Genomic DNA, 288358 nt, shown 5'->3' with positions numbered 1-288358 from the left:
TCTAAGCTAGGGAGAGGGGGATCACCCTTGACACAATGTAGACTACTGCATCTCCCCAATACTACATGCAATGGGGAACTCCCTCCAGAGCAGAAAATAATGTGGATGAGTGCCCACCATGTTCCCAACCACTTACGGAAAACAAAAGCGTGTTAGAGTTCTGAAAGCTCCAGCCTTAAATTAACTACCTTAGAAATGTATTCTCTTTATTTCCTGGAATCAAGCCCTATGAAAGCTTTATGTAGGCTCATAATTTCACTCCCAGATCAATTTGTAACTCATGACCCTGATTCCTGCCATGCACGTAGCCCTGCTCATTGGCCCTGGATTTCTTCTTCTGCTGAATTTAGATTACTATAGCAGTCCCCCAGGCTCAGGGACTGAAATGCTTGGCAGACACCTAAGTTTAGAACAGTCTTTTCACTTTACCTCTCACCTCTTACCTCCACCCTGAAGGACATGGGTCGTGTTGCATTCCTGGTGAAGCTGAAGAGGGAAGATAAACTTAAGTACTATAGATTTAGAAAGTGTTTTTATGTCCTTACATCTAGAAGAACTAAATTCTCAGAAAAATAGAAATATGGTCTGTTTTTTAAGCTCTTCAGAAACAGGAAAACAATATCCTTGATATACCCAATGATAAGACCCAAGCTGTGTTTGAAGATTCAGTAGAAAACAGAGAACACTTTAGAAAAACAGGGAAAAAGATGCTCACAGACTATCAAATCCATTCACGTGCTCAGGAGGAGGATGTATAAAGGATCATGACAATGGCTGGGGACATTTCACTCCCACATCTGTGATGGCTCTGCTGCTTCTCCAGCTTTGGGCAATGGACACAGTGAGCAGACAGAGCTGGTGTCATAGGTCAAGCCAGGAAAAGAGCCCTCTCTTTCATCTGACAACACTGGAGGAAAAAAACTCGGGATCTGTGTCTGACAAAACAATCTCCTTTTTCCCTAGAGGTTCCTCAGGATCTAGGACAGGACAGAGGAGACAAATGTTTTGAAAAGGGAAAAACTAGATGAGGTCTAAGGGGACATCCAAACCTTTGTTGTGCCACGATGAGTGTTATGAAGTCTTAGAAAGCATTTATAAGCCACAAATGATCAGTACGCAGCAAGTGCTTCTTAGCTGATTTCCTTTAAAAAAAGAAAAAGTTTGGGGGCACCTGGGTGGCTCAGTCAGTTAAGCATCCAACTCTTGGTTTCAGCTCAGGCCATGATCTCAGGGTCATGAGATCAAGCCCTGAGGTAAGGTCCATGCTGGGTGTGGAGCCTGCTTGAGAGTCTCTCCCTCCCTTTGCCCCTCCCCCAGCCCGCTTATGCTCTCACACACTCTGTCTCAAGAAATAAATAAATAAATAATCTTTAAAAAAATAAAGAGAAAAGAAGTTTGGAAATTGTAATTAAAGACAAAATCTTTCCAATGCTTCTTATTTGAACTTTCCTTAACTCCGTCGCTTTGTTCAGTTCATATTCATGGGTCTCGTGTTGTTGGCTTGGCCAGAGGAGAGGCAAAGTTCCCCCTAGGCTGTGCCTCCCTGCCCTGTCCCCAACCAGTGTGTAAGTGACTGTGTCAGTGTGTAAGTGACTGTGTCAGTGAGCAGGACCTTGGGAGCCACAGCACCAGTGGCCCCAGGTCGGCCACAGGCCGGGAAGAAACAGGTTCTGGCGGCTGTACCTGGGGTTTTGAAAAGCTACTTTGTACCCAACCCTGAGGTGCTGTGTGAAGCCTGGACAAGAAAAGGCATGCTTCTGCTGAGTTCTGTGGATGTGTGAGGTGAGCCTGCTCTGGGCTGACTCCAGGTGAGGCTCCGAAATGGGAAACCTGAGGCAAAAGTAAGAAGCCTCAAAGAGAAAGTAGCAAATGAAAATTCTAAGGGCTTCCCTAAGCCTCAGGAGCCTATGTCTGCTTATCCCCCTCCCGAACCCCAGTTCCCTTCCCTCATGACTGAACACTCTGCAAAAAAAGAAGCTTCTACCTCATGCAACAGCAAGAATCTTAAACCAGAGGAAGAAAGTGAAACGACATAATTGTCTCATTTTTCATCAGAGGTGAAGCTTATGTACATAGCATTTATAAGTATTACAAAAAATATAAAATATTGATGTTCTTCACAACATTTTTATAAATATGATTGACAAGGACTGAAGGTCACAGAATGAGGCTTTTCTGTGACTCACATTTATTTCTTTCCGTTTCTTAGCTGTCACACTCATCCATAATAAAAGGCCTTCCAGCCTATTATTACTTCAGGAACACCAACATTTCTCAGAGGAACTCCCTACCCCAAGGAGTTTTTACTCTATCTCCAAAGAAGATCCAACATTCTCAAAGAGTGAGTCGGTTTATCGGGTGAGTTAAGGCATAAATTACTCAGCCCGCCATCCTCCCATCTCAGATCGCACGGCTCTGCAGAGCTTTGCCCTATTACACCAGGCTGCATCTGAAGGCAAGCCCTGGGCTCATCAGAAAGTCCCAGGATGAGTTTTGCAAGCCATGGAAGTTTTACATCACTTCCGTGGCTTTTGGTATAAGTTACTGACCCTTGATCATGATGTTTTAGCTCTCAGAAGTGAAAAGTGGCTCAGGATCCAAAATGGAAATGTCATCTATGAGTTTGGCAAAATCTAGGTGCGTCCCATTTTAATTTAGAAAGATGCTGCCAAACTGCACCAAGGCGCCTTTCGTGCTCAGCGGATGCACGTCGTGCCTCATCGAGAGGGGGAAGGGCACCAAGACTGATCACTCTCTCAATTCCTCTGTTTTCTACTTCCTAACTTACAGTCTCACTCTCCTCCAGCCTTCCAGCTGCAGGCGTGCGGGACCTCCCTCCCCACATTGAGCCCTACCATGGTCTTCCTGATACTGCCCCCACCATCCTGAAACCTCAAGCCACCAACAAGCCCATTCTCTTTGCTCCTCAGTTTCCCCCTTGCCACCGGTTCCCCCATTCCTCTTCTCCCTAAGGAACTGATCAACATGCTCTATCCTGACGAACCGCTCCGTTCCCTCCTCATCTTCTCACTGCCAGTCTCCTTGAAGGCACTGGCCTCTCTCTCTTCGCCATTCGCACCTCACCCGAGTGTGCTTAACACCGGCCCTTTTCCCCCTTTGGATATTTACATCTATTCTCATGGTTTCACGTGTCACTTATAAACCAATTATTCCAAAGATCTATCTTTAGCCCTGAACTCTCTTCTGAATTCCAAACCATTTCTAAGTGCTTGACGGCTCTCTCTGGCTGGGGGTACCAGAAGCAGCTAAGAAAACATGTCTCAATCCAAACTCACCAACTCAAACTGACACCCCCAACCCCACCTTCACCCCCAGCAAATGCCTGCGTCTCATCAAGCTAAGAATTAATTTTCAATTATCAGAAATCTATAAGCAAGGAAAGATTACGATTACCGTAAATAACCACAAAAATGCAGAGTAGTAAGAGGGGAGGAATCTGTGACACCCATAAAACAAACAAACAAATACACTCGAGAATAACCTAAAGGATTATTGAATGGAGAAACCCCAAAGACGTACAAAAATATATTAAAATAGTGAACTGAAGTGATGTCTTAGAGACAATTGGTGAAGACCAGACACGTCTAACAATTAAGAAGTCATTAGCTGATCGTACTTGCTTGGATTTAATTTGCTTTGGCTGACCACTTGCAATGGAAGAGATCAAAAGACATCATTACCTGGACTGTGGGATTACTGCTGGCAAAGTGGATTTGCCTGTTGGGTCTGCCCCACACAGCAGGAAAGTTTGCTTCTAGAAGAAGAGGACATATGATTTACAGCTTTCCATTCTCATTTCCGGGAAGAACCGACACCACAATAAGCAAGGCCTCAAAGTACCAGGGGGAAAAGCCAGGAGAAGACACATGTCAAAAATCAGCACTGGGGGCACCTGGGTGGCTCAGTGGGTTAAAGCCTCTGCCTTCGGCTCAGGTCATGATCCCAGGGTCCTGGGATCGAGCCCCACATTGGGCTCTCTGCTCAGCAGGGAGCCTGCTTCCTTCTCTCTCTGCCTGCCTCTCTGCCTACTTGCGATCTCTATCTGTCGAATAAATAAATAAATAAATAAATAAATCTTTAAAAAAATCAGCACTGATTCCATGAGCTAAACAAAGTTGCACACATCATGAATTACAGTCACTTGCTACAAGTGACTCTGAGAGATAAGAGAACTGGGTTCCAATCAATATTCAGCAGTTCCCAGCTCTAATCTGTATATTATTCAGTGACCCTTGGCAAATGACTTACATTTTCTGAGCTGATTTCCAGATCTAAAAAAGGACCGTCTCCCAGTGAAAAATCACTTGACAAAATCAAGCTCAAGAGTGATAGTTAAGTGCTCGAAATTCCCAGCCCTGCCAACTGACTTGTAGAACGCTCAAACAGAACTTTACAGTTGCCAAAAGAGGGAATAATGTTAGCTTATATTTCTAGGAAATGTCAGATGAGGCAATTTGGAAAATCCACCTGCTGTGCCGAAGCCTGAATCTAAAACAATACACGGTCCATTTTTCTCTGGAAGTTGAGTTCTACTGAATTAATCTTGTTACAAGACGAACGCCTGAAAGTAAATATGATGATTCACTCCTCCTACCATGTTTTCCTCTCGTGGTGCTAGCAGCGGTTCCCTGCTCTCTCTCTCCAGCAGCATTCTAGTAGGAGCCAAACGTCTGAAAGCGAAGTGTGATCAACAGATGCTCGTTTCCATAATTGGCACTTTTCCAATAGCCAGCCCCAAATTTAATTAGCCACTTATCTGAAGCAGAAAGGGCTTTCTAAAGCATTCTAGTAATCTGTGCTTGTCCTTGCCACTGGTGCCTGCCCTGGCCCCATGTGCCTCCTCACCCAGGAGTCTTTGGAGCAGGCGTAGCAAACGCAGGATATGTGCTGATCCCTACTGTAAATAAACAATTCTCTCAAAGTGTGCGTGAGATTTCTCTATGAGGGAGAAAGAATGATATTCTGTTGAACTGAAGCCCACACACAGCACATGGGAAGGACGCTGGAAATGAATCTGTACGAGTAGCTCAATATAGCAGGTCAGCATGTTAGCGGAGTGAAGTCACAGCTCTTCCACCGGGACCCACCCAGCGTTAGACTCCATCTACAGCCAGATCCCAAATGTCCCGGCGGCTGCATTCATTTAATATTGCCTGGGAAATACTGTCACTCCACCCTTCATTCTGCTGACCTTGTACTCAATGAATTCTGTCATAGCTCCAAATCCCTTGGAACAAAGCAACTGTCTATATTCAGTCCTCTTGACAACTGACTGCTGTAAGATGGGGTTTCCAGGAACTCGTGTGATCACATGGCTCCACTATCACCTCAGGGGGTCCTGTTGGCTCAGGGGGCTGGTGTCAAGCTGAAACAGAAGGCATGCATGCCCGTGAGGCGATGGCAGATGGGGTGGGAGGTTAGGCACCGCACTACCCGCTGCGGCTGGCTGTGTTCCTCTTGCCTACCCAGCATCCTTTGCCCTGTCTGCTGGGAGCAAAACTCCTCTTGGTGGTGGTGAACCCACCCCTGTGGTTCAGTCAGCTGACCCGTCCCCGTGCACCCCAATTGCTCCGAGACCCCAGCAACTGGGAGAGAGCTGGACCAGTGACCCACGTCAAGCCAGAGACTTCTTTGAAATCTGGGTTCTCAGAAAAGGCTTTCTTTCTCCTGAGTCACTGAGCTTAAAGAGTATGAGTCCTGCTGACCACATGGAGAGAATCTGTCTACCAGTTAGAGGTAGGGGCTCTTCCATTCCACATCTTTTGAGCCGTGGATCCAGCCCTGCCTGGAGCCAAGCAAGATTAGCCTGGATTTCACTTCCATGAGCTAATCTAATCAAGTCCTACTTTTACTTACACTGCATAGGATGTGGTTCTTTTCCCTGAAAGCTTCCCTGCTAATGAACACCTAACCTCATCCCCTTCTCAGCTTCTGCCTAACTTACTGAGAGGATTATCTTCCCTTTTTTTGTGGTCTTTGTCTAAAATTTTCCATATTCTCCCCTCCAGCCCTCAGGTCAAAACTTAACTTTTTTTTTTTTTTTTTTTTTTTTAAAGAGAGAGGGAATACAAGCAGGGGGAGTGGGAAAGGGAGAGAGAGAACAGGCTTCCCGCAGAGCAGGGAGCCTGATGTGGGGCTCGATCCCAAGACCCGAAGGCAGATGGTTAATGACTAAGCCACCCAGCTGCCCCCAAAAACTCTTTTTTTTTTTAAGATTTTTTAATATTTATTTGACAGACAGAGATCACAAGTAGGCAGAGAGGCAGGCAGAGAGAGGGGGAGAAGCAGGCTCCCTGCTGAGCAGAGAGCCCGATGTGGGGCTCAATCCCAGGAACCTGAGATCATGACCTGAGCCGAAAACAGAGGCTTTAACCCACTGAGCCATCCAGGTGCCCCCAAAAACTAACTCTTAAAGGGACCCTTCCTATATTAACCCATAGTTTGCAAAGACCTAGAGTCTTCGACGTATGCATATGTGGATATCTTCCCTCCCATAATCACATCTTACCTATTCCATAAGACCTATTCTTCCTGTAACACTGCTCTTTAAACAAGAAGTTTTAATTATTGGGAAAAAAAAAAAGAAAGAGGATCCTCATTTTAAAATGTCCTACCTATAAAAAATGGGCTCCCAGGGGAAAATGCAGTGAGGCTCCAAGGTGTATGTATGTGTTTTTAATAAATGCTAAGCTTGAAAGCTTATTATATGCCAGGCAATATGCTAAGTACCTTATACACATTTTTCATTGATTCTTACAACAACCTTACATGCCATGTACTTTTATCTCCCGTTCTGAAGAAGTGTTATTAAGACTTCAAGAGGTTAAATCATCTGCTCAAGGTCACACAGCTGGTAAGCCAAAGCAACTGCACAGACTGCGTTCAAAGGCCCTACTTATCATCCTTGACCCCCACCTGCACACTAGGGACCAGGCGTTTGCCCTCTTGGAAGGGCCCCCAGTGAGGCTCCCTTTGCTGTTCCTCTGCACAAGGATCTCAGAACTAGCAGCTCAGTTAGCTGGGTTAGCTCAGTTAGCTGCCCTGGGTTAACGCACAGCTCTGCTACTCTGACCTACCCAGCCCTGGACTCCCTCCAACCCTACAGCCCCATCCCAGGTGGTCCCAGGGGCTGCCTGCATTGAATACTGCCTGAGCAGCCTTCAGTGTTTCATTTTGTTAATAGTATTAATACCCATTTTTACACTTACATCAAATACCGCTTGGCTCTTTTGCTTCCTGGTCCACAGTAATTAAAAAAGAATAAAAATTTCGAAGTGACGGGGAGATGGAAGCTGACCCCAGGGAGTGGTGATTGATAACTGGTAGAGTTAGAAGGAGGCTAGACAACAGCTAAAGGAAGACATGGGAGCTCTAGAGGAGTCCAGAGCTCAGCCCACCCCTGGCTCTTCATTGGCTGATTCACAGCCCTCCAAGTAAGGAATTTTCCTTCTGGGGACTCTGCAGGGTGGTATCTTGACATGAACTGGGTCCTCCAGGCTCCTCCATAGAGTTGGCAAGTGTCAGTCTACAAAAAGCTTACATGAGGACGAAGTAAGTATACTTTGAATGAATATGCAATCATCAAACTGTCTTTACAAATATCTAAATTCTCCTTGGCTCTTCCATAGATGGTGGTGTTGAGGCAGCACTCACACGTAATAAATCTAACTTCATAATGTGTCATATGAGTGCTTGATTCCCCACATGTCTTTATTACATAGATAATGAATTCTATTTCTTTCTGTGATGAACGAGTTGTATACCCTGATTTTAAGCACTAGTCCATGTTGTACCTGTTTGGGGTTAAATATCATTCCACAGAAATCGTTCCCTGAAATTTAAATGTTTTACTCAGAGAAGGGCACCTCAGTCCCTTCATCAGCACTTCATACTTTCATTTGCCTACAAATCCGAGTAGACTAGAATGTGAGTGAGAAGAGTAGGGAGGGCATCTTAAAAATAGGTACACGGAATGGGGCAGGCAGTGAAAAAAGTGAAGAGAGAGGAAAAATCTAAATCAAAAGGAAGCATCCCCAGGGCATCTGGGTGGCTCAGTGGGTTAATACTCTGCCTTCAGCTGGGGTCATGATCTCAGGGTCCTGGGATCCAGCCCCACATCAGGCTCTCTGCTCAGCGGGGAGCCTGCTTCCTCCTCTCTCTCTCTCTCTCTGCCTGCCTCTCTGCCTACTTGTGATCTCTGTCTGTCAAATAAATAAATAAAATCTTAAAAAAAAAAAAAGTAAGCATACCCCCAAAAATAGCTAAAATTAAAAATTATTATCTCGGGGGCGCCTGGATGGCTCTGTTGGTTGAGCATGCAACTCTTGGTTTTGGCTCAGGTCATAATCTCGAGTGATGGATGGAGCCCCCAACTGGGCTCCAAGCCACAACATGGAGTCTGCTTGGGTTTCTCTCCTTCCACCTGCTGCCCTTTCCTCTGCCCTCTTGTGCTCTCTCTATATATATTCCTCTAAAATAAATAAAAATAAAAAATTTTTTAAAAAATTATCTCAGGAGAGAAGGAAATCTCCCCATCCAGTACCACCTCCTTCACCCCCACCTCTACTCCACAGGTGTGAGAGATTTGTATGTGCGTGTATCAAACTTTGCAGAACTCTGGGAGCCAGCCTCCAAGGTAACCCTGAAAATTCTTATGTGGTGTTGTCCCCTTCCACAGTGAATAGGTCTGACTCGTGTCATCAATAGACCATTGTGTGAAATGTGACTTCTTTTTTTTTTTTTTTAATTTATTTTCAGCATAACAGTATTCATTGTTTTTTCACCACACCCAGTGCTCCCTGCAATCTGTGCCCTCCCTAATACCCACCACCTGGTTCCCCCAACCTCCCACCCCCCGCCCCTTCAAAACCCTCAGGTTGTTTTTCAGAGTCTGTAGTCTCTCATGGTTCACCTCCCCTTCCAATTTCCCTCAACTCCCTTCTCCTCTCCATCTCCCCTTGTCCTCTATATTATTTGTTATGCTCCACAAATAAGTGAAACCATATGATACTTGACTCTCTCTGCTTGACTTATTTCACTCAGCATAATCTCTTCCAGTCCTGTCCATGTTGCTACAAAAGTTGGGTATTCTTCCTTTCTGATGGAGGCATAATACTCCATAGTGTATATGGACCACATCTTCCTTATCCACTATGGAATGTGACTTCTGAGGCTCGATCATAAAAGACATTGCAGCTTCCATCCTGCTCAGTTGATCTGAGGGAGGCCAGTTGCCATGTGTGAAGACACAAGCAGGCCTCAGGAGAAGTCCACATGGTGAAGAACTGAGCCTTCCTGCCAACAGCCAGCACCAACTTGCCAACCAGGAGAATGAGCCACTCAATGATCCTCCAGCCTCAGACAAGCCTTCAAAATGTCTGCGGCCATGACCAACACCTTGACTACAATCTCATGAAAAGCCCTGAAAGACCCCAGAACCACCAGAAGTTTGTCCCAAATTCTTGGCCTACCGATAATGAGATAATAAGTGTTTGTCATTGTTTTAAGCCATTGAATTTTCGGGTAATTTGTTACACAGCAATAGACAACCAGCACAAAAGATGATTTAACTCTATACTCTATGCTCACATAACTCTGATTTTAAAAATCCTAATCTTCTGTATGATACTATTTTCTGGAATCCTCAACTGACATCAAAATGTAAGATCATGGACAAAATGATGGCTCGTAAGTTCAGCTTGTATATACAAGAACCAAACTTTTTCAGACCTGGCACTTCAGTACTTAAATCTCAAGAGAACAATAAAGCAAGGACACTTGGATTCAGTTTTTAGTTCTATATTTAATGTTTGGTTCAGTTTCAGCCTAGCCAAGAATGCAGCTATAAAAGAGGGTATATGTATTGGCAGGGGGCAGGGAACAGGTAGGGACCCACACATGATCATATGGCCATGACTGGAGGGGAAAAATCAGGGTTTAAAAGTGCAAAAGTAGTATGTTCATTAAATCAAAACATAAGTAGAAAACACTTCCTTGAAGTCCAGGTGCTAACAGAACCACAGCTCACATTTTTTTACTTCTTCCCATCTTTTTGCCTATCCAGCCTTGTTCATGCGTACAGCACTAGGAGTTCTTGACAATGAGAAAGGATGAATCAATGTCCAAGCCCAGCCTTAGCAATCTGTGCCAAAGCTTTGCTTGACTACATTTTTTTCTTTTAAGACTATTCTCAAGGGTACAGAAATGAGTTATAAAAATATATGTGTGCATAAATATGTATAAAGTACACTTTAATAAAATACTTAACAAGCATTTTTCAGCACTTCCTGTATACCCCACACCAGAGCAGCTGTTTCCGGGAATCCTGAAGAAGATAGTTTCCGCCCACAGAGTCTAAATCTTACTTCATACCACTACGAGGCTAACATCAAAATTCATTTGTTTCATTGTGAGCAAGTGGCCATATTGCTAATCATTTGCTAAAATGGATAATTTTCTAAAAATATAGATCTTCCATTATTCTATAATGCATAGAGATCGTGATTAGAATCACTATATATATTTATTTTTTAAAGTTATTTCTACTTTTCACCTCACTGTTGGAGACAGGAAATACCAAGCTGGCTTAAATATGATCAGGTCAGATGCTTCTGTCTTCAGTTAATAATGAGAAAAACAATGGTTAAATAATATTAAGATTAAGATAATATTAAGGGGGTGCCTGGGTGGCTCAGTCGGTTAAGCATCTGCCTTTGGCTCAGGTCATGAATCCAGGGTCCTGGGATCGAGCCCCGCATCAGGCTCCCTGCTCAGCGAGGAGCCTGCTTCTCCTTCTGCCTCTGCCTGCTCCTCTGTCTACTTGTGCTCTCTCTGTATCTCTCTGTCAAATAAATAAATAAAATCTTTAAAAAAAATATTGTCTTAATATTATTTTTTAAAAGATTTTTATTTATTTATTTGACAGACAGAGATCACAAGTAGGCAGAGAGGCAGGCAGAGAGAGAAGGAAGCAGGCTCCCCGCTGAGCAGAGATCCCGATGCGGGGTTCGATCCCAGGACCCTGAGATCATGACCTGAGCCGAAGGCAGAGGCTTTAACCCACTGAGCCACCCAGGCGCCCCAATATTAAGACAATATTAACCCCATTTTACAGATGGGGAAAATGTAGTTCAAAATGGTTAAGTAACTTGAGGGGCTCCTAGCTGGATCAGTCGGTAGAGCATGTGATTCTTTTTTTTTTTTGAGCATGTGATTCTTGATATCAGCGTGGTGAGTTCAAGCCCCACGTTGGGCGTAGAGCTTACTTAAATAAATATATTAAAAAAATGTTTTAAGGGTTAAATAATTTGCCTGAAATCCCCAGCTTGTAAATCTTGGAGCCTGGATTGGGAAGCTCAGTCTGTAACTCCAAAACCTTTGTTCTTCTCATAGCACCAACCAACCTATTAAAGAGGGCTCTTATTTTCCATCTGATCCCCAGGCCTCCTATTACTTACACCAACATAGCTTTACAGGTCTTTTTCCTCCCACAAGAAAACTGAAATATCTCATGAGGAGCCATGAGGTGAGGTCTGTGGGAGGGGCTGGGGATAGAGGGGAGATGGATGGTCACAACCACCATACCTCAGCCTTCTCCACACACATGGAAGCCCAACACCTTGCCCGGAGCTTTAGTTGTTAAAAATTCATAGAATTTTGAAAGTAAAAGGAAAAGGTTTTACTCACAAGAGTTAAAATACTCACAGAACAGAGTAGATAGAGTAACTTAATCTTATTACTTCATCTCTTTCATCTTATCTGGTTGCTTATTTCCTGGGCTAACAATTTTTCTATGCTTACAGACTCAGATTTGATCTGTTTCCATTAGAAACTATTCGTTCCTTGGTGTTCAGGACCTTACCCTTCCTTCTCTGTGGTTGGAATGAGGGGCTTAAACTTTCCCACTCTGAAACAGGGTCATTAACTCTTCAGATTCCCCTGACAGTTACATGGTACAGCTGTCATGGCGCTCATGTACCAGACATTGTTCTTGGAGATCTGAGGTGCTTTCCCTCTCGAATGCAACTTCCTGTCTGGCAGTTACTGAGGTGAGAGCTCCAGCTTGATGTCTCTCCTTCACACACAACTCCTCCAATCAGTGACTTGTTTCAACAGGGGTTTCTGAACACCTACTAATCTCTAGGCTAGTGACTGCCAGAGTAGTTAGCCACTACTCTCCTAGTACAGCTGTGAGTCCAGGAAGTAAATGAAGACAATAACGAGTGCTTATCTAGATAGCTAGCACTCATACAGTGCTCAAAGTGGGCCGCCACAATTCAAAGCTCTTTACTTATGCTAACCCATGTAATCCAACACCAGCCTTCATTTTACAGGTGAAACTGAGGCACAGAGAGGTTAAGAAACTTGCCCAAGTTCACACAGCTTTTAGAGCCAAGATCTGAACCCTGGCAGTGGGACTCCAAGTCTACATACTTAAAACACTGTGCTACATTGGTTCTCATGTGATTAGGTTAATGGTAGGCTGGGAGTGTTGTTATTCAAAAAGCAAACATTTTCCCCAGAGGCCAACTCTGGTAAAAATCACTTGTGTAACTACATTATACCTCTCCAAGTCCCCAGCAGACAAATGGTTAAAATGAGCTGCTTTGTGTTCTGTAATTCTGAGCAGTTCTGTTAAGTCCACGGCCTCCATTACTTAGCAGAAAGTAACTGCTGACTCTGCCGTTCAGAAGAATCAAGCGAAGCTGAAGAGGTAATAATTCAAAATTGACAAGCTTGGAGACACTTGAAAAGTCAGGCCTGTTATTAGCATTTAATGGAATCAAGTATTTAGTAGACTTAGTAGAAAGTATTACAAGAATAAATCTCAATAAATCAGCAGATTCCAGGAATATTTTGGAGCTAAGAATCGTTAAAGTATTCTATATATAAAGAGTGAATGGCTATTCCTGGAAATGAATCCCTTAAGTTGACACAATAGTTTTAGATTTCTTACAATGTTTATTTTTAGAAAGGTTCAACTGGAGTAAAAATAATTTAAACCTCATAAAAAACTTTCAACACTACATAGTTCTAAAGACACAACACAGACTTTCTACACACTAAGAAAAAGAAATATTAGCTTTCTAATTGGCTATCCTATAATTAAAGAAGTGTAACACTGTTATATAAAAGGAAAAAATAATTACAACTGCATATCAGCTCAATGCTATCCTTATGAAATATTTTCAAGTCTTAACATAAGTAAATATTATTAATCCCTATCTATGAGGCAACATGGGTAGAATTGGCATGCTAGACTGAGAATAAAAGACTATTTTGATGAAATGAGTACTAAAAATAGTGTACATTCCTTTGTTGTTCAATTCGTTGTGTCACTGACCCCTAAAGAATGAGGGACACCCAAGGCATTTCCAGTTTGAAGATGTCACATAAAATTGGCATTTCCGTCATCTTTCAGAAACCACCCAGCAACAACAACAAAAAACGCAACAAAGGAAATGGCGACAGGAATAAAAACCCCATCTTCAATAAAAAATTTAGAACAGGTGAGGCTCTTAACCACAAAATAGGTAGAAGGAATACCAAAAGCAGTGGAATTTGAGCAGAGGCGTTGAAGGGAGCTGAGAGAGGGCACCTGAGGCTTCATATCTCCTGAGATGCATACGTTGAGGTGAAAAATCAGGAGTTCTGTTTGTACAACAATGAGAGTGAGGTGGTATTATGAGTTGAATTGTGTCCCCTCAAAAGATACGTTGAAGTCTTAATTCCTGGTACTTCTGAATTTGACCTTGTTTGGAAATAGAGTTTGCAGATGGAATCAAGATAAAATGAGGTCATCCTGGATCAGGGTGGGGCCTAATCAAATGACTGGTGTCTTCATAAGAAGACAGAAATCTGACACAGGAGATAGAGAAGAGAACGCCACGTGAAGCTGGAGACAGAGATCGCAGCGATGCATTTATTTAACAGACGAGAAACACCAGGGTTGCCTGGTGTTTGCCATGATGGAGGCAAGGAACAGATTCTTCCTCAGAGCCCCTAGAAGGAACCAACCCTACCAACACCTTGCCTTCAGAATGGTGAAAGAATATATTTCTGTTTAAAGTCACCTAGTCTATGGTACTTCGTTATGGCGCCCCTGCCTGTCTAATACAGATGGGTAGGCTGGTAGCATGAGTTTCCTTGGACCAGGTTTGGTTTTGAGTAGCAGAAGTGGACTAAAGTAGAATCCTACAAACAAGCCATAGTTACAGAAAAGAGACTACACCGAAAAGCTCTGTTGCGGCTTCTCTTCATTGGCTGGGGAGAAGAAAAAGCTAAAATGTCTCACATGCCAAATCCTGGGTCAAAAGAAACGTTTTCACTGATGGAGAAGGTGTCCATGTCCCCTTCAGAACACAAACGCCCTATAAATACAGTAAATCTAGGAAAAATTCTCAGAGGCGAGGAATAAAAAAGGAACCAACAAAGGCATAAAGACAAAAATGAAAAACAGAAGAACAAATGCAGATGAAGAGTTACCTCAGAGCAGATGAAAATGTTGAACACATATTTTTTTTTAAAGCATTTTTTTTAAAGATTTTATTTATTTGACAGAGATCACAAGTAGGCAGAGCGGCAGGCAGAGAGAGAGAAGAAGGGAAGCAGGCTCCCCCGCCGAGCAGAGAGCCCGATGCGGGGCTCGATCCCAGGACCCTGAGATCATGACCTGAGCCGAAGGCAGAGGCTTAACCCACTGAGCCACCCAGGCGCCCCAGTTGAACACATATTTTGTCTTAAATGGTTAAAAAATGTAACAAAGCCATTGTTTCCAGAGAGAAGACACAAAGAACAACTCAGAGAAGTGGGGGTGAGATGACTAAAGGAGATGAAGCATATGCTGACAGAGGAAAGACGAGAAAGAAAAAGAAAAAAGAAAACCATGGTAGAGATGTATGCAGAACTGGCTACAGGACAAGGGCAAAAAGACATGGTATGGGGGCACCTGGCCAGCCCAGTCCATGGACCGTGTGACTCTTGATCTCGGGGATGTGAGTTCAAACCCCACATTGGGTGTAGAGATTACTTAAAAATAAAATCTTAAAAAAAAAAAAAGACACCGTATAGAACATAGGGCTCAGAAATGAGATAAAGGTAGAAAAACGAAATGTAAATACAGACAAAAGTATCCAGGGAGAAATTCATAAATACAAAAGCAAGAGTAAGCAACTCAGCATGTGAAAAATAAGAGGACCTGAGGAGAACAGCATGAATACTGGAAGAGAACAAACATTTAAAGATTAACTTTAAAAAACTTCCCTGGAATAAAAGGCAACTTGAACCTACAGATTGAAAGGGCATACCCTGGGACGCCTGGGTGGCTCAGTTGGTTAAGCAGCTGCCTTTAGCTCAGGTCATGATCCCGGTGTCCCGGATCGAGTCCCACATCCGGCTCCTTGCTCAGCGGGGAGCCTGCTTCTCCCTCTGCCTCTGCCGGCCACTCTGTCTGCCTGTGTTCTCTCTCTCTCTCTCTCTCTCTCTCTCTGACAAATAAATAAAAATAAATTAAAAAAAAAAAGAAAGGACATACCCTATTGCACAAAAATCTCAACTCACTATAGTCATAAACAGTTTACTGGACTTTGAAGATAAAAGATTAGTTAAAAGTAAAGATTCTTTGGGCAGCAAAGGTGGAAGGGTCTGGGGAGGGAGGAATCAAGTCATTTATAAAGGTGAAAAATCAGATTAGCCTCAGATTTCTCCACGATGACATTCACTGTTAGAGAGTAGAGCAGTATCTCCCAGAAAGAAATACATACTCCAAACTGTTCTTCACTTCTAAAGGCAATCAGCAATTTTCAACATGCAAACACTCAGGGAATATTGTTCCCTTGAGCTCTTTCTGAGGAAACTATCAGAGGGCAAGTTTCAGTCAACCAAGACAAATGGAAAACCTACATAGCAGAGAGCTGCCTGTGAGCATTGAATCTATTTAATTGTTGGACTTGAACTAAAACAAAAATGGGAATTACAGTTACAGAACCAAGTGCAAATGCTGTGAACTCTGACAAAGTGAAAACAGTTTTTCTAAGAAAGTTGAGAGGGGAATGAAGAAAAGGTAGAAAGTTAAAGAATAATGATTTCTCTATTTTTTTATACCTGGGGCCAAAAGTTTTCTTTTAAACTGAGAAATTGGGGTGTCTGGGTTGCTCAGTGGGTTAAAGCCTCTGCCTTTGGCTCAGGTCATGATCCCAGGGTCTTGGGATCAAGCCACTCATCGGGCTCTCTGCTCAGCGGGGAGCCTGCTTCCCCCTCTCTCTGCCTGCCTCTCTGCCTACTTGTGATCTCTGTCAAATAAGTAAATAAATAAAATCTTTAAAAATAAATAAACTGAGAAATTAATTAAGGAAAATACAGGCATAATTAAGTTACAAAAAAGGTAACATAATTTTTATAATAATATGATATGGATAATAGATAATATCACTAAAATTATGTGGCAAAATAAAGAGAAGGGAAATAAAGAGGAAATAAAATAATCTCATCATTGTTCCTAGTAGAGAATTAATAAACATCAGATAAAGAAATAGAGGATCCAGGATAATATCGACTATCCTTTTTAAATTTCATTTAAGTAATCTCTATCCCCAATACAGGGCTCAAACTCAAGATCCCAACAAGATCAAGAATCACATGCTCTTCTGACTACACCAGCCAGGCATCCCGTATCAACCATCCTTAGTGGACAACTCTTAGATCAAAAAATATCTGATCTATAAGAGCAATGAAACACTTCAAATCAGATCCTAGGTGTACATCTAAAACAGTGGTGCTGGGAGTCTCATAGCCTTGGGTAATAGTTATGTCTACATAAAAAGGAAAGAAAAAAGAAAAACTTTAATTTCTGACAACTCCATATGTTACGTTTATTTATCCTTATTTGTTTCTTTTCTAAGGAAAACAAAATAAAGCAATAAGGATTAAAGTAGACATTAATTAATTAAAAAACAAAGAAAAAATAGAACTAATCCCAAGAGCTGGTGCTTTAAAACAAAAAAAGGCAAATAAAATCTTATCTAACAAATCAAGGGGAAAAGAGAAATCTTGAATATACAAAATAAATGAAACATAAGGAAAAATCGCCACAGATAAAGAAATTAAAACATTCACAAAAGTTGACTTTTCTCAATCTTCCAAAGAAATTTGAAAAATCTCAATGATACAAATACTTACCTAAGGAAGTATAATTTTTTTTTAAATATTTTATTTATTCATTTGACAGACAGAGATCACAAGTAGGCAGAGAGGCAGGCAGAGAGAGAGGAAAGCAGGCTCCCCAGAGAGCCTGACGTGGGGCCTGATCCCAGGACCCTGAGATCATGACCTGAGCCGAAGGCAGAGGCTTAACCCACTGAGCCACCCAGGTGCCCCCTAAGGAAGTATAATTTAACTAAACTTCCCAAGAAGAGACAGAAAATCTAAGCAGATCAACTACAGAGAAGAAACAGAAAAAGTGGTCAAACAGCTTTCCTACTCAAACAGCACAGAACCCAGATGGTTTCACTGGGAGAGTCCTATTAAACCAATGGCTCTCAACTGTGGTTACACATCACAGTCACCTGGGAAACTTTGGAAACATCCAGGAGTCCAGGCTGTACCCCCAGCCAATTAAATTAGCACCTCTGGGGGGCACCTGGGTGGCTCAATGGATTAAGCCCCTGCCTTCAGCTTAGGATCCGAGGGTCCTGCTTGGGACCTGCTCCAGGAGGAGCCTGCTTCTCCTTCTTCCCCTGCTTGTGCTCTCTCTCACTATCTTTCTCTCTCTCTCAAATAAATAAATCTTTTAAAAAAAATTTTTTTAAGAAATTAACATCTCTGGGAGGTATCGATAATTTTTAAGCTCCCCAGGTGATTCCAGCATATAGTCAAGGTTCAGAACTACAATATCAAATTGTCAAAGATATTTATGATGCTATTTAAATTGCTCCTTTGTGGGGCACCTGGGTGGCTCAGTGGGTTAAAGCCTCTGCCTTCGGCTCAGGTCATGATCTCGAGGTCCTGGGATCCAGCCCCACATCCAGCTCTCTGCTCACCAGGGAGCCTGCTTCCTCCTCTCTCTCTCTCTCTCTCTCTCTCTCTCTGCCTGCCTCTCCACCTTGTGATCTCTATCTGTCAAATAAATATATAAAATCTTTTTAAAAAAATAAATAAATAAATAAATTGCTCCTTTGTGTAGAAAAAAAGGAAATTATTAATTGTTAATAACTTACAAAGTAAATTCTTTGTAATGTTACTATTAACAGTATTGCCTTGTATGTTTAGTGATAATAATTATAATTATTTATATTAAATATAATTAAGAAGTAACTTACAATAATATTATTTTTTTTTTCTTTAAAGATTTTATTTACTTATTTGACAGAGAGAGGGAGAGATCACAAGTGGGCAGAGAGGCAGGTAGAGAGAGAGGGGGAAGCAGGCTCCCTGCTGAGCAGAGAGTCCGATGCAGGGCTCGATCCCAGGACCCCGGGACCATGACCTGAGCCACAGGCAGAGGCTTAACCCACTAAGCCACCCAGGCGCCCTTACAATTATATTATTATTAGTAGTGTCATTTTGTTATAATATCAATGACTACAATACTAACACCAAAATATGATAAAGATAGCACCAAAAAAACTACTGCAGACCAGTAGCACTAATGTTCATCAACGCCAAAAAGCCTATATTGACTGTCAGCAAACAGAATCCAACAGCACATTAAAATAACGATACACCAAGTAGGTTTCCTTCTAGGAATGTTGGCTTGTTTTAATGTTAGAAAATCTCTTCATGTGGGGCACCTCTGTGGCTCAGTTGGTTGGGCCTGACTCTTGATTTTGGTTCAGGCTCAGGTCACAATCTCAGTCATGAGAGTCTGCTTCTCGCCCTCTCCTACTCTCTGTGCCCCCACCCCACCTCCACTCGTTCATGCTTGTGCATACACTCTCAAATAGATAAATCTTTATTTTCTTATTTTTATTTTTTTATTAAGATTTTATTTATCCATCTGACACACACACACAGAGAACATGCATGAGTCGGGGAAGGGGCAGAGGGAGAGTGAGAAGCAGGCTCCCCACTGAGCGGGGAGCCCCATGTGGGGCTGGAACCAGGATCCCGGGGTCATGACCTAAGTCAAAGGCAGATGCTTAACTGAGCCACTCAGACACCCCTCAAATAGATAAATCTTTTTTTAAAAAAGGAAAAATCTATTACTGTAACTCACCATAACAGATCTAGGGAGAAAAATCATATATATCGTCCTTTCTATAGATGCCATTAAAGGATTTGTTAAAAATACAATATCATCTCTTTTTTTAAGATTTTATTTATTTATTTGACAGAGAGATCACAAATAGGCAGAGAGGAAGGCAGAGAGAGAGGAGGGGAACCTGATGCGGGGCTTGATCCCAGGACCCTGGGATCATGACCTGAGCTGAAAGCAGAGGCTTTAACTCACTGAGCCACCCAGGCACCCCATACAATATCATCTTTTGATTAAAAACTCTCACTAAAATAGGAGTAGATGGATACTTCCTTAATGTAAAAAAAAAATGATCTCTCACCCAATCCCAAAGCTGTACAGTGGGGACACACTGGCTCTTCTCCCCACTCAGGATCTTTACTCTTGCTGTGTTCTCATTAAACACTTTGCTCCCAGATCTTCCCAAGGCTGATTCCTCCTCCATGTTGGGGTCCCAGTTCCTCTGAAGGGCTTCCCATGACCATTCAATGGAAGTGGTTCACTCTTCCAAAATATCCATTTGTTCACTTCCTTATTCACTGTCTTCCCTCATTAGATTTTAAACTCTAGATAAGCAGGATTTGGCCTGCTTTAGCACTCAATAGAGGAGGGGAGAGAGAGAGAGAGAAACTATCCTTCTGGGATACTAAACCCAGAGCACAGGCTGTGGTGAGCAACACAAAGGCCTATTTATGAAAAATAAAATACCTGTGGTTTGTGAGGGTTTTTTTGAATATTTAAAATCAGACAATGCAGTAGCTACAACTTAAAGGATTTCTTTGTTATGCATTTCCTCTCCGTCACTCAAGGGTTCTTCTTCGGCTAAGTCCACCTGCTTTGAAGCATAGGATTTTCACCAGCTACTTTTATTCTTGAAAGTAGATATAACAGGAGCTTAAATTTGATTGATTTAATTTTGTAAAGATTTTATTTTTTTCAAGAGGAGAAGCAGATGCAGGGGGAGAGCGGGGAGGGAAGAGAAGGAGAAAATCTCAAGCAGACTCCACACTCAGCACGGAGCTCCACCTGAGGCTCCGTCTCATGACCCTGAGATCATAACCTGAGCAGAAGCCAAGAGTCCAATGCTTAACCAATTGAGCCACTCAGGCACCCCTTAAATTTGATTTAGGAAAGAGTCTGCCTTACTCACACCATCATCAGCTTAGTTCTCTTCTCCACCCTCCATTTCCTCCTAGACCCAGTCAGCAGGCACCTCAGCCATCCCAACCGACACATCTTTCTCTCTTTGTTGACCTTGGTGGTTGGTATGTGCTAAATCAAAACTAAACCTCAGAGAGGAAACAAACTGGAATGGTTCTGGCTTAACTTGGCCTTTCCTGGGACAAAGATGTCCCACAACCTATACTCTTGACCTATTAGGCTATGGAATTCCAAACTAGTGAAGTGAAAAGAGGGCAACCAGCTGGTGAAATGTGTATTGACACCAATATTATCGATGTACCAGGTCTTCTAGAAGCTAACATAACAGGAACTTTTCTCAATCTTTTAAAAAAGTCGCAAAGGCTGAGTTTATTTAGAGATCATAAGAGATTTGGAAAATCTTGAATACCTGTGTAGGGCGCGCATCTGGCTTCATTCCTGATACCCCTAGGAACTGGTCTAGATGGCTTCCATAGCTCCCTTTTACTCCTAAATTCTGTTGTTTTTGGGGGGCTTTTGATAATCTTTAAAAAGAAAAATATGCCTAGCAAATTACCCATCATAACATTCAATACTGAAAAAAATGCAGAGAGGTTGGCATTCACATACAACTCTTGGGGCATACATTGGTTTAATACTCTTTAAAAGCAACTTGGTATTATGTCAGTGGTCTTTTTTTTTTTTTAAGTTAATATTCTAACAAAAAATAATGACATTGTAATCCTGAAAATGGATCACATAGTACCATTAAAAATTACATTTAAGAGTTTTTGGTGTGGGGAAATAAAATTTTTCATGCTAAGAGAAAATAAAAAAAGAATAGAAATATCTATGATAGTAGTTTTCTTTGGGTGGTGGAATTACAAACTATTTTTCCTCTCACCTCCTGTTAGTTTTTGCATCTTCCAAATTTTTCATACAGATCATGGCTCACTCTCATAATTTTAAAACCTTAATGAAAGACTAGAGGAGGTAAGATTCTAAGAGGAAAATTGTAAATGAATGAAGAAAATTAAGGAAAAAAATTCAAGTGGGTGACTTTGGGTAAGCTAAATAAGCCAGGATCACTTGTGAGTAGCTTAGAGTTTGATCAAGAGCAGATGTTGGCAGTCAGATAGGCTATTGAAAGGAGCAGCAGTTTGGTGAGGCTATGACTTGGAAAATTGGATTAAGAAATAATCAAACATAATATGCACAAACCCAAGAGGAATAGTTTTGAGAGTCCTAGGAGTCAAGGCCAATAGGAAGTTAAAAAATGAGTCATAGGGGCACCTGGGTGACTCAGTGGGTTAAAGCCTCTGCCTTCGGCTCAGGTCATGATCCCAGGGTCCTGGGATGGAGCCCTGCATCGGGCTCTCTGCTCAGTGGGGAGCCTGTTTCCCTTCCTCTCTCTCTGCCTGCCTCTCTGCCTACTTGTGATCCCTGTCTGTCAAATAAATAAATAACATCTTTTTTAAATTTTCAAAAAAATAAAAAATAAAAAATGAAGCATAGAACAGAATATATGAGCACAGTGATCACCTCAAGAACAAGTGGGATGGGAAGACTCATGTAAACACTCCGCGTAGGTGTTGCTACAGTAGCCTATTTGGGACAGTCCACAGGCCACAAAATATACATAGTGAAGTATAAGCGTTAGGCTATAAATAATAGGAAATCAATATTTAGAACATAGTTGTTAGTTTTGCCTCTAATTAGATTTTAAATGATAACATCACTTCTGTGGTTAGTGAACATAAAGAGGGATTGAATATCCTGCTTGGTACTCACTTTCCCTCTGTGGGAGCTGAGTGTAGTCAAGAGACCAATGAGGAGCATAGGCAATAACATTCCTAGAAAGTGTAGAACATTAAAACATGACAAAGGGACTGGGACTGTGTCAACTTGGCAAGTGTCTAGGAAGGAACTTACCCCCGGGACTCTTAGATTCAGGCATTTTCCCTTTGTATGCCTCCTCACCAAATTAAAATTGATATGTACTTCAGTACAAAAACCTATAGGTTGAATACCTTTAAGAAAATACAACAGTACTTATAAGTACTTGTATTTCTGTTCAGAAACTACAAGTCAAAGTGTCAGAGAAAAGCTTGGCTTTAGATACCTGGACTGGATGTAACCGAGAGACAAACTCAGCCAAAACAAAATACATTACTAGCTTAACATACCAGCATATTTCCTTATACCCAGTAGAGTGTCCTATAGGATGCTTAGTGAATGATTCTTGCCTGGTCTCACTGATTACATCCTATTGTTTTCTTTTTTTTTCCCTCCACCTTCTAATTATGAGTGTCCCCTTGGATCAGTTGTGCTCCCCTGTCCCAGTCTTTCCTCTGGGACAAATTATCCACATTCTGGCAATGCACTGAACAGATATGGATTAAGGACCAACTCTGAGCCAGGACAAGACACCGGGACACTCCAACACCACATTGTCCATGAGCCAGAGGAAAACACTTGAGTAAGGACAATACAATGTGGTAAGCCCTCAGTGCACATTACCATGGGAGAAAAAAGAAGGGTGTAACGGACATCTGAGAAGTCTTCGTAGAAGGAGATACTAGTAAAAGATGACCAAAATGTTGAAAGACGGACATGACAATTTGAGGCTAAGGGAACATTAAGTGCAAAGGCATGGAATCATGACATAGCCCAGCACTTTTGGAAAAGGACAAGAAGTCTGGCATGGAGGAATTTAGGGGGGTTCAAGTGCATGTACAGAAGTGAAGCTGGAGATAAAGTGAGTGTTGTGGAGGAGACTCTTCTAAGCCCTAGTCATAAGTTCCAATTGTATTCATTGTGTATTGAAAGCTAGTAAAAAGGGTTAAGCAAGAAAGAGACAAGGTCATATTTGTGCCTTAAAATGGTCCCTTAGGTAGCAGTTTGGATGTTCGCCTGCAAAGACCTAAGCAAGAAAGGGCATCTTAATAATCCAGAAGAGAAGAGATGGGAGGAAAGATGGGAGAGGAGATGGAGAGGAAGGACGGATTCAAGAGGCAGAATTCATCCGGTGTATGAACAAAAGGATGAGGCGGTAAAGAGAAGGACCGATCAGAGGCAAATTCAAAGTTTTTAGCATAGTCAGCAAGTTAGATGTTGATATGACCCAATGAAAACAAAAACTATGAGGCAAATATGAAACAGATAAAGCAAAGGGAAGGAAGAAAAATGATACCTATTTTGACAAGATGAGTTGGAAGAGTCCATGGAATATCGCAAGGCAGAGCTCCAGTGAGCAGTTGAATAGGAGAGTGTGGAGCTTACAAGTAAATGTGGGGTTAAAGCCATTAGCAAGTGACAGCTTCAGCCTCGACAGGAAATGCAATCATTCAGGAAATATAGAATGGAAAGTACCTACTTTTATCTAGATACTCACATTTTTCTCTAACACTTGACTCTCAGAAAGTCTGTGTCTTCATCTTCATGTACTAAGCAGTCCTCTCCATTGGGACATCCTACCATCCATTCAAACGAGAATTAATCTAATGATGTTGTAGGTCAAAAGCAGTTGCCTATTGGAATTACATGTGATTCAGTTCTAGTAACTGGCGTTTCACACTGCATCATCACAGCGATTTCCTGGCTTCTTTACCTTCCAGTGCACCTTCTTCTAATTCATATTGGCAAATATTTCTCATCCCCTTCTTCGTCTATTATTCTCCTGCTCAAAACCCTTCAATGGTGTCCTATTAATTGTTACAGCAATGTAAGCCCCACACTCAATTCTATCACTTTTTTATTATTATTAAAGATTTTATTTATTTGACAGAGAGAAACACAGCAAAAGGGAACACAAGCAGAGGGAATGGAGAAGGAGAAGCAGGCTTCCTGCCGAGCAGGGAGCCTGATTCGGGGGTCAAACCCAGGACCCTGGGATCATGATCTGAGCCGAAGGCAGACACTTAACGACTGAGCCACCCAGGCGCCCCAATTCTATCACTTCGCAACATTATTCTCCACCTAATAGGACTGGGCTCCTCAGTGAACTGTGAACCAACCCACAGTGTTCAATCAATTCTTGGTTCATATTGTACTGCTAATTTTTAATTTCCTGCTCTAAACTTATCCAAATCCTGATGAATATTTAAAGCAGCACTTGTCAACTTTTTGACCATGATTACCTTCAATAAAGCTAACTCAAAATCAATTCTTGACCCTTTTTCATCCCTGTCCTATTCTACCAGGAAGGTTGGAAAAGTTCAGTGCCCTTTTTCTGAGCCTCCTTTGGAACCAGGAGAGGCCATAGGGTACTGCTCTCTTTATCTCCTGCCTTAAAAATGGGCACAGGTGGGGCACCTTGGTGGCTCGGTCAGTTAAGCATCTGTCTTTGACTCAGATCATGACCCCAGTGTCCTGGGATGAACCCAGTATCTGGCTCCCGCTCACCAGAGAGTCTGCTTCTTCCTCTGCCCCTCCCCCTGCTCATGCTCTCACTCACTCGCCCTCTCACACTCTCTCTCAAATAAATGAAAAAATCCTTAAAAAAAACAAAACTGAGCACAGGTATGTAGAGCTTCAGCAACCATGGTGGGATGATCAATCAACAAGTCGGCACACTAAGGATTACAAGTGATGAAACACAGATTCCTGGGGCCTTGAGTCTATCGCCAGGCTAGGCCAGGCCAGGACCACCTACCTCTGAACTTAAACCTTGGGAGAATATGAGCCCTGAATTGTTTAGGCTACAGTCGCCTGTCTTGTTTGTTTGTTGTTTGCTGTTGCAGAAGATATTCCAAATTGATACACATGGCATGCTCACATTACACATTTTCAAACAGTAGCATACTCTAATAGCCAATAAATTTGTGTAAATTAACATTCCCCTGATAGTTCAAACAAGTCTCTAATAAAAAGCCTGCAAAGATATGTAGTCACACATATTCCACCGATTATGGCTTTTTGCAGCAGCTACTCTCTCTGAAAATCACAGAATCTAGGAGAGGCAACAATTAAGCCCTTAATTTGTATTAAAGAGAGAGTTTCAGTTCCTCAATAGCTATATGTTGAGGTTAGTCTATAAGCATTTAGTTCCCCTTTACTGCAACTGCAAAGGGAGTTCTAAATTTTCAGATTTTTATATTTTAACCCTCTGCATTCCCTCTGAAAAGAGATGGGCAACCCCTCAGAACAGGGTACTGCCGAGTCCTCTGTCCTGATGTGGAGGGATGGCCGTTCCACACTGTGGGAGACTTCCTCCGAGATGGCCTGGCGAGTCTGCACCTCTCCATATTTCCAGTGTTTGATCTGCTGCCCTAGAGCATGGGCAGGATTAGTTGCCAGGTCATTTGATAACTTGATATTTACCATTTTTAGGAACTGTGAAGCAGTTTTTCTAAAGTGGTTGCAGAATTTTATAATCTACACTACTTTTTATCTATAGAATACATGCAGATGATTTAACCTGAGCTTTCCATCACTGGTGGGACAGGATAATTCAAAAAATAAAGACTAACATTTATTGAGCACTTACATGTACCAGCACTGTTCTAGGCAATTTCTCAGATTTCCTTAATTTAATCCCCTGCAATAAGGATATCAGATAAAATAAAGGACACTCGGTTAAATTTAAATTTCAGATGAAAAAAAAAGAATAATTATGTCCTATGCAATCTTTGCCCAAGGTCTCACATACCAGGATGGGAAACTAGGCTGTTTATTTCTGGAACAACTGCTCTTAATTTTTAGTAATGTCAAGCAATTTTTATGAGACAAAGTACATGAAAGGATTTTGTACCCACAGTAGTGAATTTTCAATAGATGTTAGTTCTTTTCCAGGTCTCTTCTTTCCCTGTCTTCTTTCTTCCCTCACTGCTTCTCAATCTTATTATAATTATATCAACCCTTTGGGTGCCCATACCTCCTTCATAGTAATATTCTACAGGTGAATGTCATTGTTGAATGATCATAATTCCTGAACTGAGACTTTAATGAAAAGTTATTTAAATATTAATTTGCTATGTCAAGTTATGGTAAGGACATCCTTGAGGAAAGCTTTAAAAAATAAATAATTATTCTATAAACACAGACAGGGAAAAGTGAAAGTCCCGGTTCTCTCTAAATTTCACATGACGTCTAATTTTGTTCTTTAAAAGTAGGTAATTAATGATCAAGAACATCAAGTTTGATTGAAATACTGAGTACATTAATTATAGTCCTATAGCATGAGTGCCAATTGCTTAGGTGACTCTTCCCAGGAATGGTTTTCTCAAATGCATTAAGCTCTAGAATTCACCCCAACAAGATTTGCAGGGATTTTTTAAAAAGTAGATCTTTAGTTTTTTCTTTCTTTTTTTTTTTTAAAGATTTTATTTATTCATATGACAGACAGAGATCACAAGTAGGCAGAGAGGCAGGCAGAGAGAGAGGAAGGGAAGCAGGCTCTCTGCTGAGCAGAGAGCCCGATGCTGGGTTCGAAGCGGGGTTCGAAGCAGGGTTCGAAGCGGGGCTCGATCCCACAACTCTGGGATCATGACCTGAGCTGAAGGCAGAGGCTTTAACCCACTGAGCCACCCAGGCGCCCCTAGATCTTTAGTTTTCCGCAGTTATCAATGTGTCTTCAATCAATCACAAAACACAAGACGGTCATATTTTTTTTCCTTCTACCTTTCAATGCTGTATAGAACAGTCATATCCCTGTGAGTAAGTAGTCCACATTTGTTTGATCTCTGGAATTTATTCAGTTATGTTTGTAACTCAGTATATATTCACTCTTAGAAAATTAATATGGTTTAGAGGGGAAAAATGTTGCTTCATCTATTCTAAGATAACAGAGAAAATGTCAGTATATAAAGCTAGTTCCCATATCATAGAGGTCATTTTGGTTACTATGTTTCTTGACCTAACTGGTCTTTCTCCAGCTGAAAATTATGTTGGCTGTGAGCCATGCCACAGCACCTCTACCCTGAGGAGTGACTCAGATAATTAGACAAAAAGCACTTAAGCCTCTTCAGGATTTTTTCAGGCTTCCCTTTTGACATTTCTTCCTCTTAGTCAAAGAACTATTCATTTTGTGAGTTGTTTGTTGAGAGGGAAAAAACTACCACCATTCATAAACCAGCAGTGCTTGTTCTCAATCATCATCTTCAAAAAGGTATAATCAACAAGTAGATGGTTCCTCATCACCTTGAGAAAGTCTTTGTTCACTGGATATTTTTTATATACAGTACAATTTTTAGAACTTTTTTCCCAAGATTTATTTATTTATTTTGGAGAGAGAGTGCAAGAGCAGGGGGTGGGGGCAGAAGGAGAGGGAGAGAAAGAATCCTCAAGCAGACTCCCTGCTGAGCTTGGAGCCTGATATGGGGCTCCACCTCAGGACCCTGAGGCCATGACCTGAGCCGAAATCAAGAGTCAGTCACTTAACCAACTGAGCCACCCAGGTGCTGCTAAAGTTGTTTTTTGTTTTTGTTTTTTGGGTTTTTTAGCTTTTTATTGTGGATAATTTCAAACATATAAATGATGACTACCCATGTACCTATTCACTCGACTTGAACAATTGCAATTGTATAGATTTTCACCTGTGATCCCACGCCCAGATTATTTACTACAAATCCCAGTTGTATAATTTCATATTTAAATGTTTCAATGATACTAGCGTAAATCTTGAATTTTATTTCTGCTTTAGGGTTTTTTTAATTATTAAACTAGAGGGGAAAAGGAGACTAGAACTAACTTTTACTGAGTGCTTACCATGCTGGAGACTTTCTCCTAATTACTGCTTTTAGTGATCAAACCCAGCAAGGTGAACATTACCAGTCCCATTTTTAGAAAAGACAAAAGATAAAGAGGGGCTGCCTGGGTGGCTCAGTGGGTTAAGCGTCTGCCCTTAGCTCAGGTCATGATCCCAGGATCCTGGGATGGAGCCTCACATCAGGCTCCCTGTTGGAATGGGGCTCTGCTTCTCCCTCTGCCTCCCCGCTTTGTGTTCATGCTCTCTCTCACTCTGAAATAAATAACTAAATAAGAAAATAGATAAAAGAGATAAATTTTGCGATGTCACTTAGCTATTGAGTAGCAGGGCTGGGATTCAAGCCTAAGTCAGCTTACTGGATATGCCATGCTCTTTCCCCACATCAACCCTGTCAGACAGGGAAGTAAAATGTGGTGAAAAGATAAAGTGTCTTATATGACGCTTTGAAGAAAGGGGGATCTCTTCTACCTTCAGTCTTCCCTCCATGCTATGAATAGCATTCACAACATCATACATGGGATGTTTCCAGATCCTAATTTCTCTAGTATTACTAGTATTGTAATTCAGAATCCAAAAGCCACACGGTTTCTAAACCCACTGTTTAGATACTCAGCAAAGCTACATGGAGTCTGAGGTGTACCAGCAGGCAACATACTTTAGGTTTTATTAGGATGGGACAGGCAGCAAGAAAAAAGGAAAGAAACGCCTAGCTATCACCAAAGGTGTGCACGGAGAAAAATTAACATGTCTAAGCGTATGCAAACAATAGCCCTGCCAACTTACTAATTAGGAAGATTAGTTACTCAGGATGTAATTTAGAAGTTTTGTCATGCTAGTCTAAATTCTCCATTCAATGACATATCCCACAAATAATAAAAGAAGAGTACCTATTAACATTCATTTAAATATTTTCTCCAAGATGCCAGTATCATATTATTATACAAAGTAAAAAAAAAAAAAAAAGGAAAGAAAGAAAGAAAGAATAAAAAATGCAGTGTTTCATTATCTATTTCAAGTTTGTCTTGATGACAAAAACAGGACTTAAGAAACCTCAAGTAGCTTTCTAAATACCAGGTTCTTACGTGAAATGCATTCAGTGCCTTAAACTATTACTCATGAATTGGAAAGAATAAAAAATGCCATCCAACTGTATAAAAAGCTCAACTCATAAACAATCAACCACAAAAAGCTGAAAGTTTCATATAATGGCACTAGTGTTTACTTCGAGATACCTATCTGTCTTTACTCTCAAACCCAATAATTACAGTTCAGATTTTTAAGGTTTCGAAAAGAGGCCATAAAACAATGTGTTCATTTCGGTCATGGGCTCAAGGTTCCTAAGAAACAATTCATGGCTTGGGAAAAAACTCAAGTGTATCAGATAGAAATATGATGTGTCAATAAATGAGTCACCAGTTATTAACCTCAAAAATCTTGTTTTAAAAGCTGATTAAGAATCACTATTGGTTGGGGGCCTGGCTGGTTCAGTCAGTTAAGCAGCTGACTCTTGATTTCAGCTCAGGTCATGATCTCTGGCTCTTGGTATCAAGCCGTGTGTTGAGCCCCCAACCACCCTCCCACCCCTGCCGAGCTCCAGCTCTGTGCTCAGCCAGGAGTCTGCTTGAGATTCTCTCTCTCCCTTTCCCTCTGCCCCTCCCCTGCCCTCATGAATACATAAATCTTAAAAAAAAAAAAAAATCACTATTGGTTGCCTAGAGCCAAATGTATAACTACTGCTTTTAATATCCCTGTATTTCTACTAAATATTTGTTGAAAGAAAGAATGAATCCCAAATACTAGTTACCTTTAAATTTCTTTTTAAAAAATATATTTTCAATTTACCAATAGCAAGCAAGAAGATTTTTTTAAAATAATTCAACGTTAAGCTCTCAAAGTCAAAGCCTCAGAAAAAGGAAAGTTATGGTTCATAGCCACTGACTCATTTCCTTAGATGATTCAACCTCTTGGCTTTAACACCGCCTTGCCTTCCTCTCCCCCTTCAAATTTTAAATCGGTCCTGGGGGGAAATAAACCACTGCTACTACAAAGCCAGCTTTCCTGTACTACACATCATAATCTTTTAAATAAACTGTTTTTGTATAAGCTTTGATACACTTTTGATAGTAAAGTACTATTACATAATTCAGTTAACAGTGGATCAAACATATACATGCTACATAGATTTTTCTAAAAGGTACTGAAAATATTCAGGGATTTTATTTTTTTCCACCTCTTAAAAATGAATAGTTAACTTGTCACTGGCACAAAGACAATTTCATTAAAATGTCTTTTTCTGCTACCCTGCATAAACCTTTGAAAATAAATAAGTCTCTGCTTCACCTTGTTTTTCCATATATTCTTTCAATATTTATATACTTTGAGTTCTTTATGAATAAATTCATGAATTTACCTAATACAAAGTCCAGACCGACAAAGACAAATTAAGAGAATTAAACACAAATACACCAAAGGCATGTCTACACATGCCCATAATTCCTGGGCAAATGCACAACAGAAACTGAGTGCTTCTGTCTCCTCCTCTCCAAATAAAAGCAACACAAGATCTAGCCAGCTAGCAAGGGTTCAGAAATCATGTGTCCTGATGCTGCTGTTGAAAAAGAGCAGCGTGCAAACCATCCCCTAGTCGGGGTACACAGAGGTGTAGTTCAAACTAACTTGCTTTCACTTCATCTAACCTAGGACCTGAGAGAGAAGAATGCGTTGTCCTCGGGATCCATGCCCCACCCCCTGACCCAAAGCCTTTCTTGTCAACCAGGCCCCCAGGTTCTAGGGGCGGTATGAAGAAGAATGTTTAGGAGTCATTTAAAATTGCCAACTCTCACTCCTTGGATGGAAGCTCCTCCCTTACACATTTCAAATAAGTCTCTGTCCCACCAAAATGTTGCTTCCTGTCCAGGAGCACACACAAGAACTCCTGATAAACTCGATTGGCGGAAGACAGATCTGTCGGATCCGGCCACCATGTCTTACTACATTCAATTTTTTTTTTTTTTAAGAATGTATTTATTTACTTGAGAGAGAGAGCAAGAGCAAGAGTGTGCATGAGTGGGGGGAAGAGGAGAGGAAAAGAGAGAATCTCAAGCAGACTCACCAGAGTCCACGTGGGGCTCAATCCCATGAGACCCGAGATCACAACCCGAGCCCAAATCAAGAGTCAGATTTCAACCAACTTGAGCCACTCAGGCAACCCAGGTTCAATGTTTAAAAAAGTATTTTAAAAAGTGTATTACAGTTTATTAGGATCTCCTTTCCTAAAGACTATTGCTTTGGAGTCAACAAGACTTGGGTTTGAATATAGGCTCTCTGGTCGAAAAGTTGTGGTACCATAAACAAATTACTTAAATTTTTGTGCATTAAGTTTCTTATCTGTAAAATGGGAGGGAAAACCACCTATTTTGCTAGTCTGTTGTGAGGATTACATTTAAAACCAGCCACCCACTAGCAGACACACACTTAAGAATGTGTACTATTATTTAATTCTATACTTCATTTTGTCATCCTAGCCCCACTTTTCCCTCTAGCGCCAAATCATTGTGGAAGAAAATATCCTAAGGTTCAGAACTGATGGTGACAGAAAGTATTAAACCTCAGTTTGCAAATCTTAAGAGAAGTTTCATAGTAAATTCGTAACTCTGTATTTTAGTTAGAGACTAAGTTAATTGGCATGATGCTTACATATTAAAAATTCTTTTAAATTTCACTCCATGACTATGCGAGTGATAAATACGGAGATATATTGAGTCTCAAGTTATATCACTCACTTCCATGATTTACTAGACAAGTCATAGCCACCCTGGCTTACCTTCTACAGTTGTGAGATAGGGATGCCACTATCTATATCTGTGATTGCAGTGGGACTAGAATTACATGCACATGATCATTGCAGGCATTTCCAGGAGAACCCTAACTATGCAAAAAGAGCAGCTTTAAGGAATTAAGATTCACATTTTAAATGGATTATTTTCCTAATTTTTCTTTACCTCTAAGAAATTGGTGGTAGGTAGCACATGTTCCTCCTTTCCTACTCCACCCTCAATAAGCAATACCCACCACATTTATCTGAACAGTGTTTTGAAAATTAAATGACCCTCCTGTAGTAAGGTATCTTTATAAAGGTCTGCACACATCTCCCTCTGACTATGCCATTCTTAACATCTATTATCATCCCTTTATCTCCAGCTTTTTGGAATATTTCCGTTATCGACTTCTCTACTGCCTCTTGCCTCTTTGATTTGCAAACTAGTCCCTGGCCACTTCACTCAAACTTATCTAAGGAAAGTCCGGTGACTTTATATTGTCGGTTCAAAAGAATTCATTTTGAACTTCAACCTTCATTTCGAACTTCAACCTTCTTGATCTCCCTGTAGGATATGACATCATTGATATTCTCTCCCATTTCTTCTTGGTCTTCTTTGTTAATACTCTCTTCTTCTGGCCACCCCTCAAACATTAGTGTTTCCTAGAGAGGTGTTGTGTCCTCTGCCCTTTATTCTTCTCACTCCCAGGAAATCTCACTACCATCTGTGGTTTCAAAAACCATTTACAAGCTCTCTCGTAAACCTCTATCTGTAGACTAGATGTCTCCTGACCTCTCTACTGCATATCTCCATGTAGATGTCCCTGCCGTAGACACCTAAAATTTGCTGACAAAACTGGGCCTCCTCCCTTTAAACTTGCTCTTTTCCCTCTAATTTTTGTCTTTATAAATGTAACCCTCATTAGTAGTCACTCATGCAGATTTTCCCCTTGTTCCCTCTCATTCAATTGGCCAAAACTTGCCAATTCTGCCTCCCAAATAGGATTTCCTGAACTATGGTCCTTGACAACTTTGTTCCATAGGATAGTTGTTTTTTTATTTATTTTTATTTTTTTAATTTTTAGGGTTCTGTGAGCAAATAACCTGGGGAAATGCTGGGGATTAAAGCAAGACTTCTACTACCTTCAATATAATGCTGAGGTGACTTGTGACTCCCAAATGCAGATATAATATGAAGCATTTTGCAAATAGTCTGGGAGTTTTTCCCTAAGGAGTAACTTTGGTGATCAGTGTTCTACAGAATATACTTTACAAAATGCCATTCAAGTATTTCTCAGATGTGTTCTCCACTCCACCACCATGGCCATTGTTCTCTTACCTAGTCCACAATAGCCGTCCTGCCTAACCTTTATTCATCCTTTACAGTAGTTGGTAAGCTCCCTAAAATATAAGTCTCATGCAGTTTTGTGCTTAAAAGTCTCACAAGGTTTTGGGATGCCTGGGTGGCGCAGTCAGTTGAGTGTCTGACTCTTGGTTTTGTGATCTCAGGGTGGTGAGATGGAGCCCTGTGTTGGGCTCGGCACTCAGCAGGGAGTCTGCTTGAGATTCTCTCTCCCTCTCCCTCTGCCCCTCCGGCTTGTGCTCTCACACTCTCTCTCCAAAATGATAAATAATAATAAAATTGACTTTTAAAAAAATCCCACAAGGTTTTCCCAGTACCCAAACTATAAAATCCAAAGTTCCTTTAAAAAACAAAGGCACTTCACAGGGCGCCTGGGTGGCTCAGTGGGTTGGGCCTCTGCCTTCGGCTCTGGTCATGATCTCAGGGTCCTGGGATCGAGCCCCACATCAGGCTCTCTGCTCCGAGGGGAGCCGGCTTTCTCCTCTCTGCCTGCTTGTGATCTCTGTCTGTCAAATAAATAAATAAAATCTTAAAAAAAAAAATATCTACATACCTTAAAAAAACAAAGGCACTTCATACCCAGGCCCTGACCATCTTTCCATCTTCATCTCACACCAGTCCACCTCATGCTCCAGGTATAATAAGCTAGTTGTCAGTTGCTGACCATGCTCTGCTAACACCTCCTGACTTTTGCTCGGAACTAACTGTTCTGCGGTCTAAAATGTCATCCACCTCCTATCTGAATAGTTCTTGTTCATCTTTAAAATTCACCTTAGGGGCACCTGGGTAGCTCAGGCAGTTGAGCTATGGATTCGATTTCTGCTCAGGTTATGATCTCAGGGTCCTAGGATCAAGCCTGGTTTCAGGCTCTGTGCTCAGCGGGGAGTTGGCTTGAGGATTCTCTCTCTCTCTCTCTCTCTTGCTCCTTTTGCCCCTCCCCCGCTCACGCACTCTCTGTAAAATAAATAAATCTTAAAATAAAATAAAATAAAAATAAAATTCACCTCAGATGGACCTCTTCTTCTAGAGCCTTCCATTCCCCTGGATACTTCCCATTCCCCAGCTAGAGGAAGGTGTCTCGCTGGTGGGCACTCAATGCACCATCTGTTACGGTCCATCTCTGTGATTATCTGTATATACATCTCTATTTTCAACTAACTTGTGACCTCCTTGAAGATCTGGAACATTTATTTATTCCTGTGTATGGGGCCTACTATAGTGCCTAGAACCCAGTAAATAAATTCTTGGTGAATAAATGGATCAGTATATACATTACCTTTTAATGATTTCAATTCTATTTCTGAAAAACTCATTATAAAGTAAATGTTTTATCCATGAAACTTTAGCTTGGGACCTAAAAAGGTGTTGGCAAATTTCTATAAAGGGCCAGATCATAAATGTTCTATGCTTTGTGGGCCATATGGTCTCTGTCATAACTACTCAATTCTGGTGTTGCTGTGAAAAAGCAGCCATAGACCATATACAAATAAATGACCATGGAATGTTCCAATAAAACTTTATTTATAAAAACTGGCAGTGGGCCAGATTTGGCTTGTAGACCATAGTTTGGGCATCCTTGGTCTAAGAGATTCATCATATCTCAACAATCTTAACTAGATCAAAACCCCCTAGTGCAGTTTTTAAAATTGTAGGATGGTGGGGCGCCTGGGTGGCTCAGTGGGTTAAAGCCTCTGCCTTCGGCTCAGGTCATGATCCCAGGGTCCTGGGATCGAGCCCCGCATCGGGCTCTCTGCTCAGCAGGGAGCCTGCTTCCTCCTCTCTCTCTGCCTGCCTCTCTGCCTGCTTGTGATCTCTACCTGTCAAATAAATAAATAAAATCTTCAAAAAAAAATTAAAAAAAAAATAAAATTGTAGGATGGTAATAGAAAAAACCATCCTCTAAGAATGAACTATTCAGTATGACAGCCATCAGCCATATACTGCTATTGAGCACTGGAATGTGGCTAGTCTGAATTGAGATGTGCGTTCAGTATAAAATGTACACTTGGATCTTGAAGATTTTGCATGAAATAAGGAATGTATCTTATTAATAGTTATACTGGTGGCATTGAGATAATATATTTGATATACTGAATTAAATAAAACATTACTAAAAATGATTTTACCTGTTTCTTTTTACTTTTTAAACTGTGACTCCTAAAGCATTTAAAATTACATATGTGGCTTGCATTACATTTATATTGGACAAAAATGCTCTACGACAGAATAGTTACAAAGGAGAGTACACTTAACAGGTTCAATCTCTTTTCAAGATTACAAATGAGGTACTTTACCCAATTATCAAAGTGTCTCTATTCAAATCTGCTGTATATCCTGGTTTCTTTCTATCAGTGTTCTGATTATCTTTTATGTAAGAATTGGTTTCGTGATCTCAGGGTGATGAGATGGAGCCCCGTGTTGGGCTCTGTACTCAGCAGGGAGTCTGCTTGAGATTCTCTCTTAAGGATCAAAATCTTTAACTCTTTTTTTCCCTTGGAGGGGGAGGAGGGGCTGAGGGATGGAGAAAGAATCCCAAGCAGGCTCCACCCCCAATGTGAAGCCTGATGTGTCTCAATCTCATGACCTTTAGATCATGACCTGAGCTGAAATCAAAGAGTTGCAATCCCAACCAACTGAGCCACCCAGGTGCCCCTCAAAATCTTTCTTTCTCCTTCCACATGTAATGTATGTCCACCAATTTATATTATCTCACTTGTTTCTCACTTTCTCTACGCTATACTTTGTCTTCATTTTCTCACCAGCATTAGTTAGTCTCGTGAAAGGACTTCTATCCTCTATCTACCCATGACCCTGCCCCATGATTCTATACAAAACTACTAGATTAATATTTCTAAACATCATGACTCTCTCCTGCTATGTGAAAGTTTAAAAAATCCAGTGGTTCCCATCACACACACACACAAATATCCAAACTACTTGGTCTAGCTCCTGAGGCCTTCTAAAAACCTTATTTTCAACTTTTATTTTGAACCATGTCTCCCCCACCAAACACTCAAGTCAGACATAGGACTGCCGATAAGATATAGGCTACTCAGTTAAATTCCAATTTCAGATAAACAATCCTGTTTTAGGATTTTATTTGACACAGAAAGAGAGAGAGCATAAGCAGAGGAAGCAGTAGAGGCAGAGGGAGAAGCAGACTCCCTGCTGAGCAGGGAGCCCAACAGGGGGCTAGATCCCAGAACCCTAGGATCACTACCTGAGCTGAAATCAGATGCCTAACCGACTGAGCCACAAGATGCCTCAACAATATTTTTTTTTTTTAATTTTTTATTTGACAGAGAGAGAAATCACAAGTAGGCAGAGAGGCAGGCAGATAGGAAGGGAGAAGCAGGCTCCCTGCTGAGCAGAGAGCCCGATGTGGGGCTCGATCCCAGGACCCTGGGATCACGACCTGAGCCGAAGGCAGAGGCTTAACCCACTGAGCCACCCAGGTGCCCCTCAACAATATTTTTTTTAAATATAATTATAGGATATTACATGAGATATACTTGTACTAAAAATTGTTTGTGAAATTGAAATTTCACTGGCACCATGTATTTTTTTATTTAAAATTATGCTAGTTTTAGGTGTACAATATAGTGATTTGACAACTTCATATGTTATACTATGCTCACCGCAAGTCTAGCTGCCATCTGTCACCATACAATGCTATTATAGTATCATTAACTATAGTCCCTATACTGCACTTTTCATCCCCATGACTTAGTCATTCCATAACTGGAAGCCTGTATGTCCCACTCTCCTTCACCCATGGCACGCTGTATTTTTATTTGCTAAATCTGGCAACCTTAGTCAGACAAGTCTTTTTTCTACCTCCCAAATACTTTATGTAGATTACTACCCATGCACCTTTATTCACATTTTAAGTGAGATAATGCAAGTAATGCATGTAGAACAGTGCCTAGCAACAATGAGCATGCAATAAATACTGTGATTCTCCTGAATTTATGGGTCCAACTCAATTCCTACTGGCCTTCTCTAGTCCATTCCAGCTCACAATAAAATACTTCTTTGTGCTGTTCAGTATTTGATAGTCAGAGCCCTTGATTACTGACTTTGAACATTTCATGTGTACGTCTTACCTAGCCTTATATATCTACCTCATATAGAAATTACTGACTAGGGGCACCTGGGTGGCTCAGTTGGTTAAGCAACTGCCTTCAGCTCAGCTCATGATCTCAGGGTCCTGGGATCGAGTTCCGCATCAGGCTCCCTGCTCAGTGGGGAGCCTGCTTCTCCCTCTCCTTCTGCTGCTTCCCTGCTTGTGCTCTCTTACTCTGTCCAATAAATAAAATCTTTAAAAAAAAGAAAGAAATTACTGACAAAATAGGATTTTCAAATAACGCATTTTACATTTTACCAAAATTATCAACTTTTACTCTTAAGTCCTGGCTTAAACACGAAAGTCCATGATTAAAGCACTCTTGCTGAACTTAGACTCCAGGTTCTTGCTGACAGGAGGATATAGCGTTAAGTAAACCTCACTTACAAAAAGTAAGCTATAATAGGATCTAAAAAGCAAGAAATTCACTCATTAAACAACACCTGAAATGTCTTTAATTATGAATTTACCAGGTAGAAACACAATATAAATTGTACACTCTAAACTTACTGAAAATTTTTCTTGTAAATAAGCATGCAAATAATCAGTTTGGTGAAAACTTTAACTTTTCCTATTTCTTCAGCATCATCTGTAAAATTCACAATGAAGTAGTTACATGTGATTTTTACAGAAAAAACTAATTATCAAACAGAGTCCAATACCATGTTCTCCGTTATATAGAAGGCTCAAATTATACAGAGTCTCAAAATCAGGTGATAATCTTAAATAAGAAAATTATGGGCCATTACTTAAACTGATCTTTTTGTAAGCTAGACACACACAAAATATTAAGTACATGGTTGGTTAATCACTAGTTCACCTTAGCTGTACTCATAGTATAGTACAGACTACCCAAGTCCAAAGTCTGGCTCTGCTACTTATTAACATATTACCTCCTCAGCCTTAGTTTTCTCAACTATAAAATGGGGGCCTTTTCTCTCAAGTTTTTGTGAGGATGGAGAGAATTAATATGCATGAAATGCTTAGAACAAATCCTGGCACATGGTAAACATTCAAAATATGCTCTTATATTCTCTTATTCTTAGAATGTTTCCCAATTTGGTATCTTTAGGCATAGCTCCAACCTAGGACTTATTCATAAAACTGATTTAGAAACCGATATGGAGAGAAAGCACTTCAGTTTGCCAAATTAGAATAAATGTCAAAGATCTAAGTTCCTGCTGCTATTACACCCTTAAATTTGTTTTTATTTGTTTCTTTTCCTCTCTCACAATGCTATGACCTTCTCAGGCCAGTCTATTTGGTTATAATGGGGAACAATTTTTACTGGTCATAAATATCCAGTTGCACAAAAATCTTTCTATGAACAAGTGCTTTTATTTTTTAAAGCCCATTAGTAAATGTCCTCCATAAAACTTACTTCTGTTAATTCTTTTTAAATTATTGTTTAGTTTCTCTGATAGGGTATTTACAAATTCTCACGTTCTACCATGTAAATAGTATGGAACAACTCTCCATCCAAGAAATAATTCATGTGTGAATTTCCTAGTTTGTATTGCTTAGAGGAATAACAGTATAAGACATTAAATAGCATGCAACACTTCCTCTTATAAAGTTTCATAATATAAAATGCTGGACTCAGGACTTGATTACAGTAATACCAACTGAATAAAAGTCAATGATGTTATTTGAACCTATTCCAAACTAATCTAGGTTATCTGGAGAAAAGGGCACTTCGTAACAGAAACACTTTTAACTTATACCCCCAAACCAGTAAAACTACCATAAAGATATGGGAAATAATTTTAATGAAACGATTCATAAGATCTTAAAGAATGTTAAAGTTGAACTTGAAAAACTACTGATTTCACATATTTAAACGTATGTGGTGAGGGTGGGGGAATCCAGGTTAAACTACTCAATAACTTTCAAGGATCACTAAATGTTCAAATGTGGTAAATCATATGAGCCACTGTTTCCTAAAGTTTTGATAAGACTCATTCATTAACCATGGTCTTTTACTTTGGATTTCCTATGTATTTTGGTAATACTTTAAAACTGGGCCTTAGATTTGAGGTCAATGTTTTTCATAAAGGGCCAGATAGTAAATATTTAAGGCTTTCCAGGCTAAATACACTCTGTCACAGCCACGTTTGTATTTTCATAGTCTTTAAAAATGTAGAAAACATTCTTAGCTCATTCCCTATAAAAACCAGTCAAAGCCAGATTTGCTCTAGGCCGGTTTCCCTGCCTCAGCTTTATAGTACACATATTATCTTTTTGTTACCATGTAAATTCCATTGATATTTTTCTTCAAGGATTTGTTCAAACGTCACTTTCTCAGTAAGTCCTCTGAGGACATTCCTACCAGTCCCCCTATATATAAAGCATACTATATGATACACAGTACATCACCTAACATTATCTTTATTCATTATTTGGTCTTTGTCATTCCCCACACCCACATCCCCACCAGCATAAACTCCATGAAAGCAGACTTTTTTTTTTTTTTTTTTCCCACTGATGCATGGTCTCTACCTAGAATAGTGCTGGGTATATCTTTAGGCTCTCTAAATAAATCTATTCTTGCAGTTATAAAACAAATACCATGGAGGAGAGATGTCTCCAAACGAAATTATGTAACAAGTGGAAAAGTATTTAAGGAAGATTGACAAATACTTTCCTTTTAAAATTGTTTCAAGTAGTCATAAAACATTTTAAAGAGAAAAAAAATGTTCAAAATTACAGCATTTTCTTACTGTCCTACTGAGAGGTTTTTCTTAAAGACTAATTCCCAGGAAGATTACCATTACTTTGGCTTATTTAAAAACAAATTTCATTTGCCATTCCTAAACCTCTCTACAGAACTTGTTCTGCCTCTTTGATCTTACTTGTATGTATTCCCTGCCCATTAAACTCACTAATCTAGTTTGGCAACTGTATAAAAGTTTAGCAAATCAGGGAAAAGTTACTTTACCTCTTCTTCTGTGACTCCATGTCCCACCATTCCCTTTTTTATAAACTTCCTAACATTGTAATCTTTCCTACTTGTCTTTACCATTCAATATAAACAAGAAGCTAGATTCTATTGAATGTTCTACTCCAAATACGTTCTGCTCAGTGATTAGTCAAACTTAAAAGTTCTTTTTGCTATATGTGGTTTTACAATCTTTAAGAGCCAAGATTTAGCTTACCACACCCTTATGTATACTTGGCAAGGTACTGGGGATTCCCAGGTAACTGGGAATTGAGGAAGCTCCACTACCATTCAGATTAGGGCTACTATATTTTTAAACATATGAAAAACACAAAAACCCACTAAAGAGTAAAGTCATCCTCTGCTGCTACCACTGATAACTTGATATTTGATAGCCATTAGTAAATCACAGTATTAAGTATATTAACATTAATGTGAGGATTAAATAATATATATTAGAGAACACAGTAAGATATTCTAAAATCAAGTTATAAAAATTGCTGATTCAAGGGGGAATGCTTACCAAAAAGGAAATGTGTTTAAAAAACCTTTTTACCCAACAAGTTATTCTTCATCTACTATTTTCCTTTCTAAATGACTACAATTCTGCCTTTCTTATGAGACAAGCAACTGGCTTTTGGAAGACAAACTTTAAAAATCTAAAAGTCAATTGTCAAGGCTAAGACCACTCTGCAGGCCAATTCTTTACAGACACAATTCTCTACTCCTAAAAACGGTAAGGCTGTGATTTTGGAAAAATGGTAGAATACAAACTGCCTAGAACCTTAATTCTTAACAAGTTATTTTCAACTTCTTCTGTGTCCTAAGTTATCATAAAATCAGATTAAGTTTGGTGGAACTATATCAGTACAAAACCTTCTGTACACCCAGCATTATAAAAAGCAAATTGACTCTTTTTTGTTCTTATAAAAGCTAGGTGACTCCAAATCGAGTCACTTTATACCATACATCCCTGGAGAGTAACATGGCCCAACACACCACGTGTCCCACTTAATCTAGTCCAAACAAGTAACATAACGTGAGAAACTGCACTGTGTAATTCCTTTATTTTCTGCATATTAGTGCTTTACCAACACTACAACCATATAGAACACAATTCCAAGTACTGTACTTTTTAGTTTGGGGAGATCACAGTCTACAGACTCATTTACTTATATTAGACAAGATTAACCTCATTCAAAACTTACTGCAGTTTATAAATTCACATAAATACAGAAATTGATGCAATTAAACAAGAACTTCAGGATCTTATTTTTTAAATTCCTAGATTGTAACTTTTCCTGCAGGCTCAATTACCTGCCCCATGATCACCAATGCTTATGGCTCAATTTAACTACATCAATTATCAACCTTTTATATCCTTAAAGAAAATGTAAATGAAAATTACAATTTCTTACCAAGAAGTTTAGGGTTTTCCAAATTTCAAATATTTGCTTCCCCCCTACCCCCTTCAGTTAGACATTTCAAATAAACTAAAAATAACCACATCTCACCTGCAACATTCAATAGCAATCACTTGATGTATAAAATTTTAACTATGCTCCCAGTTATTTTAAAACAAAAAAAATGGCTGCCTATCAATCTGTCACAAGTTAGAAATACTACATTTAGGAATTAAGATGAGGGTTTCAAGTTTCCTCCAGTTTAGGCATTTATACCTTTGTGCTTGTCTAAAGATGTTACTATAGCATCGGTATTTGTATAACCCATGTTTATGTACCTTAAAATGCAATCACTTAAAACACTAAGAATTGAATTTATGTGGAGCTTTGGGAATTTTAAAAGCAACTAAAATGTTCTCAGACGTGTCTGTCAGCTTCATTTCTGGAGATCCTTCTAAAGTAAACTGAGAACTTTATACTTTAGTTGCATTTTGAATTCAAAAATCCCTCTGCACCATCAGGAGCCTACAACATAGCACCTTTTCTCATCCGCTTTAAGTAAAACGTGTCAAGACTTTTACTTTCAATAGTTAACTTTTTATAGCCTTATGCTTCTCATATATCTTTGGTAAAAGCTCCATTATACAATATGGCCAAAACACGAAGGACCAATACTGTCCAACTATGTACCATGATATCCCGTTCCATTTTAGTTTCAGACACCCTCATGAACAAAACCCACTCCACCTTTTCTGTATACTGCCTTTGCAGTCTACGTTTCTTAAATTCCCTATGTTTAATTCCTTGAGGACCTCTAAAATTAATCCTTAAGGCTATATGAGAACCAGATGCTGCTCACAATTCTTTATCAAGCATTAACATTTGGTTCAAAGCATCATCATAGTGGTCTCAATAATCTAATTACCGGTCCTAACAAGCTAAGCAAGTAATCTTGCTAGGATCTGGTTATCACCAGTGAGCACACTGCTTACCCTTGAAGAAAAATAAGTTTACATTCATTGTCATCTGTAGGTTCTTTTTCTTCATCCTACTTCCCCTTTAATTGTCATTCCTCAAGTCTACACATCATTCATTCATCACATTTCCTTCCTTAGGGGAGATAGTGTATTAATGAACCAACAGGATATCTGACTTACTATTTGTATGAGTTAATCCTACAATCAAACAGAATTAAATATCTTTTTTATAAAACATCTTTTCCAGTGTTCTAATTAATGGAGATGTGGATCACTCATCTACAAAAAAGACTTCTATCTTCAGCTTAATCAGTTGCTCTAATGTGAAAACAGGAATGTGTATTTTTCAAACTAGGTAGGTGTATGTAATTTGAATTGTTAAATGCTTTATTAATGAACAAAGTAAACATTCTAGTAATTTTTAAACTATTGGTCTTAGACATTTGAAATGTAGTAGAAGTATATATATTCCAGTTTTGCCCCAAAGTCACTTAAAATATCTACAGATATCTCATCTGTGTGTGGCATATACCATTTATTGCTCCATATTCTGGAAAGAGTCTACTTTTAAAGTTAAAAAAGAGGGAAAGCACAGCAAAGTTGCTAACCTTGCAGTGAAAAAATCCATGTTGACGGGTTACACTTTCATCTTTTTATGCAGTGTAAGTTAGCTATGTAATAAGGAACTTGAGTTTTATCCCTACTCATGCATGACGTATGTTTCAGAACTTAAGAGCTGACATTTCAAAGAACTTCTTACATTACCTGTTTAACATACTGATGTGCAACTGGAACATATTACAATGGTATTACTCATTATGTGCCACTGTAGGCTAAGTTTACTATACTGGTCTTAGATATAAAAGGTCACATTTGAAATTACTAAGTTAAAGGTAAAACTCATAAGGGAGGGGTAAAGGCCTTAAATATAAAAGACAAACGGCAGTTTGATTAAGCAATAATTTTCAGTTTACTAGATGAAACAGACTTGCAACATAGTCTGCATGAATGCAAAATAAGCCATCTACAGCAAGTGAAAAGGAAACGGGGCAAAAAGGAAAAAAAAAAAGCATACATTGCAAAAAAAGATTCTCTCGAAATAAAAAAATCAAACCATTATTATAAAGGACTTTACCAAAAACTGCTATATTTCCCCATCCCATTTGCTGAAGTCAATAAGAGCATCTAGCACTTTGTGTTCATGTCAATTGTCAGATCAGAGCATCGTAACGCAAAACAAAAAGAAAAAAGAGGGGGGAAAAAAAAAACAAAGAGAGAAACAAAAAAAGAAACCCCTAACCCCCCCCCCCTTCCCCAACCGTAGAACAGTAACTCCAGAGTTCAAATTCAAAAGAAGAGAAAGTGGCAATTGAAAGAGGTGATGGTGGCGATAATCCTATGAATGGGTTTTTGATTTCTCTCCTTCCGGGGGATAAGTGGAGAATGCTCATTAGGATTTGTAGTTAGAGGTTAACCATGTGAGCCCCTCATAGAGTCCATCCCCTGAGGTGGCACAGGAGGGCTGCACATACCAGTTCCTGTCCCGAATCCGGGTCAGGCCCAGTTTCTCCTGGATCTCGTGGGGTTTCATGGCATCAGGCAGGTCCTGTTTGTTGGCGAAGATGAGGATTATGGCGTCCCTCATCTCCCGGTCATTGATAATGCGGTGCAGCTCCTGGCGGGCCTCGTCGATGCGGTCGCGGTCGGCGCAGTCCACTACGAAGATCAGACCCTGGGTCCCGGTGTAGTAATGCCGCCAGAGCGGCCGGATCTTGTCCTGGCCGCCCACATCCCACACGTTGAACTTGACGTTTTTGTAAGTCACCGTCTCCACGTTGAAACCCACTGTGGGAATGGTGGTCACCGACTGGCCCAGCTTCAACTTGTACAGGATTGTTGTCTTGCCGGCCGCGTCCAGGCCCAACATGAGGATCCGCATTTCCTTGTTCCCGAAGATCTTGGATAGCACCTTCCCCATCGCGTCGGAGGAGCCGGGGCCGGGGGCATTCAGGTGTCCCGGGTCCCCTCAGCCAAATACGCCGCAGCCGCCGCGAAACCGAAACGAAGCCTCCCGGCCGCGAGGGCGCCCGTGCGGCCTGCGTGGGAGTTGCCTCCTCGGGGCAGAGGCCCGGACTCGCCACTCACTCGGGCATCACCGACCGCACAACTTGATTCCTCCAGTCGCCGCCGCCGCCGGGGCCCTGAGTCTGCGCCGGGAGAGCCGCCGCCCTGCTGAGGCGCGGCCCGGCCCGGAACTGCCCTTCCCCCCGCAAGCGCCGCGCGAGCGCCGCCGCGGTTCCCGCTCGTCCGCCTTCTCCTCACTCCGCCGCGGGAGACCGAGGCCCTCCGGCCCGCCCGCCGGTCCACGAGCTCCGGGCTCACCACCGGCCCAAGCTACCCGAGAGTCAGCAAGGCTCCGGCGCCTCGTCAGGTCATTGATCTTCGCGGGAACTCGGTGCGCCGCCTGCAGAGACACGGAGAAGAAGAAGAGAGTTACTGGCGGAGTACCAGAGGGGAACGGAGGCCGAGGTGGCCCGCCTTTCCAGCTCAGTCCAAGACGTTACCTCCAGCCGCCGCCCTGAGCGCGGGCTCCCTCTGGCCTCCACCTCCTCCTCCCAGCTCTGCCGCTGCCGCCGCCGCCGCCGCCGGAAAAGGCGCCGAAGAAACCGCCTCACTTCCCCTCCCGATCACGCAGGCGCAACAAGGCCGACCGTTCGAAGAGCGCGACCTCTGTAAGGGGCCCGGCCCGCGCGCCTAGCGTCATGGGCGCCACGCGCGAGGGGCGGGGCTACGGAGGCTCGGAGGCCTCGAGGGTGCGGCCAGGCCGCGAAATTCGGACTCTGACCCGTGCCCACCTGTTGCCACACTAGAGGCTCGCGTACTTTCTGCATTCCTCTTCCGCGCTCTCACCTCCTCCACCCTCTCTCGAACTGGAGGAGCAAATCCTCTGGGGAGCTCCACAGGGTGGGGTCCGCGGGAAGGGCGCTCCCGGGATGAGAGCCTCCCCCGTGCTGCTTTCAGACTTGTTCTCAGACGTCGGTGCCCGCCAGGTGCTCTGCGAGTTCCCTTCATCCCGCCGCCGATTTCGCGCGTCCCCAGTCCCCCGGGAAAGCCCTACATGCCCTTCCTACCTGTCCCAGCCTCTCCTTGGCCTCCTTTATCCCTCGTGTTCTGTGCATTTCCTGAAAGACACGTGGGAGGCCCGTGTTTTGTGTGGAATCTGTCAGGCAGTGCGGCGCTTTTACCAGGCTTGGGTTTGCTATGAAACCCTTCTTTTGAATGTTTGAGCTCCATCTTTATACATCTCCTCAGGACCAGTCTACGTTACTTAAAAATGGCGGTGTTAACCAGAGTTCCCGTGCCTTGCTGCGTTTTCAACTGTATAAGGTGATAGATAACTTTTCATATTTAAGTATTACTTCCCTTTAATGTGATGAGCAATAACTTCTCACCCACCCTTTCTTAACTTTTAGAAGGTAGATGATAATCATCTTAGCATACAGTTTAGAATAAGACTAACTACTTTTGTGGCCTGGATCTAGGCATTTAACCTTGCTGCGTTTGTTATCTCATGTGTAAACCCAGTGTCAGGCCGACCTTGCTCTCTGTACTCTGTTTCAGGGTAAATAACAAAATGTTTGTGGAAGACTCTAGGAAACCTTTTTGTAGCAAATGGTTAGAGATCAAGTTAGACTTAAAGTAAGGCGAAGCTTTAAATAAATGAACCAAGGGGAAGAAAAACAGGAAATATGGTTTGTTATTTTTTTAAGGAAGATCTATAACAGCATGTGATAACATACTTATTTCATAATAAGAGAATATTTGAAAATGGTAGATAGGTTAAATGATAACCTTACAAGCTTCAGCTGAAATAAACCTACTAGAGTCACTAGTATTCTAACAATGATCCAGTTTACTTTCTGTCTGCCTTAATGGGCACTGTCATAAAACTTGAAGAATGATTTTGGAGATTAGGCTTCAAAGTGTTGCCTGTTTATCGCTGTGAATCAGGCCTCAACCTTCCTAAACTTCATTTTCCTTATCTGTAAAATCAAAGAATGATATCGCTAATAAAAGATAGTCACTATTTATTGTTTGTTATGGCAAACACTGTACTAAGTACTTTAAATATTTTTTTTAATCCTGACAGCAATCATAGGAAGTAATTTTGAGTACTAATATTTTACATATGAGGAAACTCAAGGACAAAGAGTTTAAGTTGTTTTTTGAGGGTCACAGAACTGAGATTAAATCAAATCTGCAGCTCCTCTTCTTAACCCCCTAATTATGCTCTCTCCCTGACTACCTCACACAGTTGTTTGGAATCTTAGTTACAGTATTTCTTAAAATACTTTGTAAAGTGCCTTAGTACTTATTATTATATTTGAGGGAGGAATTTTTTTATATGTGGCAAATAGAGGTATTTTGTTGCATTTCAACATAATAGTTTTCTCAGTAGATTCTAGTTTTTCCAAGCAAATGGAAGAGTGATCTGCTGGAGTTGGATCTGTTTTTCAGTGGAAGGAGTAATATAATGGAAAACAGAAGCAGCTGGAAGCACTAGCATCTACCTGGCACTGGCACTTGTTAGGGTTAAAAAGTTTATTTTTGAAAGCCATCTTCTGTTGATCTTCCACCAGAATACAAGCGTCATAAAGGCAGAGACTTGTTTTGTCAATGTAATGTCCGCAGTGACGTCATGGACGTCATGTAGGTATCAGACATTACATCAGTATTTGAATGATTGAATGCCATTTATACCACAAATAAGACCAAAGGAAAAGGACATACTGTATTTATCTGGGGTTAGAGTACTGTATATCTACAGTAGTTCCTCATACAATAAATTATTTTAAGTAATAATTGTAAAACAAAATAATGGCCAGAAAATACAATGAAAATGTTAACTTTGTATATAATCATGGCAGTTGAGAAAATCACTAAGTGAATTTCAGTGAAACCAAAATCTGTAAAAAGTAACAATTTAGGCAACTACTAAATCATATCACTGGTGAAACATTTTCTTGATTTCTTGAAACAGTTGACAATTCAAAAATAGTAAGTTTAAAAAATATTTCCATTCTGTGACATATTTTACAGATAAACTAAAATATGCATTTATGAAACAAAATATTACATTTCTCAGTGTGTATCCTGTTTCTGTTTTAAGTTTCAAACACAAATGAAAACTCCAAAACTATAGAAAAATTACCCTGCTTTTTAATTTAAAGCCTAAGAATGAAAAGTTTTCTTTAGCTTACTTAGAAACCAGGCTCCCCTTTTAGAAAACACCATAATTTCTAATCTGCTGAACAACCACGTTTATTATCTTATCTTGTGATATTCCTGACTAAAACACATAAGAAAAATACTTTAAAAAATGGCTTATTTTTTTGCTTTTAAAATGAAACGAACAAGTCTTTAACAATAGCACCCCATTCTGTTTACCCTATTTCTGAATTCCTAAAGCTCTTAATCGTTTATTCTGTATGACTGTCATATATTTCTTTTTATCCCATGCAGTGCTAAGGACAATACTGACCATACAACAAGGGTGGTCAGACTACATACCTGTTTAAGGAAGATACCATCCCTTGTTTATGGCTTCATTTTTGAGCCCTTAGTCCACTTACCCAGCATTGAGCTCTATCTAGTTTAACAAAGCCTAGAGCCCCAGGAAACCTAGTAGCAGTAGAAATAAAGAGCAATCAAGAAGCTATTATAAATTATATCTTTAGAAAATTTTTAATCTCTTCCAACCAAAACACTGAGGCAGGAGAATTAGCCCTCCCTTCGTATTATACCTATCAGTTTATAAGCTCTCTAAGAAAGGTTTCATATTCTTTAAATTTTTGAATCCTTAGTCCCTAGCACAATATGGGCTATGTAGTAAAATAAAGTAGCAAACATTTTTTGACGATAATACAGTGAAGATCGAGACTCAAAAATAAAACTAAAAAATCCAATTGAGACAATAAAAACAAATAATTTTAATATGTAAGTATTCTTAGTAACTTTTTAAAAAAGATTTATTTATTTTTTTGACAGAGCACAAGCAAGGGGAGTGGCAGGCGCAGGGAGAGGCAGCTCATCCCAGACCCTGGGATCATGCCCTGAGCCGAAGGCCGAAGCTTCATGACTGAGCCACCAGGCGCCCCTATTCTTGGTAACTTTAATGGATGCAGATACTTAAAAATACTTAAAAGGACACTGGGAACCAAAATAATAGTTCACTCCCTTGGCCTCTTCCTGTGTCAGCTAAGGAACCACTTTCTAATTCTTCCTGTTTAACCATTAAAAAAAAAGTTATATCCCAATCTAAACCTTAATAATTACTTTAGTTATGCCTGAGTATGAAGATTTCATCTCATTTTTAAAGATTTTATTTATTTATTTGACAGAGAGAGACCACAAGTAGGCAGAGAGGCAGGCAGAGAGAGAGGGAAGCAGGCTCCCTGCTGAGCAGAGAGCCCGATGCGGGACTCGATCCCAGGACCCTGAGATCATGACCTGAGCCGAAGGCAGCGGCTTAACCCACTGAGCCACCCAGGCGCCCTTCATCTCATTTTTAAAAGTATTAAAAGTGAGAATGATAAAACTAAAAATTAGTTATAGTTGATATTTTAGCCAATTTTTTAATAGTTAGGGCTTCAGACCGTAAACACTGAGGCAACATGGTCTAGGGCACAAGTGAATAGAAAAAACTAAATGACATCCTTAAATTATTCCCAACACTTCATAATTAGCTTTGGGTAAGTTATTCATCCTCATTGACCATCATTTTTCTCCTATTCCTGCAATGGAGAAATCTCTCTTAATTGACTAGGACAGTATTTAGTATTTCCCTTTACAATTGAAAGAGCTGAGCCACTGAGAGGATAAGCTACTTTCTTAATAAAATGGTACAAAAGAGGTTCAAATTAAGATTTTTTTTTTTGATCCAAGTCTGGTGTTCTTTTTTGTACCAAATAATTGTGTGAACTCAGTAAGCTGGCCTAGATCAATGGTTTTTAGCCCTGGCTGCACATTAAAATCACCTGGGGCATTTTAAAACCACATAAATGCTTGGGCCCCACCCCAAATCAATTAATTCCAAATGTCTAGGGTAGAAGTTCTACCTACCCATATTTTTTTAAGGTCTCCCTGAGTGATTCTAATGTGAAGCTAAAATCGAAAACCACTGAACTCATTGCTAACTTCCCTTCACATTAAAAATGAATTTTGGGGATGCTGGAGTGGCTCATTTGGTTAAGCATCTGCCTTCAACTCAGGTCATGAACCCAGGGTTCTGGGATCGAGTTCCTGATTGGGCTCCTTGCTCAGCAGAAAGCCTGCTTCTCTCTCTGCCTGCCGCTCCCCCTACTTGTGTTATCACTCTTTCTGACAAATAAATAAATAAATCTTCTTTTAAAAGTCTATGAATTCTAAGCTCTACTTATTTTTTATTGCTCTTCCCCAAATACATACCTCGACACACAGTTTTTCGCATAGTATAGTGCAGTAATACCTTAATCACTGGTATAACATTAGACCTGTCATAAATATTTCTGAGATTCTTGTAAGAGTATTTTTTAAAAATACTATAATTATAGCTAAATTTATTGTATTATTAATAGAACCGCTATCAGCTATTCAGCACCATTCAATGAAAAGAAAATAAGATGGAATGCTTGGCAGCCATGGGATGATCAAACTCGTAAACTGTAGATTAAAACTTGTCTGTGGATACTTGCCATTTGGCTGCCCAGTATGCAGATACCTCTCCTTTTTGAGTTAATACCAAAATAGGTAGAAAGAAAGATGATGGTGGGCAAATAGATATATTCCTTTTCCTATCTCCCTCGTAGCTAAGATCTGGGTAAGTGAACTGGGCTCAACAAACTAATTAATCAATGTCCTACTACATGCTTTGAATTTTGAGAGATTCAGAATTTCAGAGTTGCTGGAACAAGTGCCCAGAGTGATTGAGTTCAGCAGGATGGTGGCAGATATCTAGTGGCAAGAGTGCCAATAGCAACAAATGTTATAGTAAAAGCACCAGCAAACTGCTCTGTGGCATAGGCCCAACAGTACCTTTCCTCCCATCTCTATAGGCTTCCTGACAATTCTGTGGGTCTTCTAATACACTTCCTATGAAATGATCTTCAGTTCAAGTTAACCATGGTCAGTTTGATTATAAATAAGGACTCCAAATGGTACACATTTTAATTTAAAGAATGCAAAATAAAATCTTGAACCAACATTGTGCAAACTGGAGATCTGATTATGTTGGTAATTTTCCCATTAGGTGGTCATTCGGAAATGGAGTCAGGTAGAATTCTAGAATCTTTCCAACCTGCTAAAATTATGTTCCTTCTCGCAGAAATCCATGATTGTATCATTTTTATATCAACCATTTGAATCAGTATAATTGTTGGAGTAGGAAACATTTCATGTCGTGAAATGTTGCTGTTAAAAAGAAGCATATAATGTCAGAAATTTGGTTTTTAATATCAGAAAAATATTTTTAAGCTAAAACAAGATTATTTCTTCTGTCTAAACTGACAAAGACTGAAATATTGATTTTTCTGAAAAAGAGTTTAGTTTCTTAAGAATGGAGAAGCTTAATCATTCAGACTGCTTAACAGAATCCTGCAAGCTTTGTAATTAAGTAATAAAAGAACCGTTTGTGTGAACTGTTTACAGTAAGAGTTGTCAGGCTCTGTTGTATCAGTTACTCAGATACGTTGTTATTATACAGTAGCATACTTTAAAGCTGGGGGTTGGTGTGAATAGTGTACTCTTAGGAAGATATTCAAGGGACACCAAACAGCTGAGGGCTAAAATTAACCTTGCTCTGTCTTTATAGTGGTTCCAGCTTTAAATTTCTTAATTTACAGGTTCTATTGTTTGTTTTATCTTGTTTTGTTTCTGTTTTGTTTGTTTCCTCCTATGGTTAGAGATACATGAAGGAAATGGCATGTAAGCAAAATACTGACTTCTGATTGATGAATGAGTCACAGTGGTACTAAACAAATAGATTACTCATTTAAATCATTATGCAGTATTAGCTCTTTATATTACTTTTTTTTTTTTTTTTTGCCTCTAGCATAGTATTCTGCATTTGATCTGCCTTATTTCTTAACTTGCTGGTAGGGGATTCAACTTCTCAAGGAGATCCTTCTAATGGCCAAGTTGGTGGTAAAAGCAAGGACTTTTTATGTTACAGAGCCCAGGGAAAAGAATTAATCTTCCAAATCTCAAGAAAAGGTGGTAAGCCAGTAAATTTAAAACCGTTTATGGATTAGAAATCAAATAAAATATTTTAAATGCCACACAGCACTGCTTCAAAACAAAGAATAACTGAATAAATTTAAAAATGAGTGGAGAGGCACCTGGGTGGCTCAGTGGGTTAAGCCTCTGCCTTCAGCTCAGGTCATGATCATGGGGTCCTGGAATCGAGCCCCCCATTGGGCTCTCTCCTCACCAGGGAGCCTGCCTCCCCCCTCTCTCTCTCTGCCTGCCTCTCTGCCTACTTGACAGAGATCCCAAGTAGGCAGAGAGGCAGGCAGAGAGAGAGGGGGGGAGGCAGGCTCCCTGGTGAGGAGAGAGCCCAATGTGGGGCTTGATCCAAGAACCCGGGATCATGACCTGAACAGAAGGCAGAGGCTTTAACCCACTGAGCCACCCAGGCGCCCCAAATAGATAAAATCTTAAAAAAAAAAAAAAAAAAAAGAGTGGAAAGAAGCAGCAGCAAGATGGAAAGAAAGAAAAGAAGGAAGGAATGAAGGAGAAAGGAGATAATTGTATTGAAAAATAGAGCGTGGCAATCTTGTAAACTGTAATCTTGTAACCTAATCCAAAATCTAGCTTGGGGTTAGAAAGGAATGATTCATTAGAAAAGTATAACCAGGTAGATTTATGTGGGATTTCCTCCACCATAACCTTTTTTTAATTTTACTTTATGCATACGTAGCATGTATGCCAAGAACAAACAAGGGAGCAGTTTTGCTGTTGAATACCTTTGGACTATCAGTATATAATTGTCTGGAAAGGTCCTACTCCAACATACAGTTTTGAGCACAGTATCTAAGATTTATAAGTGTGAAAATAGTTGTAAAATCCTGGGTAAATGGTACACTATAACCAATTTAACAATGGCTTAGTTGGGAAAATTTATGAGTTTGTTTCTATTTAAAGTAAGAAAGATTTATGTTCCAATAGGCTTAGAAATACACCTACTAGATTATATGTCCACAGTAATGGATAACATAAACCTGCTGAGCCAAAATCTAGTTTCAGGGATAAAATTACAATTTTACCAACTGGAGTCTATGGTGCTATGATCCTCTCTGGTGAACTAGGGCAACAGTTTTGTGCTCTCCTCACTTGGAAGGAAGGTCAGCTACCTGTGCGCCAACTGCCCAAACTAACTAGATTACTGCTGGGAAAAGAATGTTCTAGAGTCTTTAATTTCTGATGTCAGACTTCATTTTTAAATGTAAACATGGGTCTTTCTGCTTCTTACTATATCTTTTTTGAAATGTCAAAAAGTCATGAATTCAATGTGCTTTCTCAGTAGCAACCTTCGTTGTATAAGAAGGTTAACCTGGGACTTTATAGCAATTTTGATATGGACATATCCTGAACAGCATATCAAAGATTTTAGGGCAGCTTAGTCAGTTGAGCACCTGCCTTTGGTTCAGGTCATGTTCCCAGCGTCCTGGGATGGAGCCCCACGTCAGGCTCTCTGCTCAGCAGGGAGCCTGCTTCTCCCTCTCCTTCTGCTTGCCACTTTGCCTGCTTGTGTGCTTTCTCTCTCTCTCTCTTTCTCTGTCAAATAAATAAATAAAACCTTTTATTTTTATTTTTTTTTTTTTTTAAAGATTTTATTTATTTATTTGACAGACAGAGATCACAAGTAGGCAGAGAGGCAGGCAGAGAGACAGGAGGGGAAGCAGGCTCCCTGCTGAGCAGAGAGCCCGACGTGGGGCTCGATCTCAGGACCCTGTGATCATGACCTGAGCCGAAAGCAGAGGCTTTAACCCACTGAGCCACCCAGGCGTAGAACAAGTCACCTAATGTATTTGACATTTTCAGGATGTCTTTGGAAACAGCTACCTCCCACCCCCCCAATCATAGGAATACAGGAGTAGATTCCTGGCATTCATGTGGCTCCTCAACACATACATCTCTGGTCATACCAGTTGGATCACAGGTACACTCCTTATTCTGATTGGCTAATCAGATTCTCATTCCTGAGAATTTAAAATCAGATCTGAAGGAAGACCATGTTAGTCTGTCTTTTCCCAATGGATCCATATCCTACTAACTAGTGACTATGTCATAGCCATACTCTGCTTTGAGTACTGGGTGGCAGACAGAAGTTAGTCTTCAGGGAGAAAGAAAAAAATAGATGTACAGAAAGGAGCAGAGACAGAGATTATTTCCTAGGCCCCATTGCACAGTTCCAGGCCCTTCTTGGGGTCTGTCTGCATACCAGTCTTTGAATTTCATAAGACATCTTATATCTTCATATAAAATCACCTTTGTTTTTGCTAAAGCAAGCTCCAATGGGCTGTTGTTACTTATAAATAAAAGTGCTACCTTTACAAAATATGACAATGTAAAATAGTGTGCAAACAAAATTTTAACTGTCAAATAAAGTAAATGTATCAAAGTCATAGACGTGAGTGCTTTAGGGAGAATTATATATGATACACAAATACCTAATACATAATAATTATATACTCCCATCACTGTTACAAAATAAAACCACCATTAGAATTAGAGTGGGAAGGGGGTGCCTGGGTGGCTCAGCGGGTTAAAGCCTCTGCCTTCGGCTCGGGTCATGATCTCAGGGTCCTGGGATCAAGCCCCGAATCGGGCTCTCTGCTCAGTGGGGAGCCTGCTTCCTCCTCTCTCTCTCTGCCTGCCTCTGCCTGCTTGTGATCTCTGTCTGTCAAATAAATAAAATCTTAAAAAAAAAAAAAAAAAAGAATTAGAGTGGGAAGGACTGGGAAGGAATAAATGAATCTAATTCATTATATAAAAAGTTCTAAACAGGTCTTCAACCTGGTTTTTTGACCTATCCTTGAATTGCTTTATAGAGCTCTTAGAATAATTTAAATTTAAAAAAAAATTTTTTTAAGATTTTATTTATTTATTTGACAGAGAAAGATCACAAGTAGGCAGAGAGGCAGGCAGAGAGAGAGGAGGAAGCAGGCTCCCCGCTGAGCAGAGAGCCCGATGCGGGACTCGATGCCAGGACCCTGAGATCATGACCCAAGCCGAAGGCAGAGGCCTTAACCCACGGAGCCACCCAGGTGCCCAGAGCTCTTAGAATAATTTAATGCATTCCCTTACGTTGTAGCAATAATTATCTTAATGTGGGAGGAGAAAGAGGCATCAAAGAATCACTCAATTAGCATCATAATCCTCAATTAGCATCATTTGCCCTAAACAGAAAGTAATTATTAAATTTAATACTATACACTCCTGTTTCTGGGAAGATGGGATAGACATACTTTTTCCAATTCCACTGTCTAAGTGGAAACATCTAAAAACCTTGGATGTTAAATATTAAACAAGAATAAGAAAACTTTAACAGATGGAAAGAAGAAAGCAGACAGGCTGCACGAGAGTAGAGACCAAGGAGTGACATGGTAGCGAATTCCCTGGGTTTTCTTTTTGCCTCATATATCCCAGACTTGGAGCTTAAGAAGTCAGAAATGCCAAATACAAACAAACAAAGTTAACAAACAAAAAACCTCTAACAAAAGAATGCTCTCTTTAGCCCAAAGGATTAGGAAAGGGACAACTTAGCAAGACAGAAAACTTTTTAGAAAATAACCACTGCAATCCAGCCAAACAACAAAAAAAAAGTTGCGGCCCCACGTTCACCTATGGTGGCACAAGCTGGATGGGTAGCTTAGATTTCCACCCTTGTGAGACTCTTCTCTCTCTTTTTTTGAGATGTATTTGTTTATTTTAGAGAGCGAGTGTGTGCAAGCAGAGGGAGAGGCAGAAGGAGAAAGAATTCTCAAGCAGACTTCCTGCTCAGTGTGGAGCTTGATGCAGGGCTTGATCCTAGGACCCTGAGATGAGCTGAAATCAAGAACCAGCCTCTTAACTGACTGAGTCACCCAGCTGTCCCTCCACCTTTGCTGGATTCTTTTTTTCTTTTTTTTTTTTTTAAGATGTTATTTATTTATTTGACAGACAGAGATCACAAGTAGGCAGAGAGGCAGGCAGAGAGAAAGAGGAGGAAGCAGGCTCCCTGTGGGGCAGAGAGCCCAATGTGGGGCTCGATCCCAGCACTCCGGGATCATGACCTGAGCTGAAGGCAGAGGCTTTAACCCACTGAGCCACCCAGGCGTCCCCCTTTGCTGGATTCTTAATGGTGTTCTTTCTCACTAGGTAGAGTAGGGAATAGGGACTTTCATCCCTACCAGGTGGTAATGAGCCCCACCCAAAACACTTGGTATCAGTGGAGACCACAGGAGATCCTAGACTTTCACCTCTGTTGACAGTTAGGAGGTACCCCTTTCCCTCTCTGCTGGAGTAGTATCAGAAGAGGACTAGTGGAGGGTCAGTATTTTCACTGTAAGTAGAGGCCCACACCTTCTCCCACCATGACCCCCCTCATCCCCAACAATCTTCACCCCTTGTGGTATGGAGTTGGTGAAAACCATGTGGGAAGCAATAATGGATATTACTACTGCTTCCAACTGGAGGCCTAGTGGGGAGCCAGTACTCCCACCTTCACCCAGCAGTAACAAGGAGCCTCCCCTAAGGGTGTCTACAAATGCTCAATAAAGAATCTGGGCTTCTCCTCCTACCTGGTAGTAATTAGGTGGTGCTTCACTTTTCCTGTTGGAGAGGTGTTGGAGGAAACGAGCTAACACAGAAAGCTAAATAAGATCCAGAGTCTCATAATGTGCAAATATTCAGATCTCACCAAAATTCATTCATCATACTGAGATCTCAGACTGAATGAGAAAAGACAATTAATAAATGCCAACACCACTGTGACAAAGATGTTCGCATTGTCTGACAAAGATTTTACAGCAGCCCTCGTAACATCACTTCAGTGAGTGATTGTGAACACACTTGAAGCAACCGAGAAAATAAGAGTCTCAGCAAAGAAATAGGAAGCTTCAGCATATATAGAGAAGATACAAAGAAAAAAAAGTGGAAATTTTAGAACTGAAAATATAATAAAAAGCTCAGTGGATGGGCTCAACAGCAGAATAACAGGGATGGAGGAAAAAGTTAGTGGACTGGAAGATACAGCAATTGAAATTACCCAATCTGAACAACAGAGAGAAAATAGAGTAAAAAAAAACAGAAGAGCCTCAGAGACCTGTGCGAATGTAACAAAACTTCTAATGTTCATATCATTGGAGTCCCAGGAGAGGAGAGAACGGGTAGGGCTGGAAAAGTCCCTTAAGAGGTAATGGCTAACCCACTCCCCAAATTTGGCAAAAACCATAAACCTACATATTTAAAAAGCTGAATGAACTTCCAAATAGGATAAATCTGATCTGAGAAGACTCACATCAAAACACATTATGGTCAAACTTATAAAAACTGAAGACAAATCTTGAAAACAACCAGAGAAAAACAGCACCTTACCTACAAGGGGGAAAAAAAAAAACCCCAATTTAAACAATAATGGATTTCAGAGGGCGCCTGGGTGGCTCAGTCAGTTAAGCATCTGCCTTCCGCTCAGGTCATGATCTCAGGGTCCTGGGATCCAACCTTGTGTCAGGCTCCCTGCTCAGTGGGAAGTCTACTTCTCCCTCTCTTTCTACCCCTTAGCACTGCTTGTGCTCTCTCTCTTGCTCGCTCTACTTCCTGTTTCTCAAATAAATAAATAAAATCTTGGGAAAAAATTAGTGGATTTCTTACCAGAAAACAAAAAGGCCAAGAGGAAATAACATTTTTTTAAGTGCTGAAAGAAAAAATTGTCAACCCAGAATTCGATATCTAGTAAAATATCCTTTGGGAAATCAAGATATTCTCAGATGAAGAAAAACTAAGAGAATCTCACCAGCAGACCTAGCCTAAAAAATGTCCAACAGAAGTTGGAAATTCTCTAAACAGAAAGCAAAGAATTTTTTAAGAAGGAATCTTGGAACAACAGGGGGGAAGAAAGAATATAGTTAAGCAAAAATAAAAGTAAGTGCAATAGATTTTCCTTCTTCAGTTTTATAAATTACTGTTGATGATTGAATCAAAAGTTTGTGATACTGTCTGATGCAGTTCTAAATGTATATAGATGGAATGTATTAAAGACAATTATAGGGCGCCTGGGTGGCTCAGTTAGTTAAGCGACTGCCTTTGGCTCAGGTCATGATCCTGGAGTCCCACATGGGGCTCCCTGCCTGGCAGGGAGTCTGCTTCTCCCTCTGACCCTCCCCCTTCTCATGCTCTCTCTCTCTCATCCTCTCCCTCTCAAATAAATTTTTAAAATCTTGGAAAAAAAAACACAATTATAATATAAATTGAATAACCAAGGGACAAATATGTGAAGCAAAAACTGGTAGAACTGGAAGGGGAGATATCTAAATCTACAATTATAGTTGAAGATTCCAATACCTCTCTCTTAACAATTTATAGAACAAACCAGACAGAAAATCAGCAAGGACAGAGAAAAACTCAGCAGTGGCATCAACCAACAGGATATAATCAACATTTATGGGATATTTCACCAAGTAATACAGAATACACATTCTTACAAGTACCCATGCAGTATACACTAAAATAGATCATATCCTGGACCATAAAACAAATTCAGCAAATTTTAAAAAATTGTCTCCATTAAGAGAATATTGCAACTAATGTGTAATGGTTTTGTCTCTTCTTTATTTCTTGCCACCTGCCAGGCTGGGCCCTTCTTGGGAAATGAGCTATGCCATAAAATGAATTACAGCTCTGTTATTGTACAGTGACAGGGTTCATTTAAACAGGCACAGGCCGCCTGTGCCTTCCATATTCTCTGTAAAAACAGATACTTTCAGGGTACATCAGCCCTAAAAGCAGCCCCTAAGGAAGCTATGAATCACTTTGGTTGGAAATCATCATATACAGAAACCAGAGTGTAACAGGATATATTTTTAAGTATCAGTCATGTGAATTGTGAGAACAATGTGTTTTATAAAGTATCCCCTAGCAAACATGCCTGGCGCTATATATTCAACTATTGCATCATAAAATCTCAGTAAGGAATATTAATAAGTTCCCTAGACCACACAGAGAAAAGCTTAAAATTTCCCCCTGCAAAATAAAAGTGAAAGTAGGTTGCCCATTAGAAGGCCTCAGTGTTCTTACACCCATTCATGATAAAGGGAAGAGGTCTAGGGGAAGATATTTCCCTCCTCACCACCTCCACATAGGAAAACTATAGAATTTTTATATTAGTCATACTTGGGGCCAGAAGTCATCCAAGAGTAGACATTTTCCAGTTATTCCTCTCAGAAATTATGCCCTTTCCTCAGGGTTCAAGGGGAATAAACATAAACCCATCTATTAGGCTGTTTCATGGCAAGCAGATTCATTGTTTCTGTTAACACTTTTTCTCAAAACTAACCTTTATCCCTAATATTAATGGCTAATATTAATATTAATGGCTAACACTTCAGGTTACCCAGCACATAACACGTGCTCAATAACTATTTGCTGGATGAGAGTGATTTAAGCAAAGAATGTTATCTTGATCCTCTCTCACCTTAGTGAAAGCTGTATGCAATTTAAAGTATTTGTTTTGCTACCAAAAGCCAGGCTGTTTCGATATATTAACCTGGGCAAATAATCAGCCTTGAGAATAGAAGTCACGAAAAAGTAAATCAATTTGCAAATTATTCTGGTTTGAGGTGACATTAACTTAAGTCTACGGGGTCCCCAAACAAAGGAAGCACTCTTCTAAACGTTATCTGAAGAAAGTGAAACATTGCAATGCATTCTAATACTTCCAAGAGGAATAAATTAAATACAGCAAAAAGCTTTTACCACACCGGTGTAAAGAGATAGAATCAATATTTGCGATAAAATGTTAAATATCGGGTTTTTAACGTACGAAGTTTTGGTTTGGGAATGTGATTTATTCCACATCAGATCAGAATCAATGTAATAAATACCCATGCTCTGATGGAGTTCTGTTAAGTTCTATAACGTTAAAAATATTCCCGCAGAATGTAGGATGATAGTCAAAACGTATTCAAATTTAAGAAAATAGCCCCCCAAATTTAACTTCTGTTTATAAGCCCAGCTGTGTGACACTGGGTAATTATGACATCTTAAAATCTGCCACAAGAAATGAGTTTCCGGAGGGATGAGATATCGTGTATTAACCACAATAAAGGCTCTTCCTCCACGTAGGGTGCGGCCAAGAAGTAAACGGTTACTATGTCAAAGTGCTAATTCTCGTTAATGCATTGTTTGTTTATTAAATGTCATAGAATCAGGGTCAGCCCACAGGGACATGACTCTGAAATGCAAATAACCTAGCGTGATGAAAATCCTGCCGGCAGCAACAAGTGATTCCCCCTGCGGTGAGCGGCGGCGAAAGGGCTGCGTGTCAAAGGGCGGGGCCGGGGGCCTCAGTGGGAGGATGCGGACCCGTACGGGACCGCGCGATCCGCGACCTAGGTCGTGGTGAGTACTTTGTCTGCCCCGCCCCCTAGCGGCCTCCTGCCTTCCCCTTGCAGGCCCTGCCTCTCAGTCTTCTAGAGGCCCTGCCTCTCGTTCCTGGAATGACCCCGCCTCTCGCCTCTTTCTCCGCCCTTCGGCCTTCCCACCGTCCTCAGGTGCCGGGCGCCCGGACCGCCCACCTTTCCTCCCCTGCCGGTCTCTCCTCTCTCCCTCCCGCTCTCTCCCCTCCTCTCCCGTGAGGCCCCGCCTTTCCAGGGTGGCCCCGCCACTCCCTCCCCGGGCGGCTCACCTTCACTCTCTGAGCGCGCCCCCTCACCCCGCCCCCGCTCTCCCCGCCCATGTTCCTCTTCCTTTCCGCGGCCGCAGAATAGACTGACGTTCTTGGCGCGCAACGATCCCCAACGCGCACTGGTTTCTCTCTCTGTGACCGCTGAGCCTTCTTTTCTTCTGCCGCATGGAGCCTCCTCCTCCGGGGTTCTCTCTGGGGATAGCAACTGGGGCCTCTGCGGCCCCGGCCAGCCTCAGGTTTGTCCGGTGCTCTTGCCTGATGGCTGCTGAGGTTGTAAGCTAGAGTCCAATTTGCGCCCAATTTGCCCTAAAGCCTTTTCTCCCCGACCTGGGCAGAGAGCCTCTTCGTCTGACCCCATGCCCTCCTTCGTTTAACGTTCCAGAAGGACTAATGTATAAAGGTCTTGAGCTCCATGGAATGGATTTTTTCAGACAGATTTGAGACATAACCATTTAGGTTGAGTGCATTAGCTATTCTAATGTTTTAGCGCCTCAAAATTAACTGCCATTCAGGTTACGTTTGGAAGAAGCAAAACTCATATAGCCAGACATGACCTAGTTTATTGAACTATTAAAAAGTAAACAATCGGGACGCCTGGGTGGCCCAGTGTGTTAAAGCCTCTGCCTTCGGTTCAGGTCACGATCCCAGAATCCTAAGATCAAGCCCCGTATCGAGCTCTCTGCTCGGCAGGGAGCCTGCTTCCTCCTCTCTCTCTGCTTGCCTCTCTGCCTACTTGTGATCTCTGTCAAATAAATAAATAAAATCTTAAAAAAAAAAAAAAAGTAAACAATCTAAGGGCACCTAGCTGGCTCAGTTGGAAAATCATGGACTGGATCTCAGAGTGGTGAATTGAGTCCCGCCTTGGGTGTAGGGGTTACTTAAATAAATAAAAATAAACTTTAAAAAAATTGCACACATAGGTTAAAAAAAAAACCTAGATAATTAATGGTGGCCATAATGTAGAGAAAGGGGAACCCATGTGCACTGTTGATGGGAGTGTAAACTGGTTCAGCCATTATGGAAAACAGTATGGAGATTCCTCAAGAAATTCAAAACAGAACCACCATGTGATCCAGCAATCCCGCTTCTGGGTATGTATCCAAAGGAAACAGAACCATTATCTAGAAGAGATAACTTGTAGTTCCATGTTCATTGCAGCATTACTTACAATACTGAAGATATGGAAACAACCTAAGTATCAACAGTTGAATAGATAAAGAAAAAAAAATACATATGGATGGATGGATGGAATATGATGAAATATTATTCAGCCATTAAAAAGAAGGAAATCGGGACGCCTGGGTGGCTCAGTGGGTTAGGCCTCTGCCTTCAGCTCAGGTCATGATCCCAGGGCCCTGGGATGGAGTCCCGCATCCCGCTCCTTGCTCGTCAGGGAGCCTGCTTCTCTCTCTGCCTCTGTCTGCCACTCTTCCTGCTTGTGCGCTCGCTCTCTCTCTCTCTCTGATAAATAAATAAATAAATAAATAAATAAATAAATAAATAAATAAAATCTTTTTTTTAAAAAAAAAGAAGGAAATCTTGTTTGTCACATGGATAAAACTGGAGGGCATAAGCTAAGTGAAATAAGCTACACAAAAAAAATACTGCATGGTATCACTTATACATCAGATTTTTTTTTTTTTTAAGTCAAACTCATAAAAACAGAAAAGTGGTTGGCAGGGGCTGGGGGGCCTGGAGGAAATTGGGAGAGGTTGGTAAAATGGTACAAACTTTAAGTTGTAAGATGGAAAATGTCTGAGGATCTAATGTATAATACAGTGACTAGAGTTGATAACACTGTATTGTACAATTGAAATTTACTAAAAAAGTAGAACTTAAATGTTCTTACTGAAGAGGGAAAAAAGTAAATATGTGAGGTGATGGATGGAAGGAGGGAATGGAAGGAATCCTTTCACAGTGTATACAGATATCAAATCATCATGCTGTACACTTTAGCTTACAATTTTATTTGTAAATTATACCTCAATAAAGCTGGAAAAAAAGTGACAAAACCCCCCCCCAAAAAAAAAGCAAACACTGATTCAAGCTTGTTAACTGGCTTAGCACTGGATATTATGCATATCACTAATTCACAAAACAATGCAGGTAAAATATGTAGCATGATGAAGAGCTGGTTAGTGTAACTGACAATAGTTGAATTTAAATCATCATTGGCTATGCATCACATTGAAAGGCTTATACTATCACTAAAAGTATAGTGACAAATGAGAAAAACAGAACATAAAAGTTTTAATTACAACATGATTATGATAAAAATGGATATGAATATGGAGATTGTAGGAGGACACAGCCTCAAAGAAAATCAGACCTCTTAAAGGAGGTTGAGTCTGATTCATCCAACTGGGATGAGCTGGAGATGCCTGTAGCTCATTTGGTTTCTGCCCTTTCTGAGTTCTGGTTAGTCAGGGTTTTCCTCTGTGAGCTTCCATGTATAGGTTAGAGTACTGAGTATGCTATGGTAACAAAAGACCCCCCCCCCCCGGTACAGTAATTTAAATGAGATAGAAGTTTATTTCTCACGTAACAGTCCAGAGGTAGGAGTGGCCCAGGCCGGCAGTGTGGCTCAGCTCCCTTAAGTCAATAATGGACTCTGGTTTCTTTCCTCTTGGTGCTCTGCTCCAACTTAGGATATTTTCTTCATTTGCATAGAGCTGGGACACTGCTGTGGGTTTGCCTTAGCGCCATCTAGCTCTGGGGAAGGGCAAAAGAGCAGAAATAGAGGACAAAGGATTTATTTTTAAGCAAGTGATGCAGAGGTTGCACCTATCACTTTCACTCATATTCCATTGGTGAGAACTTGAACATACTTGGTTGTAAGAGAAACTGGGAAATGTGGTCTTGACTTGGAGAACAAGGGCAAAAGGAAATGTAGATACAATTAAATTTCCTTACAACTTGCAACCCATTGACAAATATTTGAGACAGGCAGAGTATGACATTCCTCCAGGAACTCCCAAGCATCTTAACGTTAATGCTTTGTTAGTGGCAAAAAGCAACCTTAGCTAAACAAGAGCTAGGCCTCCGAGATCCTGTAAGTCATCTTTAAAATATGAAAGTCCTGGGGTGCCTGGGTGGCTCAGTGGGTTAAAGCCTCTGCCTTTGGCTTGGGTCACAATCTCAGGGTCTTGGGATTGAGCCCCGCATCAGGCTCTCTGCTCCGCGGGGAGCCTGCCTCCCCCTCTCTCTCTGCCTGCTTCTCTGCCTACTTGTGATCTCTGTCTGTCAAATAAATAAAATATTTTTTAAAAAATAATAATAAAATAAAATAAAACATGAAAATCCTTTTGGAAACTTCCATTGTCTCCGCCTCCACCAACTTAAAAGTATATAGCCAATCACTCCTTACAATCCCAGTGCAGCTCTTTATGCCCATGGGTCCTGTCCCCTGGGCTTTAATAAAACCACCGTTTTTGCACATACATGTTTCAAGAATTCTTTAACATTTACTCTTGGACCCCACTTCAAATCACATCTGTCTCTAAGTGGGGCTTCATCTGTCCAGTTAAAAATTTATTAGTGTAGTAAAAGGTGAGAACAGACAGGGACAACTACCGTTCTGCCATATTTGCCCCACTGCCTTCCAATGAATTCTTGCTTAAGAGGAGTTCTCTTACTTCAGTTTACACATAGCCCTTATTGCTGGTAATTGAAGTACCCTAACCGATGTCTCATTCTTCAGGCCCCATTTCAAATGACACCTTCTCAAGGCGGCTTACCTGTCTACTTTCTCTGAACTATGTCCCTCCCCCATTCCTGCCATCGTTGTTTTTTTCCCAGTACTTTGTTTCCTGCATGGCACTTATCAGAGCATATGTATATACCGCTATGCATTTTTTTTAAGATTTTATTTATTTATTTGACAGAGAGAGATCACAAGTAAGCAGAGAGGCAGGCAGAGAGAGAGAGAGAGGAGGAAGCAGGCTCCCTGCCGAGCAGAGAGCCCCTTGTGGGACTCGATCCCAGTACCCTGAGATCATGACCTGAGCCGAAGGCAGAGGCCTAACCCACTGAGCCACCCTATATTGCTGTGTTTTTGTCTCCCCCAAATGTCTTTTTTCATCACCACCACATCTTTATCATCTAGCACAGAGCCTGTCATTGGATAGGCAAGAAAAAAAATATCTGGTGGTAAATTAATGAAACAGTGGTCAAGGATGACTGAGAGAGTTCTGAAATGACAAACTAAATAATTATGTTAGTAAAGAGTGAAAATATAGGAAACTGAGTGGGCAAGTTTAGAGGTAAGGATCAGAAGATGGTTAGGTTTGCTTGCACAAGTTGAATTTGAAGTTTTGAATGATTTTAAGATGATATCCAGTAGGCTGCTAAAACTATGGCTTTCCAGAGCTTCAGATTGGAGCTATAGATTTGAAAGCCTTGAGAGATGATGAGATCACTTGTGAAAAGTATGGCAAGAAAATAAAGGGTTAGAAGGGAACTACAAGGAACAGCAACATGTATAGAGTTGGCAGAGGAAAGACTGGTGAAGCTTGGGAGGACCTAGCAGAGGCTATCAGCAAGAACCAGCGAAAAGAAAATTTCAGGGAGGAGGTAGTGGTCACAAATAATACAGATGGGGGGGCTAATAAATTATGTCACATAAGGGGTGCCTGGGTGGCTCAGTGGGTTAAAGCCTCTGCCTTTGGCTCAGGTCATGAACCCGGGGTCCTGGGATTGAGCCCCACATCGGGCTCTCTGCTCATTGGGGAGCCTACTTCCTTCTCTCTCTCTGCCTGCCTCTCTGCCTACTTGTGATCTCTGTCTGTCAAATAAAAAAATAAAATCTTTTTTAAAAAGTATGTCACGGGGCGCCTGGGTGGCTCAGTGGGTTAAAGCCTCTGCCTTCGGCTCGGGTTATGATCCCAGGGTTCTGGGATCGAGCTCCACATTAGGCTCTCTGCTCAGCGGGGAGCCTGCTTCCTCCTCTCTCTCTGCCTGCCTCTCTGCCTACTTGTGATCTCTCTCTGTCAAATAAATAAATAAAATCTTAAAAAAAAAATTATGTCACGTAAGTCTTAAAGTGTCCCTAGATCTGCCAGTTAGGAGCGTAGGTATGAGAACCTTAGTAGAATAGTTTCAGTGGGTCAGTGGACTGTGGACTGAAGATAAAATGTTAGGAGCTGAATGCAGTAATTGTAGAACAACTTTTCAAAAAGTGCAGCCATTAAAACAACACACATTTCATTTGGAAAAAGCGGCAAAGTCAAAGGAGAGTTCTTAAGATGAAAGAAAACTCAGCACCTCTTTAAACAAGTGAAAGAGATAGGATGAGTTATGGAAATGACTGAGAAATTTTTACCTACTGGATTTGAAGTAGGAAGCTACAACAGAGTTGGCCTTTCTTGAAGATCTAAACACAAATTTGGAGGAGGGAGTAACAAGGACTTGATAGAGTTTTCTGATGGCCTTAATTTATCTATGAAAGTGGGAGTAAAGTTCTGTGATGAAATCAAGGTGGAGGGGAAAGTTTGGACTATCTTCTAGGAGAAAAGAGGAATGGGAAAGATTGTGACAGGGCAGATAAAAGGTCTGGTGGTTGCAGATCCACTACGGTTGGAAATCCTTTTTTCCTTCTTCCTCCTATCCCTTCCTAACTCAAACTTGTTCCAAAAAGGACTCCAGGCTGACAAATCCTAATCCTTGAGCTCGTCTACCCAGATAGTAGACCTTTTTCCTACAATAACCGGCAATGAACATGCGGGGGCTACGCAAGCAGACTATTCCCTTAAACTCCCTTCATTCCAGTAATAAAAAGTGAGTGGGCCTCCGACATTTTTGCAGACCCCCAGCCCCTTTGCTACGACAGGTTATACTTCTTCTTACAGCTGTACAGCAAAGGGACCGGCTTGCTATGGACAATGAAATTTTTAGTGACAGATGGTTCCGTCGTAAGTAACTTCCCCCAAAAGTTGCAGTATGTGCGAAAGACTGGTTTAAGTACAAGAACACAGTGTTCGCAGCCGAACACTCAGAGCCGAGGCCGGAACAGTGAAAGCGGCTTCAACCGCTCAGGGACCAGTAGAGCAGGACCGCAACCCATCCCCGATGACGTCACACGGTCTCGGCTTCCGGCCCGCCTCATACTGGGCGTTCTCATTCTCGCGACAGCTGCAGCCCCGCCTTTGCTCCACCTCCAGGTAACGTCATCACACCACAGCCTCTAGTATCTCTTTTGCAAGCTTTCTGAGCGCCGGGCGCGGTGGCGCGCGCCTGTAGTCCCAGCTACTCGGGAGGCTGAGGCAGGAGGATCGCTTGAGCCCAGGAGTTCTGGGCTGTAGTGCGCTATGCCGATCGGGTGTCCGCACTAAGTTCGGCATCAATATGGTGACCTCCCGGGAGCGGGGGACCACCAGGTTGCCTAAGGAGGGGTGAACCGGCCCAGGTCGGAAACGGAGCAGGTCAAAACTCCCGTGCTGATCAGTAGTGGGATCGCGCCTGTGAATAGCCACTGCACTCCAGCCTGGGCAACATAGCGAGACCCCGTCTCTTTTACCTCTCCCGGATTTAGAAGTAGTAGTCTCATCTCCTAAATAAACAGTAGAACTTAGCCCCGTTTACTTATGCATTTGGGAGTCTATAATCTGTATGTTAAAAATAAGTGAGATGTAACTGGTCTCCATTACTGGCTCCCTCTCCTCACTATTTGACGCTTGTCTTCCTATTTTCCGTCTCCCTTAGGGTCCAGGCTACCGGGTAACTTCGGATATTCGGCGTTCCAGAGCCGTCTCATCGCTGACCCCTACCGGACCATCGCCAAAAGTTCTTGGCGAAGGGCTGCTATCACCCTCGCAGCCAACAGGGGCTGCTCGTTTACTCGCCGCCTGTTGGAGAAGATAGGCCGGGGACGACAATACAAAAAATGCGTCCCGATTCCCAACTTCTCCCGGCGGCGGTCCAGCTTGCTGCTCTGTTACCACTGTTTCCCAGGACCTTGCCTCCCCACCTCCACGCACGGAATGTTACTTTCTTTCACCGCTGTTAACTCAAGGTTTTTGCTTTCAAATGTTGCAGACGAAAGATCTGGCAAATCAGCAGTCTTTCCCCCCGAATCCTTACGGTCTGCCTGTCAATGGGTAGGAGTGAGCCTCCGACTGGGTGCCCTGCTACTCCCTCCTTGTAAGGGGGGGAAAAAAAATTAAGAGGCGCCCACACGCCTTTGTGAGAGCAGAAGTGAAGGGCCAGCATGGCAGAACGCCTCGCCCTGTCTCCCCCTTGATTCTTGGATTGCCAAGAGCCGGCGTTGGGAACCTGGAGCACCCTGTGCGCGGCTGAGTCTTGAACCCAGTGTTGCAGAGAGCAAAACCTCAGCGCCCCGCACCGAGCCGCACCGAGCAAGTCTTGTGTCCCGATCTAATTTTTTTTTTTTTAAGGAAATATATGAGCACACGAAGAAAGAATAGGATGTTTCACATTGTCAAAAGTTCTTGGTTGTCTGTAATCGTAATTTTACCTTTGTAAAAGAACTGTCTTAGAGGATTCCCTTTTAAATTCAGGCATTTTAGGGACAGCGGAAGTTGATCAAATGTTCATATCGATCTTAACATCAATCTGATAATCGATTGGGAACTTTAAGACTCTAAGCACTAAACACAGACTTCACCACTTGTAAAAGGACAAGGAAAGGGGACAATGTAGTAAGCTTTTCATAAAGCCAATTGTATTCAATTTCTTTGAGATGATTCATTCTGTTTGAACAAAGATAGCTGTCAGAAAAGGCCCTCCTTGAATTGCTGTTTCTGGGTCTCCCCTCTACAACTACATGGAATAAGTTCTATTCCAATTCTTGAGGACAACGTTTCAAGACTTTAGAAGTCACCTCCAAATGAATACATTTCCACAAAATGGAAATATACAGAAATGCTTTTTTATTTTTTTTTTTAAGATTTTATTTATTTGACAGAGATCACAAGTAGGCAGAGAGGCAGGCAGAGAGAGGAAGGGAAGCAGGCTCCCCGCTGAGCAGAGAGCCTGATGCGGGGCTTGATCCCAAGACCCTGAGATCCTGACGTGAGCCGAAGGCAGAGGCTTTAACCCACTGAGCCACCCAGGTGCCCCTATTTTTTTAATCTTTACCCTGCTCCACCCAGAAAATAGGAGAAAAATACTTTGGGCACATTTATTTATTTCTTTTCTTTTCTTTTTTTCTTCTTTCTTTCTTTCTATGTGGATCCCTGAATTTGGCTCAGAATGACTTAGCTATGACTATAAGGACTGTATTTCAGTTGCCACCTCTGCTAGCTTTGGGGTTTACAGTTTCCATTACCCTTCAGTCTTTTCCACCACTTCTAGAAGACCTTCTCAGCTTTCTGGAACTGAGGTGTTCTGGAACTAAGGCAGAATAATGACCCCACCCCCAAAGTTGTGCACTTCCTAATACATGGAAACTATGATTTGTTACTTTACAGGGTAAAAGAAATTTTACAGATATGAGTAAATTAAGGATCTTGAGATGGGGAGAATATCCCAGTGGGCCCAATGTAATTGTAAGGATTCTTACAACAGGGAGGGAGGCAAGAGGGTCAGAGTCAGAGAAGAATACGTAGCCTGAAAGCAGAGATTGGAGTCATGCAAGGTCACTAAGCAAGGAATGTGGGCAGCCTCTGGAAGCTGGAAAAAGCAAGGAAACCAATGTCCCCTAGAGCCTCCAGAAAGAATGCAGCCCTGCTGACCCATGTGGGACTTCTGACCTTAAGAATTGTGAGATGATACGTATGTGTTGCTTAAACCACTGAATTTGTGGTAATTTGTTACAGTAGCAACAGAAACCACATGAAATTACTTGAGCTGTGTCAGAGTTAGCCTGTACCTGAAGAAAGCTCCTGAGGTCAGAAATGAATTATATAGTAGATAAGCAGAAACAATATTGACTAGTTGTTGCCTTTGTAGAGCTTCTGGTCTAGTTGAGTGTGAGAAGGAGACCATTTTTGAAAAATAAACTATGTAAGTTGTGTTCTAGTGTTCTGATGGTCTCCCAACCATATTTAAGTCATGAGCCTGCCTGCATGCCTGAAATCTCTAAGACCAAAAACTCTCTCCTGGGCTAAGTCATGGTTTTCAGTTACAAATGCACTTTGGCATTTACTCAACACCATTAGAGAACATCTATCTCAACCACCCACCCACCTGACACTTGGTTATACTTTACAATTTCCTACAATATTCATGAAAAAAGTATATCGTGAATTCGACCATACTTTTTAAGACTTTATGTTAATGGTGTAATATTTTTGACAATGAATTAAAAAATTTATGTATTCAAAACTGTTAATCTTACCCTTTATGGTTTCTTTTTTTGTTTTATAAAAAATATTATTTATTTATTTAATTATGTGAGAGAATGAGAGAGCACACAAGCAGGGGGAGGGGGAGAGGGAGAAGCAGACTCCCCACTGAGCAGGGACTCCCCAATGCGGGCCTGATCTCAGGACCCCAAGATCTTGACCTGAGCCAAAGGCAGACATTCAACTGACTCAGTGACCCAGGCATCCTCCTTTATGGTTTCTGCTTTAGTGTTTGCTTTGAAGAGTCTCACGCATCTCAAAAGCATGTACATAGTCCTATTAATGTACATATGTGACTGATTTTAAAATAGCACTGTTGGGGTGGCTGGGTGGCTCAGTCAGTTAAGTGTTTGCCTGTGACTCAGGCATGATCCTAGAGTCCTGGGGTTGAGCCCCACACGGTCTGACTCCCTGTTCAGTGGGGAGTCTGCTTCTCCCTCTCTCTCTGCCCCTCCCCCTGCTCAAGCTCCTCCCCTTCTCAAATAAATAAATTTTTTAAAATCTTAAAAAAAAAACACTGTCTCTCCAAAATGATGGGTTTTTTGTTCTTAAATCTACTTTGTTGTTGTTGTTGTTATTGTTGCTGTTGTTGTTCACATTCCTGGTGCAAGATGCTTGGCAGTAGCAGAAGCAGTACAGACATAATTCTCAAAGTATTGTAGTTGTGTGTTTTGACCTGTCTGGCAGCTCCCTAAGGGATCAGTTTAAGAGTCTGCCTTTGTTTTGACTACAGAGGGGCTTTTCCAGGGCTGGAAAGACTTCATGGTCCATATTTGCTGAAAGCATTATAAAGGCAAATGTATTAGCTCCTGCCAGCTGGGGCAAGAGATAATAGGGCAAGAAATAGATTAAAAAGGCTCAGAAGGAAAGAAGCTAAGGAAGGAGATACTTGGAGGAATATAGACTATGAAAGTTCTGGTATATTCCAGGAAATCTAGGAGGTCACACACATGCCTAGGCCAAGAATGCATGCCCAGAAGAGACCTGAGAAGACTAAGCTCTCACCTCTGCCTGACCTTCAGGCTCAGAACAAAAAGAAAATGAAGGCTAAGGCAGAGTCATAAACTGCCATGCTAGATGTGCCCCAACATAGCACACTCTGAAAAATCAGAGAGAGTTCTTTGTTTGGTTGTTTGGTTGGTTGGTTAGAGCATTTAAGGAAATCTGTCAAACCATTAGTAGCCTATTATTCTTTTTTAAAAAAATTATTATATTATGTATTATTACCCCTAGGGGTACAGGTCTGTGAATCGCCAGGTTTACACACTTCACAACACTCACCATAGCACATACCTTCCCCAATGTCCATAACCCTACCACCCTCTCCCTGAACCCCTCCCCCCGGCAACCCTCAGTTTGTTTTGCGAGATTAAGAGTCTCTTATGGTTTGTCTCCCTCCCAACCCCATCTTGTTTTATCTGTTCTTTTCCTACCCCCCAAGATCCTCATATCAGGGAGATATATGATAGTTGTCTTTCTCTGATTGACTTATTTCGAGTAGCCTATTATTCTAATAGAATAGGAACTTCAGGGGCCACAAACAACAAAGAATAAAGACTTTACAAAATTAGGTCAGAAAGAGAGAATTCTGGAAAGATGGTAGAGTTGGAAGCACCAGGAATCTGTCTCTCCACCTAGACAATAATTGCAGAATTGCAGACAACAACTGGCAGAACCTGTCTGGGGTACCAGACAGTCTACTGACTGTCTGCAACTCCAGAAAAAGTCTTGGATGGTAAGTTATGGTTAGCTTTTGTCAATCTCCACTCCGAGCCCCACAGCAAGCAGTTGTGCACATGATCCTAGAGCAGCTTGCACCTAGCTTTTGGCAGCCAGAATGGGCAAAAGGACCCTGTTTTCCAAATATTGAGCATCTATGCTCTGATTGATGATTGCAGTTTCTGGTCACAGAGGTGCAGACAAAGAGGCAGGTGGTCATTGTTGTTGTACCTCCCATCATTGGTGAAAGCCACTATTAATTTACAGAGGATTAAAAAGGCCTGCACCCTTTTTTTCTCGTCTCATTTTTTTTTCCTTTTTCCCCTTTTGGGAGCCAGATATCAAAGACTAGGACATTCAAAAGCAACTGTATATATGGAGAAAATTAGAAGTTTCTGCTTTAAAGGACTTGAATAGACATTTATCCAAAGAAGCTATTCAAATGGCCAATAAGCACATGAAAATCTGCTCAACATCATTGATGATTAGGGAGATGGATACTAATACTACAATAAGATATCACTTCACACCCATTTAGAATGACAAAAAAATATTGGAAAAATATTGGAAAAATAACCCAGAAAATAAGAAGCATTAGTTAGGATGTAGAGAAGTTGGAATGCTTGTGCACTATTGGTGGGAATGTAAGACGGTATCGCCATCGTGGAAAACAGTATGGTGGCTCTTCAAAAAAAATTTTTTTTTCAGATTTTATTTATTTATTTGACAGAGAGAGAGAGAAAGAGAGAGAGACATCCAGAGAGAGAATACAAGCTGGGTGAGTAGGAGAGGGAGAAGCAGGCTCCCCACTGAGCAGGGAGCCTGATGCGGGCCCCATCCCAGACCCTGAGATCATGACCCAAGCCTAAGGCAGACACCTAATGATTGAGCCACCCAGCTGCCCTGCTCTTCCAAAATTTAAAAATAGAGCTACCATATGATCCAGCAATTCTATTTCTACTCAAAAGAATTTATAATAGAGTCTTGAAGAGATATATGCACACTCCTGTTCGTAGCAACATTATTCACAACTGCTAAAATGTTATAGCAATTCAAGTGTCCATTGATAGATGAATGGATAAGCAAAGTGTGGTCTATACATGCCGTGGAATATTATTCAACCTTAAAAAGGAAGGAAATTCCAACATGCTACAGCATGGATGAAACTTGAGAACACTATGCTAAGTGAAATAAACCCATCATAAAAAGACAAATACTGCATGATTTCAGTTATAGAAGGTACTTAAATTAGTCAAAATTGAAGAGACGGTAGACTGCAGGTTTTTAGGGGCTGGGCACAGTGGAAATTGGGAGTTATTGTTTAATGGGTATAGAGTTTCAGATTTACAGGACAAAAAGAGCTACAGCATTGAATGGTGGTGATGGTTTACAACATTATGTATTTAGTACATAATATATTTTAATATCACTCAACAGTACCCTTAAAATAATTAAGATGGTAAATTTTCTATGGATCATATTTTACCACAATAAAAAAATGAAAAAAAAATTAGTTTAGAAAAAAAGAACCCCGAAGTGTTTAGTTCATTATACCAACAAACAACAATTACAATAATACAACTGTTTGACCAAATATCTAGGCACAGTGACCCAGCCAAGTTGACACACAAAATTAACCATCACAAGTCCACCCCTTGTCAATCAGATACTCTTATACAGCTTCTTAAACGATACTTAACTTCTAAATAAAGGCAATAACAAGGTCATACTTCTGTCTAACATGATATAACTATCTTATGTGCAACCAAAAATGCATTAAGTCGTTCCCCAAAAAAGAAGGCTAAGTTTTTGGGAGATGTTTGCTCTTCTCCTTGGTATTGCATGCATTATTTGAACACTATGATGTACAAGTAACTGTTGTAAATTTGTCCCGTAAATTTGAAACACTTAAATACTATGATATAAAGTCATTTCTTCTTATGTTACATGATAAAGGGATAAGAAAGGGAAGAAAACAAAGATATTTCCTTGATATTTATACATATCAAAGCACACACACACAAATACACACACAAAATAAGGAAGAAATATTCCTGACAATTACAATTCTCATTTCTGTAACAGGTTATGTGGTCATAGCTGGTATTTGTAACTACTTTCTTCTACCTCAATTGGTAGTCATGGTTCTTCAACTGGTGGAGTTATCCAAACCTTCTTTCCTGAGGGGTCTAAGCCATTAGTAATCTTGTCTGGATCAGGCTGTTGTAGTTCTCTAGTGACTTTAATCTCAGAACATGGTCATGCTAAGAGATTCCCTAAGGGATCTACTATGGTCCAGACATACTCCCGTACTCCATGTGGAGTAGCAAATTTCTCCCTGGTAGCCAGGACTAATTACCCCACTAAGCACAATAACTCCCTTCTGGCCTATAGACTCAGAGGTATGAGGAACCCAAAGTGACTAGGCAGCTGTCTGAACTTCCAGTCCAATGGAATCATTATTGTATCTCAAAACTAGCAGCTTTTTGGATCCCTTGGTAAATGGACCCAAGTAACACACGCCAAAGAGGAATATGCTGTCTCCAAAATCCAAGAAAAGTCCATGAGGCATTGTGGGTTCTTCTTTGTTGTAAGGGGGACCATATGCAACACTTGTCTTTCACATTAAAAGGGATATCTGACATATCCTGCATCACTGGATCCCCTAGAAATTTCACTGAAGTAGGTCTCTGAAATTTCATCAGATTTATTTCCTCCCTCTGACACAAATGTCTTACCAGTAAGTCTACAGTAGTTTCTACTTCTAGTTTGTTAGGTTCAGTCAGCATAATGTCATCAATATAATGAACCAATGTGATATCTTATGGAAGGGAAAGGCAATCAAAGTCCCCGTGACCTAAATTATGATATAGGGTTAGAGAGTTGATACCCCTGAAATAGGACTGTGAAAGTGTCTTGCTGCCCTTTCCAGCTGAAAGCAAACTGCTCTGGGTGGTCTTTATTAACAAAGATGGAGAAAAAGACATTGCTAGACCAATAGCTGCATATCAGATATGAGGGGTTGTGTTGATTTGGTCAAGCGATAAAACTATGTCTGGTATAGCAGCTCCAATTGAAGTAACCACTTGGTTGAGTTTACAATAATCCACTGTCATTCTCCATGATCCATCTGTCTTCTGCAGAGACCAAATAGGCAAGTTCAGCGGAACATGGTGGGAATTACCACCACTTCATCTTTCAAGTCCTTCATGGTGGCACTAATTTTTCTTAAAAGTTTTATATATTTATTTTGGAGAGACAGCAGGGCATGGGAGGGACAGAGGAAGAGAATCTTCAAGCAGGCTCTGCCCTCAATGCAGAGCCCAATGCAGGGGCGATCCCACGACCCATGAGACCATGACCTGAGTGGAAAACAAGAGTCCATTGCCCGACTGACTGAGTCACCCAGGTGCCCCATGGTGACACTGCTCTTTGCAACCCTTCCAGGAATGTGGTATTAACTTTTGTTTATTATTTCCCTAGCTAGAAGCAGTTTTAGTGGCTTGACCTTTCCCACCATAATAGCCTCACTCTATAGGTCAGAGAATCTGTGTGGGGATTCAGAAGCTGCTAAGTATGTCTATTCCAACCATATATTCCAGTATTGGGGAAATAACCACAAGATGGGTTTAGAGGGCGTCTGGTTGGCTCAGTTGGTTAAGCTTCTGACTTTTTATTTCAGCTCAGGTCATGGTCTCCGGGGTCATAGGATTGAGCCCAGCATAGGGCTCTGCGCTCAGCATGGAGTCTGCTTGTCCCGCTCCTTCCCCCTCTCCTCCTCCTCCTCCTAGTCTCTCTTTCTCTCTCTCTCTCTAAAATAAATGATAAAATCTTAAAAAAAAAAAAAAAAAGGATGGATTTAGAGATGCCCTGGGACCACTGTGAGGCAGATCTGAGCTAAAACTTCATTTATCACCTGACCTCCATAAGCCCCTACTTTGACTGGTGAACCAAAGTGACATTTTGAGTTTCTTAGAATTAGTGTCAGGTCAGAGTTAGGGTCCAGCAATCCCCAAAAGGGATTTTTAAAAATTTTTATGATTTACCGACCATTTCCTTTTTCCCCCAAAGTACAGTTACCTTGGTAAAAAGGTAAATAGGCCCATCGGTCCCTATGGGGTAGACTGGGAAAAAGAGTAACAGTAGAAATTTTTGGAAGTGTACTAGGGTTCTTCCTCAAGGAGACCTGGTCTCCCTTTCATTCAAGGGGCTCTGGGTCTATAAACTGGCTCAAGTCTGGAAATTGAAGGGCTATGACTCTTGTTTTTATGATTTAAGTTAGATTTTTGTCCATTTGAGCTAGAACTCTTCTACTTATACAGATCAAATGAGAACTTAATAGGCTTCCCATATGTTTTTCTTCTAGGAGCACCACTATCAAAAGCCGGCATCAAACGTCTCCAGGAGTCAGACTATTGGATTGCTGTTTTGACTCTGCTGCCCCCTATGGTAATGACACCCAGTTTGCCTTTGGTGATGGGAGTGCTGCCATTTGGACCCTGCCACTTCACCATTCAATGTATTTAGGCTTCCCAATTCAGTGGCAGAAGTTCCTACTGTAAGTTCTGACCTGCAGAGAAATGTGACCGTAGAACCCTTCAAGGATGCTGAGGTTTCCCTCACAAATTTATTTCTCACTGTTGTAGTGAAAGGTTTGTTCCCAATGGAAACTTTTAAGGTGGGTGAGTAGGTCTTAAATGACAAATGCACCCCAATTTTATGGAACTAGACAGTGGAGATGGTTGCACAACATTGTAAACATTTTGAGAGTTATTGAAGTGTATACTTCAAAACGGTCAAGAAGAATTTTAAGGTGAATTTTATGTTGTTGAATGTATATGAATTATATATTATTTTATGTTATGTGAATTTACCTGTTTTTTAAAAATCTCAAAGACTACATATAGAATATTTCCACGAGTTGAGTAGTAGAAAGTAAGATTAATGATATCTTATTTTGAATGAAACTACATTGGTTCCTATTGATCAAACCTTCATCTTCTAGAGATCAGTCAACTTTCAAGTATAGGCCAGAGGCCCCTTTCATCTTGGTAGTGTAGTGCCCAGGAATTTGCTTTAATTATGTCTATAGTAATTACTGAATGCACACTAAAATTTGAGAATCATAATTCTAGATGCCCATAAGTCACCCATTAATAATTTTCTCTGAAATTTTGGCTGCTCCAAATGTTAATAGCACCTGTCTATGGTTTCAAATAATCACTTTCATCTTCTCTTTGAAAATCAGATGATTTGCTCACCCGGTTGCTGCTTATTTTTTCCACACGTCCTCAAATAACCCTATCTCAGAATCTTCTCAAAGTAGAGAAATAACTTCAAAAACTAGAAATGATAGAATTCAGCAGTAAATGATGCCGTTCTCTGGTAATTTTTGCACTTATCTTGCTCTACCTCTTCCTTTAGGGATTTTCTTACATTTTCTTTCTGATGCCCACTTTCCTTGCCAGACGAAGCAGAAGCAACGTCTGAGTTGTTTGATAGGCAGAGGGACCCCTGTAACTTAAATCAGTGTTCTGCTCCTATCTTATTGGTCCAGTGCCCCAAGGTGGGAGTTATGCTATGAATACTTCAGATTTTGTTTTGAAGAAACATCCGAGTGTTGTCCCTTTCAATGTGGAGTTTTACTCGGGTGCTTTGATGCAATATACTTAAGCAATCTTTCGGGAATGGCTTCAGAGCCAACGTAATAACCTTCGTATTTTTTAGGTACAGCCGGACCTCTCATATTTGCACTTTGGACCACAGACTACTTGGCTCCCACCCTTTCCTGACTCTCCAAATGGTTTATTTTACATTTTGAGCTATTCTGCATGATTTACTGTGTCCTATGATGCAGTAATGAATGCTGTGTGCCCTTTGTCCCATAGCAGTCCCCCCGCTAGCACCTCTACAATTCCCTCTTTCTTCCGAAACGGCAAGCGCGTCCATTCAAGGTAGCGTCGCCTTCTGCTGGTGGGGATTCTGACGACAGCCGCCGGCAGACTGGAGAATCCTCCCAAGCCCTAGATCTTCGCCGGACGCGGTGGCGCGCGCCTGTAGTCCCAGCTACTCGGGAGGCTGAGTCAGGAGGATCGCTTGAGCCCAGGAGTTCTGGGCTGTAGTGCGCTATGCCGATCGGGTGTCCGCACTAAGTTCGGCATCAATATGGTGACCTCCCGGGAGCGGGGGACCACCAGGTTGCCTAAGGAGGGGTGAACCGGCCCAGGTCGGAAACGGAGCAGGTCAAAACTCCCGTGCTGATCAGTAGTGGGATCGCGCCTGTGAATAGCCACTGCACTCCAGCCTGGGCAACATAGCGAGACCCCGTCTCTTTTGAGTTCTCACCTTAAAGTATCCTTTCTTCTCACGTATCTACCGAGCACAGCGAAGAGTGGCATACTTATATTCCTGCACGACGGTTTTCCTACTACCCTGTGAATCCCCCATAGCGGGGTGATCTCTTATTCTATCTTACTTTTTGATTATCTAGCGAAATACCTGAATACTCAGGTTGCCTAGCGTTTATGGAGTTGGTATTGCATACCAGATACTAGGCTGAGGCAAGGGGATGCCAAGACCTAGGTTAAATGAGAACCCCACAATACATCTCAAAATACTCCAGAAAGCAGGGCCCATCAAAATAGGAACTCCTTTTTGAACTTTGCTTCACCTTTATCATTGAGGGTAATTGTAAGGCGAATGAAACAGTTCCGCTTCATTACATTTCAAAATTCTACTGGTCCGAGTAACCGAATGGAAAGGGGCTGTTGCTCCGACATACCGAACCCTACCGCCCATCTAGGGGAAATCCTCCCAGTACGCTCCTCATAAATTTCTACCACCAGCAGGGGTCACTAGGGAGACTCGCTTGAGTCTCCAAACAGAAGGGAGAAAGGTAGCCGAACTAGTCCGTCAGCTTTCCAGGAAGAAGTGCAGTTGCAAGAGAATAGTTTGGATTTATTTCGAATTGTTTCGGTATAACGAAAAGCCAGCTGACGGCGATTCGATAACCCAAATCTTCGGAGGAATGACGCAAACACCTTCGCTTCAAGGAATATTGGGTCTTCTGCGCGGCCGTAGATTTCGGCCGAGTGCGCCTGCGCATAAGAGTAGCGGCGTTGAGTCAGGCAGTCAGTGGAGAAAACTGCGGTAGCGCCCCTCAGACCTCGCCATGAAGACTCGCTTTAGCACCATTGACCTCCGCGCGGTACTCGCGGAGCTGAATGCCAGGTACTGGGCGATAGGTGACCAGGCTCGTGCGAGGAATGCAGAAGGCAGAGGCCAGTGCTCCAACGTGGAAGAAAGACCAGTCTGATGTTTCCCCTTAATCTTTTAGTGCTGACTTCTGCGGACTTGGCTAGGCCTGGGTGGGCGAGCGCGTGAAATCTTTCCCGTGGCCTTCAGGACACCGGGGGGACTCCAGCATCCGCATGCCCCCACACCCCACTCTCACGGGTTGCTTGTCTCACCAGGTCTTGTGTCAGGCTTTGGCGGGGCCCTCGCCGAGCTCTCGCCTTGTTGGCCTGAGTTGCCCCGGTCTGGCAGCAAACATTAAGTAAAACAAGAGTCACCGGGTGAAAGCCAGAATGCCCCGGGAGTCTTTTGCCCCAGGGGTTTACAGAGTGGAGGCCTGATTAGACGCTCCTCCTTACTCCTAAGAGAGGGAATGTCGGCGTCCTAGCTGCAAGTAACAGATTCTAGTCTTTTTTCTATTCAGCTGTGTGAGTTTTGTCATTTTTCCAGGGTTTCATTTACCTTTTTTTTTTCTTTTGTAATAAAGTGGATTAAATTGTACTATATTTCCTTTAAAATATTGGGTCATTTCAAGGACGCAGGGCATTGCCTGGTTTTCTTAGGGCTGGCATAACACTTTTGTTCATATAAAGTTACGGTTAAGTTTTGGGCTCAATGCCTGGGACCTTCAGACTCTGCTCCCTGGTTGACTCCATATTCTTAGAGTTGAAGATCCCCTCTTTCCAAGGCTCTGCTTCTGCCTGCCGCTTTAATTTCTGTGAAGTTCAATATTTCAAATGTTGTTACATGTTTTCTTTCTCTTTGCAGCTTAATAGGAATGAGAGTAAACAATGTTTATGATGTGGATAATAAGACCTATCTTATTCGTCTTCAAAAGTAAGAGCATTTTACAGGCTTGTTTTATCTTTGGTAATTAAATATGAGATTATTAATTTTTTTACTTGCACTTTTAGTCTTTTTTACTGAGTTAATATTGACAAATGCTCTAAAGAAAAATTTAACTTTTTTGTTCTACAGACCAGACTTCAAAGCTACACTTTTACTTGAATCTGGCATACGAATTCACACAACAGAATTTGAGTGGCCTAAGAATATGATGCCATCTAGTTTTGCCATGAAGGTAAATTTTACGTTATACTTGAAGCTAAATTATAAGGCCCTGAGATTGGTCACTAACGATTTAAGTTTTAAAACGTTTGGTTTTCCTTTACTATTATGAATAAAGTAGAGATAAAGTAGAGTAGTTGATAGATACTGGGATAAACAAAGTAGCTGTTTATTGACTTTTTCCTGTTACTCTTCGCACCCCATTGCGGTCCAAATCTTTCTGTTCCCACAGTCACTATTCTAGTTTGAGCTTTCATAACATTCCCTTAAAGTCCCTTAATTACAGTCTACTTCTTGCTGTGGAAACAATTGTGTCAGACCAGTGTTAACTTTTCTATAGCTCCTTTTCATCAGTTTTTCACCTTTTTGTGATTCCCTAATTTCTGAACTCATATCCTATCTATATCCTGTAATTCTTGGCTTTCTATGATATGCCTTACCTCCCCTTCCCTAGTTTTCTGCGGCTCACTTTTGAACTACCAATCTGTATTTTGTTGGAATACTCAATGACATTAGTATGTTACCAATCATATCTTTTTACTTTTCACTTTTCTCTCTGCTTTTGTTTTTTATTAAAATTGAGATTCTGCATTTGTGGACGTGTTTCCTATCCATTTGTTGACATAACAGATATACTGAAAGATTATGTGGTACAGAGGAAGGATATTAGAATCAAATATACCTAACTTAGAGTTAATGATTTTGCCGCTAAATAATTTTATAACCCGGAAAAGGTACTTAACCTCTTGAAACTTAGTTTCTTTAAATGTAAAAGGTGGATAATACCTCCCTCATGGGATTATTGGTGAGGATTAATTGAAGTAACATGTAAAGCACCTAACACAATGCCTGACACATATTAGGGCTCCATATGTATTAATTTCCTTCTTCCTCTCCTCCTCACTTTCCTTCAGAAATTTATTTGTTTTGGCATTGTGTTATTTCATTAGAGGCTTTACAGAGAAGAATCTTATCCCCAGCAACTTAGAATCTGTTTTGGATTACAAGTTAGGTAAGTGTTTCCCAAATCACAAGGCCTGTCACAAAATTATCAAAACTTAAAAGTTTAATATACTTAATAGTAACCCTAAATGGTTTTTGGGGAATTATCCCTAATGGTGGCACTTGGTATTTGTATAGCACTTTTCAAAGTAAATGAATAATGTATATTTTAAGTTGTTTAATATATCAGTGGATATGAGGAACAGTTATTTTAGTTTTACAGATGATGTAACAGATGATAAGATATATGATACTGGGATTGTGGGAAAATCCCCAAATTAGGCTATACCAATAGGAAGCCAAGTACTCTAAAAAGGGTTAGAATTTTATGAGTTAGGTGGAGCAGACAGTGTTAAGCACGTTACAAATAATTTAACTAATGCTACTGTTGTATGGCATAGTCATGCTCAGTTTGTGGTAAATCACAGTGATTGTTCCTCATTCTCATATTTGGGGATGCCAGTTAATGCTTTGTGGCACTGACAGTTGTTTTCATCAAGCTGCTAATAGGGAAATAAAATAAGCACTACATATGTACCATATGCCCATCTATACTCATGATAAATAATCTTCCCTTTTCTCCATTCCATGTGGATTTCTGTTCCTTTCAAGAATGCCTTTTATCTCCATTTTGACTTTATTTTTCTTGAATAAAAATACTACTGGGAGACTCTGGAAGGATTGTGATTTTCCCCTGGGGATTTAAAAATAGCCCTATATGTAGGTCACTGTTTAAATCAAAATCATTATAGACCACTCGTAAGTCAGAACTATTGAATATAGGAAGGCAAGATTGTTAGAAGTTTGAAAAGTCTTATTACATCTGCCTGAATATATTAGTACATAAAATGAGAATTTTAGTCAATTTGAACTAGCAGGTTTGAGGAAGAAGTCTTGGTTATCAAAGAGTTGGCATTTTAAAATTGATTATATATTTCTTTCTTTTGATTTTTTTTTAAGGTGACTTTATATTAACGTCTCTGTAAAATTTGTCTTGAATTTAAGTCTTGAAAGCATTCTATCTTACTGGTCTTGACTAAGGGGTCTTTCTAATTCAAGAATTAGAAACAATTGGAAAATTTGAGGGGGCACTACACAGTAGTCTTATTTCTGGTCTGTATTATACTTAAATATTTGTATTAAAGGATGGTACATAAAATCTAAAGCAATAGGTGCTTACCAGGTAATTTGTGTTTGGGTTTAAAAATGTTAATTTTATTTTAATTGTTAATAAGAAAAGAACATCATGACTTAAGGATAGGAAGAATGGGATTTGATAAGGAATGGGAGTTAATACATTTGGATTTGAGCTAAGTTGATCAGAACCTTTGGAGATGGTACCAGAAAAATTCTGTCTGGGTTGGATTAATAAATTTTGGGGAATAGAAGCTAATTGGTTGTATGTAGAGGACTAACTTAAAGAATACCAATAAGCTCATGGTTCAGAATTTGTATTTGAAGTAGAAGATTAGTGGAAACCACTAGTTAATTTTGAACACAAAGGAAATTGGGGGATACTTAAAAGATGGGACTAGAAAGAGGCTTAAAACGTTATAGTTTTGAGTGAGGACATCAGGGTAAGAAAAAGGGATTTAACAGTGATATAAACAAAATAAATTTCTCTGTAGGTCTGTCATTGGCTTCTTAAAAAGTATAAAGTACTGTTTAAGAGTTAGCAGGGTCGTCTGAAATAAAGTGTTTTTCCTTAGATTATCATCTGCAAGCTTTTGTTTACTACTTTTTAAATGTTATTACTGATGGTAACGAAAAGAGGAAACTTACTTACAAACCAGTATCAAACGATTAGAAATTGACTTCTGTATAAATGACTTTTTCTTCTGTTTTTCACTAGTGTCGAAAACATTTGAAGAGTCGGCGTTTGGTCAGTGCAAAACAACTTGGTGTGGATAGAATTGTAGACTTTCAATTTGGAAGTGATGAAGCTGCTTATCACTTAATCATTGAGCTCTATGATAGGGTAAGTTAAATTTGGGGAATGATATCAAGGATAATTGATCATTATATTGTTACTTATTTGTGCAATACTATTGTACTGTAAAACATGGTCAGGGAATCTTCTGCCCCTTCCCTTACAGGCAGCTGCAACTCTAGCCCATCTGAAGTTGATTTTTGTATGTGGTCTCAGGTAGTAGTCAATTAAGATTTGTATGATACCGTCTTTTAAAAATTTTTTTAAAAACTTTTTTGTTTGGAAATGACTATAGATTCACAGGAAGTTGCAAAGATATGTCAGTGTCCCTCAGTTGCTACATTTTACATAATTAGAGTACAGTATCAAAATCAGGACTAGTGTGCATCTAGTTCTGTGTATTTTACCACCTTTGTAGATACATGTAACCACCACTGAATTTTCCATTACCACAGAATTTTCCATTACCACAGAGATCTTGGTGATACCCCTTTATGGTAATATCCACCCACCCCACTTCCTCCTACCATCCCTACCTCCTGACAACTACCAATCTGTTCTGTCTCTATAATTTTGTCATTATATTGGGACTTCGACAATGAGGTCAGTTTCAGAACCTTGCTTGAGAGGACATATCAGATACTCTTAAACAGAAGTTGTTAAACTGCCTGTGTCCCCTTTTAATAAAGCTAGTGAGCTTAAGAATGGCTTTTATGTTTTAAACGGGCTCTTAAAAAAAAGAAAAGAAGATGCAACTGAGACCATATGTAGCCACAAATGCTAAAATGTTTACTATCTTGCCTTTTACAGAGTTAGCTTTTTTTGGTATCACGACCCCCTGCTCTTATATAATAGACTCACATCATCCAAGCCAGTATTGCTTAGACAAATGCCAAAATATATCAGGGAACCAAATTAGAATTTGTGAGACTTAAGTTAATCTAGAAGCAGATGCTTTTATGAAAATAGAGTGCCAACCTGTGATCTAGGATGATCAGAATTAATGACATAGGTCTAAATAAGCTGGAGAGAATCTAATTGTGGTTAACTTTTTTTTTCAGAATATTGTTAGTGTTATTTTTGTGATGAGTGTCTTATTGTAGTATATGATAAAGCCCTTTGTCTTTCTCTTGATCTTTAGTAGTTCATACTTCTGCAAATTGAAGTGATCTATTCCTTATATGGTAATTTGCTGTCATTGGGGTTATATTTTATATGGAATAGTAGTATCCACAAAGCTCTCCTGAGAAACTGGTTTTGTACCTTTTTTGTGGCATGTAAGATCCTAGCTTATTTGTTGTGAGGAAGATGGCATCTGTGTAGGTTTGAGTAACTTTAAAGAGATTTACCTATGTTTATAGGTATACCACAGACATAGTGAGTAGTGGAGGTTTTTTTGTTTCTTTGTTTTTCTGTTTTGGTTTGGTTTCATAAGCTTTGAATTATAACCAAGTACTAACTTAAATCTCTGGGATAACAAACTTTTGAAAATAAAATCCCAAATGTTTTATGAATTCTCCAGGCAGCAGTAATTATTACGGCTTTAGTAACTGTTTCTTACCTTGTGGCTCTAGATTTGCTGACTGTAAGGAGATTTGTATATGTTAATTAACATTTCTTGCTGTACATATATAAATAAGTCAGGCCAAGATGCAATGAGAGTAGCTTGTGTGTGTGTGTATTTGTCATCAATAATTTTGGATGTTATGATCATGAGAGGGGACTGTAAAAAAATATCCATTTGTCTCTTTGAAAAGAGACAAAAAGGACAAAATGTCATTTTAGTTATCCTACTGAGTGCTATCTAGTAGGCATTCCTGGGGATTATCTTTTTCCTTAAGGATGTATAGCTTTAATTTGGTATTTACTATTGATTAGGTTTTTTAAAAATGATTCTATAAAGGTAGACTTTAACTTGTAGAAAACTGATAGCAGTACAAATATTTCTTGCATCATAGCAATGAAAATAATTGCATCCAGTAGAGATTCAAATTGTATCTGTCCAGAGAAAAGATATCCCCAAAGGTTGGTCTATCTTACTGCCTTGAATTGGCAATCTTATACAATCATTCTCTTAGTTACTCTAAATATTTCACTTATTTCATTTCTCTTACAACCAGTTTTACCATCTAGTTGGTTCAATTGTTAATTAAATAATTTTTTACAGTTACAAAAATAGTTCATTGTCTTGTGTCATCCATTGTTCCTAATGAAATCAGTGTCAGCCTTTTTATCTGGATGCTTTAAAATTTTTTCTCTTCGTGTTCAGTTTTCAGTTTTGCTGTGGTGTGCCTAGTTGAGTTTTTATTTGAAATTATCTTTTGGGGATTCATAGCACTTCTAGAAATGAGTTGATGTTTTTCATCAGTTTTGGGAAATTCAGCCATATTTTCTTTGACCTGTTTTCCATCACTAATTTTATTGCTATCGGACAAGAATCACTTGGAATTGCTTTGTGTGTCTGTTTTTAGTTTCTGTTTCTTTTTATTTTAATTACATTGTCTTGTCTCCTCACATGTCTGGTTATTGTATTGTGTTGCAGGCATTGAGTAGGAAAAACAATAGTTACATTGTGAGATCTGGAATGATGTTCTCTTCCTCTAGAGAAGATAATTGCTTTTTACAAGTAGCTAAAGACACAAATAATACCAGATTGCCTCACTCCAGTTAAGAATTGAATTGATTAGAAGCTGGGCCTGGAGAAGCTGGTATATTTCTGATTCATCTTGTCCCTGAGATGCAGCCTTTATGACTCACTATTCAGAGTTGGATTTATGGGTTATCTCTCCCTCACCAACTCATCTTTCAGTTGGACTCTGAACTCCAGTTTTTATTCCCCTTAGTTGTCCTGTAAGTTTGTCAAAATTTATGCTCAGCTTCTCAGCCTATCAGCTACTTCTTAACAGTTAGACAAATGATCCTAGGGGAAAATTAGCCCCAAGTGTGGACTTAACCTTTCTGAGTTTTCTTCCCCTAGGATTTGGTCCTGTAAATGTTTACTGTCTTGGTTGCATGTTTTATTTCTTTTTTTTTAAAAGATTTTATTTATTTATTTGACAGAGACACAGCGAGAGAGGGAACACAAGCAGAGGGAGTGAGAGAGGGAGAGGCAGGCTTTCTGTGGAGCAGGGAGCCCGATGTGGGGGCTCGATCCCAGGACCCTGGGATCATGCCCTGAGCCAAAGGCAGCCGCTTAACGACTGTGCCACCCAGGCGCCCCTCATTTTTTTTTTTTTTAAAACACAGGCTTTGTGTATTTTGTCCAGCTTTTCTATTTCTCAGTAGGACAGTGGTTGGAATTAACCTAGACTACCATTTAAATTAAACATGTTCTTACAAGTAGTATATGAAAACATTTTCCAGAATATAGAGAAGTACATAGAATTAAAGTGGAGGGTCTTATCATTCCTAGCCCAGACCATTTCCTCATCCCAAGGTAACCACTGTTGTGTTTGGGGTCCTATTTATGGTCTCCTTCCCTCTCCCCACCACCATAAAAAAAAAAATTTTTTTTTTTCATTTGGTGGGGGAAAATCTCTAGAATATAACTAATTGCAGGCATGCTTGGGCTTTGGTCACTCTAAGTGACCAGTCATATACCAGGTATGGGTCTTTGCAGGGTTTTTTTTCTTTTTTAGTTTGTTTAAGATTTATTTATTTGAGAGAGAGAGAATGAACATGTGGGTAGGAGTTGGGGTGATGGTGGGGAAGGGTAGAGGGAGACAGAATCCCAAGCAGACCCCCTGCTGAGCAGAGCCAGCCACAGGGCTGATCTCATGACCCTGAGATCAAGACCTGAGCTGGAGTCAAGAGTCAGACACTTAACCGACTGAGCCACCCACGTGCCTCTTTTCTTTTTCAATTTAATTTAGACCTTAATGATGCATAAAAATTCTTTCTATACAGTGACTTTGTGTAATTTTTACTGTAATTTAAAAAAATCCGAACAGCCTTTTTATTTTGTAATAATTTTAGATTTATAGAAAAGTTGGAAAGGTAATACAGAAAGTTATCATATGCCCTTCATGTAGTTTTTCTTAACATTAACATCTTATGTAATCACAGTCCATGTGTCAAAACCAAGAAATTAACATTGATGCATTACTGTTAATTAAACTGTATGTTCTTTTCAGATTTTACCAGTTTTTCTAGTACATGTCCTTTTTCTATTCTGGGACTCAATCCCAAATACCCCATTGCATTTAGGGCCTTTATATTTTGAAGGGTTTGAGCAATTGGCATGCATGCTGCTAGGTTTCAGAGGTCCAGTTATTGATGAGTTGGAAATAGAAAATAAGGATTTTGTACATGGGAGTATGTGCTTGGGAATTTTCAGTAGTCACTGTGGTATCTAAGAGAGGTAGGTTGGTTGGTGGTTATAGTAAATCTTGAAGATTGCTCTTTCCTCAAACCAAGGTTTGATCTCCCAGCCTTCATGTCTGGAATTTTGATGCATGGTTTATCTAGAGTTGATCAGACCTTGGGTAAAGAGGTGATTGCTACTCAGATTCATTTAAGAAAGTCAGTTTATTAATTTATAACAAATTTCCAATAAGAAAGACTCTGGAGAAAGTAAGTTAAGATCAGAAAGTAGTTTATTGAGTTTATCAGAGTCAAGCACAGTATTTCCCAAAGTATGTTTCTTAGATACCACCTTCCATAGCTAATAGGTGTACCTAGAAATATGGATCCCCTAGCCATTAAAATTCGAGGACCTTTGATAATAAAGTAAGATAAAATTTTTTTTATCAGTGGACTTATCAGTGCCTTTAATATAGGACTTATCAGTGCCTTTAATATAATAATGTGATGTGTATATTCCCTAGAGAAGGATTTGTTACTTAGAATTTCCAACTAATTTAAGGGGCGCCTGGGTGGCTCAGTTGGTTGAGCGACTGCCTTCGGCTCAGGTCATGATCCTGGAGTCCCGGGATCGAGTCCCGAATTGGGCTGCCTGCTCGGCAGGGAGTCTGCTTCTCCCTCTGACCCTTCCCCTTCTCATGCTCTCTCTCTCTCTCTCTCATTCTCCCTCTCTTTAATAAATAAATAAAATCTTTTAAAAAAAAATTTCCAACTAATTTGATCACAGAATTTTTTTAGAGGTGGGGGGAACCATCTTACAGAAGAGTTTTGGGAAACCTTGATTTAAGGAAAAAAACACTTAACGGGGTAGTAATTGCCTTGGGATCTGTCAGATGGTCTTGATAACTGCACATTTTGATTCAACAAACATTTATTAAGTACCTTCTCTGTGGCAGGCTTTATGGCTAGGCCTGTTTTTCAAGTTGTATATTCCTGAACCAGACACTATATGGCCATTTTCCAAGCTCCCAACTTTTCCTTCTTCAGTTAACTTTTATGTTAAGTTAAATGCATGAGTGCTTTGAAGTCAGAACTTTCAGGAGCAGGTAATACTCTTTCAGCACCTAGTAACTTCTGGTTAATCAAGGTTAATGGTGGTCCCATCTGTTGACGCCACTAATCTTGCAACCTGTCATCCCCAACGTGAGACTGGGCTACTCTATCTTCTCTGACCAACTTCAGATTAGTTGCTAAAGCATTTGTGATTCTCTACATGGATGCTTCTTTGTATTTTTTTTTTAAGATTTTATTTATTTATTTGACAGAGACACAGGGAGAGAGGGAACAGAAGCAGAGGGAGTGGGAGAGGGAGAAGCAGGCTTCCTGCTGAGCAGGGAGCCTGATGCGGGGCTTGATCCCAGAACTCTGGGATCATGACCTGAGCTGAAGGCAGACACTTAATGACTGAGACACCCAGGCGCCCCAGGTATTTTTAACTCTATGACAACCCGTGACTTTGCTGCCTATAATAAATTTGGAAGGCTGTATTCTTTGGGCAGTTTTATTTTCATTAAGTTTCTCCCTTCTTCGCCTGGGTGGCTGAGTCGGTTAAGCGCTTGACTCTTGGTTTAGGCTGGGGTCATGATTTTGAGGTGGTGGGATTGAGCTCTGTGTCTGGCTCTGTGCTCAGTGCAGAGTCTGCTTCAGATTCTCTCTACCTCTCCCTCACCTGCACTCTTTCTCTCAAATAAATAAAATCTTAAAAGAGAAAAAATAGTTCCCGGGGTGCCTGGGTGGCTCAGTGGGTTAATAAGCCTCTGCCTTCTGCTCAGGTCATGATCCCAGGGTCCTAGGATTGAGCTCCACATCGGGCTCTCTGCTCAGCAGGGAGCTTCCCCCTCTCTCTCTGCATGCCTCTCTGCTGCTTGTCATCTCTGTCAGATAAATAAATAAAACCTTCAAAAAAAAAGTTTCCCCATTTTTTTATTGAAAAGATTATGTAACAATATTAAATTTTAGAAAAAGTCTTTTTAATCTTTTAATATTTTCATTTTCCCATATATTTGCTTTCCACTTCCTAGGCTACAGAGTGGTATTTTTTGTCTTGTTATTTTTTACTTAATCTAGATTATAAACATTCCCCTACTTTTTTAAGACATAGTTTTCATAAGTTAACAGCTTTTAAATAGTTTGTTATGTTGATATATCATAATTCAGCAATTTCCCTAATTTTTACCTTTAGGCTGTTGCTAGTTTTTTCTGTTGTAAATAAACTTCAGTGAATATCTTTAAGCATGTAGCTTTTGGTTTTATTGAGTTATTATTACATTAGGCTACATTATAAGTGTGGAATTACTTGGATAGAGGGTATAACTATCTCTAGTCATTTTGCCACGTAACTATTGCTATCAAAAGAAAAATAGCTCTTCACTTAGCTCTGAAATATCTGTTCTGAATTGTTCTGAATAAGATATAGTATTTGTAGACCTGCCTCATACAAGGGCAACAGTTAGTTCAACTGGTGGTCATCAAGGTGTTAATTGACTACAGGTTTCCCTTGCTGTCCAAAAATAGAGACATTCTTGTGAAACCTTTTCTAAGCTGAAACAGTGTAAAGCAAAGACACAGTTGCCATCAGTTTACATGGAAAAATTTTTGAGCATTCCCAGACCCCAAAAATAACTTCTCTTAGGCTTTTCTTTTTTTCCTAAGACAATTTTTAAAAATTATTTTTATTAACATAAAATGTATTATTTGCCCCAGGGGTACAGGTCTGAGAATCGTCAGGCTTACACATTTCACAGCACTCACCATAGCACATTCCCTCCCCAGTGTCCATAACCCAGCCACCCTATTCCCCCACTCCCACCCCCCAGCAACCCTCAGTTTGTTTTATGAGATTAAGAGTCTCCTATGGTTTGTCAAAGACAATTTTTTTTAAATGATTTTATTTATTTATTTGAGAGAGAGAAATAGCGAGAGAGAGCATGAGCTGGGAGGGAGGGAGAAGCAGGCTCCCTGATGTGGGGTTCAATGCCAGGACCCTGCGATCATGATCTGAGCTGAAGGCAGACACTTAACTGACTGAGCCACCTAGGTACCCCAGGCTCTTCTGATTCATTAAGTTGTGTCTTACTAATACTTGCACAAAATAAGTAGAGATAAAGCACAGATAGTTCAAAGCCATGATCGCTTGATGCAGAGATGCTGAGGGTAATTCTGTGGAATCAGTGGTACCACCTTTTACTGCTTGGGGTATGTGCTAACTCTGTAACAGATCACTGCAAAACACACTGAGTGCTTTTTTTTGTTTTTTGCCTTTTTTTCATAAAAGTGAAAATCCTTTTCGGATTTCTTTTGGTTAGTGAAAACGGATACTAATGTAGGTCTTTTATAAGAAAGCCAATTTCAAAAACTGGGAGTAACTCTGTTGTGCTTCTATTGGTGATTTCTGTAGAACCTTCAGACAATGAGTTTAAAGTTGCTGTGCATTCCTTCATTATGTTTCAAACTTGGGGTCCTTTATTTGCTCATCTTCACAGTTTGTGCTGTGCAAATGGAAAAGAGCAGTGTTTAGATATGACTTAAATGTTTTTTGTAATTTCATTTCTGTAGCTTTGATTAAGTTTTTAAGACACTGTGTTTTTTTTCTCACTTTTTTTTTTAAAGGATTTTATTTATTTATTTGAGACAGAAAGATAGAGAGAGAGCGAGCGAGCATGAGCAAGGGGAGATGCAGAGGGAGAGGGAGAAGCAGACTCCCTGCTGAGCCAGGAGCCTGATGTGAGGCTGGATCCCAGGATGCTGGGATCATGACCTGAGCCGAAAGCAGACGCTTAACCAACTGACCCACCCAGGCGCCCTTTTTACTCACTTTTTACCAAGTTTCAAGAATGATTTGGGAAGAGCAGTAAATTATATTTTATTCTATTACAGGGAAACATTGTTCTTACAGATTATGAGTACCTAATTTTGAATATCCTGAGATTTCGAACTGATGAGTCAGATGATGTTAAATTTGCTGTTCGTGAACGCTATCCAGTTGATCATGCTAGAGCTGCTGAGCCTTTGCTTACCTTGGAAAGGTAACATGTTTTATTTAAGCTCATTTCATAATGTATTAGAAGGTAAAATAGTCATAGGTCAGAATATGAATGAACTGTCTCATCAGAAAAAATACTTTGTTAACTTGCATACAATAAGTAAATTTGGATTGCTTGAACTACATAAATGCATATAAGCAATTAAGCTTCATTTGTAGGTAGCAAATGTATGTCTTTTTATCTAAGTCTGGTGTTAGTTCAGATGTTTATGATTTCTTGGTAAAGTGAGGGGACTTATTAGCTATTCTGTGAGAAGACAGATGTCTGTCTTGGGCAGAGTGCAAATGGAAATAAATGGTTCAGCTAAGAAAAGGGAGTACTGTAGGATAAGGTGCTGATTTTAATTGTACTCTTCTGGCTGAAAGGTTTTGCTGGCTAATAGCTATAGGAGAGCTTCTGAAAGTGTAGCATGCATCACATTCACCTGGAGGGCTTAATAAAACATAATTGCTGCCCCTGCCTTCAGTGTCTGAATCAGTGGATCTGAGATAGGCCTAGGAATTTACATTTCTAACAAGTTCTCAGGTTATGCTGATGCTGCTGGTCTGGGGACTAGAGTGGCCCACAGCATCAGTAAGAGTTCTTACTAAGTGCATAATTAGGTAAAGCCATTCCAGGTATTAAGATGTATCACCAGGTTCTACAAACATTTACCTGTTATATGAGAACATCACTTTCCTGTCATGTATGAACACACTGGCAGTAAGCAATATGACTTAGTTGAGAAAGTATTGATTTTTCTTAGAAAATTTGGTTTCACGTCCCAGTCTGCTCCTCAGGAACCTACTACCCTTGGATAAATTACTTTTACAATTCATTTTCTTACCTACAAAGTGAACTAATTCCTCTTGTACTTGAGTACCCTGATGATCAGGCAATTTGATGTATATGAAAGTATTATGAATATGAATATTGCTGTGAGGTTTGTTAAATACAAAGTAGTAAGAGGTGTGTCAATTTTGTTTTCACAGATTGACTGAAATAATAGCCAGTGCACCTAAGGGTGAACTACTGAAGAGAGTTCTTAACCCATTACTTCGTGAGTAATCCTAAATAGAGCAGTGAAATGGGTTTTTTTTCCCCCTTTTATTTATTTATTTTTTATACTTTTTTATTTTTTTATTAACATATAATGTATTATTAGAGCAGTGAAATGTTTGCATGAAAATGTAGTTTTCAGGATTCTCTTAAGAAATTAGAAGTCATTAAAAAGTTATCTCTGCAGCTTTTCCAGCAGTTAGTATAGCACACATAAAATTTGCAAGTTGGGATTTTTTATTAATTTAGTCTATTAACGTTAGCCAGTTTTTGGGTATTAAAACTATCTTTTCATTCCTGATTTATGTCCTTAATATGTGGTTCAATTCCATTAAATTTCTATAACTTAGGCACTGACTTCTACAATTGTATTATAGTCTCAAATTTTTTTAAGTACCTGAATTGTTATTTCTTTCTTTCTTTTTTTTTTTTCAAGATTTTATTTATTTGACAGACAGAGATCACAAGTAGACAGAGAGGCAGGCAGAGAGAGAGGGGAGGGGAACCTGATGCAGGGCTCGATCCAAGGACCCTGGGATCATGACCTGAGCCGAAAGCAGAGGCTTTGACCCACTGAGCCACCCAGGCGCCCCTTGAATTGTTATTTCTAATAACATTTCAAAATAAGTAAACTAAAAAAAAAAAATCTTAAAAAGCAAAATAAGTAAATTGTTATTTTCACTGCCTTCTGTTATTGAGTAGATATTTATATTGGGATAAAAATTTTGAATTATATTTTGAATTTTAAATTTTGTAGGAAAATACTAAAAATGATACCCTCTGCTTTTACAGCCTATGGACCAGCTCTCATTGAACACTGTCTTATAGAAAATGGATTCTCTGGCAATGTCAAAGTGGATGAAAAATTTGAAAGCAAAGGTATCCCTGCATGCTACAAGTCCATTTTCATTTATTTCTTTTTTTAAAACTATGAAAATTCTGGGAAAATAATAAAAGTGAGCAGGTAGTTGTAAACTTAAAAACATTTGATCTGTGAATGTTCTATCCGTATCGTATTCCCAGCTTCTTACACTGATGTGGCACTTTTATCTTATTTTTTTTTCTTTTTAAGATTTTATTTATTTGAGAGAAAGAGAAAGCACGAGCAGGAGGAGGGGCAGAGGGAGAAGTAGGCTTCCCACTGAACAGGGAGCCCAGTGTGGGGCTCAATCCCAGGACCCTGGGATCATGACATGAGCCAAGGGCAGATTGTTAACTGACTGAGCCACCCAGGTGCCCCACTTTTATCCTTCTTAAAGATTTTATTTGGGACAGAGTGAGAGAGCATAAGCTGGGGGTAAGAGGTACAGAGGGAGAGGGAGAGGGAGAGGGAGAAACAGACTCCCCACTGAGCAGGCTTGATCCCAGGGCCCTGGGATCATTGCCTGAGCTGAAGGCAGATGATTAATAGACTGAGCCACCCAGGTGCCACCCTAATGTGGCACTTTATCCCTAGTAACTCACAGTTCAGTCTCTACCTTATTACCTTTCAACTTTAGAATAGTTTCTCTTCCTCTACCTAAATATTTGAAGTGGTTATCAAACAATAGTCTCTGGTACAGGTTTGAAGGAGTTGAATTATTCACCTTCTGACTAGGAAGTTAAGAGTGCTTTTAGAAATAGCATTATGCATGCATTTTAATTCTGTAAGAACTGTAATGTAGCTATATGATGAATTAGGCTTTTGTAATTACTTAAGGGAACCTAACTAAATTGCCAGATTAGGATAGTAAAAATTAGAGGAAATACAAGGGAAATGGAAGACTTGGTCTTTGGCAAATTTATCTGCAGATTCTCATGTAAAATTTTTTTTTTAAAGATTTATTTATTTATTTGACAGACAGAGATCACAAATAGGCAGAGAGGCAGGCAGAGAGAGACGAGGGAGCAGGCTCCTTGCGGAGCAGAGATTTAAAATTTTTAAAAAGTTTTAAAAAGTCCTTCATGTTTATATTTTGGGATTATGTATATATAATTTAAGGTTTAGGGATAGTAATTTTTTTTAAGATTTTTTTTTTAAGATTTTATTTATTTATTTGACACAGAGAGAGATCACAAGTAGGCAGAGAGACAGGCAGGCAGAGAGAGAGAGAGGGAGAGAGGAAGGGAAGCAGGCTCCCTGCTGAGCAGAGAACCTGATGCCGGGCTTGATCCCAGGAACCTGGGATCATGACCTGAGCCAAAGGCAGAGGCTTTAACCCACTGAGCCACCCAGGCGACCCAGGATGGTAATTTTTACTGTAAATGTTTTTATTTTTAAAATTATGAGTTAAGGGTGCCTGAGGGTCTCAGTCACTTAAGTGTCTGCCTTCAGCTCAGGTCATGATCTCAGGATAGAGTCCCACATTGGGCTTCCTGCTCAACAGGGAGTCTGCTTCTCTCTCTGACCTTCTCCCTTCTCATGCTCTCTATCTGTAATAAATAAAATTAAAAAAAAATACAAGTTAAATGTTTTAGTGAATGCTTTAGTATTTAAAATGCGAATTCAGTGCAATCCTGATCAAAATGTCAACAGGTGGTATTGTTTTTGCAATTGTATTGTTGTGTTTCAAATCTGATATTCTTGTGGAATAAAAGCATGTAAAGTGTTCCGGAAAACTCTGGAAAATAATAGTAGTGATGGAGAATAACCATTTCATACATTAAAATATATTAAGAATCTTAACAGTTTTTGAAGAAATACAAAATAAAGAATTCAGAGACAGGCCCAAATACAATAAGGGAATTTAGTATATGAACAAAATACCTTTAAGATCATGAGGGGGGGAAATGATTCAGTAAAAAGCTATTGGAATCACTAGCTGGCCAAAACACATCCTTAATCATATCTACTGATTACAAACATGAAATAACTATATCTGCTTTTCTTGAACATTTTTTATTATTCCATCAGCTCTTTTCTGTTTTATACATGGTTGTTTAATAGTTGTTAATTGACACTTGATTGGCACTCCTTTTTTCCATTTTTATTCTGTAGATATTGAAAAAATACTTGTTTGTCTGCAGCAAGCAGAAGACTATATGAAAACAACATCCAACTTCAGTGGAAAGGTAGTACCACATATACTTACTGTATATTGTTGTGGTTCTATTTATTTAGATTTTCGGAATTTAGGTTCATTAAGGATCACTACCTTTAAGTGTTTTGTTGTAACTTGGAAATTCAACATCTATAATATGGTTATTCTAGGGTGTTTTTGTTTTTTTAAATTCATGTTGGGTTTATAATTTTTCTTCTGTTTCTTTTGTAGAAAGTATTAGGTCAAGTCATTACTGGTACACCAGGAAAGTTGAGGGATTTGAAAATATATCCTCTTAGGTTGATTTTTAGGTAGAGAAGCATATTTTAATTTGCTAGTGCTTTTTTAAAAATTAGTGATTTACAACACTATTTTTTATATTTAAAATTTCTTTTAATTTATGTCCAGTTAGCCAACATATAGAACATCATTAGTTTCAGATGTAGAATTCAGTAATTCATCAGTTGCATATAACACCCAGTGCTCATCACACCATGTGCCCTTCTTAAAACCCATCACCCAGTTACCCCATCCCCTACCCACATCCCCTCCAGCAACCCTCAGTTTCTTTCCCTTAGTTAAGAGTCTCTCCTGGCTTGTCTCCCTCTCTGATTTCTACCCATTCCTTCACATCACTCTAATAGGCAAATATCCTCTGAATTATCTCATACCTTCTTTTTCTTCCATATTCAAAGTATAACTTTATTTAAACAGAAGTTCAGAAAAAGTTCTGATTAATTACACCTAAATTCAGTGCAAATATACCTGCTCAGTTTTTTAAATGAATTAAAATTTCCTACCAACAAAGTGAATCTAAGACTTTCTACTGGAAGTAAAATGCTTCTGGTTGTTTCAAAGTTGCAGAACATCTAAAAATGGAAAGAAAAAAGTGTAGTGTACATGTATAATCCCACCATTTTATCAAATCACTAGTTTTCATTTTCTTCCTTATTTTTTCTTGTCCATATGAAAAAGACAGCATTATTTAATAATACTTAGTCTAGAAACATCATTTGAGAATTGATACAATCAATAGACAAATGCAGCAGATTATTTAAAACTGGAATAATCTTATAAGTTAAATTAATAAAATTTCTATCAGTCGTGGAAAGTAAATCTTTGTTAACTATGAAGAGAAAGAGTTTTAATATTGGATTTTTGTAGGGGTACATCATTCAGAAAAGAGAAATAAAACCAAGCTTGGAAGTAGATAAACCGACTGAAGACATATTCACGTAAGCATGTAGGCATGAGTCAATTTGCTTTGGATGTTTATTAATGTTCTTGAATGATATAATAAATATGTTTTACAGGTATGAGGAATTTCATCCTTTCTTGTTTTCTCAACATTCACAATGTCCATATATAGAATTTGAATCATTTGACAAGGTGGGTTTTCCAATTCTGTTTTTTGACCAGTTAGCACGATATGAGTTATTAAATTAATACCAACTTGCTTTGATTGCTAAATTGAAAATATTTTTTGGTTTACAGTCACTGTGAATCTGGGCATAAAAAATCAGTGCAGTCACAAATAAAAACTACTGAAAATTTTTGTTGCCCTCTTATTTCAAGATGAAGGACCAAAGATTTTAACTTAAGTTGATTCTGTCTGTTTATCTATATGATACATTTACTGGGAATCTGTTCAAGTTCTTTGAGTAGTGTTATAACATAAAATGGACTCTAAAATTCTATGTATGTACTTGAAGTAGAGACTGTTTTTTTTTAAACTAGTCATTATCTTTTTTTTTTTTCCTAATAAGGCTGTGGATGAATTTTATTCCAAGATAGAAGGTCAGAAAATAGATTTAAAAGCTTTACAACAGGTATGGTATTGCTGAAAACATTTATATTAAACCAACTAGCCTTAGTGTGGTTTGCTGTGTAAATGATGCTTTCATAATGGGAATGGGCAGCCTTTCAGAAGTGGTATGGGAATGCCCTGATCCTTGGTTTATTGATAAAGGTCCAGGGGAGGTCTCATTGTTGAAAAGCATTCCCTCATTTGTTCCATCAGTATGTCAGATATTCTGCAAAATGCAAAATACAGTGGGAAGGTGGGCCTGTTATTTATTCCTTAGTATAATTTGTGTTATTACAGCAACCTGAAGCTTCTCAAACTTTACTGTTAAGGGAATACTATTCCAAGGAGATTTTTAAATAGGCCAAAAGAGAGGGAAATGTCCTTTCTGTACAATTAATCATATTTATCATTAAACTGTTTTTTTCTAAGTAGGCTAACTCTGCAGGAGAGTTTATAATATGCTGTTTCCACAGCACATTTGACCACGTTTTTGGAGCATTGCTGCAGAACAGCTTCAGAAATTAGCCACAGTCACTCTTGATTTGAAGGGGATTTGATTTTTCAAAAATATTAAGTAGGGGCACCTGGGTGGCTCAGTTATTAAGCGTCTGCCTTTGGCTCGAGTCATGATCCAGGGTCCTGGGATCAAGCCCCGAATCAGGCCACCTGCTCAGTGGGGAGCCTGCTTCTCCCTCTCCCCTGGCTTGTGTTCCTCCTCTCGCTGTGTCTTTGTCAAATAAATAAATAAAATCTTAAAAAATATATTAACAGGTAAAGTCTTGAAATGTGTGTGCAAAAATTTGAAATTATGTGAATCCCTGTACCCTCCCTCTATTGTATAAAATGAAACAGCTCAATTTCAAAGCAGGTGGGTTGAATGAATTAAATAGTGTTACTGCCACATGGTGGCAGTACATGAACCAGTGCAGTTATTTCATGGAACCATTGAATGGCATGTTTTTATGTGCATCAGAATATCCATGAATTATTTTAGTGATCACTGTGTTCTTCTAATAGTCACTGTTGTGTTTTTTAATTTTTTTAAAAGATTTTATTTATCAGAGTGAGAGAGCACAGGCAGGGGGAGGGGCAGAGGGAAAGGGAGAAGCAAACTCCCCTCTGAGCAGGGGCCCAATTTGGGACTTGATCCCAGGACCCTAGGAATATGACCTGAGCCAAAGGCAGATACTTAACCGACTGAGCCACCCAGGCATCCTCCACCCCCCCTTTTCTTAAAAAATTTTTTCTTAAGATTTTATTTATAGTCCCCATTCTTAAAATTCAGATTTTTAATTATTTATTTTAAAGATTTTATTTATTTATTTGTCAGGGAGAGCGGGAAACAGAGAGCGAGCATAAGCAGGGAAGCAGCAGGCAGAGGGAGAAGCAGGCTCCCTCCTGAGCAAGGAGCCCAATGCAGGACTCTGTCCCAGAACCCTGAGATCATGACCTGAGCCAAAGGCAGAGCTTAACTGACTGAACCACCCAGGTGTCCCAATTCAAATTTTTTAAATATTACATCCAGCATTCAAACATTCACTAATTGGTGATGTTATTACTGGTGTTAGAAAACTTGCTCCAAATCAGTAAACTTGAAATGTAAATGATATATGATCAAATGCTATATAGAAGGTAAATGAACTACCATGAGCCTTTGTGGCATTAATTTAGGAAAAAGAGTACTCTGTAGAAATGATGATGAGAAAATTAAAGGAGCAATAAAATAAAAAGAAGCTATTTTGGTAATATATGTTCTTTAAGAATGCATTTTCCCAAAACTTCACTTTTATGTGTTAGAAAGACAATGTCTTGAATTTTGCCTTGAATAATGCAGGGGCATTAGGGGCATATATTACATACAGTGTCACCAGTAATCAAAATACCTTCTTATATAGGGAAGGGGAAGTGGGTAGTCAGGAGAAGTAATTTGAGAGCTTGAAACACTTTGGGGTAGGATAGACCTGGGAGGTGGGCTATAGGAACCTTCGCTAGCAAGGTGACAATATTTAGGGGGCTGAAGTGCAGGTGGGATAGCGAGTTTCAGGACAGAAGGGAGAAAAGGTACAAAAGGCATGAGAAATCTAATTTTTAAAAATCTGTTTTGTCTACAAAAGGAAAAACAAGCATTGAAGAAATTAGATAACGTCCGAAAGGATCATGAAAACCGATTAGAAGCTCTTCAGCAGGCTCAGGTATTATGTTTAGCTTTTTCAGTTTTCAAAAATGGTAACTTTAAAAAAAATGATGACTTTAAATACAACACTGTGTGTTAACTATGTGGAATTAAAAACTGAAAAAATGGTAACTTTAACTGGCATTATAGTAAACATTTTTGTTTATTTCTTAAGGAAATAGACAAACTTAAAGGAGAGCTCATAGAAATGAACCTACAAATAGTTGACAGAGCCATTCAGGTTGTTCGAAGTGCTTTAGCCAACCAGATAGATTGGACAGAAATTGGGTTAATTGTGAAAGAAGCCCAAGCTCAAGGAGACCCAGTTGCAAATGCAATTAAAGAATTAAAACTACAAACAAATCATGTTACAATGCTACTAAGGTAAGTTTGATTCTTAGTTAAGCAGTTCATGTTTGTTTTCAGTTTGCTATTTAATTGTTCACTGTATTCATTTAAATTTTTTTCTCTTTTATTTGGAAATTTATCCTCAAAGATAAAGGAAAAACAATTTACATTGAGATAAGACACCTATTTAATTTTTTAAAAGATTTTATTTAGAGAGTGAGGGAGTGTGAGCATGCGCATGAACACATGTGGGGTTGGACAGAGAAGGAGAGAGAGAGAATCCGAAGCAGCCTCCATGCTGAGCATGGAGCCCATCATGGGGCTCAGTATCATGACCCTGGGATCACGACCTCAGCCAAAACCAAGAGTTAGGCACTTAACCAACTGTGCCACTTAGTGTCCCCCCACAAATGCACCTATTTGTAAATATTGTAAACCATCTATAATGTAATTGAGGAAAAAAATTTGAAAACAAAGTGATGTCATTGACATTAGTGAAATACTATTGAATATTTTTAATAGAAATCCATACTTATTATCAGAGGAGGAAGATGACGATGTTGATGGTGACATCAGTGTTGAAAAAAATGAAACTGAACCACCAAAAGGAAAAAAGAAAAAGCAGAAGAATAAACAGCTGCAGAAGCCTCAGAAAAATAGGCCATTACTTGTTGATGTTGATCTCAGCTTGTCAGCATATGCCAATGCCAAAAAGTAAGTGTTAAATATAAGTATGAATTGTAGGTAAACTACTATCTGCAATAAATCAGTTAGGATATTAAGGATAATATATGTATATATATACTGTATGTATGTGCTTTTGGGTGAAAACACTTTCAGATCTCATTTTGTGCATTATACAACTTTGTTTTCATAGGGAACATATAAAATAAAGATGGGTAATGCACAAAATTTGTTTCGTATGATTTGAGAATCTAAAATAAGATAAAATAAATAGAAAGCTAAAGAATAAGATTTTACCTAAAATTAAGAGAAATATATTTTTCTAGATACTATGATCACAAGAGGTATGCTGCTAAGAAAACACAAAAGACTGTTGAAGCTGCTGAAAAGGTACTTAGTATTTCTTAAGAGTGAACGTGAATTGTTTTTCTCTGCTTTAACTTAATGGCCCTAATTATTTCTTCTGTTTAAATGAGGTTTTCTAATTCAGAAATATCTTTCAAATTTGATTTTGTTTTAAATATGTGTATTTCCAGTATTTATTTTCTTTCCCAAACCTCCTTCCCACTCTTCCCTGTCTCAGTAAATAGTGCTTTCTTTTTTCCTTTTACTTGGCTTAAAAATGTTGGACTCAGGGGCGCCTGGGTGGCTCAGTCAGTTAGGCGGCTGCCTTCAGCTCGGGTCATGATCCCAGGGTCCTGGGATCGAGTCCCACATCGGGCTGCCTGCTCAGTGGAGAGCCTGCTTCTCCCTCTGCTTGCTGCTCTGCCTATTTGTGCTCTCTATCTCTCTGTCAAATAAATAAATAAAATCTAAAAAAAAAAAAATGTTGGACTCATCCTAGACCCTTTGCTCATAAACCGTATCCATTCCCTCATCAGCATATCTATGTAGCTTTTCTTAAAGGGTGTAACCAGAATCTGGCCACTAATAGTCCAGGCCCCCATCATCTCTGTTCATATGGTCTGTAATAATAGCCTCTTCCTGGGTCTCTCTCATTCTACCCTTTCCCCCTGTAGTCTGTTCCTCACATAGCAGCCATAGTGATCTTTTTAAATAAAAAATAAAGTTATTTCTGTCTGTTCAAAATCCAGTTGCTTCCCATCTTACTTAAGACAGTTCAGGGGTGCCTGGGTGGTGTAGTCTGTTAAGCATCAGACTCCTGGTTTTGGCTCAGGTCATGATCTTAGAGTTGTGAGATCGAACCCTGTGTCAGGCTCTGTGCTCAGCCTGGAGTTCGCTTGGGTTTCTCTCTCCCTCTCCTACTGCTGCCCGCCACCCACCCCTTGGCCACTCTCTTTCTCTCTCTCAAATAAAAACAAAACAAAACAAGACAGTTCAAAGCCCTTCTTCTGTCCTAAAGGCCCTACATGATCTTCTCCCCTCCCATCTAATCACCTGCACTCCTTTTGCTACACTCTTTCCAGCTACACTGGGAACTTAGCTGTCCCTGTAGCAGTGACCCGTGCTGCCTTCTCAGGGCATATGTGCTTGCTGCTCTTTCTGTTGAGAATGTTCTTCCCTTAAAATTTCCATGGTTTGATCCCTCCATTCATCGGCATGTTTTCTAAAATGAGACTTGATGAGACCTTTCTTGACCACTCTTACTAAAAGTAGTACTATTCTCAATCACTCCCGCTCTGCTTTATTTTTCTTCTTAAAAAACACCCCTTCCGGGGCGCCTGGGTATCTCAGTTGTTAAGCATCTGCCTTCAGCTCAGGTCATGATCTCAGAGTCCTGGGATCGAGCCCCGTATTGGGCTCCCTACTTGGCAGGAAGCCTGCTTCTCCCTCGCCCACTCCCCACTGCTTGAGTTTCCCTTCTTACTGTGTCTCTCTCTGTCAAATAAATAAATAAAATCTTAAGGAGAAAAACAAAAACAAAAACCCTCCCAGCATATGTTTATCTGTCTTCCCTCTAGAATATAGGTTGTATGAAAGTAGGATCTTTGTTTTATTCATTACGTTGTCCCAGCCCCTGGAATATTGCCTGGAACATAGTAACATTAATATCTGTTAAATGAGTGGCCTTCATGACTTGGCCCTCTATTTGCCTTTCCAGCCTCATTTCTTGACATTTTTACCTTGAGCACTACTTTCTGGTCAAGCTGGCCTTTTCTTTTTTTGCTTACAGTGCTCTTCTTCCTTTTTTTTTTTTTTTTTTTTAAAGGAGTCAACAGGTTTTTTTTGTTTTGTTTTGTTTTTTATTTATTTATTCGACAGACAGAAATCACAAGCAGGCAGAGAGGCAGGCAGAGAGAGAGAGAGGAGGAAGCAGGCTCCCCACTGAGCAGAGAGCCCGACGCAGGGCCCGATCTCAGGATCCCGAGATCATGACCTGAGCTGGAGGCAGAGGCTTTAACCCACTGAGCCACCCAGGCGCCCCATCTTCTTCCTGTTTTTGCCTTGATAATTCTATTAACCTTTCAGGCTTCAGCCCAAATGCCATTTCCTCAGAAATACCTTGTTTGACCTAAGCAGTTATAAATTAGTTTCCCTTGTTTACTCTCATAGCATCCTTAAAAGTGATTAACCTATGTTTTATTTGAATAATTATGTGTTTTATATTTGTATCTTCCCTAGACCCCCTGGTGGGGTGGGGGTGAGAACTTTGTCTTGTTCACTTGTGTGTCTCAGCATTAAGTCCACAACCTGTTATATGGTAGATACTCAGTATCTGGTAAACAAATGATACTTTTTGTAATTTGTAGGTCTAGAGCAAATATTTGTATGTGGCAAATCTTTGACTTAAATTATTTTAATATTTAAGACAAAAAATCTTCTTTACTTTCATGTGTGTATGGGGTGTGTGTGTAAATAGTGCCATTTTGTGACATTTAAAAATGATTTCTTGCCCTGTCATTTATTGGTGTTTTATATATATGTTATTTAATTTATCTATCTATTTATTTTTGAGAGAGAGAGAGAATGCATATGCTCCTGTACACGTGGCGGGTGGTGGGAAGAGGAGCAGAGAGACAGGGAGAGAGAATCAAGCAGGCTCCATGCTCATTGCTGAGCCCAGTGCGAGGCTTGAGCTTACAATCCTGAGATCGTGACCTGAGCTGAAATTAAGAGTCAGATGCTTATCCAGCTGAGCCACCCAGGAGCTCCTTACTTGCTGTTATTTAAATATGTTCTTAACAAAATTTTTTTAAACAAATTATTTTAAAACTCTCTTCTTATAAATAGGCATTCAAATCAGCAGAAAAGAAAACAAAGCAAACCTTAAAAGAAGTCCAGACAGTTACCTCTATTCAGAAAGCGAGAAAAGTGTATTGGTAAGTGTTTTACCTTGTAAAAATATAGTTTTTTGTGTTTTTTTTTTTTTAATATATAGATTTTATTTATTTATTTGACAGAGATCACAGGTAGGCAGAGAGGCAGGCAGAGAGAGGGGGGAAGCAGGCTCCCTGCTGAGCAGAGAGCCCGATGCGGAGCTCCATCCCAGAACCCTGGGATCACGACCTGAGCCGAAGGCAGAGGCTTTAACCCACTGAGCCACCCAGGCGCCCCCCAAAATACAGTTTTTTGGTTTTATTAAAATTATACATGCACATTGTTTAGAAAATCAAGCAGTTCTATAAAGCTTGTTGCAAAAACCAGTAGTCCTGCAACATTTTACCCCTACTCCTGTTGCCTCCTCTCTATAGAAACTATTGTTAGCTCTTTCAGCTGATTACTTTTGGTATATCCCTCCCTTTCTCTTAGTAATATGTTTATATTGCTGCTGCTTAATTTTTCTGTTTTATACTCTATTAATGACTTCCACTGTATAAGATGAAGATTTTATTCTTTCCGTTTGTGTTGCATCACACACATACACACCACTCAGCCTCCTAGTAAAGGTATAGCCTAATTTGCCACAGTTGATATTCAGCATTAATATTATATTAATATTGTAATTGTAGTTACAGCTGGGTCATATGACATTGTTTCTTTTCTTTCCCTGCTCAGCTTTTTGTCTTCCCTGAAGGTAAAAATTGTTGTTTTCATTTATCTTTCTCTTCCAAGTGTGTTCAGGCACATTGGAATTCTATCAGCATCATCTTGCAGAAATCTCTCATGAGCTTTTTGACCTACTTTGTCCTAGATCAGTTACTCTTAACATCTTAAGATCTTTTATTCTTAGTCTGGAGATTCTCTTTACCCCTTTCTGTTTTGGATTTTCTGTCCTGGATCTCATACTTCCTTTTTCTTCATTGATGGAATATGTGTTCTAGAGGCTACATGAGAAGGGTGTATAAGATGTAAAATTTTTGAGGTCTTCTGTATATAAAAAAAAATTATTTTTACCTTTATACCTAATTGTTTGGGTGTATATTCTGGTTTGAAAATGTTTTCTTCAGACTTTTAAAGTCATTGTTTATTGTGTTAACTTTCAGATCTGATCTTCAAAAGTCTGATGTCATTTTGATAATACTTCATTGAAAATTTGTTTTTTTTTATGCTCAGTAAAAGAAACCAAACCCAAAATGCAAAAAACAAAAAAAGCAACTTACTTTTGTCTTTCTGTAAACTTGTAGATCTTTTTTCTCTCAGTTTTCTAAAATTTCACAATGGTACAGATTGGTGAAGATGTTTTAATCTATTATGCTAGATAGTCTGTGACACTTTTTAATTTAGAAACTCAGTTCTGAGAAATTTTCTGGAAATATTTCTTAGGACTCTGTAGGTTGTGTTTTCCTTTTTGTTTTGTTTTCTTTTTTTTTCTTTCCATCTAGAAGTCTTAAAAATATGGGATTCCTTGGATGGTCCTCCAGTTTTCTTGCATTTTCTGTTTTTCAACTGTTTATTGTTTTGTTCTTTATTCTGAGAGATTTCTGTATCTTTCAGTTCTTCCTCTGAATTTTTAAATGTTTTATTCCTTCCTATCATGTTTTTATTTTAATCTATTTTTTGTTTTTTTTGTTACATTTTTAAAACTTTCTTCACTTTCTTTATACTGAGAATAGTTTTGATGTCTTAATTTTATTTAAAAGTATTCTTTTCTTGCAGGTCTTCTCTAAGGTTTTTGGTTTGGGGTTTTGTTTTTTTTTTTTTAATTTGTTGGGTTTGTCTTCAATTTTTGTTAAAGACTTTTATTAATGTCTGGTAATCCTGAGTTGTCTGTTCACATTATTGTCTGTTCACATTTATACTAGAGTATTAAAATGCTGATTGGAAGTTCTCTCTGGGTGGCTGGACTTATAAAATGATGTACGTGGGCCATGTTGTGTGGAGCTCTCAATGTCTTTAGCTTTTGACTTCTTAGCTGGTCTCAATTTTCAGGAAAGACTTTTTACCCTGCTTGCAAAGTGAAGACCTGGCTGTCATAATTTTGGAAGCCCAGTGGGAATAGATTGGGGAAGTTTAGTATTCAGTAATTCATACATTAACTTAATTGCCCTCTTTTATTTATGTTACCACTACTCAGCAACTGTGCCACTTTTCCCCTAATTGAGAGATACTCTTTGTACACTTTCTAGAGAATTGACTTCTGGCCTTCTGTTAGGATATGGAAGGCACAGCTTACTACCATGTTCAGAGCTGGAAAGAAGATCTAGGGAAGTAACTGCTTCTTGATCAGATTTTTGGCCAGTTTTCCTGTTTTTTAACCCCATCTGAAACCCTATTTCTAACAGTACCGTGTACTGCTATTTTAAGCTTTGTATGGGTTACACAGTGATTTGTTTCTTTGCTTTTTCCATTGTCAGCCTAGATTGCAGCTTCTTGAGTCCAGTCATTTTTTCATTTCTCAGAATGCTGTTGCATTTTTCTTCTCCCTTTCTCCTTTCTTTTCCTCACATCTCTGTTGATGAATAGAATAGACCTGTAATTTTCATTTCTCATAATGTTTTTCTTAGGTATTGGTCTTAAGGTAACGTTACTTCATAAAACAGATTGGGAAGTGTTCCTTTATTTTTTTTAAGATTTTATTTATTTGAGAGAGAGGGAGGGGGAGAATGAACAGGGGGGAGTGGCAAAGAGGGTGAGAGAGAGAAGCAGACTCCCTGCTGAGCAGAGAGCCCAATGTGGGACTCCATCCCCAGGACCTGGAGATCATGACCTAAGCTGAAGGCAGATGTTTAACTGACAGAGCCACTTAGATGCCTCTGGGAAGTATTCTTTATCAATTGTCCTTTGTTGTTTGACAAAATTCCACCTGTGAGGCTGAGTAGTCTTGAAGTTTTCTTTTTGGGAAACTTTTTCACTACAGATTCAAATTCTTTAGTACTTCTCAGATTGTCTGATTTGGGTTAGTAGTATTTTCCTAAGACTTTGTCTATTTCAGCAGTTTGGAATGTACTGGCATAAAGTTTTAATGTTCCACTAACCTTTTAACATCTGTATAGTCTTTAATACCTTCCTTTGTCATTTATAATAATTGTCATTGTCCTTTCTCTTTTTCTTGGTTAGTCTGGCCAGAGGATTTTCAGTTGTATTAATACCTTTCAAGAACCAGTTTTGACTGTTGATCTCCACTATTATATATGTGCTCTCTATTTTATTATTTTCCTCTTTCTATTTTCCTTCAGGATTCATTTGCATTTCCCTTTCTGATTTCTTGAGATGGAAATTTAGTTCATTGATTTTTTTTTTTCTCCCAGCCTATTATCTTTTCTAATACGTATTTCAGGCAGTAAATTTCCCTCTAAGCTTGGCTTTAACTATATTCCATATTGTATTTTCATTATCTTTTGTGTGGAAAATATGTTCTAATTTACATTGTGATTTCTTCACCCATGTGTTATTTAGAGTTATGTTTATTAATTTTCGAACCTATGGAGCTTTTTTGGTTCTCTTTTTGCCATTGATTTCTAACTTAAGTTGCATAATGTTCATTGATGGTATTCTGAATTATCTCAACCCTTTGACATTTGTTATTGAAATTTGCTTTATGGTCCAGCATATTTGCAGTGTACTTTATTTACAAATGTTTCATATGTAGTTGAGAAGAATGTTCTGTAGTTGTTGAATGCAATTCTCTAAATATCAATTAGGTCACATTCATTAATTAAATCTTTGGAATCTGTACTCATTCTTTTTTTAATGATTGTTTTCTCAATTACTGAGAATTGTGTTAAGAATCACATAATTGTACATTTGTTTCTCCTTTTACTTCTTCTAGTTTTTGCTTTATATAAGGTGATAAAAATATAGAGCTGTTATCTTTCCAGTAAATCTAAATGCCATATAAGTATACACTCTTTACTTTTTATCATGATGGTACATATTAATCATGAAAACCCAAATTACTTTGTCTGTTGAGAAAAGTTATAATTTTATACTTCTAATGGTAATTTTTGCTCTAGAAATAAGTGTAAAGAATATCATGTCTGTAAACATTCAGTTGAAGACAGAATGGAAAAACTTTTCTTTCTTACCAGTAGCCCCAAAACCTAGCCAGTGCCCCACTGGAAGAAAGATAAACCTAGGGACCATGTGACGTTTTATGCTTTTGCTTTGTGTAACTCATCGTTACGTTACCCTTAAGTTTAAGAAGGATCTGTTTGCGAGTGAGATAAGGAGAGAACATACTTTTTTGAAACAGAATTTGGGCACCTGGGTGGCTCAGTTGTTAAGCATCTGCATTTGGCTCAGGTCAGGATCCCAGCATCCTGGGAATGAGCGCCATATATGGGGTTCCGTGCTCAGCCGGGGAGCCTGCTTCTCCTCTCTAGCTCCCCCATACTTGTGTTCCCTCTCTCACTATCTCTCTGTCAGAAGTAAATAAAATCTTAAAAAAAAAATTAAACACAATTTAATTACCTTCTGAAGAATATCCTAAGGTGATTTGTATTGCAAGATTTCAGTAAAAATTCAGTTTGATGCTTTAAGAAATTAAATCATCAAATTAAAAAAAATTAAATCATCAGTTAGTCTTAACATATGAAGGTAGGACAGTTTCATTGTCTTCTTTTTGTTTGCGAAAAGGATGAATTCAGATGACTATAAAGGAAAAGAATGTTAACTTTTTTTCTTTCAATTTGATAGGTTTGAGAAATTTCTGTGGTTCATTAGCTCAGAGAACTATCTAATTATAGGTGGACGAGATCAGCAACAGAATGAAATAATTGTGAAAAGATACTTGACAGCAGGTAAGTATGATTAAAATTTTAAAGAATATTCTGGAGTGCCTGGGTGGCTCAGTGTGTTAAGCCTCTGCCTTTGGCTCAGGTCATGATCTTGGGGTCCTGGGATTGAGCCCCGCATCGGGCTCTCTGTTTGGTGGAGAGTCTGCTTCCCTCTCCCCCTCTGCCTACTTGTGATTTTTCTCTCTGTCAAATAAATAAATAAAATTTAAAAAAAATAAATAAAGAATTTTCTCCTAAGTAATTGGATCAGTTATCTCAGTATGAGAACAGGTTTTCATCTTCTACTCTTTTGCTTGACAGGTTTAATTGATAGAGTTTCATTTTGGTGGCTTATTGTTTGTTGAATATGTGTTTTGACACTTAAAATGATAATTTTAAGTGAGTAGTCCTAAAGTAGTAGTGCTGAGCTAATCTGTAGTATTGGACTTTTTTTTTCTTTTTTAAAGATTTTATTTATTTGACAGAGATCACAAGTAGGCAGAAAAGCAGGCAGAGTGGGGCGGAGAAGCAGGCTCCCTGCCGAGCAGAGAGCCTGACCCAGGGCTCGATCCCAGGAGTCTGAGATCATGACCTGAGCTGAAGGCAGAGGTTTAACCCACTGAGCCACCCAGGTGCCCCAGTATTGGACTTTTGATTCCCTGCTGCATTAACAAAATAGCTTTCAGTCCTCCAAAATTATTGTACATCAAAATTTTAAAGGCTTGATTTTTTAGTGAAGTTCATAACTTTTTTTTCACATTTAGAAACAGGACTTAAGCCCTGTAGTGTAAGGCTTCTTATTTATTTTTGTTGGCTGATAACCACCACCTCACTGTGGTTGAACCCTCAGTGTGGGGTGTCTGAAATCAATAATCAGAGCTAATTCGATGTCCACTGAAGATCCCAAACCAGAAAAGGAAGAAACAGGGATCAGATTATTACATGGTGCTCAGGGCTTGGTCTCTTGTTTTCTGTAGCTCTGTTCATTGTGAGCTGAGCCTTTCTTGGAGCACTATGAGTTTTTCTCTTTGAATTTCAAATCCCAGACAAACTGTCATAGCAAACAGTGGCTGCTCATTTTACCTTTTAGGAACTGTGCACTTTCTTTTTCCCTTAAAAAAGGAGGGAAGATCTGACTTCTGCATTTGTTTGTTCATTTGGTTATTCATTGGTATCAAATACTTAGAATATAACTTGAAGCCATCATTGTGGTTTACAAGCCTTCTGGCTTCTTCTCCAGCCTCATTTCTTACCACTCTTCCCTTAGTCTGGCCTTCTGACTGCTCTTCATACATGTCAAACATCCGTGGTCCTCAGGACCTTTACATTTGCTAGGATAACTCATCTCCATGTGTCTCTCACCCTCTAGTCTAGATTGGCTTACATGGTAACTCAGCAGGTTTGTGAGAAAAATAGGAAACACACAAGGACTACTAAGTCCTAGGCTGAGAATTGGCACTTGGTCCCAGAGGTCACATTCTGCCAAGGCAGGTCATGGGGCAGACCCAGACACAAGGGATGGGGAAGTGACTCCACCTCTTGAAGTGAAGCTTCAGGGTCACAGAGCAAAGAGGTGTGGATAGTGGGGGAGAGAGGAACTGACCATTTTTGTAATCTACCATATTAGCATTGCTTTCCTATAAGGAAGCCTGTGAGAGCGCTCTCCTAGGGGTGGGAAATGGACTTTTCCTTATAGGCCTTCTTACACCCTTTGGATTTTGAACCCATTAAACCCATTTAAAAAAAAAAAAAAAAAAGAAACAGGACTTAAAGTGTTATTTCTCATTTGTTTTTAAGGGGACATTTATGTACATGCTGATCTTCATGGAGCTACGAGCTGTGTAATTAAGAATCCAACAGGTAATGTATTTCTCTTTATTATTCAGAACTTTAATTCCTTTCTTTAAAATATTTTTAGTATAACAATAAAACAAAAATTGTTAATTGTTATTATAAAGGACACTTTATAATGATAAAAGGATCAGTTCATCAATAAGATAAATTATTAAGTTTTTTTATTATTATTTATTTATTTGTCAGAGAGCAAGAGAGGGAGACACACACAACACAACCAGGGGGAGTGGCAGGCAGAGGGAGAGAGAGAAGCAGGCTCTCTGCTGAGCCAATGCAGGACTTGGTCCCAGGACCTGGGATCATGACCTGAGCCAAAGGCAGACACCCAACTGACTGAGCCACTCAGACGTCCCAATCACTAAGACGTAACTATTATAAACATTTATGCACCCAACAACAGAGCCCTAGAATTAGCCATGAAGCAAAATCTGACAGAATCAAAGGGAGAAATAGATCAACAGTAATAGTTTAGGACTTTAATACCTAACTTTCAGCCATGGATAGAATAACTAGGTGGAAGATAAACAAGGAAATAGAAGATTCTGATAATACTGTAAGTTAACTAGACCTAAGACCTATCTCTGGTATCCTTACCTAACAACAATAGACTACTCAAGTGCATCTGGTATGTTCTCCAGCCTAGACCATGTAATAGTCTATAAGACAAGTCTTTAAAGCTACTGAAATCATACAGAGTAAGCTTTCTGACCATAATGGAGTGAATTTAGATGAAAATTTCAAAAATTCACAAATGTGTGGAAATTAAACACATTCAGAAGTAACCAGTGTCAAAGAGGAAATGATAGGGAGTGTTAGAAAATACTTTGAGATGACTGAAATGAAACACAATCTATCAAAATGATATGAGTTGCAGCTAAAGCAGTGCTTAGTGAGAAGTTTATAGTTGTAATGTTTATATTTAAAAAAGAAAAGCTCTAAGAAATGAAAATGTATACATAAGCTCTAGAAAAAGAAAAGCAAATAACCCATAGTAAGGAAGGGAACTAATAAAGTTTAGAGTGGAAATGGGGCGCCTGGGTGGCTCAGTGTGTTAAGCCTCTGCCTTCAGCTCAGGTCGTGATGTCGGGGTCCTGGGATTGAGCCCTGCATTGGGCTCTCTGCTTAGCGGCGAGCCTGCTTCCCCCTCTTTCTCTGCCTACTTGTGATCTCTCTCTGTCAAATAAATAAAATTTAAAAAAAAAAAAGTTTAGAGTGGAAATAAATGAAACAGAATAGAAGAACAGTAGATAAAATCAGTGAAACCAAAGTTGGTTCAACAAAATTAATAAAACTTTAGTTGGACTGACCAAAAAATAAGAGAATATTCAAATTCCTAACATTAGGAACACAAGGGGGGGATATTAATACCAACTTTACAGAAATGAAAAGGATTTAAAAAAAAGTTCACTAGCTTCCTCTTAGAAAACACCGTTTTAGAAATACTTGTATGGTATTCCGTGTGGTGGATGTGTAGTAAGACAGCAGAACTTTGTTTTCTCATAAGTGGCTTCTTGAACCAAAGAAGGAACTTTTCACTGTGATAAAAATTAGATCTATAGTCTATATCTGGAACATGTATTAAATACCTTTGGAAGCTGCATTTGCTGAGGGGGAAAAAAGATTGTGAGGGCATGCTACATACAATTGTATAGCAACAAATTAAATGATCTAGATGAGACAGGCTCATTCCTAGAAAGACACAGACTACCAAAAACTGACTCAAGGATAACTAGAAAATGAAAACAAACCTATAACAAGTAAAGAGATTGAAATAGTAATTAAAAAACAACAACAGTGGGGCACCTGGGTGGCTCAGTGGGCTAAGTCTCTGCCTTTGGCTCAGGTCATGATCTCAGGTTGCTGGGATTGAGCCCTGCATTTGGCTCTCTGCTCAGCAGAGAGCCTGCTTCCCACCCCTTCTCTCTCTGCCTGCCTCTCTGCCTACTTGTGATCTCTCTCTGTCAAATAAAAAATAAAATCTTTAAAAGTAATAAAAAAAAAAACAAAGAAAAACCTAAAGGGGTGCCTGAATGGCTCAGTGGGTTAAAGTCTCTGCCTTCAGCTCAGGTCATGATCCCAGGGTCCTGGGATCGAGCCCCGCATCGGGCTCTCTGCTCCCAGGGAGCCTGCTTCCTCCTCTCTCTCTGCCTTCCTCTCTGCCTACTTGTGGTCTCTGTCTGTCAAATAAATAAAATCTTAAAAAAAAAAAAAAAGAAAAACCTAAAAACAAAAAAAGCAAAAACAAAAACCTAGGGGTGCCTGGGTGGCTCAGTCAGTTAAGTGTCTGCATTCATTTCAGGTCATGATCCCAGAGTCCTGCTTCTCTCTCTCCCTCTGCCTGCTGCTCCCCCTGCTTGTGTTCTCTCTGTCTCTATCAAATAAATTAATAAAATCTTAAAAAAAAAATACCCAGGGGCGCCTGGGTGGCTCAGTGGGTTAAAGCCTGTGCCTTCAGCTCAGGTCGTGATCTCAGGGTCCTGGGATCAAGCCCCGCATCGGGCTCTCTGCTCAGCAGGGAGCCTGCTTCCTCCTCCTCTCTCTGCCTGCCTCTCTGCCTTCTTGTGATCTCTGTCTGTCAAATAAATAAATAAATCTTAAAAAAAAAAAATACCCAAAACAAAAAACATGCTCACAAAGAATATTCTAGGCCCAGGTAGCTTCACTAGTGAATTCTACCAAACTTTTAAAGAAGATTGAATACAAATCCTTTACAAACTTCCAAAAAAAATTGAAGAGATGGAAAAACTTCCTAACTCATGCTGTAAGACCAATATTAGCCTAATAACAAAACCAGACAAAGATATCACAAGAATTGAAAATTAATAGACTAGTATTGCTTATGAATAGACAAAAAAATCTTCAACAAAATATTAGAAAGCCGAATTCAGTAGCATATTAAAAGGATTGTACGCCATGACAAAGTGGGATTTATCCCAGGAATGCAAGATTGGTTTAATGTATGAAAATTAATATAGTACAGTGTTAATAGAGTAAAGGACAAGAAGCACATGATCAGCTCAATCGAGGCAGGAAAAGCCTTTGGCAATAATGCAACACCCCTTTGTGATAGAAAACACTCAACAAACTTAACGGAAGGGAGCTTCCTTAACTTGGTAAAGAACATTTATCAAAACAGAACAAAACAAAAGAACATTTATTAAAAAACCCACCGCTAACATCAGACTTAATGGTGAAAGACTGAAAACTTTTCCCTTAAGATCAGGAAAAAAGATAAAAATGTCTGTTCTTATCATTTCTATTCAACCTTGCATGGAGGTTCTAAGTAGGTCCTTAGGTAATAAAAAGAAATAAAAAATATCCACATTGGTAAAGAAGTATAGCTGTTCCTGTTTATAGATGGCATGATCATATATATTTAAAACCTCAAGGAATCCACCAAAGATTATTAATTAAGTAAACAAGTTTAGAATGTTTGGAATACTAGGTCATTATATATAAATCACTTGTATTTCTTTTTTTCTTTTTTTTAAAATTTATGTATTTGAGAGAGATTGCGCACACACGAGTTGGAGGACGGGCAGAGTGAGAGAATCTCCAAGCCAGCTCCGCACTGAGCATGGAGACTGACTCAGGGCTCGCTCTCACAACCAGTAAGATCAAGACTTGAGCTGAACCAAGAGTCAGATGTTTAACCAACTGAGCCACATAGGTACCTCAAGTCAGTTGTATTTCTATATACTTGCAGTGAACAGTAGTAAAGTAAATTAATAAAACATTCATTTATAATAGCATTAAAAAGAATAAAATACTTGGGGCGCCTGGGTGGCTCAGTGGGTTAAAGCCTCTGCCTTCGGCTCAGGTCATGATCTCAGGGTCCTGGGATCGAGCCCCGCATCGGACTCTCTGCTCAGCGGGGAGCCTGCTTCCTCCTCTCTCTCTCTGCCTACTTGTGATCTCTGTCTGTCATATAAATAAATAAAAATCTTAAAAAAAAAAAAGAATACTTAATAAATTTACCAAAAAGAAATGTAAGACATACACCCCAAACTATAAAACATCATTGAAAGGAATTAAAGAAGACTTAAATAAATGGAAAAACTTCTAGTGTAAGGATTGGAAGTCCTAATGTTTTCTGATGACAGTACTTTGCATATTAATCTATAGATTTGATGTAATGCCTCTCAGAATTCCAGTTGACTTTTTTTTTGCAGAGATGGATAAGTTGATCCTAAAACTCACACAGAAATGCAAAGGACCCAGGTCAGCCAAATCATTTCTAAAAATGAAGAACAAAATTGGAGGACTCACACTTCCTAATTTCAAAACCTCCTACAAAGCAACAGTAATACAGACAGTGAAGTATTGGTATGAGGATGGACAACTAGATCACTGAAGAGAATTGAGATTCCTCATTTATAGTCCATTGACTTTGAACAAGTGTATGAAAGCCTTTCAGTGGGGATAGAGTAATATTGTCAACAAACGGTGGTTGGTCAGTTAATATCCATATACAGAAGAATAAAACTTAGATCGCTGCTTCACACCATTTATAAAAATTAAATACATCAAAAACCTAAACCTAAAAGCTAAAACTGTAAAACTATTAGAAGAAAATGAGGCATAAATTTCATAGTGAATCAGGAAGTCATTTCTTAGATAAGACATCAAAAGCATAAGCAACAAACAGGTAAATTGGACTGAAAAGCCTTAGTTCAAAGGACACTATCAAGAAAATAAAAAGACAACCCACAGAATGAGAGAAAGTTTTGGCAAGTCATTTATCTGGTAAAGAACTCTTAAGTCTCAGCACTAGAAAGGAAAAAAAAAAAACAAAAACCAAGAACAAAAACAATTTAAAAATGACAAAGCATCCAGATAGGTTATTTCTCCAAAAATATAAGAATGGCTAACAGGCACATGATAAGAGCTTCAGCATTATTCATCATTAGGGAAATGCAAATAAAAACCACACTGAGATACCACTTCACACCCAGTAGAATAATTACAATGAAAAAATGGGCAAAACAAGTGTTGGTGAGGACATAGAGATTGGAACGCTTATATGCTGCTGGTGGGAATGGAACATGATGCAGCTGCTATAGAACAGAGTTTGGCGGTTCCTCAAAACATCAAACATAGAATTTACCATGTGACCTAGCAGTTCCACTCCTAGGTCTGTGGACAGACATGACCATACTAAATTTGTTTGCAGATATACTTAACAGCATTGTTTATAATAGCCACAAAATGGAAACAGCCTACGTGTTCATCAGTTGATGACTAATCAAGATGTAGTGTATTGATGTAATGGAATATTACTCAGTCTTAAAGAGACGAAGTACTGGTAATTAACAGGAATGAACCTTGAACACATGATGCTAAGTGAAAGAAGCCAGACACATTTGATTCCATCAACATGAAATTCCAAAATAAGCAAATCCATAGAGACAGAGTATATTTGTGATTGCCAGGGCCTGGGAAAGTGGAGAATGACTATTAATGGATATAGGATTTCCTTGGGGGATGATGAAAATGTTCTGGAATTAGTGGTAATGGTTATATAGGTTTATGAATATACTAAAAACCACTGGATTATATACTTTAAAAGGGTGAATATTATGGTATTTGAATTATATCCCATTAAAAGATATTTGAAATTAACTGTAGGGATATATTATTAATATGCTTTTCATTTTGATGATTTAGGTGATCTGTAGTAATTCTGGAAGTCTTCAGACTTTGAATAGACTTTTCTAAATTCTATCTGGAATGAAATTAGAGTTATTAGTATAAGTGAGAGGGCATTTCTTCTCTGATTTGTTAGAACAATTAAAAGCCTGCTTTGTAAATATTTATATATATTTTTGTATGTTATTTAGTATATATTTTTGTTGTTATTTACTTTTTATCTTATTTTAATACCATTATAGCTAACATAGAGTGTTATGTAAGTTTCAGGTGTACAATTAGTGATTTGACAATTCTGTGTATTACTCATTAGTGCTCAGTAAGATAAGTGTATTCTTAATCCTCTTCACCTGTTTCACCCATCCACCTACCCAACTCCCCTCGATAATCATGTTTGTTCTCTAGTTAAGAGTCTGTTTTTTGGTTTGTCTCTCTTTTTTTTTTCTATTGTTTGTTTTGTTTCTTAAATTCCACATGTGAGTGAGATCAGATGGTATTTGTCTTTCTCTGGCTTATTTTTCTTAGCATTACATTTTTTAGATCCATCCATGTTGTTGCAAATGGCAAGATTTCATTCTTTTTCGTGGTTGAATAATATTCCATTGTGTGGAATCTTTATCCATTCATCTTTTGACAGACGCTTGGGCTGCTTCTATAATTTGACTCTTGTAAGTAATGCTGCAGAAACGGGGTGCATATATCCCTCCAAATTAGTGTTTTCCTATCCTTTGAGTAAATACCCAGTAGTGTGATTCCTGGATCATAGAGTAGTTCTATTTTTAGTTTTTTGAGGGACCTCCATACTGTTCTCCATGGTGGCTGCCCCAGTTTGTATTCCCACCAACAGTGCACAAGGGTTCCTTTTTCTCCATGTCCTCGCCAAAATTTGTTGTTTCTTGTGTTTTTTTATTTTAGCCATCCTAACAGGTATAAGGTGATAATACCTTATGGTTTTGATTTGCATTTCCCCAATGGTGAGTGATATTGTAAATACATTGTTAATAAAAAACAGTAACTTCGTGTAATATTGAAATTAAAATGTATCATTATTTAAGATGTAAGAGAATCAGATCTGTCATGCTGCATGTAATTTTCATATGTTGCTGTGTAGAAAGTCTGTATGTGGGTACTGAAGCATTGCAGTGTTGTTTCTACAGGAGAACCAATTCCCCCTCGGACCTTGACTGAAGCAGGCACAATGGCACTTTGCTACAGCGCTGCTTGGGATGCACGAGTGATCACTAGTGCTTGGTGGGTGTACCATCATCAGGTAATAAGGGCTGTGGTCCTTTCTCTTAATTTATTAAGAGCTACTGTGTACCAGGACACGTGGGTGGCTTAGTAGGTTAAGCGTCTGACTCTTGATCTCAGCCCAGGTCTTGATCTCAGGGTCCTGGGCTCAGGCCCCGCATTGGGCTCCCAAAATACAAGAAATAAAAAAGCTATTGTGTACCAAATTTTGAGGGTATAGACATGAACAGGTGATTTTGTGAACAGCTGACATTTTGGTGCTGGGGAAAAATACATAAACAATGTCTGGTAACAAGTGCTCTAAAAATTTTTTCTTAAAGCTGAGTAGGCAGTAGAGAGTGATAAGGGCTACCATTTTGAATGAAGCATCAGGGAAGGCCTTTCTAGGAAAGTAAGATGTGAGAAGACACCTAAACGAAGAGAGCGAATGATTCATGCAGTTACACAGGATGATTAGTGTTTCAGTTATGACTGGCGTACTGACCTAAAAGATCTTTCTTCTCTTCATCTTTGTTGGGATTTTCTGATCTCTCTTTGCCCTTCCCAAAAAATAGCTATATCCGGTGTTTTAGTAATTGTCCTTCTTAAATGCTGTTTTACTTGATGATACTTTACTCCATATTTGACTTCACATCGCTATTTCACATTTTCAGTAATTAAAGTTGATAACAATGTACTTTTACAAGGTCCTAAAGCTATGCAGTAAGATAAAGAATTCAGTATTATTATCCTCCCATAGTTTCATTTTACATCTATTTATATTCATTATTTTCTGCTATGCTGTGATACTGTGTTTTCAGGAAATTAGTATCACTTCTGAGATGATATTTTCTGCCTCAGTACTGTTATAAAAGTGGTTTTAATTGTTTTGTTGAATTTTTTTTAAAGATTTTATTTATGTGACAGAGAATGAGAGAGGGAACACAAGCAGGGGGAGTGGGAGAGGGAGAAGCAGGCTTCCTGCTGAGTAGGGAGCCTGATGTGGGGCTCCATCCTAGAATTCTGGGATCATGACCTGAGCTAAAGTCAGACGCTTAATGACTGAGCCACCGAGGTGCCTTTGAACTGGTTTTTTTAAGGGTGAAATTAGTGGCTTTTAACCCCTCCAGTATTTATGACAAAGATACTCTCAGATCTGGGGGTTTCACAGATACAAACTTTCATTTTTTTATTTTTTAAAGATTTTATTTATTTGACACATAGAGCATGCACAAGCAGGGGGAGTGGCAGGCTCCCCACTGAGTAGGGAGCCCAATGTGGGGCTCAATTCCAGGACCCTGGGATTATGACCTGAGCCAAAGGCAGACGCTTAACTGACTAAGCCACCCAGGCGCCCTGATAATGTAAAAATTTTAAAATACTGTGCAATTATCTTATTTTGCCAAATTAGAATATATTTTTTTAAAAATCTATCATCTTTATTTTCTAAGATGAAAGGTTATTTTACTACCCCAAAAACAGTACCTCAAGAAAGGATTTTATTTAATAAATACAGTTTTAGTAAATATAGCTTTATGATATAAGCTTATTAAACTGTCCTTATTTTTCTCATTATATCTCAAACCAGAGGAAACATGTGGACAAGGTCTGACTCTAATCCATGGTATTTGAAAATTATTGGCGTAGTGTATCCTTCATTATTTCTTTTCTGTTACTGCCAAAGGTATATCTGCCTTGAAGAGATATTTAGCATTGAGACTTTTTACTAAATTATAAACTTTTTAGGAGACAGTGCTGTTTACTTGTCTATGACTTTATTGAGTGAAAATTTTAAAAATGTATTTCTTATGACAACAGTATAATGTGTTCCTCAGGTGTCTAAAACAGCACCAACTGGAGAATATTTGACAACAGGAAGCTTCATGATAAGAGGTAATGACTTGTCGGTGGATTATGGAGATGGTTTGAGGACCGTTGCTAATAATATTTTCAAAACAGACTGTTCTGATTTCATATATGAAATATTTTGATTTCATATATGAAATTTGTTATGAAATAAGGAATATTTTGTGCTGCTGTGCAAATTTAGCATTTGTCATGTCATCTTCATATGTACTTTTCTTAATGAGACTGTGCTTTCACATAAAGTTATAAGGGTAAAAATGTATATAGCATGACCTATTTTCTAAAAACAGATCATTCAGGGCTTGACTAACTCAAAGATGAGAGCAAGTATTCGTATTTTTTCTTTCTTAATTCCTATTCCTATACATAATACCAAATTCTGTGAATGCAGAATGTTCCATCATGACAGATACAAGACAAAATAAATGTCATCACCAGTGTCAGGTGATTTGCAAACATAAAATGGAAAAAAGGATTTTTAACATTTATGTTTATTGTCTTTTATAGGAAAAAAGAATTTCCTTCCTCCCTCATATCTAATGATGGGGTTTAGTTTCCTCTTTAAGGTATTCCTCAGTTTCTTTGTTACTTTTTTTTCTGATTTTCATGACTCTTACCTAAAGTCCTGTCAGTGAAAAAGAACTATTTCCATAGGTAGATGAGTCTTGTGTTTGGAGACATCGAGGTGAACGAAAAGTCAGAGTGCAGGATGAAGACATGGAAACACTGGCAAGTTGTGCAAGTGAACTCATATCGGAGGACATGGATCAACTAGGTAGTTTGCAGATTTTAATGAAGTAGCTTATAGTGCTCCCTGTTTAGTTTATCTTCTAAGATCTTAGAAGATGATATCGACTATGGGATAATTGAAATTTCAAAATACTACTTGCTGTTCAATTTTACTGAATTTTATTTTTGGAAATGTTAAATATACTTGTTCTAGTGAACTATAAAGTAATTAGATCTGTAACAAACATACTATATAAATATATGTAGTAAAAGTTTAGTATTTAATGGGTCAAACATAAATGTGTTCAGCAGAGATAGAGCTCAGTTATTTACAAGTGAACATTTACTTTTGGATTTAAGTATCAGAAGTGATACAAAGGTGAGTTTATAACAAGTGTAATTTCTCACGTGAGAATTTGGCTTGATTTAATAATACATTTGCTTCAAGTGGAAAGCAGCTGTGGTTGCTGGAATAAATTTACCCACCTACTTAAAAGAACAAGGGAACGTATCCCCTCTATTATTTTTACAGTTATTCTCCTAGGGTCATTCCTTTTTAGGACTAATATTGCATTGTTTCATTTATAACTACTGTTGCATTACAAGATTTTTTAAAATTTTCACCATGTTCCTGACACTGTACGAAGTTCTCTATTTACATTATTTTTAATGAAATTCTCTGAACCATCTTTCTCAGATGGTGATGGCATCTCCTTTTATAGGGGAGGCAACTAAATAATATTTTTACTACTAAACGGTGTTTCTTTTGCGAAAGTGTGACTACCTTCTGTGTGCCAGTTATATTACATGTATTGTCTCATTTCACTTCTCATGTGCAAGTTATAATAACAGCAGCAGAATTTACAGAATTACTTCTCTTGTCTTCCTTTTTGGAAATACCCAACCAAGAAAAGTTAAAGTTTTCATTGTAGAAATGGTTGCAATGTCCAAGAAATCTATAAAATATCTTGGAGAGCATTTAGTCCAACCAGTTCATGATACAAGAGTATCCTTTCGTCTGACTGCCCTTTAGGGATGATCAGGCTTTTTTTTTTTTTTTTTTTGTTATCTTTTGGAGAAACAGAGTCAACAGAATGCCTTTTTGAAGTTTTCGAGGTAATCACCTAGCTTTGTTATGGTGGCATCACTCTGACTGTGTTTACAATAACTCTACAGATGGAGGTGACAGTAGCAGTGAAGAAGATAAAGAGGAATCACATGAAACTCCTGTGGAAGTGGAACTTATGACTCAGGTTGACCAAGAGGATATCACCATTCAGAGTGGTGGGGATGAACTAAATGATGAACTAATTCAGGAAGAAAGCTCTGAAGATGAAGGAGAATCTGAAGATGTAGCAAAAGATCAGGAACCTGTTGGTGAAATGAAGGATGAAGAGGAAGAGACATTAAATTATCCTGATACTACCATTGACTTGTCCCACCTTCAATCCCAAAGGTAATTAAAAACTTATTTTATAGCTGACAATGATAGAAGAGTTAATCCTTCTAAAACAATATCAAGGTTGACTTTAGTACTTTTACGCTCTGTTGTCCTATAATCTTACTATGTTTTTACCATTTGATTGGGGGACAGATTTCACTAAAGAAATTTCCAGGACCCAGGTAGAAAAATACAGTAAACATAAAAGTGGCCAAAGTAGGTCAAAATAGAAACAAGTATATGAGTATAAATGCTGATAATGTAAGGAAATTCCATAAAAAATTTGAAGCGTTTTAATCTTTAAATTCTTACTGATCACCAAGTAAACAATATCATTGTTTTAAAAGCTTTATCACTAGAACAGTTAAGAAGAGCTTAGGAGGGGCGCCTGGGTGGCTCAGTGGGTTAAATCCTCTGCCTTCGGCTCAGGTCATGATCCCAGGGTCCTGGGATCGAGCCCCGCATCGAGCCCCGCATCGGGCTCTCTGCTCAGCAGGGAGCCTGCTTCCTTCTCTCTCTCTGCCTGCCTCTCTGCCTACTTGTGATCTCTGTCTGTCAAATAAATAAATAAAATCTTTAAAAAAAAAAAAAAAGAGCTTAGGAATCAGGCCAGAATTGAGTCTTAGGGTATGTATGTGCTTGAGCAAGTTACTCTGTGTCTGAGCTTCAGTTTCTTTCTCTGTGAAAATGGCATATTACCCACCCCCATAGGGTTTTGGGAAGATTATATAAAGCACTGGGCAGTGCCTGGCACGTTGTAAGTGTTCGATACATGTCCACTATTTAAGAATTTATTTAAAAGTGTGAGACGAGCAATATCATTCTTAAGAATTTTATCAGGTGTGAAAATTTTTAGATTGCCAGTAATTAAGGGTGTGATACGGGAATGTCTGCAGACTTTGTAAATGAATGCCTTTTATAGGCTAGTAGATGCCTCTTTCTGGTTATTCTCATAGGTCCCTTCAGAAACTGGCTTCAAAAGAGGAATCTTCTAATACGGTAAGCTATTTTCAAAGTTTTGTGAAGAATATCATGTCTTTCTCATTAAATCATTTTTTACTTTTAATTTTACTTTCTGGAAGATTAATAGTAGTGATGTTATTTTTTATATTTGCTTGTGTTTTTTTGTTTTGTTTTAATAGAGTGACAGTAAGTTACAGAGTCGGAGACATTTGTCAGCCAAGGAGAGAAGGTAAACAAATTTGTGTTATCTAACTGGAAAGCATGTAAGTTTTTTTTTTTTTTTTTTGGTTACTGATGATTCAGTTATGATAGATGACTTGGAGGTTCTAAAGACCTCCCTTATTAAAATTACCAAGATTTAGCATAAAACTTGTTTAGTTCTTAATATTCAGCTCTAATAGGTTTTTCTGTTTTAGGTCCCTAATCTGTCACTACAGTCAGTGAGATAGGTTAAGTAACATGAGACAGACCCTTTGTTACATAAATATGTGCATTAAATAGGCTGGTTCTAGGATAATATTGGCAGGAATAAGCAGGAATACTTGAAAATGATTAGGAAAGTGGGCGCCTGGGTGGCTCAGTGGGTTAAAGCCTCTGCCTTCGGCTTGGGTCATGGTCCCAGGGTCCTGGGATCGAGCCCCGCATCGGGCTCTCCGCTCAGCAGGGAACCTGCTTCTCCCTCTCTCTCTGCCTGCCTCTCTGCCTACTTGTGATCTCTATCTGTCAAATAAATAAATAAATAAATCTTTAAAAAAAAATGATTAGGAAAGTTTCATTTAATAGAGAAGACTTTTTTTTTTTTTTTAACATAGTCTCAGGAAGCAAACAGAAAGGCAGAAGCAGAAGGAAAGGGATAACTGAGATAATCACTATAGGGTAAAAAGGCTATATAAAGCTAGTAAAGCAGTCCAAGAAGAGACTCTAGAGTGGAATGGATAATAAACCCTTGTGCTTGAGAAAGAAAGTTATTAAAAACAGTTTCAGCAAACTCTCTGAGGACACAGCACTATGCTAGATACTGAGTATACAAAGAGGTAAAATATAATAAAGTTTGTGCCTTTAAGGAGTTTTTGAGTCCTGGATTCAGGAAAGAGCCATACAGTAGGGATACAGTAGTTCAAGAGTAAGAAACTGCTGTGAGTCCAGGTGTGTTGAGAATGCCATCAGAAGTATACCTTGAAGATATATCAGGATGTAGGTAAATGAAGATAATAAGGTCAAAGATTCCAAGGAGAATTAGCATGAACAAAGCAGGGCAGGGATATGGAAGTAATATGCATAGTGCTTTGGGGAAATGGTAAGTAGACTGAGGTGAAAGGGGAAGAAAGTTCATGTTTGTGAACTGGTAGATGATAAGACTGACAAAGTGAACTTGGATTAAAAGTGGAGAACTGATTGTCAGAAGCTACGTATTTTTGGACTTGATCCTGAAAATGATGGGAGGAGCACTTTTGGAAGATTTTAAATGGGAATGTGAGATAGGTAAACAATTAAGGAAGATTAATCTAGAAGTTCATCCAGAATAGCTTATGGGGGAAATGCTGGAGAAAGGCCTGGATAGGAAGTGATAAAGACCAGGGCTAGCACAGTGGCACTGGGAATAGAAGAGATTACACAGAGAAAATATCATAGTAATAGGATTTCTCATTCCTCCTTAATCTGTATCATTATCCATTTATTTATTCAGCTAACCTAGCAACATATTTTATTGAATACCTAAGATCGGCCAAAGCCGTGCTGTCACAAAAACTACAAATCCCAGTGCCTGGCCATCAAGGGTGTTGAGGCTACTGAGTAAGGATAAGTCCAAGGTGACAGTGTGTGAAGCCTGGATGACAGAAAGAATGATAAATCCGTGAGAGAAGAATATTCAGCTTTTTCCTATATGCTGATTTGTGCTGCTTTTATACTATAGCCGTTGGTTATGAAGTTAACCAGATGCCATGATCTTTTATTTATTGCACATGTTCCCCTTCCCGTGCAGTATTTTAGGACACTAAGAATTAGATGTTCCCATTTCATTTCTATTTAGGGAGATGAAGAAGAAAAAGCTTCCAAGTGACTCAGGGGATTTAGAAGTGATAGAGGTAAAGGACAAAGAAAAAGAAAATACTCTACACGTTGAAGCTCATCAGAACACAAGCAAAAGTGTCCCAGCTGTGCAGCCAATGAAACGAGGACAGAAGGTAATAATAAAACTTTGGGCTGTGAACTGTTAAGGTGAGTCTATGGTTCACAAATGAAATTGTGAGGTTCTTCTTAATTTTTTAAAGTTTAAGTGAAACAAAAGATGTAGTTTAAAAAAAAAAATCCTATGAGACTTCCTTTAACTGAAAATTAAAGAGGTAAGATTCAGGGAACATAGAGATCATTGTTCCGTGTCCCTTTAAGATCATCTAGATGGAAGCTCTCATTTTATGTAGAATAAGAATTAGAAGTATAGACTTTTAGAAGTCTGAACTATCAATCTTTTATAGTTAGAGGAGTTCTTTGTGTCCTGTTTAAAGAAATCTTCAAAAATTAATAAATTTGTTATTTGGGCCCCAGCTTAGATTAATAAGGATAGAAATCTAGGTGACATCTAGAGGTCTATAGTTTTAAAAATTACTAGGTAATTTGGATGTGTAGCCGCATAAAAGAATCACCGGTTTAGTGAGAAAATTCACTCTTAAGAGCCTTTATCCAGCTTAGCTTTGCTACCTTGTTTCTTGTTCTTCCTCTTTATGTAGATCCTGACTCCAACCACATGCAAGGACTTGCTGTTGCTACACTGTCCTGTCTTTATCTTTTAATCCTGCTTTTCCTGTATTCCCTGATACTATAAAATTTACTTAAGACTTTCAAGCTGTACTTTCATTTCTTCTCCACAGTTCTTGCTTAAGCTGAAAAAAATCTTTCTCTGATTTACCTTAGAAGTATTTCCATTTAGAGTATGTTGCATTAATTTTTTTAGCACTTTTTCATTTTCTTTTCAGTGTTCCAAAATTCATTGTTTATGCACCACAACCAGTGCTCCATGCAATACGTGCCCTCCTTAATACCCACCACCAGGCTCAACCCACCACCCACCCCCCTCCCCTCCAAAACCCTCAGTTTGTCTCTGAGTCCACAGTCTCTCATAGTTTGCCTTCCCCCCGATTTCCCCCAACTCGCTTCTCTCCATCTCCCAATGTATGTTGCATTAATTTATCCTTATTCTTGTATGTGTCATCTTTTTCTGCCAGATGGTAAATTGAGGCTGAGGACTGTTGTTCATCCATCATTTTAGCATTATTTAGCTAAATAATGTTCATCCATCATTTAGCATTATTTATTATAATTTATAATTTATTATAATTTATCCACATTATTTATTATAATGGTACCTTCTCAGCATTTTTGACAAGAGCACCTTTTCTTTATAAACATGTTGACATTTTTTAGCTCCTGAATTTTTCCAAGTAAAGTCTTTTGATTTTATAGAGTAAAATGAAAAAAATGAAGGAAAAATACAAAGACCAAGATGAAGAAGAACGTGAACTCATCATGAAATTGCTGGGGGTAAGTAACATCAAACCCATTTTCTTTTTTGTTTGTTTTTTATTCATTTTTAGATTTCATTTACTTGATAGCAAGAGAGCGAGGGAGCGAGTGAGCGATCAGGTTGGTGCAAGCTAGGGAAGCATCAGGGAGAAGCAGCAGCAGCAGCAGACTTCCCGCTGAGCAGGGAGCCCAATGCGGGGCTTGATCCCAGGACCCTGGGATCCTAATCTGACCAAAGGCAGACATTTAACCAACTGAGCCACCCACTCACCCATTTCTTTTGCTTTCAAGGGGCATCCAGACCACTGCCTATCCTATGCTAGGATTCAGTAGATTTTTGTTAAAATAATTGACAATATTAAACACACTGACATTATTTTTTTTAAGTTTTTTTTATTTATTTGTCAGTGTTCACAGAAGCAGGGGGAACAGCAAGCAGAGGGAGAAGCAAGCTCCCCACTGAGCAGGGAGCCCAATGCGTTACTTGATTCTAGAATCCTGGGATCATGATCTGAGTGGAAGGCAGATGCTTAACCGACTGAGCCACCCAGGCACCGCCCCCCTCCCTTTTTTTTTTAAGATTTTTTTTTATTACAGCAAACTGACATTATTTTACTTCTGTAAATTGAAGTCTGCAGGTTCAAACAAAGAAGAAAAAGGGAAGAAGGGGAAGAAAGGAAAAACAAAAGATGAACCTGTGAAGAAACAGCCCCAGAAACCTAGAGGTGGTCCAAGGGCTTCAGACAGCATAAAGAAAGAAACTCCATCCCTTGAAGTTGCAACTCATGAGTTACAAGACTTGACCATAGATGATCCACATGATGATAAGGTAGGGCCACCACACATACGGATGTGGGCTTTCACTCCATTAAGTTCACTAACCACTCCAGGGTTCCCAGGACACGAGGCTTACATAAGTGCTAAAACCAGGACAAGTGGGAACCTTATTCTTAATGGAAAGTCATCTTAGAAATACAACCTAAAAGACTAAATTTCCAAGAAATAAGTATAAAAATGGTCATGTTCATATGATAAAAAGTTTCTTACCTTTAGAAAATTTTATGGAGAGGCTTTATCTGATTCTAGTGGGAACTTAGTTATAATAAGACAAATAATTTGGATTGTCTTGAAGATAAGTAGAAAGTAAATTTGCACTACTCTAGATTTTTCTTTAGGAAAAATGCTGTATTATCTTACATAATGTTCAGTGCCTGTACAGCTCAAGTTCCCTAGTGGAAAAACCAGCGAAAAGTGAACATTTATCCAGTTAAGAGGGTTGCCTAATTATTCTATCAACTAAACACAACAAGCCCAGCTTTAAGTGTATCTTCTTGAAATCCTGAGCAAAGGATTTATTACATTATACAACTGAAAAAAATGTGGTTTCGCTGGTATTTGTATTAATAGCAGTTAAAGATTTGGTTAGAATCGTGTGCCCTGTTCAGTGCAGGTAATGCTTACAGGGATTCTTAGTGTGTTACTGTTTTCTTCTTTCCCTGAACAGTGTTAGTTTTATAATGTGACAACTCATTTTGATCCTCAAATTTTTATACTATTCTCATATTTGTAATTTATTCTCTAAACCGAAGACTCCTAAATATTGAGGTGTTATGAATTATACATGAGAAATCTGGAGATAATCTAAGAAGAGCAAATGAAAGTAAGCTTACCTTAATATGTGAAAAATTTATCTTAGAACTAATGAACGGAGCATAAAAAATAAAAGTTCTGTTCACCAGGATTCTCCATTTTCCTTTGCCAAACATCAAATTTAGTTGTCATTGTAAATTATCACTTTAACATTGAAAATTGTCATTTTAATTTCCCTATTTTAGCATGCACCCCCATGTGAAAGTCTTTTTTTTTTAAGCTTACAGAGAACAGTGTTTTTTCTCCTTGAATGGCTTTGCTCTCTGAAATAGATGCACGACAGAGTTTTGGGACACTGAGGAACTCAGTCTTGGGGTCCATAACCTATTGTTTAAATGGGATAGTCTTGTTATATTACTGGGTTTTTTTCTCATAATCGTGTGAAATTTCAATTTAAGTTATAGCTGACTTTTAAAATTTTGTTTGGAACAGGAAGAGCAAGATCTGGATCCACAGGGTAATGAGGTATGATTTTGTGTTGGGGTTCCTGTTATGACACTCTGACTACAGTCTAGTTCCCAGAATATGTGATACACAATTTATAACTAGTTAAAACTTCTAAGGCTAAGACAAGGTTATAGGCTCTGGAGTCCAACATTCTGGGGTTGAACCCCAACTTTGCTACACATAACTGCAACCTTAAAGCATTATTTTTTGTTCTTCTGTTTCCTCATCTGAAGCATGGGGATGATTGGTCCCTACCAGGAGAGTGTTTGGAGAATATACATAAAGCATTTAGAAAAGTTCATGGCACACAGTAAACACTACTTCAGCACCAAACATCTTATCCAAGTTTTATTCATGTTGCTAAATAAATACGGTTAATGTTGTAGGCAGCCCACAAAATGGCAACTCTAAGAAGCCTGTAAAAACAGGCAAAATGTTCGGGTGGGTTTGGGGGGGGGGGTAATGGCTAGAAAATCCCCCCGGTCAAGAACTACTGGTGTAGCCAAAGTATCAGTCCCGTTTCCAGGCAATGGATTTAAATCTATTTGTAGTCATTATTATACATCATTTTAATCCATAATAGTTTTCTGCAACGAGTAACATCCAGCAAGTTTTTTCTCCCTTAAATGTATTTACAAATTTACGGGTATTATTTTTGAAAATCATTGTTCTCATTTCTCATTATGCTAGACAAAAATTTTAGTAGTGAAGAATATAAACACCATTGGCCTTAAATTCTTTGGACCTAGAAATAGAAAGCAGAGCTTAAGTCTATCAGAAAAAGATAAAAATATATTGAGATATTGGACTTTTTCTTCTTTAGGACTAGTTAAGAATTTTATAAATTGTTTTTGTTTTCCCTTTTTAGGAAAATCTCTTTGACTCTTTGACTGGGCAGCCACATCCTGAAGATGTATTACTGTTTGCCATTCCAATATGTGCCCCTTACACCACCATGACAAACTATAAGTAAGTGATCTATAGTTTACTCAAAACTGCTGACACAACAGTGACTTATGAATGGTTTTGTAATCTCTGTTCAGTAACACACACAATTTCTTTTTAAAGATACAAAGTGAAACTTACTCCTGGAGTTCAGAAAAAGGGAAAAGGTATTTAAAAATTGTTTTGAATTATGATTTTGAACATGTTTTCACAAAACAGAAATAGATTACTCTATTTTCTACTTACAGCTGCAAAAACAGCCTTGAATAATTTCATGCATTCCAAAGAAGCAACAGCAAGAGAAAAAGACTTATTTCGCAGTGTAAAGGTAAAGTATTCCTCCTGAAGTCTGGAGATCGGTGGTGCAGTTACAAGTGTTAGCAGTTAGTTTTCTACTTTCCGTTCTTTATTCAGTAGACGCAAGCAGCAGCTATTGTTTTGGTAGAAAATGTCTTACTAGAAGCAGTGTAAAGTAAAATCATTTCAGTTGAAAATTTTGGAAATGCCTTTCTTTTGACAGCAGAGAACACATAACTGTCATAAAAGAAACCTGACCACCATATACAATATGAAGATATTCAGCAATTCTCTTTTTTTAGGACACGGATTTATCAAGAAACATTCCCGGCAAAGTCAAAGTGTCTGCACCCAATCTTCTGAATGTAAAAAGGAAATAGCTGAAATGAAATCCTAAAATATTTGAGAAGAGCCAATTTTATAGCCTTTTGGAAGTTCACAGATGAAAACACCATGTAACAAGACTTCCGCATTTAAAAAAATGAACTAAACACTGCCTTGCTATATTCGCCAAAAGGACTTTTGGGTTTTTTTCCAGTTTTTTAGAGAGGAAACACTATGATAGGATTTCCTAAAATATTTGTGGACAGTTAAATGCTAACTGATACATCTGTAGTTATCCTACAGTTTCTTGAAATTTGGGAGGTTAATACTAAGTTTTCATTTCGTATTGTAAAGAAGTCAGACAGTGAAGTGGCTCAGTTGCTTAGACTATTGACTTGTTAGTCTGCCGTATAGAACATCTAATATATCTATTCCTTACAGGCCAGTCACAGGATTTTTTTTGTTTTGTGTTTTTCTGGTGGTGTGGTGTCGGGGGGGTTAAATATTTAGGATTAAGTCTTGGAAACCTTCTGCCTTTACTTACACTTGTCAAAAAATATATTAGACCAGATTTAAAATACACATAACACCTAGAAAAAATTGGCATTGATCATTTCCATGCATTTACACAACTTCAGTTTTCATCCTGATTTCTTTCTCGTACTCTCATTCAGTTTTATACCAATTTATTTTCTACCTCTAGTAATTATCAGCATGTTACAGAGTATCTTAACCTATGATATCGTAAGTGCACTTTTAGGCTTATCACTAAAGACTCCTGACCCAGCTCCTCCTATCTCCTAACAGAACAGAGAACTAAGTCATACATCATTCCCATTCTTTGATGAGCTAAAAAACTGTTAATTATTAAATGATTAGACAGTAGCTACCTACAGTCAATATGACCACTTGCCCCACCCATATACCAAAGCATTAATAAGGTCAAGTACTGAACAGCTGTTGGACCTTCCAGAATTTCTTTAACCAGCTTAGTCCTGTTGAGAACATTTCTCCATTTGAAATTAATGTAAAAAAAAAAACAAAACCTTTGTAATTATATAGCCTAGTGTTGTAAATACAAGACTACTCTTGCCATTAAAAAAAAATAATTTTAAAAAATAACATCACCATTTTGATAGTGGTAATAATAATTAGTATAATGTTTCTATAGCTATATATCCTGAAGTTACCAAAAAGTAAATATAACAACCATTCCTTGGGGTAAAAAGCCCAAGTATTAATTTTCTTTTGCTTTAACAGAAGACAGTTACTGGTGTTAAATACATTTATTGTAAACTTTAGACACAAAAATAGGTTCTCTAGGCCATTCACATGCACATTAAAACCAAAAAGCTGCAAACTACAACAATGCATATAATTATACAAATGATGCCACTCTTTGATGTTTACAGAATTGCTGTCCATGCAAGGGGATCAGAGGCATTATCTATGAAGCCTTAAGATCCGGAAGTGTTGTTACTACCAAACCTCTGATTAACACTGTGAAGTAAGTGTTTTGGAAGGCAGTTCCATGAGTTGGCTAACATTTCCTTAAAGCAAATGACTGCTTCTAAGCTTAGCCTGAAAGGGGACAAGAAAAAAATAATTTGAAAACTTAGGAAAAAACAGCATGCCCCTCTCCCCCAAAAAAACACTTTAAAGATTTTCACAGGAACTGGTTAGTTATATCATTGAAGGCTTGTTATTGCCCTTAATCTATAAACCTGGTTTTTCAAAAGCATGATTTAAAATGAAGTACCCAGTAAGAAGTTACTCACCTTACAAGAGATTTTGGTTGAACTGAAAATATAAGTATTTCATTACTGTGTGCCTGAAAAATAGATATAAAGAAAACATATAAAAGTAAGTATTCCACAAGTAAATTTCAGAAATATTATAAAGTGTCCTTTAACTAGGGTAGTATACTTACAGCTCTGTGATGGACAAGAAGGTTATTGGCGCATCCACCAAAAACAATTACTTCTCCTTCGTCACTGGCACAAGCTGTATGCCATAATCTGTATTTAAAACAAAAGCTTGAGTCTGAAGTTACCCAAACACCAAAATGACAATTTATACTACAGAACAGAATGATGAAATAAAGACTAGAGATCTTGTACAGACCAGAAGCATATTGAGAAGCAATTATCTTAAGTAACAAACGCCAGGAAAAAAACCAATTAATGTCTGTTTTATCTGACGTTATCATTTTATCTCTCTGGTCCAGTCCTAATTTATGCAATGAGGGGTTTGAACTGAGTGATCTGTTCTCTAGGTCTTTGTTAGCAATAAAAATCTTATGGGAGATGTGTGGTATATGCCCTCTCGATCTTTTCACAGCAGGGCCAGTTGACCTTACACAAAACATCTGAAGGATGCAGAGTCTGCCTGAGATACTCCCAAGTATCAGGCCTGGTAATTCTATGGAAAAATTTTTTGTGCCAAATGAAGCCTTTGTGCATAAGTGTACTTAAATTAGAGGCTTGGGGAGAAAATGCAGGCTGACCTACTTAAATGTGCTTTGAATACCAGTTGTGACTAGATCATATCCTCTGGCAATTTTTTGTAACAATTCTGACATTAACAGAAAGAACTCTTCTTTTGGGGTGATTTGACTTAACATTTGTTAGTGCTACTGCAAATCTGATGGAAAAGTTTTTTCCTGTTGACATTGTTAAAGGTTTTGGAATTCTCTCCTTTCCAGTTACTTTTCTTAAATGGCAGTCAAAGAAACAGTTGAATTCACTTGAGAAAAGAGCTTGACTATAAATTTTAGCTACATCAATTTTATGATAAAAGCAGCAGCAAAAGTCAAAGTCCGGCTCTGTTTTTTATGCACAGTGACAGAAGAAAAAGCATTCGGTACTAGGATAACAGAGTTTTGTTTTGTTTTTTCTTTCAAGAGGTATGATGTGACCCTTAGTGAGTGCTAGGATTTTTATACTAAGAATGAGGGATTTAATGCAGCCATAATTTCCTCTCTCATTACCAATCTTGTACATCTTTATCGACCTCAATTATTCAGTATAAGAATTACTTTTTAAATAGTTCATACCTTGGTTTTTCAGTATAGGGATGATTAAACTGTATCCATTCATTTTTACTGATGCAGTAAGTCCAGGCATCACCTGATGGAAGCAAAGAGAGAATAGCCATGAAGTATGTTATTTTGTCAATAGGACGCTGGTAATTAAAGGGCACAGCTTTAGCAAGAAAAGTAATAAATCAGATTGTGAGTGAGAATAGGAAGTATATATCCTTTATTTTTTCCCCCTCTGCAATTAACCAAATAAGCCAGCCCTTTGCCTGTTACAATCCTTCAGTAGGGCTTTTAAGTGTTGCACTGGACAGAATCGATTGATGTCCTAATATAAAAACAATTACAGGTTTGTTATGGAATCAAAATTAACAGCAAACCTTCCAACCAACCCTATAGCCCTCTGATACATCTAAAATAGACTAATTTTTTCTAGCTACTTATAGATCACATATGAATGATATATAATGATTTCTTATATTTTTAAAAGACTTACTTAGTGGCTGTTTATCAGTGGTAAATCCTCCGAAAAGAAAGAGATGATCTGAAGAAACTGGTGTTAGTGAGTGCCAAGATCGGCCCACTGGGCATATGCCTTGTGGAATTCTGAAAACAGCAGCTAAGTTATAATCTGTGTTTAAAAGCAGCTATTTAATAGAAATACTGAAGAAGTTTTCTTTTAAGCCTTATATAGAATTATGAAAAAAGAGACTTTAAATTTAAAAAACCTCTTGGTATTAATAGCTACATGTTTTAGAATTAACTATGTTCTTAGAAGATACAGTCAACTTCAGACCTCTTTTCAACAATGAGCATATGCTGTGTGCCAGGTACAGTATGGGAGCGGGAAATTTAAAAAATTCCTTTAAGGATCTAGTCATCATGTTTATTTAAGTTCTCAGTTATAGAAAATTTAAGCAAGTACATTATATACTGATAACAGAATAAGAAAAATTAAATATCTTAAAAATAATTATCTAAAGTGATACATACAATTCGTTCCACTCCCATGTATCCAGATTAAGATAGTGAAGATCATTCATTCTAGCGTCCTGAAAAAGGATAATTAAGTAACTATCATTTTGAATGACTTAAAAGCAAGTCATTGAAACTATTCCTACACTTACTCGATATCTGCCTCCAAACACAAAGCCTTTGTTTCCAACAGTTGCACAGGCGTGGGCAGCACGAGGTGAAGGTGCTTTACCCTATAAAAGTCAAAAGAAATTTTTAAAAATAAATACAAGTCTTCTCTGGATATGGGATGAGGATATGCAAGACACCTGGGCTTTCAAGCTAAGGTGCACATGTCTGTACAACAGCAGTACTACAGCTTCGAACTGTAATTCTGCATTTGAGTCTATTACTGAATGCGCTAGGTAACAGAACACTTGTCTTATTTCTATCTTTTAAAATTAAAGGTAGCATATTATATGACACCTGTGTCAGATGAAAAAGAAATCTAGTATTTTGAGTAACTTAATTACAATCTAGTGCTAGGTCATTTATCTAGTTACAAACAATACCACTTAACATCTATTAGATAATGGATACTGGGTTAGTTCATATATTCCCTAAACTTTTCTGAGGTATGGGCTCCTTGGAGGATAATGAAAGCAGTAGACCTTCTCCAGAAAAACAGGAATGAACTGTCCATTTTTGCCACCTCCCAACCCTTTCTCCTCCAAGAAGCCTTGCTTTAATAATTCATTATTCTTCAGTAACTCACAGTAGTGATAGGCTGACTCCAGATAAATGTTTCAGTGTCTAAAATATGTACATGATCATTCCATCCTCTTGGGTGGCTTGAATTCTACAGAAAATAAGAATCTGAGTTATTTTACAAATGTTTATAAAATTATATAGCTTTGTCTGGTTTATGAATAAGGCAAAATGAATAAGACTAGCAGACATATATTATTTCAACATACCAAGAAGGCCATATCCAAAGACAAAACTTCACTTACCCAAAAAGATGTTTCATCAAATTCAAAAGTTCCCAAAACTTTATCTTCAGGTAAATATCCATAACCTCCAAAAAATATTAACCTGTTTGATAAAAAGCCAAGACACCAAAAATTCAAACATCCACAGGTTAGGAAGATTCAAGAAGTTTTTCTTTTGTCATGCTACTGAGAAGGCACACTTACATATATAAAACACTTATTCACATAATAATGGCTATTAGGGTTGATTACGCCTTAGGTGCTATGTTAAGCACTTTGGTGTATTAATTCACTTAACCCTCATATGGGCCCTAGAAGGTATGTTCTAAGGTTACGGTGGTTATTGTCTAAGGATACTTGAATGGCAAACCATTTTGCACATAAAAACTCAAACCTACAGGGCTGCTAACTCACTTGTTTTTATATACCCAGACACCAAGTTTGTCCTTTGATGATGGAGGAATTCCTTGGCAATCAATCCTTTCCCACTGTAATACTCTGTCAGTAGACCTTGAATCCAGCATGTAGAACTGTCAGAAGCAATGATTTCAGTTAGATTTGGTTATGTGCAAGAAATTCAACTTGGCATTTAATTTTATTGTGATTTAACAGTAACAGGAATGTCATCAATTCAGTTCTCCTAAAAGTATGACTACAGACTGTTACTGGTCTGAGTCTACATAAGGAGCTTATGCCAGAATGTAAATTACCTAAGTCACCAGGACCCTGTTCAGCTCATTTTTTCCCCAGTAGCCTCATGGATTTGTATTCTGTGCCTTATTACATAGGCACTTTGAGTCATACTGATCTAATTTATGGGTATGAAGATGGTATTACCAAAAAAATTCAACTCAGCACTTTTACCTTCAAATTGAATTTAACAAATATGTCTTAAGTGCCTACTTAATCTTTTAAGATTTATCCTTAGCTGCTACAGTTAAGAATTGGTCTTTCTTTCAGAGGGTTCCCATCCAGGCACTTGAATAAATGATCATTATATATATATGTATGTACATATATATACATGTACATATATATAGATACAAATATATATCAAGAAGCTGGGGATCTACAGATCTACAGATCTACAGATCCCCAGCTTCTTGATACATTAACTACTCCCATTTTTCTGTCCAGCCCTGAAGCCGAAGCTTGTTTCCCAAGCTGCTTCATGTTGTGTCAAAGTTACCTTTCTCCGCCTTGGCCCTGAAAAACACATGGTTCTGCTATAGCCTACGAGTCCGCCTCACAAAATCTTCGAGGCACAGAACCCTTTCTGCAAACAAAATCTTCAGCAAGGGCCTCACTGAAGTGGAGCTACACTTGTTAAAATGCAGTCGGGAGGGGTGGTCTGGAGCCTGCCCAACACCAGTATGCTCGCCCCACAAGTGTCCCAAGGCCTGTCAAGGAAATCCGTAGAGCACCTAGGAGTATAGTTTACAACTATGTCAGCTGAATGCTCCAACCACACCAGACGACCTGGCATTTCCATGAATAAGACATATTTGCTTATACCTCTGCCTCTTTGATATCTGTATCTTGGCTACCCCTTCCAGTTATGATTCAATTCAACCCTCTTGGGTGAAGACTTTCCTTATTCTGTTCCTCCATCCTGCCAAACGCAGTGTCAAGGATTCTTTTTCAGATTTAACAATATTTACTGAACTATTATACTGTGAGCCAGGCTCTGTCTATCTCCTTATATGCTACTGAAATCATCTATTTCTTGTATGTGTCCCTTTTAGAATGTGAGTTCCTAGGGTGGGGACTGTATCATTCATCTCTGTGTCTCCAGTGTCTAACCAAGTGCTCAGAGTATAAGGTGATAAGTTGCTAAATAAATTTATGAGTCTCCCTAAATCATATGCACCTTTCTGACTTTTGTGTCTTACTGGCTTGAGAGAACAACTGTTATCTTTTTCCTATTTGGAAAAAAACACCAACAAAGTCCGAACAACAGTATTTTATGGTGCCATATTAGAGGAATGTTCTGGTCTGCTATTTTTTACCCTGCCCCTCATGACTGCATCTCGCTTCCAACTGGTTTATTAATACTTTTCTAACACCCCAGGGTTCTCAGAGAGCACAAACAAAACCACTTAGGAAATCATTGCAAATAAGTATCAACCAAAGTTGATTTTACCAAAGGCCTAGAAAAATATAGATTGGTAGACAAAATACTAAAATGCACATTCATACCATTATCACATACAAGTATTTTTTAAGCTGGGACAGGAGTAAGTGTGGGCTAACCTTAGAAATCTGAAGTTGTCTGAAAAAGTAAAATTGCCTTAAACCATAATTCTTAGAAACACTAACCTTATTCGTATTGCCTCTTGAATGGTGTCCTCCAAACAAGTAGAGCACCCTGTCTACGCACACAGCACAGCTTCCTGACATAGAAGGAGGAACATCTCCCTCTGTGTTAATTTTTTTCCTGAGGGCAGAAAAAAAATGTAAACATTTTGCAAAAGGGAAGAAATGCAAGAGTTACTCATTTCTCTTCTATCCCCACCACAAAGGGGAAAAATAAAATAGGCTGGCCAACTAGATGACACCCGGGGTCTCTTGTTAGCTCTAAATTTAATCCCGAAGGAGTTCCTCCTCACCCGCCCTCCAGGCAGCACCGGCTGCTACACAAAGGCCTCGGGAGCCAAGGAACACAGTGGCTCAAACTAAACTCTTTATTGACTTAACCAGTGGCTCTTTTGTTTTTGGTTTTGAGGGAGCCAGGAACCCCAAAGGAAAACTTCATCCCACTCCTGGCCGATTAATTCAACAATTATGTTTTATTCAGTCACATTTTAGCCATTCAAATGACTAGACCTTATGTAAAATTACAGGCAGTTAGTACTTACTGTAGGCCAGGCACTCCTCTGAGTGCTTTGCATGCCTTAAATCATTCTGAACCTAAAAATGAATCTGAATCAAAAAGTCTAAGAAATCCAGGATTCAGAATATTAATAGAATGGTTAAGGTCTTCTCATTTTATCACTTTATGCTAAGCTTTAAGTTTTGGTAGGGTTATTTTTACAAATCCTTTATGGGGCTGAATGATTTAAGAAGTTTGTAGAACTCCCCTCTTAAGGAATACTATTATAAATTTCCAATTCTCTTAAAAAAAAAAAAAAGACCAAACAGCTCAGATCAACACTGATTTGCTAGGTACAGAAATAATCTTGCCTTTTTAGTTGAACTCTTAAATCAGGCGGGACCACTACTCTCCTAGTTCTGTGATCTAGAATGTGCAAAATATGTAAAGGGCACAGAGTTCTTAACAGAGCAAACCATGGAGAAGACTACTTTATAAATCCCCAAACATGGCTAACCCAGCATTTTAAGAACCACATTAATTCTGCCAAGAACATACTCTTTTTTTTTTTTTAAAGATTTTTTTATTTATTTATTCGACAAACAGAGATCACAAGTAGGCAGAGATGCAGGCAGAGCAGAGAGCCTGATGTGGGGCTCGATCCCAGGACCCTGGGATCATGCCCTGAGCCAAAAGCAGAGGCTTTAACCCACTGAGCCACCCAGGTGCCCCCCAAGAACATACTCTTGAGTACCACTGTTAGGAGACTGGCAAAAGATCTTTTCAGAATATCCCCAGTTGTATGGAAAGCAGATTTAGGTTAGTGGTTTGTTTTTTATTTTTTAAGTATTTTAAAGATACCTGCATTGAAATTTTAATGTTAGGGCTCATTAGAATACCACCTTTATTTCTAGCAGATAAAATCTAGAAATCCTTTTCTCGTTTACCATATAATAGAAGATATAAAAACTTGAAAAAATATATATGGAACTTTTACCGTATTTCCGTTCCAGGATCTGAAGCCTCTACTTCTTTAATATTACAAGGATACTTTATAGAGCCCTGAACAGAAAAGTGTCTTCCAAGGACATGAAAGTACCAAATTACTGAACTACTAAAGAACTGCTAATGTATCTAAGCTTAGAAGCTAAGCTGAACTAGCAGAACATTGTTTTTAGAACAGTTTTGCATCTTCAAATAAGATATTTTTATCCTAATAGAATGGGCTTTACAGAGTTTGTTTTTTTTAATTTAAGGTTTATTTTATTTTAGAGAGAGAGAGAATGTCCAAGCAGATTCCCTGCTGAACATGGAGTCTAACTTGGGGCTTGATCTCAAGACCCTGAGATCATGACCTGAGCCAAAACCAGGAGTCAGACACTTAACTGACAGAGCCACCCAGACACCCCTAGAGTTTCTTTTTATTTGCAATCTTATTTGAACTTTTTAGTCTCCCTCATAATATCCACAGTTACCATCTTCCAGTCTCCATGTTGTAGATCCATAGTTCTTCTCTAGGCAGATAAAAGTCATATAGTCCTCTGACTTGATTACTCTAAGAATAAAAAAATAGCAAATATAAAAAATAATTGGTATTCTAAAGAGGCACTATTGTGTACTTTTCATATCTATCTTGAGATACTAATGAGAGTTATGAGAAGTTAAATGGGTCTTACAATTCAATTCCATCAAATGGACAACCATCCCTACCCCATGCCACATACTCAAGGTAATACAGACAACCCAACCCTGAGTTCAAGCTTTTGATAGAGCAGTTGTGATAATGCAGACACTTGAGAGATCTCCAGGAAATCTCCAAGGCCACTTCATGCTGAACAGACAATGCTCCAACTTTCAGCTGCATGACTTTAGGAGAGGTTACCTGTGCCATACCTTGCATGCTACAAACTGGTCTACTGTGTAAGTGCCTGACCCACTAACACACAACGTCACTTTTTTTTTTTTTAAAGATTTTATTTATTTATTTGACAGACAGATCACAAGTAGGCAGAGAGGCAGGCAGAGAGAGAAGGGAGGAAGCAGGCTCCCTGCTGAGCAGAGAGCCCGATGCGGGGCTCGATCCCAGGATGCTGGGATCATGACCCGAGCCGAAGGCAGAGGCTTTAACCCACTGAGCCACCCAGGGCCCCACAACGTCACTTTCTAGCCATTTTCTCCTTGCATCCATTTGTTCTCTACCAAGAAACGGGGCAGAACTGCACATGTGCAATTGGGTCCATATGCAAAACTTTAAGTTCCTTCTTCTGCTCCAGTTCCCTTCAGGCAATAATTCTTAACAGAAGGTGCTTACCATATGTCAGAACTAGCTGAGCTCTTTCAGTGGATTACTTTATTTAATCCTCTCAACAACCCTCAAAAGCAGTTACTACAAGAAAACAGGTTTGTTGTTTTTTTTTAAGAGAGGTAAGTAATTTGCTCCAAGTTACTTGTAAGTAACAGTGGAACCAGGATTCAACCCTCCTTTCCTTGAATTTGCAACTGCAATTGAGGCCCAACCTCCACAACCTTTGAACCTCCCTGGTCACTTTTTGAACAGTCAACATGTGCGTGAACAATAGCAGTTCACGGAGAATGGGTGTCAGAGTCGAATAAGCTTGTATATAAGTAGTATACAGAAATCAAGGAGGTGGCCATGTAAACATTTTCTATTCCACCGCTTACACGTGAAGAGAAGGCTGGAAGCAAGACAGCAGGCTGAGGGGGGGGTAGACCAGCCTCACCCGAAGAGGAGAACAGACTACTGTCCAGGAAGCTAAGGTTTATTGCCTTCAAAACAATCTCCAAAGGCTTCTCAGGGTTCTAGCCAAAATACTGGGGATAGCCTGTTTTGGAACCACCCACTGACTTCATTGATCATGCCTCCCTCCTGCCTAAGTCCTAGGCATCCAGGCCCTCAAAAATTCACCAAAAATCTTCCTGACAACCCCCCTCCTCAGTAGCCCCACTCCCCGAAGTCAAGTCCCATTCCCTCAACGCTGATTTTTACAAACAGAATTATGAATAAGTAGCTTAGACCAAAGTGTGATTGACTAACAGGCTGACTTCTCCAATAGAATTATTTACAGTTTAATAAGTGTCTCTACATACCTGCCCCCCACTCCTCCTACCAAGTACCCGCCTCTAAACACATATTCATTGGACGCTGAGGAAAACACTGCAGATTAATTAGGACTGGCCAAAAAAAAAAAAAAAATGCTTGTTAAACTAAATGAATTCATCAGGACACCCATAGCAGCTTATTCCATCTGCCTTTTTTTTGACAGTTATCAGCTATGATCAGGTCAGCTGTGCCAGAAGCAGAACTCTATTACCAGAGTCAAAATAAACCATCAAAGGCACAGCTGTAGTGGACCAGATTTCAAGCAAATGGGGGTGGGGAGATAAATTTTAAGACCAAAACGGACTAAAAAAGAGTATTTTTGGTAGGAATGGATCAGAGCCACGCCAGTAAATGCAATGAGCCAATTCTAGAACGCGGAGAGTTACTGGGAAGCTCTAACAGCAGAAGGGCAGAAGTAGTAGTGAACAAGGTTTAAATAGGAGACATCTGGGCAGGATTCCCCAGCTACAGGCAACAAGAAATGCAACTGGCTCTCAACTGGTAACCAATCCCATTGCTTATGATTAGGAGTAAAAGAACTGATTTAGTGGTTACAATTGTTGCTGGTTTTGTTTTGTTTTGTTTTGTCGGAGCCCTTTCCGTTACTTTTCTTGACAAGGGTTTCTTCTGAAAAATGTTCAGCTGAAACTAAAAGGAAACCAGCTCTGCAATGTTCGCACAACAGGTGACGGCCATCTGCACAGGTGTAGCTAGGACTCCTGAGCAGAAGGGAAGGTGGAATTAGGCGATTCCTGCGGCCTTACGGAATTCCAGGGAGTTTTCCCAGGCCTTAGTTACCCCATAAGCGGACAACAGAATCCGTGGGCCAAATGACCTCAGCTCCAGAGGGTGAAGTGCTCCCCAGCGGGCCCGATAAACGGTTAAGGGTGACATCACACGTCACCTCTTACACTGCCCCCCCCCCCCAACCTTTTAAAATAAAACACACCTGGGGCCGTGCGCCACCCAACGCGCCCTCCCCCAAATAACGCTCCAACTTCCACCAGCGCCCGAGGGCCGGGGGCCGCGCGGGCTTTGGAAGCGGCAGACTAGCGTGACAACAGCCCAGGCGCGTCGGGACGGGCTGGGGGACTGACGAGGAGACCCCCGCTCGCGCGAAAAATGCACGGACGGGCAGAGTCGCGTCGCGGGGGCGCACCGGGCGGCCGCTCTGGCCTGCCCGCGGACCCGGACTCGGGGACCAGCCTAGCGACGCCCGCCGCGGCCGGCCGCCCACTGACCTTGTAGCCGCCCCAGACGAACATGTGCCGCCCGTCGCCCACCGCTACGTGGCCGCTGCGCTCGGCCGGGCAGGCGAGCTCCATGGACTCGTAGCCCTCGTAGGCTGGCCCCGGCAAGTCGTCCGCCCGCAGATCCTCGTTGCCATCAGCCATCTTGAGGCTGCACTTTTGTTCACCAACAATCCTCACACGCGCGAGGGGGTTAGAGACAAAGGAAAAGGAAGAAATGCACGGCGGCGAGAGGCGAGCAGAAGGCGGCGGCGAAAGGGACGGCGTCAAGGCCGCTCGCTGGCCGCCCGCTGGCCGCCCGCGCCCTCCCAGCCCTCCTCGGCGAGGACAGCCTCTCCGCCGCCTGGTTGCGCCGCGGGGTCGCGGGCCGGGGGCGGCGGCAGTGGGGTCCCGCCGGGAGCACGGCGGAAAAGGGGTCCACTCGGGGCCAAGACTAGCTTCCAGCTCGCCCGCCCCGCCTCCAGCTCGCCTCCCGCCGCCGCCGGCCCTTGTTTACGCCGCGGCCGGAACCGCCCGTTCCGCTGACGCCGCCCGCCGGCCTCCGGAAGCGCGGCGGGCGCTCAGCGCCCCCAGCGCCCGGTCCTCCCGCCGCCGCCGCCGCTCGCTGGCCTGCGGCGGGCGGGGCTTCGAAGCGGTGTGTGACCGAGCTCCGAACACGCTCCGAGCCTCCTTTCACTGCGGGCGCTGCAAGGATGGGAAGAACTGTAGCCGCATTCTCGCAAAAAAAAAAAAATTTTTTTTTTTTAACCGAGAAGTCCTCATGTGATTGAGGAATTCACAGGGCCCACAGTCCGAAAAGGGGTAGTGACATTGCTCAGTAAGTTTCTGGTCTCAGTTTCTCCAAAAGAAGAGTCCGTGCCCTGTTTCCTGTGGCCACCACGCGAGGCGCGTGGCCCTCCCGTCTGCTGCCAGCCGGCTTGCTAGCGCGCGGGGGCGCCGAGGGCTCCCCATCCCCGCAGAGCGGTTCCTGGCATCTCCGCTCACTGAGCTCTTCTGACTCAGCAGAGATCTTAGTGCATCCTTCACCCAGTTTGAAAATTGTCCTCAAAAAGTACATCAGGGGCGCCTGGTTGGCTCAGTCCTTAGGCATTTGCTTTCGGCTCAGGTCATAATACCAGGGTCCTAGGATCAGCCCCACATCGGGCTCCTTGCCTTGCGGGAAGCCTGCTTCTCCCTTTCCCACTCCCCCGCTTGTGTTACCTCTCTCTCTGTCAAATAAAGTAAGAAAGAACGAGAGAAAGAAAGAACGAACGAACGAACGAACGAGAGAAAGAAAGAAAGAAAGAAGAAAAAGAAAAAAAAAATACATCAGAAACCATTGCTGCTCAGCCCTTAAGGGAGGATGGCAAATCCTGTTTACACACAGTTACTGTTTTGTCTTACATTTTGTATGATACATTTAAATTAGGTAAAGAAAATGAATTATTGTAACTGAAACTTGATTCCTCACCTGTCAGGGCTGGACGAAAATACATCTTAAATCCCCAGAATCATGGTGCCTCTTTACTTGGATGTGTTTGGTGAGAGGAGTCTGCTTCATCCTGTCTTTTCCCCCACTTTCACGCTGGGACCACTACTTGGGAGAAATACTTTGAACAATAACAGAGGCTTTCCTGACTCAAATTTTCATAGCCTGAAACTCTTTCCCTAGTCACTGCCCGTATGATTACAATTTATCAAAATTTGTAGGATGAGTGAAAGCAGTGCTTAGAGGGAAATTTATAGCACTGAATGCATATATTAGAAAAGAAGAAAGATCTAAAACCAATCATCTAAGTTTCCATCTTAGGAAACCAAAGAAGAGCAAATTAAATCCAAGTGGAAGAAAATAGTAAAAATTTAGAGCTGTATCAGTAAAAATTAATAAGCAGAGAAGACAAAAAGCTGGTTCTTTGAAAAGATCAATAAAATCAATAAGCTGCTTAGCCAGGCTAACTAAGGGAAAAAAAGAGAAAAGACATAAATTACTAATGTCAGATATGAAATAGGGGACAGTACTGCAGCTCCCATGAACATTAAAAGGATAGTAGAGAGCTATTATGAACAACTCTGCCCCTGTATTTGATAACCTAGATGAAATGGACCAAGTCCTTGAAAGACACAACCTGCCAAAACTCACATAAAACATAGACAATCTGAATAAGCCTAGGTCTATTAAAGAAATTGAATTAATAATAACCTACCAAAACTGAAAACAACAGGCCCACAGGGGTTCTAATAAACATTTAAATTCTAAGAAACATTTAAGGAACAGCTATCAATTTTCTACAATCTCTTTAATAAGATAGAAGCAGAGAGAATACATTCCTAACCCATTCTGAGGCCAGCATTGCCCTAATATATTTTTTAAGGTTTTATTTATTTGACAGCGAGAGAGAGAATACAAGCAGGGGGAAGTGGGAAAGGGAGAAGCAGGCTTCCCACTCAGCAGGGACCCTAGGATCCATGACCTGAGCCACCCAGGTGCCCCCCATTACCCTAATATTAAAACCAGACACAGACATCACAAGAAAAGAAAATGACAGGCCAATATTGCTCATGAACATAGATGCAAAAATCTTCCCCCAAAATATTAGTAAATCAAATCCAAAAAATTAAAAAAGAATTATATAGCATGATCAAGTAAGACTTATCCCCAATATGTAAAGCTGTTCAACATTGAAAAAGCAGCTAATCGAATCCACCGTATCAGTAAGCTAAAGAAAAAGCAAATGATCCTATCAATAGAGGCAGAAAAATTATTTAACTCCTATTCAGGATAAAAACTCTTAGCAAGGGGCAGCTGGGTGATTCAGTCGGTTGGGTGTCCGACTCAGTTTCAGCTCAGGTTATGGGCTCCACGTTCTGTGTAGAGTCTGCTTGTCCCTCTCCCTCTACTCCACTCCCACTCTTGCTCTCCTCTCTCTCTAATAAATAAAAATAAAATCTTTACAAAAATTCTCAGCAAACTAGGAATAGAACATCTACAAAAACCTACAGTTCCCATCATACTTAGCGGTGAGAAACTCAAAGTGTTCCTACTAAGATTGGAACAAGGAAAGGATGTCTCCTCTCACAACTACTTTCCAACACCATACTGGATTGTCCTCACTAGTAATTATCTATGTAGAAAATCCTAAAAGAATTATTCTGGGGGCACCTGGGTGGCTCAGTGGGTTAAAGCCTCTGTCATCAGCTCAGGTCACGATCCCAGGGCCCTGGGATCCAGCTGCTCAGCAGGGAGTCTGCTTCCTCCTCTCTCTCTGCCTGCCTCTCTGCCTACTTGTGATCTCTGTCTGTCAAATAAATAAATAAAATCTTTAAAAAAAAGATTAAAAAAAAAAAGAATTATTCTGGCACATCCAGACAACGGGATTATCATTCACTGCTAAAAAGAAAGGAGCTATCCTTTCAAGCCCTGAAAACATACAGAGGAAATTTAAATGCTTATTGCTACTGAAAAACGCCAACTTGGAAAGGCTACATACTGTATGATTCCATCTATATGACTGTGGAAAAGGCAAAACTATGGAGTAAAAAGATGTGGTTGCCAGGGGTTAGTGGGGAGGGAAAAATGAATGAACAGAGCACAGACCAATTTTAGGGCAGTGAAATTATTTTATATGCTACTATAATGGAAGCTACATGTCTAAACCCATAGAATGTATATCACCAAGAGCGAACCCTAATGTAAACTTTGGACTTCCAGTGTGTCTTAGTTTGGCTGCTATAACAAAATATCACAGACTGGATGGTTTAAACAACAGACATTTATTTCTCCTAGTTCTAGAGACTGGGAAGTCCGAGATCAAGGGTGCTGGCAGATTTGATTCTAGGTGGGGGCCCTCCTCCTGGCTCACAGATGGCTGCCTTCCCATTGTCTCCTCTTTGCCCCTTCTTAGAAAGACAATAATCCCATCATGGGATTACCCATGATTACCCATCATTACCCTCAGGAACTCATCTAATCCTATTTAACTCCTGAATACCCCACCTCCAAATACTACACTGACTGAGCATCAGAGTTTCAACATATGAATTTGGGGGAAACACGAATATTCAGTCTGTAACAGGGTGATAGTAAATGTTCTTGCTGTTCCCACGTGCTGGACTGTGCGAAAACCTCATCAAACCGGAAATTCCCATACAATCACATTAATACAATGAAAAAACAAGCATGTGCACATGTGTTCACACACATAAGGTGGGCAGAGACCATAACGTTTCTTAAAACTGCTTTTCTTTTGAAATGCTCTGATGTCAAAAAATTTTAACTTGTCAGATAGTATATACTATCCTGAAAATTATTCTATCTCAGTTTATACGATTTCTCTCATACACACATACTATATAAATAATGTATTAGTGAAAGCATTACTTTGTGCCCAGAGAGAAGGCACAAAGTTCTAAAGAGTAATTTTACACTTCTGTCCAAAGGCTAATCATTTTTTAAAGGTGTGTGCGCAAAGATACTATTTGGGAAAAAATGCACCCTAACTTTGATGTGTTATTGACTATATCGTACTAAAATGGTAATACTCAAAACAATTATTCCTGACAATGGGAAGAATTTGCTGAGAATATCCATAATATAGATGGCTGGAAATCTTTCCCCTTGAGAACCAGATTAGAAACCTATTCTGTGAACCATCTGAAATAAAACAAACCAAAAAACCTATCAACCCCTGTAGAGTTGTTTTTCAAACAGGGAGCCTGTGATGGGAGCTCAGAGAGGAAGTTATGAGGTGTTGCTGATCTCCTCAGCAGCACAAAAGTTGATAGTAAAGCATCAGCTGGTGAGAAGTGAGGAATTAATACTGCTTGGCTTTGAGCCTTCAAAACAATTCTGGTTTAAGTGAACTTTTGGAGCTTGAAGGTAAAGATCAGAATGTTCTGCCCTTCCTACTAATGGGGCTCCTACCTCAGGACATACAAGTTCTCAAAGCAGCACAATATATTAAGTCAAAAGTTTTGTGTGCCACAGATAATAGATTTCTGTTGAAGCTAAATGATAGTTTATTTTGAGGGGGCTAATCCAACTTTTAACCTTCTAAGTGCGGTCCATATACACAATGGGATATTACTCAGCCATCAGAAAGGATGAATTCCCAACTTTTGCCATCAACGTGGATGGGACTAGAGGAGATTATGCTGAGTGAAATAAATCAGGCAGAGAAAGTCAATTATCATATGGTTTCACACGTAAGGAATAACATGGAGGACATTAGGAGAAGGAAGGGAAAAATGAAGGGGGGAGAATTGGAGGGGGAGATGAACCATGAGAAACTATGACTCCAGGAAACGAACTGAGGGTTTTAGAGAGGAGGGGGGATGGGGGGGATGGACAAGCCCCGTGACGGGTATTAAGGAGGGCACGTATTGATTAGAAAGAAGACTGGGTGTTATATGCAAACAATGAATCATGGACCACTATATCAGAAACTAATGATGTACTGTATGGTGACTAATATAACTTTTTTTTTTAAAGTAAACCATGTCAAACTGGAAGTGCTTTTCTAAGAGGCTACAGAAGGCATGTGCATAATCTAGAATTTAAATTCACATGATCCACATTTTAAAAGATGTTCATTCCATTCACTCTCATCTATCACTGTTGAATAGGTTTTGATATTTTTCCCTTTAAAATGCTGATAACAGGGGCGCCTGGGTGGCTCAGTGGGTTAAAGCCTCTGCCTTCGGCTCAGGTCATGGTCTCAGGGTCCTGGGATCGAGCCCCGCATCAGGCTGTCTGCTCAGTGGGGAGCCTGCTTCCTCCTCTCTCCCTGCCTGCCTCTCTGACTACTTGTGATCTCTATCAAATAAATAAATAAAATCTTTTTTTAAAAATGCTGATAACAGAAGTTCATGTAATAATTACTTCTAAGTTGTATATTGCCTGAGAGATTCATTTTCTAAATCTGTTATTCAGCCTAAAAATAGTAAAGAAAATAAAAAAAAGAAAAGAAAACTTACACTGAAATATTGTTTGCACCATCAACTCTAATGACTGGCTCACTCTAATAAAACTAGGAAAATAGTATATCTACATAGTTCATATAATAAAATGTAAGCACAAAGTATTTCAATACATAAATAAAAGCTTTACACATCCAAAATATGGTGTGTGTGTGTGTGTGTGTGTGTGTGTGTGTATAAAAAATATATCTGTAAAATATAATGAGCTACTATAAGCTACTATAATTATAAATTACATATTTATTTCAATATAGAAATATATTCTCTCTAATGTTTTAAATTTTAGGGATAACTTGAATGGTGCTGTTATGGAGAATAATTTCATGTACTGAGCTTTTTAATAATTCATTGTTATTAGTAATTCAATGGAAGGGTATAACTGATAATATAAGTAATTTCTTAATTATGGCAAAAGTACTGGTTGAAGGAATATAAAGACAAAGACAGTGGGCTGTTTCCGTAGAGGCAGTTAATACTGACAATCAGTGGAAAGAGAACATATTTCCAATACGGTGGGTCTTGAGGAACAGCTCTGTAGGATGGTGTGGGCCAAACAGCAGGGTTTCTATGCAGGCAAATTATTAGGTGACCATCTCATTTCATTACTTAGAGAAACTACTTTAGGAGAATTCTTCCAAGGCAACAATGTATTTTAACATGTCTGGAAAGTTAATACATCTACTGCTTCTCAATATTTCAAAGTCTGTATGATTAAGTAAACCTCCACTTTAGATATTTTAAAACATGGTCTTTACATTTATCAATTTGAACAAATTAATGACTTAAGGGTAATGGAGAGACAGTTGAAGACATTTATTCTGCTCCTCAAGTAAAGGTAGGGAAAGTTATGATGATGTTTAGATGATGTTTAGAGAGACTTTGCTAGGTAAGCACTGAAGGGCAGGAGGCCAGTACTGAACACATACTAGTGTTTGCCTATTTTATCATTTTTCCCAGATGGATCAGTTATTCAGGGAGACGTTTTTAAATAACTGGGTTATTTAATGAGAAGCTGTAGATATTTTTTTTTTGGAAGCTGTAGATAATTTTAAAGTGGGTTGAGAAAATCCATTCTTTCTGAAAGTTGATGCATAGTGTTTTTATCTATCTATCTATTATTATGTTGGGGGATTTCTACAGTCCTTGGGTTATTATCTCATTCTTGTCAAATTCATATAAACTTTCCAGTAAAGAGTACACAGTGAGTTAAAAATGTCTTACAACTGTACTTACTTTCAGAAAGTATATTTCTTCCTACAGCTTATTAGGAAATTAGTTTACAAATAAAAATATAAATTAATTTTCCATTCACATCTTATTCCCATATATTCCACGACATATAATCACTTTAACATACCATTTTTGCTTCAGATTTTATCTTCTAAATAAAGCCTCCAACTTGGGGGGGGGCAGGTAAATATACAGTCTGATTAAAATGTTTACACATATTAAATATATAGAGTATGTAACAATTTAATTGCTAGTGATCCACTGATACTTATTTTCTGTTTCTTCTTTTTGGGCTCTTTGTTCTTCCCAGTGATTAGCTGCAGTCCAAAATGTTATTTTTTTGACTACTTGTTGCAGAAGTTTAGGAGGTAATAAAGATATCTGACTTTCTAAAATTAAAGCATTTTTGCCAATGCAGTCAAGGCATGACCTGTAAACAAAACATAACAGAATTGTTAACTTTTGAACCTGAAGTTATAAAATATTTATAGGTAAGTATTCTTCATAAAAATGATTATAAAACTTTTACATGATAATGTACTTCCTCTGTATTGTTTGGAACATGAGAAGATACACGTTCTTCCCAGAGCACCACAGTAATTATGTATTTTTATAGCATAGAGGCCATATCTGGCCAAAATCCAATAGAAACAAATTACAATTTACCATGCACCATGCATAATGTTATTTAAGCAGAAAAGACTCAGACTTAATATCAAAGCAGGGTAGTCTATAGCAGATGTTTTTTCATTTATCCTTCCAGTCCAATAACCATTTAATCTTCTCTGAGAACTATCTTTTTCTTCCATCACCCCAAGATGAAGTATCTAATAACCATTTTTATGCCACAGGACCCGGTCCTCCCCATCCCCATGCTGTAACTCACTGCACTGGCACACTCCACTGACACTGACCCAGGGAGAACAGGTCTGAGGAGAGGAATGAAGGGAACAACAATATAGAAAGAGCCCAAGAGAGACCACCTGAGGTCCACCCCTTCTGGGTACCCCATTCACTTGTCGCCTTTGATTCTCTTAGACGGTGTGTCCTTCCAAATACAGTTCCCTTTTTATCTTCAGCTATGTTGAAGAAGATTTCATATTTTAAAAGCAAAAGAAACTTGATTGAGAACTATCAAGAAAGCATCTATTTCAATGGATAAACTTTTAATCAAAAAGGTAAGTAAATCTTTTTAAAACCTTTTAAAGATAGATTCATTTGATTCTGCTGTAGTTAACCCCAGTTGTCATTTTACGCATAATCTGACCCTTTATACCCAAGCGCGTGCGCGCGCACACACACACACACACACACACCCTGTGTATACTGCTTTCGCTAAGGTTTCAGGGACTTCTTAGCATGGTTAAATCAACATTTTTCATTTTAAAGTGTGGAAGGATAAATATCAAACTGCTAACAATGGTCATTGTAGATAACGGCTTTTTTAAACCATGTATTTTTTCATATTGTATTAATTTTCTTGGCAGACACATTTTATTTTTTATCAGAATAAACAACAGGTATTTTAAAACTATGTATGTAACCACGGGTACGATGAGCGCGATCCCACTGATATATCAGATCGTGTCAGTTCTTTGAGATGAGGAACCACAGCGTATCCATCCTATTCATCTTTCTTTTCCCCCACTGTCTCAACACCGTAAGTGCTAATGTTTTCTGACTGAAATTTTTAAAAGAAGAACATGGCTCTGGCTGCGCTGCTGACGGCCAGTTGTGGTGGATATGCCTCACACTAAGCCACTCAATTCCTGCCAGAATCAAGGTTTAGTTTTAGATTCAAGGCTTTTAAAACGAAGACTTTTTAAAAGTAACCTCCACACCCGAGGTGGGGTTCCAACTCACAATGCCAAGGTCAAGAGCTGGGGCTCCACCGACCTGAGTCAGCCAGCCGCCCCTTTTATAGTCTAGCTCTGGTGCCGCACTCAGGGCCGTGCTGTGCTGGGGCGGAGGGTGCCACGGAGAAGCCTGCGGAGGGGCCGCCTCCGTCCCAGCCTCCAGCACCAGCTCATGCGGCCTGCCCTCCCGGTTTCCCGCGTCTCTCTGCCGGGGCCTCTTCCCCACCACCGCTCCCCGCCCATCCGAGCTCCGTGCTTTCTGGAGCAGCGGCCACACGGCAAACACCCTGCCCGCGCCGGCTTCCTCGCTCTAACTGCTCTCTCCGCCGCGGCTCCGGGCAGCCTTCCGGAGAGGAGCGCAGCCCGCCCGCGGCTCGGCGAGCACCATCCAGGGGCTGCCGCCGCTGCTCGCGCTCCTGCCGCGGCCCCGGGGCTGCGTCCCTCCGCCTGCCAGGCTCGCCTCTTAACCGATTGCTTCTCCCTGTCCCTGCGGACTTCGTGTGGAAAACCCGTTTAGTCTTCCCAGCCTCACTCCGGACAGGGCCGCCTCCGAGAACTTCCACGTCCACCCTCTCCCGCCGGACCACCGCCTTGCGCCCAGCTCCTCTGCGCACTCCCTTCCTCCCGGCGCCACGGCCCCTCAGGCTTTACCTTCTTCTTCTTTTTTTTTTTTTTTTAAAGATTTTATTTATTTGACAGAGATCACAAGTAGGCAGAGAGGCAGGCAGAGAGAGAGAAGCAGGCTCCCCGCTGAGCGGAGAGCCCGATGCGGGGCTCGATCCCAGGACCCTGGGACCATGACCTGAGGCGAAGGCAGAGGCTTCAACCCACTGAGCCACCCGGGCGCCCCCGGCTTTACCTTTTCCTGCCCGCCCAGTGCGTCTGCACTTCGTGCTCTGGCCCGCAACTGGACTCCCCTGGCCCGCCCCGCGTGCCTCGGTGACAGCTCCCACGGGGGTGGACTCGGCGCCGTATCCTTCCCGCGCGCACCACCCAGCAGCCTAGTGCGGCTGCAGCGGAGCCTGTATGGGCTGACCTGCCCTCCCGGCCCCGTTCTCTTCAGCCTCAGCGGGGCCGCGAGTGCTCGGCTGTGTGACGGGGTCCTCGTCCGCACCTTCTCCAAGCCACCGTGGAAGGGATCTCCAGTCTTCCCCGCGGCTCTTACGTTCGTCTGTCACCTCTCCTCCTCCTTCCCCGACGACCTCACTACCAACTAAAACTTTCTCAGTGCCCTGTCCCCCACCCCCCAGCCAACAAATTCCTCTGCCTTTATATTCCTACTTCCCTCATTTTAAAGCATTCTTTTCCTCAACAACTCATTCAGTTAGCTGCTGACTAAAATCCATCTTCCCAAGACCCTGCTCTGACCATTTTTCCTTCATTTTCTTGTGTTTCCAACAACTGGCTGCTGCTTCTCAGCATATAAACAAATACAGTCACCTTTCAACAGCGACAGGGTTAGGGGCACCCAGGTCCCATGCAGCAGAAAATCCACATATAACTTTTGACTCCCCCCAAACTTAATTACTAATAGCCTACCGTTGACTGGAAACTTTATGGATAACATACTCAGTTAATATACATTTTGTATGTTATATGTTATATACTGTACTCTTACAATAAAGGAAACGGGAAAAAAGAAATGTTACTAAGAAAATCCTAGGAAGGGGCGCCTGGGCGGCTCAGTCCTTAAGCGTCTACAGCTCAGGTCATGATCCCAGGGTCCCGGGGTCGAGCCCCACCTCAGGCTCTTTGCTCAGCCGGGAAGCCTGCTTCTTCCTCTCTCACTCCCCCTCTCTGATAAATAAGTAAAATCTTAAAAAAAAAAAAAAAAAATCTTAGGGAAGGGGCGCCTGGGTGGCTCAGTGGGTTAAACATCTGCCTTCCACTCAGGTTATGGAGATCAAGTTCCGCATCTACTCCCTGCTCAGTGGAAAATCTGCTTCTCCTGATCTCCCTCTGACCCTTCCCACCGCTCATTCTCTCTCAAATAAATAAAATCTTAAGAAGAAAATCCTAGGGAAGAGAAAACACATTTACAGTGCTGTGTGGATTTATGGGGAAAAGCCTGTGTACAAGTGAATCTGTGCACCTCAAGGGTCAACTGGCTCCTCACTCTTCCTGTAGCCTTGGTGCTGCTCCCCAGAAATGATCCTTGTGATCACTGCCAAACACCACTTCTCATTTCCAGTATCTCCTGGTTCACCTTTCACTTCCCTGGTCATTCTCTTGTGCCTCTTTTCCTCTAACTCCTCAGACATTTAGTCCCTAGCGCTCAGTTGTTGGCTTCATCCTTACTCTTAAAATTCTTCTTGGGCAGAGCTAGCACATGCCCATTTAGACTTCAGTGATTCTTTTTTTTTTTTTTTTTTTTAAAGATTTTATTTAGTTATTTGACAGAGAGAGAGAGTACGCACTAGTAGGCAGAGTGGCAGGCAGGGGGAGAAGCAGGCTCCCCACTGAGCAGAGAGCCAGATGTGGGACTTGATCCCAGGACCCTGGGATCACGACCTGAGCCAAAGGCAGGTGCTTAACTGATTGAGCCACCCAGGCACCCCATGATTTTTTTAAAAGTAGGCTCCATGCACCAACATGGGGCTTGAACTCATGACTCTGACATGAGGACCTGAGCTGAGATCACAAGTTGGATGCTTAACCAACTGTGCCACCGAGAGTCCCTATCGTCCAGTGATTCTTTATGTCTATCCCAGATATCTCTCCATATATTTATTAGTTAATGAATAGCTCCATTAAAGATACCATAAGTACTTCAAGCTCAAAAGGCCCCAAACCAAATTCATCTTTCTAAGCCATCCCACCTTCAAACTCATTTCCTTCTTCGTAGACTCCCTATTACTAATTCTTACCTCTTCTTTTCCTACCAAGCCCATTCTACCTCCAACCCTTCTCCAGCTCCATGGCCACTTTCAAGATCAGTCCCACACTTTGTGTTTGACTACTGTAAGACTCTATTAACTTTCCTTACACAGTCATATAACCCTCTAATCTCTTATCCACATTGTTCTCAAAGGAGCTTTCTTATTTGTAATATGATCATCTCATTCCTCTGCTCCAAATTTTTCAGTGGTTCTTGATCTCCCACAAGATAATGTGAACCCATCTGCATGAAACACAAAGGCTCTAGATGATATATGGTTTCTGATTTCTTGTCCAACTCCCTATCTCATGCATATATTTAGAAATGCTCAAGAATTCAGTTTCCAGGGGTGCCTGGGTGGCTCAGTGGGTTAAAGCCTCTGCCTTCGGCTCAGGTCATGATCTCAGGGTCCTGGGATCAAGCCCCGCATCGGGCTCTCTGCTCAGCAGGGAGCCTGCTTCCCCCTCTCTCTCTGCCTGCCTCTCTGCCTACTTGTGATCTCTCTCTGTAACAAATAAATAAATAAAATCTTAAAAAAAAATAATTCAGTTTCTAGAACACGTATATTTGTGTATCTTGTACTAACACCCTTGCACTGCTTGTTTGTAGCAAACTGTCTCAAACTCTTCCTCTTCTGCAAAGACTCCCCTAGCCCTCACCATCTTAACCACATGGATAGAGGGTCTTCTTTGTCAGTAGTCCCATTAACTTTGTGTATGCTTCTCTTAAAACAAATTTATTTTTCTTTTATAGTTGTTGAACACCTGCTTTCTATATTACTAGCAATTTAAGGGAAAGAGCATGACTTTTCACTTCATAGTATAGTGCCTTCCCATGGCAAGCACTTGAATACTATATTTTTTTGATACCTGCATATAAAGAACTTACAATCTACTTAGGGAAAGTAGTTATGTTCACAGCAAAAGTTAAGTAACAATACAAGATATTATAATCATGACATCTGCACGTTAGAACTATGGGGCACCTGGGTGGTTCAGTGGGTTAAAGCCTCTGCCTTCGGCTTGGGATCTAGCTGCATAGGGCTCTCTGCTCGGCGGGGAACCTGCTCCCACCCCCCCACTTGCCTCTCTGCCTACTTGTGATCTCTGTCTATCAAATAAATAAATAAAATCTTACAAAAAAAAACCAAAAAACTATGTTGGGATCTTCCAAAAATTCCTTCAGTTCAGGCCACGCCCCAGACCAATTAAATCATAACATGTGGGCATGGAACACAGGCATCAATACTTTTTGAAGTTCCCTATGAGATTATATAACATGCAGTCACAGAAGGAACCATTGCAGTAATAGAAGGAAGGGTCTCTCTCTCTCTCTCTCTCTCTCTCAAATAAATAAAATCTTAAAAAAACAAAGCAAAAAAAAACTTGGTCACTGAGCAACTTCTATTTCACTCAGATCCTTTCTTCTGACCCTCACAGGAGGAAATGGGATTTTTTTTTTAAAGATTTTACTTATTTATTTGACAGAGAGAGAGAGAGATCACAGGTAGGCAGAGAAGCAGGCAGAGAGAGAGGGGGAAGCAGGCTCCCCACTGAGCAGAGAGCCTGATGCAGGGCTGGATCCCAGGACCCTGGGATCATGACCTGAGCTGAAGGCAGAGGCTTAACCCACTGAGCCACTCAGGCACCCCAAGAAATGGGATTTTTTTCACAATCTTCCAACTAAACCTTGTATATACTCCTTTTAAAGCAAGAATGTATGAGCTAAGACACTGTAAGTCACACCACCAATTTAATAACAGCTTTGGTGTTAAAAAAAAGAGAGAAAATCTACTAAATTAAATGCATATATATGTGTGTCTATTATTGGACACACTCTGATTTCAGAAAAGTTAAAATATGAAATATTTCAGGCTTAGAATCAAGGAAGTACAGTAAGTTTAATATTCCCATATAAAAATATGATTATACTATATATTTTAATTTTAAAAATCACATTGGTGTATGGTTCACTATTATAAATTTGATTATACTTTTAGGAAGATATAAACATTTTCTTAAATTCAAATCATAAACTACTTGAAAAGTTATCACACTTCTCAAAAAGGAAGATGAAAGAAATTATCATAATAGCATATACATATCTTTTTTTTTTAAAGATTTTATTTATTTATTTGACAGACAGAAATCACAAGTAGTCAGAGGCAGGCAGAGAGAGAGGGGGAAGCAGGCTCCCCGCTGAGCAGAGAGCCTGATGCAGGGCTGGATCCCAGGACCCTGGGATCATGACCTGAGCTGATGGCAGAGGCTTTAACCCACTGAGCCACCCAAGTGCCCCTACATATCATATCTTAATAGCATATAATTATATGCTATTATACCTTAATATAATATATTAATATATATTTTATATATAGCATATATATGCTATATATATGCTATATATAATAAGATATGATAATTTCTTTCATCTTCCTTTATATATATGTATAGATGTATATAGCATATATATATATATACACACACATATATATATAATGAATTTACTTACCTGAGTAGTGAATAAGGCTGTGTTTGAAAGATCAATAAATCATTACAGTGGCCCTAATCAACATAAAAAAAGAATTATCAAGGTGTTTAAAAGAATAAAAATGCATTAATAATTTAGTATTTTTATTTTGTAAATGTAAAAGAAATTATAAGCAGCAAATAAATCTCTCCCCCTAGTTATTCATACACATACACACACACACACACCCCCCATACATATACACACACCTGCTAGCCACACACAAACTTTGGGTAGGTCGCTACCATTTCTTAGTGACCAAGTTTTTACCTAACCACAACATATACAATTGCAAATTTAAAATTAAGATACATGTTTTTCTCTTAGAACAATGAGCTCAAAATGAGAAAAGTAGTGATTTTCAAGCTTTTTTGTTTTTAAGGAGAACTTTTCTCTTCCAAATGACTCTTATTTTAAAATCTCTTAATCTTGTCTCTATTTTCCAAATGGTCCCAGGAGTCCCTGGGAATTCTTCATTTGGAAATCTCAGATCCCAGAAGATTTTTTGAATAATGATTCTCTCATCTAAAAGTTAATATGGAAGAATCGACAGAAAAATGTCCCTAATCCTTTCAAATAAGCCTTTAGAATTTCATAATTTATGATCATGATTTTAATCAGGATTCCTGTTTTAATGATAAACTCTGTATCCTTATCAATTTCTAGTGCCAAGAAAAAGAAGACAAACCACAAAATTTGCTTTTCAATTAAATGCAAAGTCGTGGTTTTAATCTTTTGTTGAAACACTGGAATTCTCACCCAAAGAAAGTTCTCAGACTTTCAATGTATGGCACGTTTAAATTGGAGGCTTCAAAACTGTAAAGTAAACCAAATCCCCTGGAGAGAAGCCAGCTCATTTCAGGGTTTGCCACTTGGCAGGCACAACGCTGGAGATAACTATGTCTAGAAAGATGTCAGGGAGAGTGCTGGCACCAACATGGCTGGATTCTGGCTGGTGCCTCCTGTCCCTGCCAGTTCTGAGTCCCACTGTTCCAGATGTCCTACACAAACCAGAGCAGCCAATCCTGAGCTGCTGTCCCATCACAACCCAGTAAGAGCGTGGCCACCTTGCTCTGAAATTCCCAAGGTGCAACGAGTGAAAGAAAAATACTCTTCAAATGCTTTTCATTTATTTTTTTGACCTTAGTTTTATCAAATTTTAAAACTGCAATGCTTTGCTCTTAAATATAAGGTGGGTAAAGCTGTGGCAAAAGACATATAAAGTAAAAACAAAGTACACTTAAAAATGTCAAGCTACTTTCTTCTTGATGGGAGAAGCTAGCATTGGTTTTCCAGTTATTAGGTAAGGTAGCAAATTTCATGGGAACTTACTACTATACTTAGGAGTTTATATATACATTATATATATTCTTATGAAATATTAATTATAACTTGGAAATATTTTAATTTAATAAAATTACAAACACCCATACTATGGTGAGACTCAGCAAAAGAAGGTCATCTTTTAAAAGCCTTAATAACTTGACTAATGAGGTTTGTCATTAAACTAGTGAGTTTGATTTGTAAACTCAAAATATCCTGAAATACTTCACAAAAGCTACTCATTCTGAAGATTAATCACACTATCAAGTAACATTTCATATTCTCCCATATTTGGCAATGTGGGAATATCAACAATTCTGTTGAATAGCCATTTAGTTAGAATAACGAAACCACTCAGAGGAAATAGTTAGATGTGAAATTTTCTTACTGTATCCAAGGAAAGTAAATCATCTTTGCTCCCACCAAATACCATTATTTCATTTTCTTTCCCCAAACAGGCTGTATGCCATAACCTATAATTGAAAATTATAAGCAGAGTAAAATACTATGAAGAAGGAAACTACATATGACATATAAATCAATTTTAAACTGCACACTTCACATTTAATCTATTTCAAAATGGGCATGATTGAATTTGAACCTTTGGCATATCCTAAAAGAGATTTTGAAGATTCCTCTAGAATTACTAAGGCATTAGATTCTCATTAAATCATATCAGTTAAGGAGATGACCCCTAATAATTCTTTTCCATTATATCCCCCAACCTTTTCCTAGCCTCTTTATCTTATAGATATTATCAGTGAAATAAAATTAATTAAAAAGGAACTGATCATCCTATTGCTGAAACTTTTCCCTAATTTTCTTATCATTATCTGCCATGTTCCTGTTTTCATCATTTTTGGCTTTTCTTTCCTGTTCTCTATTCCCCATCCCCTAACACACCCAACTTGGCCATCCCTTCACGTTTACACTGTCACACTACTTATCACTCTGGGCACAGAATACCAGAATTTTTCCTTATTTTTCTGTCTCTAGTCTCTCTCAGCTACACTTGGCTGTTAAATAATATTTCTGAAATGTTTTTAACCACGGACATGTCCTGATCAGGAAGCAACTTGCCATTTTTCTCAGCCTCATATGCATGATCAATGATTATTTCTTTTTCTCATAATTCTTAATTCTTGGCCCCTCCCCCTGCAATGAACCCTTTCTTCCTCCCAAGTTCATTTATTTGCATCCCCTAAGAGAAAAGCTTATCTGTGTGTAGGCTTTTGCTCACCCCGTTTCTTATGCTTAAGATGATAAGTCATTCTTTCAGGGCCTTAAACACAGGTTCAAAATCCCCAGGAATCATCCAAATACCCAAACAAACCGGCTTGGTTACCCTTGCTGGTTAGCACCTTTGAAGATTTCCATGTTCATTTTATAATCTTCTGACTTACATTTGGAGAGAAACTGCTCTATATACTACTTTAATTATCTGATGTGTGGATCTTCTAAAGGTCCACACATGAAGTCCTTAGATCAAAACTTGCCAGTGGTGTGCTGGAAGGGGCTTACCGGCTCAGTGAAACCAAATCCACGTTCAGTGCCATCTCGGTGGGAGCCTGAAATTGGCCATGGTGGGGACCAGCAAATACTACAAATTAGGGCTTTTTTGTTTTGTTTTTCCTGGAAAGCAGTCGTTTAAGCCTTTACTAGCACACCACTGAAACTTGGGAAATCTAATTTTATGCTTCTCCTTAAAAATGCCTAAATATGGTGCTCTGCATCCAGTGGGGGGTCAAAAACTCTGATTAACAAAAGGAAATGCAAAAAACCACCGTAATTTTCAATTATTAAATAAGTTACCTCGTAGGAGTAGAGCATTTAATGTTCTTTCGGAAATGGTCTGATAGCTCATAGTCATCTCCAATTTCACATTATTTACAAAGCATAAACATATGTTTGATAAAATTCAGTATTTTGGGGAGCTCTAAGTCTCAGGACAAAAAAGTACATGTAAAGTTCTCAATTTTAGAAGATAAATCGAGAATTTTACAAAGTCATTGCTTTGACTCTGAATTTTGATGACTTCCCTTAATAGAACAAATTGCTGAAGCAACAGACACCCCAATTACATATTATCACTTATTTTATTACCACATCACTTATTTTTAGTACATTTGTCCTTTTCACTTAACTCCCACAAGTGCAAACAGTAGGATTATGCACAATTGGCTACACCAAGTACTTTCCTCAAATGATCACTCACACATTCAATGACAGTTGCACTCGGCACCCAGGATAGAACTGAGTCATAGGGGATTTTGTTTTGGAAATGCTCTGCCCAGTTCTCCAACTTATATGTTAGAACATAAATTGATGTAAGTCTTCATTGCCACCCAGATTATGGTGTGAGCTTGGGGACGAGGAATTGGATAAAAGAAATGGAATACAAGGAACATTTAACTTCTGGGAGAGAAGGCCGTGTATAACCTCGGCAACAATCATGGGATCCATCAGAAAGTACTGGAGGCTCCATAAGTCAATGCTTTGTTGGACTTCTTTTATAGACATGTTATAAAAAAAAAGGTCCTTGCTGACAGCTACTTATCCAGGCAGTTAGAAATGGCTAGAAAGATGGCCTTTCAACCAAGCCTTGCTCTAACTAAGGTGCGACCTGGAGAAGAGAGTACAATGCTACAAAATGGTGGTTTTCAACCAGGGCTGATTTTGCCCCCAAAGGACATTTGCCAATATCTGAAATAATTTGATTGTCACAACTCCAGATGTGTGTGTGAGGGGGGCACAGTACTACTGGGCTCTAGTGGGTGAAGACCAAAAATGCCACTAAACATCCTCCAGGGCATAGGACACCCCTAGTAACAAAGAATAATTTGGTCCAAAATGTCAATTGTGCCGAGGTTGAGAAACCTTGCTGTGGGATTACAAGAGGAGAATTGGGCCATTTACATTTCAAACTATAACTTGAAACAGCACAAAATGTATTTAGATGTTAAGTAAATTCTCACTCATAAAAAATTAGTACACATACATATATATATATGTTCTCCTTACACTAAACTGTATCCCACCTGTTCTCCTCCTCACCTCATACCTGAAGATAGATCTGCCTCTGTCTTATCTGCCTTAGGGAAACTCTGGCCTGGACTTCATCATCGAAGAACACTGGAAAGCCTTTCCTGCCTTGATTTTGGTGACATCTAGCTTGCAACCTGATGTTTGTCTATAGACTGATAGTTTATGTCCTCTCACAGCTGCTCTAAACTTATCACCTAAACATTCTAATAAAGCATATTATTTACATGACACATCAGCTGAATTCAAAGAAATCTCTTTACATAGCTCAGTTCTAACTAATATTATCAATAATAATAGTTGTGTTGCTCTAAATACTTATTAAGGATTGAATTATAAAATAGGAGCAATTTAAAAATTAAACATATTCTTACTAACACTTTGGTCCAAAATTAATGCAGTCATACATTCAAACAACTGGAAAAGAACTAAGAGCTTCTCTAGTCCAACTCCCTCATTTTGTGGGATGAAGAAATTAATGCTCAGTTTCTTTAAGTGACTTTCCCAAAGCCAAAAAGCTAAGTAATAGCTGAGCAAGGACTAGAACACCGGGTTCCATATCTTAATATACAACTCTTTAAGTTAAAAAATGCATTTCAAAAGATCCAAATTGCTAAAATAATACATTCCAATGAATTTTTACACATGAAAATATAAGAATCACATATGTAATTATGACAAACTCTAAATGTTTTATGCATATTAATATAAATACAGACACTGAAAGATATACAAATTCCTTCAGGCCTTTTTCTCAAGTAAGTTACCTAATTGTCATTTATTAAACTTCTGAAATGCACACGACTGAGTTAACTTCACACTTGTATACATAATCTATAGCAAAAAAATTTCTGAAAAACATGGCATGCAAAAGAGTAAAATCTATTACTAACTGTAATGATTATAATGTATTGACTCTGAATTTCCTAAGAATATATTTTTATTATACTATTCTCTCAAATTAGAAAAAAAAGTATTACAATTCTAATGTGGTTTTCTTTGTACAGTTGACCCTTGAACAACACAGGGGTTGGGGCAGTGAAACCCCCGGAACCGAAGATTAACATATGATTTTTGGCTCCTCAAAACTTAAGTACTAATAGCTAACTGTTGCCCAGAAGCCTTATCAATAACATAAATCCAATTAATACATATTTTGTATGTAATATGTATTATGTACAGTATCCTTACAATAAAGTAAGCTAGAGAAAAGAAAACATTATAAAAAATGACTAAATAAATAAAAAGAAAAATCAGACCTACAAAACAGAGAACAAAGTGATGACTGAGAGAGGAAAAGGGAGTGGGGAGGATGGGCAAAACAGATGAAGGGGATTGGGAGATACAGGCTTTCAGTTATGGATGAGTAAATCATGGGAATAAAAGGTACAGCATGGGAATACAGTCAGTGACACTGTAGTAGCGTTGCACAGTGACAGATGGCACCTACAACTGTGGCGAGCATAGGTTAATGTATAGAGCTGTTGAGTCACCATGTTGTACACCTGAGACTAATGTAACATTGTGTGTCAACTACTCACATTTTAAAAAAGAGAATATTATTAAGAAACTCATATGGAAAATACATTTATAGTACTGTGTTTATTAAAAAAAAAATCTATGTAGTAAGTGGATCCATGCAATTCAAACTTGTGTTGTCAAGGATCAATTGTAGTATGATCGTATATTGTTTCTACAACTTTTACTCTATAACATACAACAAATAATTTACATGTCTCTTTTTCAAAAAATTCATATTAATGACTACATCAGTTAATTAAAATAATAATCTGCCATCTATTTGATCAACATTAAAGTAATTTTCTTATTAAATTGCAAAAAAACCTCTTCTAAAAACAAATAACTACTAAAGCCAACCCCATTCTTGTCTACTTATCAAAAATATTAACATTATATGATACTTCCAATTTCTTAGCCTTTTCATATTATCAGGCAAGGTTACACATTTACCTAAAAGAGTAACATTTTAAAGTATGCAAACATGGATGAAAACAGAATAGACTATATCTAACAATCAGACATAATTAAAATGATAACTACTTAGGTAACATCTAGCTTATTTGAAAGGTATCTTTCCTGATGATTTACAATTTTAATGGCAAACACTACAAAATCAGTGCTATATTTTAATACTTCAGAAATTCTTAACTATTTTACTAGTCATTAACTTCTAGGGTTACCTGGGTCTTGTTTTAGGTAAGTGTGTAAGTTGTTTCCAACCATTTGTTATGACATTATAAATCCAACCATCACCTGCAATTATGACAGTTCAGAAAGTAAGATTAGGACTTTAGTATAAAATTTAAACTTTTTCCCAAATTTATCATGCTATATTTATACTATTATATTATATATTATATTAATTATATTATTATATAATTATATAATATTAATTATATTATATTATATATTATATTAAAACTATCTTTTAGTGTGTGTATGTATATTTTCTCACAAAAATTTTCAGAGATATACACAGGTAGAATGGCCATGATAATGCACCCTCACATACCCCAAATTCAACAACTATCAACGTTTTGTCACACGTGCTCCATTTATCTCTTTTTTGTTATTCTTGTGGCTCAATTACTTACTCTAAAGCAAATCTTAGCTTTCCTGTCATTTCCCCCATATATACTTCAGTAAACATCACTTTAAAAAATACATCGTTCAGTTGGTTGAGGGACTGCCTTCGGTTCAGGTCATGATCCTGGACTTTCAGGATGGAGTCCTGCATGGGGCTTCCCAGCTCCTTGGGGAGTCTGCTTCTCCCTCTGACCTTCTCCTCTCTCATGCTCTCTCTCACTCATTCTCTCTCACATAAATAAATAAAATCTTAAAAAATAAATAAATAAAAATAATAAAAACATTAAAGCTCAAAAGACATGATATTAAACAACTCCTACTGAAACAAATAGATGTTAGTTTTTATTAGACTCCAAATCTCTTTTAATTAAAAACCCTGAAATTGGAAAAGCATAATCATTTGCAATACCTAACACCCCTACTGGAAACTCCTCTGTTTCCCTAGCCTCTGGAGTTCCTTTGCTGCTTGACACATAGTTGATGATCAATAAGTTGCTGTTGAAAAATAAAAAGTTGTTTCCAGAACTTATATAGAAGTGTATAAATGAGGTTTCTTATGAAAACCTCTCTAGTCATGGAAAACTTCTGAGTTAAGAAAACACAAAACACCTAACATCAAACTAGAAAGTGGATACTCTTAAGTCATTTGTCTATCCTGATGCCACAATTTTACTGCTGGAAAAACAAAACAAAACCCCAGCATTACAAAACCACAGCCATTGGAATCAGCAATGACAGGAGTTTAAAGTTTCTGACTAAGCACTTTCCTTTATAGTTCTGGAACAAAAAGAGAAGCAACTGGCCTTCCCACCTTATATTTCCAGAGCCTTCTGGGGAAGATTGTTCTTCTAATCCCCATTCCAGGCTACAGTGTAAGTATCTGGATCAAAAATCAGGAAGGCACAGAACCACAGAATATTATAGTTGAAAGGGGCTTTAATTCATCTAGCTTCAACCACCCTTCCTTTTCTATATACCTAGGAAACAGGAGAACATGGAGAGCCAAAGGTACTAAAGCAAAGGGGTCTTCTAATTCTTTTTTTTTTTTTTAAGATTTTTTAATTTATTTATCTGAGAGACAGAGATCACAAGTAGGCAGAGAGGCAGGCAGAGAGAGGAGGGGAAGCAGGCTCCCCGCTGAGCAGAGAGCCTGATGCAGGGCTCGATCCCAGGACCCCAGAATCATGACCTGAGCCGAAGGCAGAGGCTTAACCCACTGAGCCACTCAGGTGCCCCGGGTCTTCTAACTCTTAATGAAAGCATACAGTTGAGGATAAACGGAAACCAGAAAATGAAAGAGAGAAAGGAAGAAAGGGAGGGAGGGAGGGAGGGAGGAAGGAAGGAAGGAAACTTACGTATCAAATACAATTAAGAAAAAAGAATGAGATAATAATTGTAGGCTAAACTTTAATTAACTTACTTAATGGAATATTGTCTGCACTTAGTCCACCAAATAGAAAAAGTTTATCATCAGCTATTGGTGTTAAAGTATGCCATGACCGATGTTTGGGGTTTTCTCCATTAACAGGAATCCTGTGGTAAGGGGGAAAAAAAATCTAGTTACTGTGTTAGTCAAAATGAAAGGTTTCCGATCATCTCAGATTAAGGTAAAAAACTGCCTCATACTTTTTTTAAAAAGCTGCTTTTACTATCTCCAGCTGCATTAAGATTAAGATTTCAAAAACATTCTTGGGGTGCCTGGGTGGCTCAGTGGATTAAGCCTCCGCCTTGGCTCAGGTCAGGATCTCAGGGCTCTCTGTTCAGCAGGGAGCCTGCTTTCCCCTCTCTCTCTGCCTGCCCCTCTGCCTACTTGTGATCTGTCAAACAAATAAAATCTTTAAAAAAAAAATTCTTAAATGCTTAGATGAATTTAAATAATCTTTTCATTTAGCTCTATGCCACTTGGCCACAGAACACAGACTGAAAATTACAGTCAGTTCCCAGTGTATGCCTCATATCATATTGTTTAATCCATATAACTTCTTAATTTTTTCAACATATTTATTTTTTATGTCTGTAACTTTTTACTGTGGGCCCGTGTTTAATTTTATAGTTTTAGCTGATTTCCTCAAGGATATTATGGGATTTGGGTGCTGTTGCTTTTACTTTGGTTTACTTCCCTTACAATTTCCCAAAGCTTCTTTACCTGAAAATACTAGCTACTCTAGCTTCAAAATAAAAGTATGACTTAGCCTGGGTGGCTAAATCAGGTAAGGAGCTGCCTTTGGCTCAGGTCATGGTCCTAGAGTCCCGGGATAGAGGCCCATGTCAGGCTCCCTGCTCAGTGGGGAATCTGCTTCACCCTGTCCCTATGGTTCACCCCCCTCATTATGGAGCTTTCCTTGTGTCTCTCTCTCAAATAAATGAATAAAATCTTTAAAATAAATAAATAAATAAATAAATAAATAAAAATAAAATAAAAGTAGGTCTGGGTAGCTTGGTCGGTTAAGCGTCTGCCTTCTGCTCAGGTCATGATCCCAGGGTCCTGGGATTGAGCCCGGCATTGGGGTCCCTGCTCAGTGGAGAGTCTGCTTCTCCTCTGCCTCTCCCCCCACCCATCCTGGCTTGTGCTCTCTCTCTCGCTCACTCTCTCTTAAATAAATAAAGTCTAAAATACAAAACAAAACAAAAACAAAGACCTCACAAGAAAAGAAAATGACAGACCAATATTGGTCATGAACATAGACGCAAAAATCCTCACTCACCAAAATATTAGTAAATCAAATCCAAAAACTTAAAAGAATTATACACCATGACCAAATAAGACTTATACCCAGTATGCAAGGCTGTTCAACACTCAAAAAGCAGCTAATTGAATCCACCATATCAATAGGCTAAAGAAAAATCAAATGATCATATCAAAAGCAGCAGGAAAATAGAAGCATGGCTTCCTGCTCATCAGGGAGTCTGCTTCTATCTCTCTCTCTCTCTCACTCTCTCTCTCTCTCCCTCTGTCCCTCCTCACTGCGCACTCTCTCTCTCTCTCTCAAATAAATAAATACAATCTTAAAAAAAAAAAAAGTTTGCAAGCCACTCCAGGTCCAGGATAAACCTCTAAAAATTTCAAATATTGTCCTATTCTTAAAGAAATAAAAACATAAGTACAAAAGTTTAACTTAGGAGGTAAGAGGATACCATTCTCCAGCATTCTGGAATGTTCCAGAATAAGATGGGCCATTTGTAGAAGATATAATTATTTTTTCCAAAATGGAAGTATTTTTATGGTTTGTGTTGCTATAAGAATAATTTTGGTTACAAAAGATTCAACAACCACAAAAGTAGTTTTTTTCACAAAAGTATTTTTAAAAAGGAGAGTTCTCGGGATGCCTGGGTGGCTCAGTTGGTTGGGCAGCTGCCTTCGGCTCAGGTCATGATCCCAGCGTCCTGGGATCGAGTCCCAAATCGGGCTCCTTGCTTGGCGGGGAGCCTGCTTCTCTCTCTGCCTCTGCCTGTGCTCGCTCACTCTCTCTCCCTCTCTCTCTCTGACAAATAGATAAATAAAATCTTTAAAAAAAAAAAAAAAGGAGAGTTCTCTTATAATCCTGTCCTCCAGCGATGCGAAATAATAATAATTTGGTATATATCTTTCTAGATTTTAATGTACATATAAACATATTTATTAAAAAATATAAATGGGATCATATATTCTGTTCTGCAACTTTTTTCATTCAACTAATACGTTGTAGAATATTTCTGTAAGTATAACTTCCTTTGGTAATGGAAGCATAGTAGCCACTGCACAAATGTGCCATAATTTAAACAATCCCCACTTGGAAACATGAGGGCTGACCTCCAGTTCTTGCTTTTATAATAATATTGTAACACAAACACACACACGCGCACGCATCCAATTACTGTCTTTGGAGAAACTCTGGATCAAAGTAGAAATTCCATTTTATGTTTTTATTTTATTTTTTTAAAGATTTTATTTACTTATTTGACACAGAGACAGAGAGAGGGAGAGCACAAGCAGGGGAAGCAGCAGGGAGAGAGAGAAGCAGGGTCCCCGCAGAGCAGGGAGCCCAACAAGGTGGGGCTCAATCCCAGTACCCCAGAATCATGACCCGAGCCTAAGGCAGATGCTTACCCAAGCAGGCATTCCTGGCTTGCACACTTGTATTTTATTTTACATTTTAAACATATTGCCCCCCCATTTTACATTTTAAATATATTGCCAAACTACTTTCCAGAAAAACTGTATCAATTTATACTCCCACTAATAGTCTTGTTATAAATGAGCACACCCTTGTTATTTGTAATTATTTTTTATCTGATAATTGAAAACTATTATTTTTAGTTCCATTTCTTTGTCTATAAGGTTGAACACCTTTTTAAAATAATTTTGGGGGGCATGTTGGTAGCTCAGTTGGTTTAGTGTCTGCCTTTGGTTAGGGTCATAGTCTCAGAGTCCTGGGATTGAGCCCTGTATGAGGCTCCTTTGCTCAGTGGGGAGTCTGCTTCTCCCTCTCCCTCCCCTTACTCATGCTCTTTCTCTCTCTTTCAAATAAATAAATGAAATCTTAAAAAAAAAATAAAGTATTTTTTGCCCATTTGTATTTCTCCCATGAGTTGCTCATTTATGTTCTTTGTCCACTTTTCTGTTGGATCATTTGTCTTTTTCTTATTGATTTTCTTTTTTTTTTTAAACATTTTTTAAAAGATTTTATTCACTTATTTGACAGACAGAGATCACAAGTAGGCAGAGAGGCAGGCAGGGGTGGGGGGGGTGGGAAGGGGGAAAGCAGGCTCCCTGCTGAGCAGGGCACCTGATCCAGGGCTCAATCCCAGGACCCTGGGATCATGACCTGAGCCAAAGGCAGAGGCTTTAACTCACTGAGCCACCCAGGAGCCCCACTTACTGATTTTCTAAGTTCCTATGGCTTTAAGCCCTGCAAAATATACTGAGGGGCACTCGGGTGGCTCAGTTACTCATCTGCCTTCAGCTCAGGTGGTGATCTCAGGGTCTTGGGATCCAGCCACACATTGGGTTCCCTACTCAGCAGAGAGCCTGCTTTTCCTTCTCTCTTTGCCCCTGTCCCCACTCATGCTTTCTCTCTTTCTCTCTCTAGCAAATAAATAAATAAAATCTTTTTAAAAATACTGTAAATATGACTTTTAGTTTTTTGTTTGCATTTTCCAATTTGCCTTTTAACTTTGGTGAAGTTTTTTTTTTTAAGATTTTATTTATTTATTTATTTAAGGGGCACCTTGGTGGTCAGTCAGTTAAGCATTTGTCTTCAGCTCATATCATGATCTCAGGGTCCTGGGATCGAGCCCCATGTTGGGCTCCCCATTCCATTGGGGAGTCTGTTTCTCCCTCTCTCTGCCTCTCCCCACTGTTCATGCTCTCTCCCTCTCAAAAATATAAATACTTTTTTTTTAAGATTTTTTTTTTAAATTTATTTGAGAGAGAGAGAGCATGAGAAGGGGGAGGGTCAGAGGGAGAAGCAGACTCCTCGCCAAGCAGGGAGCCCGATGCGGGACTCGATTCCAGGACTCCAGGATCATGACCTGAGCTGAAGGCAGTCGCTCAACCAACTGAGCCACCCAGGTGCCCAAAAATATAAATATTTTTAAAAATAAAGATTTAATTTATTTATTTGAGAGAGAGCACAAGCAGGAGGAGAGGGAGACACAATCTCCCCTTGATCCCAGGACTTGATCCCAGGACTGCAAGATCATGACTGGAAGGCAGACACTCAACAGACTGAGCCACCCAAGCACCCTGGGTTTATACCATCTTTAAAAAAACTTTCTCCATTGCAAGATTTCAAAGACAAGCTGCTATAATTTTTTTCTGGTCATTTCACAGTTTCCTTTTTAATAGTATTTCTATTTTAGAATAATATATAGCTCTGATTCCATCTCATTACACGAACAGCTGAAGTGACAGCTAAATAGATTTATTCTATTGTTAAATATATACTTTGAACCACAATTAAAATCTGGCTTTTCCCTACTTCGTTATCTGTTTACTTGTTATGACCCCAATAAACTGTTCCTTCATTTCTTCTTCTGACCAGTTCTCAGGAATACTTAGTACAAAACCAGTACTTTTACATAATCAATTTTCAACTGCTGGTATTCTCATGTCTTATTTAATTTAGTTAAAGAAAAAACTCTGCATTTAAATCTGTATATTCCTTGCTTAGACATATGATCTGAAGGAAAAAGATAGTTCAGCTTTAGAGACTCAGATTTGGATTATGATCCAAAAGACAGAGATACAGACACACACACACACACACGCCTTTTGATTAAAATATACTTAAATCTCATACTTACCTCCCAGACCAAGTCCAGGTATCTAAGTTCAGATAGTGCAAATCATTCATCCTAGTTTGCTAAAATAAAAGTGTGTTAAATTAGTCTTTGTTTTACATCCTTCACGGGCTAAAATTTTGGTTTTAAAATAAGTTCAGATTAAAAATAGACCATCTCCATTTTACCAAATATCAGACATTTATATATTGGGAAAAAATGCTAAGGGTTAATAAAATTAATCTAGAGCTACCCAATTAATTTATCGGGGAGTGGGGGGGAGGAAGAAATGGGTTTAAACTAACAGGATTTAAAGGTTCAGAAATTTTAAAAACTTTTCTGGTTATGCACTGATGTGAAGGATTCTCTTCACTAAACTATGATTCATAAATCATCCATGATGATTCATGTATAGTCTGTTTAGGGGATGGAAAATAAAAGTTACTGAATAGCATTTTAGTATCTAGATAATTTGAATAGTCTGTTGTTTCCCCCAAATCAGAAAATAATTTATGTAAGTAGAATCACACATAAAAATACCATTTCCATGAAAACACTAACCAAAACACGTCCGCCAAAGATATAGCCCTTATTTCCAAGAACGGCACACGTGTGTGCGGCTCGCGGCTGTGGAGGAACTCCACCCTGCAAGCAGAGATGAGAAAACAGAATGCAAAGCCTTGAAACATGTCTAAGGAAGTCCCACTCCTACGCTCAGTATGAGAGATACCTGACCACCAAATCACCATTACCCCTGTAATTCAATAAAAATCCTAAGGCAAAATTTCATTCTGAGTAGTAATAATTATAGACAAAGAGTGTTCTTCAAAAATGAAATTTAGGGGTGCCTAGGTGGCCCAGTCAGTGAGGGGGTCTGCCTCTTGGTTTCGGCTGAGGTCATGATCTCAGGGTCCTGAGATGGAGCCCTGCATTCCGTGGGCGCTCAGCATGGAGTCTGCTTGAGATTCTCCATCTTCCTCTCTCTATGCCCCTCTCCTGCTCTTGTGCATGCTCTCTTTCAATAAATAAGTCTTTAAAAAAAAAAAAGAATGAAATTTATTTACTCTGAGCTTTACTTTTTAAAGTGTTTTTCTTAACTGCCTGACACTATTTAGCAAAATAAAGTTTCATGTAAATTTCAGCTTGAACTATAAAGATTCAAAAATCAAATTTAAAAGATTCTCTCTCTCTTCCCCCTTCCCTCTCTCTCTTCCCACACCCTCCCCCACAGAGTTCATATTATGAGTGAGTAGTACACAATGATCTCAGAGACTCTAAGAAATTACATCCACCCCCTCAAACTCTTGGGAGTCTTAAATTCCACAATAAGGACTTCACTCTTGCCTTAAGCCAAACGTTGCTTTATCACTTACTAAAACTCTTCCCATTAACTGGTAACACTTTTCTATACTTTACTTTGAATAAATATAGATCTCTTCTCCAGAGAAGTTTGGATTGGTGGGAAAAGAGAATATAATGGGTAGATGAATGAATGAGATTTACAGGAAAAATTTTCAGCATAATTTCTATGTGTTCATGGTGGGTGCCTTTGTGTATGCAATTCATTCCAAGTTCTGAAAGAACTTTTTCAACGTTTTCAGCACATTGGCTCCTGAATGTGGGCACAGGACATTTGAGCTCTACAGCCAATATCATAACTCTCAAGACTTTTCAGGCTTACTCGAATGACTGTCCAGAAGCCAACACCGGAAGAAATAATTCAGATATTACCAATTTAACACTTATATAAGTGAGAAAGAACCTTTTGAAATGTGGTTTTCAGTCATTCCAGCAAAACACAATTGTTATTATTACTCCATTCCTGATCTGAAATTTTGGAAAAATTATTCTACTATATACACATTGATTATGAAATAAATATCAAACTTCTGTCAAGTGCATTTATTAGCCACCTAAAGCTTCTGAATAAACTGAGTTCATGTAATTCTAAACAAAAACAAAGAAATGGCATTTGCATTAATCTGTGTGTCTAATTGCCCAAGTAATGCACAATGCTTATTAAGTTGCTTGAAATACTGAAAACAACTCGAAGATATCTGTTACTAGTATATTGCTGTTAAGGGGTAAAAATCCCATGTAGAAAAAACACTTTGAACCTTTCCATTTTATAGATGACACACTAAATGGCTTATCTAAAGTATACAGCTCTTATAGGACAGAATTAGAATGCAAACCCAATTTCTTTTAACTTTGACACCAATAATTGGTACACCCTTCCATGCTGCCTTGTCTTTTGATCCTAATATTGGGAATAATGAAGTATTTTAAGAACGTCTCTAAAAAATGAAGAGACATCCAGGCACAGCCATGTGAGAATTTTCAATGAAATATAAACAACATAAGAACTCATTTGAAGAAATAATCAGAGAAATTACACCGAAAATCTTGGTAAATATGAACTAAAACAGGGTTAGGTGTGTGTAAAAATGTTGGAGAAGGCTATAGATTGAGGTAAAAAGAGAAAGAAGGAGCCCAAGAACTAATTACAAGCTACCTGAGCTCCCTTCTCCTCAGGGGCACATTCTACTTTTATTATTATTATTATTTTTTTAAAGTAGGCTCCAGCCCAATATGGAACACGAACTCACAACCTTGAGGACAAGAGTTGCATGCTCCACTGAATGGGCCAGCCTGGTGCCCTGACAGGAGCATATGCTACAAATATGCCTTCAAGAGCTGCAGACTCCTGGTTTTTCTGTAAAGAAGTAGAGGCAACAGATGTCCGAGAGAGATCCAGGATGAGTTTCAGTAGATCCAGTCTCAACACTGTTTCTTGGCACCTGCTTGCTGACATAAAATTATCTGAATAGAGATAAAATGCTTTTATTTCATTAACAAAAGGCATAAATCTTAAAATTCAAATGGATGTATGTCATTTGTGCATATTTGTGGACAGTTTTGGTTTTGTCCATTTAGCACTCCATTTGGCGCAGTTCTGGTGACCTATTACCCACAATCCTCTGCTCCCCTAGGGTAAGCCCGAGACACGGGCCTAGCCTGTCATCTCTTTGGGAACAGGGACCAATGTAAAGAGTGGGAACCTGCCCAAATATGCAGAGACCTCTTCTAAGACTAATTTATAGACCTTGAAAGAATACAGCACCAGTGGAAAGAACTGCCTGGATAGCCAGGACCACGTGCCCTCCTAAATGAGCTGGCTGGTCTGCAGTAGACAGAATGAAGCTAGAACACAAAGAGAAGCAAAGAGAAGTTGACGAAGAGCTATGGAAAATGTTGTGATGGTGTGGAGTAACTTCCTTTAGCTCCTGAGGCCCTAGTCCCTGCAGCTCCTCCACTGTGTGAGCCACTCCAAAATATACCTTCCCTCTATGTAAAAATTCATTATGGCTTAAGCTAATTTGAATTTGGGTTTGCTCACTAGCTCATGAAAGAGAATAATAATGTATTTTTGTCATGTTTTAATTGTATGTAGATTTCAAGAGTATGAAATATGGGCTTTTCAAAATTATGGACTTGACTGTAAAAGGATTTTTTTAAAAGAAGATTTTATTTATTCATTTTTGAGAGAGAAAGAGTGGAGGAGAGAGAGAGAGAGAGAGAGAGCCCGTGTGCATGAGTGGGTGGGAGAGGCAGGGGAGAAGCAGACTCCCCGCTGAGCAGGGACTCTATCCCAGGACCCAGAGATCTTGACCTGAGTCAAAGGCAGACACTTAACTGATTGAGCCACCTAGGTGCCCTAAAAGGACATTTTAGAAGTGCCATCATTACATCAGGACATCATACTTGTGGGTAAAGGACAATGATGGTACCCACTTTGGAAGATTTTTCTAGACAACCTTAGCTAACCTGGAGAAAAACAGGTGATTAAAAAAAAAGAGTATTAGTGATGACACTTAAGGGATTATATGATTATAAACTCAATTGCTAAAATCCAAATAACTTAGCAAAAAATATTCTTTTAAGGTATCAATGAATATACAAATACAAAGGTAATTTTTACAATACTTACTTTAATTTCTGGTTGAAACCAATTCTGTGTCTTTGTATCAAATACATGAACATCGTTATGCCATCCCCAGAATATCTGTTCTTCCTAAAACAGGAATTTTTAAAATATTTCAAAGCTTTTGTGAACTTTAGGTTATTGTAATAAATTTCATTGCATATTTACTGGTGAAATAATAAACACCATTATAAAAATAAGCTAAAGCACACACCCATGACTCATAAAGTGTGGCCTCCAGACTAGTCGCAGCAGCCACCTGGCAACTTGTCTTCTCATAGCATTGCTTGCAGTGAGTTATAACTTTACTTGTTGATAATCTTCCAATTCTCTCAAAGAATAATCTCTTTTAAAGTTGCAGAGGACAGAATGACATTTATATTTTGCACTCTGTGTTCCTAGAGTACATGCTCAGAATTCCTAATCTTTACAATCAGGAACTTCACTAGACCATGGTTCCTTTTTCCAAAAAGCTCCAATCACTTCTACTTAACCAAGCAATTTGTTCTTATAGGTCAAACTTGGGCTTACCCTCTTGTTTGTCTTCTAAGAGACAAAATTGTCAGCAGGGTAACCATTTAGCAATTACACTATATTTAGCATCTCTGGATTGTTGAAATCCTCTATTCCTGCTTTAGCTTGCCTCTGTGTCAGTTTTACGTTCTATGCCAGGAATACATCATTCATTTTTGTCAGAACTTGTCAAACAATTTAAACACACTAAACAATTTACTTAATTTAAAATATAAATGCAATCTACTTGTACACCCAAAACTTTAGGACATGGTTCTTAGCCTAACGGTACTAGGAGAGAAAAAAAATGAGTAAAAATACGTAGATCAAAGTAATGGGAATTTATATTTTTGAAAATTATCAGTAATACTGTAAGTAACAAAATTTTAAGAGGCAAAAGATTTATACAATCTGAAGAGAAACCAGAGTATTAGTAACAAAACTTTAAAGATATTTTATTTTAAAAACTCAAAAACCTTGTAAATACAGAGATCTTTTTAAACACCCATATACAAAAAGACATATATATGAAATGTACATATAGACTTACATTATAATGTACAATAATAACATATGCTAGTAAAAGGTAAAAGCAAAGAGCTACTATATTTGTTGATGCTGGGATCAATGGTTTCTAAAGTTGTCTTTTAAAGGGTTTCATTTTCATGTCATGTCTTATTTCATTAGTAACGGTTTATTCTCTAACCAGTAAGAATAAGTAGGAAAGGTAATATCACTACCAACTTACTCACTGTCAAACAGAGGTCAAGCCTGAGTTATGAATAGTTCTGGTGGACACACCTAAAAGGAGATGTATTTCAACAATAGCCGTTCTGGTTATCTGTGAGCAAAGTTTTCCCAAGTTGTTCTAAAATCTCTACTTGTCTAACAGAAACAGGTATAAGTGATTAATAAAGTAAGAAATTACTCTCCCGGTAGCCATGAAGGCTAATACCACTAGGTGAGAGAAGATGAGAGAAACTCCTCCAACTGAATCTAAATCCCAAAAAGAGAAAACACATTTTTTTCATAGTGTCAACTGTGGCAAGTTAAATTGAAAAAGACTGGACTCATTATTTCTAAAGACTTTAAAGTGATACTAAATTAGAGGAAAATGTAAACAGTGATTACCCAAGATGCATCATGAACATCAAAACAGTCTTGGAGTTCATTGTGTCTCCTACACCCATAGCCACCAAAATATATTAATCTGAAAAACAAATACAAAAGAACACACTTTAGAATTTCTACTTCCAGTCTGTTCATCAAAAGTTAAAAGAGATCCTCTCTCTCACCCTAATAACCTAAACTAGCCAAGTAAACTAAAAAACCATAGTTTAAAAAAAATCAGAGAGAGAAGGGAACAAAGAAGTCGAAATGAACTATTCCAGAAAGCGATGAACTGTTAATAAAAGGGAAAAGACCCATGTGTGGCTACTCTCATTCCTGGTATAAGAGCAAGAGGAGGAAGAATCTAGGACAGGTAGAGTTCGTAAAAGAAACCACCCAGATCAGGACATCTGAAGGAAATACCTCAGAAGCATACTAAGTCATTATAGCAAACAGGATGGCTGCCCTCAAAAGACCAAGGGAGGAGGTACAAGGCTGAAAAAGATCTCCCAAGGTACAGAAAGCAAAAGGTGGGACTGGAGAGCAAAGGGAACTTCCTGGTGACCCAAAGACCTCCCAATGAGGCTATGAAACAGGGAGAGATCTTCCAGAGTTCTAAGGGTGGGAACAGTGTGAAGTACAGCTGAACTTCTTTAGACAATCTGCAGTGCTCAAAGGAAAGTCATGATCTTGCCTCAAAATATTTGAAGGCAATTGTACAACAGTTGCAACAGTTGCAACAATTCCAAACACAAATCAACTATGAACGAGACTGATGGAACTACCACTCACTCTAGCAGCCTAAGAAAAACAGAAAGGCCATGTCCTTTTCTGGAAATAAATATTTTTTCTAAACCTTATTATTCTTTCATAGAGAATGTCTGGAATGTAGTGAAAAAATTACAAGATACATGAAAAGGCAAAAAAAAAAAAAAAAAAAGTGACCTATGAGCAAGAGAGGGGTCAATATAAGCTGACCCCAAGGTGGCCCAGATAGTGGAATGATCAGACATGGCATCTACAATAACTATGATAAAGATGCCAACAGATCTAGTTTATAACAGGTGGACAACATGCAAGAACAACAGAGCAATTTCAGTAGAGATATGGAACCATGAAAAAGAACTGCTAAATGGAAATGCTAAAAATTGAAAAAAAACATGTCAGAAATAAAGAATTGATTAAAAGGCTTCACAGGAGACTGGACATAGCAATGGAAAGACCAGTGAACTTGAAGACAGGTCAAGAGGCTAATAAAAAGTATCCAAGGGACGCCTGGGTGGCTCAGTCGGTTAAGCTGCTGCCTTTGGCTAGGGTCATGATCCCAGGGTCCAGGGATTGAGTTCTGCATGGGGCTCCAGTCCCGCATGGGGCTCCATGCTCAGTGGGGAGCCTGCTTCTCCCTCTGCCTGTGCTCCTCCCTTGCTTGTGCTCTCTCTCTCTCTCTGACAAATAAATAAATAAAATCTTTTTTAAAAAAAAGTATCCAAATTAAAACAAAGAGAAGAAAAGAGATGGGGAGGCGGGAATCCAAGGAGCCCAAGCTCTGTGGAGCAATACGAAATGGTCTTCTTTCATATAACAGGAATCCCAGAAGGAGAAGAGACAAATAAACATCTAGGAGAAATGTTTGATAATTACTAAGAGCTTCCTAAAACTGATGAAAGATGTAAACCCACCAACCCAAAAAGCTCAGTGCACTCCAAGAAGGATAAATACAAAGCAAACTACAAATAGGAACCTTTTAATCAACGAGGAGCAAAAATTTAAAAAACAGATAAAGAAAAGCCAGAGGAAAAAAAAGACATATGTGGGGGAACAAAAACACAAATGAGAATGAATTTCTCACGAGAAAAATGGAGGCCAAAAGCAATGTAATAAAATCTTTAAAGTCCTGAAAGAAAAAAAAAATGTCAACCAATGGGTGGAGGAAAAAAAATCACAAGGGAAATTAAAAATTACCTAGAAATGAATAAAAATGAAAATACAATAAAACAAAACTTATGGTATGTAGTATGAAGGTGGTGCTCAGAGGGAATTTTATAGCTGTGAATGCCTACATATTTTTTTAAAAAACATCTCAAATCAATAACATAACTGTATACCCTAAGGAACTAGAAAGAGAAGAGCAAACAACCCAAAGATAACAAGAGGAAGGAAATCATGAAAAATAAAGGAGAATAAGCAAAACAGTGAATAGAAAAATAGAGAAAAACAACAAACCAAAAGTTGGTTCTTTGAAAAGAACAACGAAATTGACAAATCTTTGGCTAGGTTGACAAAGAGAAAAGAAGAGAAGACTCAAAGCACTAACACTGGAAATGACAGGAAGAGACATTACTATCAATATTACAGAAATTAAAAGGATTATAAGAGAATACTACAAAAACTATGTCAACAGATTGGATAAGTTAGATAAAACAGAATAATTTTTGAAAAGATACTACAAAAAATGGCTTATGAAGAAATAGGAAAACTGAATAAATGTATATAATTGAGTCAGTAGTCAAAAAATCTCCCAAAAAAGACAAGCTCCAGGCCAGATAGTTTCAGTGGTGATCTATACCAAACATTTACAGAACAATCAATACCAACCTTCTCAAAGTCTTCCCCCCAGAAAAATGAAGAGAAAAGAATACTTACTAACTCACTCTATGAGGCCAGCCAACCCAAAACATTAGAACAAAAAAACCCTGCATATGTCTGATAAGAGATTAATATCCAGAATAAGTAAAGAACTCCTATAACTCAACAACAAAAAGACAAACCAATTTTTTAAAAAATGGGCAAAGGACTTAAATAGACATTTCTCCAAAGAAGATATACAAATGGCTAATAAGCATATGAAAAATGGTCAAACCATTAGTCCCTGGGGAAATACAAATTAAAAATACAATGAACACCACTTCACACCCATTAGGATAGCTATTATTTTTAAAAAAGAAGAAGAAAAAGAAGAAAGAAAGAAAGAAACAGAAAAGAACAAGTGTTGGTAAGGACAGAGAGAAATTAGAATCCAAGTACATTGCCAGAGGAAATATGATATGGCACAGTCATTGGGGAAAAACAGTTCAGTGCTTCCTAAAAAAAATAAACATAGAATTACCATATGACCCAGAAATTCTACTCTTAGGTATATATCCAAAAGAATTGAAAACAGGGACTCAAACAATACTTGAAAGCCAATGTTCATAGCAGCATTATTCACCACAGCCAAAAGGTGGAAACAAAGCAAGTATTCATCCGATGAACAGATAAATGCACACAAGGCATATAATGGAATGTTATTCAGCCTTAAAAAGGAATAAGTTCTGATATATACTACAACTTAGTGAACTCTGAAAATATTTTAAGTGAAATAAGCCAGACACCAAAGAACAAATATTGAATGATTCCACTTCTATGAAATATCCATAATAGGCAGATTCATGGAGATAGAAAGTAGATTAGAAGTTACCAGAGGCTGGGGAGAAGGGGGAATGGGGAAGTATTGCTTAATGGGTATAGAGTCCCTGTTGGGAGTGATGATAAATTTGGGAACTAAATAATGTTGATGGTTGCACAAAATTGTGAATGTAAGTAATGCCACTGCATTAGACGTTTAAATATGTTTAAAACGGCAAATTTTATGTTATATGTATTTTATCATGACTTTATCATGTCATGATAAAGGTGTAGTAAAAAGTAAGAGTCTCTCCTACTCTCAATCACTCAGTCTCCCTATCTAGGGCAAATACTGTTTCCCATTTCTTGCATATATGAACAAGAAAAACTTCAAAAGACCAAAAATACTTTGTAGAGTTGGGATCAACTAAGTCTAAGACACAAAAGCACTCATCATAAAGAAAAGATTGGTAAATTAGACTACATTGAAATCAGGTTACATTTTTGAGAGAATGAAGAGATACATACCCAATAGAAATATTTACCCTTACGTACCAAAATACATAGAAGAATGTTCATAGTTGTGTTATTCTAAAAAGAGTCAAAAAGTAGAAATGCCCCAAATGTTTATCAACAGTAGCATGAATAAATATTTTGAGTATTTCATTAAATAGAGTAATATACAGGAAAGAAAACAAACCATAGGTACATATGACATCATGAATGACTCTCAAAAATATAATTTTAGTAAAAGGATAAATTCTATAGGATGCCATATTTAATATAAAAAAACAATAACTAATTTAGGATACTAAAAGTCAAGATAATAGTTTCCTTTAGCAAGGAGGATGAGCATAGTGATTATGAGTGAACATAATGAAGGATTCTAGAGTGTTGATGATGTTGTTTCTTTACTTGGGGGGTAGTTATGTGAGTTCATCTTGTGATAATTATTTAAGGTATACATTCATGATTTACAGTCATCCTATAAGAATGTTCTGTAAAGCTTCAATATCTACACTAGTGAAGTATTTGTACATTAACCAATCAATGTAACAGAATAGAAAACTCAGATCCAAATACCAGTGAAAATTAGGTGAATATATGATAAAATTAAGGAAATAACTGAGTTACAGACAGGTAGCCATTCAAAAAAAGATAAACCTGAATCCATATCTCATAACTATTCACAGACTAAGTTCCAAATGAATCTACAATTTAAATGTAAAAAATAAGAAAAAAGGGGTTGAAGGCTGGGGTAAATGGGTGATAGACATCGGGGAGGGTATGTGTTACAATGAGCACTGGGTATAAGACTGATGAATCACAGACTTGTACCCATGAAACAAATAATACATTATATGTTACTTAATTTAATTTAAATTTAAAAAATAAAAAAAATGTAAAAAATAAAATGACAAAAGTACTAGAGGAAAATATAGGTAAATTAATGTATACCTTTTAATCAAGAATTCAAGATCAGAAAGCCACAAAAGATAAAGATAAAAAAGGAAATTACTGATAAATTTATCTAATAAGTTTTAAAAATCTGTTTAATGCATGCAGAACATATTAAGTAAACTCAAAAGACAAATGACAAATCAGAAAAATATTGTCATATCGTATCACAGTCAAATACGAATTTCCTTAATATATAAATAACTCCTAGAAATCAAGTTTATAAGAGGAAAACTCAAATAGGAAATAATTAGCAAAGGACACAGACAGTACAGAGAAAAAGAAATAAAAATTGCCCTTAAACATATGAAAATACATTCACACCCACAAAAAATATTTTTCAGTGAAAATGAAAACAAGACTGAGATATTTCTCATCTGTCAGTCTGGCAAACAAACAAACAATCGGAATTTGCCAGCAAACTCTTGGCAAGACTAGGAGAAACAAGCATTCCATTGTTGAGAATGCAAAATGGCCCCACTTCTAAGGAGGAAAAATCAACAGAATCTATTGCTATAGGTTTGTGTTCTCCTTTTATATGTTGAAGTCCTAATCCCCAGGATCTCAGAACGTGAATTTATTTGGAGACAAGTTCTTTACAGAAGCAATCAAGTTAAAATGAGGTCCTTAGGGGAGGCCCTAATCCAGTATGACTGGTGTCCTTACATAAAGGACAAATTGGGGACAGACACATGTACACAGAGCAAACACTCTGTGAACATGGAGGCGGAGGTCAGAGTGATGCCTCTACATGCTCAAGAACATCAAAGATTGCCAGCAAATCCACCTAAGTTAGGGGACAGGCATGGAATAGATGCTTCCTCTAAACCTAGAGAAGGAGTCAATCATGCTGACATTATAATCTCGGACCTCCAGTTTCTAGAAACATGAGAAAGCACATTTCTGTTGTTTAAGCCACTTAGTTTATGGAACTTTGTTACAACAGCCTTAGCAAACTAACATTTGCCAAAGTTGTAAATGCAATCTCATTTTATCCAATGGATAGATCTGCAATCATTCATATATACATACACATATATATATATGTGTGTGTGTACATATATACACACACACACACACACACACACACACACAGATATTCATTAAAGCATAGTTTGTAATAGCAAAGGAACTGAAATAAGTATTATTTTGTTTATAGGGGAAAGGTCAAATAAACTATGGTATATCCTCAAAGGGGTATACTATGCAGCTATTAAAAGAAAGGAAAGAAAAGAGAAAGAGAAGGAAGGAAGGGAGGGAGGGAAGGAGAGAGGGAGGAAGGGAGGAAGGAAATCAGCTTTCTCACTCAGGATACAGAAAGATGAAGATCTCCATGGTATACCGTTAACTAATGGAAGCAGCAGGGTGCAGAAGAATGTACAGAGTACACGGCCATTTGTGTAAGGAAGAGAGAGAAAAAAGGAATACATGCATACACTCCTACGTATTTGCTTCTATTTGCATAAGGTAACACTGATGGCAGTGGTTTCCAAACTATCTGCATCTTGAACACACCTGAGGAGTTTCAAAATATCATAACCCCAGAGATGACCATTTAATTGGTATGAGGTATCACCTAGGCTTTGGAATTAAGAAAAAAATCCCCAGGTGATTCCAATGGCAGACCAGTTTGGGAACCACTACTCTAAGAATACAAGATTATTTGTGCATGGTGGAAGGGAACAGAGTGGATGGGGATAGGGGTGGGAGCCAGACCTTTCACTACCGACTTTTTAATACGGTTTCAATTTTTGAACCATGTGAATGTGTTAACTATTCAGGAAGTTTAATTAAATAGTAAGTTTATTTAAAAAAACAAATAGTTGCTTTCACGATGCTTATGTTTATGACATGGCTCTTATCCAGGAGGTGGAGCTGCCATTACCAACAGGGTCAAAACAAGTTTGTAATTATACCTTGGAAAAAAATCCAGACTTTCAAGTTTTCTCTATTTTGGCCACAAGTGATAACCCTTACTTAAGTGTAGTTAATGAGATGAGTTTGCTGCATTACCTGTCTTTATATACCCAGCAAGAAAGTTTATCACGTGGTGTGGGTGGTTGTCCTTCAAAACTGGTGATTTTTTCCCAAACGTAGGTTCCATCTCTTGTTCTCAAATTAACAAAATAAAGCTTTTAAAAGAGGAGAACACCATTAGCAGAGAGGGCATTTAAAAATTAAGTCTGTGTCTGAGGGATATGTGATCCAAGAATTAATAATATTACTCTTTTCTCTTTAAAAGTAAGATTTTTCATTGTAAAGTTAATAAAAATGAGACTGTGTTTTAGAAGCAAAAATGACATGTAAGACATCCTGAAACGGATCCTGTCCCATCATGCTCTGCCCTATAAGACACCAACTAAGCGTGGAGCTAACTACAAAGCAGAAAGACATGGAAGAAGAGAAGAACACAATGGCTGCATATTCACTCTATTTTTAAAACCCTGTAAGCTCAAGATTTTCTATTTTTATCTTCTTTTTTAAATATTTGGAAACTTGTGAGATTAAGTGACACACTAAATATTACATTTTGCTGCATTCCTGAATTGAAAGAAAGTATTACTCGATTGCTGTATCCTTTGTCATCATATCCTCCAAAAACGTACAGCTTTCCATTAATGCAAGCACCACAACTTCCTGACATGGAGGTAGGGAGTTCTCCTTCCATGAGGTGCATGGTCCTGCAGCAAGAATAACATGGAATTCCATGACTTTTTAGAAAGGCAAATTAAAAATTCCCTTTGAACTCCATGAGTACTCTTTCAATGACAACTGTCACTGACAATTACAATTGAAATGCCATGGTAGCCAATACTGTAAAAACTCTAAGATCCATGGGTAAAGATTTTTCAGCCTATTGGAAGAGAAACTGCAGAATCTTCTCGTATCACTAGAATTGGGAATTAACTGGTAGAACAAAGCAAAGCCTTCTGGGGCAGCCTCAGCCTCGAGAGGAATGGCAAATGGCAAAGAGCAAAGAGAGGAAGGGAGCAAGGGAAAGAAAGGCCAGAGAGAATAGAGCATTCAAAGAAAAAGAAAGGGAGACAATAAATGTTGCAGTATGTTCTAAGTTTGGTCTTAATTTCCCTGTAGTCTATGAAAATATTTAAAACGATATTAAGATTGGACATTCTGCAATTGAAAATTACTTACCACAACCCACTATCAATATCATAGGTCCAAATTTCATCATTAGGCAAATATACTTCATTGTCTTCAATAGACTAAAAACAGAATACATAAAATTATGTTTATCAATTACACAATAACAAGTAGTTCCTCAGGATGGGAAAACTGTGATTAAGATGCTGCAAAATAGAAAAACATAAACAGGCTCCAAGATGGGTTTTTCAATTTAAATTAAGATAGATCAAAAAAGAAGGGAAAAAAGACATCTTCTAAGAACAAGTGGCAAACAAGAAAGGTCTAGAATACAAAATAGCAAGTATATGAGTCTCAAGGAAAAGACTCAGGGCAATTAAACCTTAAAAAAGGGATTCTGAGTAAGGGAAAATAGCAAAATAATAACATTCTGAGCAGAACACCAAAGACTACAAAGTCAGGAAGAAAAGGAATATCAAAAAAGGACAATATGTTTTTGGTGAAAGGAAGGAATTAAGAAAGGAAATTTTTGTAAGGTATATTAAGAGCACTATATCAGATATCTTGATTTACTGAACACATTTTTTGAGTGCCTACTATGTGCAAGGCATAGTGTTAGGTATTCATTAAATACAGACTCTAAGAATCAAGATAAATTTACCTAGTCAAAGTGACAACTCAGAATCTGAATAATCTCTAAAGAAGCTGATAACATAAACAGAACAGTACATTCTGACATTTATGATGAAAAGAGAAAAAAGAATAGAGAAACAATCTTATTTATATTAAGTCTAAAAACTTAGGGATTAAAACAAATCCTTATACAAATCCCCAAATTTATTAGTCTGTAAAATAATTCAAAAAAGTTAGTTTTAAAAATAGCAGTTTAAGAATTTTTAAAGCTATATGATGCATATATTATTTATATGCTAAATATCATTTTCTCATTGGTTTGTTAAATTTTAAAAGATAGAATCTTACTACCAAGTATCTGACTTCTACCACTATCCCTCTGACACACACACACACACACACACACACACACAGAAAATCATTCTGTTAATTCGAAGGAAAGCTGCATTCATGTCTGGTTGTAGAAGCCATATTAGATGGATAAGTAAGCAAATAATTGTAAGAAGGAGCGTAGTAATCATATGATTCTAAGGTTTAACGGCATCAGGCTCCAGTAGCCTCATGCATACACTTTTGCAACGGAAATATTATAAAAATAGATTCTGTCACTATTAAGTCCTTTCAATGCTTCCCAGCTGCTCCCAGGATAGTCTACAATTCTTCTGATACTGTACTGTACAGCTTCTGCTACCCTCCCAAATCTCATCTTGCCTTTCATTCACTATGCTCTAGTCTTCTTTCAGTTGCTAAATTTCTGCAAATTCCTTGCTGCAACAGGGCCTTTATCTGTCCTCTTCTCTCTTCTTGACATGCTCTCCCAGAATTTGCCTGGTTAACTCCTCATTCTTTGGAAATCAGTTTAAATGTTGCTTCTGTAATCTCCTAGAATAAGGGTAAAGGATTAAGGTTCCTATTAAATGCTCTCCTACTGTACTCTATTTGCCCTTCCAAGTCCTTTGTCTGTATCACATCTACCCACTACCACTAACCCATAGCTTCGTGAGCGCAGGGGTCATGTTTATCTTGTTCTAATTCTGTTCCCAGAGCCCAGCACAGTAACTGTACATAAAAGGCAAATGTAATGTTTGATTGATTGATTGAGTGAATGGATATGTGAATAATACTTGTTAAATTGACAGCAGGCTCATCTCAGCCTGATTTAAAAAAAACAAAAAACAAAAACAAAAACAAAAAAAAACCTCTTTCACTAATCTTTAAATGGGGTGGTACAAAAGAAATGAATCAAAGAATTGAAAAAATTGGACTTAGATCCTTGTTTTCTGAGAAATTTCATTCTTAAATTATCCCCTCTTTTCTACATCAAGTTTTCATTCTCTACTAGATCATTCCTATAGATATATCCAAATGTGCCTTAATATCACTCACCTTTAAAACAAATAAACCCTCCCTTAACTCCTTCTCCTATTTCTTGGCTCTCTTCACAACAAAACTTCCATTCTAACTATAGTGAACGTCTCCACTGTTTCATCTGTCATTTTCTCATCAATCCAGATAAATCTGGCTTCTGAACCCATCATTCCACTAAAATTGTTCTGTCAAGATGACCCTAAAAAAGAAAATTAGTTAACTGAGTAATCTGGAAATATGGCCCAGAGAGATGGAATATACAAAAAAGAAGTTAAGAGACATGAAGAAAGAGAAGAACTTAGTCCAATCAGAATTTCATTAACATGTAATAGAATGAGGAAGAGGCAATATTTGAAGAGACAAAGGGTGAGAATTTTGCAAAACTGCTGAACATCAATCCTTGAGATCTAGGAAGTCCTAACAAGTTCTAAGCATACATAAACAGAAATCCATACCAAGACACATCAGTAAAACAACAGAACATCAAAGAAAAATATATATTCTTAAAAACTGCCTGATAAAAAACAAATCACCTTCAAACAAATGGCAACTAATGACTGAATTCCCATTAGGAACAACCAAGGATTAGCCAATGTGTTTAATGAAAATAACTGTCACCCTATAATTCTATACCCAGTAAAAGAATATATTTTAGGGGCACCTGGGTGGCTGAGTCAGTTAAGTGTTTGCCATCGGCTCAGGTCATGATCCCAGGGTCCTGGGATGGAGCCCCACATCGGGCTCCCTGCTCAGTGGGAAGCCTGCTTCTCCTCTCCCTCTTCTGCTCCCCCTGCTTGTGCTTTCTCTGTCAAATAAATAAATAAAATTTAAAAAATATATATATATATATTTTAAGAACCAAGGTAAAATAAATTTTCAGGCAAACCAAAGTTGAGACAGTTGGCCAATAACCCTCATTTAAAGAAACTCTAATAGCTGTGTTATTTCAGACAAAAGAAAAATGATCTGCAATTAAAGATCTGAGATGTGATAAGAAATAGTATGACAAGATATAGGTAAAGGGGTAAATTTAGACCATAAAAAGGGCTAAACTTTTTTTTTTTTACGTTTAATTTAAGGGGCGGGAAACAGGATAAGACTACCTAGGGAAAGGGGTGACTGGACTTTAAATTTTCTAAAGTACTTGAACTCTCTGGGAAGAAAGAAAACCATTACCTTTGAACTTTGCCAAGTATTCATGTTGAAATAGAGTAGCTACTACACGGTTAGAAATAAATCATAATTTCTACACAAAGACAAAAAAAGTGTAAAGAGAACAAAAAACTCCTTAAACAATCCTTGAAATGAGAAAGTTGAGAAGGAGGAGGAAGAGAAACAGAGAGAGGCAAATATAAAACATATCTGGGGAAGCCTGGGTGGCTCAGTCAATTAAGCAACCAACTCTTGATTTCAGCTCAGGTCAGGATCTCAGGTGGTGAAATGGAGCCTCACATCAGGCTCCACACTGGGCATGGCACCTGCTTAAGATTCTCTCTCTCTCCCCCCTGCCCCTCCCCCACCCCACCCCTGCTCCCCTTCTTTCTGTCAAAACAAAAAACGAAACAAAAAAAACCCCACATCTGGTCAAGATAGTATCAGAATCACATTAAGTATAAATTGGCTAAATAAACTCTTCAGATAAAATATACAGAGTATCAGATTGGACAGAAACAAAATCCAGTTATTTTCAGGTTATAACACACACATCTAAAATACAAAGATACACAAAGTTACCAACAGAAGATAGAAAAAGGTATACCATGCAAACATTAACCAAAAGAACACTGGTGTAGATGTATTGAGAAAACAGATTTTAAGGCAAGTAATATTACTACAGAGAGAGGGGATCATTACAAAATAATAAAACATTCAATTACCCAGGTAAAATAATTCTAAAGTCATATATACATTAAAAGATAGCTTAAAATACATTAAAGTAAAAACTGACAGGACCACAGGGAGAAACTAACAAATCTAGTCAGAGTAGGAGTTTTTAATGCCTATTGATAGTCACTGATAGAATAGGAAATAAAATAATCAAGAAGGATATAAGAGATTTGAACCACACAATCAGCAAGACTGATAAAATAGGCATATATAAAACACTTCACCTGATCACTAGAATATATATTCTTTATAAAAACAAAGGTATAGGGGCATCTGGGTAGCTTAGTTGCTTAAGCAACTGCCTTGCACTCAGGTCATAATCCCAGGGTCCTGGGACAGAGCCCCACATCAGGGAGCCTGCTTCTCCCTCTCCCTTTGCCTGTCCTCCCCCCATGCTTGTGTGCATGCTCTAATATTAAATAAATAAAATCATTTTTTAAAAAAAGAAGGTACATTTATGAAAACTGATCACATGCTAGTCCTGAAAGCAAGCCTCAACATATTCCAAAGGACTGGCAACAAAGATAAACCACATTCTGAGAATAACACAATTAAGTTAGAAATTAATAACAGATACCTAACCATAAAAATAACATAGAAATTTAAAATATTTTCCCAAACATATGGGTCAAATAAGAAATAATAGTGGAAAGTATAAAATATTGGGATTATAAAATAACAAAATACTGCTCATCAAAATGAGGAAGACAGCTAAAGAATTTTAAGAATTTAAAAGAATTTAAAAATCTCAAAAAGAATGAGTTAAGCATCCAACATCAGAAGTTCAAGAACTAACAACATAATAAACCGATAGAAAGTAGGACATGAAAGGCAGACATTAATGAAATAAAGAAACACAAAAGAGAAGATCAAATAAACCAAAGTTGATGTTTCAGAAGGCTGATAAGCCTCTGGCAAAATTATTCAAAAAAGGAAAGAAAGGAAGTTGCCATTAAATTATTTTAGGAACAGAAAAAGGGATATACCTATAACTACTAGAGAGATTAAATAGAGGGTATTATGAACAACTTAGATTTATGCCAAGAAAATTTAAAACTAAATGAAATAGATAGATTCCTGGGGCTGGTGGGGGGGGGGGGTAAGGGAACCTTACCAAATTTGACTCAAGAAAAAAAAACGGAAAATCTGAACAATCCATAGCCTTAAATAGATTGAATCTGAGATTTAAAACCTCCCCTACAAAGTACCAGATGGCTTTACAGATGAGGTCTTCCAAACATTCAAAGAATAATTAACTCTTTCTTACAAAAACCATCCCAAAAATAAAAGAAGGAACAATACCCAATCCACTTACAAAGGGATGTAAAAATCCTCCCTCAATGAGACAAACCATAGGAGACTCTTAATCTCACAAAACAAGCTTGCTGGGGAGAGGGGGGTTGGGAGAGGGTGGTTGGGTTATGGACATTGGAGAGGGTATGCGCCATGGTGAGTGCTGTTAAGTGTGTAAGCCTGATGATTCACAGACCTGTACCCCTGGGGCTAATAATACATTATATGTTAATTTAAAAAAAAAGAAAATAAAAAAAAAATCCTCCCTCAATAATTAGCAAACTGGACCCAGTAATGTATTTGAAAAAAATTATATTAACTTACATTTAACCTAGAAAATGCAATATTCGTTTCGCATTATAATACTATTACTATAAATTATCCTGTTAAAAAGACTAAAGGAGAAAAAATACGATTATCTCAGTATGATGCAGAAAAATCACTCTCCAAAATTCAACAGCCATTCATCGGAAATCAGATGGAAGAAAACTTCCTCAATTTGAAAACGGTTATCTACAAACAAATAAACAAAACACTAACACAAACATCAAACTCAATGGTTAATAGTTGAAAACTACCCTTCTGAGATTAGGAACAAGAAAAAAAAAAACCAGCTTCTATTTAACATTGTACTTTGGGTCCACCAGTGCAGTAAAGAACATTAAAGGAATAAAATTTGAATGGAAGAAACAAAACTGTCATCACTTGCTGATTATATGACTATCTACATAGAAAATAAAAAAAATTAACAGATGAATTTTGAGAATTAATGTAAATTAAGAAAGCTTGCCAGAATCAAAAGTATTCAAGGTCAATTGTATTTCAAAACACCAGCAACAACCAGAAAATTTAGTTATAAAAAAATTAACAATAGAAATAAAAAAATACAAAGAAATAAATACACAAAAGATATACAAGATCCCTATGAAAACACTGTAAAACTTTACCAAAAGACATTAAAAGAAATCCTGAGTAGAGAGATATACTATATAATTGGAGGAGAAGACTCAATTCCACAACATGTCTGTCACCCTTCTATGATCTAATGATTAAATACAGTAACATAAAATTTCAATAGGGTACTTTATTTGACAATCTCACTCCAAAGTTTATACAAATGAGGAAGCACTGTGAAAACAATTACACAGTTCCTCTAAGAGTTAAATGCAGAATAACCGTATGACCCAGCATTTCAACTCCTAGGTACTCAAAGGAATTGAAAATAGGGGCTCAGCTATTTGTATGCCAATTTCATAGCAGCATTATTCACAGTACACAACAAATGGCAACAATCCAAGTATCCCATCAACAGATGAGTGGAAAAGCAGAATGCGGTACAGACATACAATGTATCTTATTCAGCTGTAAAAAGGAATGAGGTTCTTATACATACTATAGCACAGATGAACCTTGAAAACATTGTGGTAAGTAAAATAAACCAGACTCAGAAAATACTGTATTATTTCAATTCTTTATAATATCTAGAAAAAGGCAAATTCATAAAGACAAAAAGATTAGAAGTTACCAGGGACTGAGGAAAGGAGTATGAGTTATTGCAGAATGGATACAGAGTTTTGTTTGGAGAAATAAAGAATTTTGGAACTAGACAGAGGTAACATTGTATAATGTTATGAATGTAATTAATGCCACTGAATTGCACACTAAACTATGGGCTAAAACGGCAAATTATAAGTTTTACACATTTTACTGCAAAAATAAATAGTAAAGAAAACTACAAAAGCACAAAAGTCTCTAAAAAGCCAAAATATTCCTGAAGAACAAGACAGAGTGGGTATTTAAACTTCTAATTTAACATTTAAACTTTTAATAAAGCTATTGTAATTTACATAATGTGGTTCTGTCAAAAGAATAAAGAAATAATTGAATATAATAAAGAACCTAAAAACAGATCACACATACATGAAAAGCTGATGTGTGATAGATTGAGTTTGCACATTAGCACGGAAAGGGGGGACGACTATTTAATATATGACACAAGGACAATTGGTTATCCATATAGAAAAAAATAATGAAACTGGATCCCTATCTTAAACCAATTAAGCAAACAAAAAATTCAGATTAAAAAAGGGTTGTGGGACACCTGGGTGGCTCAGTCAGTTAGGCTGCTGCCTTCAGCTCAGGTCATGATCCCAGGGCTCTGGGATTTCTCCCATCGGGCTCCTTGCTCAGCCTGCTTATGCACTTGCTCTCAATCTCTCTCTGACAAATAAATAAATAAAATCTTAAAAAAATAAAAAAATAAAAAAGGGTTGAAACAAGGATGGCAAAACTGAAAATTGTTTAGAAGACAATACAGAAAATTTTATGATCTCCATATTGTCAAAGATTAAAGATGCAGAATGCACAAAGCATTAAGGAAAAGACTGAAATTACATTAAAATGATGAACTTGTGTTGAATAAAAGACAATCATCAAGAAAGCCCAAAGACAAGCTACAAACTGAGAAGACATATTCAATTCATACAATTATATACTTAAAGAATTCCTACAATCAGTTAAAAAAAAACCAAATAACCCAAATAGACAAATGAGGAAAAGATATGAACCGCCATTTTTACAGAAGAGAAAATACAAATAGTTTATAATAGTTCATAGGAAAAGACACTTAACTGTAATAGTAATCATAGGAAAGCAAATAAAACCACAATGAAATACGTCACACTCACTGGATTGGCAAAATATTTCAGGCCAGATGGTACCAAATGTTGTCAAGGATATGGAGCAAGGAGGAGGCTGATGGGAGTGCAAATTGATACAAATATTTGGGAAACAGTGACATCTCCAAGTAAATTTGGAAGATGTGGATGCCCAGTGACCCAGCAGTCCATTCCTTGGTATGTGCCCTAGAGGGTACGCATGCTCTCGTGCACGTATAAATAGCAGACATGTTATAAAAATGTTCAGTCTAGCACTCGTTAACAATACCAAAAAAAAAAAAAAAGAAAGAAAGAAACATTCAAATATTCAACAATAGTGGAATAGATAAATTGCAGTAAATTCACACAAAAGAATATTGTACAGGAAAGACATCAGGTGAGTGAATTCAGGGGTGATTTTCAAGATATTTAACAACCAGGCAGCATGGAAACTGACGAATCAGAATGGACATCAAGTCAAAACTGGTACAGCCATGCAAGGGCACACTAGCCAAATACAAGCAATGTATGAATCTAAAACACATACATTTACTAAAAGAATTCAGTCACAAAAGAAAATGTATGCTAGGATTCCAAAACCAAATAATATACTGTTTAGAGATAGACATGTGTGTGGCAAAAATATAAAGAGTGATTAACTAGAAATCAAGATACTGGTACTCTGTGGGGTGGGAGGAGCATTGTAGTAAATGAAAGACAAACAAAACTTCTAAGGTACTGGTTCTAGTCGATTTCTTAATCTGGAAGTTAAACACGTTTAACTTAAATGATACTTATTTTACATATCTTTTTTGTACATACGTTTCAAATTTTAAAATTAAGAATCTAAAATTTTCAGAAGTGAATATGAAGTCTCTCACAAAATCCTCAAGGGAAGCTGGAGAACCAGCCTCTGATCTCCATGAGGAAGAGCAAGGTCTGAAATTGAGCCAGAGAACAGGACAGGTGAGCTAACCCGTCACGGGGAAGCAACATGCCGCAGTTTGTAGCTCTTTTATGTCAGGGACCTCGATCTTCCTATAGATTCTACTGCTGGTTAAGAATCCTCTTCAGGGGGTGCCTGGGTGGCTCAGTGGGTTAAAGCCTCTGCCTTTGGCTCAGGTCATGATCCCAGGGCCCTGGGATCGAGCCCCACATCGAGCCCCACATCGGGCTCTCTGCTCCACAGGGAGCCTGCTTCCCCCTTCTCTCTCTGCCTGCCTTTCTGCCTACTTGTGGTCTCTATCAAATAAATAAAATATTAAAAAAAAAAAAAAGAATCCTCTTCAGAAAAAATAAATAAATAAATAAAAATGAATCCTCTTCAGGTCCTCGTTTTTACACCTTTACTCCAAGTCCAAATCTAGCAGATTCACCTAACCGAGTCCAAGCCACTTGCCCACAACCTAGCTGCAAAGGAGGCTAGAAAAATGAGGATGTGGCACCCAGCCTCTTTTTATAGGTGCCACGTAGACTAGAGGCTGGGACTACAACAGGGAACAAAACCTCTATCTTTATAGAATTTACATTCTAGGGAAGTAGGTAGGAGGTAGTCAGACAACTACAACAAATATCCCTACAAGACTCATTTGATGGGTGATACTACAATAGAGAAAGGAGGTTCAAATTTTGGGCATCTGAAAAGAATACGTGTCTTCCACATGACATGAACAGCCTATGTCACGGTCTAAGAATATGTAAAGCAGAACGATTAGGTTAAAGAGAACACATACTTAAGGCTTTTGATACCCATCACTAAACTTCTCCTTAAAAAAGGTCATACAAATCTGTGCTCCCATTACCAGATTAATTTCCTCATGTCTTCTCAAAAAATTCTTCTTGATATTTGCAAATTGAAGGAGAAAAATCTAATTTTCAGTTGGGCTCCTTTGATTCATATTGTATTTCTTCTTGTGTAAGTTGCTTGTACATATCCATTGGTCATTTTTCAATGGAGATACTTTTATTGGTACAGATATTTATAAATCTCTATTTTTGCCCATCATATATGTTGCAAATATTTTCCCCAGTTTGTCATTAGCCTTTTTACTTTATGCTGTTTAAAAGCACTCTTTTTTTGCTTTTTAAAAAGTTTTATCTACCAATCTTTTTCCTTCATACTTTTACCCAATTCATTTTTCTTTTCTCAACTTAAGATTTTAAGAGTCACATATTTTCTTCTGATATGACATAGCTTAAATTTCCTACATTAACTCTTCAATCCATGGGATGCCTGGGTGGCTCAGTTGGTTAAGCAACTGCCTTCGGCTCAGATCGTGATCCCGGAGTCCAAGGATCGAGTCCTGGATTGGGCTCCCAGCTCCACGGGGAGTCTGCTTCTCCCTCTGACCTTCTCCCCTCATGCTCTCTGTTTCTCTCTAAATAAAATCTTAAAAAACAAAAACAAAAAACAAACAAAAACAAAAAAACAACTCTTCAATCCTAAGGCTTTAATCTATCATTTTCTCTATTTATTGAATAATTGTTTTTCCAGAATTAAAACGCTACCTTTTAAGTATAAAATAGTTTGGTATGCTAGGCTGTTTATGTAACTTCTTTTCCATTCCATCATGTTAACTCATCTTGCATCAGAAGCACTGCTGTAACTATTACAGTATTGTGATATGTTTTAATATCTGGTACTGTAAGCCTCTCATCTTGATTCTTTTCAGACACGTTCTAAATTGATCTTCCCTTTCAGTCCACATCCAAAACAGAAATATGTAGTTAAGCATATTTATGCAGATATTTTCTATAAGGAAAATTTCAGGGCAAAAATTATTAAGAGCAATTGTGTTATGGAAATAAAACCCTAAGAGGAAAGCATACCACCTACAAACATGCTAAACCCCTCTGCTTTTCCTCCAAAATTTGGGAAAACTACTCAGAAATTTCTCAACGTTCCTTGCAGAAGTACTAAAGTTTGCATGATACTGAAAGGATATGGAAGAAGTAGGTGCAAAAAAATATTCTGGCACCAATTCAAACATGCCACTTACTTTTTCCAGCACTTCCACTCTTACCTCTAGAGAGAAGTAGAACTGTTTTCTGATACACTATCCTACAGAATATGTCTGACAACAGAGTAATGAGTAATCTAGACAGTTATCTGTAGGCCATTCAAGCTTCAGGATATATATTTATGAATTTTAACACACACTGTTTTTTGTTAGTAAGAAAGAAAACTGCAATTATAACATACAATCTGGAATTATTTGATCATTATTCTTCATTACTGACTACTGGATTACCTCCAGATTCCATGGCCTTTTAGCTATTTTCTGTTCAGAAGGACCTGAAAAAAACAGAAGGATTCTACTTTTTCTCATGATATTCGATATCTTCTTTCTTGCCTCCCATTTTTTCCTTCCACTCATGCCTTAGACATATTTTAGCTGCTGATAATCCCTGGAATTTAAAAAGGACAGGCATACCTTGTTTTATTGCACTAGCTTTACTGCGCTTCACGGATATTGTGTTTTTTTTTTTTAAACTGAAGTTTCAAGACTTCAGTGGAGGAAGGAACTGCAGACATGATAGAAATAGCAAGAGAACTAGAATTAGAAGTGAAGCCTAAAGAGGTGACTGAGTTGCTGTTATCTCAGGATAAAATTTGAGCTGATGAGGAGTTGCTTCTTATGCATGAACAAAGAAAGTAGCTTCTTGAGATGGACTCTACTCCTGGTGAAGAGACTGTAAAGATGGTGGAAATGACAACAAAGGATTTAGAATATTACATTTTCTATTCTTAATCAGGCAGCAGGACGGTTTGAGTACTGACTCAAGTTTTGAAAGAAGTTCTACTGTTGGTAAAATGCTATCAAAGAGCATCACATGCTACAAAGAAATCATTAATGAAAGCAAGAGTCAATTGATAATGCAAACTTCAGCACCGTCTTACTCTAAGAAATTGCCACAGCCACTCAACCTTCAGCAACCACCACCCTGATCAGTCAGCAACCATTAACATCAAGGCAAGACCCTCCACCGGCAGAAAGATTAAGACCTGCTCAAAGCTTGACGATGGTTAGCATCTTTTAGCAATAAGGTATTTTTAAATTAGGGTATGCAAATTTTTTAGACATCTTGCCATTGCACATTTAATAGACTACAGTATAATGTAAACGTAACTTTTATATCACTAGGAAACCAAAAAATCATTTGACCTCCTTTATCGTGGTGGTCTGGAATCAAACCCCCAACATCCAAGGTATGCCTGTAGCAGACTCTAGTTAAAGCTGTAAGGCACTTTTCAGACCAGTTCTAACAGCACTCTACTCATTGGATCAATAAATAGTCTATTCACTGACTACAACCTGAACACCTGGAATCTTACCAATTACACGATTTTCAAGATTAAAAGGAGATAAAAATATTCAGACATTTCATTTGTAGAACCAAAAGAAATATACACTGTCACCAGATCTGAGATAGTGGATTACTATTTTAAATGAAATTTTTTTCACTTAACTTTTACAATATTAAGAATCAATATAACAGAGGAAGTTTGACACCTACATCTTCAAGTGGTAGAGCTCAAAAACAATCAAAATATTTCTTCTGCATAAAACCATCATTATATCTAGGCTCTTTTTATGAAGAACAAATGGTGGAAATATTAGACATTGAGAAAGCAGAGTCATCTAATTTATGTTAGTTTATCATGGAAAAAATAGCCTTTGGAAATACAGTATACCTACCTTGGAATCTCCTGCCTTTGAGGTCAAATGGCCATTATTCATTCTCATTGACTCATTCTCTTTGACTCATCATGCTTATTTTTAATGGGGCTATTACTTACCTTACAGGGTATGGAAAAGATCATATAAGATTAGGGATATGTAAGTTCCTAGCACATGCCAGGTATAGTAGGCACTCAAAGGTTAGTTCTAATTTTCCCCTCCTGATACTGCACCAAATTAAAAATAAACACACAAACAAAACAACAACAAAAACCGACTTGGATCTGAGAATCATTTAACAGAGATAGTATGTACTTTATTTCAGTGAGTGATTCAGTCATGTTACATCTGTCACATAATAGTATCGAGACAGTCAGAAAATGTAGGTTCTACTTCCAAGAGAACGCCCAGATGGCTTGCCTTTTTTAAAAAAAAACCTGTAAACCGAAGTGGTTGGCATATATTCCTGAACTGTTTTCTGGCTTTAGAATCCTTGGTTCTATAATCCTATGATTATAAAACAAAACAAATACACACATTCAAACCTCTCCTGTAATAAGCATTTAAGCAATTTTTAGTATATTGTTGCTAATATGCCTCTATTTTGAGGCTCGAAAAAACTTCCTAATTACCCAGTGATAAAGGAATGCCACTAAAAATCGCTTAGAAATATTCAAATGCTTCAGCGATTTCAATATTCCGAATCGCGCTGTAGCAATAGGGAAATATTTACAAAATAATACAGCACGGCGTCCTCGTCGTACATGTAAGTCTGCGCAAGCATTTAGAGATAATTAATCGCGCAGAGACGGACTTAGCGTTGGCCAGACCGGGGGTTACTGGACAGCTGCGGGGAGTCGGGGGGAGGGGGGCCGGAAAGTGGGAAGAGCCTCGGAACGCGGGTTTGAAGGCTTTCAAAGTGGAAGCAACGGCGGGGCGGCGTCAAGCCCTGGCGCGGCGGGGAGAGCGGCCGACGGCGGAGGGACGGGCGGGGCGCTGGGGGCGCCAGGCGCGCCGGGCCCTCGCCGCGGACCGGCCCCCGCCTCGGGGCCGGGTGTGGGCGGGCGCTCGGCGTCCGCTCGGGCCCAGAGGCCGGACGGGCTCCCGGCGCGAGTCCGCCCCGTCCCGCCTCTTCCCCTTACCACGTAGCCCCCCCACACGTAGAGGAAGTTTCCGTCCACCACGGCGCAGTGGCCGCTGCGCTCCTCCGCCACGCAGAACGGCTGCGAGTCCGCCATCCGCGCCGTCGCCGGGTCCAGCCGCTGGGCGCGCCGCAGCCCCTGCCCACGGAGCGGCCTCTCCTCCCGCCGGGCTCCTCCACGCACGAACGGAACGCGTCGAGGGTCGAGATTGGTGGGAAGGCGGAACGAGTGCGTCTGCGCCGTCCCGCAGCCCGCCCGGGAAGCCCGGCCCAGGGTGGCGTTGCCGGTTAGGGATGCTCTGTCTGAGCAGTGAGGGGGGTGCCTTGGCTTCGGAGCCCTGCCACCTGCTGATTTCTTTCCGCTTGGGACCGCGTTGTTTTGGCAGTACAACCTGTGTATCTTATTCCCTTGATAAATAGACTTCTGGTTCATAGTGTTGCTGCTGCTGTGACATAATATATTTATTAACTAATGCTTTGTGTGGGTTTCCTTTTCCATTCAACCTCCAGCAAAGACGGTTATCCACAAGAATGGAGGGGGTGTGTGTGTGTTTGTATGTATTTATTAGAAATAAAGAAATATTTAATATATATGTATACATGTATGTGTATGTATATAATATACTAATTATATAAATGCTATATTATACAGTATATAATAATTACAATAGTGTAATGTATAATACATAATGTATGTGACATAATATATTACAATATTAAAAAAATATATATATATCTTTGTTTTTCATTAGGGATTTTCTAAAACGTCTTCCAGCAAACTACAGCCTGGGGGCAAAAGTCACTCTGCCGCCTGCTTTTGTACTGCCCACAAACCAAGACGATTTTACATTTTTAGATGGTTGAAAAAAATCAAAAGAAGAATGCTGTTTTGTGACTCGGAGATTGAGAAGATCAAATTTCATCATCTGTCCATGATGTTTTATTGGCACACAGCCACCCTAATTCGGTTAAACGTTGACTATGGCTGCTTTAACCCCACAACCATAGGGTTGAGTGGTCTGAGTTGAGCAGTTGCAACAAAGACCATATAGCCCACACTGCTGGAAATATTGACTGTTTGGCCCCCTACAGACAAAGGTGGCGAACCCTTGTCATTAAATGATGCTATGGCCAGGAAGGAAGATGATAATTCTACCAGTGTCTGTAAATGCGCTTGTCCAGAATCATTCTTTGAAGAGCTTGTGGCTGCTGAAGACTCAGAACAAGTTAATTTATTCATTAGTCAGTATATATTAAGTACCTGGTTCATGTAGACCGTGGGTTCTCAGGCTCTATTAGACTGGAAACACTGAAGGACTCAAATATTATTGACTCCCCACAACCTAGTACCAAGTAGATACTAAGTAAATATTTGTTGACTAAATGAGCAAAAAGACAAAGTGAATTTTAAGATGAATAAAACATAGCTCTAACACAGGGGCTTCTAAGTCCAGTCAGAGGTAAAGATACATAAAGAAAGAGATGTGGTGTAGGATGAGGAGTTGTATAGTTGAAATGTGGACAAAATACAGCAGAAAAATGGGAAGGAAAGATGTGATCTACTGAGGAAGGGGGTGCACAAAAAGAGACACTTGAGTTTTCTTAAAAGTTGTATGAAGAGTTTAGGATGACTGGAATGATTATAGAGAGGAGCCAGGGATGAAGTTGAGACAGGAAATCACGCAGTTTTGTTCATTATGCCAAGGAAACTTATGCCAAACTTTAACTGTAACCCAAAATGGTCTTAAGTGAGGAGTAAATAATGTAACTTAATTATTAGAACATTTACTTTGTTGGGGTGCCTGGGTGGCTCACATGGTTAAGTGTCTACTTAGGCTCAAGTTGTGGTCCCTAGGTACGGGGATGGAGTCCTGCACCTGGCTCTCAGCTTAGCAAGGAGTCTACTTCTCCCTCTCCCTCTGCCTCTTCCCCTGCTTATGCACTCTCTGTCTCTGTCTCTCTGTCTCTCTGTCTCTCTCTCAAATAAATAAATAAATAAATAAATCTTTAAAAAAAGAAGAAGAAGAAGAAGATGACGACGACGACTGCCTATGTGTCTCAGTTGTTCAGTGGCTGCCTTCAGCTCAGGTCATGATCCCAGGGTAGTGGGATTGAACCCCACATCAGGCTCCCTGCTCAGTGGGGAGCCTGCTTCTCCCTCTCCCACTCCCCATGCTCCTAACTCTGTCAAATAAAAAAATGTTTTTAAAAAATTGAATTAAATTTAAAAAAAGAACATTTACTTTGGATTGTGGGGCAAATGGGAGAGTCAAGACTGAAGACAGAAAGATGGGTAACATCCAGCACAGGTCTGGTGTACAGTAGGTACTCAGTAAATGATGGTAGCACAGTAGTTACTAATATATGTAACCCACATGCTCATGGGTGGGTCTTTGTCCCAGGAACCCCCTTTCCACCTGCAGTGGAGTTCCAAAGCCCTCTCCAAGATTTCTGTGAATTCTTAGGATTATAATCTCATAGTCACTTCTGCCTTTAAACTCCTCCTGCTACTGGAATAATTCTACTCACAGACTTATGGATCTTCTCCCTATGGAATGTGCTCTATCTCTTCTCTGATGCATCATTCCCGACATGACACTCAGAAGCCTACCGTACTTTCTTTCAAAACCCACTCTTAGGAGTCATTTGTATTTCTACTAAATTTTACTGACATGAAAGATAAGAGTAAAAAGATGATAGAGGCGGGATTTATATCATAGAAGGAAAATAATTCCAAACAGAACATTATATACCCTTGTTCCTCAAACTCCATTAGCCACACCATCATTGTGGCCTTTGTCAAAGATGATGTCAGACACTGGTTAAGGAGGTAAGGATAGATTATTATTATTTTTTTTTCAGTAGTAAACTACTGCCATAAGGAAGGGAGTTCAATATGACCTGAAATCAACTTTGTGGAAACAGAAGGCTGGAGACTTTTGAAAGGCAGGGATGTGCTTATATGAAGGCACTGGGGAGTGCTGAGGGTGGGGGTGATCCATGTGACTAAGCCATCTGGGCTTGCTAACTGGAGCCTAACCAGAGAAGAAACAAACTTCTATCTTTATGACCAGAACTGGTGGTGCTAGTTAAAGCAAGGCCCCCACCAAAGTTAGGCCTTTATCTTCCCACTCAGGAACTGGGATTGAAAGCCACAGTTCTCTCCCTGAATGTTTGCATTTCAAGAAGATCTCTCTTCCATCTTCAGAGAAATGGTTTAGGATGGTAGATTACGTCTTACAGGCAGAGAAAGTATTTATAACTGCTAACTTTCTAAAGTAACTGCTGTAAGAGAGGGCTCGGGATCTATCTGCCTACCACCAGAGTTGGGACGGGAACAAACCAAATTCTCCTGGTGGCCTTGACCCCTCTAAGAGGTCCTGGGGTCATTCTAGGGGATGTGACCTTGAGCTGTTAGGAACTAAGCTAGTATTTAAGTCTCTAAGTGTGTGTAGGTGGGAGGTGTGGGGGATGAAACTGTAGTTTGCTGATCCTCAATCTAAAAAATATACCTAGAATTGAGCTTGTCGGCTTATAAGGTATGAACATCTTCAACTTTACTGGATAATACCAAGCTGCTTTCCAAAGTATTTGTAACAATCTGTATGCCCATCAGCAGTAGATAACAAGTCCAATTGCTTTTAATCCTTTTTATCATCTACATTTTTAATTTTGCCAACCGGGTGACTATAAAAAAGTGTATCATCCTGATTTCAAACTATATTATAAAGCTATAGCAATTAAAGCAATATGGCATTAGCATAAAAATAGATATATAAATTTATGGAAAGGAGAGAGAGCTTGGAAATAAGCCCATACATATATAGTTAATTAATTTACGACAAAGGAGCCAAGAATATACAATGGGAAAAGTATCTCTCCTTAATAAACAGTATTGGGAAAACTGAATAACACATGCAAAAGAATGCAACTGGACCCTTATCTTACACCATACACAAAAATCAACTAAAAATGGACTTTACTTAAACATTCAACCCAAAACTGTATAACTCCTAGAAAAAAGGGGGGGGGTAGCTCTCTGACATTGTTCTTGGCAGTGATTTTTTTGGCGATGACACCAAAAGCACAGGCAACAAAAGCAAAAATAAGCAAATAGGACTGCATCAAACTAAAAAGATTCTGCCTGGGGCACCTGGGTGGCTCAGTCAGTTAAGCATCTGCCTTTGGCTCAGGTCATGATCCCAGGGTCCTGGGAACCCCGCATCACATTGCATCTGGCTCCCGGATGCATCCCGGATGCATCAGCAGAGCATCTGTTTCTCTCTCTCCCTCCACGGCTCCCCTTGCTTGAACTCTCTTCCTTTCTCTCTCTCTTAAATAAATAAAATCTTAAAAAAAAAATCTGCCCAATAAAGGAAACAATCAATAAAATCAAAAGAACGGGAGAAAATATTTGCAAATTATATACCCAATAAAGGTTAATATGCAAAATATGTAAAGAATTCATAAAATTACAAAAACAAACAAAAAACAGACAACTGGATTATAAAATGGGCAAATGACCTGAATAGACATTTTTCCAAAGAAGATATACAAATGGTTAACAGGTATATGAAAGGTGCTCAATATCACTAATCATTAGGGAAATGCAGATGAGACAAAACTGCAATGAGATGTCACCTCATACCTAGTAGGACAGTTATCATCAAAACATCAAAAGATAAGTACTGGTGAGGATGTGGAGAAAAGGGAACCTTCATGCACAGTTGTTGGGAATGCAAACTGGGTACAGCCATTATGGAAAACAGTGTGGAGGTGCTTCAGAAAATTAAAAATAGAACTACTTTATGATTCAACAATCTGATTTCAAAGTATATATCTGCAAGAAATGAAATCACTATTTTGAAGAGCTATATCTACACTCCCATGCTCATTGCAGCATTATTAGGGAATAGCTGAGATATGTAAACAATGTAAGTGTCCATCAGTGGATGAATGGATAAAGAAAATGCGATATATATATGCACACGGAATATACATTGCAAATATGTATGGAATAATATGGAATATTATTCAGCCTTAAGAAAAAAAGGGGCACCTGAGTGGCTCAGTTGGTTAAGCATCCAACTCTTGATTTCTGCTCAGGTCATGATCTCAGGGTTGTGAGATTGAGCCCAACGTCAGGCTCTGCACTGGGTGTGGAGCCTGCTTAAGATTCTCTCTCTCTCTCCCTCTGCTCCCCCTTCTGCTTGCATGTGTGAGCCCTCTTTCCCTTTCTCTCAAATAAATAAATCTTTAAAACAAAACAAAACCCTCATGGAACTACATTCTTCCAATATGTGTTAGTGGGTGAAGAGGTAATGAGTTAGCAGTGAACATGAAAGGAGGAACAGATTTGAGAGGGAAGATGGTGAGTTCATTTGGGGGCATACTGAGTTGGATTTGAAGCAGAGAGAAATAGGGGCTAGAAATATGGGTTTTGGAGTCATGAAGTATTAGGACTTTTGAGTTAGCCAGGTGAAGGAGATTTGGATGGCAAGTTGGTGCTGGCTGTTGGCAGGAGACCTTTGCATAAAGCTGCCTAACCCAAGAATCAAAGGCTCACAAGAACCTAACCCTGTATTTTCCTGTATTTCCTGTAGTAGCAATGATTAAGTATTTGCTAATACGGTGTCGGTGGTGACTTTATAGAACATAACTACCTCAAATAATGAGAATCAGACTGTATGTTTCTCTGTTTTTACTTCTTTACCTTTCTTACATAAACGTCCAAATTTTCTTTGCAATGTTTTTGTCCTCAGAATATATTTCACTGGGGCGCCTGGGTGGCTCAGTGGGTTAAAGCCTCTGCCTTCGGCTCAGGTCAGGATCCCAGAATCCTGGGATCAAGCCCCACGTCAGCCTCTCTGCTCAGCAAGGAGACTGCTTCCTCCTCCTCTCTCTCTCTGCCTGCCTCTCAGCCTACTTGTGATCTCTGTCTGTCAAATAAGTAAATAAATAAATAAAATCTTAAAAAAAAAAAAGAATATATTTCACCGAAAATAAACAGAGAACTGTGTTCAATAATCGGTTTTCTCTGTGATGTTATAGCTTCAATTTAATGCACAGTTAGGTGTATTGATTTGGATGTGCTTTCAATTTTAAGTTTACTTTTTTCTTTTCTATTTTTTGTGTATGTAAAACATAAATGAGTCTATGGTTGAAAGTCTTACTAGAAAGAAAGCCTCACTCTCATCCTTATCCTCTACTGTCCTTTACAATTAGCCATTTTGGGGCTTCTGGGGGTCTCTGTCGGTTAAGTCTCTGACTTTTGATCACAGGGTGGTGAGTTCAAGCCCTGCACTGGGCTCAAGGCTGGGCATGAAGCCTACTTTTTTAAAAAAAGTGAATACAAAAAAAAAAAAAAGTGAATACAGTTAGCTATTTTTTCAGTGTCTAGTGTAACATCCAGGTTTTTAAAAACAGAAAATCAAGTGAATACATATACATGTATGTATTCTTATTTCCTCACCTTTATCATACTTTTTTAAAAAAGATTTATTTATTTATTTGTTTATTTGACACAGAGAGAGAGAGAGAGATCACAAGTAGGCAGAGAGGCAGGCAGAGAGAGAGGGGGGAGCAGGCCCCTTGCGGAGCAGAGAGCCCGATGTGGGGCTTGATCCCAGGACCCTGAGATCCTGACCTGAGCCAAAGGCAGAGGCTTAACCCAGTGAGTCACCCAGGCGTCCCTATTACACTTAAAAAAAAAAAGTTAATCTTGTAGGCTGGAAGTCACTGTATATCAGTACTTAGAAATTGTCCTCATGTTTTATAAGGCTGCGTGTTCACTTATAAGCACTCGATGGTTTTGTTCAACTCATTGGAGCAAGCGTTTTTAAAGTGCAGCCGATTAACAGTGCACTCGCTGGAATCAGGCCACATCACTTACCGAATGTTTCTTCTTGAGGAAAACGTCTACCGTCTTTGCGTCTGTTTTCCCACCTGTCAAATGAGGGTGTTGAAAAAATAGCCCACCGTCCCTTCAGTTTTATGAGCAGTACTATAGTGCATATATTCTAGCGCTTATGATTTTACATGGAGCAAAGGAAGCCCTCAACTTAAATACAAAGCAGGATGGGTGGGGATGGTGGTGATTTGCAGCAGCTTCAAGTGAATATCGGGGAAAACCCCGTGGAAACACAGAATATTTCCAGAGCCTGTGTGAAGTAGAGAACAGGAGCACGTAGGGGTCCCCGGGTCTGAGCCGGACGGGAGTCCCGGAAAATGACAGCAAGGAGGGCAGCGATGTGACGGTAGGTCAGGGACACGCTTGGCATAGGGAAACGTATTCCCTACCAGACACCAGGATAGGACGCTTTCGCCCTTCAGCCTCCGGGCAAAAAAAGAGTGCGGTGTCGTTTCCCTCCTTAGCCCACAAGACCGCGGGCTACAGCCGGCCAGGCACCGGCGACTGGGAGCTCTCAGCGGCGGAGCCGGGACTCCGGCGGAACTTGAGGGTTTCCAGCCTGGGCGGGGTCAGGGGCCGGACAGCCGGGGCGGGAGCGGGGACGGGGCGGGGAAGGGGGCGGAGCAAACCCGGGAAGGGGCGGGTCCGCTACCGTGGCGCCAAAACGCGAACATGGCGCCGGAGCGGCTTCGAAGCCGGGCGGTCTCTGCCTTCAAGCTGCGCGGCTTGCTGCTCCGGGGGTGAGTCTTCCCGGGGCAGTTTACAGGACGGGAGAGCCAGGGCCAGGCGACCGCGCCGGGCAGCCGTACGCGCCGCGCGCCGGTAGGCGGCTTGGCCTTCAATCTCAGAGACCCTTGAAAAACTTGAAGAAGTGAAATTGATCTGGCAGGGTCTAAAGGCTGCGATTCCTTCTTAGGTTTCCCCGAGTCGAAAACGTTTCTCCCAGGTGGGATGTGGCTCTCCTCCAGCATGTGGCCCTTGGAGCCGGAGAAGCGGCGGTCTGTGTCGCGGCAGCGGTTTATTGGCACTGTGACTTGGGCGCTTCTCAGCTCCCCCTCCCCCAAGTCTATGCCTTAGCCAAATGGGAATAATAACAGAGCGACTTCACGTTGTTGTGAATCCTCAGTTGAGCGACCTGGGAAAGCCCGTATGCGTGTCAGTAGTTGTTACCCTATTTTGTGAAAATTGTGAGCCCTTCCCTTTCTCAAATTTGGGTCAGGTATTATTCCTGAGTGAGAATTCCTAGAGAGTGAGTTAAAAAGTGGGTAAATTTGAAGCACATTCTTAGATCCGCCTCTTCCCCCTTAAACATTCCCTTTAGAACTTATTTGATAGGTTTCCTGGCCATAATCATGTTTTCCTGTACTTACAGAATGCACTTTTCTAAGATTTTTCTAAGTCTGTTTTGTTTTTTAGATACAGTATTTTTACAGTTTTTTAGATACAGTACACATTTAAATAACCTGCTGGATGGAATATACTTTTTTTGTCCCAGGTTATGACTGCATTTGCCAATGTGTGGAGAGTTTTTGTTTTGAAATAATGAGTTTTATGAGCCTTTTAACTTTGCTTTTGGTTTAGCGGTGAACAAAAGGCAAGAGTGGATATGCCCTGGGAGAAAATAATGAATTTTGTTCATTTGATCCCTAACATTTTGCAAATATGAGCAGTTGACCAATTAACTTTTTGTTCTCTTCCCTTAGAATTTGACCTAATACTCAGCTGTCACTCATCAACTAATTTAGTCAGAAATATGCTGAAATCCTGTCTACACAGGATCTGGGTCATATCATGTATAGCTTTACAGGGTTTGGTCTATCCTAAGATCACTGTGCTGAGGCAAGGAGTACAAGAGAGAAAGACACTGTGGAGCTTGGGGAACAGATAGCGTATTAGTTATTTATTGCTGTGTAACAGATTACCCCAAAATTTAGAGATTTAGAGGTTGAAAACAGCACACTCTTTATTATCTCACTTTTTCTGTGGGCCAGGAATTCAGGTAGGCTTAGCTGGGTTCTTTTTGTTTGTTTGTTTTTGACAGAGATCACAAGTAGGCAGAGAAGCAGGCAGAGAGAGAGAGAAGGAAGCAGGCTCCCTGCTGAGCAGAGGCTCAATCGCAGGACCCTGGGTTCGTAATCTGAGCCTGGGATCATGACCTGAACCTGGGATCATGACCTGAGCCAAAGGCAGAGGCTTTAACCCACTGAGCCACCCAGGCGCCCCTTAGCTGGGTTCTCTTAGCTTCAGGGTCTCTCATAAAGCTGCAGTCAGGATGGGGTCATCTCAAATATCTGTTGGGCAGGATTTGCTTCCAAGTTCATTCAGTGGTTGGCAGGATTGAGTTCTGCCACGACTCTTGGACTTGGGGCCTCAGTCCTTGCTAGCTGTTGGTTGGAGGCTACCCTCAGTTCCTTGCCATGTGGTCCTCTCCAACATGGCAGCTTCCTTCATCAAAGCCAGCAAAAGAAAGAGTAAGTCAGAAGTCACAGTCTTCTGTAACCTAATCAAGGAAGTAATATCTTGTTGTTTTAAAAATTTTACTTTTAAAATTACAGTACAGGAAAATGCTCCATTACTTTTACTATAGTCTATTGTTAGAAGCAAGTTACTAGGTCCAACCCATACTCAAGGCGAAGGGCTGCACATGGTTGTGAATACCAGGAGGCATGGATTATTAGGGGTTGTTTTAGAATTATGTCTACCATGGATATTAAGTAGTTCACAGTTATTTAGTTTCAGTTGTGAAAAGGATCTCAAGAAAGAAGTGCTCTGGTAATGTATAACATTGTAACTACTCTAGAATTAAAGAAGGACTTCATTAAAGAAGTGGTTTGAGCTGACTGTTCAAGGATGAACAGGACTTGAGTAGGTGAAGAAAAGAGCGGAGAAAAATGACCATATAAAGGCCCTGAGGCAGGAGAGCACTGGAGGAGCCTAAGGAGCTTTGGCAGGGGCCAGATCCTGTATCCTAAGAGCTGTCCCACCATTCACCCAAAATGTGTGTGATTTTCGGGACTCACCAAATATCTGTGGACCACCTTCAGGATGCTTGGCACGCTGCCAGAGGATGGCACAGTTCTAGTTTCCAAGGAGCATCATCCATGATAAATTGGAGAGTTGTGATACCCACACATGAAACAATCACTGAGCAACCCAAGTTAAGAACAATTAGTGTGATGACTATAACAATAACAATAACGTTAAGTGTGAAGTTGTATGCTACAAACAGAATGGCATGCAATTAGTTGATTGTTTAGACATTGTTCATTCTGAGCCCTATAGGTATTTACATCAGGGATTCTTGTGGATTTTTTTTTTTTTTTTAAGTTCGGTCTTACTAGGTTCTTTTGGAGCAGAGGGATTCTTGTGATTTGTTTATTTTATTTTATTTTTAAAGATTTTATTTATTTATTTGACAGAGATCACAAGTAGGCAGAGAGGCAGGCAGAGAGAGAGGAGGAAGCAGGCTCCCTGCAGAGCAGAGAGTCCGATGAGGGCCTCGATCCCAGGATCCTGAGATCATGACCTGAGCCGAAGGCAGAGGCTTTAACCCACTGAGCCACCCAGGCACCCCGATTCTTGTGTTGCTTCTATGACTATATTCATATATCATAGTTTTTTTTCTAGTCTAATTTTCTAATTTTAAGATTGAAAACAATATGAAATTACTAAAATTTACTTAAAGTAAATGCATCAGCAAACCAATAAATATATACTTAAGCGTCTGTTATGTTCAGGACATTGAAGCAAATAAAGTTCTGCCTTAAATAAAGGCGATAACTGGTACAAAGCTATTGTGATGTGTCAGATATGAGGTGTATAGGAATTTTAACAATTCAGAAGGGAGGGGAGGTTGCAGCAGGTAGGGCTGGTCTAGGAAGCCTTCCTCAAAAAAGATGTGATTTGGGGCTTTAAAAATGGTTATGTTGGCTGGGGAGAAATGGAAGAATTTGTGCAGAAAGGAGTGGAGAGGTGAGCACTGCTTGCAGTGAAGAGTGAATAGATTTTAGTTTCAATGCCACATTGATGAGTGTTTGTCAGTTCTGGGCATAAAACTTTGAGCCTCGGTGACCAGTGGCCTGCCATATCTTTTCTTTCCATTCAGGGAAGCCATTAAGTACCTCACAGAAGCTCTTGAGTCTATCAGTGAAGTAGAGCTTGAAGATGCACTGGAAAAGATCATTGATGCTGTTGAAAAGCAACCGTGTAAGAGACATTCTCTGATAGCTCTTAAATTGTTAATATAGTTCTATATCCTCGATTACATTTATAGATTTCAGTGGAAGTTGAGGATTCCATATGAAGATATTACAGGGTTATGAGACATACCCATGGTAGCACTTCTTCCCAAGGGGTAACTTCTAGTTCCATTGCAACTTCAGGACTTTTCCCAGAGACTCTTTTTTTTTTTTTTAAAGATTTTATTTATTTATTTGTCAGAGAGAGTGAGCACAGGCAGACAGAGTGGCAGGCAGAGGCAGAGGAAGAAGCAGGCTCCCTGACAAGCAAGGAGCCCGATGTGGGACTCGATCCCAGGAAGCTGGGATCACTACCCAAGCTGAAGGCAGCTGCTTAACCAACTGAGCCACCCAGGCGTCCCCCCAGAGACTCTTAAATTTCTTTCCTTTTATGGAGCTGTCACGGCTAGCTGTCCTGCACTTGACTTCTGATTTTGATCTGATCCTTACAGTCACTTTTGTCTCTTTGCATATCTACTACTTTGTCTTTTTTTTTTTTTTTTTAAGATTTTATTTATTTATTTGTCAAAGAGAGAGCAAGAAAGAATGCAAGCACAAACAAGGGGAAAGGCAGGCAGAGGGAGAAGCAGCCTGATGTGGAACATGACCTGAGCCAAAGGCAGACGCTTAACTGACTGAGACACTCAGGCTTCCCCCTACTACTTTGTCTTACTTAGGTTTGGAACTCCTAAAAATTTTGAGGGGAAAAAGAATAAGTGAGCAGGGCTAATTCTCCCTTCTGTCTTCAACCTTTCTCAAGGGATCTTTTTATTAAATATTTAACCTTTTACCACAAACACGGACCTACAAAGGAGGAATGTTCTTCTAGGCGCAAACATCCAGTGTTTCTAGAGCACTGAGGGACAGAAGCAAGTGTGGCTTGCTCTCAGGCATTATATTGATCTAGTTTCTTTGATTATGTAGGAAGACATACATTCCATGATAGATGAGAAATTACTGTCTTATTTTCAGTTGTAAAGGCAGAATTTTAAATATACCTTTGCTTTTAAAAACTGCTTTATAGTTGAAAATTTAGAAAATTATTACTTATGAGAAAGTAGTATATATTCCTTTAAGATGGTGCATAGTGTCTTACCTGAGAACATAACAAATTGTTCAAGGGTGTCCACTCTGGAATCAGGCTGGCCATGTATACTTTTTAGCTGTGTTCTTGGAGAATTTATTCAGTCTCTCAAAGTTGTACTTCCTCCCCCTTTAAGATATTAGCATATGAACAATAACCTATCTGTAAGGATATCTAATCTAATGGCATAATGCTTGTGAAGTACTGCGCATAGTGTCACACATTTAGTAAGGGCTTAATAAGTGGTAGCTGTTATATATGTTACTATCATGCCTATGGAAACACAGCATTGGTGCTGGAAAGTTCTACTAATGCAACTAACCTTGCATACAAACACTTTGTAAGTGTTTATACAACTGAATTTATATTATTAGATGGTCTTTAGAAAAGTAAGGCATTTGGCTGTGTATTAGGATATTACAAGCGTATTTGAGTGTAAAAAGATGAAGGTTTTTGAGATATGGCTTCTGTTATTGTTCTGACCTAACCCTTTTTTTGTCCTAAAAACTATGTAATGAGAATCTCAGGGTTAGTCTTTGCAGATTATTTTTAGGAAAGGAGCTATCTGTGGAAATAAGTAATTTTTATGCCTGTTTCTAAAATTGAACTTTGAAATTCTCTTTTCAGTGTCATCAAACATGATTGAACGGTCAGTGGTGGAAGCAGCAGTCCAGGAATGCAGTCAGTCTGTAGATGAAACTATGTATGTGGATAAAATGAACTTCCCCCCTGCTGGCAATATGAAGTGCTTATTTTAAATGATTTCCCTGGGGAAAGAATTAGTGATCAGCCTTTCTACAGTGGTTATTTCTGAGTGTTTCTTTCTTTCCTTTTTTAAAAAAATTAACATATAATGTATTATTTGTCTCAGGGGTACAGGTCTGTGATTCATCAGTCTTAATTCACAGCACTCACCATAGCACATACCCTCCCCAATGTCCATCCCCCAGTCCCCCTATCCCTCCTTGCCCCTCCACTCCAGTAACCCTGTTTGTTTTCTGAAATTAAGGGTCTCTTATGACTTGTCTCCCTCTCTGGTTTCATCTTGTTTCATTTTCCCCTCCCTTCCCCTATGATCCTCTGTCTTGTTTCTCAAATTCCTCATATCAGTGAGATCATATGATAAAAATATGGAATGCTTCACAAATTTGCGTATCATCCTTGTGCAGGGGCCATGCTAATCTCTGTATCGTTCCAATTTTAGTATATGTGCTGCTGAAGCGAGCACTCTTAGTGTTTTTCTTTTAAGTGATAGCTTGCATTATAAACCTCATTAAGTGACTCATCTTTACTATTTTTTTCCTGGAGATTTGAGATTACAGTGTTGTTTATACCATTAGTAACTTTTGCCACTACCCATTGGATCTGAGTTTATATTCTGTATGCTTCCAATAAATTGAATTTTCAGAAGTATACTTTGCTTTTGCTCTTAGGAAAGTGAGGGGTCCATAGAAGTTCAGCAGCTTCTGTTGGGTCCCACGGTCAATGGCAGAGAGGGTAGAACCGTAGATTATGATACTTTCCACTAACTCATGCTATGAGAACTTAGGAATTTATATGGGAATAATTTTTTTGGGTTTCATTTCCAGGTGTCCCTCTTTTTTTTTTAAAGATTTTTATTTATTTATTTGAGAGAGAGAGAGAGCATGAGAGGGGAGAAGGTCAGAGGGAACACAGACTCCCAGCAGAGCTGGGAGCCCGATGCGGGACTCGATCCTGTGACTCCGGGACCACAACATGAGCGGAAGGCAGTGGCTTAACCAGCTGAGCCACCCAGGCGCCCCCAGGCGTCCCTCTTTTCCTCTTTTGAATAGGATACTTCTTTCCAAATTCACACGGTTTAACTGGGAGGAAAACAAGTGGAAAAATGGACAGAGAGTATTAATTTTAATAGTTTTTTTCCCTCTTTGGGGCAATGGGGATCATTGACAGGAGTCATTACCGTATTAGAGCTGCTAAGAAAATAGAGAAATTGAGGAATATTATTTATTTATTTACTTAAGAGATTTTATTTATTTGACAGAAAGAGAGAGAGAGAGAGTACAAGTAGGGGGAGAGGCAGGCAGAGGCAGAGGGAGAAGCAGATTCCCCACTGAGCAGGGAGCCCTATATGGGGCTTGATCCCAGGATACTGAGATCTTGACCTGAGCCGAAGGTAGACGCTTAGACTGAGCCACCACCCAGGTGCCCTGAGAAATTGAAGAATTTTAATTTTAACCTTGCAGACTCATTATTTAAGATACTAGGGTACGATGACATACCCCTAAAGCCATCAGTAGAAATTGAAAATGACTATATTGAAGTGGAAAGATTGTAATCCTAAGTACACATTAAAGTTAACTGTTGTTTCTTTCTAGCTCTTTATATGCCACAATTAGCCAATGCAGAGGTCCAGTGGGACTGAATGGTGAACAGTCTTTGCAACTTCAATTGTCAGGAAATTATTATATTATAGCATAAGAGAGGCTTTCGTTTTTATAGATGAAGAAGTGGCATGAGAAGTCAAATAACCTGTCAAGATTGACCCACTAAAGATGGTGGAATAGTATGTGGAATCTAGGTTTTCTTCAAGTCCACTGGTTCTCTGCTGTCTCTACTGGATGTTACCACCAGAGTAGCAAGAACATTTTTGACCATATTCAGTCGGGGAGATAAATAGATAAAACTTTAGGGAAGATTTGTTAGATTGGAATATTTATGCAATAGTGCTGTGAGGGGCGCCTGGGTAGCTCAGTGGGTTAAAACCTCTGCCTTCCGCTTAGGTCATGATCTCAGGGTCCTGGGATCGAGCCCCGCATCGGGCTCTCTGCTCAGTGGGGAGCCTGCTTCCCCCCTCTCTCTCTGCCTGCTGCTCTGCCTACTTGTGATCTCTGTCAATAGTGCTGTGAATTTTTTAAAAATTTGGTTCAAACATGGTTACTTATTAACAATGTCTGAAAGTAAATTATTTTGTTGAATTTCTTTCTCTAACACTGTGTCAAGGATATGGCCAGTATTTTGAGGGTTCTTTTCTATTTTATACCTGGTTTCTGGGACACTTTTGCATAATATTTTGGATTAAAAACTTGTTGGAAATGAATCGTATTTTTAAATAACATTTAATAATTTAACCCACTGAGCCACCCAGGCACCCCAATAGGTGACATTCTTAATTAGAAGTTAACTTGATTATTATTATGATTATTATTTTTGCTTGAGAGTGTTGGCAATACTTTCTTGTCTCTGAGAGGAAAATTTTATCTCCATATTATGAGACTCCAAGAAATTTTGTATATGACCTGTGGAAAGTACATTCGTATACCATAAGATTATAATACAAGTTTTTATGCTCACCTAAGATTCTCATGCTTTAGTAAATCAAGTCTGTTTTTGGGGACTGTTTTTCAGAGAACATATTTTCAATATCATAGGAGCATTTGATATTCCACGCTTTGTGTACAGTTCAGAAAGAAAAAAATTTCTTCCGTAAGTATACCATCTATTGATTTTAAGCTAATGTCAGATGTTCAGATGTACATTTTTTTCAGAAGGCATATAGTCCATGATTCATTTTTGGCCCACCTTTGTGTATTGTGATAGCTATAAATAGGCATTTCTTTTTTTCTAGTTTATTAATGACCAACCACCCTGCCCCAAATTTATTTGGAACAGCAAGAGATAAAGCAGAGCTGTTTCGTGAACGATATACCATTTTGCATCAGGTAAGCTGAGAGGGGAAAATGAGACTGTTGAAGCTTAGGTAAGATTCAGTGTTAATTAAAGGATGGAATTTTGTAGTCCAGTGCTTGTCATCCAATAGACTCTTACTGGACTCTCTAGGTTTGAAAACATATGGGGGATACAGAAATAAAAACAATTGTTTTTGTGATGATAAAAATAGCAGCTATCATTTATTATCCACTGTTAATGAGCCGAGCACTGTGTTTAGCAAGTTATGGACATACTTACCTCATATAATCATTGCAATGTCAGTGTATGTATAGATGTTATTATCCTCATTTTCCCATTATTTTTAAAAAATATTATTTATTTGAGAGAGAGCGAGTGAGCACAAGGGCGTGGGGAAGGGTGGGCAGAGGCAGAGGGAGAAGTGGGGCTGATCTGGATCATGACCTGAGCCAAAGGCAGACGCTTAGCCAACGGAGCCACCAAGGTGCCCCACTATTATCCTCATTCTACAGATGAAGAACTGAGACTTAGATAAATTTAGGAATTTGACCGAAGATCACATATAGTAAATATAGACAGGATTCAAATCCCGTGTGTCCGACACAGGAGCCCAACCTTTGCCTACAGCACTATACTTACTAGCTTCTAGCAGCTTCTAGTCTGTGACTTTAAAGACATTTGCATGAACAAAATGTAAAGGAGAATTTTGTATGTGCTGTAAAAGAGATACAAGCAGAATGTATTCTTTGGGAACAGCAGAGAAGCTTTCAGGGAAATGATGGCATTTGACATGGGCCTTGCCTATTTGATCTTGTGGAAAGGGTGAAAAGGTGGTGGTAACAGTGTAAAGAAAGACAGCAGAGGGAAAGAGTGGAGTCTGCCAGAAATGATGAGAAGGTGGTCCGTCTGTGTGTAGAAGAAGGATCATGAAGAAGAGCAGTATGGGATAGATAGGTTTGGAAAGCAAGTGGGAGCCAGATCGTGGGAGCATCTTGGATGCCGCTCTTGGCAACTGGGACTCTGGTTTCTTGGTACAAGGAACCTTGGAATATCAGAGAGAGACCCAGTCACAGTTGGGTTTTGTGAGTACTTCTCTCCCAGAAGATTTTGGGATGAATTAAGAATGTGAGAGAAGACTTTAGGGAGTCCGTTGTATTAGTCTTGCTAGGAATGACAGCTGTGGGGAGAAGAAGTGGCAAGGGTTGTAGACAGGGGACCGCACCGAGCAGTGGAAGCCATTATTCATGGTGACTGAGTGGATGTGGAGAAGAAGGGAGAGAGCGAAGACTCAGATGATTAAGGTAGTGAGTCCAAGAGAGTAGGACAGTGGAATAATATGTTAACAAATAAGAAAAAGGGAATGTTTGGGGAAGATGAGGCAGACGACTCAGGTTCTGTTTCAAACATTTGAGTTAAGGGTACCAGTGGAATATCAGGTGACAAGCACACCTAGAGCTGAAGAAAGAGGTCTGGGCAGAGAGAGAGATTTAGGGGCATCTGCAGAGGAGAGGAGGAGATGGAGTAGAGGAGCAGACCCTCTGAAAAAGAAAGGCAGCCATGGGGAGGCAGTGGCAGAAGGGAAGAGGAGAGAACTGGGGAGCCAGGCCAGGATGGTGTTAGATGGCGGAAGCAGAAGATTTCAGGGAGAGGATGGTCAGTGGGAGGAATCCCTGAAAAAGGACGAAGAGGGTGAGCACTAGGGATGCCTATTCTCTCCTGCTTCCATCACCTCCCACCAGTTTGCCTGACATGAAGCTCTGGTATTGTCATGATTTTGCACAGAAGTCTTTCAAAAGAGAGGCTTACTGCCTATTGAATTAAATACAGATTATACTTAGTGGTTGAGATCCTCCTGCTGCATCTTTTTGCCCAGCTCTCTACTTTTCCTCTAAAAGTTCCTCTGTGCTGGAATAAAGAATGCAATACAGAATTACTGTTCATTTCTTCTTCTTCTGTAACTTTGCTTATACTCTTCACTCTCTGGATTGCTCTTCCCTCTTTTCTGTGCTGCTGAAACCTTCCTAATTCTGGAAGGGCCTTCTTAAATTCCTCCTCTTTTCTGAACCTCTTCGTGATCAATTGGATGCAATCTCTTCCTGCTTTAAACCAGTGACTATGTCAGTATGTCTCCTACAGCATTTACTAGAGTTAGCCCTGCCTTGCGTTTGGGGTGTTTACCCCTTTATCAGACACTCCTTGTTTATTTTCTCTGCCACATTTGGCACAGTGCTTTCCATAGACAAGATGCTCAAGTAGATACTGCATTTCTTTTTCCTTTCTGTACTCTATCTCACGACCCTGAGATCATGACCTGAGCTGAAATCAAGAGTCAGACGCTTAACAGACTGAGCCACCCAGGCGCCCCTTAAAACTTACATTTTAAAGCCTATTATATTATTTTGGGTGTGTAACTTAACCCTTCTGAGCCTCATTTATTCTTATCTGTGAAAAGGGTTGAATTTTAGTCCATTCACATATTTATTGCAATTATCTCTCTGAAAGCAAATCTGATTTTATTATTATCCCACTTCAATATCTTTGTTTTCCAATGTCCATACGAAAACTTCCTGGCTTGGCATAGAAAGTCCATACTGTCAGGGCTCTTTTACTGGTGATTATAGAAATTCAAACCAACTAAAACAGAAAGAGGCATTTATTGGCCTTTGGAGAGGTCTATAGGTCCACCAGTTTTAAGCATGGCTGGGTCCAGGATCTCACACGTCATGAGGGATCTACCTCTTTCCATCACCCAGCATTTTTAAAAATTGATTTTACTTTCAAACAAGTTCTCCCAATGAGATGACAGAGGCCCCTATAGCCTCAGCAGCACTTGGAGAGGGAGCTCCTCTCTTCCAGTATTCTAGCAACAGTCTCTTAGCAGCTCTTAGCTTAAGGCAGTTGGTCAACCCTGAAACATTCACTGGCTAAGGGGTGGAGTACTTTGATTGATTAGGTCTTAGTGGCCAGTTTATAGGAAGAGGAGGGGACACCAGCCCTGCCTAAACCACAGTGGGGTGGGGGGATGGTTCCCCAAACAGAGGCTCCAGCTCATCTCCTATCTTGTCTGACACTGCTTTGTACACCTCATGAGCCAACTCTACTAAACTCTACTAAACTTGGCATCACTTCCAAGTACTCTTTTACTCTTATTTTTACTTTATTTTACTTTATTTGTGACACATCCCTTCCTCCTCCTGGAATGTCTTATCTCAGCCTCTTTTGGTTTCTTACTAGCAAAGTCTTATTTATCATTATGGTCTCATTAAGTGCCCCCTTCTGCCTGGGGTCCTTTATTGTATGGTGGCTCTTGACTTTTCTCTCTCACAAACCCCTGTGCCCTGAGGAAAGCACTTGGTTTGTTGTCTTCATATCCTCAGCCGAGAGTGCACTGCTGCCAGCTGCACAAATAGAGCTTTTTCTTCAAATAAATAAATAAATAAATAAATACTTTTTTAATTTCAAAATTACATTGCTAAGTATTTGTATATTAAAATATGTGGGATTTCAGATTTGTTGAGAATAGGCAGTAGTAACATTAGTTTAAGGACAGTGTTTTGTCAGAGTGTTAATTTAATGAATTTTAAAATTTTGTTTTGATGAATTTTAGTTTAAAATGTCTGATTCAGTAATTCATGTGAATCTTTCTTTTTTTTATAGAGGACCCACAGACATGAATTATTTACTCCTCCAGTGATAGGTTCTTACCCTGATGAAACTGGAAGCAAATTCCAGGTTAGAACATTACCCTACTGTTGTTTAGGGGGTATAACTATACACTTAAATATTTATTGCTTAATTCTAATTTATTAAAACTTAAATGAAAATGAATCACTGGTAACTGTTTAACCAACTAACTGACCTGTGCACGCTCACTGTTAATAAAGTCCATGTCCTGGGTCCTGGGTCCTACAAATCTCTAACAGAAGCTACCACTTCCTTCTTTGGGACAGGCCCTGAGACGATGGTAGCCCCCAGACAGTCTCTGGCCACTAACACAGATCCCTAGTCCTCTTGGTCTGTTTGCTGGATATGACATTGGCTTTCTGAACAACTATCAACATTAACCTTTCTCCCCTCACTCAGACTCCAAAATCTTGGTCTTTGTTCCAGCCCATCCCTCTAGTGACCACGACACACTTAGCTAAAACGTGCTCTATCCCTTAAAGTGAAAAGTTTACTTAAGGCAGTAAGGAAATAACTTAATTACCAGATAAATGAGATAGCACAGACAGGCCGCAGGGGTGATGGGGCCTGAGGAAGAGGTGAGAGGGAGAATGTTTTCTGTCACATGCACTCCTCCCACTTTTATACTCCTATACCCTTTGTTCCCTTTCATTCCAGCAACATACATAGTCACTGTCAGGGTTGTGGGGTCCAGCCCCCTGTTGGGCTCTGGGCTTAGCTCAGCATGGAGTCTGCTTGGGACTCTCTCCCTCTCCTTCTACCCCTCCCTCCCTCACTCTCTCTCTCCCTCCCGCTCTCTCAAATAAATAAATAAATCTTAAAAAAAAAAAAAAAGAAAAGAAAGAAAGGCATCAGGAAGGTTCCCCCCGCCCAACTTACCCTGCTTAAGGAGGGAGAGGGCATGGAGGGGAGGGGCAGAGGGAGGTGGAGAGAGAGAGAGAATTTTTTTTTTTAATTTTTAAATTTTTTTATAAATATATAATGTATTTTTAGCCCCAGGGGTACAGGTCTCTGAATCTCCAGGTTTACATACTTCACAGCACTCACCATAGCACATACCCTCCCCAATGTCCATAACCCCACCACCCTTTCCCGACCCCCTTTCCCCCAGCAACCCTCAGTTTGTTCTGCGAGATTAAGAGTGAGAGAGAGAATCTTAAAGCGTCCACGCCCAGCACAGATCTCAAAACTCAGAGATCATGACCTGAGCCAAAATCAAGAATCAGATGCTTAATCAACTGAGACACCCGAGTGCCTCGGAAAGGATTTTTAAAAATAGTATCCTAATTGTTACTGCCTTTAACCTAATGTTGAAAATATAATGGTCAGATTGAGAATGTAAATAATAGTGACAACCTTTCAAAATACTAATGTAACTTTTTAATAGCCTTCTAATTTGCAAGAGGTACTAGTTAAATGAATAAAATTTATATTCTTTTCTACATTTTAAAAGTAAATGCACCTTATCATTATTCAGAATATAGTAGTTTCTCTCTATCCATGGGGAAAATGTTCTAAGACTCCCAGTGGATGCCTCAAACCACAGATAGTAAGTACCACAACCTGTATATACCATGTTTTTTTCCTACACATACATCTGTGATAAAGTTTAACTCATAAATTAGGCATAGGAAGAGATTCACAACAATAATTAACAAAACAGAACAATTAAAACAATATACTGTAATAATTATGTGAATGTGGTCTCTGTCAAAATATCTTATTGTACTGTACTCACCCTTCTTGTGATGATGTGAGATGATAAAATGCCTACATGTTGAGATAAAGTGAGGCGAATGATGTAAACATTATGATGTAACTTTAGAGGACTACTCACCTTCTGACGATTCATCAGCAGGAGGACCATCTGCTCCTGGGCCACAGTTGACAGAGGGTAACTGAAATCACAAAAAGTGAAACTGTGGATAAGGGAGAATCTGCTGTAATATGGCATGAGACTTGAGTCATTGTTAAGTGCCTGAGTTGGTATTTTAGCTTTTTATAGGATAAATTCTATTTTCTGAGTTTTATTTGATTTTCTACTGTTAAGTAGGTATAAATACTAAAATTTGCATTCAAAACTTTCTTATTTATAAAAAGATTGGTTTCTTCAAAAAACTTAAGAATTTATTTTGTCTTATTTTAAGCTTAAAACAGTAGAAACCCTCTTGGGCAGTACGACCAAAATCGGAGATGTGATTGTTCTTGGAATGATAACCCAGTTAAAAGAGGTGAGTTAAACTTAGTAAGGATCCGACTATTGTTTTCAGCCTCGGGACCGATGAAGTGCCAGTTACTATAGTGTTCCTGCAGCGGTACAGGGCCACACTCCTCGTGGAAGGCTCCTTCCTCTGTTAGCAAGTAGCCTTTGCCTCCGCGTTCAGCTTCCTGAGGAGACATCAGGAAGGAGTGTCTCATATAGGCCACCTGTTAGCGTGGTTCAAAAGTAGTCCCCAGTGACCTCTGGTTGAGCGAATAAGCAGGGCTGCAGACCACATCCTGGTCCCTCAGGGAGAGACACTGTTAACTCTCTCAGGAGGAGGTACCTGGTGAGGCCCGCTGGGCAGCCTGCCAGTGCTCCTGTTGCCCTCTCTGAATTTGCAGTGGTTTCCACATACCTGGGAGAGGCTCAGTCAGGTGATAAATCTGAGGCGACCAGACTAGCAAATGGAAATGCCTAGACCAGGAATTGCTCGTTTTTAAAAATCCACTGTACTCTACTATGTTCTGTTGTCAATGTTGTATTTTAATTATTTTGACCTAGTATTCATTTTTACGTAAATGTGGACATACTTCTTTTAACATTTTTAGGGAAAATTTTTTCTCGAAGATCCTACAGGAACAATACAACTGGATCTTAGTAAAGCTATATCCTTCATTATTTATTTGACTTAAGGTTTTCTTTATTGAGATTGAGGATAATTTTTAAAAATTTTTTAAAGATTTTTATTTATTTATTTGAGAGAAAGAGAGAGAGAGAGAGAGAGATCATGGGCAAGGAGGAAGGGCAGAGGGAGAGGGAGAAGCACACTCCTCCCTGAGCAGGAAGCCCAGTGTGGAACTCAATCCCAGGACCCTGGGATCATGACCTGAGCCGAAAGCAGATGCTTAACCAACTGAGCCATCCAGGTGCCCCTTCATTTTTATTTTTTTAAATCTTTGTTACATGAGTTGGGGATATTGATTATATATCATTCTCAAGTTAACCTATTTGGGTTCCCACTGTAACTTACATATGGCGATGATGTAGCAATCAAGACCTAATCCTAGCCAGAGACTCCAAACAAATCACCAAGGAAGTTTAGAATGTGCTAAGAATGATCCATACTGTCACTATTACCTAACTACGTGTTAGAATCAGACATGGGGCATTTAAACCTAAAATTTTTTAAGCTGTCATCTATTCACAGCTTCAAGTATGAGGACTTTGAATTTATTGTTTAGATAGGCCTTTTGGCCCAGAATGTGTATTGACTTTATCATCACCTCAAGCACAGAAATATTTTCCTCAACTGTTGTGTACCAGTTCCACAGTGGCTTGTACACTGAGTCATGCTTTGTCTTAGCAGAAGGTAAGTCAGTATGCTTTTTTCCTGTCCTCCTCATGCTACCATAAAAGCATTTCTACATTGGTTAAAATATATTAACATGGTATAATTTGGGAGAACATTGCTTATGAGTGCATACTTTTGACAACATTAAATAACTCTCAGAGTGGTAAATGGGCCTGGGGTTTATTTTTGGGGTGATAAAAATATTCCAAAATCAGTGGTGATGGTTGTACAACTTGTGAATATACTAAAAAACCATTGAATTATATACTTTAAAGGGTAAAGTGTAATGACATGTGAATTACATCTTAATAAAGTTGAAAAAAAAAACCCCAGATTTTATATAGGGCCATCAAATGAAGCATTTCCTAATCCTTATACCTTATCTCTCTATACTCTAACATCTATTGTGAAGTTAAGAAGTGGGAAGTTTTACATCTGAATCTATTTCTGTTTCATAACTTTTTAAATATAGAACTAGACTCTCTTGGGCTCTGAAGCTGTCATGTAGCTTGATGGGACTGGCAAATTCTATAGTTAGTTGACAGAGGGTGGGACAAAAGTTTAGCATTTTCTTTGTGTTCCACAGTTTTTTCCTCTCAAACAAGAAGAATTGGACAAATAAAAGTGATTTATTACTTATCTTTTTTCAGGTTGGTTTGAAGATCAGGTGTTTCATGTCAATGCCTTCGGATTTCCACCCACGGAACCTTCTAGTACTACCAGGTATAAGATATTTGACCGCAGTTCTATGGGAATTTTGGAATTGTGACAGTAGTGAATGTCAGATAGGATATCATATCTCAGTTATTACAAGGGCTCAGGCTTTGTGTCAGATGTAAAGAGTAATAGACAGTGAGAGTTAGCAGACTGGGCTGTGTATGTAACTGAAAACTGGCACGTTGATTCCTGATGACTTGCAGTCTCATTTCCATGCCTTGGCTTTTTATGGGAAAGATTTCTAGTCTTCCTGTCTCTCTTATCTATAGGGTTGACTAGAAGTTCAACTGAAATAAGAGATAGGAAAACAGAGGAAGATAATTTTCATGTTACTATAAAGCCTTGTTTTGTTTGCTTCAGGGAGGCTCCCTACATGCTAATTATTTATTTTAAAATATTTGCTTTAGTCAGTTTTAAAAGACTCAGATACAACCTGTTAAGTATTTATTTACTGTTTTTGTATTTCTTATTTTAGGACATTTAAATAAACTTGTTTGCTTTTCAAGTGTTACAAATAGTGTATTTTCATGGTATTATGTACACTGAGGGGGGAAATAACCTCATTAGAAATAGAAAGAAGCTAAAATTGTAAAATTATTAGAGAAACATCTCCAAAAAGGGGCACCTGGCTGCCTTGGTCAGTGGAGCATGTGACTCTTGATCTGTAGAGATTACTTAAACATAAAATCTTAAAAAAAAAAAAAAAAAGAAAGAAAGAAAAGAAAAACATCTCCCAACAGAAAACAGGCTAGAGGCTAATATTGTATTGTAATTACCTAGGGCATACTATGGAAATGTGAATTTATTTGGAGGGCCTTCTAATACATCTGTGAAGACTTCTGCAAAACTAAAACAACTAGAAGAAGAGAATAAAGATGCCATGTTTGTGTTTATATCTGATGTTTGGTTAGACCAAGGAGAAGTGTTGGGCAAACTTCACACCATGTTTTCTGGTGAGTGCCATTCTTTTCTACTCTTTTGAACTCGGTACAAGGGGTCGTGTCCTAACACTAAATTGTTAAAAAAATGCATCTTTTTGAGTAGTCTATTTTCTTGTAAATGTTGATTCAGCAGTGAGCTATTTTAAATGAGACCACCTTAAAGACTTAAGTTTTTACATTTGAAAAATTACCCTGTGTGTGTGTAATCATGAGAAATAAGAATTAGTCCTAAGTATAGTATAAGAATGGGTAAGAGTTTGGGCTTTGGAGTCTGACAGAAGTGGATTTAAATTGCAGCCTGAAACCTTGGGCAGGTTACTTAATCTCTCTCTTAGCTTATGGGGAGGTTGTGAAAATCAAGCCATTGCAGGGCCTGGCATATAGTAAGTCCTCAATAAATGGGCAGCATTGCTACTATTATTTAAAAATAATAGTTGTTGGGGTGCCTGGGTGGCTCGGTGGGTTAAAGCCTCTGCCTTTGGCTCAGGTCATGATCCCAGGGTCTTGGGATGGAGCTTGCATTGGGCTCTCTGCTCAGCAGGGAGCCTGCTTCCTCCTCTCTCTCTGCCTGCCTCTCTGCCTGTTTGAGATCTCTGTCAGTCAAATAAATAAATAAAATCTTTAAAAAAATAATAGTTATTAAAATGTTATTATTAAACTTGTAAGTTTTTATTTTTCCAATTTATTTATTTTTTTAATATTTTTTATTTATTTGACATGTAAGTTTTTATTTTTAAAAATTCATGGTTAAGGGTGCCTGGGTTGGCTCAGTGGCTTAAAGCCTCTGCCTTCAGCTCAGGTCATGATCCCAGGGTCCTGGGATCCAGCCCCCCCATGGGGCTCTCTGCCCAGTAGGGGCCTGCTTCCTCCTCTCTCTCTGCCTGCCTCTCTGCCTACTTGTGATCTCTGTCAAATAAATAAATAAAAATCTTAAAAAAAAAATAAAAAGCAAAACAAAATAAAAAAAAACCCTCATAGTTAAAGGGTTTTTAGTCTGATTTCTAGACTCAGAAACTGATACTCATTTTATTCTCTTATTTTTAGGTTATTCACCAGCACCTCCAACCTGCTTTATACTGTGTGGTAATTTTTCCTCTGCACCGTATGGAAAAAATCAAGTTCAAGCTTTGAAAGGTATTGAAGGTCTACTGAATAAGTGTTTCTACATTTATATAAACTAAACCGATGAGAAGTAATCTATAATATTTTAATTTCATTCAAAAGATGTAAGATTGTATCTAATCAAATATAATTTGATATTTGTGTGCATTCAAATTAAATTTTATATCCCTTTAAAATTTTAGATTCTTTAAAAACTTTGGCAGACATAATATGTGAATATCCAAATATCCACCAAAGGTAATGATTTCTACTGCTATTTTTTTAAAGTTTTTTTTTTTTAACAAAAAATGAATTCTAAGTTTGATATCCATGATTATTAAATGAATGGAAGAAAAAATTGAGAAAATTAGTATGCTATGAGAGAATATTATCCTTACATTGTGATAATATATGTTACACTATACTAGAGATTTATAGTGAAAAATATTAAAAGGAAGAGTGATACTTTCAACTATATTTTGAATTTTTGGTGACATTAAGTATCTAGAGCTACACTCTTCAATATGATAGTCACTTGCCACATGTGTCTTTTTAAATTTAAAGCTATATTATTTATAGTTAAATATAATTTAAAATTCACTCACACTAGCCATAATTCAAGCACTCAGTAATTGGACAGTGTAGATACAGGCATTTCCATCACTACCAAAAGGTCTATTGGACACTGTTAGTCTGGAGACTTTTAGTAATTCATTTATTAAAATGCATGAAATTTAAAAAATATTAAAAATTCCTTATTGAATTAAAGGCAATAACTTGTTTTTAGACTGTTGGATAGTGTTACAGGAATTGTTTTTTTTTTTTAATGAATATGTTGAATTTTGCTATAGTAGTCGTTTTGTATTTGTACCTGGTCCAGAGGATCCGGGATTTGGTTCCATCTTACCAAGGTAAGTTTTGTTTAGGTTTTTCTAACAATAAAAAAAATTATATAATTCAAAGATATATTCTTACCACCTAAATTGTTTATAGGCCACCACTTGCTGAAAGCATCACTAATGAATTCAGACAAAGAGTACCGTTTTCAGTTTTTACTACTAATCCTTGCAGGTAAATATTACCATTTTGTGTTACACTTTTTTCCTTTCATTTCAAAATTAAGTTGATTCTTTTTTTTTTTTTTTTAAAGATTTTATTTATTTATTTGACAGATAGAGATCACAAGTAGGCAGAGAGGCAGGCAGAGAGAGAGGAGGAAGCAGGCTCCCTGTGGAGCAGGAACCTGATGTGGGGCTCGATCCCAGGACCCTGGGATCATGACCTGAGCCGAAGGCAGAGGCTTTAACCCACTGAGCCACCCAGGCGCCCTAAAATTAAGTTGATTCTTAAACTGTGTCTCTAAACTTTGATTGCTGTGAATAAAGAGAAAATTTCTCTTCATTTTAGGTTTCTCAAAACTTTTTTTTTTAAAGGTTTTATTTATTGGGGCACCTGGGTGGCTCAGTCATTAAGCGTCTGCCTTCAGTTCAGGTCATGATCCTAGGGTCCTGGGATTGAGCCCCGCATCAGGCTCCCTGCTCAGCAAGGAGCCTGCTTCGCCCCTTCCCACTCTCTGCTTGTGTTCCCTCTCTCGCTGAATCTCTCTCTGTCAAATAAATAAAATCTTAAAAAAATTTTTTGAAAAAAAGATTTTATTTAATGTCAGAGAGGGGGGGGGCACAAGCAGGGGGAGCAGCAGGCAGAGGGAGAAGCAGGCTCCCCGCTGAGCAGCAAGGAGCCCGATGTGGGACTTGATCCCAGGATGCTGGGATCATGACCTGAGCCTAAGGCAGAGGCTTAACTGACTGAGCGACCCAGGCATCCAGGTTTCTCAGAACTTTAAAAATATTTTAACATGATTTAATTCACTAATAATGAATGTTGAAGCTGAAAAGCAGATGGAGATTTAAAAGTTGATATACTCATCTCACATCCTTTAAGAAAAGTTACAGTGGAAAAGTGAAAAGATGATGCATTTACTGCATGTGTCGCTCACTGTAATCATAGGCTGTTACCCTAGTCCTTGGTTCTCCTCTCTTTTCTGCCTACATTCGCTCCTTTGGTGACCTATCCACTCCCACCTGTGTATTGCTATGTCAACTCCCAACCTGTTCTGTACCCTTATCAGAGTTTGTGGCACCTTTATCCTTCCAGTCACTCAGGCCAAGAACTTTTGGGTTTCTCTCACATGTAGTTTTTCAGGAAGTCCTTGAAAATTTTGAAGGAAGACTTCAAAGTATATGCAGGACCTGGCTGCTTCTCCCCACCTCCTCCTCTGTGACCCTCTACCATCTTCTCTAGCCTGGATTACTGTGGTAGCCTCCTAGTTGCTCTGGAGCTTTCCCCCCCTGCCCTCCTTCTCTAGTCTATTCTTAACAAGGTGTCAGAGTGATCCTTTGACACACAGGCACATCACATTGTCCTTACTGATCCTGAAAGTTAGGACCCCCCTCCTGCCATTCAGTGACAGCCCACATCCTCGCAGTAGTAGTCAGGGCCCTGCATGATCTAGCCTCCTGTTCCCGCTCCGATTTCCTCTCTTCCTCATTTATTCCAGGCACTACAGCCTCCTTTCTGTTCCTCAGACATGCCAGACCTGCTCCATCTCGGGGCCTCTGCTATACCTGCTCCCCCGGCCTGCACGGTGTTCTTCCTCTGCGTATCTGCTTGATTGACTCTTGCCTCCTTCAAGTCTGTGCTCAGATCAGACTCTGTTACCAGCTTACCAGTTTTGATCATCCCGTTTCATAGTTCAGCCCTGTGGTCCTTCTGTCCTCACAAATGGTCCCTAATAGCCTATTTTTCTTTTTCCCATACACTTAATTATTTCCCAATATCCTTATATAATTATCATGTTTATTGTTTATTTTCTCAGACTGCCCTGCCCCCATTAGAGTATAAACTGCATGAGGACTGGGATCTTTTTGTTTTGTTCCTTCATCCCTAGAATGGTGCCAGACACATACAAAGAGCTCAACAGATTACTGTTGAATGAGTGGATTAATAGATTTTAGCTGCATTTCTGCTATGGTAAACAATGGGAAGGGAGAATGGCTTTGTATTATGAAATATTTTGCCTTTTAAACTATCTCATATTTTCTCCTGAGGAAGTCAAATTCAACTCTCGTTTTCATTTCAGAATTCAGTATTGTACACAAGAAATTATTGTCTTTCGTGAAGACTTAGTGAATAAAATGTGCAGAAACTGTGTCCGTTTCCCGAGCAGCAATTTGGATATTCCTAATCATGTAAGTTGAGTCTTCTTTATTAAACTATCTTAAGAGTTGCATTATATAAAATTTTGTTAAGTCACTTAATAATTTGCCCTTTTATGTTTATTTATGGTTCAAAGTAATCCAAACATACTTTGGTCAGTAAGTTAATTTTTGTTACTAAGTCAGTGTTTCTCAACTTTCTTACTGAAGTCTGCCTAATGGGCAGAGGGAAACCTAGAATGAACAGGAAATTTCTTTGATGCTTCCTATTTTGCTTTTAAAACTCATAAATCTTACGTTGTCCTTCAGAATATATGTATATTTGTTTTAAAAAGATGTTTATATTCTTCACATTCATTATATGATACGTCCACATTAGGAGGATGTGTAGTGTTTATCTTGTAGCTTCAGGGTTCCCTGACATAAACTTGTCAGTCCCTGGTTTCATGTACCCCCCTGTACCACTTTGGGAAATGTAAAAGTAGATCATACAGAGCATTTTTAGTATTTATTTTATAATATTAATGTTTATGTAGGCTGTTTATCTATTCTTGGCATTACTCAAGCTGTGGAATTATTTTTAGATGAACATAATTATAATTAGTAGCTGAGTTTATTATACAGCTATAAGTACGGTTGCTCCAATATGACTGTTTGGGGGTGTAGCTTTTTTTTTTTTTTTTAAAGATTTTATTTATTTATTTGTCAGAGAGAGAGAGAGAGAGAGAGAGAGAGCGAGCACAAGGAGGCAGAGTGGCAGGCAGAGACAGAGAGAGAAGCAGGCTCCCCACCGAGAAAGGAGCCCGATGTGGGACTCGCTCCCAGGATCCCGGGATCATGACCCGAGCCAAAGGCAGCGGCTTAACCAACTGAGCCACCCAGGTGTCCCGGGGGGGGAGTAGCTTTTATGACATATGGTATTAAATGAAAACTTACAGATTTTTCCTAAAATACAGGATAGTTAATTCCATTTCATTTTTTTCCCAAGATTTTATTTATTTGAGAGAGAGTGAGCAAGAGTGGTGGGGAGGGGCAGAGGGAGAGAGAGAAGCATACTCTGCACCGAGCAGGGAGCCTGACCTGGCACTCCATCCCAGGACCCTGAGATCATGACCTGAGCTGAAGATAGACACTTAATGGACTGAGTCACCTGAGCACCCCTTGTTTCATTTCATATCAGTATTTCCTAAAGCTCTGTGATTCAAAGTCTCCCTAACTGTTTCTCAAATTTTCTAAGTCCTTTTGGTAAATGATATTTAATTTAAAATGATTTGTTAGCAATTTTAATTTTTACAAATGAACTGACATTTGTTTTATACCATTCTTTTTTAGTTTGTAAAGACTATCTTATCCCAAGGTCACCTGACTCCTCTACCTCTTTATGTCTGCCCGGTGTACTGGGCGTATGACTATGCTTTGAGAGTGTACCCTGTGCCTGATCTTCTTGTCATCGCGGACAAATACGATCCTTTTACTCTCACCAATACAGAATGCCTCTGCATAAACCCTGTAAGAACACAGTTAATGTTATATAGTCATAGTTTGTCAAGAGTGTTATTTCTTTAAACTTAAAACTTAAACTTAAAAAATATGTATTTAGTGAGATTATTGTTGTATAAAAATGTACTATTAGTGAAACATTGAGTTAATTTGGTATACACAGAAAGTTCTTCAACATTCAGGAAAGCATATGATGGTAAAGTAATGCGACTTAAAAAACAAAGTACACCAAAGCATATAAATCCAAATGCATATTTTCCCCTTCATAGTTAACTGCCTTGAGATTCCTTTCCGGGAATTGCTTTCAGAGCCTCTGTCTCATTCTCTTTAAATATATTAATGTCCTTTGTGAATGATTTTGATTTTTGGAAATTTGTGCAAGTCCCAGAAATGCGTAAGCCTGATGAATGTGGAAATTCTTACTGGGATATAATTTCTATAGAAGTATGATTGCCTTTTCAAGTTTTGGGAATAAGTACTGCATAAACATTGTTGATGTGAAACAAAATATCTTCACCAGTGATTTTTAATCTGTATGTTTCCTTGATTCTTGTGAATTTTAGACTGTAATACTTTTTTTTTTTTTTCATCTAGGTCATTTCTAGAAACATCATGACTTACTGTTGGTTACCGCTTTCCTCAAACACTCATTTATTTTGTCCAACTCCCTCTAAGGCAGGGTTTCTCAACCATGGAACTATTGACATTTTGAACCAAATAATTTTTTTACTGTGGGCCACCGTCCCTTGCATCATAGGGCACTGTGCAGCATCTAGCCTCTCATTCCCTACATGCCAGTGGCAGCCCCCAGTTGTAACAAACAAAAATGTCTTAGGATATTTGCCAAATGTCCCCTAGGGATGACATAATCTGTGGCTGAGAACTGCTCTAAGGATGAGCACGGTCAATGGATTTGGTTTCATGGTTTAAAACTTGTGGCCTGATTTTTTTAGAATCTTTATTCACTTTCCAATATTCTTTCACAATAAGGCTATTTATTTAAATTTAACTCTTTGGCTGTTCTCATAGTTAATGCTTTATTTGATAACAATATTTATTGATAACAATATTTATTTTTCCACTTCGTCTTCCTGTCAGCCAGTAAACAACCATCTCTTACACCAACATTATATCCTTTTTTGCTTTATACCTTTTGAGCAAACCCAAAACTTTTCACATTGCTTCATCCCTTCTTCTTCTTTTTTTTTAAAGATTTATTTATTTTAGAGGGAGAGTAAGAGAGCACGAGTAGGGGGAGGGACAGAGGGAGAGAATCTTCAAGCAGCTCCCCACCGAGCGTGGAGCCCAATCCCTGGCCCAATCCCACCACCCAGGAGATCACTACCCGAGCCAAAATTGAGTCAGATGCCCAACTAACAGCTGCCCAGGCACCCCGCTTCAACCCTTTTTGATACTTTCTCACCCTAACAAATGCCTGCAATGGGCTAGACATTGAGTTAGTGCCAGGGACACAGAGCCTGAAATGAACAGACCACCTCTGCCCTAGAGTTTAGTAGACACACAGTTGTGTTACCGCTCAGTTGCTTTGTGGGCACATCAGGGGGCCATCAGTGCTGATTTTCACTGCAGAGAAGGGCAGGAAAGCTTTCCTGAATGTGCTGTTCAAGTGTCTTATATGCATATATAGCATCACATGGTACTGTCTCTTACATTGAGTATTTCTTACTCCTAAGCATTTCCAGTTACATCTGTTAGTATAAGACTCTCTAGCCAACCGGAAAGACTTGCTTCAAGTGGAAACATTTTATCTTCTCTCTATAAAGATCAGGAAAAACAAAACACCTCTCATTACTTTTTAGTTACATCTTACAACTTTATTTTTAAGTCATGACCAAGGAATTTGATCTTAAATATAGGAATTCTTTTATAAAAGTTCAGTATTCACTTACAGGCATTTTTTTTTCTCCAAAGGGCTCTTTTCCAAGAAGTGGATTTTCATTCAAAGTATTTTATCCATCCAACAAGATAGTAGAAGATAGGTAAGTGTACCCCCAGAAACAGCAAGGAGGAGTTGTCTTTTGGCTTTGTATTGCTGAAAATCAGATGTCCTGTAGGTGTGTTGAGGTTTTAAAAAATGTCTGTAGTGTTCCTTTGGAAATGTTTCAGGCTGAACTTCTGGTCATACTGTGGGACATAGAATTGTATGTACTTGATAAAAGAGATTAAGAAGTGTTTTCTGAGGGCTGTCTCAGGCCAGCCATGGAGATGGGCTACTTCTCTCACAGGCTGACTTCTGATGATGTTTGTGTTCTGAGAGGTCAGCCCCACCCTCCACATGGTTGATTCTCAAAACCTAGGCAGTCGGCCTTAAACTGGCATTAAAGAAGTGTGTGGGGAGGGCATGGGGTGTTAGTGATGGTGAGAGGTTGGGGTTGGGGCATTGTCTTGGGGATAAAGAATAATCCATGTTGGGGGCTGGGTAGTGGTTTTCAAAGGGTGATCTCTAGACCACCCTCATCAGAATCCTCTGCGAACCTTGTTAAAAATGTTAAGTTTCTCACTTCACCCTGACAGGGGAGATAAATGCTCATGAAAGTGGTTTTCCCAAGGCGAGGCTTATCTGTTGCACTCCCTACGTGCTGACCTCTGCAATTTCCCCAAATGTGGGAAATCTAGCTGTGTAATTTGTGGTAGTGGGGGGCTGTGTTTGTGCTCTCTCCTGGGCAGGATTGCGGGGGGGAAATCCCACTCCAAACTTATCAAATGATTCTCTAGTTGTAGGGCCCAGGAATAAGCATTATTGACACCATCTCTCTTGGATACAGACAGCCTAACACGTGATTTCTCAGTTAATCATATTTTGAAAAAGCAGCTCCCCCCTTCAGATAAGAACAAGTGACCAAATAACTGCCTCCCAGGTTCTTAGCAGAGAATGTAATCTTGAACACACAGCTCAGTTGTCTTTATTTTTTGGTAATTAATGTATTTATTTAAATGAAATGAATATAAGTACATGATAAAAATTTCAAACAATGCTCAAGGTATAAAATTGAAGAGGAAAAAATACATCTGCTTCCTAACCCTGAAACCATGATTAAGTTTTCTATATATATATATTTTAAAGATTTTATTTATTTATTTGTCAGAGAGAGTGAGCACAGGCAGACAGAGAGGCAGGCAGAGGCAGAGGGAGAAGCAGGCTCCCTGCAGAGCAAGGAGCCCGATGCGGGACCCGATCCCAGGACCCCGGGATCATGACCCGAGCCAAAGGCAGCGGCTTAACCAACTGAGCCACCCAGGTGTCCCAAGTTTTCTATATTTTTTAAAGATTTATTTATTTGAGAGAGGGTATGCACGCACATAAGTGTGGTGGGGAGGGGCAGAGGGAGGGAGAGAGAGAATCCTCAAGCAGACTCCTGGCTGAGCACAGAGCTTGACTTGGTGCTCGATCCCAGGACCCTGAGATCATGACCTGAGCCGAAATCAAGAGCCAGAAACTTAACCAAATGGGTCACCCAGGTTGCCCCTTTTATATATTTCTTAAAAAAAAATTATGCATTGTTCTTACCACTCAGTACTCATGGAAGATTTAAGTCCATTCACAAGTTTTCCTCTTGGATTTACTCATTTGACATATATATGATTCTTACTGTATTCCACACACTGCTTGGTTTTTGGAATGAATATAACCAGACAGATACTCTCACTAAGGTCACAGATCTTCTAGTCTCTTCTATAAGCCCCAAACTATATATGTTTGACTTTACCTAGACCAAGTTGAATCCTAAAACACCAAAACTGATTTGGAATGCCCTTAGGTAAGAGCAAGCACTTGCCTCTAGTGTCTCAGCTGCCTTTCCTCACCTGGATGCCCCTGAGGGCGTTTGATTTTGTGATCCAGGATTACTAAGGGCTGTCTGCCTGGAGCACATTTTGTCCTCCTTTAGAATGACTTTTACTGAACTGCAATTTGATGTGAAACTTACTGTGCACGGAAAACCAATATGGGAACTTTCAGCAGGTCTCAGGCCAAGGGGATTCTGTGTCATTCCGAAGCAACTGTTTATCTAAGGGAGACTGGGAATCTTCTAATGAGCTCCCTTTGCTTTAGCTGCTAGGAAGCACAACCTAATGTGTAGCCCAATTCTCTAGCTGCAGAGGAATTACTACCATAAATGTTGGGCATGGCCCTGACTTCATCTTTTTTTTCTGAACTGTATTTTCCCACTACTTGAATTTCTTCATTTACTTTTATCTTTTTATTCATTTGTCTCTGCAAACCATTTTATATTCTTTTTTTTAAAATGAGCTGGGATAGAAATAAGTAAACCACAATAGGAAATTAATTGATTTATTAATTATGGTAGCACAGGACACTTCAGTTACAATTCTGGTAGTGTTCCCTGGGTGCCATGCAGAACTGTTAGGTTTTCTAAGCACTTTTTACAGAACTCTGTGATAGTTCCATACATTATGGTATTAGAAGTCATATATATACTTATCTTCCTTAAAAGCTTCTAATATAGCCCTTGACTTGAGTTGATGCTCACCATTCATGGGGTTGAAATAGTTGGTTCCTTTATCATATAGCTACTGAAAAGCCTTGACATGATTTCCAGACTATAATTTAGTAGTGATAATTGAAGGAATCTTTTTAGTGCTTGATCAAACAGGTTGATGATGTACATTTATTTTTGAGGGAACAGAAACCAATTCAAGATATAGTGGAATCATTTGGTCTTCCTGCTACCTAATTCCCCCAAAGAAGAAATCTTTTGGTAAATTACTTGTGAAATCATATTGTAACATTAATCACAGAAATGTAGTTGAAGTCAGTAAGGTTAACCCTGTTTCAGCAGGGACTCTCATACAATTGTTTATTTTAAAACATAGTATTGGTGATGTAGTGGAGAAATACCCATTTTCACACATAGCTGGGTGGAATAGAAAGTGGTAAAAACCCTTATGGAGGGCAATTTGGCAGGATTTCTTAAGACCCAGACTGTATATACCAGCATTTACATTTCTAGGAATTTATCCTACAGATATACTTGGGCTTATACATCAAAGTAAGTACAGGTGTTTTTATTGTAGTTTTTGTAATAACAAAACAAATGTCTTAAATGGGTACCCATATGGGGGTGCCTGGGTGGTGTGGTCAGCTGAGCATCTGACTCTTGGTTTTGGCTTAGGTTATGATCTCAGGGTCATGAGATCGAGCTTCCTGTTGGATCAGTGCAGAGTCAGCTTGGAACTCTCTTTCCTTCCCCTACTGCCCCCTACCCATACTCTCTCTAAAATAAATAAATAAATATTTTAAAAAAATGGGTACCCATTTAAGTGTGTGTACTTTTTTTTTTTTTAAAATGTGTGGGGGCACCTGGGTGGCTCAGTGGGTTAAGCCTCTGCCTTCGGCTCAGGTCATGATCCCAGGGTCCTGGGATCTAGGCCCTCATCGGGCTCTCTGCTCAGCGGGGAGCCTCCTTCCCCCCCCACTCCCTCTCTCTGCCTGCTTCTCTGCCTACTTGGGATCTCTGTCAAATAAATAAATAAATCTTTAAAAAAAAAATGTGTGTACTTCTTAGAACTTTTCTTTTTTTTTTTTTTTTAGAACTTTTCAAATGTATTTAAATTTCAAAACCTTAAAGGAAGGGATTAGTTTTAAAAATTATAAGTAAATATATTACCAACTGAAAAAAGGTGTAAAATAGTGTGCATCGTATTCTAAAACTTGTATTATCTTTTTAAAGCATGTACTCCCCCATAGATGCTTATATATGATTAGACTGTCTTTTTAAGGACAAATAATTGGTTCAAGAACAGAAATAGAGTGTGAGACTAACTTATTTTTCACTCTGTCCCCTTCTGAATTTGGAACAATATGCATGTAATGACCTATTTTTAAAATTAAGTACTTAGAAATGTACAATAACTTAGGTTTCCAACATGTTTAATTTTATGAATTTCTATTTTCAGCAAACTTCAAGGTTTTTGAGATTCTTAAAGAGCATCTGAAGAAAGAAAATTCCATCAGTTCTGCTTAATTTTATATTTATGTGATTTTGATAAGTTCCAATAAAATTATAATAAACTCTAGAATGTTCTTAAATTTGTGTTTTATGAAATTTTGGTATTAAATTACAACAAACATGGTACACTTGACAAAGTTTTACAGCAAAAATATTTTCTGTATAGTCTTAATATGAAAATATGCATGAAGATATAACCTGATTTATGCTTAAAAACTGGTTTCATTATTCTAGACTAATCATATGCTAATATTCATTTTAAAGAAAATACAAATATTTAAAATTTTCTGATTCCTTATTTTGTCTAACTTGAGTCCTAATGTTAGATTTAGCAATCTTCCAACTAAATTTCAAGTCACAGAATTTATTCTAATGCTAGTGAAAACCTGTATTACTAAGATAATCATTTCATAATTGTATTTTGGCACTGGAGATTTTTTTTTAAGATTTTATTTATTTGACAGGGTGAGACAGCAACAGAGGGAACACAAGCAGGGAGGTGGGAGAAGGAGAAGCAGGCTCCCCACTAAGCAGGGAGCCCGATGTTGGGCTCAATCCAGGACCCTGGGATCATGACCCAAGCTGAAGACAGACGCTTAACCAACTGAGCCACCCAGGTGCCCGTGCACTGGAGATTTAAAAACACACGGTCACCGTAGGCTTTACATTTAGAAGACACATTATTTTGAAACAGCAGGTTTTGCTATTTGGATGTGATCACTTAATACCATCCCCTTACTTTTAGTTTACAGCATTGCAATAATAGCCTGGAAATGAATGTGAATGACAGACAGGAAGTCAGGGGTACAAAGAATATTTCAAATGTAGGAGTTATCTTTTTTTTTTTTTTTAAAGATTTTATTTGTTTGTTTGACAGACAGAAATCACAAGTAGGTAGAGAGGCAGGCCGAAAGAGAGGGGGAAGCAAGCTCCTTACTGAGCAGAGAGCCCAATGTGGGGCTCGATCCCAGGGCTCTGGGATCATGACCTGAGCTGAAGGCAGAAGCTTTAACCACTGAGCCACCCAGGCACCTCAAGAAGGAGTAATCTTAATATTACAAAAAGCCTGGAATGGAAGACATTTCTTTGAAAGAAAATTAGCTTTTGAGGGAAGAGAGACTGATAAAAAATAAAAACAACACACTGAAGGGAAAATTTCTCAATGAGACTTAATCTGAATGTAGTGATAAGTGAATTAAGGGTTAAGTGGCAATTTGAGAAGTGGTTTCAAGATGGAAAATTTCGGGAGAATGTTAGTAGAAGCCTGATGTTAGAAGAGCAAGATTTAGCTTTAATTTCAAGAAGAGCTTAGAGAAAGTTAGAGATGAAATTAAGGCATAAGTTCAAAAGCTATATTGCTTGGAAAATTTATAATTTGGGCCTTGAAAGTGGTAGTGAAATAAACACTGCAAGGCTGTTGGTTCAGTTATGAGAAACAGAGCTAAATATGAAAGATGGCAGGTAGGAAGTTATAAATGGAAACTCATAAAGTGTTCCCGCATTCATTTCATTGTTTCTATAAGATGTGCTTTTTGAGATTTTTTTTTACATTTAGTGCCTAGAAAGACAGGGTGACTTAGCAAGGTGAAGTGAAATGAAGCAAGGCAGGTAACTATGAGCAGGTAAGTTGCCAGAACCAGACAATAAGTGTTAGAATAAGACCGGAACTAAAACCAGGTGGGAATCCGCATCGTCCGGAAATGCAAAGCAGAAATGCAAAGCAGAAGTCTGAAAGATGGGGCAGCAGAGGAGCAGCACTGAAAGGGTATCCTGGGCTTCTCTTTGGGGGGTGGGAAGCAGAGAGGTGGTGTGCTCCCTGACTTTGCTGCTTCATCAGCTGGTTGACCTCACTGCCAGAAATCTGGGTCTGAGGCACCGCGCCTTAGAACAGGGGCTAGGTAGATCACACCAGAAGACAGGCGTGGGAAAGATTTCTCTGCTGTGAGAAAAATAACACTTGGTCTTGCGGGGGAAACCACAGGAAGCGCGACTGGAACACGCAGGTGCACCTAACAGCTGCACCTGGCGCTGTCTGCTCCAGCCAGCCGTAGCTATGTGGGAAGCCGAGCCCAGCTGGCCATTCTAGAGAAATCTGAATTTTCAGGTAAAGCATCCTGACTTTTCCATCACCGGTGGTTTAAATCAGTCTGCATTAAGGAAGACATGATTACACACTGGATTGTGCCCATGAATTGCTTTCTCTGCCTTATAAGCGTAGGAACTTAATCTGGTGTTCTGTCAAATATACCTATTAAGTAAGATGACTTGGGTCCCAATCAGTTACCAAAATCTATTGTGAAATTTACTATGTCCTCTTATAGTGGTGGGACTACTCAGAGCAGGCAGGGTAAAATTAAAACACAGTGTTTCGGTCTTGACCTTGTGCATATTCCTGTGTTTTCTGTGCAGGGGAGGCCCCCACCCACCAGATTCAACCAGCAGCACAGGCTATACAGGAGAGATGCGTGTTCTGCCGGGGAGGCCGAAGTGTAATGATCCGGGGTGTGAGTGTGGAGATCGCTGGGGATGAAGGCATGATGGCCTTGGAGACAGAAGTAAGGAATTTGGACGTAGGGCTACTGAAAAGCATTCAGCAGATCTGGCTTTCAAGATCACTGAGGTTACTGTGTGGAGAAGAGACTGTAATAAGGGAAGAGCTGAAGAGACCAGTCAGGAAAGTACTGCAGAAGTCTGCAATGGAGATGATGCAGGGGCTCAGACCAGAAATGGAAAGAAGGGGATGTATTCGGGGTGTGTAAGAAGAGACCGCAGGCCTGGGTAACTGAATAGCGATGCAGGATGGGGGTAAGGGGAATCAAGGATTACACTTAGGTTTCAGGTTTAAGCACCTGGGTGGATGGTACTGTTCACTGAGACTGGGGACATAACAGGTTTGAGAGGGAAAAGAAATCAAGATTTCTGTTTGGAGGGGTGCCTGGCTAGCATTCGGTCAGCGGAATGTGTGAATCTTGATCTTGGGGTTGTGAGTTTGAGCCCCATGTTGGGGCTTACTTAAAAATAAAATCTTAAAAAAATTTTTTTTTCCTATTTAGAGATGCCTATCGCACATCCAGGTGGAGGTATCTGGTAGGTAGTGGCATGAGCCTAGAGCTCAGAGGTTAAGTGTGACTGGAGATAAAATTTTGGAGTCACTAGTCTCATCCCACATGAGGTCCATGAAGGCAAGGATTTTTTTTTTTTTTAACAAGTACATTCAAGAACTTTTAAATTGAAGTGTAAAATACATACATACATGTCCCCTATCATCAGTGTACAGCTCAATGAATTTTCACAAACTGCACATCCTGTTAGCAATACCAAGATTAAGAATCAGAATACTACCCCTCACCCCAGAATCTCACTCCTGCTCCCCTCCAATCACAACACTCCACTCCCCCTTGAAAGGACAATCACTAGCCTGATTTCTAGCAGTGAGATTCATTTTGCCCAGCTTTGCCTATTGTAGAGTGGAATCATACAGTATGTATTATTTTGCATCTGGTTTCGTTCATACAACCTTGTCACATTTATCCACATTGTTCATTCATGTCCATTGTGTGGATATACACATTTTATTTGTCCATTCTACTATTGATGGAAACTTGGGTAGTTTCCACTACTTATCTATCATAAATAGTGCTACTATAGATATGCAAATTCTAGTATATGTCTTTTGATAGGGATATGTGTTTCTATTGGATATATATCTAGAAGTAGAATTTCTTAGTTATGAGATATACATTACAGTCAACAGAAATTTTCCAAACTTATTGACCCAATAGCTACTTCCAGTATCAGAGAGTGCCAGTTGCTTCACATCCTTGGAACACAATGATTTTGTTTTGTTCCATCCAGGGCCTAGAACAGTGCCTTACCTACCTAAGTAATGGGTGTAGCAGTGTACAATAAGTATCTGTTGAAAGAATGAATCTAAACTTGGATGGCATTTAAAGCTGTGAGCTTGATTAGGATCATCTAGGACAATTAGGTAAGTAGGCTGATGAACAGACTTTGGGTGACTCCTAATTTAGAGGACAGGCAGGAAAGAACAAGCAAAGGAGGAGGAAAATGAGAGAATGGAGTTCTTCAAACCAAGAGTACAGTATGTTTCAAGGAGGGGGACTCAACTGTTTTGAATATGGCCAAGAGATCATAAGATGAGGGGAGAAGTTGGGAAAGGAGTTAAGATTTTTGGTCATTTCAAACCTGACGGACATAAGCATTAAATCACTGAAATAGAGACCTCAAATGGGCAACTAGATAAACAAATTTGGAATTTAGAACCTGATATAGAAGTCTGGTATTTGTGAGTGTAAAAATATTTGTGAAGGAGAGAATGTAAATGGAGAAGAGATAGGGTCCCTGTCTTGAGGCATTTCCACTTAGAGGTGGAACAGAGACAAACACTTGCAAAACAGACTATACAGTGTCAAGTGTCTGAGGTAGGAGAGAAATCTGGAAAGTGTCCTGTCACCGAGGTAATCCCAAATCAACTGGTAAACGTTGACGAAAGTTTCAACAAATGAGAAAAGAAAAACAATCACTGGATTGAACAACTACCAGTTAATAACTCCCTTAGTCAAGAAATACTATTCTATAACATCATCACTTTTGAATGCACAAAATCCCACTGTACGGCCATAGTAAAATCTGCTCACCCAGTCCCACTGCAGGATTCTTGGATTCTTCCCAAATCTTTAGAATCATAGGAAATGTTGCCTTGAGCACACTCTTAGACTGAGAATTGCTGGATGAAAAGAGTATGTACCTTCTAAAGGCTTTTGATATAGCTACCAAACTACTGTCTAGAAAGGCTTTACTACCACCCCAAGGAAATACAGTTAATTGTAAAAACAGTCTTTGCCATTTTGATGGGTAATCTGTGGGATCTTACATTTGCATTTTTATTATTAAAGTCCTGGTGGGCATGGCTGGCTCAGTCGGAAGAGCATGCGACTCTTGATCTCAGGGTCTTGAGTCTCAGCCCAGGGTTGAGTGTAGAGATTACTAAATAAAAAAATAAATAATAAACTTTAAAACAAAGTCCTGTATGCTTACTGATCATTAGTTATTTATGAATAGCCTGCCCATAGCTCTTGCCCCAAATGTGAGTTGGTATAGGGCAAACTTTATGGTGAAATGTCTAGAGAACTGTAATGTTGGTTTGGTAAAGCAAAACGTGTAGGTAAGCTTAAAACTGAATTACAGCTTGTGAATAAGATAACGTACATAAATGCTGGAAATTACAATTATTATGCCAGTTATTCCGCAGAAGTAATTGCACCACGGCACAGGAATCTAAAAAGGCAGTATGTGGTGTAGTTGGTCGATTTGAAATAAGAAAGTTATTTGCGGCATTTCCACCAGCCCACTCCAACTCCTGCCCCTCCTCCTGGCTGTTGGCGGTATCACTACGGCAACGACCACGCGCTGCCCGAGGCTCAATTCTCCGGCGGTTACCGAACTGGGCCGCCCCACTCTGGGCAGACCAGCGACTCCACGGCGCGTCCCACCCACCTTGTCTAGGGTCGTTTTCCCCCGGCCGGAGGGCTAGGAGCCCCGGGGCAGCATGGCCAAGGCGGCAGCCTCTTCGCCGCTGGAGGACTTGGACCTAAGCGGAGAGGAGGTCCAGCGGCTCACCTCAGCCTTTCAGGACCCGGAGTTCCGGCGAATGTTCACCCAGTACGCCGAGGAGCTCACGGACCCGGAGAACCGGCGGCGGTACGAGGAGGAGATCACCGCGCTGGAGCGTGAGCGAGGAGTAGACGCGCGGTTCGTGCATCCGCAGCCGGGTCACGTACTGCGCACCAGCCTCGACGGGGCGCGGCGCTGCTTCGTGAACGTGTGCAGCAACGCGCTGGTGGGTGCGCCCAGCAGCCGACCCGGCCCCAGGGGCGCGGCGGCCGGCAGTCAGTGGTCCCTGCCCTACAGCCTGGCTCCCGGCCGCGAGTACGCGGGGGGCCGAGGCACTCGCTACACGGTCTACGACGTGGTCTTCCACCCAGACGCGCTCGCGCTGGCCCGGCGCCACGAGCGCTTCCGCCAGATGCTGGACGCCACGGCACTGGAGGCCATCGAGCAGCAGTTCGGCGTGAAGCTGGACCGCAGGAATGCCAAGACCCTGAAGATCAAGTACAAGGGGATTCCGGAGGCCGCCGTGCTGCGCACACCCCTCCCCGGGGGTGTACCGGCTCGGCCCGAGGGGGAGCCGGAGAGCCCTCTCCCCGATTTCCCCTACCCCTACCGGTGCCCGGCGGTCGCCGGGAACTCAGTGGTCCCGCGACCCCAGGCGCCCTCCCCTCCGGAGGCGGTCCTGCAGCCCGCCCCCACCGAGCCTCGTTACAGCGTGGTGCAGCGCCACCACGTGGACCTCCAGGATTACCGCTGCTCCCGGGACTCGGCCCCCAGCCCGGTGCCCCGGGAGCTTGTGGTAACCATCGAGCTGCCGCTGTTGCGCTCGGCTGAGCAGGCGGCGCTGGAGGTGACGGGAAAGCGGCTGTGCCTCGACTCAAGGAAACCCGACTACCGGCTGCGACTCTCGCTCCCGTACCCGGTGGACGACAGCCGCGGCAAGGCGCAGTTCAACAAGGCCCGGCGACAGCTGGTGGTCACGCTGCCCGTGGCGCTGCCCCCTGCGCGCCAGGAACCCGCCGTGGCGCCGGAAGAGTCCGTCTACACGTCCGGAACTGACGGCGCGGCCTGCGCTTCCGCTCGCGAGGGGGAGGTGGGCCCGGCAGGGGGTAGTGCCGGGAACGGTGGCCCGGATCCCGGGGCTGCGGACGCCGTGATCACCACGCCCGCCGCCGCTGCGGAGGAGCTCGTCTTCGAGCCCGACGAGCGGGACTTGGACGAGCAAGCGGTGTGCACAACCGGCATCGAAGAGGAGCCGCCCTCCGTAGCGGAGAACTCACCTGAGGACGGTGGAGGAGGCTCCCCTGGTACTTCATCTGGGGGCCTTGACAGGGGGTCTGCTGCAGGAAGAGAGAGTGCGCGTGGAGATCTCGGAGCTGAGACGCGAGTGCTTGAGGAAGGCGCGGGCCGGGAGCCCTCCGATCTAGCCATGGGTGGTCCCGGGTCCGGCGGCAAGGAACCTTTGTGTCCTCCTTTACAGTGTAATCAGGATGAAGAATCCCTGACTCTGCTGATTCAAGTGCCTCGGATCCAGCCGCAAAGTCTTCAAGGGGATGTGAGCCCCTTCGGGTACAAACTGGGCTTCTCCACCCAAGACTTAGTTTACTATTCCTTCTTTTTGCAATTTGCTCCGGAGAATAAATTGAGTACCAAAGAACCTGTGGCTAGTATTTCTTCGAACAATGCAGTGATAGAACTGGCCAAATCTCCAGAATGCCATGGACATTGGAGAGAATGGTATTATGGTTTAAACAAAGATTCTTTGGAGGTAACAGTTCTTTCTAGACTCGTATATATTTTTAAAGATGGTATTTATTTATCTGTCAGAACACGAGCAGGGGGAGAGGCAGAGGCAGAGTAGGCTCCCCAACCCCCCTAGCAGGGAGCCCTATGTGGGGCTCATCCCAGGACCCATGAACCGACCTGAACCGAAGGCAGACGCTTAACCAACTAAGCCACCCAGGCGCCCCAAGACTCTTATATTTGAAAAATTCTATCCCACTTTAAAAATTTGCTCTTAAAATTGACCCTTGAATAACACAGGTTGGAACTGCCTGGATCCACGTATAAGTGATCTTTTTTTTTTTTTTTCTCTTTAAAGATTTTATTTATTTATTGACAGAGATCACAAGTAGGCAGAGAGACAAGCAGAGAAAGGAGGGGAAGCAGGCTCCCCGCTGAGCAGAGAGCCCGATGTGGGGCTCGATCTTAGGACCCTGAGATCATGACCTGAGCTGAAGGCAGAGGTTTAACCCACTGAGCCACACAGTGGCTCAGATCATAAGTGATCTGTTTGATACATACAGTATGATATGATAAATGTATTTTCTTTTATGATTTTCTTAAACATTTTCTCTAGTTTATAAGAATACAGTATATGATACACCATACAAAATATGAGTTAATGGACTGTTTATGTTATAGGTAAGGCTTCCAGTCAACAGTAGGCTGTTAATGGTTAAGCTTTGGAGGGGTCAAAAGTTGTAGGTGGATTTTTCAACTGGGGCAGCGGTGTTCCCTTAACCCCCCGGTTGTTGAAAGAGCAACTGTGTATTTGTTACCTCTTGTGGGCAAGTCCTCTAGAACTTGGAGCTGAGCAATACCTAGTTTACTTAGGACATAATTTTCATGAATAGTGTGTTCGATTGTAGTTGCTGCTATACTTTTTGGGTTATTGAGGTTCTTGAATTTCAGATTCAGTACTCCATTATTATGGACAATTAAAAAAAAAAGACTTTATTTACTGACCTGTGTGGGGGTAGGGGCAGAAGGTGAGGGAGAGAGAAGCAGACTCCCCTGCTGAGTGGGAGCATACACTGGGTTCATCCCAGGACCAGAGACCATGACAGGAATGAAATCGAAGAGTGGCTTCCTCAACTGGCTGAACCAATCAGGTGCCCGTACTGATAATTTTTTTTTAACTGTAAAATTTTAAGTTCTAAGGAACTTTTTAAACTCATAAATTAACAGTTGGTGGTTTTCATTGAGATATGTATTAGTGTTACATGTAATTTTTTTTTAGCTTTTATTTAACAAATCAAGGGTTAAATTCCCAGAAATAAAACTAGTTGCAAGGATTATATACTGAAAATTAAGTTTAGCCTTGGGCTTTAACTGGCCAGAAATTTTCATTTCTTCCTGTGATTTTTCCTGGATATTTGCTGATAAGTTACATTTTATGAGGGGTAACTTCTGTGAGAAGTGGTTAATTTGAAACTCTCCCCAAATGGTGAAATAAATAGCCAGGGCAAGGTAAGATACTTTGTGAGAATATAATATGAAATTGACTATCTGCTTATATCATCAGCAGGGGGAAATTTAGGAAAGGGCAGTCAGTTTCCTGTAATTGTTGTATTTATCTATTTATTTTTAAAGTTTATTTACATAATCTCTGCCCCCTACCCTGTGGTGGGGCTCGAACTCACTCATACATAGAGTTGCATGCTCCTCCAACTGAGCCAGCCAGGTGCCCCGTAACTGTTTTAATAAATGTAAAAATAACAACTGGGAAGAAAGTTTTATGAATAGCAGTTAAGAGAATACTAAAGACTATTATTTTAATCTGATTTTCTAGAAGGCTAACATTATTTTAGCAAAGAAACTAGACCAAAATGGGATTAGGGCAACTGTGTTTTATATCTTTGATGCTTGAAGTGGATTTATAGTTACTTCGTTAATCACATTTGCTAAAGCTGATGAAGCCATAATATTCAGTTATTTTTCTTTACATTTTCCTGGACTAGGGTCTAAGCATTAAAGTAAAATTTCTTAAACTCACAAAGAGTAATGGATGGGTAGACATGTACTATATGATGATTATATTATATGCATCATATGAAAATAGAGTGATTTGTGACTGTCAAGATCAGAATTGTTACTTTACACATAAACAAGTACAAAATAGATTTACAAAAGCCTAAATATTCACTGGACATTTTCCTAGAGCTTTAGGACCACTAAATTCAGTTTCTTTTAGAGTAAAATCAGTCATTAGAATAAGGTGAGTTTATGCAAACACTTTGTTTTAATCATAACCATTTCCATTATATATATTATATAACTTACATATTTATATACTAAAATTATTTGGGTATTTTTGTGCAATTAATGTGTCTTTACCAGAGGCAGGAACCTTAGAATTGCTTTTAATTGGGGAATGTTTCTATAATACAGTTATTCTGGAACTTTAAAATAATAGCAAAGAAATTACTCCAAATACAAGATTTTTCTGTACCCTGTGTTCATGGTACGTGTTCTTAAGTTTAAATACTATTTAATGTAAGGGAACTTTAAAACTAGTCTCTTTCTTGATTTTGCTCTCCTATTTGGACCAAATAATGAACTGTTTATTTGGAAATTTGTTTTTATGAAAGTACTTTTATATGGGGCAACATTAAACTGATTTTATGCATTTTAAATACAGTTTTCCCTTCAACACTGTAACTATATACCTGTATTTACTTGACATGAATATACACAAGTTGCTTTGTGTTTGGGATTCTGGTGAAAGTGATTTATGCATTCCCTAATTATAGTTTGGAAATCTTTCCATGTCAGCCTCTTGAAATCTACCTCATTCTTATAAATAGCTATATGCTACTGTCACAATGTATTATCTCAATGCACAAAAATAGAATATACTTATCTTAAATATTATATTTGACTCTTATCTGGCCAAGAACTAAAAGGCAAACTGGTCACACAAAATTTGAATAAATCCTATCATATATATTTCTTAGCTGTCTCATTGGGAAGTATTCTAAAATTAAATTACATTTTATAGCTTCGACTGCATTTATAGCTCTAGAGGTGATTTTTTTTTTCTAGGGGTGATATTATTCTTATAAAATATTAAGAGAAAAAAAGGAAAGGAAAATACCATTTGTAAGTAAGATTATCTCAGATTGTTAACAGAGACTTAAAGAAGGAACTAAACTTTTTTCTTTTTGGATCTTTTCCGATATATGTATATACTCTTGCTATTCTTTTTTTTTTTTTTTTAAGATTTTATTTATTTATTTGACACAGAGAGAGAGATCACAAGTAGGCAGAGACAGAGGGGAAGCAGGCTCCCTGCTGAGCAGAGAGCCCGATGTGGGGCTCGATCCCAGGACCCTGAGATCATGACCTGAGCCGAAGGCAGAGGCTTTAACCCACTGAGCCACCCAGGCGCCCCTACTCTTGCTATTCTTACTGCTCTGTACAATACTGTTTTCTTTTGCCACGACAGCATAGGAGTAACATTAAGCATTTTAAAAGCATAATCCTGAAGTGTGTAAGAATTTGTATGAGCTGTTTTTAGATCAACACTGTCAAAAAATGACCTATAAAGCAGAATATTTTTTCTCTTTTTATTTTAGGAAAGGCTCTTTGTCAATGAAGAAAATGTTGATGAGGTTCTTGAAGAAGTCCTGAGCCCTCCATTTAATCAGACAGTGTCCTTAACCTCACCATTAATTGAAGTTCTTCAGGTTACTGATAGTAAGATTCAAATTCATGCAAAGGTAAGGATTTGGTGGCCTTTGAAGTGATTTAGGACAAGGTTAAAGCCTGACAGATAACTTAATTTTTGATTTCTTGATGTCGTAACTTTAAATTAAGTGTACATAATCGCTGGGAAGACTTAAGAGGAGTAGAGACTTTTTTGCCTGTATTTTCCTATGTGCCAAACACTTTGTGATTCATTTTCACATATCTCATTTAACCCTGAAATAACTGTCCAGTGAGGAAGAGGGAAACTAACATTTGGGAAGTTTGAGTACGAGTCCAGGGACAAACAAGTCTTTTTGACTCTCAAACCATGGGAAGGAGCTATGTCATTCAGTTCGTTCGTTCGTTCTTTTTCTTTCTTTCTTTTTTTTTTTTTTAAAGATTTTATTTATTTATTTGACAGACAGATATCACAAGTAGGCAGAGAGACAGGCAGGGGGGCGGGGGAAGCAGGCTCCCTGCTGAGCAGAGAGCCCAATGCGGGGCTCGATCCTAGGACCCTGAGATCATGACCTGAGCTGAAGGCAGAGGCTTAACCCACTGAGCCACCCAGGCACCCTGTTCATTCTTTCTAGTTGAACCTTAAGTCTGGTTATTCTTAGTCTTCAATATTGGACACAAATAATTTAGTAACTAGCACAATTGATTTACATATGAATTGGGGAGGAGAGTGGCTCCGAAGAATCACAGAAATTCAGGAAAAAGAAATTCAAGAATGCCCTTAAAAGAATGAATACTAAATGGTTTTGTAGGCCATGTGAAAGGGTTTGTAGGCCAGGAATATTTTATTCTGAAGGAGGTAAGGGGTCATTGAAAGGAATTAATCAAGAATTAATGCCAGGTTTGCACTGTCTGCATTGTTAAAAAGAACTGGCAGCATTTAGAAGATGACTTTGAGGCGGAAAGCCCAGAAGCCTATCTGCAGATCTGTAAGCATTATTTCTTCACAACTTACCAAAAAAAAAAAAAACAAAAAAAAAAAACCCCCAAAAAACAAAAAAAACCCACCCCAAACCTATTTCCAGAGAGTTCAATTTAATTTTGTTTTTTTTTCCCAAGGATTCTTAATTTGTTGTTTCTCTTGACATAGTTGCAAGAATGTAGGAACTCTGAACAGCTTCATGAAAAGGAAGACAAAGGCAATGAAGGAAGTCATCTAACTGAAAAAGAAAATATAGAACCTCCTACTACCTCAACTGATTCTGATTCAACTCTAGAAGTTAAAGTACTAGAGACAGATAGTTGTGGTTCAGTTGTGTGCTTGCAACGAGGGGCTCCTGATGTTTCTCACTTGCTATTTGAAAAGTGTCAGCAACCTGAGTCAAAAATGGAACCTGAATTTATAAAAGAAAAAAGTCCTGCTTACTCAAATGAGGAAAAAGAGGACTTAGAAGAGCCAGTGATAACAGAAGAGAAAGAATTAGATGGAGATGACCTATCTTCATTACTAAACAGAGCTTCAGTTCACAATTTACCTGGTCTTAACAACATAAAAGAAACCAATATGCAGGACGGTAGTGTGCAGTTTATTAAAGATCATGTGACTCAATGCGCATTCAGTTTTCATAATTCTCTGCTATATGACTTGGACTGATTCTGTATAATTTTAGAGTTTATAAGAGTAAAAAGTGTTTGGCCTTAAAACATTATCTTTCTGTTAAAGTACTATCTTAAAGTACTCAAGAAAGTATAAAATTAAAATTTGCAGTTTTGATTCTCATGGGGAAACTGGAGATAGTTTGGTTTTTTGTATGTAAAGTTTATACAGTTTCCTTAATTATGGAGACTTTTGTGATTCCTCTGATAGGTATATTTTTTCTAATGGTAAGTTCATCATTTAGTTTTAAAACAACCTGTATATATTTGCTTGTTTTTGGCTTCTTTTGTTTACCATTACTTTTAATAAAGTTTCAAAGTAAATATTCACTAAGTTGTGTCTGTTACAAAATGTAATTCTTAAGAATGCAATTAACTAGAAATTAATCAGTGTGGGGGGAAGGGGTAGAATCTCAAAACTATGCATTTATGTTTCACTAAATATGATTATTTATGCTTGAAACATTCTTAGAACTTTACTAACCAATATTAACCATCCCATTATGATACAGATACATTGAATGAAATTTAGTATTTTTGCTTCACCTCTGTATTTTATGTGTGCCACACACACGCATGTATATATAGTTATACAGGTTATATAGTGATGCCTTTAAAATTCAACTTCTTAAAAGATGTTTTTGGAAGTTACTATTACAGTATTAAAACATTTCTTGGTTTTATAGATACATTTATGAATTTTTTTAAAGCTTTTAAGTAATCTCTCTACCCAAACATAGGGCTTGAACTTACAACCCTGAGATCAAGAATCATACACTCCACCAACTAAGCCAGCTAGGCACCCCGGCACTTATGAATTTTAGAACAACTAGAAAATCTGGGAATTTGCTCCCATAGCAAAATTGTCTTCACTATATTACATGAAAAGAAACCAAAGAGCCAGTGTTTTCTAGTTAGTTTTGGTTGTAATATCTAAAAGAGGGCAATAGATAATTCATCTTAACAGTGGTTAAGTTATTAATATTTATATTGGAGGCCAGGAGAAAATCCAAAGAGATTTTTTTCTCACAAAAATTTTTAGTACAGCATGAACGAAATGTATAAAGGAAAATATTTGTTGATCTAATTGCTGACCCCAAAACCATGACCTAGTTTATCAATGATCTTTTTCTGATTCAAAATAATTCAAACTTCTGGCCTACCTTAGTCCTGGACATTAATTTTTTTAGTCCTCTGAACTGCTGAAAGTCAAATCAGAGCACCAAAAGCTAGTACAAAGCATGACAATTCATCCTGATTGGCATTTATAACCCCCTATAAAATTTGGAACCAAACTGGGCTATGACAGTAATATAAAGGTAGCTCATAAAGCAAGAGAACTATTTGTTCCACATTTAACAACCACATGCATTTCTCAAACATAGTATGACTCTTAATTTGATGAAATAATTTCAAAATTGTCCATTTAATACACCATCTTCTTAGAATGAAATGATGTCCTAACTATACAGAAATTAGTCTCTGTGTAACTTCGGGTTGAATGCAATTATATACTATTAAGAGAAACTTCCACAAGAAATATGGAATAAATTTTAAGCATGTTTCCTATTATTTACCGTGTCTATCCTTTTAAAAAGTATGATTTCAGTTAAAATAAAGCTGGCACTGGAACATGTTTCACTTTGGCATGACTGAACTTTCTATCATTTCTGGCTTTTGAAAACAATTTAGGCTGTATTTCACTTACACAGCAGCTTTTTATTGTTCATTATCTATGCTTGGGTAATTTGAAAGCCAGTGTCTTCTAAAAGGAATACATTGTCAAGAGTGGGGTTTTCTTTATTTCAAACTCAGTTATATGATGTACAAACAGTACACATGAAGATGTAAACTTTAAAAACTTCTAGAATGCCTTCACTGAATTTTGGTGTAAAGGGTAAACAAAATTTATTCTGCAAAATAATTATGAACCTTTTTATGCAAAAATGAGTATTTTATTTTGGCAGCACTAAAAGAAAAAAAAAACCCATTGTATTTCTACATTAAGGTGAAAACAGTGTTTAAACTTTCTTATCAATCAAATACATTCCAAAAGAAAGTGTGTTCTATGAAGGCTCCAAAGCACAGGCAAATCTTAACACAATAATACAGGAATCTGTAATACTGAAAATGTCTGTTCTGATAGGGCATTTAACAAACATAACTTTTGTACTATAAAACCAGTGAAGCAATCCCTTCCTAGTTACCCTGTCAAGAGTGAAAATGGGCTTGTTCCATTAATACTAACAATTCCATTGTAATACTTTTTACTGCTATGACAATTTTAAATAAAGTCTGCTGTACTTAAAATAAGTTTTGAAAGTGGAAAAGTGTACAAAGTTCCAGATAAAAAGATTAATAGATGCAACTTAAATAAAATTTCCTTTTCTTTTTACCAATTAATAAATGATTACCTTTAGCAGATAGAGATTGAACTTTAAAACCCAACTCCCAAAATGAAAACTTGTGTTTAAATTTTAATCAGACATAGAAGGAAAAGATTACTATATTTGGACATCTTTTACAAGAATTTTTTTTCTGTATTAAAGCAGAAACCAGTTCCTAAACCCTTTTATTCAATTGTATATTCTGTTTGGACAAATATCAAAAATAGAAGACTGTGACTTTTGTTTTTGTAATTGTGATTTTTCACTGCAGTCTTCTATAACTTTTACAGAGTTCATGGTCCCTAATATCTCCCCACCCTCCATTTTTCCTAGGTGGGGAAATGGCTGCCACAAATTTCTCACTGATAATTAGAGTTTCTGGAAACAAGTACTGTTTGTTATTATTTAAGAGTGACTCAATTTGGGCACTCTGGGTGGATGGTCTACAGGTTTTCTTGTGGTGCATACCACAGTCTCCAGCATGAAATATCCTAGGAACTTGAGGAACCAGCACTTTCCAGAATTTTGGAAGACAAGATACAGTTAAATATTGAAGAGTCCAGTCCCAGTTATAATCATCATAAGTACAGAAAGTGTCTGTGCACTCAATCAGCTTCTGATATGCATCCCGGGTCAAGGCTAGACCCATATTGTGCTCTGTGGATTTCCAAGTTTTCACATCTACCTTGTCAGCAATGCCATGGAAACTTCGAATGGCCGTATAGGTCCCCAGGGAGAGAACATCACACTCAGGACACTCCTCCTGCTTTAACTTCCACATCTTTTTGAAGACATGGTAAAAGTCTGGGGCTAAGTAGTGATCTTCCTCTAGGAAAAGTATGAGGCCAGTATAGTCTCGAAGAACTTTGACCCTTTCCCATACAAAATGCAGCTTCCACCACCAATGGTGTTTGGTTTGGGAGAACTTAGCCTCTCTATAGTGGCCAAAGGAGTCGGGATACTCAGCATTAATGCATCCCATCTTCAAAGCTGCATTCTTCTCCAGATCTCTGGGGCAATCTCTGGGGTCGCTGCCTGGAAACTCGTTGGGGTACAACTGAATGCTGAAAGGAAAGAACACCTGCAGAACCGGACAGAAATCCACCCCAGCGATCAGCTGATTGATCTCTGTCGACCAGAAGTCATGGCTAAAGATGACGAGGACGTTGTCAATACCCTGGGCTTTTCGGAGTGAGTCCAGCAGCAGTCTGAGGTAATCGGGCCGGTTGTGCACCTGGACCACCAGCACCAGCTCTCGAGGCGCCCAGGAGCCGGCCTTATCTACATTCCTCAGCGTCTGGTCAAAGTTCAGCTGGTACACCAGGGACCTGTACCGCAGCGTCAGGTTGTCTGCCTCAGGCTGCGGGGCCGCCGGGACCAGAGGAGCAGCCGACTCGTTGGAGACCCGGCGGATGCCCACGGACACAGCAGAATGGTCCCCGCCCCGGCCGCCCGCACCTCGCGCGGGCTCTGCGTCCAGCAGCGGCGGGGCGAGGGCCTCGCTCTTCCTTTGTCGCCCATTGCTGCTCCAGAGGACGAAGCCGCAGGCGGCCACCACGAGCGTCAGGATCAGCACCTTCCGCTTATAGATGCGGAACCTCATGGTCTCCAGGGCAGGGAGCGCGGACGGGCGCAAAAAAGAGCTAGCGGCTTCTGCACAGAAGGGGCGGGCGGGTGGTGGCCGTCGCCTTGGCCTGTAGCAGTCAGAACTGGCCCCCGCGGCTGCCCCAGCTAACTCATCCCGGGCCCCGGGGGTCCAGGGGCCCGAAGGGTCTCAGTTCCCCCGCGCCGCCCGGGCTCCACACATCCTCGCCTGGCAGCTGCAGCTCGGGCAGCGGCCCCGCCGCTAGGAGCCGCGGCTCGGCGTCGCCTCGGTCCTCTCCATTCAGCCCCGGTCCCGGAAGAAGTCTCGCCGCGGCCCCACCGCACCCCGCTTGGTTACCTGCGCCTCCAGCGGCCCTGCGTCCTCTGCGCTCTCATCCTTACGCGGGCCCCAGACCGCCAAGACCGAGCGACGCAGCCTCGCCCCACTCCGGCGGCGACCGTTCTGACAACCCGCGACTGGCCCGCGGACCGCCGCGGTCCTCCGGCCCACACCCCTCCGGCCCGCCCCCTGGGCCGCTGGTTGGAGATTCCCGGACGCGTCCGGAGACGACGGGCCGCCGCTGCCTGCTGCCTATTGGTCCGTAGCACTGTCGCTCACGCTCAGTTCCTACTTCCGCTTCATCCTTCCTTTCCTGTTAGGCGCGAGCAGAGCGAGGCGAGGACCGTGGTTGCCGAGTTTCCCGGTAAGCTAAGACGGGAGTGTAGCGCTTTCAGCAGGAACCTCCAGTGCTCAGAATCTGGGGATGGACCAGGCCCTTGTAGGAGCTGGAGGGCGAGACCCGCTGCCTTGGCAGAGTTAACGGGCTTCTCCCCTCGGAAAGGGGCTCACGAATGGCGGATAGTGGGCCGGGAGATACTTATTGAGGGACACGTCAGCTTTGAACGCTGCTCACGGGTGATGGTGCTTCGGAGGGGAAAAGTGAAACCAGACAGCTCCGGTTCCCGGAGAAGGAACGGAAGCGGGCGGTATCTGGAGCTACTGACCGAAACCACGCACTGAACCGGGCATAGCCGGGAGCTAGAACATGGAGGAAAAGGGTGTGAGGAAGAGTCGGAGACTCTAGCTATGGACCTCTCTGAGAAAGAAAATCAGATAACCACCACTACGCCTTTTGGGACGGCCACAGTAAATTAAGCTCCAAAGGAACCCACTTTGTACAGGGAACTGGCTGTTGGGCGCCCCTGTGCTGCTTTTAGCTGATTTTTAGTGAGTCTCATTCCATAAATGCTCTGGACATAACAAAAAGGTGTGCACTTTTGTATTGTCATAGGTAAAAGGAATACTTGGTGGGTTTATACATTACTGCCATATGTAATGTTTTCCTATATTTTTAAAGCACTTTATTAAAAATGTTTGAAGTTTGCTACTTTAACTTCAAATGTTTTACATTTTCATCGTGCAGACAGCGCTGCTGCAGAGATGGTCAACGTTCCTAAAACCCGAAGGACTTTCTGTAAGAAGTGTGGAAAGCATCAGCCTCACAAAGTGACCCAGTATAAGAAGGGCAAAGATTCCCTTTATGCCCAAGGAAAGAGGCGCTATGATCGGAAGCAGAGTGGCTATGGTGGGCAGACAAAGCCAATTTTCCGGAAGAAGGCTAAAACCACAAAGAAGATTGTGCTGAGGCTTGAATGTGTTGAACCTAACTGCAGATCCAAGAGGATGCTGGCCATTAAGAGATGCAAGCATTTTGAACTGGGAGGAGATAAGAAGAGAAAGGGCCAAGTGATCCAGTTCTAAGCTTTGAGTTTCTTCTTTTATTTTTGAGAAGAAAATGTTGACCCTGTAGAAAAATTACCTGTATGAAAATAAAGTGATATTTTTACCCAACTGTTTTTGTTTTAAATCTAAATAGAATGACATGCTTAGTGAATTGAATCACATGCTTAATGTGATTCAAAATAACAGAAAATTTGTCAATGAACTAGGGTTTATCTTAAAAAAAAAAAAAAATATATATATATATATATATATATATATATATTTTAAAGATTTTTATTTATTTGACAGACAGGGAGAGAGGGAACACAAGCAGGGGTGGGGGTGGTAGAGGGAGAAGTAGGCTTCCCATCCAGCAGGGAGCCCGATGTGGGGCTCCATCCCAGGATTCTGGGATCATGACCTGAGCTGAAGGCAGACGCCTAATGACTGAGGCACCCAAGTGCCCCTTATTATCAAATTCTTACTTAGATTTAGTTCCACAAAATTGGAATTTTGTATTTATATATAAAGAAGACAGGAGTCCCACCTCCCAACTTTATAAACTAGGTTATGGATATAAATCACATAGCAGGGAAAAAAACATTCATTTTCTGGTCAATTTCAAATCAATGTGTTGGTGAATTCATATTTACAGCTGATGAGCTGCTGGGAAAGGTCTAAATCAGATTTTGAAAAAAGTAAATGAGGAGGATAAATTAGACCTGCGTATAGCATACTGAATGGGGCAGACAGAGTATCCAAGTTGGGGTGTAAGAGCTAACTTGCAAGTTGGTGTCCAGTAGGGACCACTAGCTATACATAGATTTTTCAAAAGATTTTGTTCATTTGACAGAGAGAGATCACAAGTAGGCAGAGAGGCAGGCAGAGAGAGAGGAAGCAGGCTCCCTGCGGAGCAGAGAGCCCAATTCGGGTCTCAATCCCAGGACCCTGGGATCATGACCCGAGCCGAAGGCAGAGGCTTTAACCCACTGAACCACCCAGGTGCCCCTACATAGATATTTTAAAAGAAAAATGCAGTTCTTCAGTTACACTAGTTATATTTAGTGCTCAATAGCTACATATGCTGAGTGGCCAACCTACTGGACAACACAGATACACATTTCCATCAGTTTTTTTGGACAGCACTGTGATAGACTGGTCCTGAATGTAAGGCACGAGTTTAAAACTGACTTCTAACTGAAAGACATTCTGAAGCTAGTGAAAAAACAGTGAGTCCATGATGGCATAAACTGTTTTTTGATTCTTTAAGAAGCCATCCTGGAGATACTCAAATGTTAAAACTTACTGGTTATTAGGAGGTTTGAGAAAGTATGCAGTTACCACTGAAAATAGAATGGAAAGCTGAAAGTTAAAGAAGTGAGCCTTGTAACACACAGAAGGCAAAACATGAGTATCAAAAGGAAAGAATGACAAAGGGTATGGTTTATGAGAAGACAAATTCTGCATTTTGTACAAGAATTTTAAGTTGGCCAAGATATTTACATGGGATGGTTTGTAGATGAATAATGCAAAGGGCTAGGGTGTAGGACTAACAGCTGGTTGGCACTTAGTCCCAACACAGACACTTCTGCATTTGTTGAAAAACTTCTGGAGCACCTGAGTGGCTCAGTCAAGTGTCTGCCTTTGATTCAGGTCATGTTCCCAGGGTCCTGGGCTTACTGCTCTGTAAAGAGTCTGCTCTCCCACTTCCTCTGCTCGTCTCTCAAATAAATAAAAAAAATAAAAATAACTTCTACAAGAACATGTAAAAAATCAGATATACACGTGTTAAATATGCCACAATACATTTTTAAAAGAGCAATGCTTTAATGTAGTTACATAATATTTATGGGTAATCCTTCAACATTTTGAGTTTAGCAAACCTAAGATGTTTTATTTAATTATAGAATTCTTGGTTTTAAGAGCTTAAGTGAATTAACTTTAGAAGGTATATAAAACCTGGGCTTAAAATCTGGTCTGGGTTCATGGTACCTCCTAGGGTAATTTGTGAGGATTAAATCAAATACTGTATGTAAAACAACTGGAACAAAGATGGAGCTAAATGCAGCTCTTTTTAATGTAAGCCATTTTTGCATTATATATGATTTTTTAAAATGAAAACTAGAAATTTTATGGAAATCTTTTTTGCAGGAAGAATTTGACCACAAGCAAAACAAATTTAAGGTCACCCAAGAATTACTCTGGACGAGGGGCACCTGGGTGGCTCAGTGGGTTAAGCCACTGCCTTCAGCTCAGGTCAGGATCCCAGGGTCCTGGGATCGAGCCCCACATCAGGCTTTCTGCTCAGCAGGAAGCCTGCTTTCCTTCCTCTCTCTGCCTGCCTCTCTGCCTACTTGTGATCTCTGTCTGTCAAATAAATAAATAAAATCTTTAAAAAAAAAAAAAAAAAAAAAAAAAAAAAAGAATTACTCTGGACGAAAAAATCCACTCTGAGAAGAAACTACATTTTAGAGATCCTATACATAAAGTTTTAATAAAAATCTTCTAACAGTTAAAACCGTATTTACTCAGGAATACTTGTAATTTCAGAAAAGAATAAAATGTTCCAAATAAATATTTTAGGACAGAGGAAGTAGCAGCTACCTAAGCCATAAGAAATAGTCTTACACAGACTAACCGTAAGTCCAGGACCAAAGCAGCAATGGTATGCTAACACCAGAGATGGTTTTCTCTAGTAACTTTTACTTCCTTTGTTCCCAGAAACCGGTTATGAGGCTACTGCAATGATCTAAAAAAGAGGCTGATCTGAAGAAGGGCCATAGGAATGAACAGAATGGAGCAGTTCTGATTTCATTTTCCACAATTTTTTCAAGCAGCTTCATTTTCCATTCCTTTCTCCTGGTTCAAATCCTCATCAGAGTTTAGCTGGTGTATTACCACTTTTTAAATTAAAAAATAAAAATATTAAGTGACTAAAATAATAAACAGAAAAAAGAACAACCTTCAAATACAGAATGTAGTCAGTAAAAAGTAGCAATTTTTAACTCCTACCCAACCTTAAAACCGTGTTCCAACTCTGGAGGTTAAAAAACAGAAATCACAACAAAGATGTAACATTATAAAACCTATAAAAGCTGAAGTATGTTTATCCCAAAGCAGCTCCAACTTTATGCTTGAATATAGAATTCCATACGTAGAATAATATACTCGAAAAACACAAAAAGTGGTATGCTTATGTGGTTTCATACCAAACAAGTTTTCACTAAAATTTAGACTATCTTAGTCCTTCAAAGTATATTTTCTACATATAGGTACTCAATTTCTTTAATTGAAACTCAAGAAGAAAATTGTTAAGAAAACTCTATGACTGGAGTGATAGGGATCAATATCTGTTTAACATTAAAAGATAACGCACAACCCATTCTGGAAACACTAGGTTGAAATCAATACAAGTGCAATAAACTGATAAAATCGTTTCTTCACAATGAAATTAAATAGGTTTTAATGAAATTAAGGTTTTACAGTCAAATGATTGAAAATGTTAGAGTAACATCTTCCCCTCAAGTATATGAAAGGCTTCCCTTTCTCCAGTTTGACACAGTTAAACCACAAATGAATCCCAAACTGATCTGTAACTAAATGGAATTTCTTTTTGTAGTATCACCTATTACTTTAACATATCACAAGAATTTACATAACAGGCTAGAGAACAGAAGTAAGACATAACAGGTGCTTCAGTACCACCCATATTATCTACTAAGACCACAGTGTGAGCAACAGAGTGTAGATTCATAGTAGTAGTTCCCTGAATAAAAGAGTTTAGACAGAATCTTCCACAAACACAGGTTTTTGCAGTATCCAAATCTTGGCAAAGATGAAAAGGAATGATATGAGAGCCATATGGAATCCTATTGGGAAAAAAAGTTCAAAAAATATTTTTTAATACACTACTAGATTCAGAACTTCATGCAATAGGTCATGAATTACTGGACACTGAGTTATAACCATGGAAAAATAAGATTTTTAATTAAGTGACTCAGTATATTGTCCTCCCTTCCAAACAGTTAAGAATGGGGAAAATATACTAAAAACACCATACGACATATTGTATACCTATACTACTCCATAAAGTATCTTTTAGCACCGTCAGTTAATAGCAAAACCCATGGAATAGAGTGCAGAGAGTCATCTGTCCTTTATGGATATACACTGTAAGACCAGTATAACATGATCATTTAAAGGTACAGTTCTGTTACACAATTCTCATAATGGTAATGGGAAAATTACTGAGTTCTATTTGTGAAGAAACATTTATGTAAATAAATCCAAATACTCTCCTAGGCATCCACTGTGCAAAAGGGACTTTTAAACTGTGAAACAGATTTAAAACACTTATTGTTTGGGGTATTTGTTTTAATTTACTGGCTGGCTAAGCCAGTAAGGTTTACCTCAGCTTGCTTAAATCACTCACCCTTCCTACTTAAAATTTCCAGTGATGCCCAATGCAATTAAAATCAAGTCAAACTATTTACCCTCATCTCTGAGCCACTGTAAGATGGTCTTTTGAGGTTGCCTACCCACTGTCCAACTCCTTCCCCCAAACTCAACCAGGCCCCAAGTCACTTTGTCTGTCTCCCACAGAGTCTATGCTTTGTTCTCTGGTCCCTAACTTAGGCTGGCACATAATAGGTGTTCAGATCTTTTTCAACAAATAAATAAAACCTACTCATAATTTAAACTGGGGTTCAAAACCCTTTTAGAAAGAGCCTGAAAAGATACATTATCAAATAAAAAAGTTTCCTTTTCATAAGGGATTAGTGACCAGCCTTGTTTGCAATTCATTTTTTTCACATGTACTAATTTCTTGCTTGTATAAATAACAATTAAAAAAAAAAAAAACTGTGCTAGGGGGCGCCTGGGTGGCTCAGTGGGTTAAAACCTCTGCCTTTGGCTCAGGTCATGATCTCAGGGTCCTGGGATCGAGCCCCACATCGGGCTCTCTGCTCAGCAGGTAGCCTGTTTCCCTTCCTCTCTCTCTGCCTGCCTCTCTGCCTACTTGTGATCTCTGTCTGTCAAATAAATAAAATCTTTAAAAAAAACAAAAACAAAAACAAAAAGCTGTGCTAGGAAGTGTCTACCACATGTTTATGTTTATCTCTTTCAGGCTGTTGGTTATAGCCTAGGGAAATAGTTAACAGTTAAAAACTGTATTTTCTATCTAACATAATTTAAATTCCCACAAATTTTTCTAATAGACCATAACTTTGTTTGTAACCAGTAGTTAGGGCAATTTACCAGCAGCTAGATAAAGGCATTGTTCTCATAGTTTTGGATCGGTATTCTTTTTATAACAAGCGGGCTGAAAACATGCAAAACTATACATTAGTAAAAATTAAGGTCACCTCAAAAGAACATATACCAGTAGAGGTCAAGTTTAAAAAACAATGTAAATACCACATGCTATATCATTCACCACTATCAAGTTATTTTTCTACCTTCCTTATCATATCACATTTTGATCACCTATTTTTTCCTTCCACTTTTCTATGTTGGATGTCAGTTCTGAGCCAGCCAGGTGTCTCAAATCATCAGAATTTTTAAAAGCTCCTCAGGTGACTCCAAATGTGAAATAAAGTTTGAGAATCACCACTTTAAACTAAGAGCTCTTAAATACAAATGGTGAGGAGGGAGGGTTGTAATTGATTTCAGTCAGGGTCCACGAGCATTATAAAGCTGTATGCAAAATTCTGTGTATTTTTCTAGGCCCATGGGTTTGTTTTTTTTTTTAATCCTCTCTACCCACTAAAAAACCAATCCCGTCTCTGAAATATGGCCTTCCTACTATTTTATGGGCACTCGATAATAATTTGGTCTACATCTTAGTCTCCTATATGAAAGAAGCATGGAATTTGGGGTCTTATGAAACCAAGTGCAGTTAGTGTTCAAAGACAAGGGGGAAGAGAACCAACAGCTATTGAGTCCTACTATATGCCAAAGTATTATCTCCTTTATCCTCACAACTATGTAAAGTGGGTATTATTATTCCTGTTTCACAGATGAGAAATTGAATCAAAAGAGGTTTAATAACTTGCTAAAGCCACACTAAGGGGTAAAGCCAGGAATCAAACTCAAGTCTGACTCCAAAGACCACACTTGACCACTGTGCCAGATTGTAATTCTCAAACTTTAGAGTGCATCAATACTACCTGGAAGGACTGATGAAAACACACCCACTCTCAGATTTTCTGATTCAATAGGTCTGTAGTGGAGTTAAAACCTCGCATCTCTAACAAGTTCCTAGGTGATTCTGATACTGTTGGTCAGGGACCACTCTTGGAGAAACAAGTGCCATTCATTCGTTCATTCAAATATTAAGAGCCTAATACATGGTAGGAACAGAGGAATATTACATTTTAGGCCCTGGGGAAACAGTAAGTAATAAGTAATAAGACAAAGTCCATGCCCTCATGGATCTTACATTATAGTGGGGAAAACTGACAGAAAAACAAATGTTAAAAAATATGTAATGCCAGGTAATAAATCCCATGACAAAAAAGTCAAGCAGTGTAAGGGGGTGGGGGATCAAACTTTAAACAGAGTCAGGAAAGGCCTTTCTGGGTGCCACGTGGGAAGATAATTGAATGAAGTGAGAAAGTGAGCTATGAACCTTCTGGAAGAAAAGCATTCCAAGCAGGGGTAAGGGGCACCAAGAAGGTCACTGGTGCAAGGGGCCAGTTTGTGCACACCATTGTAAACTATGTTAAAGACTGTGACTATTACAATGAGGATAATGAGAATACTAGAATGCTAGATACCACATTTTATGACTATTAAAGTCTTACCTATTATATAATACCGCTTGTGCAGAAGATTCCAATAAAGTTAATGGCGTTTGCAGCATTATAATCGGAAGGACTTTTGGTTGTTCAAAAGTATTTCCAAAAAGATCCAAGTACTCAAGGGATAAATTTTTAAATTCACTAGGCAAAAAGGGAAGCTTATTTCGAGCTGCTGACAAAAAACGCAGTTTTGTCAACTGTCCCATCTTGAAAGGAAATCGAATCAATTCATTATCGTCAAGTTTCAAATCTGTAAGTTCTCGGAGCTGGCAAAACTGCACAGGTAGTGCCTTAATTTTGTTCTTGCTGAGATCCAAACTCCGAAGTGACGTCTGGAGTGTAGATTGACACAGGGCTACACTAAATGACTCCAAGTGATTGTCATTCAAGTTAAGTTCTTGAAGATGGATGAGGTCTCCAATTGTAGCTGGAAGCTTTTTTATATGGTTGTGACTCAAGTCTAATTTCCTCAGGTTTCTTAAGCAAAGCATACGCATATCAATTCGGACAAGCCCACAATAAGAAGTCTGAAGATGTTCCAGAGAATATGGAAAGTTCTTGCTTAGAGGATAGTCCTTTTTGGATGTGATAACCATTTTAGTTTTAAATTTTTCAAACTCTGAAGTCTTCACTGGTGTGAAGGTTGTAAGTGGTGCTTCAATATCACAACCTCTATGAGCCAGTCTCACAGCTGAAAGGAAACTTTTTAAACTGCTGGAATTGGCCTGAATAAATAAAAATAAGTCATACAATTATAAATTCCATTTTAGATAATACATGCATGCTAATTCATCATACAACAAATTCTATAAAATTATACATGCAAAATGGTGCAATCATTTCATGAAAATGGCAGTAAAAATAATTTTTTAGCACTTTATTTTGACTAAATTTCAATATAGATACAAAAACTTTGAAAATTTCTGAAAAAAGGTTATGTTGAAAGACACACTCTAAATAAAACCATTCAAAAAGGAACCAAAAGAGCATAAAATAAGATGGGAAAGCATGAAAAGATTCCAGTTAAGACTTGGGTTTGGGGTTCCTGGGTGGCTCAGTCATTAAGCAGCTGCCTTCTACTCAGGTCATGATCCCAGTGTCCTGGGATCCAGCCCCATGTAGGGCTCCCGGCTCAGGGGGGAGCCTGCTTCTCCCTTCTTCCTGCCTGCTACTTCCCCAACTTGTGTTCTATCAAATAAATATTTATTTATTAAACGATTTTATTTATTTGACAGACAGAGATCACAAGTAGGCAGGAAGGCAGGCAGAGAGAGAGGAAGGGAAACAGGCTACCTGCTGAGCAGAGAGCCCGATGTGGGGCTCGATCCCAGGACCCTGAGATCATGACCTGAGCTGAAGGCAGAGGCTTTAACCCACTGAGCCACCCAGGTGCCCCCAAATAAATAACACTGTTAAAAAAAGAAAAAAAGATGGGTTTAAGATGAACTGAGATGGGGCACCTTGCTGGCTCATTTGGTGAAGCATGCAGCTCTTGACCTTGGGGTTGTAGGTCCGAGTCCCACATTAGGTGTAGAGATTACTTAAAAATAAAATCTTTAGGGGTGCATGGGTGGCTTAAGTCCATTAAGTATCTGACTCCTGGTTTTGGCTCAGGTCATGATATCAGGGTCATGAGATCGAGCCCCACATTGGGCTCCGAACTCAGCTTGGAGTCTGCTTGAGATTCTCTCTTCCTCCCTCCCTCCCTCCCTCTCTCTCTAAAATAAGTAAATCATTTTAGAAAAATTTATTTTAATGGTTTAAGTATTTTCTAAAATGATAATAAATATAACACCCCCTAAATTGTCCTAATTGCATTTTATCTTTTTTTACATCAAATTTAGATTTGCAACCTGATTATGCTGGCAAAATGTAGACTTGTGCCACTGGCCTTATAGAGTTCCCTTCTAAGAACACCATAAGGCTCCATCTGGAGCACAGAGCTAAGTCATTCTCCTTCCTTCCTCCCCATCCTGCATACTCTCTCTGCACTTTCAGAGCTGGGCAAGCATGCCAGAGAAGCTGCCATTGCTTCTTTAAACACATCTGTCAAGTGTCCATCCCTGTTCAGCTAAGTGGGATATCTGGATGCTCTAATAGCCTTTTCTATAAAGAAAATACAGTCAACCAACCTAACCATTAGTGTTTTTAATACCATACCTTATTTAGACAGATATCTACAGGAGGCTCCTTTAACCGAACAGTAGCTTTCCCCTCATCCATAAATTTGGTGAAGAACTGCTCAATGTTCTCCTTTAGCTGCTTAAAACCAATGAGAAAAAAAGAACAAAACCAGGTATTGTGCTTCAATATTTATTACAACTAGAATGTGCCAGTCACTTTGCCAGCCTTTTTATTCGAGTCTGGGAGTTTTGTGGTTTTTAGTTTTAATTTCATTGTGGGTTTTTTCTTTTCTTTTTTTTTTTTTTTTAAAGCATTTGGGTAGCTACATTTCTTATCTAGCTTCTGGTAGATACTACTGTTTTATCAGCCCAGTAACCCTTTCCTGTGAATTCCGTTTGGGAGAATGCTCCTTTTCTCCTATTCCAACTATGTGACCGTAGTAGGAGCTGCCAATAGTAGTTACTTGCCTTCTTAACTTCAGTCCATTAGTCCCAAGTGGACACACTCCCACAAGATTATAAACTCCAAGAAACCAGGAATCTTGTTTCCTTTGTTCGATACTGTATCCACGGAGGCACAACAGTGACTGACACATAATAGGTGCTCAAAAATTTCTAATGACAAATGTTGCTTCTGCTTTAGACTTCAACAACTATTTACTGAAAAGCCACTCTGTACCGGGTACTATGTCGGGGGTGTTGAAACAATAGTAGTGAAAAAAACCAACATGATACTTACATTTATAAAGTTGTCAGTCTGATGAGAGACAATTATTAAGTAAGCAATATAAGCACAACAAATATTAAGATAAGGGAATTAGAGATTGCTCTAAGACCTTATATAGCAAAGGAATCTTACCTGGTCTAGGGAAAAGAAGGTGACCTTAAAGGTGAGAACTGAAAGATTAGGAGATGTTGGGCAAGTAAAGATACTGGGGAGAGAGAGGGAATAGCATACCGATAAGGAAAAATGTGTACAAAGCCTTGAAGGCTAGGGAGTTTGGCAGCTGTGAGGAGCTGAAACAAGTTCAATATGGCTAAAGGATTCAGTGAAGAGGCAAGTGAACCCAGACAGGTAGAGACCGAAGGCTGAAAGGTTTTGTAAACCATGTCAAGAATTTTGGATTTTATCCTGCTAATGATATCCACTGAACAACTTGAAGTTGTGAATATAGATCTACACTTTGATAACTTCCCTTTAACCACAGTGTAAGAACGAACTTTGGGGGAGGGGGAATTAGGATGGGGGAGGGTAGAAATAGGAGCATCTTTTAAGAGACTAGCCAAGGAAGGGTTAATGGTGGTTTAGACTGCAGTTGGGACAGAAGGAGGTATGAAAATCTGAAAGATACCTATGCAGTAGAACTGAAAAAATTCAGTATTTTATTAGATGTGGGAATGTAAAAACTTTAAGGCTTCTGGGTAGAACACTTTTTTTTTTTTTTTTAAAGATATATCTATTTGAGAGAGAAAACATGAGGTGGGAGCAGCAGAGGGAGAGGCAGACTCCCCTCTGAGTCTGACTTAGGGTTTGATCCCAGGACCCCATAATCATGAACTGAGCTGAAGGCATATGCTCAAACAACTGTGCCACCCAGGCATCCCAAGAGCAGAGCACTATTTAATGAGTTGCAGAATTCCAAGAGAAAAGCAAATTTAGGGTGGCAAAGAAAATTAAGTTTTAGATATCTTGAGTATGAAATGCTACAACACATCTAAGTGAAGATTTCCAATCAATAGAAGATTCGAGTTGCAAATTAGGAGAGAACTAGCTAAAGATACAGATTTAGAAATTACAGTGAGATGGGTAGTAGCTGAACAGTGGAATAGAAAAGTTGGTATAAGAAAGATCCCCAAGATACTTCCACACTTAGCAGTAATACCTAGTTTTCAGGACCCAGGACCAACACCACCACTTTAACTCTTCCAACAAACGTTTACTGAGCACCCACTATGTCCCAAGCCCTGTGCCACTACCTCTTCTACAAAACCTTTCTCCAGGGCCTGGGTGGCTCAATCAGTTAGGCATCTCCGTTCAGCTTTGGTCATGATCCCAGAGTCCTCGGATTGAGTCCCATATCTGGCTCCCTGCTCAGCAGGGAGTCTGCCTGTCCCTCTCCCTCTGCCCTGCTCCTGCTCTCTCTCAAATCAATCAATCAATCTTAAAAAAAAAAACAAAAACCACTTTCTCAAGCCTCTGTAACGAAATTCATTTAGCTTTTTGATACTTTACTATTATACATCTTTATTATAGCATTTATCATAGCCCACCTTTGTAGTGCAACCACTAATTTTTGTTTTTTCCTTTCTAGTCTTGGAAGGATAGTGACTAAATTAAGTTTATTCTCCCACAGCATCTACCACTGCATCTTCCACACAGTAAACCTTAAACTCATAGTTCACAATAAAGTTTTGACTAGGATCACAACCTACCATTACTAATGCACCTTAAGCCTTAAGGAAGAGATCGTTACAGACTTTTTAAAAATATACACTACCTGAGCTGGGCTTGACAGAGGTTTTGCGGAAGACAATGGTGAAGAAAAGGGAGACACAATTCTTGTTACGAGTTTCCTTCTGTCACCTTACAGTCTTCTAACCTATAAAATGTTGGGTGATTGCTGAAGTCCTTTCAAGTTGAAAGACTGTATGAGTTGATTCCATGAAAAAGGAGAAATTATACTTTCAACTGCCTGTATCAATTATTAAGCATCTCTGAATGAGATGCAATAAACACATCTGTCAACTAAGAGTATTCATTGTGGAGTACAACACTATGAGGCAATAATCCCAGAAACTGTATAAAATCTGGACAAGAGATGCAAAGGTGGGAGATGAGTTGCCCCCTCATTTTTATGTATAAACTTTATTTAGACATAAGGGTATTTCAGTCATTCTGACAAAATAACATAGTGCCTTGTAAAATGAGGAGAAAGAATTTTATAAAACTTGTGTTTTGAAAATTGTTTCAACTTCCAATTGTTTTTAGAGTTTACTACTGCTCTGTAGATGAGAAAAAGCCCTCGCCCTAGAAAATCAAGTCTTAGGAAGTTAAACATTTAAGGAAAAAGAGAGAGAGAGAGAGAGAGATGCAGTAACCAGTAACATCAATAAAAATATCAAGATGCAACCCAAAGCATTACTGCTATAACTATACTAATCTGGTCTAGCGACCTTGGATACTATCCAGCATCATTTAAAGCCTTTAAAAAAAAAAAAAAAAAGCTAGCGAAAGTACCGTGGGGGAAAAAAAACTTACTGAACGAAAGTGCAATTATTTTACTGGTCCCCCAAACTGGAATGCTGTTTCATTTAAAGTTTAGTTTCACGCAGACCGAGTTTCCAGAGGCTTTAAAAGGTCAGGGTTACCATCCACTACTGAATAGAAAGGCTGTCAATTTAAGGCAAAAAAAAAAAAAAAAAGGGAAAGAAAAATAACGAAAAGGTGCCCTCTCAAAAGCTTTCCTCCTTCGGGTTCACAGGGAGACGCCCAGGGCTGGGAAGGGTGGTGGGGCTCAGGTATCTGCCCCCAGGACAGGCTCCAACCTCTGGAACGGGCGAGCATGCGAGACCCAAAAGGGAAGAGCTCGTGGCCAACTCCCGCGGCAGGCCCGGTTCGGTCCACGCACCTCATAGCGCGTCCCGCGCTTGTCCTTCAAGGTGGAAATGAGCAGGCAGGTGGGGTGCGGGCCGCCTCTATCGCCCCGAGCCCCAGCCCGAGGCTGACTCCTGGGCGTCTGCTGACAGAGGCTCAACACCGCCCGGACGCCCTTACCCCGGTTCCTCATTCCCAAAGCCGGCAAATGCCGACTGACTACCTCGACGTCGCAGTGGAGCTTCATTTCTCCGAGCAGCTGCAAACCAAATCCAGAACTCGGCTTTGAAACTTCCCCCTTCCCGCCGCGCCGCGCCGCCGCCGGGGTCCTGGAGCGCGCGGGCTGTCCCCGGATCTGCCTGCCTGCTCGGAGTGGCCACAGCTCGGATTTTCTCAGAACGGCGGCTCTATGGATCTGCGGGGGCGCCTGCCTCCCCTTTCACTTGCAGGGCCGAGTCCTCACTGCGGCGGCCGGTCGGCGGAGCGCGGATACCGGCCGCCTGAGGATTCGGCTCGTGCCTCCCGATACCGGCGACTGGCGAAGGCGCAACGTCCTTTCCCAGGAACGCTTGCGGCTGGCTGCGCTGGTGGTTATTGTTTGGGGCGGAGTTCTAGTTTCCGCTGTTGACACTTAACGGGTTTCCTGAGCTTGTTCGGTCGTTGAGTTTCCCAAAGGGAAGCGGGTGCTCCCCTACTAAAGGGAGAGTGTCTTTACCTACATAGCTTCGGAACTTGGGACTTTACGAGCTGCCCATTGCGGCATTTCCTGGCGCTGATGGGCTGGTGTTTGTTTTGTTTTTGATGGTTCCGCTCACTCCGGAGGCAACACCTGTCCGGTCAGAACTGAATGATAGGACAGTATTTGACTTGGCGGTTTCCGTCGAACAAATACCTAGTAGCGGTTGGATGGAGTGACTGGCTTAACCGTATCTGACACTTGTTAAGACCGTCCAGACCCCATATGCCTTTCGAATTCATTACATTTATTAATGGAGGGCTAGGCCGTAGGCGGGGCGAAGGAGGTGCTCTCAGGTTCGTAGTCTTGTCTCCTTAAATTTTGTGTCCTAGGCGCCTCTCTCACCTCACCTTCGTACCGACCTTTTATTAAACATTCATTTCGTTTGAGCTGTACTTTAGCGAATGTGAAATGATTTACAGAAATACCGATTTTCAATTAAATTATGACCCTATAATGATTTATCCTTAAGTGAACATCCCTGTTTACATGTTGAACCTAAAGTGTTATCTGTTGATTCTAGTTCCGAAAAACGTAATTGGTTTTTAAAAATTAGTGATTAATAGAGCACTACTCCCCCCCTCCCCCCATTTTCTATTCTTGCATGTAGAGTATGAAAACACAACTCCACATTTAGCAACAGCTAATCTCATGGCCAGAGGGAAACAAAACTAAACTAAAACGACACCTTAGAGTTTTCAAGAACAGACTTTACAGATATTACCTACTTTTGTTCTTCGAGTAAAACATTAAAAAACCAGCTTAAAGCATGACAGGTACCTCAAATACACTCTGAACTTTCAGGGACAGTTGGGAGCTGAGAAAATCTTAAATGTACAAGCTGATGTAATTTCAATTAGAATAGACATGTACAAAAACCAAGAATATAACAACAATAACAAACCTCCAACCCTCTATTTGGTGCTAACCTGGGTAAATGAAACACGGATTCAGTGATCAGATGTTAAATAAGTATATGAAAGTTACAAGTTACATGTTAAATAATCTAAGTATATGAAAGTTACAAGTTACAGTTTCAAGGTGATTTTAGAATAAAACAATAGTGTTGATGTAGTTTTTTGAATGTTGGTAGGGTCCGGAGTCCATGGCCAAGAAAGAATTCTTGAGAGGTCTTTTGTGGGAAATGGTGGTTTTGCCTGGACATCAGGCATAGGCATCTAGGGCTGCTCCCCACTGCCCCAGGATTCTGAGGAGCAAGTGATTATATACTTTGGGTTAGGGGAAGTAAAGATAAGGGAGGTTCCAAAAGGACTTGCAAATGTTAAAGAAGACTCAAGATCTCGTAGGTTATAAGGTGATTTAATTTTATCTACATTTCCTTCTGCCTTTGTTTCCCACATCTGTGTGTACAGTTAAAAACTTATCTTCCTAACTGCCAGATTTTCAAAGATGTGTGCTTCCCAAAATATAGAAAATAGATTATCTTATTAAATAATATTACATAAAATAATATTGGACTGAAAGTAAAATAAACATATTTGTTTTTGAGATCTCATCTCTTTCCCTCCCCCCCAACATTCCCCCTTGGTGTCCCCATTTTTAATGGCTGAAATACTTGGATATGGCATTTATTTTGGTCTTTCTGGAACTGTTTATGAAGCAAAAGTTTCTTTAGGGGTGCCTGGCTGTTGGTGGAGCATGGGACTCGATCTCAGGATAGTAAGTTTGAGCCCCACGTTGGGTACAGAGATTATTTTAAAAAAAATTCTTTGATTAACCATTCACACTTCTGTCTTTACTACCACACAAACAAAGTCTGCGTGTTGCTCTCCTCTGCCCTCAATTACCTCAAGCTAGTTTGAATTGCAGACTGACAGAGTATGAAAATTTAAGGCATTTTAAAGTGGGGTACAGTTTTTAACAAAAGGAATCAAATAAATGATGTCTAGATTAGTTTTCCTTCTGGACAATTGGTTCCCCTTCCTCCTGGCCTACATACTACACTTATTTCCACCCCTGCTGTGTTCATACTAATTGATCCTCTTTTTTTTATATTTTTATTTATTTATTTGACAGATCAGGAGTAGGCAGAGAGAGAGAGAGGAGGAAGCAGGCTCGATCCCAGGACCCTGAGAACATGACCTGGGCCACAGGCAGAGCCTTTAACCCACTGAGCCACCCAGGTGCCCCTAATTGATCCTCTCAATCTTTCAAAACCCAGTTCAGTTTCCACTAGCTATCTTTAACATCTTGTTCTCCTTTTTTGGAGTTTAAAAATTCAATTGCACTTAAAATTACCTTTCATTTTCTTTACTTCCCTGGGTTTCTGGTGCATACAGCATCCAACAGTTAATTAATTGAATCTCTGACTCTTCCCCCCCCCCCTTCATTTGAACCCGTAGTAAACTTTACTCACTTAGGTTTGTGGCTTGCTTGGTTTCAAACTAGTAAATTATAGTCACATCATATTATTAAACAGCTAGGTCATAATCTATGGACAGTGTAGATTTGCCTGCCCTGGCACATTGGGACCACATCTTAGAGTTGGTTTTTATTTTTATTTATTTACTTTAAAAAAAGATTTTATTTATTCATTTGAGAGAGAGACAGAGACAGAGAGAGGGTGTGCGTGAGCAGGGAGGAGGGGCAGAGGCAAAGGGAGAAGCAGACTTCCCGCTGAGGAGGGAGCCCTATGCTGGACTCAGTGCCACAACTTCGTGATTATGACCTGAGCCAAAGATAGACACTTAATGAACTGAGTCATCAGCTGCCCCTAAAGTTGGTTTTTTAAATCATAAACTTCATTAAATAAAGCTAAAGGATTAACAAATATATCTAAATCATTAGATTATATAGTGCCTATATAGTGCTACCTTGCCCCTGTTGGTGCTCCTTAATTAGGCCTTGTAAGTTATGTTCCCACGATGATTTCCTAATTAATGTCCACCCTTCCCCTGTTAGTGCTACCATGTCAGTGGAGAGCTGCATTACTTTCCTCCAGAACTATTTCTAAATTTACCAGGTCTTCTCACTTCAATACTTATTCACTTATTTAGTATTTATAGTGTTCTTACTGTATGCCAGTGCCTATGTTAGATATTTAGAAGGCAGAGATGATTTTGCAGTGTTTAGGAGAAACAAGCAAACCAGCAATTATACTACAGTGGGATAAACGTCAGACATTAGAGGAGTATAAAGTAGCCAGAGGATGAAAAGAATTTGTTTGCTAAACCAGGGCCTTTGGACTTTAGCCTGAAAGTTCTGGGAAACCACTGAAAAATTTCAACAGGGGATAAAATTCATACCTGTTTAGGAAAGGTTACTGTGGTCAGTAAAGAGAGATTACTTTAGAGGTGGAGCAAGCAAAGAGACAGGGATCAGCTAAAGGGCTAATGGCAATGATCCACCATCTATACTGCTGCCACATTAAATCCTTTTAAGGAGGGGCGCCTGGGTGGCTCAGTGGGTTAAGCCGCTGCCTTCGGCTCAGGTCATGATCTCAGGGTCCTGGGATCGAGTCCCACGTCGGGCTCTCTGCTCAGTGGGGAGCCTGCTTCCCTCTCTCTCTCTCTATCTGCCTCTCTGCCTACTTGTGATCTCTGTCAAATAAATAAAATCTTAAAAAAAAAAAAAAAAAAAAAATCCTTTTAAGGAGTCCCCTGTCGTAGAATCTAAACTTTGAGAGCTGAGACATAGTTTACAGATATTCCAATTCAATTCTTTCATTTTTCATGAAGGGAATAGAGGCTGAAAAGAGTAAAGGAATTTGCTCATGACCTTTCTGTAGTCTGTGTTAAAACAAATAGCACTAGAACTCAAGGTTGCAATCAATTTCTTCCAAACTCCTGATCATGTTGATATTTTTACCTCATCCCATAAATTGTAAATGTTCTTAATGGCATCTAGAATAGTGAGTTCTTTCCATGAGATTTTCAATTAATTTTTTCCCAGATCGAGTGGAGGAATTATTATGTATGGTTGCCATAGCCTTACAAAACAGATGTCTTAAATAAAAAGACTTGAAAGTTGAAATGATTCCTTTGATCCATAGGCTGCAGAATGAATACTGTATTAGCAGGCATGAAAACAACATTAATCTCATGGTACATCTCCATCAGAGCTCTTGGGTGACCAGGGGCATTGTCAATGAACAGTCATATTTTGAAAGGAATCATTTTTTTCTGAGCATATGCCTTAACAGTGGGCTTGAAAGATTCAGCAAGCCAAGTTATAACGGGATATGCTGTCATCTAGGCTTTGTTGTTCTATTTATAGAGCACAGGCAGAGTAGATTTAGCATAATTCTTAAAGGCTCTAGGATTTTTGGAATGGCCAGTGAGCATTGGCTTCAACATTAAGAACTACTTGAATATCAAGATAGTTTAACAGGTTGTTAAATTAGTTTAACTAATTGTTTCTTATTTGTCATTTCCCTTTTTGCTTTTAAATGAGTTCACACTTCTTCAGGCCCAAAGGATTCTATATCAAACGTGTTGAAATATTTATGGAACTGATCTCAGAACCATTGTAATCTCCTAAAAGTTATGTACACCAGCTAGGAAAGGTCTGAGAAGCCTATAGGTCAGGAAAGGTTAGATTAACTTTTGAGAGGCACATGAGTTTTGGAAACTACACATCAATGACTGATATAAATTCTAGGAAAACTATAGATGTTTGACATTAGACCCTCTACAATCAGGCTTTACAATAAAATACGTTTGTTTTACCTGTCCCTAAGCTTTTTGTGCATCCTCAACTCTAGTTACACAAGATTGTTCACCTTCTACAACTCCATTCTTTGACTCACTCTTCCTGTCACTAAGCATTCCCTTCCATCTAGTGTTGGCTGTAGAAATTCCACCCTTCAAGGCTTACTTCAAAGGCATCTTAAGTATATCCTGAGCTAGCATTAATTTTTCTCTTCTTTGCTCCTCTTGTACACCACGAGTACATCCATCATAAGACATAGTGTTCTGCTTACTTAGTTGTGTACATGTCATTGAGTCACACAAGTCGACACTGGACGGAAGAGCTCTTTGAGATAATCCCATTTTCTTCCCTACATCTGCAAGTTTTAGGAACAGGAATCAAGTCATATCTGGTTTTTTAATTTCTGACTTGACTTCTTCCTTCAGCCTGCACCAAAGTACCTAATTTAATGATTGTGAGGGGCACGCTTGCCCTTAGAATCCTGAAAGAGCACACCTCAAGAAGTGTTGTATTTCAGTTTTAATACAAGAATTCATGTGTAAAATTTTATTGGATTTTTCACTGTGGTACATTTTGTAGATTTAGTTAAAGCTTTGACTTTGGTATCATGTACAGTTTTAGGTTTATCTAGAGACATTATAAACGTCCATGTGGAGTTTAGACATCTTTCAGCAGATTATTAGATGGCATTCATTTTTTAGTAGTTGTAACGAAGTCATCCGGTCAAAGCAACCTACATTGTGCAACTTGTTTCTCGCTTATATTCAACTACATTTAAATATCAAACACAGTAAGCCTCTCATTTTTCTTGGTTGCTGTAGGTGTATCTCTAAGAATGTGTCCCTCAATTAAAAAACAAGAAAACAGCTCTGAAACGCATTCTGTTTGACCAAAGAGAAACTCCTACTGTTGACTCTTAATTATTACAGCTGACTTTAAGTTATTTTGTTAATTTATCCCAGCAGGTGTCAGTGCTGAGTCGAGGCAAAATCCTTTTTCCAAGTGTAAAATTTTAATTAAAAAAATTAATGGGTCAGGCGATGAAAAGATTTTTTCCTATTTTCTATTTCTCAGGAGTTCAAAATTCATTCTTTACGGCTTCAAAAGAGACGGGGTCTCGCTATGTTGCCCAGGCTGGAGTGCAGTGGCTATTCACAGGCGCGATCCCACTACTGATCAGCACGGGAGTTTTGACCTGCTCCGTTTCCGACCTGGGCCGGTTCACCCCTCCTTAGGCAACCTGGTGGTCCCCCGCTCCCGGGAGGTCACCATATTGATGCCGAACTTAGTGCGGACACCCGATCGGCATAGCGCACTACAGCCCAGAACTCCTGGGCTCAAGCGATCCTCCTGCCTCAGCCTCCCGAGTAGCTGGGACTACAGGCGCGCGCCACCGCGCCCGGCGCTCGAGAGCAGCGCCAAGTGAACACTAGAGGCTGAGCTGCGTTGACGTCATCAGCTGTGCCGGCCTAGCGTGTTTCCGAGACCGCCCCGATATACTCCCTCGAAACGGCATAGCCGCACTACGCTCGCGTCATTAGTCGGCATGGCATTCTGGGTAAGCCGTGGCTTGAAAATTTGAAGAGCGCATGCGTGAGCCAGGTCCTTCCTTTTGCCTCGTTGCGTCCGAGAGAGCAAGATGGGTCACCAGCAGCTCTACTGGAGCCATCCGAGGAAATTTGGCCAGGGTTCTCGTTCTTGGTAAGAAATAGAATGTGGTTTTAGGGAAGGGTTGCACTCGGTTGTGACGCAGTCAGATCTCTCATGGAGTGGAGCCCGCCGCGCCTCGTGGGGGGGTAGACCGACTCTGGAGCTGTGACTGCCGCCATTACGGGCCTCTGACGGGTGGCGAAAAGATAGGTGGTGCGGGTGGTGGCCCCCGAGTGCCGAATCCTTCCATTTCGGCGGCTTGCAGTAACGCATTCTCTTCTTACAGCCGCGTCTGCTCAAACCGGCACGGTCTGATCCGGAAATACGGCCTCAATATGTGCCGCCAGTGTTTCCGTCAGTACGCGAAGGATATAGGCTTCATTAAGGTACGCGGCCGCGGGGTTGTCTTCTCCTGGTACTGTGATCTGGGAAGCTCCTTATTTTGAGCTTTCGACCAACAGCGTTTTCTCTTTTAGTTGTTAGCGGGGCTTTTTGGGGTTTCGGACAGCACGGTTAAAGAGTTTGGACAGGGTAATGGGATAGATTTTACAGTCTCGCTCCTTTTTACCAGTGGCAGTCAGTTTTAGAAAACACTGGAAATTAAGTTTCAGATCTCTTTAATCGTATCTAGACATTTTTCCGCGAAGTACATGTGTTGGCCACTGCCCGGAGATGTGAGATAGCATGTCCTGGAATGAGCTTGAGGATGGGGGCCAGACAGACCTTAGGATTCAGATAAAATCTCCTGTTTAATAAGAGTCCACTGACTTTAGTCCAGTCCCATGAAGTTCCGTTTCTGCGTGAAAAAAAAAAATGGCAAGGTTGTTATAAAAATTAATTACATATATGTGGAGCTGTCTTCACTTCTAAAATTCAAATAAATGCTAGAATGTTTTCTTCCCCCTATGGTGAAAACTACCAGTTTCTTGGCTCTTTGAAATACAGTTATTGGTGTTAAAATAGACACAAAGTATCTTAGGGTTAGACTTTTAGTTTTGACCACTTAGCAAGTATATGCTTGTTACATTGTGGAAGTTCATGTATCTCGGTGGGGGGTAGGTGGTGTGTCAGTGATGAGAATGGACTCCAGCCCTCGAGCTAATAACTTTGTGGCCCCTTTTCTCAGAGGATGGGGTTAAATGAGTTAACTTACGAATGATTGCTATAGTAGTGTCTCTCACACATTGAATACCAAAATACTAGCTGTGTAATTAGTTACCTACTTAACCAGCCTGAGGTTTAGGAAAAGATCATTTTATGTAGTAGTGTTTTCTAGTGGGGAGTTCTTTGATGGAAGAAGTGAATACCAATACTAAAGATTACAGTCTAAAATATAATTGTGGTTTGTGGAACAGCTTGTTGTAAACATTCAGTACATATTTTAAGATTTTTAGAGCTTGGTGGCTAGTTTGGGTGGGTTAGATTTCCGGTTTGAACCTCATTCTTCCATAATGAGAGCCAGTGTTTGTGAGAGTAAAATAGGTATTTAAACATTTGGATTAATACATTTCTTGTCTCTTTTTTTTTTTCTTTTTCTTTCTCTTTTCAGTTGGATTAAGTGAACTTCCTTGAATGGGTCATCCAAGATACCTACCTGCAGATAACCAAGATACCTACCTTAATGCCAGCTCATTGTACATAAAATAAAAATCCTCAAATTATGAGTGCTTTAAAGTGAATGGAATGGTCAATTGATTACAGGAATCTCCTTTTTAAAATGTGCTATTTTCTCAACGGTTCATCATCAATATATGTGGCTTACTTTCCTTTAATGTAAAAGTACTCAGGCTGAACTCTGCTAAAAATGCCAGCGTTGTTTTTATATTTCAAAAAATCATTTTTTATTAACATAAAATGACTTACATATGGGAGCTCCCAGCATATAACCTAAGATAAGTGTCTCATAGGTAATAGATTTGCTACAGTGAGCTAGGCAGTAGAGGTAGAACTGTTGAAACACATTTTTTTGGGAAAAAAAAAAACCAAAAAAAACAAACTACTGAAACTTCGGCATTGCCCAGAGGTGCAGAGGTAGCAGTCCTGGCTTTTGGGGTAATTAACAGATGAAAGACTGTAAGTTTGTAACGTTTGTATGTGGAAGGAGAGACCGGTGATTAAATGTTCATGGGTCTTGTCAGCAAAATAAACTTGAATGAGGTAAGGGTGGAAGGAGGGAAGGCAAGTGATCTTGGTTCGGACTAGGATAAAAAGGAGTGTTTGAGGTAGTCTACAAATATGGCTTTAGAAGAGCAAGATGACAGGATTTGTTGAAAGTTGGATGGGGGAGATACAAAATAAAGGATTCTAAGGGTTGGTCCAAGCAATGGGAAGGCTATAGTTCTTCCTGAGCGAGAGCTGAAAAAATGGTTTGGGGAAGAAGAGTTAAGTTTAGGGCATAGTAAGTTGAAAGTGCTTTTAGACTTACATAAGGAGTTCCCAAGTAGATAAGCATTTGGGTAACTTACTCTGGAATCGTTGGGAACTTGGGAGTGCTTGTACAATTTTGGTTGCCCTAAGAATATGAATAATAACCTGCTAATTTGGGATCTCATTGTAACTAGAAGAGATCCAGTTCCTAAAATCTAGGGAGTGAATAATACATGAACACGACTGTTGTGGGTTACTCCAGAACAGGTGGGAAGATGAACAGACTGAAGGAGAAACCAAGATAATGGCATACCAGAAGCCAAGCAGGGAGTGATGAACTAACTGCTTCTAATAAACTTGGGTTGATAGTGTGTCCTCTCAGAAAGGGAAGTGTGGCTGGAAATAAGTGGAAGAGACACCTTAACTGGTTGTGGTTAAGCTATCTGCAAAGTTTCAAAAACATGACAAATGTATTGCTACTGTAGGTAGTCATGGAAGTTGGGGACAACTGAAGCTTAATTTTCATGAGCTTTTTGGTAAATACACCTTTGCTCCTAACCTTGAGACCCAGGAGTAGGGGATAATAAACCGCAGTTGCTGCTGGAGAGATGTTTGGGGAAGAGCCAGGTTTCAAACTGTAAGGTGTAAAGAATATTGGAAGAAGAGCTTGAAGGTGTAGGAAAGTTTCTGGTAAGGGAGTGGAGCTGCTATTGCAGATAGGGTGGGTAAGACCTGTATTAACTGAGCAAGTGTGGAAATTTCAGCTGAGATAGACTCATCTAGTGATTTTAGATAAATGAGGTGAGACGCTTGGTTTGGTTTGTGACACTTGGATGAGCTGAACTCTGGTGGGATGGTGCTATGTAAATACTTGCTCCCATATGTATTGTGTGTTGGCCAAGGGGACATGCCCTAGCCAGTCCTGGCCCTGTGTGTATGTGTGGGAGTGAATGGGAAGGCTGGTGTGGATTAGGTGGTCTGACTTCTAGGAGTTGAATAACTTACTGCTTAAGACTTAACATGTATGTGCCAGAAAGGCCAAATGCCTTAAGTGCACTATTTTTTTCAAGTCACAGACTTTTTCATAGACACGCTCATTACACCACTGAGGAAAACAGGCTTAGAGTTGCAGTTATTTCATTACCAAAGTCTACCCAAGTAAAGTGATCAGAACTGGTCCAGAACTCGAGACTGTCCAGTATCAAAGCTAATGTTCTTACTGCCCACTACACAGTCTTCCCCAGAAACAATTACATTAAGGCAGGAATTATTTCCATGTTTACCGCAGCACATAGCAACTGCCTTGTATATTAATAGTAGGTCCTTAATTGTTGAAGAGTTAAGTTACCTACTAAATGTTCAATGATGGCAAAATACGACAAGTCTATGACAAATCCAAACAACCATTGGAGCATAGAGAATATATTCTTAGGTTTGGGTCCCTTAGGTTTGGGTCCCTTGACTTACTAAATTAGATCTGTATGGGATCTGCCAAGGACCTGCCAAGATATTTACTTAGCTTATTACTGAAACCATTAAACTGTTTCAGCCTATTCAAAACAATTCAAAACATTCCTAGTAGGTGAACCAAGGATGTTGAAATGAGCTTACAAATAAATGTAAAACTGGCCTTTTCAACAGGAGAGGGAAGTAAATTGTCCACTGGACAGAATTAGAAGTTGTCTCTGGGCAAGTATGTACAACCTTCAGGGCTGTAGACTACCTGGAACACAAAGGCTTGGGCCCCTCACCCCAAGATTGTGCTAGTCAAAGCTCTGATTTCCTTGAAAGACATCCAGCAAACTTTTGGTCCATTTCAAAATCTCTCACAATTTTTCTGCATGGATTTTCAGACTTTAACCTATAATTGGTAAAATTTTCAAGTGCATGTATTGTGTCAGGCACAATTCTTAATGCTTTACTGGAATTAGACTCTTTAATACAATAACTCTGTGAGGTACAGCTCCTTTATTTTGCAAATGAGGCAACTGAGGCAAAAAGAATAACTTTACCGAGATAGTATTGTAAGTGAAGTTCAAACTAGATAGAATATCTCCGGAACTGCTGTTAACATTAAACTATAAACGTCCAGCATTTATGAAAAGCTTTGGTAAATTTTAGTCGTCTTTAAAATAATCTAGAGAAATAAGTTTCAATACAAAGTAGAAAATTGCACATGTGGTAAAATTTCACAATGGTAAAAAACAAAGGGCACAGAAAATACAAGGAAATATACTAGTATATTAGCAGTGATTGTCTTTGGGTGATAGAATTACAGGTAATTTGATTTGAAGCAGTCAGATTTAAGATTTATTTTGGAACGGTATATCCAGTGAGTACTGCAGTATCTAGTGCCCCAGCTACCAATATTGCTAATGAGGCTTCTGCTCCTTCCCAACAGCTCATTGCGTTTTTAGACTGCTCTGGTAGCAAGTTCTTTCTTAGCCTTGTTATGATTCTTTCCATTGATTTCCACCCACTGATACTACTTCTTTGTGGTCCAGTACAAAAGGAGCCTAATCTCTTTTTCTGCAAGAAAAAAAGTTAAATATTTAGGCATGGGGGCTCTCGTGTTTTTCCAGAATCTTCTTAGTTCAGGTTAATTTGTGATTATTTCAACTGTCCCTCATAGGACATGATTTAAAGCTATCTCTGGTGTTCTCTGAATTAATTCCACTCCATCTAGAGCCTGATAGTGCCTGACATGACACTTTTCACAGGGCAGGCATGCAGTAAAAATTTGTTGATTGAATGAATGAGCATATTTGATTGACTTTAATTTGGCTGGGCATCAGTGTGTCTTCATTTTTTATGGGCCCTCTTTTACCATTACAGAAAGGCCAGAGACGGTAGCCTTGCACAGCTATCTCCGTGGCTAATGCCCCTGACAGTTTTAAAGCAGTCTGCTTTGCATAAGTTCTGCCTAGGACATAGTTCTTGTTGAAAACTATCCTTAATAATTGGTGCCTTAGAGATGTGGACTTTTAGATAGGCAAAACAAAGCTCTTCTAGGGTATAATTAAGAAGGGTTTAACAAGGTGTTCAAATTCCCTGAATATGCACAGAAGTTGAAAAAAGGAAAAAGGAAAAGAAGGCTGAGCTACTAGATGTTTTTCAAGGGTTAATTTAGAAAATTAAAGGCTCAATTTGTTGATATCACTGAGTATATGTTGTACAGGAGTCAAAGCTATATAGGACCAAAGATTAGATTATTACCTGTGCTAGTTGCAGGTGTCCTTTGTCTTTCAGAGCTTTAACAGAATTGAGATTGGAAGTGACAAGCTTAATCTAGATGGGCTAATTATCATTTAATGTCTCAATTTATAGCCATTTGGTTAATTAGAAAATTTTAAAGAAGCCAGGCTGACTCTTTTGTTTACTGAAAATCCTTTTGTTAAATTTAACCCGTTATGTGTGTTGATGGTGACCACTTCCTTGAGCTGATTCCTATGAACAAATGCTGGATTCCCTGACTGATGTATGGAAGGCCTGTAGAACCATAGTGCCTTCCTTTTCCCTTCATCACTTCTGCCACCGCATCATCCCCCCCAGACCCCACCCCAGTTGCCCCCGTTGTTCTTAGTCCCTTTAGCCTCTGGACACCTTTTCATTCTGCCTAGAAAGAGATCCCTGTCTGCGTGTGTTTTTGGGAATCACTGATCTTGGAGCAGGGACTAAAATGTTACTAGATCTGGAAGTGGCTGGTGTGGATCTCAAGTGGACTCCATTCCTACAGTTCAAAGGACACATTTAAGGAAGCTTAAATGACCCAACATTGTCTTCACTTCGGGATGTGTGCCATTGGTTACTTTCCTGGGCTCCTTTCTTCAGACCCTCACCCTCCCATCTTGCTGTGGGTGACTCCTCCAGTGTCACCAGTGATTTTGATATCATTGGTGAGCTCCCTTGGTCAGACAGCAGGGTGCCACTCAGCTGTTTTATTGTACTTTGTTAATTCACATAATCTTAAAGTATCTTAAAGTATCTTTTATTGTACTTTGTTAATTCATATAAGCTTAAAGTATCTTTTATTGTACTTTGTTAATTCACATAATCTTAAAGTATCTCCATAGTAGCATTTACCAATAAGAAAAGGAGGGGTGAATGTCCACTGATAGAGATTGAACAGAGTGGCTGAGGTCTGGAGGAAAGGGAGGAGTGAAGTGTCCACAAGGCAGGGAGAGAATGGGGCTAGTGTTAAGAGAAAAATCATGCCTTCTCGGGTGCCCGGGTGGCTCAGTTGGTTAATAAGCCAACTCTTGATTTCGGCTCAGGTCGTGATCTTGGGGTCCTGGGATCAAGCCCCACTGAGGGCTCCACACTAAACGGGGAGTCTGCTTCAAGATTCTCTTTCCTTCTGCCCCTTCCCCTGCTCATATATACACACTCTCTCTAAAATAAGTAAGTAAGTAAATAAATCTTTTTAAAAAACAATGCCTTCTTTCTGTTTGTCTATTACCATGGTTCTGGGGCCGGTAATGCGTGATATCACTGATTTCTCTGAATATAGTTTAGGACAGGTTCAAATTCAGGAGCTGACATTGTAACCTCTTACTCTGTATAATCTAGGTTTCAGAATAGGATCTCTGTGAGTGTGTTTATGGTTTTCAATGATGTAGCAATGAAAGGAAAGAACAGTTTTGTTTAATAAAGTTGTAAGAGTACAAATACCAGTAGCCAAATGCACATTATACAACCCAATAATAATTACACTGATTGTGTGAACAGCTCCCCTGTGTAGACTAGCTGAGCCTCCATCACCAAACATCAAGCATTAACAGCAGGCGCTACAAAAATCAATAAGCCTTCACCCAGGGAACCAAAGATATGTAGGTTACTAAAACTCCTAACAGTTAGCCATAAATAATAATATCTCATTATATTAATGCTAAAGGAGGTTTTGTTTTATTTCCTAAATAATAAAGAGATTACACATTAAAGCAATAGTTGACAAAGTGATAAACATTTATGGCAGCAGAGACAAATCAATAAAAGCACAAAATAAGAAATGGAACCTGTTTCTTGGCAATCTCATTAGCTGAATTTCATAGACTGAGTCTGGTCTACCTTGTGTTCTCTTTTTACATATCCACAAATTCCATTTTATGATGACATTTGTGCATCTGTTCTTTCTTTGATGCTAATTAACTCCTATTACTATTCATGAAGATTAAGTGTGGACATCTAGCACTGATGATGTATTCAGCCAATCACCACAGGAAAAGGTTTGTGCAAATGAGTTCAAATATGGAACTTTTCCTGTAGGTAATCTCTTTAAGCACAATTTCCTTTAAAGTTTTCTACATAGTCAGGAGTCTTTGTTATCTGTTTCCTGAGTATTCTAGCTTCTTTATTACTGAGGGAGCAAATCATGACATTGAGTGCTCCTCATTTGGGTCCTTCATTATAGGTTTTCTAAATAATCTTATCCTTTTTTTACTGACTTTAATTTGTTCTTGAAAACCCTGCCACAAAGTTAAAAGCTGTTAAGTTGAAAAAAATTCCATTAATTTTATTGGAAAAAAGTTATGATGTATTCTATTGCACCACAAGATTCTCAAGTAATTTTCATAAATAGGAAAATGTACCAATTAAACAAAGAAAGCTTATAAAAGTTATAACAATTTAAAAGGATGCTGACACCAACTGGTGTACTGAAATTCAATTCTGGCACAGATTCCCAAATTTAAAGAGCGCAATCTCAAAGCACTATGGAGTGAGTGTCTCGGGCATCCCAAAGGGTCGTTTTTTCTGGAGACCAGTGTCCTATTTTCATTGTTGCTTTCCCTGCTCCAGTGTCCTTGCAACATTCAGGCTCTTGATCCAAGAGTGTTAGGCCTGCAGATAGAGGTATGTAGCACTTCTGTGACTGACCATTCAATCTCAGGATAGTATACTGAGGAAAAACAAAAGTGAGTAAAACCAGACTGTCAAGCGATCAGAGATGAGAACATTATTTATGGAATGAACTGTCCATAAGAATATCTTTTGTGTGTTTGTCACATATTACCTTTTACTGATGTTTATCCTTCCAATTCATTCTAAACTTTTTAAAACTGGTGTGTCTCTCTCTTTAAATATTTTTTTTTCTTAAATTTGAATACAGAGAAGATGGCGGAGTAGTAGGAGACATAAATTTTGTCTAGTCCCAGGAATTCAGCTAGATAGTTATCAAACAACTCTGAACACCTACAAACTCAACAGGAGATCGAAGAGAAGAATAACAGCAATTCTAGGAATAGAAAAGTGACCACTTTCTGGAAGGTAGGATGTGCGGAGAAGTAAATCCCAAATGATGGGAAGATAGACCATGGGGGGAAGGGCTGGCTTGTGGCAAGTGGTGGAGCAGTGGAGCACAAAATCAGAACTTTTAGAAGTCTTCCACTGAGGTACATTGCTCCAGACTAAGTGGGGGATGGGGAGATCGGGGAGTAGAGCTCTCACAGGGACAGCATGATCTCAGGGCCCTCAGGGGTCACAGAAGGACTGGGGGTGTCTGAGTGTGGCAGAGCTGCCAGGTATATGAGTGGGGAAGCCGGCTGCAGAGACGGAGCCGAGGAGGGGCTATCAACTCTGGGTTACCTTAAACCGTGATCGGAGGCACAGTCAGACCACTGCTCTTTGAGCAGGGACTCCACAAGTGGAAGATCTGGGGAGACCCTCTCCCTTTCCTCCCCCAGGGGGGTGGCACGGCAGCACGCTGCAGGAATCTGCTGGGTTTGGAGACTCCTAACAGGGCTGTGTGCCTGTAATAGAAACACTTGGTCACAGGCTGGGTGAGTTTGAAGCATGGCCAGAGACCAGGGAGATGGGAGGGATTGACTGCTTTTCTCTGAGGACACTCTGAGGATTGGGACCCTGAGCTCTCAGCTCCTATTGGGCTGGAGATTGGGAGGCTGCCATTTTCATTCTTCTCCAAAGGTGTAGGGAAAGCTGTTCAGGGAACAAAAGCTCCTGAGACCAAAATCGAGCAGATTACTTAGCCTGGCCCCTGGCAAGGGTGGTGCAATTCCGACTTGGGCAAAGACATTTGAGAATCACTGCAACAGACCCCTCCCCCAGAAGATCAGCAAGAACATCCAGCCAAGACCAAGTTTATTGATCAATGAGAACTGCAAAACACCAGTGCTAGGGGAATACAGCACATAGAATTCATGACTTTTTTTTTTTTTTACCATGATTCTTTAGTCTTTCAAAGTTAAAATTTTTAAATTTTAGTTAATTCTATTTTTTTTGAATTTTCCCTCTTTTCTATTTTAACCTCTTTAAACTATTTTATCTTATCAGTACCTTTTTAAAAATCTTTTAAAAAAAGATTTTATTTATTTATTTGACACAGAGAGAGAGATCACAAGTAGGCAGAGCAGCAGGCAGAGACAGAGGGAAAGCAGGCTCCCTGCTGAGCAGAGAGCCCGATGTGGGGCTTGATCCCAGGACCCTGAGATCATGACCTGAGCTGAAGGCAGAGGCTTTAACCCACTGAGCCACCCAGGCGCCCCTAAAAATCTTTTTTAATTTTCATTTTTTTTAGTTATATTCTATCCCATCATTGTGTTTAAACTTATTTCTTGTATACATATACATTTATCTTTCTTTAAAATTTTGGGGTACAGTTTCTTCTAATATACCAAAATATCTAAATCTAGAATATGGCTTTGTTCGAGTGTTTTCATTTTCCCTGGGTAAATACCCAGAACTGGAATTATGTTCTATTTTTAATACTTTGAGGAGCCTCCATACTGTTTTCCACAGTGGCTATACCAATTTATATTCCCACTAACAGTGCCTGAGGGGTCCTTTTTCTCTATGCCCTCACCAATGCTTGTTATTTCTTGTTTGTGATTTAGCCATTCTCACAGGTGTGAGGTGATACCTCATCGTGGTTTTGGTTTTCATTTCCCTGATGATTAGTGATGATGAACATCTTTTCATGTGTCTTTTGGCCATCTATATGTCTATTCAGGTCCTCTGCCCATTTTTAAAGCAGTTTTTGTTTTGTTTTGTTTTTGATGTTCAGCAAATTCTTTTTATATTTTGGTTTTTCACCCTTCATAAGATATATCATTAGCAGATTTCTTCTCCCATTCACTAGGTTGCCTTTTTGCTTTATTGATGGTTTTCTTTGCTGTGCAAGCACCTTTTATTTTGATGTAGTCCCTTTTATTTTGTTTCCCTTGCCTCAGGAGACATATCTAGAAAAACGTTGTTATAGCCGATGTCAAAGGAATGACTGCCTGTGCTCTCTTCTAGAATTCTTATGGTTTCAGGTCTTACATTTAGGTCTTTAATCTATTTGGAGTTTATTTTTGTGTATGGTGTAAGAAAGTGGTCCAGATTCATTCTTTTACATGTAGTATTCCCAGCAATAGTATTCTCTTATTGAAGAGACTGTATTTTCCCCATTGCATATTCTTGCTTCCTTTGTCATAAATTAATTGACCATATAGCTGTGGGCTTATTTCTGGGTTCTCTATTTTGTTTAATCGATCTGTGTGCTAAACTTTTTTAAAAAATTGAGGTGTAACTGACATTTAATATCGTGTAAGCTTCAGGTGTACCACATAATGAGGGATACATTTATATATTGCATTAGGGTTATCACAGCATTGGGTAACATCTCCAACATTTCATGTAATTATCATTTCACTATGTGGTGGGAACATTTAAGATCTAGTTTCTTAGCAACTTTGAAGTATATAATGCAGTATTATTGTAATCACAATGCAGTGCATTCAATCCGCAGAACTTGCTCATCTTCCGACTGCAAGTTTGTACCCTTTGAGCAACTTCGCCCTTATTCCCCCTATCCCACAGCCCCTGGCAAGCACCATCCTATTCTTTATTTCTACCAGTTTGATTTTTTCAGTTTGCACATATAAATGGTATCAAACAGTATTTGTCTTTTTCAGTCTGACTTATCTCACTTAGCATCATACCCTCAAGGTTCCATCCATGTCATAAATGACATAATTTCCTTCTTTTTCATGGCTGAATAATACTCATAATACTCATTGAATAATACTCATATATATATATATATATACACACACACACACATTCATATATGTATATATGTGTGTGTGTGTGTATGTATACACACACACACACACACACATATATATATAATCTCACATCTTCTTTGTCCATTCATCCCCTTGATAGATGCTTACATTGTTTTCATATTTTGGCTATTGTGAATAAAACATTGGGATACAGATACCTCTTGATATCCTTTCATTTCCTTTGGATATATATCTAGAATGGGATATCTGGATCATATATGATAGTTCTATTTTTATATTTTGAGGAAACTCCATACTGTTTTCCATAGCGACTGCACCAATTTGCGAGCCACCAACAGTGCACAAGGGTTTCCTTTTTCTCCACATCCTAGTCAACACTTTTCATCTCTTGTCTTTGATGATAGCCATTCTAACAGGTGTGAGGTGATACGACATTGTGGTTTTGATTTTCATTTCCATGATGATTAGTGATGTTGAGCACCTTTTCATGTATTTGATGGCCATTTGTATGTCTCTTTTTAAGAAATGTTTATTCAGTTCCCCCTCCCATTTTTAATTGGGTTTTTTGGTTTTTTTGTTATTGCATTGTATGAGGTTTTTTTTTTTTTTGAAGATTTATTTTTAGAGAGAGAGTGTGAGAGCAGGGATGGGGTGGGCAGAGGGGAAAGAATCTTCAGGCAAATTCCCTGCTGAGGGCAGAGACTGACGAAGGGCTCAACCTCATGACCCATGAGATCATGACCTGAGCCCAAACCAAGAGTTAGATGCTTAACCGACTGAGTCACCCAGGCACCCCATGAGTTCTTTATATATTTAGATATTATCCACTATCAAATATATGATTTTCAAATATTTCCTCCCATTCTTTAGGTTGCTTTTTTGTTTTGTTGATCATTTCTTTTGCTGTGCTGAAGCTTTTTGATGTAGTCTTACTTGTAGATTTTCGCTTTTATTGATGGTGCTTTTGTTTCATACCTGAAAAATCATTGCCAAGACCAATATCAGGAGTTTTCTCCTAGGAATTTTATGGTTTCAAATCTTATGCTTGTTTTTAATCTGCTTTGAGTTAATTTTTGTGAGTGATGTAAGATAGGGGTCCAATTTAATTTTTCTGCATGTAGTTATCCAGTTTCCCAGCACCATTTATTTTATTTTTTAGAGAGTTTTTAAATTTATTTGACAGAGAGAGAGAGAGAGAGAGAGAGAGAGAGAGTACAAGCAGGGGGAGTAGCAGAGGGAGAGGGAGAAGCAGACTCCCTACTGAGCGAGGGCTCCATCCCAAGACTCTGGGATCATGACCTGAGCTGAAGCCAGCCACTTAATTGACTGAGTCACCCAGGTGCCTCCCCCACCCCACCCCAACTTATTTTAGAGATTGTCTTTTTCCCTTGAATATTCTTGGCTCCCTTGTCAAATATTAATTGACTCTATACGCAGGAGCTTATTTTTGCGGTCTTGATTCTGTTCCACTAGTCTATGTATGTGTCTCTTTTTATATCAGCATTATCCTGTTTTGATTACTCTAGGTTTTTAGCTTGAAACCAGGAATTGTAATGCCTCCAGATTTATTCTTTTGCAGGATTGCTTTGGTTACTTGGGGTCTTCTGTGATTTCATAAAAATTTTAGGATTGTTCTATTTCTGTGAAAAATGCTATTGGAGTTTTGATAAGGATTGTGTTCATCTCTAGGTGACTTTGGGTTGTATGGACACTTTAATATTAATTTTTCTAGCCCATATATATGGGATATCATTCCATTTATTTGTGTCTTCTTTAATTTCTTTCATTTATGTTTTATAGTTTTCAGTGTACATCTTTTTCCTCCTTGGTTAGATTTATACATGAGTGTTTTATTGTATTGACACTATTGCAAATGGGATTGTTTACTTAATACTTTTTTCAATTTGTTGTTAGTGTGTAGAAATACAACTGATTTATTTATTTATTTTTATTTTTTTATTTTAAAAATTTTTTAAAATGTTATTTATTTATTTGAGTCAGAGATCACAAGTAGGCAGAGAGGCAGGCAGAGAGAGAGGGGGAGGCAGGCTCCCCGCCGAGCAGAGAGCCCGATGTGGGGCTTGATCCCAGGACCCTGGGATCATGACCTGAGCTGAAGGCAGAGGCCTAACCCACTGAGCCACCCAGGCACCCCACAACTGATCTATTTTATGTTGACCTTGAGTTCTGCAATTTTACTGAGTTCATTTATCAGTTCTAGTTCTGACAGTTTTGTGTGTGTGTGTGTGTGTGTGTGTGTGTGTGTAGGCTTTAAGGTTTTCTGTAGATAATATCCTGTCATCTGCAAACAGACAACTTCTTCCTTTTTTTTTTTTTTTTCTTCTGAGCGAGATAGAGGGAAAGCACAGGTGCATGAGTGGGATGGGGGGAGAGACAAAGGGAGAGGGAGAGAGAGAGTCTTAAGCTGGCTCCGCTCCCAGCAAGGAGCCTGTCCTGGGGTTCTCACAACCCTGAGATCATGACCTGAGCTGAAATCAATCAACCTGCATTGGTTGCTCAACCAACTGAGCCACCCTGGCGCCCTGTTGAGCTACATTTTTCTTTGAGAGCTCCTGTGTGTATGCATGTCATGAAATCTGTTCTTTCCCCTAGTTAATACATCTTTTATCAGCTTGATTTGCAGGCTCCAGCCACTGAAACTTGGAAAATAGGAGAAGAGGTGTTTTGCCCTCACCTATAAACTCCAACAGCTCCTCTCTCTATTTATTCTCCCTGAAGCTGAATGGCACCCTTCCTGCCTCAGGGTAAGTTGTTTCTGCCCACCTCCCACCCTCAGTTCAAAGCACCTCTCCATCTCCCCAGTGGTTTCTCACCATATTGTCTGTGTTTTGATGGTTTCCCTTTATAGTTCCTCCAGAGTTGATCTGGGAGTTGGGAGTCCTCATGAGTCCAGTGTGAGTGGGAAATGGAGCTGGAACAGTAATATTCTTCATTTGTTCTTTCTGTGGAGACAATAAGGTTGGACTGCTCTTGGGAATATCAACAATGAGAAGTGTGCTTAGACTTTGGGGGCAGCCTTAGGAATGAGGGAGAGGTGAGTCTCCAATGTAATTAAAGTGTTTTCTGGGGCATCTGGGTGGCTCAGTGGGTTAAAGCTTCTGCCTTTGGCTCAGGTCAGATCCCAGGGTCCTGGGATCAAGCTTCGCATTGGGGTCTTCTCAGCCAGGAGCCTGTTTCTCCCTCTCTCTCTGCCTGCCTCTCTGACTACTTGTGATCTCTGTCTGTCAAATAAATAAATAAAATCTTAAAAAAAATAAATAAAAAATAAAGTGTTTTCTTTTTATCTTTGATCACAAAGTCTTTAGGCTCAATTCCTACTCTATTATTATGAGATATTATAGTTACGTGTTTCATGTAAAGGAAATGTCGAGAATAATAATAATAATAATAATATAATTATCATTTGTTTGAGTGTTTTATAGTCATCTCTACCAGACACTTTTAAATCCTCACAAAAGCTCTGAGAAGGAAGAGCTTAATATCTCATTTTACACATAAGTAAATTTGAGGCTCAGAAAATTCAGGTCAATTGCCCAGAAGTAGAGCTGGGATTTGAATTCAGGCTGTCTGACTTCAAAGTGTAAGGTCTTGGGCGCCTGGGTGGCTCAGTGGGTTAAAGCCTCTGCCTTTGGCTCAGGTCATGATCCCAGGGTCCTGGGATCAAACCCTGCATTGGGCTCTCTGCTCAGTGGGGAGCCTGCTTCCTCCTCTCTCTCTGTGCCTACTTGTGATCTCTGTCTGTCAAATAAATAAATAAAATCTTTAAAAAAAATGAAAAGTTCTTTAAAAAAACAAAACAAAACAAAACAAAACAAAACAAAAAAACAAAGTGTAAGGTCTTAATTACACACTGCTCCGCGGGCAAAGCACATGGGATGTTAAATAAATTGTGGGTTTTTTCTCCTCCCCACAAGTGATGTCTTAGTTTTAAGGAAACTCTGGGTACAGTTTGGTTGTTTGAGTTTCCATGTCTATGTTCTGCTATGTTTTTGGAATATCCTTATTTAAGAAAAGGAGAAGTAACCACTGTGCTTAGCAATTTGTCCATAATATGGTATCCGAGGTTCCCGACGATGCTGAAAAAAAGTGTGATTCATCCAAGCTGGCTTAATCAGGTAACTGGAAGATCACAGGGTTCTGTGGGCCCACAGGTCACCCCTTCAATGACACTCAGGCTATGTGGCTCAGACCTGAGGCTGAAACCCTGTCTGGAGAGCTGTGTTGGCCTTTCTTTTGTAGACTGAGTCTGGGGACTTCAGCGAAATCCAAAGAGACTTACATCTCTTTTTCTTTCTGCTACCTGATTTCCACTCTTTTCTGAAATTGCCTGGAAAGAAAATAAGTTCTCTTAGAGGATTAAAAAATCCCATAGTTCATAACTCTTTTACAGATAAAACAAATTAATTAATGAGAGAAAAAGTAAGATGTTACAGCCAGTTCAAAAGGGAAGTTCAAAGAACAGAGGCAAAAATAAGCTAGGAAATAAATTTGTAAGTGGATGCATACTGGTTTATTTTAAGGGTAGAAGGAAATCAACTGTGCTCCAGTAGGCAGAATTCATTTGCATGTCTGTAGACAAGAATTCTTTGCACTGCTATCAGTTATTTACAGATTTATAAGCAGATCAAAGATAACCCCATAGAATCAGATAATCCAGAATGGGAATGCTGTAAATAGCACACATTTGGAAGCACCCAGAAATCCTTTTGGTCCATTTCAAAATTTATCACAATTTTTCCCTGACAGGTCACATTGCATATCTGATCACTTTTGTACTTACTTATTTCTTGTAATTATACTCGATCATTGAAAGTGGGTTATGCAATGAGAAGTGTACCTTTTTTTCCCTCCAGTCATTCTAAACTAAAAACATCTTAGAACTAGATGCCTTAGTAGAAAAAAATTTGTTTAAATGTGTGCACGCACTCGCACGTGTGTGTGTGTGTGCGTGCACGCGTGGGCGTTGTGTGTGTGGCAGGGACACTCTGGCGGAACAGTAGAACATTAGGACCTTCATTGTAACTGAGCACAAACCTGTTAATAAGAAAGGACCAAATTCATAGGCATATACTCATGTCCCATTCTGGGTGAGAACAGACTTGCCTCCACTCTGCTACTCACGTGTTCACACTGATGGCTACGGGACCTCTAGCCTGAAGGAAATGAGGACATTTGTTTGTTGAAGTTGGTGACTTTACTGAAGCACATGGTTTTAATGTGATTTCAAACACAGGTTCAAGCCTAAACAGATTTCTCTCATTTCCTGAGGGGTATGCCACCATTTTCTAGGAACAATAATATTTCTACAAAAATACTATTCTTGGTAACTTAGGGGTAGCAGGGTTAAAGAAACTGCTGTTACAGAACAGGCATAGACTATTAGAAAAAACTTGCTCTTCAACTAAATTTATAAGATTTAGTCAAACACCAGATAGATGCTTGGGGTTGTATCTGTTGGTCTTTCATGTTAACCTTACCCACTTTAAGTCTAAAATCTGCATTCCAGATTCTTGAAAAAAATTAATGCTATTGCATTTATTTTTTTTTTAAACAAGCAGAAATCTCTCACGAAATTGTAGATTGACCTTTCATACAAGGCTTTCTTCTTCTTGAGGAGCAGATATCATATTTCATGTTATTCCCATGGGGTGTGAGTGTGTGTGTGTGTGTGTGTGTGTGTGCGTGTGTGTGCATGTGAGTACGTGTGTAACATCACTGAACATTGCTAAATGACTTAAAATAATGTGTTTTAAACCAAAGCAGTGCTTAGTCCTGATATACCCCGGCAGAGTCCCATGAACAGTTATATAGGCTTAAGAAGCTAGATGGCAGAGTGATCACACAGTTAAAACGCTTTATTTGGAGTTGCAGAGAGAGTTAAGTCCTATCTT

The 288358-nt window shown here is 39.3% G+C and overlaps 10 protein-coding genes across 11 annotated transcripts; 5 read left to right on the top strand and 5 right to left on the bottom strand.

The window, feature by feature from the left end:
• Nucleotides 1–41389: 41389 nt before the first annotated feature.
• On the bottom strand, nucleotides 41390–45429 carry ARF6 (ARF GTPase 6). Its single transcript, XM_080808798.1, has 2 exons — nucleotides 45286–45429; nucleotides 41390–45185 (listed from the first exon to the last, which is right to left on the bottom strand). The coding sequence occupies exon 2, from the start codon at nucleotides 44697–44699 to the stop codon at nucleotides 44172–44174; it is 528 nt and encodes a 175-aa protein (XP_080664924.1). The 5' UTR covers nucleotides 44700–45185; nucleotides 45286–45429; the 3' UTR covers nucleotides 41390–44171.
• Nucleotides 45430–78535: 33106 nt separating this feature from the next.
• Nucleotides 78536–130504, top strand: NEMF (nuclear export mediator factor). Its single transcript, XM_080807898.1, has 33 exons — nucleotides 78536–78895; nucleotides 79727–79795; nucleotides 79937–80039; nucleotides 82881–83006; nucleotides 91197–91345; nucleotides 92335–92402; nucleotides 93194–93280; nucleotides 95379–95452; nucleotides 96586–96656; nucleotides 96735–96810; nucleotides 97188–97250; nucleotides 99343–99420; nucleotides 99577–99785; nucleotides 100272–100463; nucleotides 100760–100823; nucleotides 103626–103714; nucleotides 108411–108514; nucleotides 110288–110350; nucleotides 117151–117263; nucleotides 119059–119116; nucleotides 119597–119655; nucleotides 119744–119864; nucleotides 120995–121274; nucleotides 122216–122258; nucleotides 122402–122451; nucleotides 124255–124408; nucleotides 125685–125762; nucleotides 126376–126573; nucleotides 127827–127859; nucleotides 128710–128810; nucleotides 128910–128953; nucleotides 129035–129114; nucleotides 129386–130504. Exons 1-33 carry the CDS (start codon nucleotides 78837–78839, stop codon nucleotides 129461–129463), a joined length of 3234 nt encoding a protein of 1077 aa, XP_080664024.1. The 5' UTR covers nucleotides 78536–78836; the 3' UTR covers nucleotides 129464–130504.
• A 172-nt stretch (nucleotides 130505–130676) lies between these two features.
• KLHDC2 (kelch domain containing 2) lies at nucleotides 130677–142093 on the bottom strand. The gene is made up of 13 exons (XM_080807899.1): nucleotides 141565–142093; nucleotides 138678–138757; nucleotides 136710–136827; nucleotides 134805–134920; nucleotides 134412–134493; nucleotides 134174–134257; nucleotides 133572–133652; nucleotides 133438–133496; nucleotides 132941–133050; nucleotides 132463–132535; nucleotides 131338–131425; nucleotides 131186–131238; nucleotides 130677–130988 (listed from the first exon to the last, which is right to left on the bottom strand). Exons 1-13 carry the CDS (start codon nucleotides 141715–141717, stop codon nucleotides 130865–130867), a joined length of 1221 nt encoding a protein of 406 aa, XP_080664025.1. The 5' UTR covers nucleotides 141718–142093; the 3' UTR covers nucleotides 130677–130864.
• Nucleotides 142094–148757: 6664 nt separating this feature from the next.
• KLHDC1 (kelch domain containing 1) lies at nucleotides 148758–196645 on the bottom strand. Its single transcript, XM_080808568.1, has 13 exons — nucleotides 196469–196645; nucleotides 182858–182928; nucleotides 182268–182385; nucleotides 181718–181836; nucleotides 174884–174962; nucleotides 173246–173329; nucleotides 169816–169899; nucleotides 169279–169337; nucleotides 164414–164526; nucleotides 162588–162660; nucleotides 157733–157817; nucleotides 156004–156056; nucleotides 148758–149188 (listed from the first exon to the last, which is right to left on the bottom strand). The coding sequence occupies exons 1-13, from the start codon at nucleotides 196562–196564 to the stop codon at nucleotides 149002–149004; spliced, it is 1221 nt and encodes a 406-aa protein (XP_080664694.1). The 5' UTR covers nucleotides 196565–196645; the 3' UTR covers nucleotides 148758–149001.
• Nucleotides 196646–204049: 7404 nt separating this feature from the next.
• On the top strand, nucleotides 204050–236098 carry POLE2 (DNA polymerase epsilon 2, accessory subunit; the record flags this gene model as incomplete). The annotated part of the gene is made up of 19 exons (XM_080808567.1): nucleotides 204050–204117; nucleotides 207483–207583; nucleotides 209327–209402; nucleotides 212087–212164; nucleotides 212307–212400; nucleotides 216026–216100; nucleotides 218200–218283; nucleotides 218864–218912; nucleotides 219550–219624; nucleotides 220257–220329; nucleotides 221104–221276; nucleotides 222309–222398; nucleotides 222569–222623; nucleotides 223217–223276; nucleotides 223359–223436; nucleotides 225505–225613; nucleotides 226913–227089; nucleotides 229013–229080; nucleotides 235480–236098. 19 exons carry the CDS (start codon nucleotides 204050–204052, stop codon nucleotides 235598–235600), a joined length of 1704 nt encoding a protein of 567 aa, XP_080664693.1. The 3' UTR covers nucleotides 235601–236098.
• A 2343-nt stretch (nucleotides 236099–238441) lies between these two features.
• Nucleotides 238442–246117, top strand: DNAAF2 (dynein axonemal assembly factor 2). Its single transcript, XM_080808564.1, has 3 exons — nucleotides 238442–240469; nucleotides 244062–244205; nucleotides 245282–246117. The coding sequence occupies exons 1-3, from the start codon at nucleotides 238640–238642 to the stop codon at nucleotides 245783–245785; spliced, it is 2478 nt and encodes an 825-aa protein (XP_080664690.1). The 5' UTR covers nucleotides 238442–238639; the 3' UTR covers nucleotides 245786–246117.
• A 589-nt stretch (nucleotides 246118–246706) lies between these two features.
• MGAT2 (alpha-1,6-mannosyl-glycoprotein 2-beta-N-acetylglucosaminyltransferase) lies at nucleotides 246707–250268 on the bottom strand. The gene has a single exon (XM_080808565.1). It carries the CDS (start codon nucleotides 249775–249777, stop codon nucleotides 248437–248439), a length of 1341 nt encoding a protein of 446 aa, XP_080664691.1. The 5' UTR covers nucleotides 249778–250268; the 3' UTR covers nucleotides 246707–248436.
• RPL36AL (ribosomal protein L36a like) lies at nucleotides 250266–251610 on the top strand. The gene is made up of 2 exons (XM_080808566.1): nucleotides 250266–250462; nucleotides 251183–251610. Exon 2 carries the CDS (start codon nucleotides 251200–251202, stop codon nucleotides 251518–251520), a length of 321 nt encoding a protein of 106 aa, XP_080664692.1. The 5' UTR covers nucleotides 250266–250462; nucleotides 251183–251199; the 3' UTR covers nucleotides 251521–251610.
• Nucleotides 251611–253271: 1661 nt separating this feature from the next.
• Nucleotides 253272–264297, bottom strand: LRR1 (leucine rich repeat protein 1; the record flags this gene model as incomplete). Of its 2 annotated transcripts, XM_080808562.1 has the most annotated exons (5): nucleotides 253272–253682; nucleotides 253912–255350; nucleotides 258285–259006; nucleotides 260442–260540; nucleotides 264034–264297. In XM_080808562.1, 4 exons carry the CDS (start codon nucleotides 264244–264246, stop codon nucleotides 255110–255112), a joined length of 1275 nt encoding a protein of 424 aa, XP_080664688.1. In that variant the 3' UTR covers nucleotides 253272–253682; nucleotides 253912–255109. The 2 variants fall into 2 exon arrangements, with proteins under 2 accessions (XP_080664688.1, XP_080664689.1); XM_080808563.1 differs by lacking the exons at nucleotides 253272–253682; nucleotides 258285–259006 and having other exon boundaries at nucleotides 253958–255350; nucleotides 264034–264246.
• Nucleotides 264298–270939: 6642 nt separating this feature from the next.
• Nucleotides 270940–272857, top strand: RPS29 (ribosomal protein S29). Its single transcript, XM_080809389.1, has 3 exons — nucleotides 270940–271107; nucleotides 271343–271442; nucleotides 272606–272857. The coding sequence occupies exons 1-3, from the start codon at nucleotides 271046–271048 to the stop codon at nucleotides 272612–272614; spliced, it is 171 nt and encodes a 56-aa protein (XP_080665515.1). The 5' UTR covers nucleotides 270940–271045; the 3' UTR covers nucleotides 272615–272857.
• The last annotated feature ends 15501 nt before the right edge of the window (nucleotides 272858–288358 follow it).

The sequence above is a fragment of the Martes martes genome (assembly GCF_963455335.1).
Source record: "Martes martes genome assembly, chromosome: 7".
Taxonomy (NCBI): Eukaryota; Metazoa; Chordata; class Mammalia; order Carnivora; family Mustelidae; genus Martes; species Martes martes.
Note: the sequence above shows the minus strand (reverse complement) of the source record. Positions and strands in the feature narration are given on the sequence as shown.

Coding starts and splice junctions, on each gene's coding strand:
- RPS29 (XM_080809389.1), top strand. CDS start 271,046: ATGGGTCACCAGCAGCTCTACTGGAGCCATCCGAGGAAATTTGGCCAG. Junction 271,108..271,342: donor GGCCAGGGTTCTCGTTCTTG/GTAAGAAATAGA, acceptor CTCTTCTTACAG/CCGCGTCTGCTCAAACCGGC.
- MGAT2 (XM_080808565.1), bottom strand. CDS start 249,777: ATGAGGTTCCGCATCTATAAGCGGAAGGTGCTGATCCTGACGCTCGTG.
- NEMF (XM_080807898.1), top strand. CDS start 78,837: ATGAAGACTCGCTTTAGCACCATTGACCTCCGCGCGGTACTCGCGGAG. Junction 96,811..97,187: donor AATTTGAATCATTTGACAAG/GTGGGTTTTCCA, acceptor TTTCCTAATAAG/GCTGTGGATGAATTTTATTC. Junction 124,409..125,684: donor CAATGAAACGAGGACAGAAG/GTAATAATAAAA, acceptor TTGATTTTATAG/AGTAAAATGAAAAAAATGAA.
- KLHDC2 (XM_080807899.1), bottom strand. CDS start 141,717: ATGGCTGATGGCAACGAGGATCTGCGGGCGGACGACTTGCCGGGGCCA. Junction 132,536..132,940: donor CACTGATAAACAGCCACTAA/GTAAGTCTTTTA, acceptor TGCTTCCATCAG/GTGATGCCTGGACTTACTGC. Junction 131,239..131,337: donor TTCTTGTCCATCACAGAGCT/GTAAGTATACTA, acceptor TCTATTTTTCAG/GCACACAGTAATGAAATACT.
- KLHDC1 (XM_080808568.1), bottom strand. CDS start 196,564: ATGGCGGACTCGCAGCCGTTCTGCGTGGCGGAGGAGCGCAGCGGCCAC. Junction 182,386..182,857: donor GATATTGATAGTGGGTTGTG/GTAAGTAATTTT, acceptor TTCTTGCTGCAG/GACCATGCACCTCATGGAAG. Junction 169,900..173,245: donor GGTTTCAACCAGAAATTAAA/GTAAGTATTGTA, acceptor CTCTGCTTGCAG/GGTGGAGTTCCTCCACAGCC.
- DNAAF2 (XM_080808564.1), top strand. CDS start 238,640: ATGGCCAAGGCGGCAGCCTCTTCGCCGCTGGAGGACTTGGACCTAAGC. Junction 240,470..244,061: donor TAAACAAAGATTCTTTGGAG/GTAACAGTTCTT, acceptor TTTTTATTTTAG/GAAAGGCTCTTTGTCAATGA. Junction 244,206..245,281: donor AGATTCAAATTCATGCAAAG/GTAAGGATTTGG, acceptor CTCTTGACATAG/TTGCAAGAATGTAGGAACTC.
- ARF6 (XM_080808798.1), bottom strand. CDS start 44,699: ATGGGGAAGGTGCTATCCAAGATCTTCGGGAACAAGGAAATGCGGATC.
- RPL36AL (XM_080808566.1), top strand. CDS start 251,200: ATGGTCAACGTTCCTAAAACCCGAAGGACTTTCTGTAAGAAGTGTGGA.